General features: G+C 43.9%; 10 protein-coding genes and 1 pseudogene across 16 annotated transcripts; 1 reads left to right on the top strand and 10 right to left on the bottom strand.

Annotated features, from left to right (window-relative positions):
• Positions 1-703: 703 nt before the first annotated feature.
• LOC308238103 (F-actin-capping protein subunit alpha-1-like) lies at positions 704-1,674 on the bottom strand. Its single transcript, XM_080649703.1, is given in 2 exon segments — positions 704-1,035; positions 1,038-1,674. Coding segments are annotated over 2 exon segments (858 nt in total). The 5' UTR covers positions 1,660-1,674; the 3' UTR covers positions 704-799.
• A 13,436-nt stretch (positions 1,675-15,110) lies between these two features.
• LOC308238197 (disintegrin and metalloproteinase domain-containing protein 1-like) lies at positions 15,111-17,555 on the bottom strand (the record flags this gene model as incomplete). The annotated part of the gene is made up of 1 exon (XM_080649866.1): positions 15,111-17,555. One exon carries the CDS (start codon positions 17,553-17,555, stop codon positions 15,111-15,113), a length of 2,445 nt encoding a protein of 814 aa, XP_080505992.1.
• A 25,010-nt stretch (positions 17,556-42,565) lies between these two features.
• LOC308238198 (disintegrin and metalloproteinase domain-containing protein 1a-like) lies at positions 42,566-44,966 on the bottom strand (the record flags this gene model as incomplete). Its single annotated transcript, XM_080649867.1, has 2 exons — positions 42,566-42,619; positions 42,672-44,966. 2 exons carry the CDS (start codon positions 44,964-44,966, stop codon positions 42,566-42,568), a joined length of 2,349 nt encoding a protein of 782 aa, XP_080505993.1.
• A 2,366-nt stretch (positions 44,967-47,332) lies between these two features.
• LOC308238199 (disintegrin and metalloproteinase domain-containing protein 1a-like) lies at positions 47,333-49,822 on the bottom strand (the record flags this gene model as incomplete). Its single annotated transcript, XM_080649868.1, has 2 exons — positions 47,333-47,487; positions 47,596-49,822. 2 exons carry the CDS (start codon positions 49,820-49,822, stop codon positions 47,333-47,335), a joined length of 2,382 nt encoding a protein of 793 aa, XP_080505994.1.
• A 9,950-nt stretch (positions 49,823-59,772) lies between these two features.
• Positions 59,773-62,269, bottom strand: LOC308238201 (disintegrin and metalloproteinase domain-containing protein 1-like; annotated as a pseudogene). Its single transcript has one exon. The product of its transcript is annotated as a disintegrin and metalloproteinase domain-containing protein 1-like (transcript).
• A 16,865-nt stretch (positions 62,270-79,134) lies between these two features.
• On the bottom strand, positions 79,135-86,769 carry LOC308238202 (disintegrin and metalloproteinase domain-containing protein 1a-like; the record flags this gene model as incomplete). The annotated part of the gene is given in 4 exon segments (XM_080649877.1): positions 79,135-79,202; positions 84,540-85,935; positions 85,937-85,965; positions 85,968-86,769. Coding segments are annotated over 4 exon segments (2,295 nt in total).
• Positions 86,770-94,424: 7,655 nt separating this feature from the next.
• LOC308238163 (disintegrin and metalloproteinase domain-containing protein 1-like) lies at positions 94,425-99,005 on the bottom strand. Its single transcript, XM_080649827.1, has one exon. It carries the CDS (start codon positions 97,503-97,505, stop codon positions 94,836-94,838), a length of 2,670 nt encoding a protein of 889 aa, XP_080505953.1. The 5' UTR covers positions 97,506-99,005; the 3' UTR covers positions 94,425-94,835.
• A 1,108-nt stretch (positions 99,006-100,113) lies between these two features.
• MAPKAPK5 (MAPK activated protein kinase 5) lies at positions 100,114-125,310 on the bottom strand. 3 transcript variants are annotated; one of them, XM_080649829.1, is made up of 15 exons: positions 125,089-125,310; positions 124,601-124,792; positions 119,382-119,455; positions 118,836-118,911; positions 117,774-117,871; positions 116,227-116,335; positions 114,435-114,524; positions 113,622-113,717; positions 112,739-112,819; positions 110,872-111,059; positions 108,965-109,085; positions 106,292-106,422; positions 105,512-105,627; positions 104,357-104,461; positions 100,114-102,172 (listed from the first exon to the last, which is right to left on the bottom strand). In XM_080649829.1, exons 1-15 carry the CDS (start codon positions 125,119-125,121, stop codon positions 102,078-102,080), a joined length of 1,605 nt encoding a protein of 534 aa, XP_080505955.1. In that variant the 5' UTR covers positions 125,122-125,310; the 3' UTR covers positions 100,114-102,077. The 3 variants fall into 3 exon arrangements, with proteins under 3 accessions (XP_080505955.1, XP_080505954.1, XP_080505956.1); XM_080649828.1 differs by having other exon boundaries at positions 101,729-102,172; positions 105,506-105,627; positions 124,601-125,090; XM_080649830.1 differs by lacking the exons at positions 117,774-117,871; positions 125,089-125,310 and having other exon boundaries at positions 101,729-102,172; positions 105,506-105,627; positions 114,435-114,520; positions 124,601-124,762.
• Positions 125,311-125,431: 121 nt separating this feature from the next.
• BRAP (BRCA1 associated protein) lies at positions 125,432-238,868 on the top strand. 2 transcript variants are annotated; one of them, XM_080650704.1, is made up of 12 exons: positions 125,432-125,563; positions 207,203-207,364; positions 208,680-208,875; positions 210,754-210,943; positions 216,470-216,583; positions 217,474-217,622; positions 220,389-220,464; positions 221,930-222,068; positions 222,928-223,037; positions 226,372-226,461; positions 233,453-233,556; positions 236,235-238,868. In XM_080650704.1, exons 2-12 carry the CDS (start codon positions 207,211-207,213, stop codon positions 236,596-236,598), a joined length of 1,686 nt encoding a protein of 561 aa, XP_080506830.1. In that variant the 5' UTR covers positions 125,432-125,563; positions 207,203-207,210; the 3' UTR covers positions 236,599-238,868. The 2 variants fall into 2 exon arrangements, with proteins under 2 accessions (XP_080506830.1, XP_080506831.1); XM_080650705.1 differs by lacking the exon at positions 125,432-125,563 and adding an exon at positions 205,220-205,464.
• On the bottom strand, positions 134,526-157,518 carry ALDH2 (aldehyde dehydrogenase 2 family member). Its single transcript, XM_080650706.1, has 13 exons — positions 156,999-157,518; positions 150,700-150,804; positions 149,528-149,668; positions 148,159-148,238; positions 144,953-145,064; positions 144,364-144,492; positions 143,819-143,932; positions 142,824-142,926; positions 142,058-142,242; positions 139,046-139,210; positions 138,184-138,341; positions 136,281-136,395; positions 134,526-134,906 (listed from the first exon to the last, which is right to left on the bottom strand). Exons 1-13 carry the CDS (start codon positions 157,119-157,121, stop codon positions 134,874-134,876), a joined length of 1,563 nt encoding a protein of 520 aa, XP_080506832.1. The 5' UTR covers positions 157,122-157,518; the 3' UTR covers positions 134,526-134,873.
• Positions 164,898-205,168, bottom strand: ACAD10 (acyl-CoA dehydrogenase family member 10). Of its 3 annotated transcripts, XM_080650701.1 has the most exons (21): positions 205,074-205,168; positions 201,631-201,830; positions 198,622-198,770; positions 192,799-192,993; positions 189,475-189,633; positions 188,392-188,551; positions 186,956-187,097; positions 183,203-183,271; positions 180,718-180,899; positions 179,610-179,760; positions 177,974-178,119; positions 176,355-176,528; positions 174,386-174,786; positions 172,680-172,820; positions 172,237-172,374; positions 172,045-172,135; positions 170,996-171,154; positions 170,197-170,369; positions 167,412-167,555; positions 166,342-166,419; positions 164,898-165,754 (listed from the first exon to the last, which is right to left on the bottom strand). In XM_080650701.1, exons 2-21 carry the CDS (start codon positions 201,815-201,817, stop codon positions 165,614-165,616), a joined length of 3,180 nt encoding a protein of 1,059 aa, XP_080506827.1. In that variant the 5' UTR covers positions 201,818-201,830; positions 205,074-205,168; the 3' UTR covers positions 164,898-165,613. The 3 variants fall into 3 exon arrangements, with proteins under 3 accessions (XP_080506827.1, XP_080506828.1, XP_080506829.1); XM_080650702.1 differs by lacking the exon at positions 179,610-179,760 and having other exon boundaries at positions 177,974-178,045; positions 205,074-205,158; XM_080650703.1 differs by lacking the exons at positions 170,197-170,369; positions 170,996-171,154; positions 172,045-172,135 and having other exon boundaries at positions 205,074-205,158.
• Positions 238,869-259,296: the final 20,428 nt, after the last annotated feature.

Here is a 259,296-nt window from a genome sequence, read left to right on the forward strand (position 1 = left end):
CAACTTTGATACTCTACTACATCTCTCATATGTCAGCAGTTCTGGAATATTAAAAAAACAATAATGGGTAAAACTCTGCTAAAAATGCAGATGTCTACAACTACAAAGGTACTAGACAGGAAGGAGACAATAAGGAAGGGAAAAAAGCAAACACGTTCATGTGCAGGGAATGTGGTTCAAGTCTTTGGATTTAAAAACAACTTCCCCAGAGAAGCTGGCTATAATGGAATTCCAGAAAACTTCCTGTGCCCAACAAAAGGATGTGAAAAGCCCCAATCCAAACTTTTGAAAACTACAGTTATGCAATGCTCTAAGAGATGATCAAGGCAGTTGAGGGAGAGGATGGATGTATCTTCCATTCGGCTACAGTTGGTAGCACAGCCTCTTTAGCTGTTGATGATCAATATAATCCATGGAAATACCAGGTGTGCTTTGAAGGACAGGGGTAGAAAAGCAGTGAACATATTACCTGTCTATACCAGAAACAGGGCTTTATGGCTAGGAAAATTTTCTAAACAGTAAAATGACTCCAGGATAGATCTTTCTCTTCATCATTAAATGTGGCAGAATTAAAAAAAAATTTACAAGTAGATATAGTAAAAACAGAAAATTACAAGTCAGAGAACATAAAAGTATCAAGACAATGCTATAGGTTCAACAGTATTCCATGAGGCTAGAAAACCTGTTAACTTTGAAAGCCCTAGCAAAATATCACTCTTGTTTATAAATCACTTATTTATCTTATGACCATACATTGAAGTCTTTCTTTCCATGTACTGAAGAATCTTACATTCAGCCTTTAAGCATTCTGCATTTCTTTGCCAATCTTGTAGCTGAGTATCTTGTTCCTGTCGATTTTGGTGCTGGTAACTGGAAGCTGCCGGCGCAAGGCCTTGAATGTGGTGTCTGACATTGTTTGATAGTTTTCACTAATTGCTGTCTGATACTCATTTTCTGCATGTTCTATGATTTTAATAAACTCCTTGGCAGTTTGTGCTTCATTCGAAACAGTTACTGAATCCTGTACATCTTTATACTAACCAACTGAACATTGCCATCTTCGTAATAGTGTACCTGAATTTTAAGTACTCCAACCACCTGGGCTGTAGGTGGCGTGATGGTGAACTTCCATTCTGATCTCCAACGACCATTCCAGAAATTTTTAGGCTGAAACTGGTGGCTTTCAATACACGCAATAATGGTCTGTTCCCCATCTATAGTTTTAGCATAAACAGTACAGAAGCCACTGGAATAATGGTCTTTCACATAGGCCCTTAAAGCCCTGTCAAAGGATTCTCTCCAAGACTTCAGACCTCCATCTACTTCCTCTGGCTGGGGGTCACTTGCTTCTTTCCGTAAGTGATCAAACTTAAAGAAAATTTTGTTTCTGGGATCTAAAAATCTACTGTTACCCAAGTCACTGTGTTCTGTAATTAAGACCTGATCTTCATATCCTTCTATCTTTACAGGCGTGAACTGATCCATGTTATACTGGGCAAATGCATGTGCTTTCCCTTCCCTGAGGAGATTGTCATTATTAAGTAGTAGCCGAACATCATTGAATACTTCATTAAATTCCCCTGGGGGTGCATGAGTGATGAATTTAGCAGCTATGCGTACCTTCTCCTCATCCCACACCCGATCCTCAAAGTCGGCCATCTTGGGCTGCTCTGGCCCAGCCCCTCCCCCTTTTTTTTGACATTTATTTATTTTTTATTTTATTTTTTTATTGTTTAAATTATTACATATAGTAGTACATATATCTCCTTTTTTCCCCCCATTGGCCTTCTCCCAGCCTCCCCCACCCCCTATCTCATGCCCTCGTCCCCCCCCCCCCCTGCCCAGTGTCTTGTGTCCATTGGCCGTGCTTATATGCATGCATACAAGTCCTTTGGTTGAACTCTTTCCTCCCCTCCCCAACACTCCCCAGCCTTCCCACTGTAATTTGACAGTCTGTTCGGTGCTTTACTGCCTCTGTATCTATCTTTTTGTTCATCAGGTTATAATGTTCTTTATTTTCCATAAATGAGTGAGATCATGTGGTATTTTTCTTTCATTGCCTGGCTTATTTCACTTAACATAATGCTCTCCAGGTCCATCCATGCTACTGCAAACGGTAAAAATTCCTTCTTTTTTATAGCAGCGTAGTATTCCATTGTGTAGATGTACCATAGTTTTCTAATCCACTCATCTGCTGATGGGCATTTAGGTTGTTTCCAAATCTTAGCTATGATGAATTGTGCTGCTATGAACATAGGGGTGCATATATCCTTTCTGATTGGTGTTTCTAGTTTCTTGGGATATATTCCTAGAAGTGGGATATCTGGGTCAAACGGGAGTTCCATTTTTAGTTTTTTAAGGAAACTCCATACTGTTCTCCACAGTGGCTGCACCAGTCTGCATTCCCACCATCAGTGAAGGAGGGTTCCTTTTTCTCCGCATCCTCGCCAGCACTTGTCATTTGTTGATTTGTTGATGATTGCCATTCTGACAGGTGTGAGATGGTGCCGCATTGTCGTTTTGATTTGCGTCTCTCGGATAATTAGTGACTTTGAGCATGTTTTCATATGTCTCTTGGCCTTCCTTCTGTCTTCTTTCGAAAAGATTCTATTTAGGTCTGTTGCCCATTTTTTTTTATTGGATCATTTATCTTCCTTTTATTAAGTTGTATAAGTCCCCTGTAGATGTTGGAGATTAAACCTTTATCAGTGATAACATTTGCAAATATGTTCTCCCATACAGTGGGCTTTCTTTTTGTTTTGTTTTTTGATGGTTTCTTTTGCTGTGCAAAAGCTTTTTAGAGAGGCATCCTTCTTTACTACCTTTCTCTCACACTTTACATCTGTTCCATCAGCAAATCCTTTTAGCTGAACCTCATAATATTCCCAGATCAACCCCTTCTCACCACCAGCACTTCATGCACTCTCCCACAAGCTTCCAGAACACAGGAGGTCTCTGTTTCTGCAGTTGCCCCTGCCTGTTGTTTACTTACATAGCAGATGGAGTGGTCTTTTAATCCGTCTCAGCTCTGGTCACTTCACACCTACTCAGGGCAGGTTTGTAATTTTTAAAATTTTCAATGGATCAGATAGACTTTGTCTTGTTTACTACTATTTCCATAGAACTAGGCCAATTCATTGGTGCAGACTCATTTGTGCTGGAATGAATGGATGGATAGATGAATGGATGCATGGATGGATGGATGGATGATGAGTGGTAGTATGTATCTGTCCATTACTTCACTTAGATGTCTATAAAAAGCATCAAGCTTAGACCGAAAGGCCTGGAATGTGCAAGACCTGTCCTGAATCATATGCACATAAGGACTTAAGATATGGCTAGAAGAGAGAGAAAGCTAGAATCCTTGATTTAGTGTCCAAAAAAGCATGATTGCTTTTAAAGTCATGGTGTCTTGAGTCAGGCTCTGAGGAAAAGAATAAAATGCCTACCAGTCTTACCCATAACTGGGCCCAAGGCAGTGATTGCCACATTAACCAAATCTTGTTCCTCGTCCCCTAGAGATTTACAATTTAGTAGAAGAAATAGAATATGTTTTCAAATGACCATATGGTAGGTCAGAATGCCATAAGTATAAAGGAAATTCAGTGTTGTGACTTGATTGTAGATAATTGTTATCATCGCCAACATGGGTAACATCCAACTGTGAACAAGAAAAGCCACAAGACTGCTGGCTGCTGGGAATCTGGACACAAGAGCACAACCGCGAAATGCTGCTCAGCAAAAGGCAAAAGGCTGCCTGAGCTGTGAGGTGCTGGTGGGAGAGAAACCCGCAGTTTCATTGTTGTTTTGGTTTTGTTTTGTCTTTGCTGTTATTCTCTAAACCCAGCACACAGGACTTTTCAATTGCAAACATTCTCCAGAGGCTTTGGCGCAAGGAGAGAGGCACAGACTGAGGAGAGGCTGGGCAGGGAAGCAAGGCAGGGAGATGTGGCCAGGAGCCCTGCATTGGGACATTCTTAAGCTTCCAAACCTAAGCTGCCATTTCTCCCCAGAACTAGCCTCTTCCAGTAGCCTCAAGACAGGTAATACAGCCTGCCACATCCTGCAGTTTGAGCCTTACAGAGGAAACAAAGGCAGAGGCCAAGCTTACAGGTCTGAATAGTCCCAAGGAGCCCTCAGGGACTGGATTGGAAGAGGGGCCGATCTTCCCCATTATTCTGGGAACCAGACTGATAAAAACTCCAGGTTGCTCCCACCCCATTGGTCTCCATAAAAAGATCTCTGACCAACCAAGGCTAGAGTAATATTTTGGGCCAGTTGCAGAGGAGTAGCTCTGGGTCAGGAAAAGAACACCCATCCTATTCCCTGAAAGCGAAACAGCGCCAACCCACCTAAAGCCCTGTCAGAAACAGATACTTGAGTGATTAAGACTGACAGCTGTCAGACCGGCAAAGAGGGTTGATTGGCCCCACCTGTTTGCAGCCAATGCCTGTGGAGACACATAAGCAGAGGACTGGTAGATCGCTTGGAGCTTCAAGCAGGGTGCCAAAAGTCAAAAGACAGTGCCTGACAGTGGTCAGCCCCTAAGTACCTAACAGGAATCCCAGGATTAGCAGACAGAACAGAGGATGGGGTCCTAAACCAGCTCCCATGGGTCATTAAAAATCTGCTGAAGCGAACGACACTTCACTTTTTTATTTTAAAATTTTATTATTTTAAATTTTACTATCATTTTTAATGTTATCTTTTAAAATTTTTTTGTACCTTTTTCTTCCTCACTTCTCTTTTTTCTCCCATTTTTCTTGTCCTTTCCCTGTCTTAGTTTTCCTCTTTCCTTACTTTTGCCCCCTTTTCAAAAATGGTTTTCTTTATCTGCTTTATTGATGTGTTATTACTCTAGTCTATGTTGGTTTATTCATATATCTAATTTGCTCTTTCCTACTCCATTTTCCCTTCTCTTTTTTTCTTTCTTCACTACTCAATTTTTTTATTTTTATCTTCTCTTGCTTGTTTCTTCTCCTAATTTTTAAATTTGTTTCACTTCTTAAATTTAGGCCTATCTGCTCTCTCCTCTATTTTCCTTTTAAAAAAAAAATTACTTTATTTATTTATTTTTCTTCTTGTCTTCTCATTTCTTCCCTTATTCTAAACTGTGATCCTTACCCTAGTCATCCAAGCCCTTAACCTTAATTTTCTCTATTTAAGCTCTGCATCTACAGATTCTGTGCCCTCCTTTGTTTTCTGGGTGTTTTTTGTTTGTGCTTTTTGGTTTATTTGGTTTATCTCCTCATATTCTTTTTTTCTTTTTATTTTTTTGTTTTGTTTGTTTCGCTATTATTCTTACACTCTTTTCTCTTTCCTAATTCTCTTTTCTCTGGTGGTCACTTTTATTGGAGTCATGGGTGTCTTGTGTACATTCATGTTCTTTTCCTTGTGTCGTGTCTTATCATATTGTATTTTGTGCTGTCCAGTCAGTGCCTCCACAATGGTTGGCACGACATGGTAGGGAGCGAGCCACATAATCAGACACCCTGAGAGGGGACTCCATCCATGAATGGGATAATAACATTAAAGACCCAACTATATCAGGAGAACTCAAATATCTCAAGTAGAGGGCCTCCCTAGAACACCCAGGACAGGATACCTGAGAGACCACACCACTGGGTCCCACAAAACATCTACTATGTAAGACCAATTTAAAAAATTGGGTGGCATAGCAGTTTGATCTAATACATAGAAACAATTACAAAGGAACAGCAAAAATGGGGAGACAAAAAACAACCCCCAAATGAAAGAAAAGTAGGAATCACCAGTAAAGGAATTATATGAAATGGAGAGAAGCAATTTGTCAGAGAAAGAATTCAGGCCCTAACTGGTGTGGCTCAGTGGATAGAGCGTCAGCCTACAGACTGAAGGGTCCCAGGTTCGATTCTGGTCAAGGGCATGTACCTTGGTTGTGGGCACATCCCCAGTAGGGGGTGTGCAGGAGGCAGCTGATCGATGTTTCTAACTCTCTATCCCTCTCCCTTCCTCTCTGTAAAAAAATCAATAAAACATTAAAAAAAAAAAGAATTCAGAGTAATGGTTATAAGGATGCTCAAATGTCTGGATGAGAAATTCACCATGTGTAAGAATCAAGAGGAAATGAAGAATGACATAGCTGCAGTAAAGAACACAATGGAAAGTTTCAACAGTAGACTAGAAGAATCTGAGGAGCAAATCAATGAGTTAGAAGAAAAGGCAGAAAAAACACCCAACTGAAAAATAAAATAAAAAAGGAGGAAGACAGTCTAAGGGAGGTCTGGAACAACATAAAACAGAACAACATCTGCATAATAGGGGTGTCAGAAGGAGAGGGAGTCGGGCAAGGAATACAAAACTTGTTTAAAGAAATAGACAGAAAACTTCCCTGATTTTGGGAAGAAAAAAGTCACACAAGTCCAAAGAGCCCCAAACAAGATGAATCCCAAAAGACCAAAACCAAGACACATCGTAATTAAATGGGCAAATATCAATGACAAAATAAGAATTGTAAAGGCTGCCAGAAAGAAACAGAAAGTTACCTACAAGGGATCTACCATTAGACTATCAACTGATTTCTCAATTGAAACACATCAGACCAGAAGGAAATGGAATGAAGTACACAAAGTGATACAAAGCAACGAACAGAACCCAATAATACTCTAACCAGCAAGGCTATCATTAAAAATTCAAGGTGGCCGAAACCGGTTTGGCTCAGTGGATAGAGCGTCGGCCTGCGGACTGAAGGGTCCCGGGTTCGATTCCGGTCAAGGGCATCTACCTTGGCTGCGGGCACATCCCCAGTGGGGGGTGTGCAGGAGGAAGCTGATCGATGTTTCTCTCTCATCGATGTTTCTAGCTTTCTATCCCTCTCGCTTCCTCTCTGTAAAAATATCAATAAAATATCTTAAAAAAAAAAATTCAAGGTGAAATCAGGAGCTTCACAGACAAAAAAAAAAAAAGGCTACGGGAGTTTATTACCACCAAGCCAGCAATGCAAGAAATGCTAAAGGGACTGTTACAGCCGAAACCGGTTTGGCTCAGTGGATGGAGCGTTGGCCTGCGGACTGAAGGGTCCCGGGTTTGATTCTGGTCGGGGGCATGTGCCTTGGTTGCGGGCACATCCCTAGTGGGAGGTGTGCAGGAGGCAGCTGATCGATGTTTCTCTCTCATCGATGTTTCTGGCTCTCTGTCCCTCTCCCTTTCTCTCTGTGAAATATCAATAAAATATATTAAAAAAAAAAAAGGGACTGTTACGAAAGGAAGAAATAGAAAGGGAAGAAGGAACACAGGCATAAAGAATAAAAATGACAACAAACAAGTACCTATCTCTATATATAAAAGCCTAAGCGACTGTTATGACCAGTCGATCACTCGACCGGTTGCTATGATGCGCACTGACCACCAGGGGGCAGAGGCTCCATGCAGGAGCTGCCCCCTGGTGGTCAGAGTGCTCCCACAGACAACCTCCCATGGCCGGCCAACCTCCCACGGCTGGCCAACCTCCCACAGCCACTCCCCCTGGCTGACTGGCCTCGATCAACCTGATCACAGGCCAGGCCAAGGGACCCCACCTATGCACAAATTCATGCACCGGGCCTCTAGTCAATAATAACCTTAAATGCAAATGGATTAAATGCTCTAATCCAGGGGTCCTCAAACTTTTTAAACAGGGGACCAGTTCACTGTCCCTCAGACCGTTGGAGGGCCGGACTATAGTTTAAAAAGAAAACTATGAACAAATTCCTATGCGCACTGCGGGCCCGGGACGAGTCGGCTGCTAAGCAGGACAGGCAGCGGCACCTGGAGGGCTGGATAAATGTCCTTGGCGGGCTGCATGCAGCCCGCAGGCTGTAGTTTGAGGACGCCTGCTCTAATCAAAAGACATAGGGTAGCTGAATAGATAAGAAAACATGACCCATCTATATGCTGTCTACAAGAGACCCACTTCAGAACAAAGGACTCAAACTGAAAGTGAAGGAATGGGAAAATTTTTTCAAACAAATGGAAATGAAACACAAAAGCTGGGGCAGCAATACTTATCTCTGACAAAATAGACATCAAAGTGAAGGCCATAATAAGAGATAAAGAAGGCCACTTCATAATACCACAGGGATTAATACAACAAGAGGCTATAACTCTGGTAAACATATATGCACCCAATTCAGGAGCATCTAATTATATTGGAAAACTTCTGGAGGACATCAAGGGAGAGATCGACGGCAATACAATCAGAGTAGAGGACTTAATATTCCATTGATGTCATTGGATAAACCTTCTAAACAAAAAATCAACAAGGATACAGCAATCCTAAATGACACTCTAGAACAGATGGAACTAAATGACATCTTCAGAATATTCCACCCAAAGCTATGGAATATACTTTCTTCTTAAGTGCACATGGGACATTTTCAAAGATAGACCACATGTTTGGACACAAGCTAAGTCTCTACAATTTCAAGAAGATTGAAATCATATCAAACATCTTCTCAAACCACAATGGCATGAAATTAGAAATCAGCTACAATAAAAATGCTCAAATATAGGGAGGCTAAGTAGGATGCTATTAAACAATGAATGGGTTACCAAAGAGATCAAAGAAGAAATTAAAAACATCTGGAAACAAATGAAAATGAGCACACAACAATCCAAAACCTACAGGACACAGTGAAAGCAGTCCTGAGAGGGAAGTTAATAGCACTACAGGCCTACATCAAAAAGCAAGAAAAACTGGTAGTAAGTTATCTAACACTGCAACTTAAAGAATTAGAAAGAGAATGACAAGAAAAACCCAGAACAGGCAGAAGGAAAGAAATAATAAAGATCAGAGCAGAAATAAATGACATAGAGAACAAAAAGACAATACATAAGATCAGTAAAACCAAGAGCTGGTTCTTCAAAAGGATAAATAAGATTGATGGACCTCTAGCCAGGCTCACCAGAAAATAAAAAGAGAGGACCCAGCCCTAACCGGTTTGGCTCAGTGGCTAGAGCGTCGGCCTGCGGACTGAAAGGTCCCAGGTTTGATTCCCGTCAAGGGCATGTACCTTGGTTGCGGGCACATCCCCAGTAGTGGGTGTGCAGGAGGCAGCTGATCGATGTTTCTCTCTCATCGATGTTTCTAACTCTATCCCTCTCCCTTCCTCTCTGTAAAAATCAATAAAATATATTTAAAAAAAAAAAAAGAGAGGACCCAAATAAACAAAATCAGAAACAAAGGAGGTGAACTAACAATGGACCCCATAGAAATACAAAGGATCGTAATAAAATACTATGAACGACTTTATTCCAACAAATGGGACAACCTGGAGGAAATGGACATTTTCCTAGAAAAATACAACCTTCCAAAACTCAATCAGGAAGAATCATAAAACCTAAATAGGCCAATAACTACTGATGAAATTGAAGCAGTAATTTAAAAAAGAACTCCCAACAAACAAAATCCTGGTACAGATGGATTCACAGGGCAGTTTTAAATTAACACCCAAATTCATAGCATTTTTATATACCAATAGTGAACTCTGAGGAAGAGAAACTTAAAAACAATCCTATTTGCTATTGCAACAAAAAAATTAAAATACTTAGGAATAAACTTAACAAAGGTTGTAAAAGACCTGTACTTGGAAACCTAAAGGGCATTGAAAAAAGATAGAGGAAAATATAAACAAGTGGAAGAATATACCATGTCCATGGATTGGTAGAATCAACATCATTAAAATGTCCATGCTACCCAAAGCAATTTATAGATTCAATTTAATCCCCATTAAAATACCAATGGCATATTTCACAGACCTAGAACAAATACTCCAAAAATTGATATGGAACCAAAAAAGACCTTGAACAGCTGCAGCAATCTTGAGAAAGAAGAACACAGTTGGAGGAGTCAAAACACCAGATATCAAGTTATACTACAAAGCCACGGTACTCAAAACAGCCTGGTACTGGCACAAGAACAGGCATATAGATCAATGGAACAGAACAGAGAGCCCAGAAATTGACCCAAGCCACTATACTCAATAAATATTTGAGAAAGGAGGCAAGAGGATACATTGGAGCAGAGACAGTCTCTTCAATAAATCGTATTGGGAAAATTGGACAGATACATGCAAAAAAATGAAACTAGACCACCAAGTTACACCATACACAAGAATAAACTCAAAATGGATAAAAGACTTAAATGTAAGACGTGAAACCATAAAAGTCCTAGAAAAAATCATAGACACCAAAATCTCAGACATAATCTCATAGCAGTATGTTTACTGATACATCTCCTAGAACTGTGGTTGGCAAACTGCGGCTCGCGAGCCACATGCGGCTCTTTGGCCCCTTGAATGTGGCTTTTCCACAAAATACCATGGCCTGGGCGAGTCTATTTTGAAGAAGTGGCATTAGAAGAAGTTTAAGTTTAAAAAATTTGGCTCTCAAAAGAAATTTCAATTTTTGTACTGTTGATATTTGGCTCTGTTGACTAATGAGTTTGCCAACCGCTGTCCTAGAACAATGGAAATTAAGGAGAAAATAAACAAATGGGACAACAAGAAAATAAAAAGCTTCTGCACGGCAGAAGAAACCATCATCAAAATAACAAGACACCCCACCACATGGGAGAACATATTTGCCAATGATACATCTGATAAGGCGTTAATCTCCAAAATATATAGAAAACTCATACAACTTAACAAATGGAAAACAAACAATCCAATTAAAAAATGGACAAAGGACCTAAATAGACACTTCTCTAAAATGGACATACAGAAAGCCAAGAGACATATGAAAAAACTCTCAAAGTTACTAATCATCTGAGAGATGCAAATCAAAACAGCGATGAGATATCACCTCAAACCTGTCAGAGTGGCTCTCATCAACAAATCAACCAACGACAAGTGTTGGCAAGGTTGTAGAGAAAAGGGAACTCTACTACACTGCTGGTGGGAATGCAGACTGGTGCAGCCACTGTGGAAAACAGTATGGAGTTTCCTCAAGAAATTAAAAATGGAACTCCCATTTGACCAAGTCATCCCACTTCTAGGAATATATCCTAAGAAACCTGACACTCATCAGAAAGAATATATGCACCCCTATGTTCATAGCAGTGCAATTTTGCAATAGCTAAGTCTTGAAAACAGCCTAAGTGCCCATCAGCAAATGAGTGGATAAAAAAAAAACTATGGTACATTTATACAGTGGAGTACTACTCAGCGATAAAAAAGAATTCTTACCATTTGCAACAGCATGGATAGATCTGGAGAGTATTATGCTGAACGAAATAAGCCAGTTAAGAGAAAGATAAGTACCACATGATCTCACTTATTGTGGAATTTATGAACCAAATAAACTGATGATCAAAAATAGACCCAGAGTCATAGAAGCATGAACAGACGGTTGAACCTCAGAGGGGAGGCGGGAGAGGGTGGGTGGGAAGAGATCAACCAATGAACTTGTATGCATATATGCATAACCCATGGACACAGACAATGGGGTGGTGAGGATTTAGGATGGGGGGAGGATGGGAGAGGATTGGAAGAGGTTAATGGGGGAAAAGGAAGAACCTATGTAAACAAAGATTAAAAGGAAAAAGTCAGTTTGCCATTTGCTAAATTATTTATGAGCTCAGCTCCTGTTTGTATTTTTTATTGGATAATTCTTAAAATAAGTATTTTATAAGAAAAAATGATCTTTGCCACACAACGCATTATTAGTAACATTATTTTACATCGATCATCGCATTTGATTTTAGATCTTCTCAGCATTTATTTGACCACCCACTGTATGCCCGGTACTGCACTAGAAACAGCACACATGCTATCTAATTTAATCTCTCATCCACTCTATGAGAGCATCCTTTATGTGGCCATCTTACTAAAAAGAAAACCCAGGCCCAGAAAGTGAAGTTCCACGTGTAAGGCCAATCAGCCAGAAAGTAACACCTGGGATTAAGGGAGGTGAATATGAAAGCCACGTCAATCAGAAGAAAGCTGGCTGACTTCTTTTAAACAGGGTTATTTTTATTTATTTTTTTGCTCTCAGGAAATTCTTTCTGGTTGGATCTATTAGGCTGGAAAAATACAAGACTCAAAGCATATATGGCACCCATTCACTTAGCATCCAAGGAAAAGAAAAGGGTTCTCACAGTGCTTAGGAGAGAGAAGTACTCTTATTTTTTCTTAGGCCTGAGTTATTTTGTAAAATATTTTAATATATTTACAGTGCTTATAAAAACACCTAACATGACAACAGAGAGGAATAAAAATAGGATCTCTTCTGGAAAAATTTATGAATAAACCACAGGTTCTTACTTTAGGTGCCTTATTATATACAATTTGAATACTTTAGTGTAGACTCTCAATAGTTGGAAGATATCAGTACATCAACAGCTTGATGTACTGATGGCATTTTGTTGCAACTTTCCTATAAAGAGATTCTTGTCTGTGAGCTTTTATTAAAAAAATAAAACCTGAAAGCTGGAATCCATTGTAATTTTTAAAAGCAAAGGACTAATTGGTAACCTTTGCTTTGTTTGGCATATTTATGTGATTTTCTTTAGTTCTACAATGACCTAATTTATCCCAGAACTATGAAGGATGGATTTGAGTGGATAAGTGGTCAGTGGAGAGCATTGGGAGAGCATTTTCTCCTGTTCCCTGGCTCTCATACTCGGTTTTATTTTCTATTTTTCAATTTCTATTTTCCCTGTGAAATTGTCTGCACTACCACCCACCTCATGATTATTAGGTGACAGAATGAATTACTAGAAGAAATGTTGTGGTTTCAGAGTTTATTCCTTTTATCTCCTACAAGATTTCTTTCTATTTCTCCACTAATGCATGAGTACCTCCAGAATCTGATATTCTGAGAACATGTTCCATGAATAAACAAACACATTTCTCACTCTCACAGTACCAATTAGAAATTTCACTCAACGCAATGATGCTTATGTATCTCTGTTCTGGAGAAAACAACCACTTGATGGTCTGTTTCAGACTGAGTTTTCCCAAGACCCAATAGGTTCTCTTCATGAGTATCCTCAAAGAGAACCCATGCTTCATTCAGTAGAATAGAGGATGCTGTGCTGGATCAATTTCAAGAGCCTCACTGGAGCTGTGAGAGCTGAACTAAATAAGCATATGGAAGAGCAAGGTCATTCAGTGGAAACAAGACTATGATGAAAAACCCAGAGTCTGAAGTGGCCATGGTATGAAATGAGCACAGAGGTTCTTCCTGTTAGACATACTGATCTGAGGAAATGCTTCTTTTCAAAAGTCATAGGAGACAGTAGTTGAAATGGACAGGACCACCCAATTGTCATAGCACATTAATGCCATAGCAAGTTTACATTGTCTACTCTAGATAATGGGGGAAACAATGGAAGTTCCTGAACTCCAGACTGTGGGGACAAAATCAGTGTTTGGGGTATCTTAGTAAGGATGTGAGAGAGCCCAGTTGGATTGCAGCAATGAAATAGTCATGAGGTTGCAAACACTTGGTCAGTCATGATTCCACCTTTGATGTTCTCTTCTTACATAAATTTAAACATGTTTTCTAACTATGAGAAGACACATCTTGGCTTTGTCGGTCACAAATTGATTCAAGAACTTCATATCCTCATTTATTTCACTCTAGCACAACCTCATGTAGGACTTCCATAATTTTATTAAATAACAAAAGTGGTATTGGATCTTTCTTAGAAATTCTTCCATAGTTCAAAAAGATGTAAATCTTAATGTCCACAGTGGAGTAGTATTAATTTTTTAGAGTCAGCATATTGCAAACCTTCTTGACGGTAGTCTGATCTTGCTTTTGACAAAACATCCTATCCTAAGGTTGGCTATGGTTAAATCTTTCCCTCGGTCAACATTTACTGAGCACTTACAATCAGCGGGGCCCTCAGAACTGAACAAGATACAAACCTGCCCCTCCATGATGTCAGAATGTAATGGGGAAAGGACACTTTCACCAATAATGACTACACAGTGTGATAGGTTCATAATAGAGAGCAGCATCCAATTCTAAGGCTTTTGTTTCATTATAGTCAATGAGGGAAAAGTCATGTTCTGGATAAGTCAGATGTCTTGGTCACTTTTTTTTTTTTTTTTTTTTTTTTTTTTTACTGAAGGTAAAGGCTCATGAGGCAGTAGAGAAGGTACATTCAGTCATAGCTGGAATGGGATTCAGGTTCCACCTTTTACTAGCTCTAGAGCAAAACTCTTGTTTTTGTTTCCTCATGTGGAAGAAGATGGTATAATATAGTTAAAGGGAGGATTAAATTAAGACAATGAACATACTAGTAAAGTTTTTAGAATAGAGTCTTGGCAGAATTGATAATGTTATTATTTTACAGGCTTTGTGCTCTCCTACAGTTAACAACCCTCCAATGCTTTGTACCTTTGGGTTGTAGGGAATAATATAATAACTTAATAATGAAAATGAGAAATAAATATAAGATCTAAAGAAGGAAAAAAGGAAAAATGAATACTTCCAAACTGACTCAGCACCGGACAAGCTTGCCTCTTGCCTAGGTTGCTTACTTTCTCCCATGTACTTAGACACAGGGTGATCAACCACCCTGGATCAGATAGAGCCCTTCCTGAGAGTCCCAAATCTAAGGTTTATAGGCCACAGAAAGCCTAAAATGATGCCTTATGTGAACACTGTTATTTACTTTTTAATTTAAAATCTTTTTATTTCATGAGTATACTTCTCCAGTTTTAGAACAACAAATCAAACAACCTTTCTAATATAATGTAAAGTTGTGATTGGGATGAAAAACCTGGCACAGATATATATGTCTAACAAAGAGGATGGAAGGTGGCATTCTCTGAAAAACTGGCAACTCAAAAATTGGCTCTACTAAGACAATACATTGACAGGAATTATTCATAAGAAAAGTTTATTTAAATGGTTTCATAAAATGTGAAAATGTTTTATAAGTGCTTTTTCATATGCATATATAATTACTTACTAAAAGACAGAAGAATAAAATTCCTCCGCCCACATTAGTATATTTCTACAATCTTTAGAGTCCCAGTCAGAGCCACTGCCACTCTCAAAGCCCACTTCAGATTTGTTCTACTGAGCCTCCTTCTGACCAAGTGTATGAACTGTTTGTTATAGAAGAATTGTTCCTGTCACTACTCATTCTCTGTCTTTGGGGTTTGCTCTCCTATGACTTTCTCCTCTTCTTGTGCAACTGCTTCTTCACTTTCTTCTGGGGCTTCTTGTGAGCACTGCGAAAAATCATTTCCGGCCCCAAGACTGGAACCTATAATTAGACATAACAATATTGCTAAAAGAAGCAAGGGGAATACGTACACTAACTGTCTTATAGTTTTCCTTTCATCCCTATTCTCTCCTCTGCCCAAACTATCATGAGCAACACTATGACTTTTCCCTTCATCCTCGCTTGGATTTTCATCCTCTGTTTTGCCAGGAGAACCACTGTCCACACTACCCCCATTTCCTGAGGTTCTGCAGTCGGGGGGTGCATAGCCAGCCTCACAGTGGCAGTGCCTTAAATTGTTACAAACTCCTCTCCCATTGCACATTTCTGCTGGTTTGCAATCATAGTTGACCACAGTATGATCGGTGCAGGAGTAATTCATGCAGACTTTGTTTGGGGCACAAGCAGTGCCAGAGTGCACATCTCCCTCATCGGGGATATCAGTAATGTTATAGACATCCAAGCTCCAGCAGAAGTCCTCTTCATAAGGAATCTGGATCAGTGTGTGATGGGGTTTGATGGCTGGGACGCGTCTAATATTTGTACATATAATTTTCCCACAATATATATTATCATCAAAACACTTAACATATCTTGACATTGCCGAGGTGGGACAGCCACAGTTTCCAAACCGGTCCCCTTTGCTGTTTATTGAAATGTAACAGTTTTCTGGGGCAGACCATGCAGTGTACCCATACATAGCCATGCATTGATTATCAGGGTTTCTGCATTGACCCCCAACACAGTGGTGCAGTCTACCGCAGGACGTCCCATCTTGCTTATAGGTGTCTGTGGGGCACTCTGCAGAGATACCATCACAATACTCTGGGAGGTCACACTCTCCCGAAGCAGAACGGCACACGAATCCCTTATTTTTCAATCGGCAGCCAAAACAGCAGAGTCCATCACTGCATTCTGCACTCCCCTTCAGGCTACATGTTTGGTCACAGCACGGGTCAGTGTAACAGGCAGAACCACAGTCACACTGCTCCTCACCCTCCACCACACCATTTCCACAGTAGGAATCCCTACGCAAGCGGCCTTTGTGCCGCTGAGGGTTGTTAAATAGGCAGGCCCCTCTGTGTTCCTGGAGGAACTGGAAGAAGTCGTCAGAGCTACAGTTGCTGAAGCCACTTTCCTTAGTGATATTGTCACGCATGAGGCAGAGGTGTTTGTCTTTACAAATGCAGGCTGAGTGGTCGTGCCGAATACCCAAGTTGTGCCCAAGCTCATGGACCATGAGCGCTGCAAACAGGAGGACATCTTCATGATGGAAGGATTCAACAGCTGCTGCAAAACCACTTGAACAGGCACCATTGAGAAATGCCTGTCCCATACCCTGCTCAGGATGCTGTCCGACAATCATGTGGGCAACATCATGCTTCACACGAGGGAGGAGCTTCTCTTGTCTCCAGCTGTTGAAATTCCCAAGTGTAACTTGCAGGTCCACTGGGACCTCTACGAGGTCCCCCTCGGTCCAAATCTCCATTCCAGCCAGCACCACCTCTGTGTTTATTCCCCTAGTGAAGCTGTTGGCCAGGGCAATGATGTCCATCACTCTCTGGACCGTCTCATTGACGTTACTGCCCCACATTTGGAACCGCTGGTTGTTGACCACAACAAACATCTCCACGTACTTGGTGAGTGACCACAAGTAGGACAGCTCCTGTGGACCGCCAGGCTTCCTGCTCCCTTGTTGTCGGCTGGCGGACACCACTGGGCTGTCTTGGGAAGTGACACTGCAGGAGACTGGTGCGTGATGGGCCATGGTGTACAACACATGTTCAAACCGTTCTGAAGAGTCCATGGGCTCGATGCCATAGGATTTTCCCTCCTTAATCAGGATGCCCCTGAGGCCTGAACAGGTGTTGACAGAAACAAAAGAACCCGGGACTCCTTCTATGTAGCCTTCATAGTGACAGTCATGTGAGATGAAAGGCATTTCTTGTCCCAGGATGCCATTGTGGTAGCTGAAGACTGGAAAGTTCTTGATAAAATAGTCTGTCTTCACTTTCATGTGAATCAGCTGTTTCTGGCCTTGCATACATATCACATAAGATGCCTCTTCCACTGGGTCTTGCCTTCCCTCAACTGTCAGAGCCTTGGGGATGACTATTTCATAGGATGAGGAATAAACTGATCCCAGGTCACAGCACAAGCTTGACAGGAAACTCAGTACCAACACCAGCACCATCCCCAACCTGACCCGTGAAGATCCTGGCACCAGTACCAGCATTAAGCCCTTTATCTGGGCAGCCCAGGTCTGAAGCACTCGGCTAGTCTCATACATAACCACTTGGTTCTTCTGTAGAGAAGGCCAGGAGGAGTCAGAGTCCCTCACAAAGGCCACTGACATGGCCTCAGTGAATCAGTGGCTGATGCAGGGCTTGTGTCCTTGAGCAGAAGTGCTCCTTGGTATGCAGATCGTTAGGCACTGGGATTAGGTCCAGGTTTATGCTGGCTGCATAAAGGAAATGTCCTGCCTCCTGATAACAACTGCCTACCTCTGGCTGTGTCCTTTCTATTCTCTCTGTTATCCTCCAGATATTGTCTTTCCTGTGGCTTACTTCCACAGCATTAGCTTCAGTGATCCTTGGCTACAGTCCTTTTGATACTGTGTTGTAATAAAAAAGAAGGACTGCAAACTCTAAATTGCAAGATTGTACCCTGAGAGAGGAAACAAAACCTCCAGGCCTTCTTCAACTGTGCCACACGGAACACTTCCCCGACACACACACCACTCCTCCTGTGTCAGTTGCTCGGCCAACTCCTAATGTTCTAGACCAGGGGCTTGAAGATCATTGGTGGGCACACTTCATTGCCCATTTCGCCTCATCTAAAACTTGCTCTGTAACACATGGGCATCATACTCAAGATGTTCTTGATCCCTCCATGAGGCTTTATATTGTTATACACATCTCTTAGGCCAGACTGTTAGAAACGGAGCAGGAAACCTAATGGTCTAAAGGTGCTGTCCTACTTGTGGTCACTCACCAAGTACGTGGAGATGTTTGTTGTGGTCAACAACCAGTGATTCCAAATGTGGGGCAGTAACGTCAATGAGACGGTCCAGAGAGTGATGGACATCATTGCCCTGGCCAACAGCTTCACTAGGGGAATAAACACAGAGGTGCTGGCTGGAATGGAGATTTGGACTGCGGGGGACCTCATAGAGGTTACATTGGGGAATTTCAACAGCTGGATCCAATATCATTATATGCAGTAATGTTTCATCTTTATCAAACCATCACTCTCCACATCACTCGCCTATCACCATCTAAAATTTCTCAGTTTCATACATAATGAAAATCTTTGGAAATATATATACATTCTGTTCCAGTTTGCACCACTGCTTCTTTCATTTCTGAAATTTAAATATTGTATCATAGCACAGTCACAAAATGTGAATAAAACATAAATATATTTTTTCAGTAAATTATTTGAAAGAGAACAGTTAGTAACACACAAAAGGACACGTGTTATGATTTAAATTATATGAGGTTCCTCAAGTAGTCAAGTTCATAGAGACAGATAGTGAAGTGGATGTTACAGGAGTTGGGAAAAGAATAATAGGACTGGTTAATGAAGACAGTTTCCCTTTGAGATGATGAAAAAGTTCTGTAAGTGGATGTTGATGATGGTTGCACAACAATGTAAATGTACTTAATGCCACTAAACTGTACAATTAGAAATGGTAAAGAGGGCTAATTTTATGAATATTGGTGAGTGCAATAGAGGAGAGAGAAAGCTGTGTACAACTCTGATCATGTAATCAATAGTTTTGGCTCCATAGAAGTCACCCATGTACCATTGCCAATCACAAGTCCTCTTGCTTCAGAGATAATCATGACCCTTTCTTTTATGGTATCTACTTTGTCATTTTTCTTTCTCAATTTGCTTCCTAAACATGCATCGCAGAATTTTGTAATTTTATTTTACTTGCCTGTTAATCACAGCTTCTTTGAGATATAATTCACAAAGCATAACATTTACCCTTTAAAGTATACACGCCAGAGGTTTGTAGTGTGTTCAGAAATTTATGCCACTGTCACCAAATCAATTTTCTCACCCCCAAGCAAAACTCAAAGTATCTATTAGCAGTCACTCCCCATTCTCTCCTCCCTGTAGCTCATGGCTACCACTACTCTACTTTTTAACTCAATGATTTTGTCTATTTTGGACACTTCATAGCAATGGAATCCTACATGTAGTAGTCTTCTGTACTGGCAAATTTCACCTAGCATAATGTTTTCAAGGATCCCCATGTAGAAAATTACATCCAAACTTCCTTTCCTTTTGGCTAAATAATGTTCTTTTTGTGTGGATATACATATTTTATTCTTAGATCCATCTGTTGAAAGTTTTGGTTGTTTCTACTTTGAGCCTATTCTGAATGATACAGCTATGGACATTTGAGTACAAGTTTTTGCATGGACATCTGTCTTCATTTCTACTGGGTAGATACTTAAGAGCGAAATTGTTTGGTCATGTGAGAACTCTATATTTATCCTCTTGAGGAACTGCCCAACTATTTCCAAAGAAGCTACACAATTTCACATTCCTGCCAGCAATGAGTGAGGATTCCAGTTTCTCCTTATCACCACTGACATTTGTTATTGTCTACTTTTTTTATTATAGTCTTTCTAGTGGATGTGAAGTGGTATCTCATTGTAGTTTTGATCTAAAATTCCTTAATAATTAACAATGTTACACACCCTTCCATATTCTTTTTAGCATTTATCTTCTTTGTAAAAATGTCTATTTACATCCTTTGCCCTTAGGAAACTGGGTGTCCTTTTCTTGTTGAGTTGTAAGAATCATTAATATTTACTGGTTACTAGTTCCTATCAAACATGAATTGCAGATATTGTCTCAGTCTGTGGGTTGAGCTTTCATTTTCTTGATGGTGTGTCTTAAACTGGAGAAGTCATACACTTTTTAAAAAAATCCTCACCTGAGAATATATTTTTGTTTAAAATATGTTTTTATTGATTTTTAAAGAGGTGAAGGTAGAGGGATAAAGAGATAGAAACTTCAATGAGAGAGAAGCAGTGATGGCTGCCTCCTGTACGGCCTCTACTGGGGATCAAGCCCACAACCTGAGCATGTGCCCTGATGAGGAATCGAACTGGTGACGTCTGGTTCATGGGTGGATGGTCAACCACTGAGCACCACTGGCCAGGCTTCGGAATTTGTTTTATTGATTTTAGAGAAAGGAGAGAAAAACATCGATTGTTTGCCTTCCATACACTCCCCACCTGGGAATCACACACATATCGCAACTTGGGTATGTCCCCTGAAGGCATTCGAACTCGAAACCTTTTGGTGTATGGATGAAGCTCCAACCAACTGAGCAACCCGGCCAGAGAAAGAAGTATTTCAATTTTTATCCAATTTGTTTGATTGTGTTAAATAAATTTATACATGATATAAGATTATATCTTTCCATTTTAAAAATATTTATAAAATAGATCTTTAAAAAAAAATCTTTATTATTAAAAGTATTACATAGGTCCTCCTTTTTTTCCTTATTAAGTTCTTCCAGCCACTCCCATCCTTCCCTGATCCCCAGGTCCTCACCAACCCATTGTCTGTGTTTTAAGTACTAGTATACACTTACTGATATTAAATGCATTCATGATGTACTGCTACCATCACCGCTAGCCATCTTCAAACACTTCATCTTGTAAAACTCAAACTCTGTATTCATTAATCTATAAATCCCCATTGCCTCCTTCTCCCCGGCCCTAGCAGCTGCCATTCTACTTTCTGTCTCTATAATTTTGACTACCTGAGTGCCTCATACAGTGGAATCATAAAGTATCTGTCTTCCTGTGACTGGCTTCTTTAACTTCACATAGTGTCCTTAAGATTCATTTATGTTGTAGCCTGTTGCAGAATTTCCTTTCTTTTTAATTGTGAACACATTCCATTGTATGTACATACCATACGTTGCTCATCCATTCGTTTGTCAATAGACACTTAAGTTGCTTTATGTTGTAGCTGTTGTAAATAATGCTGCTATGAACATGGACATACATATATAACTTTAAGACTCTGCTTTAGATTCTTTTGGATATATACCCAGAATTTGTATAGCTGGACCATATGGTAATTCTATTTTTAATTTTTTGATGAACCGTCATGTTGTATTCTACTGCCGCTGTACCATTTTACATTCCCGCTAATAATACACAAGGGTTTCCATATTCTTCAAATCCTCTCCAACACTTGTTATTTACTAGTGATACAGGATTTTTAGACTGGAACATGCGGTGTTCCCCTGGGCAGGATGGTTCCTGGGCTCTTTGTCTGTTGGAGTCGTAGAATGAATCCAAGGATGGAAGATGGTATAGCAAAGGTGGAAACTTACTGAAGAACAAGTACAGACTCCCATGTGGGGAAGGGGAAAGAATCTCATAGCACAGAATCCCTTGTGGGGCGGGGGAAAGAGTCCCATGGAGTTCCTCCTTCTATGGTTTAGAAAGGCTACAAGTCCCTGTGTCCTGATATCCCCTCTGATTGGTCAATATTCCCTTCTGATTTGGTGACTATAGCAACTCCTGAGCTCAAAGGTCAAACCTCACATGTGAGGCCCTCCTCCCTCATTGTGCTCCCATTCCCTCTGGGTTTTCACCCTCCTTCTTTATTTTGTAGATAAAGACTTTTGGCTACTCCCAGTTCCCTTGACTTATGGAAATGTAATTGCTGCCTCTCCCTTTTCTTATGGAAAGGTAACTGCTGCCTCCCCCAAGTTTCTTGTCTTATGGAAATGTAACTTCTGCTGGCTCCCTGCTCCCTGTCTTATGGAAATGTAATTTTTTTTTCTTTTTTTTTTTTTTAAATAAATCTTTATTCAGATTATTACAATTATTTCTCCTTTTTCCCCCCATAGCTCCCCTCCACCCCTTTCCCACCCCACCTTCTGCCCTTACCTCCCCCCCACTGTCCTCATCCATAGGTGTATGATTTTTGTCCATTCTCTTCATGAACCCCCCCATACCCTTTTCCCCCTGAGAATTATCAGCCCACTCCCTTTCTATGCCCCTGATTCTATTATATTCACCAGATTATTCTGCTCCTCAGGTTTTTAATTCACTTGATTTTTAGGTTGGCTTGTTGATAGATATGTATTTGTTGTTCATAATTTTTTCTCTTTACTTTTTTCTTCTTCCTCTTCTTTAAGAATACCTTTCAGCATTTCATATAGTACTGGTTTGGTGGTGATGAACTCCTTCAGCTTTTTCTTATCTGTGAAGCTCTTTATCTGCCCTTCAATTCTGAATGATAGCTTTGCTGGGTAGAGTAATCTTGGTTGTAGGTTCTTGCTATTCATCACATTGAAAATTTCTTGCCACTCCCGTCTGGCCTGCATAGTTTCTGTTGAGAAGTCAGCTGACAGTCGTATGGGTGCTCCCTTGTAGGTAATTAACTGTTTTTCTCTTGCTGCTTTTAATATTCTCTCTTTGTCTTTTGCTCTTGGCATTTTAATTATGATGTGTCTTGGTGTGGTCCTCTTTGGATTCCTTTTGTTTGGGGTTCTGTGGGCTTCCTGGACTTGTAAGTCTATTTCTTTCACCAGGTGGGGGAAGTTTTCTGTCATTATTTCTTCAAATAGGTTTTCAGTATCTTGCTCTCTCTCTTCTTCTGGCACCCCCATAATTCTGATGTTGGTACGCTTGAAGTTGTCCCAGAGTCTTCTTACATTATCTTCAACTTTTTGGATTTTTTTTTTTTGCTTTTTGCTTTTTCGGTTGAGTGTTTTTTGCTTCTTTGTATTTCAATTCTTTGACTTGATTCTTGTGTTCCTCTATTCTGTTTCTGGGTCTCTGTATAATATTTTTTATTTCAGTCAGTGTATGTTTAATTTCTAGTTGGTCCTTTTTCATATCTTCGAGGGTCTCGTTATATTTATTGGCCTTTTCTAGGATATTCTTAAAAAGTCTTATAACGGTGGTTTTGAATTCTATATCCAGTCGTTTGTTTTCCTCCATTTCTTTCGTTTGTGATCTGATTTTTTGACCCCGCATTTTCACTGAATCCCTGAGTTGGTAAGGTAGATATTTGTGCTAGGTTTCCAATATGGCCCAGTGGGTCTGCTTCCCCAGTTAACCTGAGGTGGACACTCTTGGTGCACCCCTTTGTGGACTGTGTGTACAGCCTTGTTGTAATTAAGTCTTTATTGTTGTTGGTATCACTGGGAAGAATTGACCTCCGGGCCAGTTGGCTGTAAGGATCAGCTGTGTCTATGCTGGGAGAAGCCCGGTGCTGGAGACAGCCTTATAGGATTAGACTTGCCAAATTGCAATAGCCTCTGTGCTCAGCTTGGATGGGGTGGAGTCTCAGTCTTGGCTTCCTGTCAGCCCCGCCCCTGCGCGCATGTGCGCTTTCAGTCCTCCGCCTTCCCCAGCTCGAGTCTCCGCCTGAGAGTCCAGACTCCCCCCACAAGAGCGTGGGTCCCCAGGGGCTCGCCTGGAACTGGGGTTCACTGCAGTCAGAACTGGGGCTCGGTGCAGTCAGAATCCTCTGACTCCCCTCCACTAGGGAAAGCCTGTGGCAACCCCCGCAGCCTTTGTGCGCACCGGCGCGGCGCGTGTGCGCACTTTCAGTCCTCCGCCTTCCCCGGCTCCTGAGTCTCCGCCTGAGAGTCTAGACTCCCCCTACAAGAGCGTGGGTCCCCAGGGGCTCGCCTGGAACCAGGGTTCACTGCAGTCAGAACTGGGGCTCAGTCAGGATCCTCTGACTCCCTTTCACTAGGGAAAGCCTATGTCTACCTCCGCAGCCTTTGTGCGCACTGGCCCGTGTGCGCCTTCAGACTTCTGCCTTTCCCAGCTCGCGGTCCGAGGCTTCCTTCCCCCTTCCGCCAGAGGAAGTCAGCCAAGCTCTCAGCCGCCCTTCCTCTCTGCGCGCACAAAGCCCCTTTGCCGTACCTCCAATTCTCTGTGAGCTTTTCTCCTTCCTTCTAGTTGTAGAATTTTCACTCAGCCTGCTTTCCTGTGGTTCTGGATGGTGTCCGTTCTGTCTTTTAGTTGTAGTTTTGAAATTGTTGTGCGAGGCAGCAGTTTAGGTGTTTACCTATGCCGCCATCTTGGTTTTCTCCGGAAATGTAATCTTTTGCAACTCTGTAGCCCTATGTTTTTTTCATGAACCTCCTTAATTTAAAAAATTCCCTAAACCTGCCTATATCCCCCTAAAATTCCTATTTCACTAGGCTTTTGGTTTTTTTTATAGGGTGTGAAATGATATTTCATTGTAGATTTGATTTGCATTCTCCAAAGATTAGTGATGTTGCGTATCTTTTTCTATGCTTGTAGGCCAATTGTATATCTTTTTTTTTTTTAATATATTTTATTGATATTTTACAGAGAGGAAGGGAGAGGGATAGAGAGCTAGAAACATCGATGAGAGAGAAACATCGATCAGCTGCCTCCTGCACACCTCCCACTGGGGATGTGCCCGCAACCAAGGTACATGCCCTTGACCGGAATCGAACCCGGGACCCTTCAGTCCGCAGGCCAATGCTCTATCCACTGAGCCAAACCGGTTTCGGCTGTATATCTTTTTTGAGAAATGTTTATTTGAGTCTTTTGCCCATTTTCTGAATCAGGTTGTTGGTTTTTTTGTTGTTGTTAAGGCTTAGAAATTCTCTGTATATTCTGGACATTAAATCCCTTCCCTGCTATGTGATTTTCAAATATCTTCTCTCATTTGTTGTGTTAACTTTTTGTAACCGGACAAACACTGGGTCAGTGCTGCCTGTCACTACTAGAGCCAAATAAACAGAGAACAGGTTGATCAATATTGGAGTGTTTATTCCAATATTGCCGGCAGTATGGGAGAGCAGTAAATCGTCCACAGAAATCTGCTCTCAGCCCAACATAAATCAGCTGCTTATATAGCAAAACAATACAAAGGAAAATGGGCAAAAGGGCAGTTTACAGATATGCAAAAGGACTAGGGGTCTTTAAAGGGCTGGAGTTAATTGGGGAAATAGCCCAAGGGAGTGCCAGATGGGCAGTTAACAGGTAAGCAGGCTGGAGGTTTGCAAAGGCCAGCAGGTATGCAAAAAGGGCTGGGGATCTTCAAAGGCTGGCTATTCTGATTTCTGTAACAAATCTTTGTTAATCTTTCCATGATAATAGGGAGCTCCAAATGGAGAGGAAGGGCTGAAACTCCATGTCAGCTCCAGCCAGGGTGGAAGTGCCTTTTTAAATCAGAATAAAACAATCATGGTTAACAGAGCATGATTAATATTTCTTACAATATTAGCTGATTCCCCAACATTCTATTTCTGCCCGCCTTGCATTTTCACTCTGTTCGTAGTGGTTTTTGATGCATGGTGTTTTGTTTTGTTTTCATGGACTCCATGTTGACTATTTTGTCTTTTGTTGCTTGTGCCTTTGGTATCATATGTGAGAAATCTTTGCCAAATCTGAAACGGAGTTTTTGGACTGGAACCCGGATTCTTTGTCCTCCAGAGTCGAAGAATGAATCCACAGACAGAGAGTAGTATAGCAAAGAGATTTATTGAAGAACAAGTACAGACTCCCACCTGGGGAGAGGGAAAGAGCCCCACAGAATGGACTCCCATGTGGGGAGGGGGAAAGGGGACCCACTTTGTTCTTTTTTCCTATGGCTTATAAAGGTTGCAGATCCTGGTGCCTTGATATCCCCTCTAATTGGTCACTATTCCCTTAGACTGGTTACTATAATAACTCCTGAACTCAAAGGTCAAACACCACATAAGACATGTGATGCCCTCCTCACTCATTGTTTTTTTTTCTTTCTGGCTTTCTTCCTTCTTCTTTATTTTGTAAATATAGACCTATTTGGCTACTTCCAGCTCCCTTGTCTTATGTAAACGCAACTGTTGCTGCTCCCTGCATTTGGCTTCCTTGTGTTATGGAGATGTGCCTGTTGCTCCTTCCTTGTCTTATGGAAATGTAACTGCACCTGGCTTCCTTGTGTTATGGAGATGTACCTTCTCCCAATCTGTAGCCCTGTGTTTTTCCATGGACCCCAATTCTAAAAATTCTCTAAGCCTGCCTATAGTTTCCTAAGATTCCTGTTTCAAATCCAATGCCAGGAAACTTGTGCCTGTTGTTTTTTTACTACAGTTATATATCAAGCCAAGCCCTGTGAATGAGGATTTTTCTAGGGAACTGCCCAACATGTAAATTAGTAGCAACTCTATGGCCATAGGGCTTTTGTGGGAGCTCCAAACTTTTGTGCATTCCACTGGCAACTAGGCTGCCTGCACAGCTACTATAGTTGTGATTGTTAGAAATGCTCTCAACAATGTCCCAGGAATGAGACAAACACTCGAAACTGGATTGGCAAGGCAAATTTACTTCTGTGCAGAAGGGTGCTCCTTATTTGGGGGACAAAGAAACCATGGGCAAAAGCACACCAAACGGGAAGTCCTTTCGGGTTTTATTTCCTGACATGGGGTCTGCCCTGCCCCTCACTCTGAACTCTGACCTGATTGGTCAGGGTTCAGAGCTTGGATTCCCATTATTACTCGATTGGCTAATTCAGAGGAAGGGGAAGGTAAGGCAGAACCTAAGACGGAAGCCCCCCTGAGAGCCTGAAGGTCATATCAAGATTGCAGAACCTAAGATGGTGGCCCCCTGAAAGAATCTGAAGGTCATACCAAAATGGCGGGACCTAAGATGGCGGCGAGCTCCTTTCTTTGACAGAAAAGATTGCTGGTTCAGCCGAAACCGGTTTGGCTCAGTGGATAGAGCGTCGGCCTGCGGACTGAAAGGTCCCGGGTTCGATTCCGGTCAAGGGCATGTACCTTGGTTGCAGGCACATCCTCAGTGGGAGGTGTGCAGGAGGCAGCTGATCGATGTTTCTCTCTCATCGATGTTTCTGGCTCTCTATCCCACTCCCTTCCTCTCTGTGAAATATCAATAAAATATATTTAAAAAAAAAAAAAAAAGATTGCTGGTTCACTCTCACAGTGATGATGGAGTTTTTCAAAGATAGGGGGACCTGAGGAGAAGGTATGGGAATAGGGCAGTAAAAACTTCATATAGTTTGCTTCCCTTACCATAATTCAGCTGTTTTGTTGTTTTTGTTTAATTTTTAAATGAACAAACTTGATGGTTCTATGATTTGATTAATATCCATACTTCCCAAAAAGTTGATATTGACTGTATTTGCTTCCATGGAGCAGGCAATTTTTGGAAGATGTTATTTCATTTTATGTCTTACCTTCCTCTGAATCCATATGAACATAGTGTTTACATCTGACCTTTTTATTTCACCTAGTACTTAAGTTTACTTACTGATTTTGTGTGCTGCTATAGTTCATTCCTTTCCATTGCTCTACACTTGTATTTCTTTGTGTGGATTTATCCAATTTAACATCCATTTTGTGTGAACACAGGCCTCTCTTTTTTTGCAAAGCTCTGAAGAGGGCTTCTGTGGCAATTATTGTCTAGTAACATGTTGCAAATAACTAGAAATTTCCCAGGGGGTTTGCCTAAGACAGGGGTGGGAAACGTCATGCCCACAGTGCATAAAAGGCCCTTGAAATAATGTGGTCTGGCTCTGCTAATGTTACAGAATTTACCAGGTGACTGAAAAATATGAATGAGTACCAGGAGATACAGGAAAAACCCATTTATTTTCAGATGTTTCATATGTACTAATACAGTGACTCAGGGATCAGTTTTCCAAATCCTGAGTAAGCCAATATAGAGGAAGCTTTCTCTTTATCCCCTTTGATTTCTTTTTTTTTTTCTTTTTTTTTTTTTTTTACATATTTTATTGATTTTTTACAGAGAGGAAGGGAGAGGGATAGAGAGTTAGAAACATCGATGAGAGAGAAACATCGATCAGCTGCCTCCTGCACACCCCCTACTGGGGACGTGCCCGCAACCAAGGTACATGCCCTTGACCGGAATCGAACCTGGGACCTTTCAGTCCACAGGCTGACGCTCTATCCATTGAACCAAACCGGTTTCGGCTCCCCTTTGATTTCTTTGTCCCCCAAATAAGGATCAGACTTTTGGACCTTTCTCTGGTTTTGCAAAAAGCCCCATGTGTTGGGATGAGGCCATGAGACCACACCTAAAGGCCTGGCCTGGTGCCAGCACTGATAACCCCCTCCCGGGTTGTGTATTGTTTATAGTTTATGGCCTTTGTAAAATGGGAGTATTTAGGTAAACAGGTCTTGAAAGACTAGATAATTAAGGAAGGGGCAGTGACTACCAGGGGTGGGCAAACTTTTTGACTCGAGGGCCACAATGGGTTCTTAAACTGGACCGGAGGGCCGGAACAAAAGCATGGACGGAGTGTTTGTGTGAACTAATATAAATTCAAAGTAAAGGAGCGGAGGGGAGAGCAAGAGAACCCTCCGCTCTTTTGGCTCCACGGGCCGGATAGAACAGCCGAACGGGCCGGATCCGGCCCACGGACCGTAGTTTGCCCACGGCTGGACTAGACTATAGGCAAACAGGAATGTGTACTAGGGATACAGAGTCAGGCTACTAGCACCTCCCTCCAGCCCCCATTGTCTTATTTTCCTCATCACCAAAGTATTAGGGGTGAGTTGACTGAATGTTTGACCAAATACAGCAGGCTAGTTTTGAAGTTGATAATATTGTATTGTTGTATCATAAACCAGCGAGCTAGATACAAGATGCCTTAACAAGCCAATTAATTAGGAGTCTTATTTATGTGCGGGCTCAGAGCAGAATATCTCTGTCAAATTCTGAGCAAACAAAGGAAGAAGCATTCTCTTTTTATATCTTTTCAGGTCTTTGTGTATGTTACTTTTGCAGATAACTTGTAACCTAGAGTACGTTTCATATCTAACAAACACCTGGCATGAGAATATTATTAGTATATGTGTATCAGCCCCTTATGATATATGGCTAGCTTGCAAAGTCAGACAGTTAAGTTTATCTTTTCTATTATTCAAACTAAAGTAATTATTTTACAGACTAAGGGACTGTCTAAAAAAACAGAGTTTATAGGACAAGGGATATCTAACAATAGCAGAGAATTTCAAACAGCAGTTTTTATACAAGGTGGAGATTACTATGCTTCAGTATAACCCTCGCATGATGTTAGAAATATCCAAATGGCTCTTGGCAAAAAAAAAAAGGTTCCTCACCCCCAGCCTAAGAGTAAAATTGCTTAAAGATAAGGTACTTGTAACTTCAATTGGACTAGGAAATAAAAAGTATTATTTCAGAGTGGCATACCAGTTTGCATTATGAGAGTGCCCACTGTTCCACAGTAATTGGAATTTTCAATCTTATATAGCCTACTAGAGGCCCAGTGCATGAAATCCGTGCACAGGGGGGGGGGTGTCCCTCAGCCCAGCCTGCACCCTCTCCAATCTGGGACCCCTCGAGGGATGTCCAACTGCCCGTGTAGGCCCGATCCCAACGGGCAGTCGGACATCCCTCTCACAATCCAGGACTGCTGGCTCTTAACAGCTCACCTGCCTGTCTTCCTGATTGCCCCTAACTGCTTCCGCCTGCTAGCCTGATCACCCCCTAACCACTCCCCGGCCAGCCTGATTGATGCCTAACTGCTCCCCTTCCAGCCTGTTTGCCCCTAACTGCCCTCCCCTGTAGGCCTGGTCCCCCCGCAACTGCTCTCCCCTGCAGGCCTGGGTCCCCCCCAACTGCCCTTCCCTGCAGGCCTGGTCACCCCCAAATTCCCTCCTCTGCTGGCCTGGTCACCCCTAACTGTCCTCTCCTGCAGGCTTGATCGCCACCAACTGCCCTCCCTTGCAGGCCTGGTCCCTCCCCTGCTGGCCATCTTGTGGTGGCCATCTTGTGTCCACATGGGGGCAGGATCTTTGACCACATGGGGGCAGCCATCTTGTGTGTTGGAGTGATGGTCTATCTGCATATTACTCTTTTATTAGATAGGATAGAGGCCTGGTGCATGGGTGGGGGCCAGCTGGTTTGCCCTGAAGGGTGTCCCGGATCAGGGTGGGGGTTCCCTTGGTGTGTGGGGCAGCCTGGGCGAGGGGCCTGTGGTGGTTTGCAGGCCGGCCACACCCTCTGGCGACCCAAGCGGAGGCCCTGGTATCTGGGATTTATTTATCTGCTACAATTGAAACTTTGTAGCCTGGAACGGAGCCAAGCCTTCTGCTCACTCCATGGCGGCAGCCATTTCTGTTAGGATTTATCTTCTATAATTGAAACTTTGTAGCCTTAAGTGGAGGCCAAGGCAGGCCAGGGCTGCAGAAGCTTGGCTTCCTCCATCGCCAGGAGCAACCCTAGCCTCCTGCTTTCTCCAGCTCTGTGGCTGCCGCCATTTTTGTTGGGATTTATTTGTCTTCTGTAATTGAAACTTTGTAGCCTGCAGTGGAGGCCTGGGCCAGCCAGGGTGTGCGGAAAGCTTGGCTTCCTCCATTGCCAGGGAAACCCAAGCCTCCCTCCTGCTCTCTCCAAGGCTGCAGCCATTTTGGTTGGGTTAATTTGCATACTCGCTCCTGATTGGCTTGTGGGCGTGGCTTATGGGTGTAACGGAGTGATAGTTAATTTGCATATTACTCTTTTATTAGATAGGATCCTGTGGTTGCATAGTGTGATATGCCCTTTTAGCTATATAATCTCCTTTCCTCTGAATATTCATGAGGTTGAACACCTTTAGAAATGTGTTTTGACTCATCCTTTATATTTTGACTCCACTGGAATGAGCTTTCTTCCCTACCGTCCATCTAAACAGCTCCACTCCAGGTTGCCAATGAAAAACTCTCTACTGTAAAATCAAATGATCAACACTCACTCCTCCCCTTATGGACCTACCAGCAACATTGAACAGATAATGGATATGTTCAGACTTAATTTTTAAAAGGATCACTCTGCCTGCTGAGTTCAAAAGAGGCCATTGTGGGATCCAGTGAGGAATCAGAGAGACCCTTTAAAGAATTCTGCAGTTGGCTATCAGGGAGTTAATGGTGACTTGTGCAGTGCATTGGAGAGTTGGTGGTGGTGAACAGAGGTCACATTCTGGATATATTTGGAAGGTAGAGTCAAGAGAATCTGTGGATGGACTGGATTTGTAGTGTATAAATCTTCTAGAGACACTTTATTCTCTTGGTTTTCAAGACAACACTCTCTTGGTACTCCAGCCACACTGGCTACTCTGTCGCCCACTTCTTTCCTGAATGCTTCACATCACTTCAACATCTACACATGGAATGCTATGGAGCTAAGTCCTCACCCCATTCTGGCTTGAAATGTCATCTATAAGCTGACAACTCTCAAGTATACATCTCTAGCTGACTTATCTCCAAATTCCAGACACAATCTTCATGCTTCATAGCTGAGGAGCCAATTTGGGTGTTTAACAGGCATCTCAAAAAGAACATGTTCAACCCCTGCTCTTTCCACATGCATCCACATCTCAGTAAATAGCAAGTGTATTCATGCAGTTGCTCAGGGCAAAGCTACTGGAAAGACATCCTTCTTTACTACCATCCTCTCACACTTTACATCTGTTTCATCAACAAATCCTTTTAGCTCAACCTCATAATATTCCCAGATCAACCCCTTCTCACCACCAGCACTTCAATCACTCTCCCACAAGCTTCCAGAACTCAGCTTGGCACACTTCAGAAGGTCTCTCTTTCTTTCCTTTTTTTTTTTTTTTTTAATAAATCTTTATTGTTCAGATTATTACAATTGTTTCTCCTTTTTCCCCCCATAGCTCCCCACCACCCGGTTCCCACCCCACCCTTTGCCCTTACCTCCCCCCACATTGTCCTCATCCATAGGTGTACGATTTCTGTCCAGTCTCTTCTTGCACACCCCCCATACCCCTTTCCCCCTGAGAATTATCAGTCCACTCCCTTTCTATGCCCCTGATTCTATTATATTCACCAGTTTATTCTGTTCCTCAGGTTTTTAATTCACTTGATTTTTAGGTTCACTTCATAGATATGTATTTGTTGTTCATAATTTTTCTCTTTACTTTTTTCTTCTTCCTCTTCTTAAAGAATACCTTTCAGCATTTCATATAATACTGGTTTGGTGGTGATGAACTCCTTTAGCTTTTTCTTATCTGTGAAGCTCTTTATCTGACCTTCCATTCTGAATAATAGCTTTGCTGGGTAGAGTAATCTTGGTTGTAGGTTCTTGCTGTTCATCACTTTGAATATTTCTTGCCACTCCCGTCTGGCCTGCATAGTTTCTGTTGAGAAATCAGCTGCCGTATGGGTACTCCCTTGTAGGTAATTAACTGTTTTTCTCTTGCTGCTTTTAATATTCTCTCTTTGTCTTTTGCTCTTGGCATTTTAATTATGATGTGTCTTGGTGTGGTCCTCTTTGGATTCCTTTTGTTTGGGGTTCTGTGTGCTTCCTGGAGTTTTAAGTCTATTTCTTTCACCAGGTTGGGGAAGTTTTCAGTCATTATTTCTTCAGATAGGTTTTCAGTATCTTGCTCTCTCTCTTCTTCTGGCACCGCCATAATTCTTATGTTGATACGCTTGAAGTTGTCCCAGAGGCTTCTTACACTATCTTCAACTTTTTGGATTCTTTTTTCTTTTTTTTGCTTTTCCGGTTGAGTGTTTTTTGCTTCTTTGTATTTCAAATCTTTGACTTGATTCTTGCGTTCCTCTAGTCTGCTGTTGGGTCTCTGTATAATATTTTTTATTTCAGTCAGTGTATGTTTAATTTCTAGTTGGTCCTTTTTCATATCTTCGAGGGTCTCGTTATATTTATCAGCCTTTTCTAGGATATTCTTGAAGAGCCTTTTACCCATGGTTTTGAATACTATATCCAGTCGTTTGTTTTCCTCCATTTCTTTCGTTTGTGATCTGTTTTTTTGTCTCCCCATTTTTCACTGCTTTGCTGAGTTGGTAGAGTAGCTTTGTGTGCTAGGTTTCCTGTATGGCCCAGTGGGTCGGCCTCCCCAGTTAACCTGAGGTGAACACTCTTGGTGCACCCCTTTGTGGACTGTGTGTACAGCCTTGTTGTAGTTAAGTCTTAATTGTTGTTGGTATCACTGGGAGGAATTGATTTGCAGGCCAGTTGGCTGTGAGGATTAGCTGTGTCTACACTGGGAGATTTTCGGTGCTGGAGACAGCCTTATAGGATTAGCCTTGCCAGATTGCAAAAGCCTCTGTGCTCAGCTTGGAAGGGGTAGAGTCTCAGGGCGGGGCAGACAGTCTTGGCTTCCCGTCAGCCCTGCCTTTGCATGAGTCTCCAGACCTCTGCCCTCCGTGGTTCCCGAGTTTCCGCCTTACAGTCCAGACTTCCCCGGTATGAGTGTGGGTCCCCAGGGGCTCGCCCAGAACTGCGGTTCAGTGCAATCGGAACTGGGGTTCAGTGCAGTCAGGAGCCCCCGACCCCCTTCCGCCAGGGACAGCCTATGGTAACCTCCGCAGTCAGTCTTTGTGCACACTTGCGCCTCCAGACCCCTGCCGCCGCGGCTCCCCTGAGTCTCCAAGTTTCCGAGTCTCCGGGTGCCTTTCTCTCTACCTGACAGTCCAAACTCTCCCTGTATGAGCCTGGGTCCACAGGGTTCCGCCGGAACTGAGGTTCACTGCAGTCGGAACTGGGGTTCAGTGCAGTCGGCGGCTTCTTTCCCCCTCCCGCCAGAGAAAGCAAAGAAGGTCGCTCTTTCTGTAGTTGCCCATTGCTCTGCCCCTGCCTGTTCCTTATTTACATAATGATTGGAGTGATCCCTCAATCTGTCTTAGCTCCCATTATTCCAAACCTACTCAGGGAAGGTTTGTAGTTTTTTAAATTTTCAATGGATCAGAGAGATTTTGTCCTGTTTACTACTATTTCCATAGAACTAGAACAATTCATAGGTACAGACTCATTAGTGGTGGAATGAATGGATGGGTGGATGGATGAGTGAATAAATGAATGAGGGGTAGCAATATGTATCAGTCCCTCAGTTTACTTAGATATCTGTGCAAGAGGTATCCTGAATCATTTTCACATAAGGATTGAGGATATGGTCAGAAGGGAAGAAAGTTAGAATCCTTGATTTCGTTTCCAAAAAGCATGAATGCTTTTAAAGTCATGGTGTCTTGAGTTGGGCTCTGAGGAAAAGAATTAAATGCCTACCAGTCTTACTCATAACTGGGCCCAAGGCAGTGATTGCCACGTTAACCAAATCTTGCTCCTTTCCCCCTGAGATTTACAATTTAGTAGAAGAAATAGAATGTGTTTATAAATGACCAAATGGCAGGTCAGAATGCTATAGGTATAAAGGAAATTCAGTATTGTAACTTGATTGTGAATTAATTTTATCATGCCAAACAAAATATGATTAATAACATAATCTTACACCGTTCATTGCATTTGATTTTAGATCTCAGAATTTATTTGAACAGCCACTATATACCCAGTACTGCACTACAGAATGTACACAGGCTATCTAATTTAATCTCTCATCCACTCTATGAGAGCATCCTTTGTGTGGCCATCTTACTAAAAAGAAAACCCAGGCCCAGGAAGTGAAGTTCCATGTGTAAGGCCAATCAGCCAGAAAGTAACACCTGGGATTTTATGAAAGCCACATCACTGAAGAAAGGTGGCTTTCTTCTTTTAAAAAAGGTTACTTTTTTGCTCCTGGGAAATTCTTCCTGTTTGGATCTGTTAGGCTGGAAAAACACAAAACTCAAAGCATGCACAGCACTCATGCACTGAACATCCAAGGAGAAGAAAAGGGCTCTCCCAGTACTTAGGAGAGAGAGTGACTCTTCTTTTCTCTTAGGCCTGAATTGTTTTATAAAACATTTTAATATATTTACAGTGCTTATAAAAACATCTAACATGACAAGAGAAAGCAATAAAAATTATATCTGTTCTGGAAAAATTTATGAATAAAACATAGGTTCTTATTTTAGGTGCCTTATTATATAAAATTTGAATACTTTAGTGTAGACTCTCAGTAGTTGGAGGAGTTGATATACTGATATCATTTTGTTGCAACTGTTTTAGTTTTCCTATAAAGAAATTATCTGTGAGCTTTTGTTAAATCAAGGCACATCAGTTACCTGAAAGTTGGGATCCATTGTAATTTTTAAAAGCAAAGGATTAATTGGTAGCTGGTGGGGTCTCTCTTTTCCGCGTCCAGCACGGAAAGAAAGATGATCTGGTTCTTCAAGTAGAGGAGCTGGAGATTGAGAAACATGAAAGAAAGAGACAAGACACAGAGATAGAAGGAAAAAGCTGGGAACTGGGTGGGACCGCTGCCCTCTTCTGAGAGAGAGACAGTGACCCATAGCCGACAGTGTGTTTATTTTATACCCCCAAATACCAGGAAGTTTCACCAAAAGTCAAGACAAAGGAGATTATTTGCATTCTTGAGTAGGCCCAAGCATTCCTGGTGCTTGACTGGATTTACATATCAAAACTCAGTACCTGACACCTGGGCTGAAATGAAGGTCAAGCTGATAACACTCTTGCCTTTTTGGCAAAGCATGTTCCCAGGGTATAGCTTTGCAAAGGCCACTGGGTTCAGCTGACAATAATTAAAGAATGCCCATGTGCCTTCCCAGGCACTCTCTACAGGTAGCCTTTGCTTTCTTTGGCATATTTATGTGATTTTCTTTTTTTTTTTCTTTTTTTTTTTTAAATATATTTTATTGATATTTTACAGAGAGGAAGGAAGAGGGACAGAGAGCCAGAAACATCGATGAGAGAGAAACATCGATCAGCTGCCTCCTGCACACCCCCCACAGGGGATGTGCCCTCAACCAAGGTACATGCCCTTGACCGGAATCGAACCCGGGACCCCTCAGTCCGCAAGCCGACGCTCTATCCACTGAGCCAAACCGGTTTCGGCTATGTGATTTTCTTTAGTTCTACAATGACCTAATTTATCCCAGAACTATGAAGGATGGATTTGTGTGGATAAGTGGTCTCTGGAGAGCACCTGGGAGAGCCTTTTCTCCTGTTCCCTGACTCTCATACTCTGTCTTTCTATTTTTTAATTTCTATTTTTCCTGTGAAATTGTCTGCACTACTACCCACCTCATGATTATTAGGTGACAGAATGAATTACTAGAAGAAATGTTGTGATTTCAGAGTTTATTCCTTTTATCTCCTACAAGATTTCTTTCCATTTCTCCACTAATTCATGAGTACCTCCAGAATTTGATATTCTGAGAACATGATTCATGAATAAACAAACACATTTCTCACTCTCACAGTACCAATTAGAAATCTCACTCAACGCAGCAATGCTTACATATCCCTGTTCTGTAGAAAACAGCCGTTTGATGGTCTGTTTCAGACTGAGTTTCCCCGTAGGTTTTCTTCATGAGTATCCTCAAAGAGAACCCATGCTTCATTCAGTAGAATAGAGGATGCTGTGCTGGATCAATTTCAAGAGCCTCACTGGAGCTGTGAGAGCTGAACTAAATAAGCATATGGAAGAGCAAGATCATTCAGTGGAAACAAGACTATGATGAAAAACCCAGAGTCTGAAGTGGCTATGGTATGGAATGAGCACAGAGGTTCTTTCTGTTAGACATACTGATCTGAGGAAATGCTTCTTTTCAAAAGTCATAGGAGACAGTAGTTGAAATGGACAGGACCACCCAATTGTCATAGCACATTAATGCCATAGCAAGTTTACATTGTCTACTCTAGATAATGGGGGAAACAATGGAAGTTCCTGAACTCCAGACTGTTGGGACAAAACTAGTGTCTGGGGTATGTTAGTAAGGATGTGAGAGAGCCCAGTTGTATTATAACAATGAAACAGGCATGAGGTTGCAAAACGTGGTCAGTCATTAATCCACCTCTGATATTCTCTTTTTAAATAATTTAAAAGATATTTCCTAACTGTGAGAAGAGCCACCATGCCATTGTCGGTTACAAAGTGATTCGAGAACTTTATATACTCATTTATTTCACTCTAGCACAACCTCATGCAAGACTTCCATAATTAATTAAATAATAAAAGTGGTATTGGATCTTTCTTAGATATTTTTTTTTAATATATTTTATTGATTTTTTACAGAGAGGAAGGGAGAAGGATAGAGAGCCAGAAACATCAATGAGAGAGAAACATCGATCAGCTGCCTCCTGCACACCCCCCACTGGGGATGTGCCCGCAACCGAGGTACATGCCCCTGACCAGAATCGAACCTGGGACCCTTCAGTCCACAGACCGATGCTCTATCCACTGAGCCAAACCGGTCAGGGCTCTTAGACATTTTTAAAGAGTCATTATTTTGCAAACATTCTTGGTGGAAGTCTGATCTTGCTTTTGAAAAAACAATGAGAAATTTGCCAATTGAATATCAAAATTTTATTCTGAAATTAAGTTTTTAAACATAACTAGTTTACAAAATGTAAAATATTTTATAAAAATTGTTTGCAATCTTTTAATGTAAAACTTAGCAGAATTGCATCCTATCCTAAGGTTGGCTCTGGTTAAGTCCTTCCCTTGGTCAACATTTACTGAGCACTTACAATCAGCGGGGCCCTCAGACCTGAACAAGATACAAACCTGCCCCTCCATGATGTCAGAATGGAATGGGGAAAGGACACTTGCACTAACAATGACTGGTAATGACACAGTGTGGTAGGTTCATAATAGAGAGCAGCATCCATTTGTAAGGCTTTTGTTTTATTAGAGTCAGTGAGGGAAAAGCCATGTTCTGGGCAAGTAAGGACATGTCAGTTGTCTTCCTGGTCACTTTTTTTTTTTTTTTTTTTTTTACTGAAGGAAAAGGCTCATGAGGCAGTGGAGAAGGTACATTCAGTCATAGCTGGGATGGGATGCAGGTTCCACCTTTTACTAGCTCTAGAGCAAGCATGTCAAACTCAAAGGCTAGCACGGGCCAAATATATAAGGTTTAAGTTTATGTGGGCCGCAAAAAAACAAAAGCTTCAATTTTCAAAAAAATGTAGTATTTTTTCTATAGAGACATGCTGAATACAAAGGGCTGAAATAAATGAGTAATTGTTAACATAAAATAATAGAAAATTTTAATAAAAAAATTATATTTTTCTTGAACATTAACTTACCAGACCCTGAATAACTAACTGCACAAATTAATAATGCAAATAAACCTATTTTTCTTGTTCTTCGAAAGCAAAACATTTCTTGTTCAAACAAGTCAGTACAATACTAATTACCTGATAATCAGCTGCTAAAATATTCGCTGCTAGTATTAGTGGAGAGAAATGGTACACCTGCAAGTAAGGTCCATAAGGGAAATGAATTCAACACGATTATAGTAATCAGTCATTACCAAACATTGTAGATCATTATTAATAATTAGTGGCCTGGTGCACGAAATTCCTGCACGGCGCGGGCGGGGTGTCCCTCAACCCGGCCTGCACCCTCTCCAATCTGGGACCCCTCAAGGGATGTCTGACTGCCAGTTTAGGCCTGATCCAATCCTAACTGTCACCTGCCTGCCTGCCTGATTGCCCCTAATCTCTCTGCCTGCTGGCCTGCTCACCCCCAACTGCCCACCCCCCTGCTGGCCTGATCACCCACAACTGCCATCCCATCCTGGCCTGAGCACAACTGCCCTCCCCTCTTGGCTGCTAACCGCCTCTACCTCAGCCCCACCACCATGGCTTTGTCCAGAAGAACGTCTGGAAGGTCTCCTGGAAGGTCTCCGAGTCTAATTAGGATATTACCTTTTTATTAGTATAGATAGAGGGCTGGTGCATGGGTGGGGGCCAGCTGGTTTGCCCTGAAGGGTGTCCTGGATCATGGTGGGGATTTCCTTGGGGGGTGGGGCATTCTGGGCAAGAGGCCTGTGGTGGTTTGCAGGCTGGCCATGCCCCCATGGGGTGAGGGTCCCCGCTGGGGGAGCGTGGCCAGCCTGGGTGAGGGGTTGAGGGCTGTTTTCAGGCTGGCTACACCCCCTTCAGGGTAGGAGTCCCCGCTGGGGTGCCTGGCCAGCCTGGGTTAGGGGCTGATGGCTGTTTGCATGCTGGCAATGCCCCCCAGTGGGGACCCTCACCCATGGGGGCATGGCCAGCCTGGGTAAGGGGCTGAGGTCCGTTTGCAGGCCCCTCCTTCAGCGCCTGCCTGGGCCAGCTCCGTGTCCTCCACTCACAGGCCCCTCCTTCTGCGGCCTGCCTGGATGGCAGGAAGCTTGGCTTCCTCCATTGCCAGGGGAGACCCAAACCTCCCACTTGCTCTGGCTGGCTCTGTGGCCGCCACCATCTAGGTCCTGCTAATTTGCATACTCACTCCTGATTGGCTAGTGGGCATTGTGAAGGTACAGTCAATTTGCATCTTTCTCTTTTATTAGTGTAGACCATGTACAATAGGATAATGTAAAAATTAAGTTACAAAGTTTTTATTAAACCATTTCTTACATACCATTATATTGGCTGGGCCTCAAAAATATTCGTTGTGGGCCATGAGTTTGACATACTTGCTCTAGAGTAAAACTCTGTCTTTGTTTCCTCCTGTGGAAGAAGATGGTCCAATAGCGTGAATGAGAGGGTTAAATTAAGACAATGAATGCCTTAGCTGGTTCAGCATAATAGATAGAGCATTAACTTGTGGGCTGAAGGGTCCTGGGTTCGATTTTGGTCAAGGGCACATTTCTGGGATCCCCAGTAGGGGATGTCCAGGAGACAGCTGATCAGATATTCTCATCATTGATGTTTCTATCTTTCCCTTCCTCTCTGAAATCAATAAAACAAAAATATTTTTAAGAAGACAGTGAATGGGTGAGGAGAACCAAGATGGTGGCATAGGTAAACACATATACTTTCTGCCTCTCACAACCACATTAAAACCACAACTAATCGGCAGAACAACTAGTACCCATAACCGTAGGAAAGCTGGCTGAGTGGAAGTTCCACAACTAGAGAGGTGAAGAAAGCATATTGAGACTGGTAAGAGGTGCAGAGGCGCGGAAAGTGCTGGAACCTGGATGTGCTGCTCTTTTAATCGGGAGGGAGATACAATCTCCATCTTGGTCTGAACTCCAGTTCCGGGAGAGACTCTGAGGGACCCAGGCACATACAGGGAGAAACTGGATTGTCTGGCATCAGGAGAGGAATGTGAGGGCAGCTTTCTTTTAGAGGGGCTCACAGCGATTATTGTTCCTGCACGGGGGCGTGGGACATGGAGAACCAGACTTCTCTGGTTCAGGGCTGACTGGCAGCAATTGCTATTTGCTCCACCCTGGTGATTCCCAGAGACCCTGCCCCACCCAATTTACAACCCCACCCAAGCTGTGTGCATCGGCTTTTGCATATGAATGGCCTGTTCTTTTGCTTAAAACAAACTGCAGCTGGGTCAGAGAGCCCCAGAGGTTCCAAAAGAAGGTCCAAAGCCTTTGCTTCACAGCTGGGCCTCATCTGGGCACTTCCAAACTGCATACAAAGAGGAGGAATCTGCAGATGTCTCTGTAGCTCCTGCTGGGCTGCCCCAGACAGTAGCTGACCTTGCACCTCCTTAGAGATCCAAGAGCCAGCGGACCCAGTGGTCAGAGTGAGACCATAACAGATTACAACTCTTCACATCCATAAGAGACACACTCAAGGGGCAGACTCAGTGAGCACCAAAGCCCCACTGAAGCAAGTCCTGCCCCATAAGGGTGTCTACTGCACAGCAGCTCTTCCACTGTAGGCACAGCTGGTCATCACAGCCGACTGGCCTGGAGGTCAATTCCCCCCTTTGATACCAAAGCAATCAAGGGTTAACTATAAGACTGTGCAAACAGCTCACAAAGGGGTGCACCAAGAGCCTCCATCTCAGGTGACTGGGGAGGCAGAGCCACTGGGCCCTTTAGGACACCTAACACAAAAGGCCACTCTGTCAACACAGGGAAGCAGCCAAAATGTGGAGACAAAGAAACATGTCACAAATGAAAGAAATGGAGGAAAGCAAACTACTGGATATAGAGTTCAAAACCACAGTTATAAGGTTATTCAAGAATCTTCTAGAAAGCTCCGAGAAACTTAGTGAAACCTTGAAAGATCTTAGTGAGAATGCAAAAAAAAAAAAAAAAAAAAAAAAAAAAAGGAAAAGGACCAGTCAGAAATTAAGCATACACTGACTGAAATAAAGAATAATATACAGAAATTCAACAGTAGACTATAGGATCCCAAGAATCAAGTCAAAGATTTGAAATACGAGGAAGCAAAAACACCCAACTGAAAGAGCAAAAAGAAAAAAGAATCCAAAAATATGAAGATAGTATAAGGAGCCTCTGGGACAACTTCAAGCGTAACAACATAAGAATTATAGCGGTGCCAGTAGAAGAGAGAGAGTAAGATATTGAAAACCCATTTGAAGAAATAATGACAGAAAACTTCGCCTATCTGGTGAAAGAAATAGACTTACAAGTCCAGGAAGTGCAGAGAACCCCAAACAAGAGGAATCCAAAGAGGACCACACCAAGACACATCATAATTAAAATGCCAAGGGCAAAAGACAAAGAGAGAATATTAAAAGCAGCAAGAGAAAAACAGTTAGTTACCTACAAGGGAGTACCCATACGACTGTCAGCTGATTTCTCAACAGAAACTATGCAGGCCAGAAGGGAGTGGCAAGAAATATTCAAAGTGATGAATAGCAAGAACCAACAACCAAGATTACTCTACCCAGCAAAGCTATCATTTAGAATTGAAGGGCAGATGAAGAGCTTCACAGACAAGAAAAAGGTAAAGGAGTTCATCACCACCAAACCAGTATTATCTGAAACGCTGAAGGGTATTCTTTAAGAAGAGGAAGAAGAAGAAAAAGGTAAAGATAAAAAATTATGAACAACAAAGTGACAACAAATATATGTCTATCAACAAGTGAATCTAAAAATAAAGTGAATAAAAAATCTGATGAACAGAATAAACTGGTGAATATAATAGACTCAGGAAGTAGACTGACAATTCTCGGGGGGAAGGAAGTGTGGAGGGTGCGGGAAGAGATTGGACAAAAATCTTACACTTATGGACAAGGAGAGTGGGGGGTAAGGTTGGGGTGGGGTGGGAACTGGTGGAGAGGAGCTAAGGTGGCGTTCTCTGAAAAGCTGATGATTCAGAAATTGTCCGAACTAAGATAAGAAATTGATGGGAATGATCCATGAGAAAGGTTTATTTAAATGGTTTCATGAAATGGAAAATATAGTAAAATGTTTTATAAGTGCTTTTACATAAGCATATATAATTAATTAGTAAAAAACAGAAGAAAATCTCTCCTTTACATTAATACATTTCTATAGTCTTTACAATCACCATCAGAGCCACTTCTACTGCCAATGCCCACTTCACATTCGCTCTACTGAGCCTCTTTCCACCAAGTGTATGAAGTGCTTGCTATAGAAGACTTCTTCCTATCACTAATCATTCTCTTCCTTTGGGTTTTCCTCCCTTAATGCCTTTTTTCTCTTTTTTGCCACTGATTCTTCCCTTTCTTCTGGGGCCTCTTTTGAGCGCTGTGCTAAATCCGTTCCAACTTTAACTCCGACACCAATAAATAGACCACAGAGTACTGCTAAAAGAAAACAAACAATGCAGATATAAAAAAAAGGGAAAAAAAGTATTACTAGAATAAGCAAGGGGATTATGAACAGTAATGGGCTCCTCATTTTGATTTCATGTGTATTCTCACCACCTCTGCCAAAATTTTCATGATCAGCACTGTAACTGTTAGCTTCATCCTCACTTGGATTTTCATTCTCTGTTTTGCCAGGAGAACCACTGTCCACACTACCCCCATTTCCTGGGGTTCTGCAGTTGGGCGGTGCATAGCCAGCCTCACAGTGGCAGTGCCTTAAATTGTTACAAACTCCTCTCCCATTGCACATTTCTGCTGGTTTGCAGTCATACTTGAGCACAGCATGATCGGTGCAGGAGTAATCCATGCAGACTTTGTTTGGGGCACAAGCAGTGCCAGAGTGCACATCTCCCTCATCAGGGATATCAGTAATGTTATAGACATCCAAGCTCCAGCAGAAGTCCTCTTCATAAGGAATCTGGATCAGTGTGTGATGGGGTTTGATGGCTGGAACCCGTCTAATATTTGTACATATAATTTTCCCACAAAATATATTTTCATCGAAACACTTAACATATCTTGACATTGCTGAGGTGGGACGGCCACAGTTTCCAAACCGGTCCCCTTTGCTGTTTAATGAAATGTAACAGTTTTCTGGGGCAGACCGTGCAGTGTCCCCATACATAGCCATGCATTGATTATCAGGGTTTCTGCATTGACCCCCAACACAGTGGTGCAGTCTACCGCAGGATGTCCCATCTTGCTTATAGGTGTCTGTGGGGCACTCTGCAGAGATACCATCACAATATTCTGGGAGGTCACACTCTCCCGAAGCAGAACGGCACACGAATCCCTTATTTCTCAATCGGCAGCCAAAACAGCAGAGTCCATCACTGCATTCTGCACTCCCCTTCAGGCTACATGTTTGGTCACAGCACGGGTCAGTGTAACAGGCAGAACCACAGTCACACTGCTCCTCACCCTCCACCACACCATTTCCACAGTAGGAATCCCTACGCAAGCGGCCTTTGTGCCGCTGAGGGTTGTTAAATAGGCAGGCCCCTCTGTGTTCCTGGAGGAACTGGTAGAAGTCGTCAGAGCTACAGTTGCTGAAGCCACTTTCTTTGGTGATATTGTCACGCATGAGGCAGAGGTGTTTGTCTTTACAAATGCAGGCTGAGTGGTCGTGCCGAATACCCAAGTTGTGCCCAAGCTCATGGACCATGAGCGCTGCAAACAGGAGGACATCTTCATGATGGAAGGATTCAACAGCTGCTGCAAAACCACTTGAACAGGCACCATTGAGAAATGCCTGTCCCATACCCTGCTCAGGATGCTGTCCGACAATCATGTGGGCAACATCATGCTTCACACGAGGGAGGAGCTTCTCTTGTCTCCAGCTGTTGAAATTCCCAAGTGTAACTTGCAGGTCCACTGGGACCTCTACGAGGTCCCCCTCGGTCCAAATCTCCATTCCAGCCAGCACCACCTCTGTGTTTATTCCCCTAGTGAAGCTGTTGGCCAGGGCAATGATGTCCATCACTCTCTGGACCGTCTCATTGACGTTACTGCCCCACATTTGGAACCGCTGGTTGTTGACCACAACAAACATCTCCACGTACTTGGTGAGTGACCACAAGTAGGACAGCTCCTGTGGACCGCCAGGCTTCCTGCTCCCTTGTTGTCGGCTGGCGGACACCACTGGGCTGTCTTGGGAAGTGACACTGCAGGAGACTGGTGCGTGATGGGCCATGGTGTACAACACATGTTCAAACCGTTCTGAAGAGTCCATGGGCTCGATGCCATAGGATTTTCCCTCCTTAATCAGGATGCCCCTGAGGCCTGAACAGGTGTTGATGGAAACAAAAGAACCCGGGACTCCTTCTATGTAGCCTTCATAGTGACAGTCATGAGAGATGAAAGGTACTTCTTGTCCCAGGATGCCATTGTGGTAGCTGAAGACTGGAAAGCTCTTGATAAAATAGTCTGTCTTCACTTTCATGTGAATCAGCTGTTTCTGGCCCTGCATAGATATCACATAAGATGCCTCTTCCACTGGGTCTTGCCTTTCCTCAACTGTCAGAGCCTTGGGGATGACTATTTCATAGGATGAGGAATAAACTGATTCCAGGTCACAGCACAAGCTTGGCAGGAAACTCAGTACCAACATCAGCACAATTCCCAACCTGACCCGTGAAGATCCTGGCACCAGTACTAGTGCCAAGGCCTTCATCTGGACATCCCAGGTCTGAAGCACTCTGCTAGTCTCATTCATAACCTTTTGGTTCTCCTGTAGAGAAGGCCAGGAGGAGGCAGAGTCCTTCACAGAGCCAGCCCTTGACATAGTCCCAAAGGTGGCCACTGACATGGCTGATGCAAGGCCTGTGTCCTTGAGCAGAAGTGCTCCTTGATATGCAGACCCTTAGGCTCTGGGGTTAGGTCCAGGTATATGATGGCTGCATAAAGGGTCGGTATTACCTTCTTCTGAGAGCAACTGCCTACCTTTGTCTGTGTTATTTCTAGTCTCTCTGACTTCTGTGTTATCCTTCAGATAGTGTCTTTCTGTTGCTTTCTACCACAGCATTAGCTTCAGTGATCCTTGGCAATAGTCCTTCTCATATTATGGTGATATAATCATGAAGGACTGCAAACTCTGAAATGCAAGATTGTAACTTGTCAGTGGAAGCAAATCCTCTGAGCCTTTCTCAACTGTGCCATATGGAATACCCCCACCCCACCCCCCATGCCACCCTTCCTGTGTCCGTTGCTCGGCCAACTCCTAATGTTCCAGGACAGGGGGCTTGGAGATCATTGGTGGGCACACTCCATGGCCCATTTCCCCTCTTCTAAAACTTGCTCTGTAACACTAGGGCATCAAACTCCCGATGTTTGTTCCCTCAATAAGGCTTTATAGTGATATGCACATCTCTCAGGCCAGAGTGTTAGATAAGGCAAAGGGGTGGCTTCTCTGTGCTCCAGATAGACCCAAATGGGCTTTTGACCATGGGTCACGGTACAATACTACAATTTTTTAACATAATCCAAATTCAGTCTCTCATGTTCTATTTATAACGTTGTTGAAAAATGTGCATGAGAGATGCCAACAGAGCAGCCTTCTACTATGTGTGATTTTCATGGGCACATGGGCTGATAACTCCGGCCCCGGACCTTCTCTGGATGACCTTAACATATCTGTTATCCTAAAATCATGCCAGTTGAAGACTAGATATCTCCTGTGTTAGAAAGCCACCTACATGTATCCAGTGGCCACTTCTGTATTCATCCTTATACATCCAGGTTCAAAAGTTGATGAACCAGAGTTACTTATTTAATGAATAAATGACATGTGGTAGGTTCGTAATAGAAAGCAGCATCCATTTGTAAGGCGGTTGTTTCATTAGAGTCAATGAGGAAAAAGGTATGTTCTGGGCATGTAAGGACATATCAATTGTCTTCTGGTCACGTTTTTGTTTTTGTGTTTTTAACAGAAGGGAAAGGCTCATGAGGCAGTAGACAAATACATCCAATTATACCTGGGGTGGGATGGAGCTTCTACCTTTTACTAGCTCTACAACAAAACTCTTACATTTGTTTCTTCATATACAAGAAGATGGTCTAATAGGGTGAATGGAAGGGTTAAATTAAGACAGTGAACATAAAGTGTTAGGAGAGTGTCTTGCACAGAATTGAAAATATTATTATACATTCTTTGAACTATCCTTACAAACAATTAAAAATCCTCCAATGCTATTCAGTCAATAATATATTAATTTAATAATGGAAATTAGAAATAAATAAGTAAAATAGAAAAAGGGGAAAATGAATACTTCCAACTAGACTCAGCACTGGACAAGCTTGCCTCTTGCCTAGGTTGCTTACTCTCTCCCATGTACTTAGACACAGGGTGATCACACCACCCTGGATCAGATAGAGCCCTTCCAGAGAGTCCCAAATCTAAAGTTTATAGGCCACAGAAAGCCTAAAATGATGCTTTATCTGAACACTGTTGTTTACATTTTAATTTAAAATCTTTACCCAGTCCCTGTGGCTCAGTGGTTGAGTATCAACCTATGAACCAGGAGGTCACGGTATGAATCCTGGTCAGGACACATGCCCAGGTTGTAGGCTCCATCTCTAGTAGGGGGCATGCAGGAGGCAGCTGATTAATGATTCACTCTCATCATTGATGTTTCTATCTCTCTCTCTTCCTTCCTCTCTGAAATCAATAAAAATATATTTTAAAAATATTTTTACTTCATGAGTATACTTCTCCAGTTCAATTAGAACTACAAATCAAATAAACAACCTTCCTAATATAATGTGTAGTTGTGATTGGGGTGAAAAAACCTGGCACAGATATATATGTCAAACAAAGGGTAAAAGGTAGCATTCTCTGAAAAACGGGTAACTCAAAAACTGGCTCTACTAAGACATTTTTAGGAATGATCCATGAGAATAGTTTATTTAAATGATTTCATGAAATGTAAAAATGAAAAAAATACTAAGATATTTTATAAGTGATTTCACATGCATAAATAATTATTTACTTAAAGACAGGAGAAAGTCCGCCTCCCACATTAGTACATTTCTACAATATTTAGAGTCCTGATAAAGCCATTTCCGCTGTCAATGCCCACTTCACATTTGCTCTCCCTAGCCTCCTTCCATCAAGTGTATGAAGTACTTGCTATAGAAGACTTCTTCCTATTACTACTCATTTTCTGCCTTTGCATTTTCCTCTCTTAATGCCTTCTTCCTCTTCTTGTGCAAATGCTCACCGTTTTCTTCTGGGGCCTCTTGTAAGTGCTGTGCGAAATCCGTGCCAGCCCTAACACTGACACTAATAATTAGACCAAAAAATAGTGCTAAAAAAAAAAGACCAAGAAAGAAGCAAAAGAAAGGAAAAAATAGTATTAGTAAAAGAATCAGGGGGATTATGAATAATAATTGGCTCCTGGTTTTGCATTCATCACCTCTGCCAAAATTATCATGATCAAGACTATGATTATTTCTTTCTTCCTCACTTGGACTTTCATCCTCTGTTTTGCCAGGAGAACCACTGTCCACACTACCCCCATTTCCTGGGGTTCTGCAGTTGGGCGGTGCATAGCCAGCCTCACAGTGGCAGTGCCTTAAATTGTTACAAACTCCTCTCCCATTGCACATTTCTGCTGGTTTGCAGTCATACTTGAGCACAGCATGATCGGTGCAGGAGTAATCCATGCAGACTTTGTTTGGGGCACAAGCAGTGCCAGAGTGCACATCTCCCTCATCGGGGATATCAGTAATGTTATAGACATCCAAGCTCCAGCAGAAGTCCTCTTCATAAGGAATCTGGATCAGTGTGTGATGGGGTTTGATGGCTGGAACCCGTCTAATATTTGTACATATAATTTTCCCACAAAATATATTTTCATCGAAACACTTAACATATCTTGACATTGCTGAGGTGGGACGGCCACAGTTTCCAAACCGGTCCCCTTTGCTGTTTAATGAAATGTAACAGTTTTCTGGGGCAGACCGTGCAGTGTCCCCATACATAGCCATGCATTGATTATCAGGGTTTCTGCATTGACCCCCAACACAGTGGTGCAGTCTACCACAGGACGTCCCATCTTGCTTATAGGTGTCTGTGGGGCACTCTGCAGAGATACCATCACAATACTCTGGGAGGTCACACTCTCCCGAAGCAGAACGGCATACGAATCCCTTATTTCTCAATCGGCAGCCAAAACAGCAGAGTCCATCACTGCATTCTGCACTCCCCTTCAGGCTACATGTTTGGTCACAGCACGGGTCAGTGTAACAGGCAGAACCACAGTCACACTGCTCCTCACCCTCCACCACACCATTTCCACAGTAGGAATCCCTACGCAAGCGGCCTTTGTGCCGCTGAGGGTTGTTAAATAGGCAGGCCCCTCTGTGTTCCTGGAGGAACTGGTAGAAGTCGTCAGAGCTACAGTTGCTGAAGCCACTTTCTTTGGTGATATTGTCACGCATGAGGCAGAGGTGTTTGTCTTTACAAATGCAGGCTGAGTGGTCGTGCCGAATACCCAAGTTGTGCCCAAGCTCATGGACCATGAGCGCTGCAAACAGGAGGACATCTTCATGATGGAAGGATTCAACAGCTGCTGCAAAACCACTTGAACAGGCACCATTGAGAAATGCCTGTCCCATACCCTGCTCAGGATGCTGTCCGACAATCATGTGGGCAACATCATGCTTCACACGAGGGAGGAGCTTCTCTTGTCTCCAGCTGTTGAAATTCCCAAGTGTAACTTGCAGGTCCACTGGGACCTCTACGAGGTCCCCCTCGGTCCAAATCTCCATTCCAGCCAGCACCACCTCTGTGTTTATTCCCCTAGTGAAGCTGTTGGCCAGGGCAATGATGTCCATCACTCTCTGGACCGTCTCATTGACGTTACTGCCCCACATTTGGAACCGCTGGTTGTTGACCACAACAAACATCTCCACGTACTTGGTGAGTGACCACAAGTAGGACAGCTCCTGTGGACCGCCAGGCTTCCTGCTCCCTTGTTGTCGGCTGGCGGACACCACTGGGCTGTCTTGGGAAGTGACACTGCAGGAGACTGGTGCGTGATGGGCCATGGTGTACAACACATGTTCAAACCGTTCTGAAGAGTCCATGGGCTCAATGCCATAGGATTTTCCCTCCTTAATCAGGATGCCCCTGAGGCCTGAACAGGTGTTGACAGAAACAAAAGAACCTGGGACTCCTTCTATGTAGCCTTCATAGTGACAGTCATGAGAGATGAAAGGTACTTCTTGTCCCAGGATGCCATTGTGGTAGCTGAAGACTGGAAAGCTCTTGATAAAATAGTCTGTCTTCACTTTCATGTGAATCAGCTGTTTCTGGCCTTGCATAGATATCACATAAGATGCCTCTTCCACTGGGTCTTGCCTTCCCTCAACTGTCAGAGCCTTGGGGATGACTATTTCATAGGATGAGGAATAAACTGATCCCAGGTCACAGCACAAGCTTGGCAGGAAACTCAGTACCAATGCCAGCACCATCCCCAACCTGACCCATAAAGATCCTAGCACCAGTACCAGCGCCAAGGCCTTCATCTGGACAGCCCAGGTTTGAAGCACTCTGCTAGTCTCATTCATAACCACTTGGTTCTTCTGTAGAGAAGGCCAGGAGGAGGCTGAGTCTCTCACAAAGATGGCCACTGACATGGCCTCAGTGAATCAGTGATTGATGCAGAGCCTGTGTCCATGAGCACTTGTGCCCTTTGATATGCAGACCCTTAAGTACTGAGATTAGTTCTGGGTGTTTGATGGCAGTATAAAGGGTGGGTGCTGCCTCCTTCTGAGAGCAACTGCCTACCTCTGGCTGTGTCCTTTCTATTCTCTCTGACCGCTGTATTATGCTTCAGATAGTGTCCTCTGTGGCTTCGTTCCAAAGCTTTAACTTCTGTGATCCTTGGCTAAGTCCTTTTGATATATGGTGATATAATCACAAAGGACTGCAAACTCTAAAATGCAAGATTGTACTTTGAGAAGGAAATAAAACCTCCCCGCCATTCTCAGCTGTGCCACACGGAACACCCTCAACTCCTGTGTCCGTTGCTCAGCCAACTCTTAATGTTCCAGACCAGAGGATTTAGAGATCATTGGTGGGTACACTCCATTGCCCATTTCCTCTCTTCTAAAACTCTTGCTGTGTAATACATGGGCATCGTACTCAGGATTTATTGATTCCTCAATGAGGCTTTATAGTGATATTCACAGCTCTCAAGCCAGACCATTTAATCAGGCAAGGGGGTGGCTGCCTTGTGCCCAGAATATATCCAAAAGGGCTGGTGATTATGGGGCAAGGGTCAAGACTCCAATTTTTTATAATGATCAAAATTCAGTTTCTCGAGTTTTATTTATAACACTGCCAATAAATGTGTCTGGAGATGCCAACAGAGCAGTTTTCACATATATGTGATTTTCTGGGAACAATGGCTGGTAACTCCAGGTCCACTGCCTTCTCTGGATGGCTTGGATATTTTGGTACCCTAAAATTATATCAGTTGAAAAATAGGTAGCCCAAAAGTCTTCCCTGTGTTAGAAAATGACCTATATGTATCCAGTGCCCACTTCTGTTTTCATCCTTATATGCCCAGGTTCAAGAATAGATGAACTATCCGGCCACTGTGGCTCAGTGGTTGAGCGGTGATGTGTGTAACAGGAGGCCACTGGTTGGAATCTATATCAGGGCACATACCTAGGTTTTTGGCTTGGTCTTTAGCAGGGATCATGCTGGAAGCAACCCATCAATGTTGATGTTTCTCTCTCATAGTTGTTTTTATCTCCCTCTTCTTTCATCTCTCTCAAAAATCAGTAAAAACATTTTTAAAAAAGAGTAGAGGAACTAGAGTTACTTATTGAAGGAATAAATGATTCCTAGGTAAGAGTGCTGTCATGGGAGTTGGGCTCCCGCCTGGCCCCCAATATTTCCAAGTTAATATTTTCCAGTCTTTTCCATTTGCGTGTGGCCTCCTCCAGAGCCCAAACCCTGAACCTGAACCCTGAACCACGTGGAACGTGAAAGGGGTTCACTACAAACTGGCGCCTTCGACCTGGGACCTCTGGAGGGGATGATATTTTCGCCTAGAGCGAAGAAAGGAAGAATACACCGAAAAGGTGGGGGAAAAAATACACCGAAAAGGTGGGGGAAAGATCACCATATAGGTGAGGGAAATTCACTGCACGCAAAACCCAGGATCAGCTGCAGAAGTCGAGATCTGATCTCAGTTGTGTCATAGACAGTTAAGACTTAATAGTTAAGGGGAGAAACCAAGATGGCGGCATAGGTAAGCACCTAAACCAGCCGTGGGCAAACTACGGCCCGCAGGCCGGATCCTGCTGTTCTACCGGTTCTCTTGCTCTCCCCTCCGCTCCTTTACTTTGAATTTATATTAGTTCACACAAACACTCCATCCATGCTTTTGTTCTGGCCCTCCGGTCCAGTTTAAGAACCCATTGTGGCCCTCTGTCAAAAGGTTTGCCCACCCCTGACCTAAACTGCTGCCCTGCACAACAATTTCAAAACTACAACTAAAAGATAGAACGGACACCATCCAGAACCACAGGAAAGCTGGCTGAGTGGCAATTCTACTAGAAGGAAAGAGAAAAGCTCACGGAGAAGGAGCGGCAAAGAGCTGAGATACGGAGACACGCACGCAGAGAGGAAGGGCGGCGGAGTGCCTGGCTGGCTTTCTCTGGTGGGAGGGGAAAGAAGCCCCCGACTGCACTGAACCCCAGTTCCGACTGCACTGAACCTCAGTTCCGGGCAAAACCCTGTGGACCCAGGCTCATACAGGAGGAGTTTGGACTGTCAGGTAGAGAGAAAGGCACACAGAGACTCGGAGACTCAGGGGAGCCGCGGCGGCAGGGGTCTGGAGGCGCAAGTGTGCACAAAGACTGACTGTGGAGGTTACCATAGGCTATCCCTAGCGGAAGGGAGTCAGAAGCTCCTGACGGCACTGAAACCCAGTTCCAACTGCCCTGAACTGCAGTTCCGGATGAGCCCCTGGGGACCCACGCTCTTGTGGGTGGGAATCTGGACTGTAAGGCGGAAACTCGGGAACTGCGGAAGGCAGAGGTCTGGAGACTCGCGTGCAAGGGCAGGGTTGATGGGAAGCCAAGACTGTCTGCCCCTCCCTGAGACTTCACCCCTTCCAAGCTGAGCACAGAGGCTTTTGCAATCTGGCAAGGCTAATCCTATAAGGCTGTCTCCAGCACCGAAAATCTCCCAGTGTAGACACAGCTGATCCTCACAGCCAACTGGCCTGCAAGTCAATTCCTCCCAGTGATACCAACAACAATCAAGACTTAGCTACAACAAGGCTGTACACACAGTCCACAAAGCGGTGCACCAAGAGTGTCCACCTCAGGTTAACTGGGGAGGCCGATCCACTGGGCCATATAAGAAACCTAGCACACAACTCAGGGAAGCAGTGAAAAATGGGGAGATGAAGAAACAGATCACAAACGAAAGAAATGGAGGAAAACAAACGACTGGATATAGTATTCAAAACCATGGTTATAAGGCTCTTCAAGAATATCCTAGAAAAGGCCGATAAATATAATGAGACCCTTGAAAATATGAAAAAGGACCAACTAGAAATTAAACATACACTGACTGAAATAAAAAATATTATACAGAGACCCAACAGCAGACTAGAGGAACGCAAGGATCAAGTCAAAGATTTGAAATACAAAGAAGCAAAAAACACTCAACCGGAAAAGCAAAAAAAAGAAAAAAGAATTTAAAAAGTTGAAGATAGTATAAGAAGCCTCTGGGACAACTTCAAGCGTACCAACATCAGAATTATGGGGGTGCCAGAAGAAGAGAGAGAGCAAGATACTGAAAACCTATTGGAAGAAATAATGACAGAAAACTTCCCCCACCTGGTGAAAGAAATAGACTTACAAGTCCAGGAAGCGCACAGAACCCCAAACAAAAGGAATCCAAAGAGGACCACACCAAGACACATTGTAATTAAAATGCCAAGAGCAAAAGACAAAGAGAGAATATTAAAAGCAGCAAGAGAAAAACAGTTAGTTACCTACAAGGGAGCACCCATACGGCAGCTGATTTCTCAACAGAAACTATGCAGGCCAGACGGGAGTGGCAAGAAATTTTCAAAGTGATGAATAGCAAGAACCTACAACCAAGATTACTCTACCCAGCAAAGCTATCATTCAGAATTGATAAAGAGCTTCACAGATAAGAAAAAGCTAAAGGAGTTCATCACCACCAAACCAGTATTATATGAAATGCTGAAAGGTATTCTTTAAGAAGAGGAAGAAGAAGAAAAAGGTAAAGATAAAAATCATGAACAACAAATACATATCTATCAGCAAGTGAACCTAAAATTCAAGTGAATTAAAAACCTGAGGAAGAGAATAATCTGGTGAATATAATAGAATCAGGGGCATAGAAAGGGAGTGGACTGATAATTCTCAGGGGGAAAGGGGTATGGAGGGTGCAGGAAGAGACTGGACAAAAATCGTACACCTATGGATGAGGACAGTGGGGGGGGGGGAGGTAAGGGCAAAGGGTGGGGTGGGAACTGGGTGGAGGGGAGCTATTGGGGGAAAAAGGAGAAACAATTGTAATAATCTGAACAATAAAGATTTATTAAATTAAAAAAAAAAAGAGTGCTGTCATGGCTCATCTGTTGTATGTTATTTGTTGTGCTTGTGTTGTGCCTCCCCTGAAAGAATGAAAGTGTCTCTAGAAAAATCCACAACCATTCTGAGGAATGGCACATTCCTGACCTCAAAATGTACCTCCCTCTTCCCACATTTTGCTGGTCAGTTCACTTCCCTAATGTACTTTGACATGGAGACACCATTTGAGTCGCCTGTATCTAAGTTTTCCTCTGACTCAAGTGGATAAATTGTCCATATTCCAATCTAAGGCCAATCCTCCTACTTGTGTGTGGGGGTCTACTTCTCTTTCAATTTCTCATGAGCTTCACTTTTCCAACTGTCCCTTCTGTGTTTTATATATAAAATATTTGTTCATCCATTAGATCCCATCTTATTATATGCTATAATATTTCATCTTTATCAAACCGTCACTCTTTTTTGAAAATTTTATTGTTTAAGGTATTACAAATAGTAGTACATATGTCTCTTTTTTTTCCCCCACTGACCTCCCCCCGGCCTCCCCTACCCCACAGCACTTGCCCTCGTCCCCCGCTCCCAGTGTCTTGGGTCTGTTGGTTGTGCTTATATATATGCATACAAGTCCTTTGGTTGATCTTTTACCCCCTTAACCCTCCCCTACCTTCCCGCTGTAGTTTGACAGTCTATTCGATGCTTCTTTACCTCTGTCTACTTTTGTTCAACAGTTTGTAATTTTCTTTATTATCCATAAATGAGTGAGATCATGTGATATTTATCTTTCACTGACTGGCTTATTTCACTTAGGATAATGCTCTCCAGATCCATCCATGCTGTTGCAAATGGTAAGAATTTTTTTTTTTTTTTTTTTTTACAGCAGCATAGTATTCAAGTGTGTAGATGTACCACAGTTTTCTAATCCATTCATCTTCTGATGGGCATTTAGGCTGTTTCCAAATCTTAGCTAGTGTAAATTGCGCTGCTATGAACATAGGGGTGCATATATCCTTTCTGATTGGTATTTCTGTTTTCTTGGGATATATTCCTAGAAGTGGTATTCCTGGGTCAAATGGCAGTTCCATTTTTAATTTTTTGAGGAAATGCCATACTGTTTTCCAAAGTGGCTGCACCAGTCTGCATTCCCACCAGAAGTGAAGAAGGGTTCCTTTTTCTCCGCATCCTCGCCAGCACTTGACATTTGTTGATTTGTTGATGATAACTGTTCTGACAGGTGTGAGATGGTACCTCATTGTTCTTTTGATTTGCATCTTTTGGATGATTAGTGCCTTTGAGCATATTTTCATATGTCTCTTGGCTTTCTGAATGTCCTCTTTCAAAAAGTGTCTATTTAGGTCCTTTGCCCATTGTTTGATTGGATTGTTTATCTTTCTTTTGTTAAGTTGTATAAGTTCCTTGTAAATGTTGGAGATTAAACTCTTATCGGAGATAACATTGGCAAATATGTTCTCCCATGCAGTGGCCTTTCTTGTTGTTTTGTTGATGGTTTCTTTTGCTGTGCAGAAGCTTTTTATTTTGATGTAGTCCCATTTGTTTATTTTCTCTTTAGTTTCAATTGCCCTAGGACAGTGGTTCTCAACCTTTCTAATGCCGCGACCCTTTAATACAGTTCCTCATGTTGTGGTGACCCCCAACAATAAAATTATTTTCGTTGCTTAGGCTCTACAGCAGCGGTTGTGGTGACCCCCATGTTGTGGTGACCCCCAACAATAAAATTATTTTCGTTGCTTAGGCTCTACAGCAGCGGTTCTCAACCTGTGGGTCGCGACTCAGTGTGTGTGTGTGTGTGTGTGTGTGTATATATATATATATATATATATATACTGTGCTTATAAAAACATCTAACATGACAAGAGAAAGCAATAAAAATTGTGTCTGTTCTGAAAAAAATTTATGAATAAACCATAGGTTCTTATTTTAGGTGCCTTTTTATATAAAATATGAATATTTTAGTGTAGACTCTCAATAGTTGAAGGATTTGATGTACTGATATTAATTTGTTTCAACTGTTTTAGTTTACCTGTAAAGAGATTCCTATCTGTGAGCTTTTGTTAAATCAAGACACATCAGTTACCTGAAAGTTGGGATCCTTTCCAATTATTTTTTATTTTTTAAATATATTTTTATTTATTTAGGAGAGGGAGGGAGAGGGAGAGAGAGACATAAACATCAATAATGAGAGAAAATTATTGATTGGCTGCCTCTTGCATGCCCCACACTGGGGATTGAGCCCATAACCTAGGCATGTGCCCTGACCCGGAATGGAACTATACCTCCTTGTTCATAGGTCAGTGCTCAACCACTGAGCCATGCTGGCCTGATCATTCTAATTTTTTAAAAAATATATTTTATTGATTTTTACAGAGAGGAAGGGAGAGGGATAGAGAGTTAGAAACATCAATGAGAGAGAAACATTGATCAGCTGCCTCCTGCACACCTCCTACTGGGGATGTGCCCGCAACCAAGGTACGTGCCCTTGACCAGAATCGAACCTGGGACCCTTCAGTCCACAGGCCGACGCTCTATCCACTGAGCCAAACTGGTTTCGGCTGATCATTCTAATTTTTAAAAGGAAAGGATTCATTGGTAACCTTTGCTTTGTTTGGCATATTTATGTGATTTTCTTTAGTTCTACAATGACCTAATTTATCCACAGAACTATGAAGGATGGCTTTGAGTGGATAAGTGGTCAGTGGAGGGCACCGGGAGAGCCTTTCCTACTGTTCCCTGGCACTGATACTCTGTCTTTTTTTCAGTCCTATGAAATTGTCTGCACTACTACCCAACTCTTGATTATTAGGTGACTAAAAATGCATTAGTAGGAGAAATGTTGTGGTTTCAGAGTTTATTCCTTTTATCTCCTACAAGATTTCTTTCCATTTCCCCACTAATGCATGAGTACCTCCAGAATTTGGTATTCTGAGAACATGTTCCATGAATAAACAAACACATTTCTCACTCTCACAGTACCATTTAGAAATCTCACTCAACGCAGCAATGCTTACATATCCCTGTTCTGTAGAAAACAGCCGTTTGATGGTCTGTTTCAGACAGAGTTTCCCCGTAGGTTTTCTTCATGAGTATCCTCAAAGAGAACCCATGTTTCATTCAGTAGAGTGGAGGATGCTGTGCTGGATCAATTTTAAGAGCTTCACTGGAGCTGTGAGAGCTGAACTAAATAGGCATATGGAAGAGCAAGATCATTCAGTGGAAACAAGACTATGATGAAGAGCCCAGAGTCTGAAGTGGCCATGGTATGAAATGAGCACAGAGGTTCTCCTGTTAGGTGGACTGATCTGAGGAAATGCTTATTTTCAAAAGTCATAGGAGACAGTGGTTGAAATGGATAAGACCACCCAATTGTCACAGGACATTAATGCAACAGCAAGTTTAAATTGTCTACTCTAGATAACGAACATTAGAGAGCCCGGTTGGATGATAGCAATGAAAGAGGCATGAGGTTGTAATCACTTGGTCTGTCAAGATTCAACCTCTGATGTTCTCTTCTTAAATAATTTTAAATATGTTTTCTAACTGGTAAAGGAGCCACCATGACTTTGTCATTTACAAATTGATTCAAGAACTTCATATCATAATTTATTTCGTTCTAGCACAACCTTATGCAAGACTTCCATAATTTTATTAAATAACAAAAGTGATATTGAATCTTTCTTAGAAATTCTTTAAAGAGTCAGCATTTTGCAAACATTCTTGACCAAAGTCTGCTCTTGCTTTTGAGAAAACATGTCAATTTTTTGCCCAGTGGAATACCAAAATTCTATTCTGAAATTAAGCTTGTAAACATAACAAGTTTAAATAATGTAAATTTTGCTCTAACCACTTTGGATCAGTGGTTAGAGCATCAGCCTAAGGACTGAGCCCAGAGGGCAGGTACCTCTGGCCCTGATCCAGGTGCATATAGGAATGCAGGGATGCAACCAATGTCTGTCTCTCTCTCTCTTTCTCTCTCTCTCTCTCTCTCTCTCTCTCTCTCTCTCTCTCTCTCTCTCTTCCTGTCCTCCTTCCATCCACTCTCTCTAAATATCACTGGAAAAAATATCCTTGGGTAAGGATTAACAACAATAAAAAAAGTAATTTTTTAAATAAAAATGTTTGCAACCTCATAAGGTAAACCTTTAGCAGAAGTGCATCCTATCCTAAGGTTGGCTCTGGTTAAACCCTTCCTTTGGTCAACATTTACTGAGCACTAGAGACGGAGCCCTCAAAGCTGAACAAGATACAAACCTGCCCCTCCATGATGTCAGAATGGAATGGGGAAAGGACACTTTCACTAACAATGACTGATAATGACACAGTGTGGTAGGTTCATAATAGAGAGCAGCATCCATTTGTAAGGCTTTTGTTTCATTAGAGTCAGTGAGGGAAAAGCCATGTTCTGGGCAAGTAAGAACATGTCAGTTGTCTTCCTGGTCACTTTTTTTTTTTTTTTTTTTTTTTACTGAAGGAAAAGGCTCATGAGGCAGTGGAAAAGGTACATTCAGTCATAGCTGGGATGGGATGCAGGTTCCACCTTTTACCAGCTCTAGAGCAAAACTCTGTCTTTGTTTCCTCATGTGGAAGAAGATGGTATAATAGGGTGAATGGGAGGGTTAAATTAAGATAACGTAAAATATTTAGAATAGTGTCTTGCACAGAATTGATAATGTTATTATTTTACATGCTTTGTGCTCTCCTTACAGACAATTAATTATCCTCCAATGCTCTGTTCCTTTAAATTATCAGTCAATGATATATTAACTTAATAATGGAAATAAGAAATAGCCGTAGCCAGTTTGGCTCAGTGGATAGCACATCAGCCCACAGACTGAAGGATGGCAGGTTGGATTCCATTCAAAGGGATGTACCTCGGTTGTAGGCCCAATCCCCGACCCTGGTCTCCCCATAATAGATGTGTTTCTCTCACATCGATGTTTCTCACTCTGTCTCTCCCCATTCCTTCCACTCTCTAAAAATCGGTGAAAAAAATGACTTCAGATGAGAACTAACAAAAAAATAAAAGAATGGAAATGAGAAATAAATATAATACATAAACTAAAAAACCAGAATAAAAGGAAAAATGAATGCTTCCAACTAGACTTAGCACTGGACAAGCTTGCCTCTTGCCTAGGTTGCTTACTCTCTCCCATGTACTTAGAAACAAGGTGATCACACCATTCTGGGTGAGATAGAGCCCTTCCAGAGAGTCCCAAATCTAAAGGAGACCTAGTTCATAGGCCACAAAAAGGAGACCTAGTTTATGTGCCTTATCTGAACACTGTTATTTACTTTTTTTAAAATATTTTTTATTGATTCAGAGAGGAAGGCAAAGGGAGAGAAAAAAAAAAGAGAGAGAACCATTGGTTGACTGCCCCCTGTATGCCCCCCACTGGGGATCAAGCCCCAACTCTAGCATATGCCCCGACCTAGAATCCAACCGTGAACTCGTGATTCATGGATTGACACTCAAGCACTAAGCCACATGGACCAGACTTATTTTCAGTTGAAAATCTTTTTATTTAATGAATATATTTCACCAGTTAAATAAGAACAACAAACCAAATAAACAACCTTCCTGATATAATGTGTAGTTGTGATTGGGATGAAAAACCTGAAACAAATATATATGTCAAACAAAGATGATTAGAAGGTGACATTCTCTGAAAAACTGGTAACTCAAAAAAGTCCCAATTAAGACAAGACATTGATAGGAATGGTCCATGAGAAAAGTTCATTTAAATGGTTTCATGAAAGGTGAAAATGGGAAAAAGTAGTAAAAGTCTTAAAATGATTTCACATATACATATGTAATTAATTAGCAAAAGACAGAAGAAAATCATCCCTCCTCCCACATTAGTACATTTCTACAGTCTTTAGAGTCCTGATCAGAGCCACTGCTGCTGTCAATGCCCACTTCACATTTGCCCTACTGAGCCTCCTTCCACCAAGTGTATGAAGTGTTTGCTATAAAAGACTTCTTCCTATCACTACTCATTTTCTGCTTTGGGTTTTTCCTGTCTTACTGCCTTCTTCGTCTTGTTCTGTAACTGCTTCTCCACTTTCTTCTGGAACCTTGTGTGACCATAGAACACAATTCTTTCCAGCCCCAACACCAGCACCAAAAAGTATACCAAAAAGCATTGCAAAAAAACAACAACAGCAACAGCAAATGGAAACCGAAAAAATTACCATGAAAATAACAAGAGGGAGTATGTACTCAATCTGATCCCTGGTTTTCCTTTCATTTCTATTCTCTCCTTTGCCAAAATTACCATGATCAACACTATGACTTTTCCTTTCATCCTCACTTAGATCTTCATCCTCTGTTTTGCCAGGGGAACCACTGTCCATACTACCCCCATTTCCTGAGGTTCTGCAGTCGGGGGGTGCATAGCCAGCCTCACAGTGGCAGTGCCTTAAATTGTTACAAACTCCTCTCCCGTTGCACATTTCTGCTGGTTTGCAGTCATAGTTGAGCACAGCATGATCGGTGCAGGAGTAATCCATGCAGACTTTGTTTGGGGCACAAGCAGTGCCAGAGTGCACATCTCCCTCATCAGGGATATCAGTAATGTTATAGACATCCAAGCTCCAGCAGAAGTCCTCTTCATAAGGAATCTGGATCAGTGTGTGATGGGGTTTGATGGCTGGGACGCGTCTAATATTTGTACATATAATTTTCCCACAAAATATATTATCATCAAAACACTTAACATATCTTGACATTGCTGAGGTGGGACGGCCACAGTTTCCAAACCGGTCCCCTTTGCTGTTTATTGAAATGTAACAGTTTTCTGGGGCAGACTGTGCAGTGTCCCCATACATAGCCATGCATTGATTATCAAGATTTCTGCATTGACCCCCAACACAGTGGTGCAGTCTACCGCAGGACGTCCCATCTTGCTTATAGGTGTCTGTGGGGCACTCTGCAGAGATACCATCACAATACTCTGGGAGGTCACACTCTCCCAAAGCAGAACGGCACACGAATCCCTTATTTCTCAATCGGCAACCAAAACAGCAGAGTCCATCACTGCATTCTGCACTCCCCTTCAGGCTACATGTTTGGTCACAGCACGGGTCAGTGTAACAGGCAGAACCACAGTCACACTGCTCCTCACCCTCCACTACACCATTTCCACAGTAGGAATCCCTACGCAAGCGGCCTTTGTGCCGCTGAGGGTTGTTAAATAGGCAGGCCCCTCTGTGTTCCTGGAGGAACTGGTAGAAGTCGTCAGAGCTACAGTTGCTGAAGCCACTTTCTTTGGTGATATTGTCACGCATGAGGCAGAGGTGTTTGTCTTTACAAATGCAGGCTGAGTGGTCGTGCCGAATACCCAAGTTGTGCCCAAGCTCATGGACCATGAGCGCTGCAAACAGGAGGACATCTTCATGATGGAAGGATTCAACAGCTGCTGCAAAACCACTTGAACAGGCACCATTGAGAAATGCCTGTCCCATACCCTGCTCAGGATGCTGTCCGACAATCATGTGGGCAACATCATGCTTCACACGAGGGAGGAGCTTCTCTTGTCTCCAGCTGTTGAAATTCCCAAGTGTAACTTGCAGGTCCACTGGGACCTCTACGAGGTCCCCCTCGGTCCAAATCTCCATTCCAGCCAGCACCACCTCTGTGTTTATTCCCCTAGTGAAGCTGTTGGCCAGGGCAATGATGTCCATCACTCTCTGGACCGTCTCATTGACGTTACTGCCCCACATTTGGAACCGCTGGTTGTTGACCACAACAAACATCTCCACGTACTTGGTGAGTGACCACAAGTAGGACAGCTCCTGTGGACCGCCAGGCTTCCTGCTCCCTTGTTGTCGGCTGGCGGACACCACTGGGCTGTCTTGGGAAGTGACACTGCAGGAGACTGGTGCGTGATGGGCCATGGTGTACAACACATGTTCAAACCGTTCTGAAGAGTCCATGGGCTCGATGCCATAGGATTTTCCCTCCTTAATCAGGATGCCCCTGAGGCCTGAACAGGTGTTGACGGAAACAAAAGAACCCGGGACTCCTTCTATGTAGCCTTCATAGTGACAGTCATGTGAGATGAAAGGCATTTCTTGTCCCAGGATGCCATTGTGGTAGCTGAAGACTGGAAAGTTCTTGATAAAATAGTCTGTCTTCACTTTCAGGTGAATCAGCTGTTTCTGGCCCTGCATACATATCACATAAGATGCCTCTTCCACTGGGTCTTGCCTTCCCTCAACGGTCAGAGCCTTGGGGATGACTATTTCATAGGATGAGGAATATACTGATCCCAGGTCACAGCACAAGCTTGGCAAGAAACTCAGTACCAACACCAACACCATCCCCAACCTGACCCGTGAAGATCCTGGCAGCAGTACCAGTGCCAATCCCTTCATCTGTGGAGCCCAATTGTGAAGCACTCTGCTAGTCTCATATATAACGTCATGATTCTTCTGTAGGGAAGGCAAGGAGGAGGCAGAGTCCCTCACAACGGTAGCCACTGACATGGCCCCAGTGAATTAGTGGCTGATGCAGGACTTGTGTCCATGAGCAGAAGCACTTCTTGACATGCAGACCCTTAGAGTCTGGGATTAGCTTCAGGTGTCTGCTGGCTGCATTAAGGGTGGGTACTGCCTACCTCTGGCTGTGTCCTTTCTAGTCTCTCTGACCTCTCTGTTATCCTTCAGATAGTGTCCTTTCTGTGGCTTAGTTCCATATCATTAGCTTCAGTGATCCTTGGCTACAGTCCTTTGATATTGTGGTGATGTAATAAAAAAGAAGGACTGCAAACTGTAAAGTGCAAGATTGTACCCTGAGAGAGGAAACAAAACCTCGGTGCCTTCTCCAACTGTGCCACACGGAACACCCCCCAACTACTGTGTCCGTTGCTCAGCCAACTCCTAATGTTCCAGACCAGGAGGCTTGGAGATCATTGGTGGGCACACTCCACTGCCCATTTCCCCTCTTCTAAAACTCTTGCTCTGTAACACATGGGCATCAAACTTAAGCTGTTCTTGATCCCTCAATGATGCCTTATAGTAATACGCTCATCTCTCAGGCCAGTCTGTTAGATAGGCAAGGGACTGGCTTTCCTGTGCCCCAGAATAGACCTAAATGGGCTGGTGACCATGGGGCAAGGGACAATACTTCAATTTTTTAATCTCATCAAAATTCAGTCTCTCAAGTTCTGTTTATAACACTGCCAAAAAATGTGTATGGGAGATGGCAACAGAGCAGCCTTATTTTATGTATGATTTTCGTGGGCACCGTTGGCTGGTAAATCCAGGCCCACACCCTTCTGTGGATGGCTTGGTCATGTTGGTACCCTAAAATTAAGCCAATTGAAGTTAGGTATCCCAAAAGTCTCCCTTGTGTTAGAAAATGTTCTACAATAGCCTAGCCAGTGGTCGGCAAACTGCGGCTCGGGAGCCACATGCGGCTCACGAGCCGTGGTTTGCTGCTCTGTTGACTAATGAGTTTGCCAACCACTGCCTTAGGTAAAAACACTTAAAAAACATTTTAATAATGTACTAATGTCTTTAACCTGAAGTCAAAACTTCTGGGTAAGGGTAATGCCTTACAGCAGTGGTCGGCAAACTCATTAGTCAACAGAGCGGCAAACTGCGGCTCACGAGCCACAGTTTGCCGACCACTGGCCTAGCGGGTTTGGCTCAGTGAATAGAGGGTCAGCCTGCAGACCGAAGGGTCCCAGGTTTGATTCTAGTGGGGTACCTACCTCAGTTACAGGATCCTCCCTGGCTCAGGCTCTGGTCTGAGCTTGTGTAGGAGGCAACCAATCGATATGTTTCTCTTACATCGATAATTCTGTCTTTCCATCTCTCTTCCTCTCTCCTAAAAAAAAAAAAAAATCAATGGAAAAATATCCTCGGATGAAAATTAAAAAAAGAAAGATAGAAAGCAAGAAAGAAAATTACCTACATGTATCCAGTGCCCAGTTCTGTTTTCATCCTTATTCACCCAGGTTCAAGAGTAGAAAAACTACCCAAGCCAACATGGCTCAGAGATTGAGCATGAGGTCACTGGTTAGATTGTGGATCAGGGCACATGGCTGAATGTCATGCTGGATCCTCATGTTGATGTTTCCTTCTCAGATGTTTCTATCTCTCTCCTTTTTCCTCTCTCAAAAAATCAGTAAGAACATGTTGTTAATAAAAGAATAAATTAACTAGAATTACTTATTGAAGGAATAAATGACTCCCAGGTAAAAGTGCTATCATGTCTCATCTGTTGTATGTTATTTGTTGGTGCTTGCATCAGACCTGCCCTGAATGAAAATTTCTCTAGAAAAACTATGTGGAGAAATGGCACATTCGTGACCTCAAAATGTACCTCCCTCTTCCTACATTTTGCTGGTCAGTTCACTTCCCTAATGTCTTCATGCCTCATATTTCACTGAGAAAAATAAAAGCAACCAAGAGTACTTTGACATGGAGACACCACATGAGTCACCTGTATCTAAATTGTCCTCCAACTCTGGTGGATAAATTGTCCATACTCCAACTAAGGCCAGTCCTCTTACTTGTGAGTGGGGTCTACTTCCATTTCAATTTCTCATGAACTTTACTTTTCCAACTGTCCCTTCTGTCTTTTATTTCTGAAACATCTGTTTGTCCGTTGGATCCAATCTCATTATATGCAGTAATGTTTCATCTTTATCAAACCATCACTCTCAACCCACATCACTCTCCAGTCACCATCCAAAATCTCCTCTAGACCACCAACTTACACCATACACAAAAATAAACTCAAAATGGATAAAGGACTTAAACGTAAGATGGGAAACCATAAAAATATTAGAGAAATCCACAAGCTGCAAAATCTCAGACATATGCCGAAGCAATATCTTCAGCCTAGGGCAGTGGTCGGCAAACTCATTAGTCAACAGAATGGCAAACCGCTGGCCGAGGGCAATGGAAACTAAAGAAAAAATAAACAAATGGGACTACATCAAAATAAAAAGTTTCTGCAGAACAAAATAAACCATCAACAAAACAACAAGAAAGCTCACTGCAAGGGAGAACATGTTTGCAATGTTATCTTCGGTAAGAGTTTTATCTCCAACATTTACAGGGAACTCATACAACTTAACAAAAGGAAGATAAACAACCCATTCAAAAAATGGGCAATGGACCTAAACAGATACTTTTCAAAAGAGGACATAAGGAAGGCCAAGAGACATATGAAAACATGCTCAAAGTCACTAATTATCCGAGAGATTCAAATCAAAACAACAATGAGGTACCATCTCACACCTGTCAGAATGGCTGTCATCAACAAATCAACAAATGACAAGTCCTGGCGAGGATGCAGAGAAAAAGAAACCCTTGTGCACTGCTGGTGGTAATACAGACTGGTGCAATCACTGTGGAGAATAGTATGGAGTTTCCTCAAAAAACTAAAAATAGAACTCCCATTTGACCCAGTGATCCCACTTCTAAGAATATATTCCAAGAAACTCAAAACACCAATCAGAAAGGATATATGCACCCCTATGTTCATAGCAGCACAATTTACAATAGCTAATATTTGGAAACAGCCTAAGTGCCCATCAGCAGATGAGTGGACTAAAAAACTGTTTATATCCACACAATGGAATACTATGCTGCTGTAAAAAGGAAGGAACTCCTACCATTTGCAACAGCATGGATGGACCTGGAGAGCATTATGCTAAGTGAAATAAGTCAGTCAGAGAAAGATAAATATCACATGATCTCACTCATTTGTGGAATATAATAAACAACATAAACTGATGAACAGGGACAGATCCAGAGACAGAGAAGCATCGATCAGATGCTCAAACCTCAGAAGGAACGTAGGGGAGGATGGGGGTAAGGGGGAGGGATCAACCAAAGGACTTGTATGCATGCATATAAGCCTAACCAATGGACACAGACACCATGGGGGTGAGGGCATGAGGGGGGTTGGGGGTGGGGGGGGGCAATGAGGGGATAAGGACACATATGTAATACCTTAGTCCAGTGGTCGGCAAACTGCGGCTCGCGAGCTACATGCGGCTCGCGAGCCACGGTTTGCCGCTCTGTTGACTAATGAGTTTGCCGACCACTGCCTTAGCAATAAAGGAAAAAATCTCTCTGTTTCATACATAATGAAACACTTTGGAAATATATATACATTCTGTTTCAACTTGCACCTATACTTTTTTCTTTTTTGAAATTTAAATTTTGAATCATAGCATAGTCACTAAATGTGAATAAAACATAAATATATTTTTCAGTAAATTATTTGGAAGAGAACAACTCAATCACACACAAAAGAACACGTTATGACTTAATTTATATGAGGTTCCTCAAGTAATCAAGTACTTAGAGACAGATAGTGAAGTGGAGGTTACAGGAGCTGGGAAAAGAGTAATAAGACTGGTTAAGGAAGACAGTTTCAGTTTGAGATGATGAAAAAGTTCTGGAAGTGGAGTTGATGATGGTTGCACAACAATGTAAATGTACTTAATGCCACTGAAGTGTACACTTAGAAATGGTAAAGAGGGTTAATTTTATCTTACGAATATTGGAGAGAGAGTCAGGGGAGGGGGGAGCTGTGTAAGTACAACTCTGATCAAGTAATCAACAGTTTTAGCTCCATAGAAGTCACCCATGTGCCATTGCCACGTCCTCATGACCCCTTTCTTTTATGGTATCTACTTTGTCACTTTTCTTTCTCAGTTTGCTTCCTAAACCTGCATTGCAGAATTGTGTAATTTTATTTTGCCTTTTAATCACACCTTTATTGAGATATAATTCACATACCATAACATTCATTATTTAAAGTGTACATGGCAGTGGTTTGTAGTGTGTTCAGAAAATTAGGCAACTGTCATCAAATCAATTTTCTCACCCCCAAGGAAAACTCTAGTATCTATTAGCAGTCACTCCTCATTTTCCCCTCTCCACAGCTCATGGCTACCACTACTCTACTCTCTAGCTCAATTATTTTGTCTATTCTGGACACTTCATAGTAATGGAATCCTACATGTTGTAATCTTCTGTGACTGGCATATTTCACCTCACAATGTTTCCAGTGATTAGCCCTGTGGTATATTGCATGAATATTTCCTTTCCTTTAGCCAAATAATGTTCTTTTTTTGTGGACATACCACATTTTACTTTTAGATCAATCTTTTGATGAATGTTTTGGTTGTTTCTACTTTGGGACTATTATGAATAATACTGCTATGGACATTTGAGTACATGCTTTTGCATGGACATATGTCTTCATTTCTCCTGGGTAGATACTTAGGAGTAGAATTATTAGGTCATGTGAGAACTCTTTGAGGAACTGCCCAACTATTTCCAAAGAAGCTACACAATTTCAAATTCCTGCCAGCAATGAGTGAGGCTTCCAATCTCTCCTCCTCATCACTGACATTTGTTATTGTCTAACTTTTTTTATTATAGCCACTGTAGTGGATGTGAAGTGGTATCTCATTGTAGTTTTGACCTGCAATTCCTTAATAATTAATGATGTTACCCACTTTTTCATGTTCCTTTTGGTCATTTATATCTTTTTTGTAAAAATTTCTATTTACATCCTTTGCCCTTATAAAACCGGGTGTCCTTTTCTTGTTGAGTTGTAAGACTTGTTAATATTTGCTGGTTACTAGTTCCTATCAGAAATGAGTTGCAAACATTTCCCTTATTCTTTGAGCTCTCTTTTCACTTTCCTAATGATATCTTGCCCTAGCTGGTTTGGCTTAGTGGATACAGCATCAGCCTGTGGACTGAAGGGTCCCAGATTTGATTCCAGTCAAGGGCATGTACCTCAGTTGCAGGTTCCCTGGCCCTGGTCGGGCTGCGTGCATAAGGCAACCAATAGTTGTGTCTCTCTCACATCAATGTTTTTCTCAGTCTCTCCCTCTTCCTTCTACTCTCTAAAATAAATGGGAAAATATCCTTGGGTGAGGATTAACAAAACAACAACAAAAAGATGTCTCTTACAGTGGAGAAGTATTTAAGTTTTTTAAAAATCCTCACTCAAGAATATGTTTTTGTTTAAATATCTTCTTATTTATTTTTAGAGAGAGGGATGGAGAGGGATAGAGAGATAGAAACTTCAATGAGAGAGAAACATCAATGGCTGCCTCCTACATGCCCCATACTGGGTGGGGACTGAGCCCACAACCCGGGCATGTGCCCTGATGAGGAATCTCACTTGTGACTTCTTGGTTCATGGGCCGAAGCTTAAACATTGAGCATCACTGGCCAGGCCCAGGAATATGTTTTATTGATTTTAGAGAGAGGAAAGAAAAATGGATGTGGGAGAGAAACATTGATCATTTGCCTCCCATACAGGCCTCAGATGGGAATCAAACCCCCAACCTGGGTATGTGCCCTGACAGGCAGTTGGACCCCAAATCTTTATGGTGTATGGGATGATGCTCCAACCAACTGAGCAACCTGGCCTGAGAAAGAAGTATTGCATTTTTTTCCAATTTATTTAATTTCCAATTTATTTGATTAAATTTATATAAGATATTAAATTATATCTTATCCGTTTTTAAGTGTATGCTTAGAGGTATTAAATACATACCATCACCGCTAGCCATCTTCTGACTCTTCATCTTGTAAAACTCAAACTCTGTATTCATTAGTCTATAAATCCCCATTGCCTCCTTCTCCCCTGCCCTAGCAGCTGCCATTCTACCTTCTGTCTCTATAATTTTGACTACCTGAGTGCCTCATACAGTGGAATCATACAGTATCTGTCTTTCTGTGACTGGCTCTTTTTACTTAGCATAATGTCCTCAAGGTTCATTCATGTTGTAGCATATTGCAGAATTTCCTTTCTTTTTAATGATGAGTACATTCAATTGTATGTACATACCATACTTTATTCATCCATTCGTTTGTCAATGGACACTTAAGTTGCTTTATATTTTAGCTGTTATAAATAATGCTGCTATGAACGTGGATATACAAATATAACTTCAAGCCCCTGTTTTAGATTCTTTTGGATATATACTCAGAAGTTGTATAGCTGGACCATATGGTAATTCTATTTTTAATTTTTTGATGAGCTGTCATATTGTATTCCACAGGGGCGGTGCCATTTTACATTCCCACCAACAGTATACAACAGCTTTCATATTCTTCATATCCTCTCTCACACTACTTATTTAAGTGTAGATCTCACACTAGTTATTTAAGAAACATCACTGGCCAGGCCCAGGAATATGTTTTATTGATTTTAGAGAGAGGATTGTTGTTTTTTTATAAGGTTTGAGGTGGTATCTCATTGTAGGTTTGATTTGCATTCTCCAAAGATTAGTGCTGTTGAATATCTTTTCCCGTGCTTATAGGCCATTTGTTTATCTTTATTGAAGAAATGTTTGAGTCCTTTGCCCATTTTCTAAATCAGGTTGTTGGATTTTTCTTGTTGAGGCTTAGCAGTTCTCTGTATATTATGGACATTAATCTCGTCCCTGCTATGTGATTTTCAAATATCTTCCCTCTTATTCTTGTGTTATCTTTTTACTCTGTTCATAGAGGTTTTTGATACACAAAACTTTTTTATTTTCATGAACTCCAGTTTTTCTTTTGTTGCCTGTGCCTTTGGTATCATATGTGAGAAATCGTTGCCAAATCCAATTGATAGGGGCAGAAATAGAATGTTGGGGAACCAGCTAGAATTATAAGAAATATTAATCATGCTCTGTTAACCGTGATTGTTTTGGTTTGATTAAAGAAGGCATGTTCTAACCTGGCTGGCAGTTACACACAGTCCTTTGAAGACCCCAGCCCTTGCATATCACTAAGCCCTTTGACGATCCCCAGTCCTTTTGCATACCCCCAGGCCTTGGCAAATCTCCAGCCTGCTTACCTATTAACTGCCCATTTGGCATACCCTTTGGCTCTTTCCCCATGTACCCAATATAAGCAGCTGGCTTATGGTGGGGTGCAGAGCAGATTTTTGTGGATGACCTGCTACTCTGCCATATTGCCAGCAGTACTGGAATAAACATTCATATATGTTTGGCCAGTGTATATGTTAGATTCTGGGGAAAGGTGTCCACCACATGGGTCTTTGAATTATCTATGTATATAAAAGGCTAATATGCTAAGTGTCTCTCCTACCTTCTGACCAGTCGCTATGATGTGCATTGACCACCAGGGGGCGGATGCTCAATGCAGGAGCTGCCAAGCTGCTTGGCAGCAGCGGTTCTCCGGTGACACACCCTGAAACCAGAGAGGAGGGAGCCCGATTCCTTGCGAGGCCAGATGATTCCACCTTTGGCCTTGGGTTATGTTTTTGCTGGGGCACTGTTGGCCGCAAATCTGGTTTACTGCACACTTGCATTTACATGCCACACCCTATAGGACGGCAACTTTGCAGAGTGCCCTCTCGCATTTTGGGACCCCTTGGGGGATGTCGGAGAGCTGGTTTCGGCCCAATCCCCGCAGGCCAGGCCAAGGGATCCCACCTGCCAGAGGGACCCCGCTCACTCTGCAGATACAGGGAGGGACCATGGGAGGTTGGCTCCAGTGCGTGTGTGGCCCCTCTTGCCCAGTCCCACCCTGCCAGCCACCTTCTAACTAATTTCCTTTCAATGTGCACGAATTTGTGCACCAGGTCACTAGTTGTACTATATTAGAGTTAGAATCTTTTCGTACAAGGTTCAGGGAAATGGGGAGAAATACAATATGTACAGGCTCTTATGTCATTGCATAATTCTGATTCTGATGGAAATAAGGAAGGAACTAAGCTGATGGTTCAGAGAAAAGACGAGGTACCGGTAGTACCAAAAAGAAGAGAACATGAGGAGAGGGAGAGGGAGGAACAGGAACAGGAGAGGCTGCTTTAGGGTCCATTGTTAAGGCTGTCCTCCGGTGTCAGGAATGGGATGACATACCGGCTCCAAGTGCTCCAACAGCCAAGGAGCTCCCTCCCTATCCTGGAACCTCAGATGCTGTAGACGCTGTGAGAAAGCCTGAGATGGTTGACCCCTCCCCCTCAAAGATGAGGTACGGTACTGAATTTGGAGGGGATAGGGCTAACTCTTTTAGCAGGGCAATTTCCTCTCTGGGCCATATACCAGTGGGAGCCATAGAGGATGGGCACCCTGCAGGATATTACTGGGCCCATTCCCCTTTCTTTACTTCAGATCTACTCAATTAGAAAAACTCCAACCCCTCTTACCGGGATGACCCTTTAAAAATTACAGGTTTGTAGATTCCATCTTTGCCACTCATAACCCCAATTCGGCCAATATTCAGGCCCTCCTCAACATCCTTTTAACTGAGGATAAAAAGAGACTAGTGCTTGGTAAGGCCAGAGAGGAAGCACTTCAGTTAGATGAGAAAGGCCCGAATCACACCCCAGACCCTGCTCAAGCTATTCCGCTTGTCCAGGCTAGTTTAATTTAAACTAAACAACTTGAACACTATCAGAAGTGTATAGCAGGGGAGCTCAGGAAGGGGGTCCCCAAACAAGAGTTTGCATATGATACAGGCAGTTTGACAGAAAGTAGATGAAGATCCCTCTGCCTTCAAGAACAAATCTTTCAGGCTTACCAGAAATATGCACATATAGATCCCCAGGCTGCAGAAAATATTCCTATGGTTAACTGGACTTTCATTAGCCAGAGTTTTCCAGATACTAGAAAAAATGCAGAAGGTTGATGGGGCATATGGAATGGATCCCTCATAATTAGTTGATATTGCTTTTAAAGTTTTTAATAAAAGAGAAAATGAGAAGGAAACTGTCTTCCTGGGGCAAGCACATCATCAGAAACCATGGAGAGGGAAAGGGAAAGGAATGGGAAGAAAAGCCCCTCTGGAATGTGATCAGTGTGCCTTCTGCAGAGATAAAGCCACTGGAAAAGTCAGTGCTCAAAGAGGAAGGCTTCCTAGGCCAGAAAGGGAGCAGGCAAGAAATGCCTGCGGTCATGTTGAACAAAGGGACTAGCTCAGATGAGGACTGACAGGGCCCAGAGGCTTAGCTACTTCAGCAGCCAATCTCTATCCTCCCCCCAGGAGCCTCAGGGAAAACTAACAGTGGCGGAACAAAAGGTAGATTTTCTGATAGACACTCTAGCTAATTATTCTGTTCAGATTCATCTCAAGCAGTGACAGTGACCGGAATCTCCCAAGCCACAGAGCAGCAAGCCTTTCTTTTTTTTCTTATTTATTTATTTATTATTGAATATTTTTTTAAATTTCTTTATTGATTAAGGTGTTACATATGTATCCTTATTCCCCCATTACCTCCCCATCCCCCCCACTAATGCCCTCACCCCCCGTTATCTGTGTCCATTGGTTAGGCCCGTATGCATGCATACAAGTACTTTGGTTGATCTCTCCCCTTTACCCCCACCCTCCTCTACCTTCCCTCTGAGGTTGACTGTCTGATAGATGTTTCTGTCTCTGGTACTGTTTTTGTTCATCAGTTTATGTTGTTCATTATATTCCACAAATGAGTGAGATCATGTGATACTTATCTTTCTCTGACTGGCTTATTTCACTTAACATAATGCTCTCCAGGTCCATCCATGTTGTTGCAAATGGTAGGAATTCCTTCTTTTTTAGCGCAGCGTAATATTCCATTGTGTAGATGTACCACAGTTTTTTAGTCCACTCATCTGCTGATGGGCACTTAGGCTGTTTCCAAATATTAGTTATTGTGAATTGTGCTGCTATGAACATAGGGGTGCATATATCCTTTTTGATTGATGTTTCTAGCTTCTTGGGATATATTCCTAGAAGTGGGATCACTGGGTCAAATGGGAGTTCCATTTTCAGTTTTTTGAGGAAATTCCATACTGTTCTCCACAGTGGCTGCACCAACCTGCATTCCCACCAGCAGTGCACAAGGGTTCCTTTTTCTCCGCATCCTTGCCAACATTTGTCATTTATTGATTTGTTGATGATAGCCATTCTGACAGGTGTGAGATGGTACCGCATTGTCATTTTGATTTGCATCTCTCGGATAATTAGTGACTTTGAGCATGTTTTCATGTCTCTTGGCCTTCCTTCTGTCTTCTTTTGAAAAGTTTCTATTTAGGTCCATTGCCCATTTCTTGATTGGATTATTTATCTTCCTTTTGTTGAGTTGTATGAGTTCCCTGTAAATGTTGGAGATTAAACCTTTATCTGTGATAACATTTGCAAATATGTTCTCCCATACAGTGGGCTTTCTTGTTGTTTTCTTGATGGTTTCTTTTGCTGTGCAAAAGCTTTTTATTTTGATGTAGTTCCATTTGTTTATTTTCTCTTTATTTCCCATTGCCCTAGGAGCAGTATCAGTGAAGAAGTTTCTTTGGCATATGTCTGAGATTTTGCTGCCTGTGGATTCCTCTAGTATTTTTATGGTTTCCCGTCTTATGTTTAAGTCCTTTATCCATTTTGAGTTTATTTTTGTGTATGGTGTAAGTTGGTGGTCTAGTTTCATTTTTTTGCATGTATCTGTCCAATTTTCCCAACACCATTTATTGAAGAGACTGTCTTTATTCCATTGTATGTCCATGCCTCCTTTGTCGAATATTAATTGGGCATAGTGGTTTGGGTCGATTTCTGTGTTCTCTATTCTATTCCATTGATCTATATGTCTGTTCTTGTGCCAGTACCAGGCTGTTTTGAGAACAATGGCTCTGTAATACAGCTTGAAATCTGGTATTGAGATACCACCTACTTTGTTCTTCTTTCTCAGGATTTCTGTGGCTATTCGGGGTCTTTTTTCATTCCGGATGAATTTTTGGAGAATTCTTTCTAGGTCTGTGAAATATGCCATTGGTATTTTAGTGGGAAGTGCATTGAGTCTATAGATTGCTTTGGGTAGTATGGACATTTTGATGATGTTGATTCTACCAATCCATGAACACGATATGTTCTTCCATCTGTTTATGTCTCTTTTTTCAGTGTCCTGTAGTTTTCTGCATATAGGTCTTTTACCTCCTTAGTTAAGTTTATTCCTAGGTATCTTAATTTTTTTGGTACAATGGTAAATGGGATTGCTTTTTAAGTTTCTCTTTCTGTAAGTTCACTATTGGTGTATAGAAATGCCATAGATTTCTTGGCATTAATTTTGTATGCTGCTACATTGCCGAATTCATTTATTAAGTTTAATAATTTTTTGATGGAGTCTTTAGGGTTTTCTATGTACAGCATCATGTCGTCTGTGAATAAGGGCAGTTTTACTTCTTCTTTTCCAATTTGGATGCCTTTTATTTCTTCTTCTTGTCTGATAGCAATGGCTGGTACTTCCAGTACTTTGTCGAACAGGAGTGGTGAGAGGGGGCATCCCTGTCTTGTTCCTGTTCTTAGGGGAAATGGTTTTAGTTTTTACCCATTGAGTATGATGTTAGCTGTGGGTTTATCATATATAGCTTTTATTATGTTGAGGTAGGATCCTTCTATTCCCACCTTGCTGAGAGTTTTTATCAAGAAAGGGTGTTGGATTTTGTCAAATGCTTTTTCTGCATCAATTGATATGACTATGTGATTTTTCTCCCTCAATTTGTTTATGTGATGTATAACGTTTATTGATTTGCAGATATTGTACCATCCTTGCATCCCTAGTATAAATCCTGCTTGGTCATGGTGTATGATCTTTCTGATGTACTGCTGGATCCGATTTGCTAGAATTTTGTTGAGGATTTTGGCATCTATGTTCATGAGAGATATTGGCCTGTAATTCTCTTTCATTGTGTTGTCTTTATCTGGTTTTGGTATTAGGGTGATGCTGGCTTCATAGAATGAGTTTGAAAGTGGCCCTTCCTCTTGAATTTTTTGGAATAGTCTGAGGAGGATAGGTTTTAGTTCTTCCTTGAATGTTTGCTATAACTCTCCTGTGCAGCCGTCTGGGCCTGGGCTTTTGTTTTCTGGAAGCTTTTTGATGACTGCTTCAATTTCTTCCATAGTTATTGGCCTATTGAGATTTTTAGAATCTTCCTGATTGAATTTTTGGAAGGTTGTATTTTTCTAGGAATATGCCCATTTCCTCCAGGTTGTCTAGTTTGTTGGAATAGAGTTGCCCATAATATTTTTTAACAATCCTTTGTATTTCTGTGGGGTCTGTTGTTATTTCGTCTCTATCATTTCTGAGTTTACTTATTTGAGTCCTCTCTCTTTGCTTCTTGGTGAGCCTGGCTAGTGGTTCATCAATCTTGTTTATCCTTTCAAAGAATCAGCTCTTGGTTTCATTGATCTTTTGTATTGGGGTGTTTGTTTGGTTTTTTTTTTTGTCTCTATGTCATTTATTTCTGCTCTAATCTTTATTATCTCCTTCCTTCTGCTCACTCTGGGCTTTTCTTGTTGCTCTCTTTCTAATTCCTTGAGTTGTAGCATTATATGATTTACTACCATTTTTTCTTGTTTTTTGAGGTAGGCCTGTAGAGCTATAAACTTCCCTCTCAGTACTGCTTTCATTGTGTCCCATAGGTTTTGGATTGTTGTGTTTTTATTGTCATTAGTTTCCAGAAGGTTTTTAATTTCTTCTTTGATCTCATTGGTAACCCAATCAATATTTAATAACATGCTATTCAGCTTCCAAGTGTTTGAGTGTTTTGGAATGTTTTTATTGTAGTTTATTTCTAATATGATATCATTGTGGTCTGAAAAGATGCTTGGTATGATTTCAATCTTCTTGAATTTGGGGATACTTTGTTTGTGACCCAGTATGTGGTCTATTTTTTAAAATGTCCCATGTGCACGTGAGAAGAATGTATATTCTGCAGCTTTGGGGTGAAATGTTCTGAAGATGTCAATTAAGTCCATCTGATCTAGTGAGTCATGTAGGATTGTTGTTTCTTTGCTGATTTTTTGTCTAGAGGATTTATCCAGTGATGTCAGTGGTGTATTAAAGTCCTCTACTATGATTGTATTGTTGTCTATCTCTCTCTTGATATCTTCCAGGAGATTTTTTATGTATTTGGGTGCTCCTGCATTGGGTGCATATATGTTTACCAGGGTTATATCCTCTTGTTGTATCGATCCCTTTAGTATTATGAAGTGGCCTTCCTTGTTATGGCCTTCACTTTGAGGTCTATTTTGTCAGATATAAATTTTGCTACCCCAGCTTTTTTTTCATTTCCATTTGCCTGAAAGATATTTTTCCATCCCTTCACTTTCAGTCTGTGTGAGTCCCTTGTTCTGAGGTGGGTCTCTTGTAGACAGCATATATATGGGTCATATTTTTTTTTAGGCATTCAGCCACTCGATGTCTTTTGATTGGAGCATTTAGTCTGTTTACATTTAAAGTTATTATGGAAAGGTACTTGTTTATAGCCATTTTTATTTTTTGAGGCTTTGTTCCTTCTTACCTTTTTGTTTCTTCTTTTTACAGCATTCCCTTTAGCATTTCTTGCATTGCTGGTTTGGTAGTGATAAACTCCCTTAGCCTTTTTTTGTCTGCAAAGCTCCTGATTTCCCCTTCAATTTTGATTGATAGTCTTGCTGGATAGAGTATTCTTGGATTGAGTCCCTTGCTTCGCATCACTTTGTATATCTCCTTCCATTCCCTTATAGCTTGATGTGTTTCTGTTGAGAAATCCTTTGATAATCTGATGGGGGATCCTTTGTAGGTAACTCTCTGTCTCTCTCTTGCAGCCTTTAAGATTCTCTCTTTTTTAATAACATTTGCCATTGTAATTATGGCATGTCTTGGTGTGAGTCTTTTGGGATTCCTCTTGCTTGGGACTCTTTGTACTTGAGTAACTTTTTTCTTCCCCATATTAGGGAAGTTTTCTGTCATTATTTCTTCAAATAAATTTTCTAATCCTTGCTGCTCTTCTTGTCCTTCTAGGAGCCCTATTATACGTATGTTATTTCGTTTTGCATTGTCCCAAAGCTCCCTTAGACTCTCCTCCTGCTTTTTAATTTTTTTCTCTAGATGCTGTTCAGATTTGGCTTGTTTCTGTACCTGATCTTCTAACTCGCTGATTCGGTCCTCTGCTTCTTCTAGTCTGCTGTTGAAGCCTTCCATGGTGTTTTTTATTGTAGCTATATCATTTTTCATTTCTTCCTGATTTTTGCATAGGTTGTTGATTTTCTCATCTATCCGGTGTATGAACTGTATGACCATTACTCTGAATTCTTTTTCTGTCATGTTGCATGCTTCCGTTTTACTTATTTCCTTACTTGGCAATTCCTCCTTTTCTTTCCTCTGGGGATTGCTTCGTTGTCTCCCCATTCTGACTATCACTAGAAGGTTCAGATGTCGAGTTGTGGGGGCCTGGACCATGTGCAGTGGGAGTTTTGCACCCCCCCAAGTGTCACTGAAGAGCTCTGATACCAAGACATGCGGTTGCTGTGGGTTGGTGGGAGCCACGCTCGCCCTGGGTCAGAGTCACAGGCACTTAGTGTGGCCTCGTGTGTGCACCTAGAATCAGGGACCCTGCCTGCGCCATGTTGAAACAGAGAACCCACTGGCGTGTGCCAAAAATCAAAGTCCCCTATTGTGTCAGGAGTCAGAGGCTCCCTGTGTCCATGCTGAGAATCGAGTATCAGAGTCTCTGTTTCTTGGTGCTACCTCGCACTGAGAATCAGGTCCCTGTGTGCACATGCATCAAGAATTGGAGTCACTGGCTCTTAGTGTAAATGTACTGGGAATCAGGGATCTCAGGCGCACGTAATGAGGAACGGAGTCTAGTCACTGGTGGTCAATGCTGCCTCTTGTGTGGAGATTCAGGGTCCCCGATCTGCCCGGGAGACCAGGTTGCTCAGTCGCACTGTGTTGGCAGGAGGTCCACTTCTGCCCTGCGGTAAACAGCCTTCTGTGTGCACTTGCCCTGAATCAAAGTCAGGTGGTACTTTGATTAGTGTGGGTGTGGGGTCTGGTCACGCGGGTGTGCACTGTGGAAAACAAACTCCCTGTGTGCATGTACCCAGGCTCAAATTCAGCGCTGCCTTCCTGTGTGGGCACAGGGTCTGGTGATGGGGAACAAACTCCCCGGGTTTGCACCCCCAGACTCAAATTCAGTGCTGTCTCCCTGCGTGGACATAGGATCTGGTTGCAGAAAACAATCTCCCCAAGGTCATGCACCTATGCTTAAATTCAGGACTGCCTCCCTGCCTGGGCGTGGAGATGAGTCGCGGGAAACAAATTCCCCGAGTTCGCAAGTCCGGGCTCAAGTTCAGCGTTGTCTCCCTGCCCTGCATGGGCACGGAATCTGGTTGCAGAAACTGCCTCCCTAGGAATGAAAGGCTAGGCTCAAATTCCGCTCAGTCTCCCTGCCTGGACATGGAGACTAGTCGCGGGAAACAAACTTCCTGTGTCTGACACCAAGGCTCAAAGTCAGGCAGAGTTGCCACTGCTTTGTGTGTGCAGAAAGCCTTATTGTGCGGCTGGGGTCTGGTAGTTTCTATGTCGCTGCCATGGGGGCGGCTGGGGAGGGGGATTGACTTTGTAACTCACAGAAATCTGCGGCCAGGTGCCTGGAGTCTTGGTGTCCCTGGGTCTGCAGCTGTGGTGGCAGGTCTTCTACCAGAGTGACTGTAGAGTCCTGGTTTGCTTCTGAGACCAGACTGGGTGGTGGTGAGGCTAGGATCCTAGTCTCAAGCAGTTCTGTTCTTTAAGATGGCATGGTCTCTGTGCCGCCCGTATCCTCCCTGGAGTGTTGTGGCGGCCACGGGGTTTTGCCGTCTATGACTGCCCAGATTGGCAACCCCCTGGAAGAACTGCAGGGTCTAACTGTCCCTATTTCACACACACACACCCCCACACACATTCACACACACCTCTATCGCTCTCTCACTCTCTCACACACTCTCCCTCTCTATCTTCCTGCCGGTTGCTATCTTGCCTAGGTTTGAATCGCAGCAAGCCTTTCTGAACCTAGTAGAATGCACTGTTGGAAATACAAATTTAATTCACAAATTTTTATATTTCCTTGAGTGCCCCATTCCTCTTTTAGGATGAGATTTATTTTCCAAGCTATGGGCTCAGATCCCCTTCCTCCCAGATGAGCAACAGCTGCAGCTATATGTTCCATGGGAACACACCTTGCAGTGTCTCCTGCAAGATCGATGTAAGCCTAACCCAGCCCCAAATCCAGTTGAAATAGAGGCCCAGGTGCAGCCTTCTGTATGGGCTCAAGGAGAGCCAGGGAGAGCAAAACTGACCTTACTGGTTAGGATTCAATTGAAACCAGGGTCAAAGATCCCCCATAAGAAACAGTACCCCTTAAAGAAGGAGGCACTCAAGGGAATTCAGTCATTATTTCAGAAATTCCTTAAATTTGGTTTAATTTGACCATGCCTCTCCCCAGACAACACACTTATATTGTTGGTGAAGAAATCTCAAATAGGTTTATCCAGGTCTTGCGGGCTGTCACTCAGGACATACATCCTACTGCACCCAACCTGTACACTTTAATGGAATGCCTGGGGACAGTGAATGGTATTCAGTTCTTGATCTCAAAGATGATTTCTTCTACGTGCCAGTCAACCTGGCCTCGCAGCCACTTTTTGCCTTTGAATGGCAAGAGCCAGAGACTGTGGTCAAAACTCAATGCTGCTGGACAGTCCTTCCCCAGGGGCTTAAGAATTCTCCCACGATTTGGGGGGAAACACTTAGCAAAGACCGGGAAGAACTGCAGTTTCAGAAGGGTGTCCTGCTACAACATGTGGATGAACTCCTAGTCACAGGACCCACGTATGAGGACTGTTTGGAAAGTAATATTAAAACTATCATCCTGCGGATTGCGGCTACAAGGTCTTGGCCTCAAAAGCCCAGATTTGCAGACGGGCTGTTATGTCCCTAGGATTTCTCCTAGACCCTGGGAAAAGGAGTCTAATAGGGGATCGCAAGGAGACAATCATTCAGATACAATCTCCAAGAACAAGGAGGCAGTTAAGAGGATTTCTGGGAATGCTGGATAATGTCACATCTGGATCCCTAACTTTGGTCTTATAGCAAAACCCCTTTATGAGGCCCTGAAGGGACCAGAGGACAGCCCCCTTAAATGGGACAAGGAGTGTGAACAGGCCTTTGAGACTTTGAGGCCCGTCTGGCAACAGCACCTGCGTTGGGGCTCCCAAATCTGCTAAAACCTTTCTATTGGTATGTTCATGAGAGGAAAGGAATTGGACTTGAGATTCTTATTCAGACTCTGGGGGGCCACCCAGTGCCCGTTGCCTACTTGTCTGTGAAATTAGACCATAAAGTTCAGAGTGGGCCAGCATGCAAGAGCAGTGGTGGCCACCTATGAGCTTATACAAGAAGCAGAGAAATTCTCTCTTAGTCATCTGATCACTCTTTCAGTGTCCTGTTAGAATAACTGATATGAGGAAATGCTTGTTTTCATAAGTCATAGGACCGATTGGATGTAGCTCAGTGTTTGAGCATCGACGTATGAACCAGGAGGTCACAGTTCAACTTCTGGTCAGGGCACATGCCTGGATTGTTGGCTCAATCCCCAGTCGGGGGCGTGCAGTAGGTAGCCAATCAATGTTTCTCTCTCATCATTGATGTTTCTATCTCTCTCTCTCCCTCTCCTTTCCTCTCAAAATTAATTAAATACACACACACACACACACACACACACACACACATATATACACACACACACACACACACACACACACACACACACACATATACACATACATACACATACATACATATATACTAGGGGCCCAGTTCACAAATTCATGCACCTTGAAAGGAACTGTGGGCTGCAAGGCACAGGGGTGGGTCTTGGCCCATCCTCTGCACCCCCGCCTGGCTGCTCCCACTGCAGCCCCCGGTCCCTTGTCTACTGGCAACCCCGCTGCCACTGCTGCCGCTCCCATGCGCTGACTGTGCTAACAGCATGGAGCGATTGGGGCTGGCGCCAGCAGCGGGTGCAATCGGGGCCAGTGCTTGCAGCAGGTGCGAGCACCAGGCAGGACCCCCACACGCAGGAGCAAAGAATTTTTAGTAACCACCAGAGGCTCACCCCGATGACAGCAACCAGCGCCTCCCTTGGTCTGGTGCCCCCACTCACCTGCTCCACCATCCCGCCTTGGCCAACACCCACCATGTTCCGCACACACCCCCTGGTGGTCAGCACACGTCATAGCGACCGGTTGTTGGGTTATTCCGGTTGTTCCACTGCTCGGTCTATTTACATATTAGCCTTTTATTATATAGGAAATATATATATATATATATATATATATATATATATATATATATATATATATATATATATATTTTTTTTTTTTTAAAGTCATAGGAGACTGAGATTTAAATGGAATGGACCTCCCAATAGTCAGAGGATTTTATTGCCACACCAAGTATACATTGCATACTCTAGTTAACAGGGGACGCAATGGAAGTTCCTGAACTCCAGACTGTGGAGACAAAATCAATTTCTGAGGTATCTTAGTCAGGACATGAGAGAGCCCAGTTGGATTACAGCAATGAAAGAGGCATGAGGTTTTAAACACTTTGTCAGTCATGATTCCACCACTGATGTCCACTTCTTAAATAATTAAAAAATGTTTTCTAATTGTGAGAAGAGCCGCCATGGCCTTGTCAGTTACACACTGATTCAAGAACTTCATATTCTCATTTATTTCATTCCAGCACAACCTCATGCAAGACTTCCCAATTTTTAGTAAGTAACAAAAGTGGTATTGGATCTTTCTAAGAAATTCTTTAAAGAGTCAGCATTTTGCAAACAGTTTTGGCAGAAGTCTGATCTTGCTTTTGAGAAAACATGTCAGTGAGAAATTTAGTGCCCAGAGGATCACTAAAATTCTATTCTGAAATTATTTGTAAACATGACAAGTTAAAAAATATAAATATTTAAATAAAAATGTTTGTAACATTGTAATGTAAAACTTAGCAGAATTGCATCCTATCCTAAGGTTGGCTCTGGTTAAATCCTTCCCTTGGTCAACATTTACTGAGCACTTACAATCAGCGGGGCCCTCCGACCTGAACAAGATACAAACCTGCCCCTCCATGATGTCAGAATGGAATGGGGAAAGGACACTTGCACTAACAATGACTGATAATGACACAGTGTGGTAGGTTCATAATAGAGAGCAGCATCCATTTGTAAGGCTTTTGTTTTATTAGAGTCAGTGAGGGAAAAGCCATGTTCTGGGCAAGAAAGGACATGTCATTTGTCTTCCTGGTCACTTTTTTTTTTTTTTTTTTTTTTACTGAAAGAAAAGCTCATGAGGCAGTGGAGAAGGTACATTCAGTCATAGCTGGAATGGGATGCAGGTTCCACCTTTTACCAGCTCTAGAGCAAAACTCTGTCTTTGTTTCCTCATGTGGAAGAAGATGGTAGAATAGGGTGAATGGGAGGGTTAAATTAAGACAATGAACGTAAAGTATTAAGAATGGTGTCCTGGCCAAAACCGGTTTGGCTCAGTGGATAGAGCGTCGGCCTGCGGACTGAAAGGTCCCAGGTTCGATTCCGGTCAAGGGCACGTAACTTGGTTGCGGGCACATCCCCAGTAGGAGGTGTGCAGGAGGCAGCTGATGGATGTTTCTCTCTCATCGATGTTTCTAACTCTCTATCCCTCTCCCTTCCTCTCTGTAAAAAAATCAATAAAATATATTTAAAAAAATAAAAAGAAAAAGAATGGTGTCCTGGCCCCTAGCTGGTTTAACTCAGTGGATAGAACATCGGCCTGCAGACTGAAGGGTCCCAGGAATGATTCTGGTCAAGGCCACGTGCCCAGTGATTTTTTCTCATCATTGATGTTTTTATCTCTCTCTCCCTCTCCCTTCCTCTCAAAAATCAATAAAAATATATTAATAAAAAAAGAATAGTGTCTTGCACAAAATTGATAATATTATTTTACATGCTTTGTGCTCTCCTACAGACAATTAACAACCCTCCAATGCTCTGTCCCTTTGGATTGTCAGGAAATAATATATTAACTTAATAATAGAAATCAGAAATAAATACAGTAAGAAAAGTAGAAAACAGGAAATAGGAAAAATTAATACTTCCAAATAGACTCAGCACTAGACAAGCTTGCCTCTTGCCTAGGTTGCTTACTCTCTCCCATGTACTTAGACACAAGGTGATCACACCAGCCTGGATCAGAGAGTCCCAAATCTAAGGTTTATAGGCCATAGAGAGCCTAAAATGATGCCTTATGTGAACACTGTTACTTACTTTTTATTTACTTATTTATTTATATACCAGAGGCCCGGTGCACGAAATTCATGCATAGGTATGGTCCCTAAGCCTGGCCTGTGATCAGGGCCAATTGGGACCTTCTGGCTGCCAGATGGGGCATTCCTTTCCAGGCTACCAGTTGGGGCCTTCCTTCCCTGGCTGCAGGCTGCCGGCCAGAGCCTGCCTTCATTCTCTGACTACCCCTGGTGGTCAGCACATGTCATAGTGAGCAATAGAACTTCTGGTTTCCCGGTCAAACTCCCAAGGTGAGTTTTAAACACTTTACTGAATATACTGATCCCAGGTCATAGCCTTTTATATATATAGATATTTTGTTAATCCTCCTCCAAGGATATTTTTCCAATGATTTTTAGGGAGAGTGGAAGAGACAAGGAAAAAGAGAGAAGCCCTAGCTGGTTTGGCTCAGTGGATAGAGTGTCAGCCTGCAGACTGAAGGGTCCTGAGTTCGATTCCGGTCAAAGGCACATGCCTGAGTTGTAGGCTCGGTCCCAAGTAGGGGGCGTGCAGGAGGCAGCTGATCAGTGATTCTCTCTCAACATTGATGTTTCTCTCTCTCCCTCAACCTTCCTCTCTGAAATCAATAAAAATATTTTTTTAAAAAGAGAGAGAAACATCGATGTGAGAGAAATACATCAATTGGTTGCCACCTGCACATGCCCCAACCAGAGAAGGAGCCTGCAACCAAGGTACATGCCCTTGACTGGAATCCAACCTGGGACCCTTTGGTCTGCAGGCCGACGCTTAGTCCACTGAGCCAAACAGGTTAGGGCTACTTTTTAATTTAAAATATTTTTATTTCATGGGTATACTTATCCAGTTCAATGAGAACTACAAATCAAATAAACAACCTTCCTGTGCTCACTTCGGCAGCACATATACTAAAAAAAATTGGAACGATACAGAGAAGATTAGCATGGCCCCTGTGCAAGGATGACACGCAAATTCGTGAAGCGTAAAAAAAAAAAACAACCTTCCTAATTTAACATGTAGTTGTGATTGGGATGAAAAAAACTGGCATAGATCTATATATCAAACAAAGAGTATAGAAGATAGCATTCTCAGAAAACCTGGTAACTCAAAAATTGGCCCAACTAAGACAAGACATTGATAGGAATGATCCATGAGAAGAGTTTATTTAAATGACTTAATGAAATGTGGAAAAGGAAAATATAGTAAAATGTTTTATAAATTATTTCACATACACATATATAATTAATTAGTAAAAGATAAAAGAAGAAAATCTCTCCTTTACATTAGTACATTTCTATAGTCTTTACAATCCCAATCAGAGCCACTTCTACTGCCAATGCCCACTTCACATTTGCTCTACTGAGCCCCCTTCCACCAAGTGTATAAAGTGCTTCCTATAGAGACTTCTTCCTATCACTAATCATTTTCTATTGTTGACCTTTCCTCTCTTAATGTCATCTTCCTCTTCCTATACAAGTGTTCTCCTCTTCCTTGGGGGGCTTCTTGTGAGCTCTGTAAAAAATCCTCGTCAGCCCCAAGACGGGCACCAATAATTAGACCAAAAAATATTACAAAAAATAAAAAACAGTAAAAGAAGAAACACAAACAAAAAATAAATATTAACAAAACAAGGAAGGGGAATACAAACATTAACTCCTCCGTGCTTTCATTTTTAACTCTGTTCTCACCACCTTTGCCAAAATTTTCATGATCAACACTATAACTGTTCATTTCATCCTCACTTAGATTTTCATCCTCTGTTTTGCCAGGAGAACCACTGTCCACACTACCCCCATTTCCTGCGGTTCTGCAGTCGGGGGGTGCATAGCCAGCCTCACAGTGGCAGTGCCTTAAATTGTTACAAACTCCTCTCCCGTTGCACATTTCTGCTGGTTTGCAGTCATAGTTGAGCACAGCATGATCGGTGCAGGAGTAATCCATGCAGACTTTGTTTGGGGCACAAGCAGTGCCAGAGTGCACATCTCCCTCATCGGGGATATCAGTAATGTTATAGACATCCAAGCTCCAGCAGAAGTCCTCTTCATAAGGAATCTGGATCAGTGTGTGATGGGGTTTGATGGCTGGAACCCGTCTAATATTTGTACATATAATTTTCCCACAAAATATATTTTCATCGAAACACTTAACATATCTTGACATTGCTGAGGTGGGACGGCCACAGTTTCCAAACCGGTCCCCTTTGCTGTTTATTGAAATGTAACAGTTTTCTGGGGCAGACCGTGCAGTGTCCCCATACATAGCCATGCATTGATTATCAGGGTTTCTGCATTGACCCCCAACACAGTAGTGCAGTCTACCGCAGGACGTCCCATCTTGCTTATAGGTGTCTGTGGGGCACTCTGCAGAGATACCATCACAATACTCTGGGAGGTCACACTCTCCCGAAGCAGAACGGCACACGAATCCCTTATTTCTCAATCGGCAGCCAAAACAGCAGAGTCCATCACTGCATTCTGCACTCCCCTTCAGGCTACATGTTTGGTCACAGCACGGGTCAGTGTAACAGGCAGAACCACAGTCACACTGCTCCTCACCCTCCACCACACCATTTCCACAGTAGGAATCCCTACGCAAGCGGCCTTTGTGCCGCTGAGGGTTGTTAAATAGGCAGGCCCCTCTGTGTTCCTGGAGGAACTGGAAGAAGTCGTCAGAGCTACAGTTGCTGAAGCCACTTTCCTTAGTGATATTGTCACGCATGAGGCAGAGGTGTTTGTCTTTACAAATGCAGGCTGAGTGGTCGTGCCGAATACCCAAGTTGTGCCCAAGCTCATGGACCATGAGCGCTGCAAACAGGAGGACATCTTCATGATGGAAGGATTCAACAGCTGCTGCAAAACCACTTGAACAGGCACCATTGAGAAATGCCTGTCCCATACCCTGCTCAGGATGCTGTCCGACAATCATGTGGGCAACATCATGCTTCACACGAGGGAGGAGCTTCTCTTGTCTCCAGCTGTTGAAATTCCCAAGTGTAACTTGCAGGTCCACTGGGACCTCTACGAGGTCCCCCTCGGTCCAAATCTCCATTCCAGCCAGCACCACCTCTGTGTTTATTCCCCTAGTGAAGCTGTTGGCCAGGGCAATGATGTCCATCACTCCCTGGACCGTCTCATTGACGTTACTGCCCCACATTTGGAACCGCTGGTTGTTGACCACAACAAACATCTCCACGTACTTGGTGAGTGACCACAGGTAGGACAGCTCCTGTGGACCGCCAGGCTTCCTGCTCCCTTGTTGTCGGCTGGCGGACACCACTGGGCTGTCTTGGGAAGTGACACTGCAGGAGACTGGTGCGTGATGGGCCATGGTGTACAACACATGTTCAAACCGTTCTGAAGAGTCCATGGGCTCGATGCCATAGGATTTTCCCTCCTTAATCAGGATGCCCCTGAGGCCTGAACAGGTGTTGACGGAAACAAAAGAACCCGGGACTCCTTCTATGTAGCCTTCATAGTGACAGTCATGTGAGATGAAAGGCATTTCTTGTCCCAGGATGCCATTGTGGTAGCTGAAGACTGGAAATTTCTTGATAAAATAGTCTGTCTTCACTTTCAGGTGAATCAGCTGTTTCTGGCCTTGCATACATATCACATAAGATGCCTCTTCCACTGGGTCTTGCCTTCCCTCAACTGTCAGAGCCTTGGGGATGACTATTTCATAGGATGAGGAATAAACTGATCCCAGGTCATAGCACAAGCTTGGCAGGAAACTCAGTACCAACACCAGCACCATCCCCAACCTGACCCGTGAAGATCCTGGCACCAGTACCAGTGCCAATCCCTTCATCTGTGGAGCCCAATTGTGAAGCACTCTGCTAGTCTCATATATAACGTCATGATTCTTCTGTAGAGAAGGCCAGGAGGAGGAAGAGTCTCTCACAAAGATGGCCACTGACATGGCCTCAGTGAATCAGTGGCTGATGCAGGGCCTGGGTCCATGAGCAGAAGTGCTCCTTGACATGCAGACGGTTAGGCACTGGGATTAGCTGCAGGTGTTTGCTGGCTGCATAAAGGGTGGATACTGCCTACCTCTGGCTGCGTCCTTTCTAGTCTCTCTGATCTCTCTTATCATTCAGATAGTGTCCTTTCTGTGGTTTCAATCCATAGCATTAGCTTCAGTGATCCTTGGCTACAGTCCTTTGATATTGTGGTGTTGTAATTACCAAGAAGGATTGCAATCCCTGGGAGAGGAAACAAAAACTCTGTGCCTTCCTCAACTGTGTCACACGGAACTTCCACCCCTCCTGTGTCCGTTGCTCAGCCAACTCCTAATGTTCCAGAGCAGAGGGCTTGGAGATCATTGGTGGGCACACTATATTTCCCCTCTTCTAAAACTCTTGCTCTGTAACATATGAGCATCAAATCAGAATATTCTTGATCTCTCAATGAGGCTTTATAGTGTTATGCACATCTCTCAAGGCAAGCTGTTAGATAAGACAAGGAGGTGGCTGTCCTGTGCCTCAGGATAGACCTAAATGGGTTGATGATCATGGGGCAAGGGACAAGACTCCAATTTTTTTTTAACATAATCAAAATTCAGTCTCTCAAGTTCTGTTTATAACACTGTTGAAAAATGTGTTGGGAGAGGCCAACACAGTAGCCTTCTCTTATGTGTGATTTTCATGGGCACATTGGCTGGTAACTCCAGGCACACATCCTTCTCTGGATGGTCCGGACATATTAGTACCCTATAATAATGCCAATTGAACACTAGGTATCCCAAAAGTCTCTCCTGTGTTTGAAAATGACCTACATTTGTTCAATGCCCACTTCTGTTTTCATCCTTATACTAATACATCCAAGTTTAAGAGTAGATGAACTAGCCCGGCCAGGGTCGCTCATTGGTTGAGTGTCAACCTATGCACCAGGGGTTGTTGGCTGGATTCGGATCAGGACACATGCCCTAGCTTCAAGCTTGATGCCCAGGAGGCGTCGTGCATGAGGCAGCCCATCCATGTTGATTTTTCCCTCTCCTAGATGTTTCTATCTCTCCCTTCTTACCTCTTTATAAAAACGTATTTTTTAAAAAAGAGATTAACTACAATTACTTACTGAATGAATAAATGACTCTCAGGTAATGATGCTATTATGTATTATCTGGTGCTATGATGTATCATCTGTTGTATGTTATTTGTTTGTGCTCTCTTCACACCTGCCCTGAAAGAATGAAAGTGTCTCTAGAAAAAACCACAATTATGATGATGAATGGCACATTCATGATCTCAAAATGTACCCCCCTCTTTCTACATTTTGCTGGTCAGTTCATTTTCCTAATGTCTTTGTGCCTCATACTTTATTGAGAAAAATAAAAGCAATCAAGAGTACTTTCACATGGAGACACCACTTGAGTCGCCTATGTCTAAGTTTTCCTCTGACTCTGGTGGATAAATTGTCCATACTCCAATCTAAGGCCAGTCCGCTGCTTGTGTGTGGGGTCTATTGCCCTTTCAGTTTCTCATGGACTGGCCTATTCCAACTGTCCCTTTTGTGTGTTTTTTTGTTTTTGTTTTTGTTTTTTAAATATATTTTATTGATTTTTTTACAGAGAGGAAGGGAGAGGGATAGAGAGTTAGAAACATCGATGGGAGAGAAACATCGATCAGCTGCCTCCTGCACACCTCCCACTGGGGATGTGCCCGCAACCAAGGTACATGCCCTTGACCAGAATCGAACCCGGGACCTTTCAGTCCGCAGGCCGACGCTCTATCCACTGAGCCAAACCGGTTTCGGCCCTTTTGTGTTTTATATCTGAAACATCTGTTTGTCCATTGGGCCTAATTCATTATATGCTATAATGTTTCATCTTTATCAAACCATCACTCTTATTCCACATCATTCTCTAGTTGACATCCAGTATCTCCTCTCTGTTTCATACTGAAACTGGAAATATACAGAATATGCATTCTGTTCCAATTTGCACCACTACTTTTTTCTTTTCTGAAATTTAAATTTTGAATCATAGCACAACCTCAAAATGTGAATAAAACATAAATATATTTTCAGTAAATTATTTAAGAGTGAACAACTCAGCCACAGAGAAGGACATATGTGTCCTAGCCGGTTTTGCCCAGTGGATAGAGCATCCGCCTACAGAATGAAGGGTCCCGGGTTCGATTCCGGTCAAGGGCACATGCCCGGGTTGTGGTCTTGATCCCCAGTGTGGGGTGTACATGAGGCAGCCGATCAATGATTCTCTCTCATCATTGATGTTTCTATCTCGCCCTCTCCTTTCCTCTCTGAAATCAATAAAAATATTTTTTTAAAAGAAAAAAGAAAAGGACACATGTATTATGACTTAATTTATATGATCTTCCTAGAGTAGTCAAGTTACTAGAAACAGAAAGTGAAGAAGTGGAGGTTACAGAAGCTGGGGAAAGAGTAATAAGACTGGTTAATGAAGACAGTTTCAGTTTGAGATGATGAAAAAGTTCTGAAGTGGATGGTGGTAATGGTTGCACAACCATGTAAATGTACTTAATTCCACTGAACTATACACTTAGAAATAGTAAAGAGGGTTAATTTTATATTATGAATATTTTTATATTATGAATAATTTTATATTATGAATATTTCAAAAGCTCTTGCTTTTGAAAGAGAGAGAGAGAAGAGAAAGCTACGTAAGTACAATTCTGATCAAGTAATCAACAGTTTTAGCTCGAAGTCACCCATGTGCCATTGCCCATCACATGTCCTCCTGCTTCAGAGATAATCCTCACTCTGTCTTTTATGGTAATCACTTTGTGACTTTTCTTTCTCAATTTGCTTCCTAAACATGCATCGCAGAATTTTTAAATTTTATTTTATTTGCTTTTTAATCATACCTTTATTAAGATATAATTCACATACCATAATATTCATCCTTTAAAGTGTACACACCAGTAGATTGTAGTGTGCTTAGAAAATTATACAACTGTCACAAAATCAATTTTAGAACATTTTCTCACCCCTAAGCAAAACACTAGTATCTATTAGCAGTCACTCCCCATTTTCCCCTCCCCTCAGCTCATGGCTACCACTACTCTACTCTCTAGCTCAATGATTTTGTCTCTTCCAAACACTTCATAGCAGTAGAATCCTACATGTGGTAATCTTCTGTGACTGGCTTATTTCACCTAGCATAACGTTTCCAAGAATTAGCCATGTGGAAAATTGCATCAAAATTCCCTTTCTTTTGGCCAAATAATGTTCTTTTTGTGTGGATATACCACATTTTACTTTTAGATACATCTGTTGATGAACATTTTGGTTGTTACTACTTTGGGACTATTGTGAATAATACTGCTATGGACATTTGAGTATAAGTTTTTGCATGGACATATGTTTGCATTTCTCTTAGGTACATAGTTAGGAGTAGAATTGTTTGGTCATGTGAGAACTCTGTTTATCCTCTTGAGGAATTTCCTAAGCAGCTGCACAATTTCACATTCCTGCCAGCAATGAGTGAGGCTTCCATTTCCTCCTCATATCACTGATATTTGTTATTTTCTACTTTTTAAATTATAGCCATTCTAGTGGATGTGAAGTGGTATCTCATAGTTTTGATCTGCAATTCCTTAATAATTAACGATGGTACACACCTTTTCATATTCTTTTTGGTCACTATCTTCTTTGTAGAAATGTCTATTTATATCTTTGCCCTTATAAAATTGGGTGTCCTTTTCTTAATTGTAGGATTCATTAATATTTCCTGGGTACTAGTCTCTATCAGATATGATTTGCAAATATTTTCTCTCATTTTGTCTTTCCATTTTTAAAAAAAATATTTTTCTATTGATTTTCAGGGAGAGAAATGGAAAGGGGAAAGAGACAGAGAGACTGATCTGAAAGTAAGGACCTTAGAGAGCCCAGTTAGATGAACCACGCATGAGGTTGCAAACACTTTATCAGCCATGATTCCATCTCTGATGTTCTCTTCTTAAATAATTTAATATTTTCTAACTGAGAAGAGCCACTGTGGCCTTGTTGTATACAAATTGATTCAAAAACTTCATATCCTCATTTATTTCCTTCTAGCATAACCTCATGCAAGTCTTCCATAATTTTATTAAATGTGAAAGGTGGTATTGGATTTTTAAAAAAAATTCTTCCATAGTTCTAAAAATGTAAAGCTTACCCTGGCTGGTGTGGCTCAGCTGGTTAGGTACCATCCCATGCACAAAAGGTTGCCAGTTTGATACCCGTTCAGGGAACACTCCAAGGCTAACTGAGGGCTAGATCCCCAGTAGGAGGCAGTGGATTGATGTTACATTCTCACATTGATGTTTCTCTCTCTCTATTCCTTTATCTCTAAAAATCAATAAAAAATATTTTTAAATATGTAAAGCTTAATGTCTAGAAGCAAGGTGAGTATTAATTTTAAAGTGTCAGCATTTTGCAAACATTCTTGGTAGAAGTCTGCTTTTACTTTTGAAAAAACATGTCAATGAACTTATTTGCCCAATGGAAGCACCAAAATTCTATCTTTGATACTAAGTTCATAAACACCAGAAGTTTAAAAAAAATTATATACGTTTTCAAACCGTTTTTGCAACTTTGTAATGTAAAACTTTAGCATCCCTCTGACATTGATAATGTCACCTGTGTTTAACGTAAATATTTTATTTTTCCTTCCATTGAGCCCTAGAGAAGCGAGTAGAGTTTGATTGCAAGTTATAAGAACAATACTAAAAGCATGTCCTACATGGACAAGAAAAGATGTCAGGTAGAGACATCCAAAGAAAAGGGACCTGTACAAGTCTCCCAGGGAGGGTCATGACTTCTGGACTTCAGGAACAATATTGGCAACATCAAATTTGTTCTTTTCCACTTTGTAATTTTTCTTTGTTTCCACAAATCTGGATAAAAATCTAGAGCCTGGACTTAGCTGTACTTTGGGGAATAAAGGAAGGGCCTGGGTTTTCATGGCCTGAGGAAGCACAGAGAGGACAGTAGCCACCCAGGGAAGGCAAGTTAAGGATGACAAGCAGTCACTGTCAGAGTCTCCTGGGGCAGCAACTGGCTGGGTCTTGAGAGACTAGCAACACAGATTATTGGAACCTGTAAGCAAGCATCCCTCGGAATCCCCCAGACATAATGGGGAGAGGACTCAAATGAAAGAGTCCACACTGCATAGAAGCAGTTACACATAATACAGAACACTGAACTGCGAACCTGGAGCTTCCAGACCCAATTATCCTACCTTCTCTCCTGCCCACTTAAAAACTGGTCACTTCCCACCCTAGCTGGTTTGGCTCAGTGGATAGGGCTTTGGTCTGCGGACCAAAGGGTCCCAGGTTTGTTTCCAGTCAAGGGCACATATCTTGGTTGCAGGCTCATCCCCTGGTCGGGGCATGTGTGGGAGGCAACCAATCAATGTGTTTCTCTCACATCAATGTTTCTCTCTGTCTTTCCCTCTTTCTTCCACTCTCTTTAAAAGATCAATGGAGCCGAAACCGGTTTGGCTCAGTGGATAGAGCGTCAGCCTGCGGACTGAAAGGTCCCAGGTTCGATTCCGGTCAAGGGCACGTACCTTGGTTGTGGGCACACATCCCCAGTAGGAGGTGTGCAGGAGGCAGCTGATCGATGTTTCTCTCTCATCGATGTTTCTAACTCTCTATCCCTCTCCCTTCCTCTCTGTAAAATATCAATAAAATATATTTTAAAAAATAAAAAATAAAAGATCAATGGAAAAATATCCTTGGGTGAGGCTTAACAATAACAAAAAATAGTCACTTCCTTTGTATAGTCTATCCTAAAGAGCTTCAACTGTCAATCCCTGGAGTTTGGGGATTTCACACATTTTAAGATTCACCTTACAGTGTATAAATATGTCCAATTTTGTCACTTTTTCAGAGGACTTCATTCAAAGAGCTGCTTCCTGCTTTTAGACTGGTCTTGTACACCTGAGAGTCGGTCATAAGAATAGCAATGAAAAATTAGTCTATATAATTTCTATATTTGCTAAATTTTTGTCAAATATTGTGAAATCCTAAATATAGGTCTTACTGATAGATATCCAATTATCTACCTGACTTTTGGTCCTTAACAAAATGCCATTAGATAAGAATGATTACCCTGTACCTAAATCATGATTCCCTTATATTTGTTAAGTTTTGAAAATATGTGATGTTTATTATCTTTTAGTATACTCACCATCAGCATGTACATAGTCAGGAAGGTTTCCCCTTCTGTTCTCCACTGAAGTGCTTCTCAGCAGAAATCCTCCACATCTTTCCCAAGTCTCTAATGACAAGTTTACATTTGGAGGCACTCAGTTACCCGTTTTATCCTTGTTCTTGGAGCTCTCGGGTGACGACCAGTAGCATGTTTTCCCCATGAATCTTGATGTCTGGCATACAACATTCTGAGATTTGGTTACCAGCAGATCTTGTGACTTGAAAACTTAATATAACTGAAGGCTTGATTTTGGATTTTGCTCTGAAGTTTAGAATCATTCCACCAAAATAATTAACATAAGCTTCTTAAAAGCAAAACCAGGTCTTATTCTTTTGTTTGCTCTTTTCTGCTCACATAAGGTAGGCAGTTAGAAGAGGGACTCAGCATATGGATCATCAGGGACTGATGCTAAGGAACTTCTCTGAGACTCAACCTGTAGCAACACTGCACCTGAGCAAGGTTTTGGCTGTGTCATGCCTGGAACCTAGCAAGTGGCATCCAAAGTGGATACTTTCCTATCCTATGGTTGGCTCTGGTTAAATCCTTCACTAAGTCAACATTTACTGAGCACTTACAATGAGCGGGGCCCTCAAAGCTGAACAAGATACAAATCTGCCATTCCATGATGTCATAATGTAATGGGAAAGGACACTTCCACTGATAATGACTATACAGTGTGGCTTTTGTTTCATTAGAGTCACCAAATAAGCCATATTCTGGACAAGCAAAAACATCAAATGTCTCCCTGGTCACTTTCTTTTTTTCTTTACTGAAGCAAAAGCTCATGAGACAGTGAAGAACGCACATTCAGTCACACTTGGGGTGGGATGCAGGCTCCACCCTGTACTAGCTCTTTGGTCTGTTTCCTCATGTACAATATGAAGGCCTCATAGGGTGAATGAGAGGATTAAATTAAGACAACAAATGCAAAATATCTATTTAGTATAGTGTCTTGCACAGGATGGGTAATATTATCGCATATACTTTGTGCTCTCTTAGCAAATAACTACCACACGAAAGTATTCTTACCTGTATCGGAAACATTCCTATGAGTTGTTAATAGACAAAATATCAACTTCAATATAGAATTTAAGGAAAAAACAAATACCTCAGATATGATCTCAGCACTTACCTCAATTATCCCAGACCCAGGGTGATCAGACCACCCTGGATCAGATATAACCCCTTCCAGAAAGCCCAAATTAAAGAAACCCCAAGTACTAGGCTGCATGGAGTCTGAAATGATGCTTAATCTGAAAATAACCTTGTATTTATTTACTTATTTCTTTATTTTAAATTACCTCTTTCATGAATAGAAACAGTTAGGGCAAATCAATAGATAATGTTCTTAAAATAATGCATTGTTGTCACTGGTTTGAATAATCCAGTAATATAGGTACAGATAATACATTATGTCAAACAATGTAGATGGAAGATGGAACGCCCTGAAAAAAATTTCAGGTCAAAAAGTGGCCTAAATGAAACAACTAGCAATGATCCATGAGAAAAACTTAGTTTCATGAAGTCGGAAAAAGCAAAAATACAGAATATTTCATGTACGATTTCATATATGAATATATAATCAAATTACTAAAGTAAATATTGAAAGCAGGAGTTCTCTTCCTACATAGTGTTTCTGTAGACTATACAGTCCCATCAGCGCCACTGGAGCCATCAGTTCTCACTTTTTTCTCTTTGCCTTTCTAAGCTTTCCATTCCTACTCAGTACTTGAGGTATTTGATATTATTTGGCTTCTTCAACTACTCTTCTGCCTTTGGTTATTTCTGTGCTTCAATTGCTACCATTGCTTATGACTCTGGTGGAGGGGGCTCCTCCGGTGGGGGCGGCTCTTCTGGTGGTGGGGGGTTCTCTGGGGGCGGAGGCTCCTCTGGTGGGGGAGGTTCCTCTGGTGGGGGGGGCTCCTCTGGTGGGGGGGGCTCCTCTGGTGGGGGGGGCTCCTCTGGTGGGGGAGGCTGCTCTGGTGGGGGAGGCTCCTCTGGTGGGGGGGGCTCCTCTGGTGGTGGTGGCTCCTCTGGTGGTGGTGGCTCCTCTGGTGGGAGGGGCTCCTCTGGTGGGGGGCCTTCCTCGGGTGGGAGGCCCTCCTCTGTGCCTGCCTCTGATAGGAGCATCTCTGATTCAATAGTATGCTCTGAACTCAACGTTGTGGAGGCCCCTGGGGTTTCTACTGACTCAATTCCAGCATTAAGACTAATGCAACATATTAAGAATATCAATAACATTAAAAGAAATGTAGGGAGTATGAACACTACAAGGCCAAGATTCTGCAATTCACTATTACGTTTAGAAGGACTTTCACCTTCACTTAGATTTTCATCAGTTGGTTTAGCAAGAGAACCACTGTCCACACTACCCCCATTTCCTGCGGTTCTGCAGTCGGGGGGTGCATAGCCAGCCTCACAGTGGCAGTGCCTTAAATTGTTACAAACTCCTCTCCCGTTGCACATTTCTACTGGCTTGCAGTCATAGTTGAGCACAGTATGATCGGTGCAGGAGTAATCCATGCAGACTTTGTTTGGGGCACAAGCAGTGCCAGAGTACACATCACCCTCATCGGGGATATCAGTAATGTTATAGACATCCAAGCTCCAGCAGAAGTCACCTTCATAAGGAATCTGGATCAGTGTGTGATGGGGTTTGATGGCTGGGACGCGTCTAATATTTGTACATATAATTTTCCCACAAAATATATTATCATCAAAACACTTAACATATCTTGACATTGCTGAGGTGGGACGGCCACAGTTTCCAAACCGGTCCCCTTTGCTGTTTATTGAAATGTAACAGTTTTCTGGGGCAGACCGTGCAGTGTCCCCATACATAGCCATGCATTGATTATCAGGGTTTCTGCATTGACCCCCAACACAGTAGTGCAGTCTACCGCAGGACGTCCCATCTTGCTTATAGGTGTCTGTGGGGCACTCTGCAGAGATACCATCACAATACTCTGGGAGGTCACACTCTCCCGAAGCAGAACGGCACACGAATCCCTTATTTCTCAATCGGCAGCCAAAACAGCAGAGTCCATCACTGCATTCTGCACTCCCCTTCAGGCTACATGTTTGGTCACAGCACGGGTCAGTGTAACAGGCAGAACCACAGTCACACTGCTCCTCACCCTCCACCACACCATTTCCACAGTAGGAATCCCTACGCAAGCGGCCTTTGTGCCGCTGAGGGTTGTTAAATAGGCAGGCCCCTCTGTGTTCCTGGAGGAACTGGTAGAAGTCGTCAGAGCTACAGTTGCTGAAGCCACTTTCTTTGGTGATATTGTCACGCATGAGGCAGAGGTGTTTGTCTTTACAAATGCAGGCTGAGTGGTCGTGCCGAATACCCAAGTTGTGCCCAAGCTCATGGACCATGAGCGCTGCAAACAGGAGGACATCTTCATGATGGAAGGATTCAACAGCTGCTGCAAAACCACTTGAACAGGCACCATTGAGAAATGCCTGTCCCATACCCTGCTCAGGATGCTGTCCGACAATCATGTGGGCAACATCATGCTTCACACGAGGGAGGAGCTTCTCTTGTCTCCAGCTGTTGAAATTCCCAAGTGTAACTTGCAGGTCCACTGGGACCTCTACGAGGTCCCCCTCAGTCCAAATCTCCATTCCAGCCAGCACCACCTCTGTGTTTATTCCCCTAGTGAAGCTGTTGGCCAGGGCAATGATGTCCATCACTCTCTGGACCGTCTCATTGACGTTACTGCCCCACATTTGGAACCGCTGGTTGTTGACCACAACAAACATCTCCACGTACTTGGTGAGTGACCACAAGTAGGACAGCTCCTGTGGACCGCCAGGCTTCCTGCTCCCTTGTTGTCGGCTGGCGGACACCACTGGGCTGTCTTGGGAAGTGACACTGCAGGAGACTGGTGCGTGATGGGCCATGGTGTACAACACATGTTCAAACCGTTCTGAAGAGTCCATGGGCTCGATGCCATAGGATTTTCCCTCCTTAATCAGGATGCCCCTGAGGCCTGAACAGGTGTTGACGGAAACAAAAGAACCCGGGACTCCTTCTATGTAGCCTTCATAGTGACAGTCATGAGAGATGAAAGGCATTTCTTGTCCCAGGATGCCATTGTGGTAGCTGAAGACTGGAAAGTTCTTGATAAAATAGTCTGTCTTCACTTTCAGGTGAATCAGCTGTTTCTGGCCCTGCATAAATATCATGTAGGATGTATTTTTCTCTTGGCCATCCCTTTCCTGAACTATCAGCCACTTGGGAATAATTATTTCATAGAAAGTATAATATACTGATCGCAGGTCACAGTACATACTTGGCAGAAAAACCACCAACAGTATCACAATTCCCAAACGGATACATGAAGATCCTGGCACTGGCCCCAGCTGAGCCCAAGTCTTAAATTTTATCTTACCCTTTTTCAAGGCCACTTGGTTTTTCCATAGAGAAGGCCATAGAGAGGCAGAATCTCTCACAGAGGTGGCCACTGACATGGCCCTCGTGAATCAGTTGATGGTACAGGGTCTGTGTCCATCAGCAGCAGCTTTCCCTGGCATGCTGAATCTTGGAGACTGAAATCTAATCTGGCTCCCTTATGGGCGACTGCTTCCCAACTGTCTTTCGGACTTTGAGGCTGTCTTTCTACTCTTGCTTCCCTCTTGATCTTCGTTTTTTGCCTTACTGTATGACTTCATTCAAACAGCAACAGCTTTAACGCTCCTTGTCTAAGTTCTCTTTATCCTCACAGAGACATATACCAAGTAGAAAGTCTGTAATGATTCAGCCAGTACTTTAACTCTGACAAATTATCCTCATCCTCAGTCCAGGCCACAGAACTCCCTGATATCCGTTAATCTGCTCATGCTTTGAAACCCAACATTCTGGCAGGAGGTTGGGGGGAGGGGACAGGGATTCTTGGGGGATCTATGAGCAAGACAAAGTTCTCTGTTGCCCACTACCTTTTTTCCTCATTTCCGTTGTAATACAGGGTACTGTTTCTCAGACTAACCCTGCATTGTCACTATCATTTTTTTGCCTTTAATTAAAAAAAAAATCAAATGCAGATGCACAAATTCTCCCTCATTAGCCTTTGTTCATAAAAGATGAAGTTAGACATTTTATATCTAAATATAAACATAATTTTTATCTTCTAAGAAGTTTTCCTAACATAGAGACATATTAAGTATTAAATGAAATGAGTTCAGTTTCTCCATGGAGGTAGTTTAAGTGACTAGGATCAAAGTTCTTTTCTCCCCAACTGTCCCAACATACAAAAAAAAGCTGATTATTAGCCAAGTACCTGGATACCATTTCATCAAGAAAATAAAAGTGAACTCTATAAGACTTTTTAAAAGATGTCTTCACTTTTGTAACTAAAATTGAATTCTAATCTCTGTACAAGTCCTCAGCTTTTATCTTAATATCCTGGTGTATTCAACTGTACAAAAAGGCAGGGGAAAGCCCTATCCACAACCCTTGCCCAGTTATTTTCCTGTGCATTCTAAGATGAAGTTAAATAAAACTCTAGATCCTTTACCTTGCATAAAAATAATTTATATTAAGTCAAATATTTACAATATAAAATAAGGGTTGAGTACAAGTTAGACACAAAAAAAATGGGTAACTATCCTATCCTTTTCAGAATGATATACCACAAGATCTCATATATGAGCATGAGCAGATCAACCCATTAACTATCCCCAATTAAGTTCTCATATAGATAAAATTTATCATTAGCATCTAGCAAGAAAATTTATACTGTCATGTCACAAACCTATTTTAAAATTTTACAGCAAAAAGGTGAAATGATTTCTAGCTGGATTTCTTTTTTCTTTGTAGTTCATGTAAGTGGAGAGCCTCTTAAAATTATGTAATTGAGAAATTATCAGATTTAATTGTGCTTCCCTGTGTCTAAACCAAAACAGGCAGGGCAAATTACGTTAAGTCATTTTATGGGATGAAAGAATTAAATGAATAATGAAAGAAAACGTCTACTTTTTAAATAAATAAAAATATAATTAAAATTAAATATCCAATTTTCCAGTTCCCAAATTGAAACACATTTTCTTCAATAAATAACACACGTAAGCATTCATACATTAGATCTGATTTAAATCATTTGACTTCTTTAACCAATAATTTCTTCAACCTGTTCTTTCTCAAATAAATACAAGAACAAAACTGTTTAAAAAGTTCCTCCTATGTTTCAAACAATAAATTTCTGACAGATATTCTCCTATGCTTATACAATATGTTAGCCAGGAAGATATACAACTTGTTTTACATCAAGCAGATTTATAACTATGGTAATATCTAAAGGTATTTGAGTGATAAGTAATGGTTTTAGTAAGCAGAGGTTAGCAAATCGTTTGATAAAACTAGAGACTCTAACCTTCTGTCTACAAAAACTATGCTGACAATATGAACATTCTGCAGGTTTAGGCATCAGAGAGACAGGCCAGAAGAGACAAGGACAATTTTTGTCTCACTTTCAGTTACAAATTTTGCTTTATCAGTGAACCTGACAGATACGTTACGGCAGTGCTTACTGGCCTATAAACTCATTCCACAGAGAAAACTTTGAACACCAAACAGTGGAACTCTGTCCAGGGAAGGACCCACTTTTGAGTTACAACAGCTGGAGCATCTACAGGGTATTCACAAACTTTCAGCTTGGGGCTCATCTGGACATGTCTGGAGACAGTGCACATTTGGGGACCAGATCAGTTCACCCTGAAACAACTGATACATGGGCAACTGCTGCTCAGAGTAAACAGAATGCATCATTTGGGATGCCCTTTTAGAGAATGCCCCAAATTCACCATACCCTGAAGGGGAAAAAAACAATCCTGAGCCTTTAGAAGACACCTAAACAACAAATTTGAGAAATTAATGGTCGACTGGGCATGCTAGAAAGTTACTGTGAAGAAAAAGAAGAGTAACAAAGAATCCCTAGTGAATACTGAACCTGTGCCCTAAAATAAGAAAAACAACAGGTGGTCAGTTGTTCGAGAAACAAGTGCAGTTTTTCCTGATTGCAAGAAGTGATTTGTAAGACTGCATTTCACTGAAAAATAGAATAATACAATTCAATCCTTAATTCAACTTTTAGCTAAGTTTTATTGGTCAGTAAATAAAACATTTCTCTGCTGCCTAATTCTTAAATTTTGCCATGTTTAAAAGTACTGAATACTCCTTACAGGGTATCCATTCACCTAATATTAGTGAGTCTTACCTCAAAAAATACCTGAATTACAAATTCCCCAAAATAAAAGGGAACCAATGTAAAAAGGTAATTCTTAAAAGATACTTGTATTATTATATTTCCACAGTTAAATCCATATATGGGCCATACTGACCAAATGTCACCGAGACCTAGATGATACACTCAGCAAAATGGGTTAGTTCTGGGGGGTGGATTTTGATTGAAGAGAATGTGACAGAATAAAACTGAATATCTGAGCCTACAGATCCTTTCCCTCTGCTCTGCAAATTGGAGTTTGTCTGTTAGCTCTTCTTAAGAACACAGCTAAGCTTCTAAAAAATTTTTTAAACATGATTTGTTATGGAAGTCCATTTGTACAACAAAAAGACAAACAAACAGAAAAGCATCCAGCCTTGATTTCCATTCAAACAGCTGAACTTGGCCAGAAGCATGCTTCCTGGCAATGAAGGTGGCAGAACAAAATAAATGCAGCCCAGAGGATGCCAACATGAAACCTAGGCAGAAACATCACAGAAAAAAAGGGCAGCTTTAACAGGAAAAAACCTGGACCATATTAGATGCTAACCCAAAAGTCCACTTTTCATGAAATGTAACTTTCTCAGGAAAACCACCCCATAAGTGGGCCAGAACAGTGGTCGGCAAACCACGGCTCACGAGCCACACGTGGCTCTTTGGCCCCTTGAGTGTGGCTCTTCCCCAAAATACCACGGCCTGGGTGAGTCTATTTTGAAGAAGTGGCGTTAGAAGACGTTTAAGTTTAAAAAATTTGGCTCTCAAAAGAAATTTCAATCATTGTACTATTGATATTTGGCTCTGTTGACTAATGAGTTTGCCGACCACTGGGCCAGAAGAACGGGGAAAGGATGTAAGAAGCAACGGAGCTGGTGAGGGCTGCCAGGAAGGAGAGAGGACAAAGTAGGGCCTCAGGGGAAGGGAAACTGGAATTTTGATTAAACATAAAAAGAATAAACTCAAAAGAGAATCCATTAGATTTAAGAATCACACCAATTCCTTTTAACAAATATGAGCAATAAAAAAAAAAAGTGTTACCACTTTTTTCTTAGCAATTAGGGACAACAAAAATGAAGGCTCAGCTCCCTGCCTCTCCCATCATGGGAGCCAGCATCTTGTGAGTCTCAGCAGACAGTCTGCAACATGGATCCACAAACATTTCTTGGCATCAGGGCTAATCTACCAATAGTGCAGAAAGTAAATATACAGGGCAATTAAAACCAAATTCCAGCCGAAACCGGTTTGGCTCAGTGGATAGAGCGTCGGCCTGCGGACTGAAGGGTCCCAGGTTCGATTCCGGTCAAGGGCATGTACCTTGGTTGTGGGCACAACCCCAGTGGGAGGTGTGCAGGAGGCAGCTGATTGATGTTTCTCTCTCATCGATGTTTCTAGCTCTCTATCCCTCTCCCTTCCTCTCTGTAAAATATCAATAAAATATATTTTAAAAAAATAATAATAAAACCAAATTCCACAGTATTTGATTCAACTGTTTACTAAGCAGAAAGATCAGTATAGTTGGTCCTTTGTCTACCGCTGACAAGTGGTTTTTATATACTTTATTACAAATAAAACAATCTTGCTTGATATAATATCTGTCATCTTACAAACATGACTAAGCAGTCCTAAAATAATGTGTATCTCTAGGAACTAAGCTTTCTTAAAAACAAACAAATGAACTATACTATTAGTAAATACCATATCTAAATCTATACAGCATCTTTAAGCAATGTGAAAATGAAATTATGATTTATTAATTTACATAAAAATTACTTTATACATTGAAGAATAGTTTTTCAGGTTGTAAAAAAAACAAAGTTTGAAGCTGTCATTATTGGGATTCATGGGACGTGGTTTGTTCCTCTATCACTTGCTTCACAATTTCTGCCAGTTTTAGTCGATCTACTTTATCTGTGAATCCACGACCTGAAACCCAAGAAAGAAAAAGATCAATCTCCAACTGTTTGGGAGGAGACAGGTTCTTGACAGGAACCCGGTAAGGTACACCTTACCAGTGTCCCGTTCACCTTCACCAATGGAGGAACCATACCCAACACTGGTCAAAAGCAGTTCAGACCCCCCATTTTGCAAGTAGCAATTGAGTAGTTCCATTAAGCTGGCAGTAAAAATCCAATGTTCACTACAACAGCAAACAAGGAAACTATGAAGAAAAAGATGTTTGTAATATATATGTCTGACAAAGGACTCATATCAAGAATATATAAAGAAGTCATACATCTATACAAAAGATATAACTCGACAGAAAAACTAGCAAAAGAAGAGGTACTTCACAAAGGAAGAAATCTAAATGGCCAATAAACATCTTTAAAGTGCTAAAGTTCATTAGGGAAAGGCAAAGTAAAATGACACTGTAATACCACTATAATCTATCCAGAATGACTAAAATAAATGGAAAGATAGACAAGAGTTGATGTGGAAGCAGGGTATGTAGAACCCTCAAACACTGCTAGTGGAAGTATCAACCAGAACAGTGGTCGGCAAACTGCGGCTCGCGAGCCACATGCAGCTCTTTGGCCCCTTGAGTGTGGCTCTTCCACAAATACCACGACCTGGGCGAGTCTATTTTGAAGAAGTGGCATTAGAAGAAGTTTTAGTTTTAAAAATTTGGCCCTCAAAAGAAATTTTAATCGTTGTACTGTTGATATTTGGCTCTATTGACTAATGAGTTTGCCGACCACTGAACCAGAATAACCACTTCAGAAAACTCTTAGCAGTACCCACTAAAGCCAAACAGATGGATACCTCCGTGAACCAGCCATCCAATGCTAGATGAGGTAAGAGAAATTAGTTCATCAAAACATTCTTCAAAAGATAATACACAAGAGCATTCATAGCAGCCCTTTTCTTAATTACCAAAACTTGGAAATAACTCAAATGTCCAACAGTAAACTATCTACACACACACACACACACACACACACACACACACACACACACACACACACACAAAGGGGTGGGCAAAAGTAGGTTAAATTACCAGCCACCATTATCAGAAGGATACAAAAAGAAGAATGTAAATACATAATACAATCAATAAATGATAAAAGAATAAACTTTTGCATACTAACAACTTTAAACCTACTTTTGCCCATCCATGTGTTTGTGTGTGTGGCGAGAGAGAAAGAGAGAAACATATATTGAGAATATAAATGTATATATAGAGAATGAGAATGATCTGCTACACACAAGGCTGAATCTCACAAATATAATGTTAACTAAAAGAAGCCAGACACAAAAGAACATAGAGTTGTCTGATTCCATTTATATAAAATACACATCAATAGCGCTAGCAATCAGGATTGTGGTAACCCTTGGGAGTGGGATGTAGTGACTAGAAGAGAGTCCATGTTCCACTACATGTTCTAGGGGCTAGTTATAAGGAATGTTCACTTTGTAAAAATTCATCAACAGGCCCTAACCAGTTTGGCTCAGTGGATAGAGTGTCGGCCTGCGGACTGAAGGGTCCCAGGTTCAATTCTGGTCAAGGGCATGTACCTTGGTTGCGGGCACATCCCCAGTAGGGAGTGTGCAGGAGGCAGCTGATCAATGTTTCTCTCTCATTGATTTTTCTAACTCTCTATCCCTCTCCCTTCCTCTCTGTAAAAAAATCAGTAAAATATTTTTTAACTCATCAACAGTACACACTTCAAATGTGATCACTTTTCTGTATTGATATTTCAAAATCTTTTTAAAAACATACCAGGGAAGCTAATTTCTTCCAGGTTATTACTCTGGATTTCTCTTGTCCAAGAACCAAGCCAGACCCTAGCTGGTTTGGCTCAGTGGATAGAGTGTTGGCCCCCAAATTGAAGGGTCCCAGGTTTGATTCCAGTCAAGGGCACGTATCTTGGCTACAGGCTGATCAGGAGTGTGAGGGAGGCAACCAATCTATATGTCTCTCTTACATAGATGTTTCTCTCTATCTCACCCCATCTCTTCCATTCTCTCTAAAAATCAGTGGGAAAATATCCTCCGGTGAAAATTAACAACATTAAAAAAATAGCTCCAGCTAGGCCCCCAGAGATTCCTACATGTCCTAAACAATCACTTCACTGTATTCCTGGGGGAAGAAGTAATTAAGGCTCCTACCATTCCAGCTGAAGCTTTGCAGAGTATCTCTCAGGAGTTTGCATTCCCGGTTATACTTCCAAGCCTCTTGCATTACTTCATTCAGCTTTTCATCTTCATTCTCGCCTATTGATAAAGATAAAGAAGTTGCATTTCCCTGCAGCATTATGGGATTTTAGTGTCAGAGATGGAAGGACAGATGTTCAACTTGTTGAAAAGCGATGACTAAAGGTACCAACTTCACCCGACACTGCTGTTTTGCTAATCTCTACATGACATATAGACCACTTCTGGTCTTTGAATTCATCTACTGGCACAGCCTCACACAAATCCTCTGGTGGCCCCAGAGTCTTCGCACTGGGGGATGGGAATAGGCATTGTCAGACTATTGCTGAGCAAAAACAGCTTAGGTTTCTGGTTAACCTAATAGTTCAAGAGATAGAGGAAGAACAAGGCTGAGCGGGCTACCTTCTTTCTCCTAAGCTCATTTCTTACTTTGGAAGGCTATTGGAGGTACACTAAATATGAGTTCTCTTAAAATGCAAGAACTAGGAAGACAGTTTTCTGACCTACTACTTGAAGGATCGCTTTCATTTTCTGAGAAAAAGCCCATTACGCCCCATTGAGTGGGGAAATAACATATTGAAAGCAAACTCTCACCCAAAAGAATCCACGTATAAGTCACACACTGCCCATCACAAGAGTAGCAGCAGAGTTCACTTCTGAACTGGGGGCGTATTCTCTTTATAGTCACAAGTTAATAAAGCCTTGAACTCTAACGGCTCTGGAAATGATGTCTCCTGACCTTCTCAAACTGAGCATGACCCTGTCCACATTTTCCATTCTCCATCACATGCCCTCATTAACAAAACAAGAAAATATAAAATTACATGCTGTACCTGGCACTGGCAATTAAACCTAAATTACAAATGTCACAGAAAACCAAAGGAAGGGTAGAACTTACCCTAACCCACCATCCACTCTTTTGAATGGGTAAAGACTGATTTATATAATGTACTTACTTTCTTATACACAAAGATGAAACAGACAACCTCAAATTAAACCACTCCTTTTGTCATGTGCATGCATGCACATGTACACACATACACACACACACACACACACACACACACACACACACACACACACAGCATTTGTAAATGGTGTGACCTTTACCAGCCTGGGGGAGAATACATTGAGCAATCACATCTCGGAGCTTTTCCAAGGCAACATTTGAGTCCTCGGTTCCATTCTCACGGTCGTGGATATAAACACCATCCTTTGGCTTGGTGCTTTAAAAGTTTGGGGGAGAGATAATAACAAGGTAAGACCCAAAAACCTAACACTCAACAGATGTTAACTCTAAATGTAAGGCAACAGATTTTTCAGAAAATTAACTATACAGCATCTCCAACTTTTGATGCTATTTAAAAACAGCTTATTCTGCCGAAACCGGTTTGGCTCAGTGGATAGAGCGTCGGCCTGCGGACTGAAGGGTCCCGGGTTCGATTCCGGTCAAGGGCATGTACCTTGGTTGCGGGCACATCCCCAGTGGGAGGTATGCAGGAGGCAGCTGATTGATGTTTCTCTCTCATCGATGTTTCTAGCTCTCTATCCCTCTCCCTTCCTCTCTGTAAAATATCAATAAATAAATAAAAACAGCTTATTCTTCCCACCTTCTTAAGAGGCGGCTCACTGGTTGAGCATCAACCTATGAACCAGGAGGTCACTGTTTGATTCCTGGTCAGGGCACATGCCCAGGATGCGGGCTCGATCCCCAGTGGGGATCAAATTCCTGCAGGAGGCGGCTATCAATGATTCTCTCTCATCATTGATGTTTCTATCTCTCTCTCCCTCTCCCTTTCTCTCTGAAATCAATAAAAAAATATATTTTTTAAAAGGCAGAAAATGGGCCACCCAACCATGAACAAGAATAGATGAAATAAGCTCAGTTACCCAAGTAATTTCCTCTTCCTCAGAATGGGGTTGTTCACAGAGTGCAAGGGTTTGAGGCTGACTTTCAGATCCTGGATTCGCATGTTGGCCAACTGTTCCGCATGAGCCTGCTGGATTCCTGCAACCACCGCCTGAATGCAAACACTGTCGTCAGTTTTTCATATTCATTTCTGAGTACCTAGAAAGCCGATCTAAGAGCATGGGAAGGAGCTCAAAGAATTAAGAAGGCAATTTCACTATTATGCTGGCCGTATACAAATTCTGATAAAGCAGAGATTCTTCCCTGTGGACCAGCAGGGCCCAGAAGAAATACTACTGAGGCTCATGCTCACAGTCATTGGCAAGGGCAAGTATAAAGAGAGGCATACGTGTCCATCAGAGAAGAGGCTGGCAAGCTACTGCCCGAGAAGCCTCCCAGATTGCTCCCAAAGTGTAGACAGGCACCTCAGCCCCTGATGGCTCAGAACCCCAACCGTTTTCACACACTGAGTGTGGTAGACACTCGAGCACTGGTCTATACTCCAGTCAATTAATGTATAATAAGAAATAACTGTCACGAAGTGTAGAACTTGAAATCTGTGTCTTTATGACCAATGCTTGTTCTCACTACGGGCAGACCAATGAGGGAAGGCAAATACTCAGCAGAAAGCTTTGTAAGAACGAGATGATCCTTTAAAAAAAAAAAAAAAAAAGGACAAATTCCTGCGTGAGTGAGGATTTATCCTTCCCAGAAAAACATCAGGAAGGATAAATCACACCATAGGTTAGCTCACTTTTGAGGGGTGAGATTAAGGCAAGGAAATGAAAGGGAACTTTTGCTTTTTATTTTATATATCTCTGCACTGTTTGAATTTCAACAATAAATTCTGACCATTTAAAAAAGCAGTTCAAAAACAAAAAAGCAGTTCCTTGTTAAGCATGCTTTTAGATCAGGAAGAGTTTACAGGAACTGTAACAGCTAGCCCTGGCTACACCCCTCTGGACCCTCATATCTATCTCTTCATCAGTGATGGCCCAACCAGAAAGATGGGAATAATTCAAGGGCACAAGTTCAGGCTCCATCTCCTAGCCAGGGCTTAGATGGGACACTATTCAACGTCTGCATATGTGGCCATTTTCCCAAAGTTGACCTACCCACATCATGACCACATCATTCTTTAACAATAGGAATACAGTGTCACAGTGACCTACCACATCATTCTTTAACAATAGGAATACAGTGGCCTAGGAGCCACTCTTTCTCATTAAGAAGATTCTGCAAATCCATACTTGACTTCATTATGCACTAATTTTAAAGTAACTACAGAGGCAATTATTTCTTCATGTCCAAGATTTTGAAGAAAGCTACACTGAAATCTCATGTACTGACAAACAGATACAAATAATCCTTTTGGATTTAGACTGACTAAACCATTTTTGTACTACTGGGCACATTTAAACCAGGTAGGTAACCATACACAAATCTGAGATGGCAGAGAATTCTGTTCCTTCCAGCTCTCCTTTCTCTCCCATAAACTAAGGAGGTCTTAGCATTCTCTTTTCCTATTCATTCATTCTATGTCACACTTCAACCCCATCCCTTTTAGGAGGGTAGCATTCTCCCTGGCCAGGTTGGCCTATTGGCCACTGCCTTTGCCTCTCAGCCACACTCCGTTTCCAGACCACAAATCTCATTTGAATGTCCACCTACCCCTTGAAACAATATCTAAAACCTAAAAGATTTCCCTTCACTCAAACTAGCCTCACTCTTGATTTTCCTCTATTTGTCGATGGTACCACCTGATGTGCCACCCAACAGTTCCTCTAGTCAGTCACCAAAAATTGTAGAAAATTGTCTTCAAAAGTATTGAGCCTATTCATTCATCTCTACTTCTCTGCTCTCAGAGCCGCCCTCATATTCTAATTTACCACAGAAGTCCTAGGTTGGCAAGTCTGCAAGTCTGGTTAACCACTCCTAAACACCTTCCCTATGCAAACATCTTCTCAAATATCTACAATGGCCTCTCAATTACATCCTAGTAAGATAAGACTAGCCTGGCTGTTGTAGCTCAGTGACTGAGCATCAATCCATGAACCAGGAAGTCACTGTTCAATTCCAGGTCAGGGCACATGCCCAGGTTGCAGGTTTGATCCCCAGTAGGGGGCATACAGGAGGTAGCTGATCGATGATGCTCTCTCATCATTGATGTTTCTCTCTCCCTCTCCCTCCCTCTCTGATATCAATAAAAATCTGTATTTTTTAAAAGATAAGACCTGCTACTTTCAAAGCCTGGCCTTGTCACACGTATCTCACTGACTTCCCATTCATGAAGTTAGGTTGTTTTTCCCACTGACGATCATAGGGAGGATATTCCTTTGAGTGTTGTGCTCCCTTAGTGTATATTTACAGGCCTTGATCTGGGTCTTTTATGGGAAGCTATTTCCAACCCTGATTTTCAGGAAACCAGAGATGTCTCTCTGGAAAAGACTACATTGTTTTGCCTTTAACCCCTCACTAAGTCAAGTTCCCAGCATTCCTTCTCAACTCATCCGTATCTACCAACAAAATAAGTCTCATTCAAAACCTTATGCATGGAGAGTGGGGGCAGCCGGGGAGAGGTCAATGGGGAAAAAAGAAGACTTATGTAATACTTTAAACAATAAAGAATTTAAATTTAAAAACAAAAAAGACACCTTATCCATCATCACTTGAGCAGAGGGTAGAACATTATCCAGGGCCTCAGTCGAGTTTAGCCAGGGGTGGTCCAACACTCCCTCAATGGTGAGTCTTTCCTCTGGTTTGACCTTCAAGAGCCTGTGGAGAAAAGGCCAACAGGGCTGCCATGTACAGTTGCTTCCAGACAACCAGGAAGTTCTGGGGTCTGGTACTAACCAGCTCTAGTTTCTGACTTTCTTCCAACTCCTACAAGCTTAGACTTTCCATCTGCAGAGCGGGGGTGGGGTTCTAGTCCCTAACCACTAGCTGTGAGAGCTCTGTGTCCTTAGGCAGTCCTTTCCATCTGTACAAAGTGAGGTAAAAGTGGTAGGAAAAAACTTAACCCAGAGATACGTCAGCCCAGTAATTAATCTAATATGTAGGATTAATAAAATAATGCTACATATTGCTCACAGTTCCTGAGACCCTGAATCTCCATGTTGGTGTTTTTAGGGCAGTGAGCTCTAATTCCCAAAATGGCCTGAGAGTGCTCTTTTGGCTAATAGTGGCTACAAAATTAGTTGAAGGGCAGGAGGTTTTGAAAACCCAGGTTGCTACTTGTGGTAAAATCTCGGATGTTACCATACGGTAGGACATGAACCTTTTATTCCAGAGACATTCTAACATTCTAAAGCTACATACCCAGAGACTCTGAGAAGGGAATGGCATTTCCTTCTCAGTCTTGTGTGTTGCTCTGATCTGACTTCTTTACATCGTATGTATTCATGCTGATGCAATTCCTAGCTCACCCCAGCATGCTCCCTGGGCTATCTGCAGCACCTCCTTCCAACTACATACCCTCCCATTCCAAATGTCAGAGTCAGGACAACATGCCTATTTGCTCTTTTATTCTGGATCATTCTGAACAAACAGCTTCAGATTCTAAAGAAAGTATTCATGTTGCTCTAGTGATATTCTACAGAACTAACAAAGAACTACTTAGAGGATACTGATATTTTGGTTAAGTAGCCGAAAAGACAGGATGGGAAGACAGATAGTGATTTAATTGCCTCCATCCTCCTAAAAAACTTTTGCTTATATGTTTTAGAAACTAGCCTCTCTTTAGATATACAGACCCCTAATCAACAGAACAAGCTCACTTATGAAATTTCCGTAGAGAAAGGATTGTACTTTCAGGAGACAGTTCCTAGATACTGCCCCTTTAATGCTTATCTAGATCACACTACAGATAAAGAAACTGAAACCAAAAAAGGAAAAACTGCTCAGTGAAACCAAGCAATAGGAATACTAGAACAGTGCCCAAGACCCAGGCAGCTAAGCCTCCCACATATACCTCAACTTTAGTTCTGACTTCTTACCTAGCCCTCCAGCTACCAAAGGGCTCTGAATGTCAACTGTCCCTCATCTACTTATTAGCCCTAATTCTTCTAACTCTTCCCATCTTCATATATGTCAGAAGGCTGGAGGGTGGGGTCCAGGCCCCACACCATCAATGACGTACTCCCACAGCAGCCAAGAAATGAAAAGCCAAAAGCATTATTATCATTTTAATACCCCAGTTCATTCCTAACGTCCATCCCAAATGATTGGCTTACAGACAAGAGGGCACACAGGGGTCAAGGAGCAGAGATTATCACTTAAGGCCCTGAATTAATGCTCACAGAAACACTGGCTACTGAAGGACCTGGATTCACAACCCCAGGGATAAATTCTAGGAATGCAACAGGAGGGAGCAAAGCTCCATTTCCACTGAGGTGTGGACACTAAGAACCCTCATCTCAGGCTCCAGGGGTAAGATTTCTGTGATGCTAAATAGGAACGAGCATGCCTAAGAAACAAATGACTTTTCTCTACCCAACATTCCCTTGTGTTCCACCACCTTAATGCTTCCTTGGTCTCCCTGCCCAGTGGCCCAGGGACTCACTTCCTCACAACATCTTTGGCCATCTCTGAGATCTGGCTCCACTCTTCCTCTGGGAACTCAAAACTGCCTGTCATGATCTTTCTCCGCATGTCCTTTGGGATAGTCCGACTGTGATGTTTGGAGTAAAAAGGAGGGTATCCGCACAACATCACGTAGATAATCACTCCTAAGGACCACAAATCACAGCTCTGAAAGCAAAGAGAAAATGGTCACTCTTAGCAGAGGCACGGCTCCAAAATAAAGCCTCCATGGCTGGCCTAGACATACACAGGCTGATCTATCCAAGAATCACTTAACAGAGACTGGAAAAGTTTCAGGAAGTCTAACTTTTCACTCCATTTTTAAAAATATATATTTTAATTGATTTCAGAGAGGAAGGGAGAAGAGATAGGAACAGCAATGATGAGAGAGAATCACTAATGAGCTACCTCCTGCATGCCCCACACTGAGAATCCAGCCCACAACCTGAGCATGTGCCCTTGAATGGAATCAAACCTGGGACCCTTCAGTCCTCAGGCGACACTCTATCCACTGAGCCAAACCGGCTGGGGCTTCACTCCATATTTTTTATGTGCCACCTACACTACATAGACACACATTAGCATCTCTCATCATTGATGATTCTATCTCTCTCTCCCTCTCCCTTCCTCTCTCTGAAATCAATAAAAGCATATTTTATAAATAAATAAATACATGAAAAAATAAAAGCATTCATTCCTTTGGCCCTGGCCGGTGTGGTTCAGTTGGTCCTGTGCACTGGAAGGTCACCGGTTCGATTCCCGATCAGGGCACATATCTAGGTTGCAAGTTCAATTCCTAGTCAGGCCATATACAGGAAGTAACTGATCAATGTATCTCATATCCATCTTTTTTTTTTCCTTTCCTTTCCTTTTCTTTTCTCTTTTCCTTTTTTTTTCTCTCTCTCTCCCTTCCTCACTAAAATTTTAAAAAATAAATAAATAAAATAAATAAAAGCATTTCTTTGGCCACAAAGGACTCATTGTGCCCGCTCCCTTCCCTCACCCCCCGTTTTTTACTCCTCACCTAAGGACATGTTTTTATTGACTTTACAGAGAGAGGAAGGGAGAGGGAGACAGAGAAACAGCCATCAGCTTTGCCTCCCACATGTGCCCCTACCAGCGTTTGGACCTGCAACCCTTCAGTGCATGGGATGATGCTCCAACCAACTGAGCCACACGGGCCAAGCCTGCTTCTCTCTCTCTCTTTTTTAATTAAGGTTGATATATTTATTTAATTTTCAAAAATTTAATTTATATCTTATTACATATTTTTATTAAAAATGACTTGTCAGTGTAGCAGTGTTCATTTAGTTGCCCAATATAAAGTTTACATTTAGACCAACATATAAACACATTCAAAAGTAATATGAACTGTTTTTTTTCAACATGTTACTCATCTGCAGTGTAATTTTGATGAATGCCATACTAATTCATGAGCACCATTAGATTCACAAAATGGAAAAGGAAGAGAAGAAAAAAATACTGGGAAATTACATCATGCAGGAAATTCATTGCATTCATGCTGAGATTTTAGCAAGTAAATTTAAAGACAAACCTGTCTTTTAAATATGGTCACTGGATTATACAACTAGCCAAATAAATAACCTACAGACCACCATAGCCCTTGGCTCCTGCTGCAAAACCTAAATCGATAAGAACCTTACTTTATATTTCATCAGACAACAACTTAAATTCCAAGTACTCTTCTGCTTGTGTGGCTGCTTCCAGCCTTTTGCACAGGAAGATTAAGGGATAAGAATGGAATGAGCCACATTCCCAGAGGGCCACAAATAGCTCACTGAAAAGAGGCTACCCAGAGGGGTGAAGATAAGTATCTCTTCCCCTACCTTGTTGTAAGTGTAGGGTGTTGGTGAGGTAGGTATGATGCCAAATTTCTCCTTTTGATGCCTTCTCTGTGCCTCTAGTACCTGTCAAGAGTCAGACCAAAGGGAACAGTTTACTGAAAGTCACACCAATGACACACAACCTGAGAGACTCCTGGAAGGCTGAAAAGGGTCCACACTGGCAGTCAACAATAAAAAAAAAACTCCACATAAACACAATACTTTCAAAAACCCTTCCCCACCCCCCTCTTATCACCAGCAATTCATCAGTGCTTGCCCAGGTCAAGAACATTAAGATCAGGTCTCTGGAGGAGATTTATCTCTTCTTCCTGCCCATGAGGCATCTGAGATCACTTTTTCCTGGGGACATCCCTCATGCCTGTGTAAAAGCATGCTGATACATGCAACATGGAAGAATTTCAAAAATATACTGAATAAAAGTAAAACACAAAAGATACATAAATTCTATTTTTATGGAATTCTACAACAGACAAAACTAACCAATAATAACAGAAAGCATGTCAGTGGTTGCCTGCGGCTAGAGTTAAGTTGGGAGCAAACTGACTGGAAAGGCACACAGGGCAGCTTTTGAAGTGATGGAAACGTTTTATAACTTGATTGTGATGCTGATCATGCAGGAGTATCCATTTGTCAAAACTCATCAAACTATACTTAAAGTAGGAGTACTATATATAAATCATACCTCAATAAAGTTGATTCCAAAAGAATAAAATGCCTACATCAAATTAAGCAGCTTGAAGGTTTCTGAAACTGAGTACTCCCCCCCCCCCATTTGTAATGCACGCCTACTAGTGCTGTAGAGTAGAAATGTAAGTGCACAGGCAGCTTGGTGGCACAGCCAGTGGCAGAAACAGAACATACTTACCTGAGGTGCTACATAATAAGGGGTGAACTGGGGTGTCATCAAGTCACCTTGGTCAATTTTGGCAAATCCAAAATCACACAACTTCACTGGGGCATCCTGAAATAAAATAAATGGAAGTCATTGCTCCAGGGTTCTCAGTAAACATTAGAGGGAAATCCAGGTGCAAAGCATGTTACCTTAAGCTCTCACAAGTTTCTGGTTGAGACCGGAGTATATAAGTAGCATATCCTCAGGTCTGGAGACAATGATTCATATTGTGGAATTGTTCTTAGTAATACAGAAGTAATCACTTTCTACCAACTCACAGTTAGCCTTGTTTTATAACTTATAAAGTCAGCATTAAATCAAAATCTTACTCAGAAGCTCCCTGGCTCTATAGATTGGCCCATTACTTCTCACCAACATCAACTTCATTGATAGCCAAAGTAACTTATTGGATGGGACATGGTGTAGGTGTCAGAGGGTAGGGTTGGAGAAAAAAACACACTTTATCAGGGTTAACAGCAAATACAACTGTTAAGTTTTAAGGTAATATATAACAGCATATAGATTCTGGCTCCTTCCTAAAGTCCCCCCAAATAATATCCAAAATCTTAAGACCTACAAATACATATAAGGATCATCCAAAATTATCCATGCGAGGGGCATTTCTCTGGGCTTCCAGCAAGGAAGTAAGTAGGAAAAATTAGCTTCCTAAAGCCTCTTCACTATGGGTTCAGAGCACTCCAAACACATACATACACACCTCCATGCCCACTTCTGAACTATGCTGTGAATGGCAGCACTAAAATGCAGAAACGCAAGGCATCTCACCAAAGAGTTATCCTTGAAGAGCAGATTCTCAGGCTTGAGGTCTCTGTGCGCGATGTTTAACAAGTGACAGTGCTGTAGAGCCAGAGCTATCTGGAAAAGGACATAATGAGCAACCACATCTTAGAAGAATTAACTCTTTAGTGCCCCTAGTTCAGAGAACTCAGGATATTAAAAAATGATCCTTAATTAAGTCCATTAAGACTATGGTCGGTCTTCAATTTTAAAGCAGAAATTAAATAAAACTTTTGGTACCAAGAAACAGAAATGAACTTAGTTTACCTGCAACATGTATTTTGTTAAGCAAAAAGAAAAAGATACGACAGTAAAGTGACTCTTTATCAGAATAAACTGGTGGTAAATCCTGTACGCAATGAGGGAATGACATGTTTCCACCTGCATTCATCTGCAACGTGACAAGCACTGCAGAGTGAACACTGGGCGGACAGCAGGCCTGCTCTCCCCAGCAGGGCAGCCGCACCGACACGCGGCTCAGGAAAGAGCTGCTCTCCAGGGAGCTCAACTTTCAAGCTCTGCCTTCAAGAACAGTGGAAAGCAGCTAACTGGATTTTTCCACCTGATATTCCAATGTGCTCACCCCACTTGGTGAAATGTGGCCTGTTTAGGTAGATGTGAATGGGTTTTGTTTTACAGAAGATTATTAGAGCTCACGCTTTAGTCCTAGTATTTGAAAAATACAAGGTGTAATTTTTTAAATTAAATAGCAAGAGTAAATTCTACCTTTTCTTCAACTCTCAGTATGGAAATGTCTTAGCATTTCAAGAATCGGCTCCACCGCACCAGAAAGGAGGCATCAAAAATGCTCATGAAAAATTTCAAAGGATTTTTTAAATTAAGAACCAATTGTGCTAGGCTTTCTGCTGTTCTTTGCCTTGCTTGCTTGACATGAAGATTAGCTTTGAGGGTTTAGCTTTTGATCTCCTCAAGATGTTATTTCTAGTTGGTTTCCTAGTATTGTCTGTGACATAAATTATTTCTCTAGCAATGAAATGTGATATCAAGCAAGCCCTAGCTTGTGTTGCTCAGTAGTTAGAGCGTCGGCACATGGACTGAAGGGTCATGGGTTCAATTCCAGTCAAGGATATGTACCTTGGTTGCAGGTTCGACCCCCCACCCCCCACCCCTCCCCCCCGGCCCCAGCCCTCTGTCGGGGCCAGTGCAGTAGGCAACCAATCGATGTCTCTCTCACATCGATGTTTCTATGTCTCTGTCTCTCCCCCTCCCTTCCACTCTCTAAAAATCAATGGGAAAAATATCCTCTGGTGAGGATTAATTTTTAAAAGTGGCATCAAAATAGAGAGACTATAACCAGGAATAACCCAGAATTATAAAGACCTTATAATACTACTAAAATCTGAAGAGAGAAAGGTGACCCATAAGCAAAAATTATCTTATTGTCAGAACATATTTTCACACTATACAATCTTTTAAGTGGTATCAGCAACACTTTATCTCAAAAGTTCAATAACAGTGCTTGAAAGCCATGTCTAAAGATATCTACAATCTACAAGAGTTAAGATTACCTTCCTTCCAGAGTTTATTTACATCTTATAACAGACAATTGACAACCACTTAAGAATACAGTTCCCCCTCCCCCAAAGCATAAAAGGTGTCACATTTCTCCTGTCAAAGCATCTTTTCTGATCACATAACAAAGCAGGCAATGAGAGAGCAAATAGAGCTTTTCTGCAAGCTTTCTTTTATTCCCCCCAATGAAATTGTGCTTGTTAACCAACATTGTTGGCAGTTTGATTTGTACCCGGGGTTAACTTGCCTGCTTTGTTACTTGGCTGGCTTGCTTCTCTGTAAAGTGCCGGTGCTGGCTGATTCTGTGAAATAGCTCTCCCCCTTCCATCATCTCCATTACAATTAAGAGTCGAGCCCTGTTTGAAAGCATTTGATTTTGTTAAGTTAAAAAAAAGAATTGAAACATCAAGTAGCTAATCTAAAGAGGTACCTCATCTACAAGTGTGTCATTTACTTCCTAAGTCTAGTCCTACCAAGCCCTTTTGAGTGTCCACTACCAAATGGACACTGTGCATAAGGAATATCCCTGACCTAACACTTTCTAAAAGGCTAAGGTGGGAGTGAAAGATTTAGTTTTGAAAATAATGTTCCTTTTGAGAACATTACACTTAAGTGACATGTTTTGTATAGGCATTTTAGGACAGCTAGAATGAAAATATATTGAAAACAGAATATGACTGTGTAGGACATGAATTTCAAGTCCTTTGGCTGGGTATTGAGCTGTCTTGGTTTTTCATTCTCTCTAAGTGTGTGTGTGTGTGTGTGTGTGTGTGTGTGTGTATCTACTCCCCTCCTCCCCCCACTCCACTAGTTTTTTTCATGTGACCCAGAGGATACCCAGCAAGATAGCTGGAAAGGGTTACAAAATTACTAAATAAAAGCAAAAATTCTCATGTTATAAAGAAAATTTTTTGTATTTTGGTTACCATCCTTTGATATAAATGTTTCCAGCTTCCATCCAAATGCTTTCACCAACAGAGCACAATTGTAAGAAATAATCATTCATTTCCCATTTGTTTTTACAAATCCACCTTCTTTCTCCACCTGGAAAACTTCTTTCTATCCCCTTCAAGTCTTAGTTCCCACGTAACAGCTCTGTGAGACAACTCACCTCCCCAGCCTACAGCTCGCAACTCTCCTTTGTAAACCCAAAGTATTTTATGGATGCCTCTCCTTGGTGCCTATCCCGTTGCTATGATGGCAGATTTATAGCTCATTCCCTCCAACAGAAAACAAACCTTATTTTAATTTTGAATTTCCTGGAAGAGACTTAGAACACCATTCATTGGGCTTGCCAAACATTTGGCAGCTAAAAGAATGATGTTGGTTTCTTCCTTTAAAAGGAATGTCAGACTAAGCAATAAGGGCTTTTTGCCATATCAACCTCTAAAACAATGCCTAGAATAATATTTGGTCCCCTTTTGCTAATTTGAAATAGGATCTATTTTAATTCCACATTACTTGCTTTTTTAAAAAAGAGAAAGTAATCACAGTAATCAGAGGGTCAGGGAATAGTAGGGTATAGATGAAACAAGACTGACCATGAGCTCATCACTGCGAAGCTGGGTGATGGGAACCTGGGGATTCATTATATAATTCTGTCTGCTTTCACAAAAGTTTGAAATTTTCCAAAACAAAATGTAGAGAAGAATGAGACAGAGGGAGGGAGGCAGACGGGGAGGAAGGGAAGGAGTGAAAGGGGAAGAGAGAGAGGGCACAAAGGAGGAAAACCCACTGCACCTTGACCTACATATGGAGAGGTGGGCATAGTGTGATGACCCTGTGCGGTCTTACCTGGGGCTGGACTCATGAGGAAACTGTACACTGTTAGCAAACACTTCGATAATTTGAACTATATTTGGGTGTGTGGCACACATCATGTGCAGGCGTACCTTAAAGAGAAGAGAGGAAATGTTTCTGTGCATAGGAGAGGCCAACATTTTCTCTCCCAACACCCCCACAAAAAACTGACAACATTAGGCACAAGAGGCTAAGCCTATTACAGTAAAAAACCTTATCACCTAGAACAATGGGTCGGCAAACTGTGGCTCTCGAGCCACATTCGGCTCTTTGGCCCCTTGAGTGTGGTTCTTCCACAAAATACCACGGCCTGGGCGAGTCTATTTTTGAAGAAGTGGCGTTAGAAGAAGTTTAAGTTTAAAAAATTTGGCTCTCAAAAGAAATTTCAATAGTTGTACTGTTGATATTTGGCTCTGTTGACTAATGAGTTTGCCGACCACTGACCTAGAATAATGTACAAAACAAGGGAGATCACACACAGATTATCTCCTTAATGCTCTTTCTATGAATGAAACCTCAACAACAGATTACTTGCTCCTGTCCTATCCATTAGCAAATGAATTAGCAAATAATTTATTTTCTTTCAGATATTATTCATATATCTATAAGCAAAAGAGTAAGTCTTTCACTGCACTCTTATTAACATGTCATCACCAGTCCAGATCATTCAAAACAAATGTCTATTTTTAAAAACTAGAAACACATCCGCAGAGCCCTCCTGCAGCCCACTTTCAAGACACTTTTCACCAGACCCTTCCCTGTATTATTTTCCCTCCACTCTTCAAGGATGGTTTCCAGTAAGCAAAAGTGGAAGTAAACCTGAATACTCAACTATGTATAAAAATCGCATTAATTGGAACAAGACTCTACTAACAGTCTTCGGTACTGATAGATGTAGGACTGCTTTTATAATAACATGAATAGCAAAAAAGGGGTAAGTATGAACTTAAATTTAAAAAAAAAATTCTTCATGCATTTATGCATGAAGCTGCCCTACTTATAAAATGAATTATTAGGCACTTCAATATTTAGGCAAGACAAGGCAATAAAAGATACCTCATTTCTAGCTTTTGGACGATCAAAAAGAATTTTCAGTGCAAACCGTTCTTGGGTAGAATTCTTCACACAGACTCTAGATTTGGAGAAAAAATTCAATCAGAAATCATCTATGTTACAGTGAAAACTAACTTAACAAGTTTGTTCTTTGAGGATTGTACTTCTAATCAAGAATATATCCAGGTGCATCAGAACAAACTTGCCCCCAAGGCTAGCAGGTGGAAAGGCAGAGCAGTATCTGATCCACTCTTCCTAGGCCTCAGCTCCTAAGCCAGGTGATGCCAATTTGAGGCCTCTGCTGGCTACAGGTGACTCTCAGTGGCTCCACAGGATCAACATCTTAAAATGATTCCATGTTACAGAACATGTGACTTGGTCACTTAAGTATATTCCTAAATAGATGAGAAATAGCCTAACATAAACACCTCTACTTCTTAAATTAAGGCTATTTCAAAATCTGGCACCCCTGATGCTTCTAATTTAAGATGTATTTCAAATAGCCCTTTTCAGAACAATTTTGTCATAGTTTGCACACGGGTTTCTTACCTAACTGGACCACTAATTCCCGCTCCCAGTTTCTGAGTCCAGTTGATATTATATTCCTCTAAAATGGAGGTTTCCTATTAAAATAAAAAAGAAGGGGCAGAGAATTCAATTAAAAAGCTGAACAATTAAACAGAGGTGGGACAACAGAAGATCTTATCATTCAATATCTCATCTTCCAAGAGAATCTGATAAACAAAGCTTTGTGTTCTATAGGGCTTTATAATTAGACATTCTGTTCCAATGACTAGATTAGGCATATTTTCCAACAAGATCGAAAGCAAGAACTTTAGGTCAAAAAATTTGTCAGCTCATCTATAAGGTCCATTGAAGTAGAACCACTCAATGTCTTGTCTTTGGAGTGTAGGGGTAAAATGCTTCACTGCTAAATACTTACTTGCTTAAATGGTCAAGTATTTTCTGAGATTCCAGAAAAACTAGTCTTATATATGCTCCTATGATATAGAGGCCTATATCCTAGAACAAACTGATCAAATTTTTGGAATAACTGAATAAATCAAGACTTAAATTTTCAAGTAAAATAGCAATAAACATCATAGTAAATTTATATAATTTTCAACAGCACCATTTTGAGTACAAAGATATTCTGTCATATTCATTATGTAACTATACTTTTTATATTTTTCAACAGATTTTTTCAATAGTTTTCAATAGTTCCAGATAGATTCTCTACAGTTTGATGAAAGTTTTCCTGGTATTCGTTAGTCACTGTTATGCTGAGCTTCTGTTGCCTATAGGCAGGAAAGCTGTCACCCTCATTTTTCCACATGTAGGGTTCCACATATAAAACAGGAAACTAACTGCAGACTTTGAGAAATTAGGCCACAACTCATGAGACTTTAAAACTGTTTTGTTGCAATGAAAATCTGATAGACCATATTTATCACTAGAATCTTGATTCCCAGCGTATGAGAACAGGTTATTTGTCCATGAAACACACTCATTGTGCAGTTAGTATGTGCCAGACACCGGGCTAAATCAGAGATGAAAACAGAGCTTCTGCCTAGTGACTATGCAAGAGTATAAAACAAGCTTAGAACAGCCTTCGTAGCAATGCTCAATGAACGTGGAATGATTTACTAAAACAGTGTTTGCCAGGGGCTGGTGGGAAAGAGACAATGGGGGAGTTGGTGCTTAATGAACATAGGACTTCAGTTTTACAAGCTGAAGAGTCTGAAGATGGATAGTGGTGATGGTTACACCACATTATGAATGTATTGATACCACCAAACTATACAGTTAAAAATGGTTAAGATGGTAAATTTTGTTGTATGTATTATACTACAATTAAAAAAAAGAAAAGAAAAAAAGTAAAAGGATGGAAAAAGACATATCACAAGTAACCATAAGAGAGCTGGAGTAGCTATACTGACAGACAAAATAAATTTTAAAACAAAAGATGTTAATAGAGAAAGGGAAGCACTTCTTATAATGATAAAAAGGTCAAGTCAACAGGAAGAAATGCCAATTACAAACATATATACATGCACCTAACAAGAATCCAAATATAAATGAAGCAAAAATTGACAGAATTTAAGGGAAAAGAAGAAAATTCAAAAATACTTGGATTTGTCAATACTCCCTTACTAATAGATAGAAAAGCTAGACTGAAAATCAGCAAGCATATAGAAGACAACATTATCAACCAACCTGATCTATGTGACATCTACACAGCACCCCATCCAAGAGGGGAATGTATATTCTTCCCAAGTGCACATGGAATAGTCTCCAGGATAAAACATGTGCTAGATCATAAGTTTCAATATATTTTTAATCATGGATTAGAGGACAATATTAAGATGGCAACTGTCCCCAAACCCATTAATAGATTCAAGGGAATCCCTGCCAAAAGGCCAATCAGCCTGTTCTCCGGTAGTCAGGCAGCCTGAATTTAAGTGCTAGTTAGAGCCCAGAAAAACAGCTTTCCCAGCTGACCTCCGTTCTCACCACTTGAGGGGCAGCCTCAAAAAGGCAAAACCATGAATGCTGGCTTGCTTTTGGGAGAGTACATCCTAGTCAGTACTGGTTGTCAATTATTTTTAGCTTCACTAATTTGTATTAGTTAGGCACACCCAAATTACTAGGAAGATTCACCAGTGACCTGTCAAGTATGTAAAGGCTAGCCCAGTTGCGTGGCTGTGGTAGAGTATTGATCTTTGAAACAAGAGGTCAAGGTTTGATTCCTGGTCAGGCCACATGCCAGGGTTGCTGGCTAGATCCCCAGTAGGGGGCATGCAGGAGGCAGCCGATCAATGATTCACTCTCATCACTGATGTTTCTATCTCTCTCTCCCTCCCCTTCCTCTCTGAAATAAATAATATATATAAAGAAAAGTATGTGAGGGCTTAAAAAAAAAAAAAAAAGAAAATTACCTTGGGCAATAATGACCAAGTGAAGGAACAGCGTCTCTTTCTGACCCTCTTAAATTGCTATAAGCTAATAGTCACCAAGCTCTTACTAAATGTTAGCTATTGTCATAAGCACATTTAGATATATTTGCTCATTAAACCCTCAAAAATACCCTATGAGCTGGGAGTGTTATCTCCTTTCTATGGATGAGGAACTAAGGGACAAAGAAGTGAAGTTGACTTACTTAAAGACACAGCTAATGAATGGCAAGGCTGAGATTTCAACCCATGAGCCTACCTAGAGAAATTGTTGTAACCACTAAGTAACATTGCCTCCCCATTTATATCTGTCCACTAGAACTATGTCCCTCTTCTGCTCAAAACTCTCCCAGACTTCCCCTTCTTTTTAGGGTCAAAGCCAAAGTTATTCCAATGGTCTACTCTACAAGGCCCTACATGCTCTGGCTTCCCATTACCTCTCTATAACAATCTATACAGACCCACTGCATTCCAGCCACCTTGCTGTTCCTGGATCACACATGAACCTGCACCTACATTGTGCCTTGTACCTACTGTTCCCACTGCCTGTAATATACTTTTTTTTTAATATATTTTTTATTGATTTCAGAGAGGGAGAGGGAAAGATAGAAACATCAATGATGAGAATCGTTGATTGGCTGCCTCCTGCACACCCCCCACTGGGGATCCAGCAAGCAACCAGGGTACATGCCCTTGACCGGAATTGAACCCAGAACCCTTGTCTGCAGGCCAACACTATCCACTGAGCCAAACCAGCTAGGGCTGCCTGTAATAGTCATCCCAAATACAGTGAAGTTTTGCTCCTTCCTTCCCTTCAGAACTCTATGCAAATGTCATCTCAGAGAAGTCTTTCCTGACCACCCTTCCTAAAACAGTACTCCCACCTTTTTTATACCTCTTATTTAAAACAACCTGACAATGTGTATAACCTAATTCCACCATCTAGAATATAAGCTCCATGAGATCAGGGACATCCAGGAGGCTGGCTTTGCACCAGTAGTGCCTAAGACAGCACTGGAGACAAATTAGACAAAGTTGATTTTAAAAATCTGCCACATGTTGCTTAATTTCACAACCCATTCATATAACTTTAGGCAACAATTCTTGACCCTATATCAATAAAATCTGAAAGAAAAAAAATGGGTACTTCAAGGCAGTCTTTATTTTTTAACTAAAAATCAATCATTATATTTTGTGTATGTACCTCTCTCTCTCTCTCTCTCTCTCTATATATATATATATATATATATATGAGAGTATCTAGAGTAAATTCTAGTGTTAGCTGAAATGTTGATTTTAAATCTACTTTCACATGCATAGGATCTGCCTTTAGAGTTTGCTCTGAGTTTTAATGTAGTTGTATTAAGTTGAGCTTGAGTTTATATGATGGAAATCTTGAACCAAAAGATATAATATCTATAATAATGACTAGATATGTAAGTTTATGATGATCTTGATTTCTTTTCAGCTGAGTTCACTCCATCATGTTCCTTCCTAGGTGTTAGATGCTAACAGTGCTTTGAAAAGCAGGCCTGCTCTGCTTTCTCTCTCCAGCTAGTAGCCTATTACTGTAGCCTGCAGATATGCCCGACTGGCCCCATAATTCAGGGACAAGTGCCATCCTCTTTACAGGGTGAGTCCTTATGGTTTTCATTTTATTAATGAGCAGAGTTCAAATTTTTTTAAAACAGTTAAAACGTGTTTCTCTCTCTGGAGATACTGATCTGTCAAAGCAGTCTTTTAGAACCTTTATTTCTATTATTAAAAATTTGATCTCCCTTAATATATACATTATATTTTGATGTATCTTTTAAAAGGTGAAGTTTTTTGGTAATGATTGATGATTTCTATAAGCTTTACCATCCAAAAACTTGTTAGAAGTTTAAGTTCTTTATCAGTTATTGGTCATGGTGATTGTGTCCTGAAAGGGAAAATACAGTAACCCTTAATTGCCAATGGATTCCTGTCCCTCAAAATAAGATGAAATCCTTAAATATGTTGAGTTGACTTAACACTGTAAAATAGTGAATAACACCAATAGACCTTAAGTTTCATGTTCAATTTATACAAGACTCTAATTTCCTAATCATAGCTAGATAATTTTCTCTTAGTGCCTCAAAGAGTTTTTTTTTTTTAAAAAAAAAAAAGTAAATCAGGTTTCAGAAAAACTGTCATTTTATTCGGGTCATTTTAGAACACGTAGTAGCTTTTTGTTGTTGTTAACAGAGCAGTAAGTCACAGGACACCGTTAGCTCTTCCTAAATAAACTCCGTGCTCCCTAGGAGAGGGGAGAGGAAAGAGGAAAAGTGGAGGGAAACACTGAAAAATGAAAACAATATATTCGCCAAAGGACTGGTTTTGTAGGAAGGTGAACCACTTCCTTCTGAAACTGCAGATTTCCAAGAGGCTAGTTTCAAACAAATCGGAGGGATGGGTAAAGTCCAAGTCTCCAAGTGCGGTTGCAGCAAGGGGATCATCCGGAAGCAACTGCTGGCGGCACTTGGGGAGAGATCGAAAGTAGAGCAGTGAGACCCCCCTCCATCCCATTCACATCAAGTATCTCCAAGCCACTCATCTTCTGTTCCAGGTGAGCACAAATCACACCCCCGCCTCAACCGGGTTAGATCCCGCCCCCCAGGCCCCCACACAAACCCTTCGCCCCAGGGCTGTAAAACGCAGGCCACGGAATCCGGGGGAGACCGAAACCCGGGAGTCGCTGGAATCTCACCCCAAGTTCCCTCCGTTTCCTGAAGCCGGAGCCGAGAGGAATGCCACAAGGGCAAAGCGGGGAGGAACGAGGCATCTCCCTCTTACCTTGATGGCTTTCTCCATGTCGCTCTCCGACATGCTCCGCGGGGCCCCTACGGCCGGGAGCGGCGGAGGCTGCGCAGCGGTCCGGTCCCACCGCAGCGAAGGGAGCAAGGGGCTTGGCGCCCAGGCCCCTGGGCCTCGGGGAGAGGGGCAGCAGCCGCCCCCAGGGACCGGCGGGGATGGCCCCGGCGCCGGCTCGGCGGCGGCAGGCGGCTCTAGGCTGGCGGCGGCGGTGGCGGCGGCGCCAGCCCCTGGGGACAAGCCTTTGTGCTGGGCCCTGCGCGGCTGCTTCCCGGCCTCATCCCCGGCCGGGGACGCAGGCTCCCGCGGCAGGGCGAGGCGGAGAGGGCCCCGGTCCCGAGCGCTGTGCAGGGGCCTCGCGGGGCCGCCGCTTAGGCCCGGGCTCGCCAGGTCCTCAGGAGGAGCCTGCGCCTCCGCCTCCGCCGCCGGCACCGCCGCGAAGCCGACGCCGAGACTGCCGCCGCCGCCGCTGCTGCTCCCGCTGCCGCTTCAGCGCCACACATCGCCGGGACACCCGCGCCGGGCAGCCCCGCCCGCCGGCGCCGTGCCCCGCCTGAGCTCCCGGCAGCCCCGCCCGCGCCCGACCCCGCGGCCCACGACTCCACGCGCCCCTCGCCGCAGTCCGCCGGGGTTTCCGAGCCGCCGCCCAGCCGCGCGGGGGACTTGCAGGCGCCTGCCGGGGCCTCCCCAAGCGCCGCAGCGGGCCAGGCCCCCGGGCCTCCGCCGCGCCCGCGCCGCGCTGATGACGCCGGGCCGCCCGGCGGGGCGGGGCGGGGCGGGACCGGGGGAGACGCCACGGGGCTGGTGTAGCGGCTCGAGCGTTCGCGCCTCCGCTGCCTCCCCGCGCCACGGAGATTTAAGTCGCTAGAAACTTCGTGCGGTAAGGACTCGGGGATGTCGCCTCGTGGTAGAGAAAAGGAAACTGAAGCCCGAACGGGTCCCGCGGTAAGAGAGCAGAACTGTGAATAATAACAGCTGTAATGGTTCTACATACGGAGCGTTAATTTTCGTGAAGCTCTTTTCCTCCATTAGTTCCTTTTTTCTTTACAAAGTGGGCATTCGTCGCTGTGACGAAACCGGGTATGTTCTTAACCCCGTTTGCAGATTAGGTAACTGAGTGTCAGAGCCGGGCTCGCGCACAGCTGAGAAGTGGTCCAGGTTGTGCTCCTTACCTTATGCCTGCAACCTATCGGAGGGCCGTGCAGGAGCTTTTTGACTGTACCCTCGTGATGGTTCTTCATTCATGCACTGATTTAATGAACACCACGTGTGCCAGGCCTAAGGACACTGGGGAAACAGTAGGAAAAGAAGCGGAAGATAAACAGGGAAAAACACAGAATTTATAGACGCTAAGACGAAAGTGAACAGGATACTGAGGTAAGATAATACCTGGATGTGGGGGCTTTTTCCTATTAGATGATCAGGGAAGGTCTCTCAGGAGGTAACAGTGAAGCTGAGACCTCTGAACAACTGGAAGGCGCTGTCGTTTGGAACGACAAGAAGGAGATTTCTGGGCACATGGAACAGCAAGTGCAAAAGTCTTAAGGTGGAAGTAAGCTAAATGTGTTCAAGGAGCAGCAAGAAGGGCATTCATTGTAGCTAGAGACAGTGAACAGCAGGAGAGAGGGATAAAAGATGAAATTGGAGAAGTGGATGGGCTTATCATATGTATCCTTAGGAGTCATGGTAAGGATTTTGGATTTTATTCTAAGCCATTGGAAGATTTTAAAGTAAAGAGTGATGTGCTTATGTTTATGTTTTAAAAGATCACTCTGCTGTATACAGAATGAAATATTGGCAAGCAGGAATGAAGACAAGGAGAGCTATTAAGAGGCTATTGGAGCCCTGGCTGGGTTGGCTCAGTGGATAGTGTGTCGGCCTGCAGACTGAAAGGTCCCGGGTTTCATTCAGGTTGCTGGCTCAATCCCCAGGGGGTGATATTCAGGAGTCAGCCGATCAATGATTCTCTGATCATTGATGTTTCTGTCTCTCTCTCTCCCTCTCCCTTCCTCTCTGAAATCAATAAAAATATATATATTTTTTAAAAGAGGCTATTGGATGAGGTAGAATTTCACTTTATGCACTGAGAAAGGCTTAGAGAAGAGATCCAAAGCAGTCAGGTAAAGAAATTGTTTTCGTTTTTTTTCTCCAATGAAGCTTCTTCCAAATTGGCTGTCCAACTGTCTATTGTATCCACTTTTAGCAACTTGAATTTTAATTAGAAAATTAAAAGTTTTAATGTTATGTTAAAAAAAAAAAAAAAAGGCTATTGGAGCCCAGGTGGGTGTGGCTCAGCGGTTGTGTGTCAACCCAGGAAATAAGAAGTCACTGGTTAGATTCCCGCTCAGGGCATATGCCCAGGTTGGAGGCTGGATCCCCAGTAGGGGGCATGCAGGAGGCATCAGTTGATGATTCTCTCTTATCATTGATTAGAGGCCTGGTGCACGAAATTCATGCATGGGTAGGGTCCCTTGGCCTGGGGCCTTCCTTCATTCCACGCCACCTCCTGGTGGTCAGCACACATCATAGCGTGCGGTCGAACTCCCAAGGGGACACTTTGCATATTAGCCTTTTACATATATATAGATAGATGTGTCTCTCTCTCACTCTCCCTCAATGAAAGAAGGTGACAGGATTAGCCAAAGAACATATATGCATAACCCAAGGACACAGACAACGGTTTGGTGATGACCAGAGGGAAGGGAACCAGGGGCTGGGTGGAGAGGGGCAAAGGGAGGGATGGAGACATCTGTAATAGTGTCAACAACAAGAAAAAAGAATAAAGTCTTGCCCTGACCGGTTTGGCTCAGAGAACAGAGCGTCGGCCTGCGGACTGAGAGGTCCCAGGTTCGATTCCAGTCCAGGGCATGTACCTTGGTTGCGGGCACATCCCCAGTAGGAGGTGTGCAGGAGGCAGCTGATCGATGTTTCTCTCTCATCGATGTTTCTAACTCTCTATCCCTCTCTCTTCCTCTCTGTAAAAAATCAATAAAATATATTTTTTTAAATAAAAAAAAAGAATAAAGTCTTTTTAAGGCACGAAGTTTTGGAGTAATTTGGTTCCTGGAGGTGGGGTGCTGTCATAACTAAAATGTGTGAGTGGTTTGGAACCAGGCTATGGACAGAGACTGGAAAGATCTTAAGTGTTTAGAAAACCTAAATTATCTTGAACACTTTGAGGATGCTGCCAGTGAGGGCTCAAAAGGAAGTGAGGGACACATTATTGGAACTGGAGGGAAAAGGACCCTTATTACATAGTGGCAAAAGATTTAGCAACACTGTCATCTGTATGTGGAAAGAGAAAGTGTTTCTAATGAACTGAGTAACTAAGGCAGTTCCTAAGCTGAAGGTGCTGCCTGGTTTATTCTTGCTGCTTATGGTAAAATGTGAGGAGAGAAGTGACTTATTAAATAATAAGGAGCCAGAACTTGATAGTTTTGAAATTTTTAAGTCCCTAGATGGCAACCAATACCAAAATTAAGCAGTGGCTTTCAAGCAAAGTCAAACCCAGGACACCACAAGGAAAATGTGGTCTGTCTTAGTCTGCTCAGGCTGCTGTAACAGAATAGCCCTCCCACCCCAAAACCATGTCCTTCTTACATGCAAAACACGTTCCCAACACTCCAAAAGTCTTAACTCTCCAGCATCAACTCTCAAGTCCAGAGTATCTACATATCATCTAAGTCAAATGTGCATGAAACTCTAAGTATGATTCATTTTGAAGCAAAATTCCTCTCTAGCTGTGAACCTGTAAAACAGATTAGTTATGTGCTTCCAAAATGCAATTATGGGACAGGCATAGGATTTACATTCCCAGTCTAAAAAGGATAAATTAGAAGGAAGGCAGGGGTTGTGGGTCCCAAGCAAGTCCAAAACCCAGCAAGGCGATTACCATTAGATCTGAAGGCCCAAGAATAAGCCCCTGGGCCCTGGCCAGGCAATACACCGAGGTTGTGGGTTCAATCCCTCGTCGGGGCACATACAATAATCAACCAATGAATGCATTCGTAAGTGGGACAAATGTCTCTCTCCTCTCTCAAATAAAATTATTTTTAAAAACACAATCTTTAAAAAGAAGCTGCCTGGTAATGCAGATGATGCCAGTTGATTCTGGACAACTCTGATGAACGAGTGTAGACATCTCCAGGATGCCCATCACCCAGCAGCCGCTGCTTAGGGAGTGGGTATAGCTACAAGTGAGTGTCATGTGACCCCCATCTTTCAGCCACAGATGACTGACTTGGGAATGGACATCAGACCCAAGCTGGTCCATAAGCGTCTCCTGCGAATTGAGACTGGAACATTAAACCAGTTGTAGATCGTGTTGTCCAGGCAGAGGCAGTCACTGTTGGCCTCATGAATATTCAAGTGGAGAGAGTCAGTCTTCAGAGAAGAGGAAAAAGGAGCAGTGTTCCTGTCTCTCTGCACTTCCTGTCCCACATCCCCCACCCCTCCAAAAATCTTCCTTTCATTTGACACTTAGAGTGACCTCTGAATGCCACTGAGTGGTCACTGGTTTTTTAATGAACATTTAAGTTGTTTGAAGTTTTCTGCTGACAAAAATAGTGCTCTTGTCCGATCATCATGGCTCAGTGGTTGAGTGTCAACCAATCCTTAGTAGGGGGGCGTGCAGGAGGCAACCAGTCAATGATTCTCTCTCATCATTGGTGTTTCTGTCTCTCCCCCTCTCCCTTCCTCTCTGCAGTCTATATATATATATATATATATATATATATATATATATACACACACACATACACACACACACACACACACACATATATATACATGTATGTGTGTGTGTGTGTGTATATATATATATATATATATATATATATATATATATAGTGCTCTTTCCTAACATGCTTTGCACACTTGTCCAGTTTGTTCTCTCGGATAAGTCTAGCAGCGGATTCCTACTGGAAAGGTACCAAGAATATATGAAGTTACATTCCTCTATAGTGTGAAAGCATGCACTGGTTGGTTGGTTTTGACCTAAATTTCTGTTCCTCAGAATATATCGTAGTAAAAGTTGGCATTCCCTGAATAGAAAGTTCTAGCATTTGCTGAACTTGTAATCATCAAGGCCAACCCCATGTCCACAGTGCAGCTCTGCCTTCCTACAGCGCCCCTGCTGGGCTGCTCAGGCTTCCTGGAACACCTCCCGGGGCCTGGCCTAAGCTGTCCCACACGCAGCCTTCTCTGCCCATTGCGGGAGGACTGCTGCTTGCCCCCTCACCGTTCACTGACTGGCTTGGGTCTCCCTTTGGGAGCAACAGAAACGTCATCTGTCTCCTGGGATAGCTTCTCAGATGCCTTACTTGGTGGCCTCTTGGAAAAATTACTATCTTGTGGCAAAACATGTATAACCATTTTAACCATTTCTAAGATGTATATGTTGCTCAGTAATGTTAAATACATTCGCATTGTACAACCAATCTCCAGAACTTTTTAATCTTGCAAAACTGAAATGCTGTACCCATTAATCAACTTCACTTGGTAGCCTTTTGAAGCTCAAGTGGAAAGTGGGATTCTGAAAAGGCAAAATTCCCAAGGAATTGTAGTATCTCATTTCACACTTTCCAGCTGAGAAATGGATTATTGCAAATGCACAGGTACATAGTATTTTTTTTAATATATTTTATTGATTTTTTACAGAGAGGAAGGGAGAGGGACAGAGAGTTAGAAACATCAATGAGAGAGAGACATCGATCAGCTGCCTCTTGCGCACCCCACACTGGGGATGTGCCTGCAACCAAGGTACATGCCCTCGACCGGAATCGAACCCGGGACCCTTCAGTCCACAGACCGACGCTGTATCCACTGAGCCAAACCGGTCAGGGCCATAGTATTTTTTTTTTTAATATATTTTATTGATATTTTACAGAGAGGAAGGGAGAGGGATAGAGAGTTAGAAACATCGATGAGAGAGAAACATCGATCAGCTGCCTCCTGCACACCTCCTACTGGGGATGTGCCCGCAACCAAGGTACATGCCCTTGACTGGAATCGAACCTGGGACCCTTCAGTCCGCAGGCCGACGCTCTGTCCACTGAGCCAAACCGGTTTCGGCCAGGTACATAGTATTTTGATGTAGCTTTTAAAGTATACCATTAAACACTCAGCTAATCGTTATTGTTTATTATTATTACTACTGCTATTAATACCACGTAATATACAGCATTGATATTCGTAACTCCATCCCCGACAATGGGATTGAAGAGAGGAGGCAGTAGGAGTTAGAAATGAGTGAAGGTCAGGTGCTGCCTTAGTCTGTTGAGGCTGCTATGAAAAAAAATGCCACAGATTGGGTGGCTTGTAAACGACAGAATTTTCTCACAGTTCTGGAGGCTAGAAATCTGAAATCAGAGTGCCAGCCTGGTTGAGTGAGGGACCTTTTTCTGGTTCAGAGCCAGGGTATGAGGCACCCTTCAGTCTGCAGCCTGATGCTCTAGCCACCGAGCCAAAATGGCTAGGACAAAATTGATCGTTTTAAAGTGAACAATTCAAGTGGCACTTAGTACACTAACCATGTTGTGCAACCATCACCTCTGTCTAATTCCAAAAGGAAACCCTGTGTCCATTAAGTAGTAACTTTTCCCAGTCCCTGGCAAACCACCAATCTAATCTTTGGATTTACCCCATTTTGGACATGTCATATACATGGACTCATACAACATGTGGCCTTTTGTGTCTGGCTTCTTTCACTTAGCATGTTTCTTGAGGTTCATCTATGCTGTAGCATGTGTCAGTGCTTCATGCTTTTTTATGCTTGAGTAATATTATGTGGAAAGATCACATTTTATTTTTGCATTCACCTGTTGATGGACATTTGGGATGTTTTTACCTTTGGGCTATTATAAATAGTACTGATGTGAACATTTGTGCACAGGTTTTTGTTGGAGTCCCGGTTTAAAATTATTTGGGGTATGTCACGATGGCCTCTTTATTCCCTTTGTATTTCCTGCCAAATGTTGACTGTGTTGTATATAACAGTCTTTGAAAAACACCAGCAAGTAGGTGTGCTTATTGACCACCAGGTGGCGCCTACACTTAGCAAAAGGCCTCATTAGCCAGGTTCTCCAGGCTGCATGAGAAGTTCCTTGTGTATTCAGCCAGAAGTGGGAGCATTTTCTCTTGGGCACTCCGCAGGGCTAAAGGGAGAAACAGCAGCTTTACACCCAATACTCCTGTGACTGACCCACATCCAAATACCCAGAGGGATTAGGTGGTTCATAACCTGAGAACATTGTTTTTTGCTTCAGATAGCTTCTTAAGGTTCTGATTGGTTCCTGTCACTGAAAACACAAGATTAATCAGTGATTAGCATGTCAAACCAACATTATAGACATTTCTTCATAGCTAGCATTTCCTTTGTATGCATCAGTTTAAGGAGTGGATTCTCTTAAAATTACAGTGAGTCTGATTCACAGAGCAGGGGGGTAAGAAACATTACATTTCTGTTGTTTCCAATTCACTCCTAAGAGGGTTCTTGCAACATTATTTGGAGTACTAAAATACTGGCAAAAGGTCAGGAGGGGACTCTCCAGTCCCATGCCCCCTCCTTTAGACAAAAGCCCCAATTGGGCGGCGGGGGGTGGGGGGGGAGGTTGAGGGGCCCATCCCTTATCTCAGTAGAGACAGTGCCTCTCTGGGCTACAAGGTTGAATATGATTCAGATGTAAGTAAATTACCACATCTCATCCCTCTGGCCACTGATTGGTTGGGGTTAAAGGTGGGATGTCACATCAACTAGATCAGTCAATATGAACCTCAAGGTCTTTGCCTGAGCCGGCAAAAAGGAGCTTCCTCCAGCCAGTGGACTTGAGCCTGGCAGAGGGTGAGACTGGAGCTCTTAAGGGCAGTTGGCTCTTCTAAGGATCCAGAGCTGCCAGGAATAAAATGGATGGTTACGGCCTGAAATGAAGCCCATATGACAGAGGTAGAACCAACAGATGGAAACTTGTTGAACCTCTGAACCAAGCCATGGCCAAAACCAAGATCCCAGGATTTTGGAATATGTGAGCCATCTTTTTTTTTTACACTGGTTTGAATTTAGTTTTCTAACACAGCTAAAATATTCTTAAATTATACACTATTTGTATCAAAAAAAAACCTTCCCAGAAGTAATCTCACCCAACATCATGAGGTTTTGCATTAATTTGGTGGTAAGGTTAGTCATGGAGCAGGCATCATCCTAAATCTCAAGTAAAGAGGCATTTTCTTTAGCCTGTAGGGGCTTAATCACAAGGAACAACAGCCTGTAATTACTGGAATCGAGAGTCTAGGTCAGTGGTCGGCAAACTCATTGTCAACAGAGTGGCAAACTGCCACTCGCGAGCCGCATGTGGCTCGCGAGCCGCAGTTTGCCGACCACTGGCCTATAGAATATACTGAAAGATTGCAAGTATCATGAGGGCAGGGACAGCCATTTAAGCTGACCAGTCTGTCCCTGGCGCCACCCTAAGCCTGGGAGGAGGCCGCAGAGCAGGACAAGAGAACAGGGAGTTCAAAGTTTTACCCTTTGCTGCATTGTTGTTGGTCATCATCAAAGCTAGAATATGGGTTTTTTTAAATATATTTTTATTGATATTTTACAGAGAGGAAGGGAGAGGGATAGAGAGCTAGAAACATCGATGAGAGAGAAACATCGACCAGCTGCCTCCTGCACACCCCCTACTGGGGATATGCCCGCAACCAAGGTACATGCCCTTGACCGGAATCGAACCCGGGACCCTTCAGTCCGCAGGCCAATGCTCTATCCACTGAGCCAAACCGGTTTCGGCTATGGGTTTGGTTTTAGCCCCACTTCATCAAGAAGCAGCTTGAACTGGACTAGCCTGCTGTTGTCAATAAAGTCCTGGTTTCCTCCCTGAAACACACTTATTTCAGATATGAACAGTTGTAGAATAACTGGATTTATTTGCATATGCATGTATAATCTAATAAGGTTTATTAGTATTTCATTTTAAATATAGTAACATTGTTTTGTTTTCAACATTTATATAATGCCTTGTATTGATTGCAGTTAAACGCTGTTTTTTTTATATATGGCAATAAGGTTTTTTAAAATTTTTATCTGAATGAGTTGATTTAAATAAAGTAAATAATAATATAGGTATATGCACATATGACAAAAAGTGTGACATGCTGTTCAAATAAGTCAAATTATTCTTTAGTGGACTGGGATCATTTATCAAGATGTGGCTTAGCTTGAGTGATGTAAGGCCAGGGTCAACCAATGAGCTTCATTACTTAGCTGACACTGTCTGCAAAAATTACACAGAAGATGTTATTTTTCTTAAGAGAGGAGCAAACTTTTCCTCAAATTCTTAAAGGGATCTGTGATCCAAAGGTGATCACTATCTTCACAAACTACTACTGCGATTCAACTCTTTTTGCTCTGATTCCATTGCTCACCAAGGAATCTTCTGATTCCTAATTTACTAACAATACAAATTTTGCCAAATCCCTTGACTAAAGGAAGGCAGTGTTCTGGATGGGAGATTCAAAAGGAAATACAGCCCTAACTTAAAATCGACATCTGCTTTCCAAATCAATCTCGTGAAATAGGTCCAGCAAGACGCTGTGTCCTTTGATCTGATCATGCTTTTCAACTTAAAGCACAGAGAACCAGCTCAGACGTGAAGCGTCTCTTTCCGGGTTCACCCCCTCTCAGAGAGCAGGGCTGGGAGTCTTGTGTAGGTGTCATCCTTAGTGCCCAGCACGGAGCCTGCTGCAGGGGACAGGCCACAGGTGTTTGTTGATTAATGCACACAAACAAAAGCTATTCACCCACAATAGGGGAGGGGTGTCGTAAACAGTGTGACATGCAAACACAGGGACACATACATGCGTGGCAGCATTTCCTTGGGTTACTGAGACCGAGGAAGAGTCACCCAGAAAGTGCAGAGTAGCACTGTTTTTAATGAGTTTTAACCCAGAATACAAAACAAGGTGCTAGCTGTGGCCTCAGTGTTAGTACAGCTGTAAACAAAGGCTTTCCTTCCCCCTTAAAGTTACAAAAGTATCAGATGGGATGAGACATTCCAGGCTATTTCTGAAAAACGTTAACCTCTTCATCCACCCCCACCCAAAAGGAATTCAAATTCTGGGCCTTTGCTGATTCAAGAGATTGTGCAGGAAAATTTCTCTTTTGAGACTTTTAGCGTGTAGGAGTCACTTTTCTTGGTTTTGTTGTTGATTCCATTGAACACCCAGTCACTGGGTAAAGTAAGGAAGCCAGTGTGGTTCTTTATGAGTTCTTCTGAGGAACTTTGATTGTGACCTGTAAGGGGATGCAGAGAAGCTGTTACATCTCCATGCTGACCTTTAGGCTCCTTCAGAAGAAAGGGCTTCCTTACCTCTAACATCTGAACGACCATCTGGCCAAACCCAGGAACCACTAGGGCTATGTTCTGTATGAGATCACATTCTGCCTTCCTTCCCCGTCATCTGTGATTGTCATGGGATGGGGGTGAGGAATTCCTACTAGCATCTAGATGCGGGGGGGGGGGGGGGGGGGGGGGAGACCGTCGTATAAGGCCCGCAAAAGCATTTGGTCTCTGCCAAGGCAACCACAGGTGGGACTCGAAATTCAATAAATCTAGGAGCTTTTTTCATAGCGACAGAAATTTATATTAAGTGAATTATATTAAGCGAATGATGTTATACTAGTAAATGTCCAAATTGCCTTTGGCAGAAAAAAGATTCCCCACCCCTGATCTAGAGGGTAAAAGTCAGGGATGTTGCCCAACAATCCTACACTGCACAGGTCAGCCTCACAACAAAGAATTATCCAACCCCAAATATAACAGTGCCGAGGTTGAGAGACCCTAACCTAGATCCATATTTTTCCCCAAAAGAATCAAAGGGAAAAAAACAATGTGCTGAAGCTTACAGGTGTCTCAGTGTGTTAAGTGGGAAGAGTCCATTCAGATGGCTTTGGGGCTGAAGCCCAACCTTACCCCTTACTGGGCAAGTACTGCATCTCTACATGCCTTGTTTTCCCATCTGTAAAATGGGCTAATAACAGTATCTACTTCATGAGGTTGCTGTGAGCACAAAACGAGGTGATGTACCTAAGAAAGTCTAGCACAGATTCTGGCACAACGTAAGCACTTAGTAAAAATGAGTTTAAAAGAAATTTTCTCGTTGGTCCTCCCTGAAAACTTGACTCCTATCCTGAAAAATCCCTATTTTTGTTAGTATGATCACTTGAGTTCCAAATTCAAAATACAGGACTCTTTATCACAAGCACTAAGCACAGTGCCTGGAACAGTGTGAGTGCTGGCAGATGAATCAAATGCTGCCATTTCTTTCTACAGAAGCACATGCCCCATCCCCCACCCCCAAAAAACAAAGAAAATAATAATAAATAAAAAAAACAAGCCCAGGTTTTGGGATTGGTCCCTAGTGGGGGGCATGCAGGAGGCAACCAATCAATGATTCTCTTTTATCATTGATGTTTCTGTCTCTCCCTTCCTCTTTTGTTTTTGTTTGTTTGTTTTGCTTTGTTTTAAGACTGTAGGCAGAGTAGTAGTCCAGTCTCTAGTTCTTTCTCACGGGACAAAAGCACAGACTGGGTCTTAAAACAAGAAATTAGTAATAAATACTGATGGTCTGTCATGATGGAGAGGACTGAGAAGGTGCCCATACTCACGGTTTTCACTTCAGTGTATGCCTGCAGGCCATATTCTCCCAGCTCCCGGCCATTCCCAGACATCTTGTAGCCACCAAAGGGTGACTGGGCCCCAAACACATCATAGCAGTTGATCCTATAATTTGAAAGAAGATTTCAGAAATAACTTTTCGGGGATATGTGTCATACCCCTCAAACCTCCTTTGTTGCTCTAAAATTTTACTGAGGAAAAGTGAATGGGAAGAAGAATAGTAATAACCAGCCACATAGGAGTTGAAAGCAAGCTACATGACATAAAGCCATATGCCATCTTCATCCTTCATGATGTGGTCACAGATGGATGTCAGTAAAACGGAACACCACACGGCATCTCGTTTTATTAACCCGTTTTTGCTAATTAGATGCTAACCTTTTTTTGTTGCAATTTTTAAAACTTTAATTGAATTTAAAACTCACCATTTTAAGGTGTCCAATTCAGTGTTTTATACATATTTACAGTGTTGTCCAAACCATTAAGTAATCCCAGAATATTTCTATCACCCCAAAAAGAAACCCTGTACCCTATAAGCCGTCACTTCCCATTCCCCCTCTCAACCCTTGGAAGCCAATAATCTACTTTCTAACTGTGGATTTGCCTATTCTAGACATTTCCTGTAAGTGCAATCATATAATACTAGAGGCCTGGTGCATGAAATTCATGCACTGGTGGGGGTCCCTCAGCCCAGCCTGCGCCGTCTCGCAGTCTGGGCCCCCTCGCTCCTTATCGCCTGCCTGCAGCGGAGGTGGGAGAGGCTCCCGCCACCACTGCTGCGCTTGCCAGCTGTGAGCCCGGCTCCTGTGTTGAGCATCTGCCCCCTAGTGGACAGTGCGTGTCATAGTGACCAGTTGTTCCGCCGGTCATTCTTCCGTTCAGTCGATTTGCAAATTAGGGTTTTATTATAGGATGTGGCCTTTTGTGTCTGGCTTCTTTCATTTAGTTTCATGTTTTCACGATTCATCTATGTTGTAGCATGTGTCAATACTTCTTTCCTGTCTGTGGCCAAATAATATTCCATTGCATGGACAGACCACATTATGTTTATCTATTCACCAGTTGATCGACTTTTATGCTGTTTCCACCTTTTGGTTATTGTGAATAATCTGCTATGAACATTTGGGTACACTTTTCTGTGTGGATGTATATTTCCACTTCTTTTGGGTATATACCTAGGAGTGGAATTGCTGGGTCCTATGGTAATTCTATGTTTCAGTGGTCAGCAAACTCATTAGTCAACAGAGCCAAATATCAACAGTACAACGATTGAAATTTGAGAGCCAAATTTTTTAAACTTAAACTTCTTCTAATGCCACTTCTTCAAAATAGACTCGCCCAGGCCGTGGTATTTTGTGGAAGAGCCAGCCTCAAGGGGCCAAAGAGCCACATGTGGCTCACGAGCCGCAGTTTGCCGACCACGGCTATGTTGAACTTACTGAGGAATTGTCAGACTGTTTTCCATGGTGCCTGTAACATTTACATTCCCACCAGCAATGTGCAAGGGTTCCAATTTCTCCACATCCTCACCAACACTTGGTATTTTCTGGATTTTAAAATTTCAGCCATCCTAATGAGTGAGGGAGATGCTAAACTTTTAAGATCCTGTGAAAGGCCCTTAGCTCTGGTCCCCCACCCTTGTTACAGTTTGGTAAGGAGCCCCCGGTCATGCATCTGCTGCCCAAGAAGAACTGCTAAGCATGTGGACTAGAGGGAAGTTGAGTCTCCTGGAGAGGGGCAGGGAAGCTGTCATCTGTCTGCTGTACCACACACTCCCTGAGCCCAGAGCAACTGAGCCCAGTACCCCAAATTCTGGGATGTAAGCACTGGATTCTGGAAGACCCTGGCTTTGGGGATCCCTGCCTGGGCGTGGGGCTGCTGGGAGGCTCTTACCACACAGTGCCAGCCTGGAGTGCTTGAGACAGATAATTGGCTTTGTCCAAGTCCTTTGTGAAGACAGCTGCAGCCAGCCCATACTTGGAATTGTTTGCTCTCCCAACAACTTCCTCTATGGTCTTAAACTTCAGGATCTGCATCACTGGCCCAAAGATCTGCGGTGAGAGAGCAGAGTGGGAGGGCGTGGCAGACATGGAACCACCTACTCTCCAGCTTTTACAGAGTCCCCAGAGGCGCCCTAATAGTTCCAGAGACAACAGCTCCCAAGCTTACTGAAACACAAAAGGAAGGAAGTTAACGGGGTCAGTTACCTCCCATGTGCCACATGCTTTACATACGGATATTATTTCTAAACAGTTCTGCAATGTTTGCATTACTGGCACGTCACACATAGACTTAATGTCTAAAATTTAAGTCAGTCATTCAGCAAGGCACACACTAGATGCTGAAAAAACAACTGAACAAAATACAGTCTCTGCTCTCAAGACATTCCAGGTTTATCTTGTACTTTCCCTGCCCTCTTCCTGGAATTAGCCATTTCTTCAAGGAATCCTGGTTCCTTTGTGTGAAGAAAGGGATTTAGAAACCAAGATGCAGGAACTAAGAGTGCTTGTTGCTGTCGGGATGTGGCTGCTCTCAGCCCTCTCAGGGGAAGGCACTGGGGAAACTCGAAGTGGTCAAAATGTCGTCAGTAGCCCTGAGAGAAGAGGGACGAGATCAGACAAGAATTGTAAATAACTTGTCCTAGGAACAGAGCCAGGATCTGGCCCAAAGCCAGCTGTTGGGTCACAGTGTCAAGATGTTAGACTGAATTATCCACTTCTGAGAACATTCCCCAGAGCTCTGGCCTGGGGCTAACCTCCTCCTTTGCGATGGTCATGCCATCTTGCACATCTCCGAACACAGTGGGCTGGATGAAGTAGCCTCGGTCAGCAGCCGCCCCTCCACCACACAGCAGCTTCGCCCCCTCCTTCTTCCCAGAGTTGATATAGCCAAGGATCTTCTTAAACTGAGTTTCATCCACCTGCAAGAGAAGGAGCCCAGAGTTAGAGATGCTAGAGCCATACCTCGCCTAGCTTCCGGCTTAGAACCACACTGACAAGGAGACAACTGGGAAATGTATAAGCAAGGCAAAGAGAGGAACTACAAAGGGCCAATAAATATAAGAAAAAAGTTCAACAACCTCATTGGCCCTCAAAGAACTGCACAGCAAACCCTCTGGTTTTATTTTTCAACTATGAAATTACTAAAAATTTAAAATAGCGAGAAAATACATTGATGGCAAAGGTCTGTCGAACACACTAATATTCATACAACTATTAGAAGAACTAATAAATATGTTCTATGTCTCAATCTTTAAAAAGGAGGACTATAAGCTGGTACAGCTCTTTTGGCAAGTAGTTTATTAATATCAGTCAAAAATTAAATGCTCATACCCTTTGACCCAACTATTTAACTTCTAGGAATTGATTCTATATACGACAAAGGGACCTAAACAAGGACATTCACTGGGGAGCACTTTGTAAAAGCAAAAAAAACCCAGAAATCTAAGCATACATTAGTAGAGGGGCGGGTTAATATAACTCAGGTACATCCATATAGTGTGTTGTCATTAATAATAGATCTGTGAACTGACTGACATAGAAAGACAGCCTAAGATGTTTTGTAAAGAGGGGAGAAAGCTTGTAGAACAATACATAGTACATAATCCTATTTTTGTTAAAACATATAGAAACCTAACTCTGTGTGAGTGTGGTTACCTATGGAAAATAGACATGAAAGGGAAGAAGGGGAAGTGGGATGTTACTTTAAACACTTTTTAATTAAATTTGTGTGTGTGTGTGTGTGTGTGTGTGTGTAAATGTACCATGGCTTTTTAAAAATTCTTTATTGTTGAAGTTTTACATATGTCTCCTTTTCCCCCCATTGACCTCTCCCTGCCTGCTCCTGCCCCTCTAGCACATGCCCCCACCCCATTTGTTTTATTAAATTTGTATACACATTTGGAAAGCACTTTATAAATTACATATACATAACAAATACTAAATAATTAAATATCCACAAACCACAAAGAAAAACGAGAGAAAAAGAGATGGTAAGATTCATTAGCAGCCCTATTCAAATAGCTAAAAAGTAGAAACCACCCAAGGGTCCATCAGTAGATGAGTGGATAAACAAAATGTGGTACACATCCATTCAATGGAATATTCAGCCATTGGAAGGAATGAGCTATCAAGTCACGAAAAGACAGGGAGGACCCTTAGATGCACATTGCTAAGTAAAAAGAGCCAATGGGGGGGGGGGGGGTAAAGCCCATCAGAAAAGACTTTATACTGTACGATTCCAACTGTATGACCTTCTCTGGAAGAGACAACACTGTAGAGAAGTAAAAAGATCAGTGGTTGCCAGAAGTTGGCGGGGAGGGAGAAAGGGATGAGCAGGTGGGGCACAGGATTTTTAGTGAAACTGTTCTGTATGATAGTGTGATGGTGGACACGTCTTTATAATTTGTCAAACCATAAAATGTGAAACATCAAGGGTGAACCCTAAGGTACACTATAGACTTTAGTTAATAATAACGAATTAATATGGGCTCATCCATTATAACAAATGTGCCACACTAATGCAAGATGTCAGTAACGGGGAAACTAGGGGGGTGAAGAGGGAGTTAGGGATATATGGGAACTCTATAGTTTCTGCTCATTTTTCTGTGGGTTTTTTTTTTTTTTTATATAGTCTACTAGTAGCCCTCTGCACAAATACATGCACCAGTAGCTCACTGCAGCCCTCCAGTAGCTCTCCGCCCGCTGCCCCTTCATAGCTTGCTGCCCTGCCCCCTCCTGTAGCTCTCCACCGCCCACTTGTAGCCAGTAGCTCGCTGGCACCCTCCAGTAGCTCTCCACCCGCTGCCCCTTCATAGCTTGCTGCCCTGCCCCCTCCTGTAGCTCTCCACCGCCCCCTTGTAGCTCGCTGCCCCACCTTCCTGCTGATCCGTGATCCGGTCGTTACACATCAAGGCATAACGACCATTTACATATTACATCTTTATTATTAGGATTAATTTTTTTAAAAGGTTCCTTGGCCGTCCTGGTGCCTGGGGAGTGAACACCCGCAGCACAGAGACCCTCAGGAGGATGGAGCCTGCACAGAGGCACCCATGGGCCCTGGAAGTAGGCTCAGGGCCATGTGGGAGCAGGGAGCATCCCAGACTCTGCAGACTCCTTGTCCCTAGGAGGGTGGCTGGAGGAGGCCAGTGCCGGGCCCTGTGGAGAAGGAGCCCAGGGCAAGTTGGGTCTAAGGACAACGCTGGAAAAAGGACCAGGATGCAGAGGAAATGGTAGAGAGGCGCTGTATTACTTTTTCTCTTAATTATCATTGACTAGAGTTTTATTGATTAAAATAAACACAACTTCCTGGTTTAAAAAAATTAATCAAACAGCTCAGAAGAGTATAAAGTGAAGACAAGACCCTCCCCTCTTCGTGTCATGACCCACGACACCACTCCCCAGAAGTAACCAGATTAACAGATCTGTGTGTCCTTCTGGTAGATGCATTTCATAGGGGGACAAGGTCTAGGAAGCAAGCATACCCTTTTGCACAGACACTGCTAGTATTTACTGTGTACATGTAATTTACAAAGTGCTTTCCATCATTAATTTCCACTCCACAGCCTCCTTGAACTAAGAAGGGCAGGTGCTGAGGATGAGAGAATGGCAGCTCAGAGAGGCCATGTGGCTTCTCAGGGACGCACAGCTGGTACATGGCAGAGCCTAGACTTTAAGCCATTCCTGCCTGACTCTGAGTCCGAAGCCCTTTCCACTTCTCCCTGCTGGTTCCAGACACCCAGACCCACCTATGGCTGCCGGCTTACCTGCGGCCCCTGCTCAGTCTGGCTGTCAAAGGGGTTCCCAACCACCCGAGACTTGGCCCGGGCAACGCTCCGCTCCACAAACTCAGCGTAAACGTCCTCCTGCACAAAGGTCCGGGAGCCCGCACAGCAGCACTGGCCCTGGTTGAAGAACAGGGCGAAGTGGGCCTGCTCCACGGCCCAGTCCACTGGAGAGGCAGAGAGACGACCCTTAGGAGAGAAGGACGACCCTGGCCCCAGTGGCTGCCTCCCTCCTTAACCCTTTCACGCCACCAACAGCATGGCGCCAGCTGGGTGCCAGACCATGTGCCGGGACAAGAGGGACCAGATCTCTCCCTTCTGTAAGTGTGGAGACCAAGTGGCAGACAGACATGATCACAGTGGTGACGAAACCAGGGACAGCTGGGGGACCAACCCAGCCAGCCTATGGCGGGCAGGGAAGGCTCCCTCGGGAAGGGGACGTCTGGCAACTCCTCAGTCGGACCGGGAAAAAGGATGTCATGGAAGAAAAGTGGTCTGGTCTGAGAAGGCGTGGGCACAGCTGGGCACGAAGCAGCTCAGCTGGCTGGATTACAGGTAGCAGAGAGGAGAGAAGCGGGAGAGGCTGGGTTGTGCTGGCTGGAGGGCCTGCTGAGGAGCCTGGCCTTCATCCCGAGGCCCTGGCCCAGAAATGGAGTTGATGGACGATGAGGACTGCTGGAGTAAGGGAACACAGCATGGACAGCTAGTGGCTCCCTTCATGGCCAAACCTCCTCCCCTGCAAACTTACTATCAGCATCTGACATGATGATGTTGGGGCTCTTCCCCCCCAGCTCCAGGGTCACTCGCTTGAGGTTACTGTTCCCCGCAGCGACCTGGATTAGGTGGCCAACCTGCCAGGAAGCAGAAACAGAGATCAGCTCTCAGTGGGAGGAGAAAGAACCAAATGCTCTCATAGACACACAACAGAGGACCCCACAACTCGAGTGAGAAGCTAGATGTAAGAGACCTGGAGAATGTCGCCAAATCTGGCCATTCACATACCATTGCTGCCCCACCCTGAGCTCTTAGGATGGCAATGATAGTAATGACACAGCAGAGTCATTACATTGCTGTGTGGCTTTCACACACTGAGCGCCACTTACATACCAGGCACTGTGCTAAGTGCTTTGTGTGCATGGAGTTCAAGCCTCACAATGGCCTCAGAGGTAGGAGCAATCCTGTTCCTTGATTTAGAAGTGTGGGAGCTACTCTAGCCAGTTTGGCTCAGTGTATAGAGCATCGGCCTGCGGTCTGAAGGGGCCCAGGTTCAATTCCAGTCAAGGGCACATGCCCGGGGTGCGAGCTCGATCTCCAGTGTGGGGCATGGAGGAGGCAGCTGATCAGTGATTCTCTCTCATCATTGATGTTTCTATCTCTCCCTCTCACTTCCTCTCTGAGGTCAATAAAAATATATTTTTTAAAAAAAAGTTTTGGAGCTGCATCTTACTCAAGGTCACAGCTGGTTAATGCGGAGTCAGAATTCACATTCAGGCAACATAAGTCTAGCAGAAGTCAAACCCACTACCTTGCCTCCCTCCCACGATGTGTGCAGTGTGGTCCCCTGCGCACGGCACACTGTGGGAAGGACGGGGTGCTCCTCACCTCCACATTCTCAGCCTGGCACAAAGCCACTGCTGACATATTTGTTGAATGAACACATGTATCTCAAATGCATCATCCTTTCGGGATAGTGAGAACTTGAACCAAACACCCAGCAAGCTTGAGGTCCTGGGGATGCCTTACCTCGGTGGAGCCTGTGAAGGCCACTTTGTCCACATCCATGTGAGAGGCAATGGCAGCCCCAGCCGTGGAACCAAATCCAGGAATAATATTAACCACGCCAGGGGGGAAGCCAGCCTGTGTGCAAACAACCAGGAGACACCGGGCATTATTCTCCCACTCCAGGGCCTGGACAGAGGAACACACATCCCTGCCCAGAGATGCCAAGGCAGTGGGACCCGGACATAGGTGAGCAGAAGTAGTCTTACGGGGAACTGCTCTGGGATGCTAAACAGAACAGCAAGAAACACATGTCTCGGAGTTCCCTATGGCTGTTGTCGCTCCCCCATGGTATTCACTTAGAACCATTTCATCATTCACAGGGGTCTTACAATGAAGCCCAAGGTAGAAAACAGGGAAGATGGGGCCTCTCTGGCTGAAGTGTGGTGACGGGGTGCTTAGCCCTGCTCTACAAACACCCCTCACTTTGGACTCAGGCCCCTCCTCAGAACTCTTGTAGAGATAGCCTGTAGAAGAGCACCCAGAGGTCAAGATGGACAGCCACACACCTCCTTTATCAAGTTGGCCACATAGAGGGCGGTGAGTGGCGTCTGCTCAGCCACCTTCATCACAACCACATTTCCAGTCGCCAAGGCAGGGCCCAGTTTCCATACTTGCATCAGGAGCGGGAAGTTCCACTGCAGTAAACAATAGTCACTCCCGAACCCAAGCCACAGAAAGTGACTCCCCAGAGAGCAGCAGTGACTTCCCTGAATCCCTTCTTCTGCCCCCCCCCCCGCCCCGCCCCTCTTTCCCAGCTTAATCGTAGCTTTAAGACAGATGGGTGAGGCAGGGTGAAATAGGGACTCACTTTCCTGAGTGCTTCTTTGTACGAAACTAAACTGTTGTATTCAATCCTCCCTGCCCTTCCACCCTAAGACAGGTCTGTGTTCCCTTCCACTTTGCAGATAAGGAAACTCAAACTTAGGGGGACAGTGACTCACCCAAGGTCACAAAGTTCATGAGTGGCAGGGCAGGGCCCTGAATCCAAGTTGGCTTTGTCAAAGCCCACATTCGCACTCCCGAGCCTGCTGGGGTGCGCTACACCTCAAGGCGCTCACATAAACTTCCCTCTTTTATTGTAAGGCTGATACTCACCGGGATGATCTGCCCGCACACACCCACAGGTTCGTGGCGGGTGTAACTGAAGAAGTCCCCGTCGATGGGAATGGTTTTCCCATGGTACTTATCGGCCCAGCCGGCATAATAACTTTAAAAGAAAAAGTCCAAACTTAATCAATGACTGTCAGGGACCCCTATAAATCCCAGCAGAAAGAAAAACCTCAAACTATCTACCTGGGTGTTTCTGATAATTGCCCTTGCTCTTGGCTTATTCCCAGAACAACGTGACTGCTAAGGTCACAATAATCCACTCTAGGGAACTAACCTCCAATTCCCGGATTCACCTGGAATGCTCATAAAAAACACGAGAGCCCACTTCCAGTTTTCTCAATCTGGCTCTCTGGGTGGATGCCCAGGAATCGGTTTGTTGTTTTTTAGTATATTTTTATTGATTTCAGAAAGGAAGAGAGACAGAAACATCAATGATGAGAGAGAATCATTGACTGGCTGCCTCCTGCACGCCCCCCACTGGGGGTCAAGCAGCCTGGGCATGTGTCCTGACCAAGAATCAAACCGTGACCTCCTGGTTCAAATGTCAACCGTCAACCACTGCACCACACCAGCCAGGCATGGAATGGGTGTTTTTAGTAAACATTCAGATTCATTAAACTGTGCCTGCTGCACCAGCCCAGCATCTGACAACCATGGATCAGATCTGGTAGAAACGTGCAAACCCATCTAACAGCTGGCACTTCCCGTATGCAGAGCAGTCACCAGAAAAGTCATCAACTGGGCCCCAAGCCTCTCAAAGCTAATTACCTAGACACAGGGACACAAGTGATCCGGCAAATCGGGAGAAAAGAACAGCATGTGTTTATGGCATGTGATGGTTAAGTTTCCAGGGAAGTAGGAACAATGAAAAACAAAACATGTAAAAGAGCCCTAACCGGTTTGGCTCAGTGGATAGAGCGTCGGCCTGCAGACTCAAGGGTCTCAAGTTCGATTCCGGTCAAGGGCATGTACCTCGGTTGCAGGTACATACCCAGTAGGGGGTGTGCAGGAGGCAGCTGATCGATGTTTCTCTCTCATCAATGTTGCTGGGCTTAACTCTGAGTGGGGCGGGGTCATTTTTGGTGGGGTGGGGAGTACTTGGGAAAGTCCTTAACTGGCAATGGGGAGGGCTAGAGGGTGGGTGTTTATGGTTTCCCTCGACCTTGAGAGAAAGCCCAGGAGGCAGAGGTATGCTGTGGCATGTTCCTTTAGCCTCAGTGTATCACCCGCGTCACAGGCCCTCTGCCCATCTGTTCCCAATAAAGAAAAACCTCTTCTGAGGCTGCTTTCCCAAAACTTCCCCTGCATCTTTCCCTCTTCATCTATCCAGTCTTCTCTGAGCATCCTACATTTATCCTGTGCTCTGCCTTTGTTTTAATTTTGGCTCTTGCTTGGCCTGCCACAGAAAGGTTCTCTGGGCCCCCAGTTTCTAGTTGATACCATATCATAGTTGACCAGCCACTCCCCACCCCCACTGTGGTTCTCTGGCCACCTGTGCATGCATGTGTACTTTTGCCTGGGTCAGTAGTATGTGCGATGTGTGTGCATGAATCTGTCACATAGAGGGGGCCTGAACTGGAACCTCAGAGCATTGCCTTGGGGCTTGATATTCTTGGTTTCCTCAGTGCATGAAATAGGAAATTAAATGGGATGAGTGTTTGGTGTGGATTTTGTCTGTTGAGTTTTTTAACCTTTGTTTTTCATATGTAGCCTGTTAGGCTATTCCTGTTTGTTTTATTTTATTGAGGATTACTCTCTCTTTGTCTTCCTTGTGAGCAGGCTCTTGGAAGAATCTGTTTGATACAAAAAAGAAAACGGAAAAAAACACACACCTTCATATGGGAGCCTTTGTGTGTCAGAGGCTGTTCAACATGTATAATAAATGGCATTGACTGGGCCTATTTCACACTTGGTGGGAACATTCAAAAAAAAAAAAAAAGAACATCATTCAAGGGCCATACAAAATGACCAACTTAAACATTAGGCTGCTATATTTGGTCAAATATTTAATTAACTTACCCCTAATGCCTTGGCAGGGCCAGACCAAATGGTTTCGCAGGCCTTATACATTCTCTACCCCTGACCTGGAGGATATGGACAAATCCAACTAAAACGTAAATTACCAAAACTGACTCAAGAATCAAGAGAAACATGACTAGACTAGAGGCCCGTAGCACAAAATTCGTGCATGGGTGTGGTCCCTAGGCCTGGCTGGCAATTGAAGCATGAGCGTCTGGTGTGGAAGGGCAGGTCCCAGCTGACCTCTGGGCCCTGGGCAGCACCTAGGCCCCGGGTCCCCGCGCGATCCCCTCTGCCTGAGTCATGGTGCCCGAGTCCCCATGGGGAGATACAGTGAACTCAGCTGGACGCCACAGGCCAGGGTGCAGCGTGGGCCTCTGGGCTGCCCGCAGCGCCACACAGAAGCGGGCGGGGAGCGCACTCTCTCCCAGCTGGCCTCGCAGACCAGCTCCTGCATGAACCCACAGGGAGCCCGACTGGCCCCTGCAGTCCTGGTAGCTGCGGCCTGGCTCACCCAGAAGAGGCTGCACAGGTGCAGGGCGGGCTCCTCACAGGCACTCGGCACCTAAGTGCGTGGGCTTCCCCAGCACGCGAGCCCCGGCATCCCGGGGGAGGGGAGGAGGGGGAGTGAGAGCAAGCTCGGCAGACACCCGCATTCTCACTGCACCTCCATCCCCATCACCCCAGCTCCCAGGTAGCTGGCGGGAGGTCTCCGCGCATCGCCAACTCCCGCCTTGTTCCACGCCACCCCCTGGTGGTCAGCACATTATAGTGAGCGATCAAACTCCCGATCTCCTGGTGGAACGACCACCCGAGGGGACAATTTGCATATTATGGGAGTTCCTCTGGGAGTTTAACCAGAAGGCGGGGTCGGCCAGGGGAAGGGGGGGAGGCCCTGGCCAGCGGCAGCAGCAGGCAGTCAGGGGAAGGGAGGGAGTACCCAGCCGGCAGCCAGTAGCCACTAGGGACACTACCAGTGCACGAATTGCATGCACTGGGCCTCTAGTATAGGATTATAATTGTGGTACTGAGGGATTTTTCCCAAGATGGAGTCCAGTAGAACACATTTCTCCAAGTCTCATGATCCATTTACATTATCCTATTTCTGCCTCCCCAGTTCTCCCTCCCCTTTGGCACAGCCAGAACAAAGACCAGGAAGCCTGAGGCCCTACCGAAGACATTTGAGGACCATGTCCAAATCCACCAGGTAGGAGATGATATAGGGCTTGCCATTATCCAGGGTCTCCAAGGCCTAAGAAAGGAGAACAAGATCAGCACAAACATGCTAGCACAGGGATGAAACAAAGCAAACCAGTGACAAGCAGCACAGAGGCTCAGCGTGAGCTGAGAAGTGCTGTGGCCACTCTGGCCACTGAATTTCGCAGCATTTCTGGGCCAGTGGCCCTCCCCCTCCAAAGGCAGGGAGATGAGAACGATGCACCAACTTCTCATTCAGTCATTGCACAAACATTGTTTTCAGTTTCTGCTCTATGCCAGATCCAGGGGCTGGGAATACAGAGACTAACAAGGAGCTTCCAGAGCAAAGAGCCAGTGAAGAAAGACAGGAATCATCAATCACATGGGTTAAGAGTGCTAGGAAGGCCCTGACCGGTTTGGCTCAGTGGATGGAGCATCAGCCTGCGGACTGAAGGGTCCCAGGTTCGATTCCGGTCAAGGGCATGTACCTTGGTTGCGGGCACATCCCAGTAGTGGGTGTGCAGGAGGCAGCTGATCAATGTTTCTCTCTCATCGATGTTTCTAACTCTCTATCCATCTTCCTTCCTCTCTGTAAGAAATCAATAAAATATATTAAAAAAAAGAGTGCTAGGAAGACGGCTAATCCAGTCTGAGAAACTCCAACCTGAAGGACATGTAGGAGGTGACTGGGCAAACGGGGAAGGTACAAATGGCGATGAAGGGAAGAACACTCCAGGCAGAGGGAACAGCATGTGCAACAGCTCTGATGCTCAAAGAAGCTTGGTAGTCAAGAAGTTGGGCGCAGGCAGGTGAGCTGAGCTGTGTGTGAGGGCCATGGTCCAGCATGAGTTAGGAGATGGAGCCAGACCAGGCAGGGCCTTGCAGGCCACGTTGAGGAAACAGGACTTTATCCTAAGGACACAGGATGCCATGGAAGGCCTCGGAGTGGAGCTCCATGATATAATTTGCTTTCCAGAAGGGTCACTCTGGCCGCTATGTACAGAATGGATAGGCGAGAGGAAGGCGTACTGCCTCCTGGTTTCTTCTGCCTCTGGCATCCAGGGAGAAGGATGCGCAGGAGAGGTGTCCATAACTGGGGGTTTCTCTCCGGGGAAGGCTCCCCAACCTGGCTCTCCTCTCTCCCCTAGTCTCCTCCTTGCTTAGCCAAACCCACTGCATCAAAAGAGACTCCTTTGGTTGGTGCAGGGGCATATCCCAAAGGGACCCAGCCTCTGCCATTCTGACCAGTTACCTGTCAGCACTGTGGCCCCTACCTCGTTGTCTATGGAATGCTCTGAACCCATTCGCCATGTGGGATAAGAGGGAAGGGGGCTGAGAACTCACTGCCAGGTAGGTCCGGTCCCGCTCAATCAGGTCAGCCAGGCGGTTCAGCAGCCGGCCCCTGTCGGAGGCATCCATGCGGCGCCAGGGCGAGCCCAGCTGGAAGGCGGCCCGAGCAGCCTTTACTGCCCTGTCCACATCTTCCTGGAAAACACCCAGCAAGGCAGCTCAGGCCTTCTGAGCAATAGCCACCTCCAAACACTGCCCACCACTGCCCACCACTCAATGCCTTACAGAAACCTGCCCTAACAGTCCTTCCCAGCCTCGAAGGGCTCCACCTGGTGAGCTTCAGGCTCGCCTTTCCAGGGGTCACGGAGGGAATGAGGACCCTGGCGGTTTCCATTTCTGTATTTTCATTTCAAAATCCCCCAATGAGTTTTGGAGGGAAAGGCACTCCAGGGTCAGTACTTAGAATGTGACCATGTTCTCCCCTCCTAAGAAAGCAAGCTCCATGAACTTAATTACCCATTCCTTCTCAGTTGGCAGTGCCCAGCAAATGCAGCTCCTTGGGGAAGCTGTAAATCAACCCAGACAAATCAGCTACCATTTTTGATAAGAGAGATGTGTCTCAGGAAGTGGGGAGCATGGTTCTCATTCATCACATTTGCTGTCAGACTACCCTACCACCCAGAAGAGTATTCACATTTGCTTTTAGCAAAGGCAGCAGGCCTTAATCATGACTGTAGAAGACTGTCTTAAAGCAGAGGGAAGTAGGCATTCTTGAATTATTTGTAATGCCGTTTCTATTAAAAATACATATTTTTATTAAAAGTATAATATAAAAAATTGTACTTAACTATTACTATTTAATTGCTGTGTGTATATATAATGAAAACAAAACATACTACCAACACCAGAGCTAGATCTCAGGAAACCCAAATTCTACTCAACAAGATTTCCATCTAGCTCTGGAGAGACTGGAGTAGATATTCTCAAGTTCAATTCCAAGTCTACAATCCACAACAGTATAAAGTAGTGAATTCACGTACAGTCTAGCACCTTTGTCTGCAAGGAAGAGTTTCTGTTGATTCATTTACTCAAAAATTTTAATTGACATTTTTTAGTTATGAAAGCAATACACACACGGTAAAATTTCCATCATACAAAAACATATTAAGTAAAAAATTAAATTATCCTTGCCCACCCCTTCCCCAAGGTAAGCCACCAGTTCTCACCTTATCTCCTTCAGCTACTTGACAGATGATTTCCCCAGTGGATGGATTGATGGTGGGGAACGTTTTCTTGCTGACAGCATCATGCCACTCATTGTTTATGAAGATCTACAATGAGAAGGCAGAAAGTTCTCAGGACCAGTTCTCAACCCGAAACTGATGTTAAACAAAAAATCAGGAAGAACATATAAATTAACTCAATGATGTGACCACGAGGTTAAAAGCCACAGGCCTTGAAGATTATCCGAGCTGGAGTGCCCACTCTACCGACTGACCTCGGGTAAGTCATTTGATCTTTCAGTGTCTTGGTTTCTTTGATCTGAAAAATGAAGAGTTATCTTCCTACCTATCAGTGTGTAACATCACCTCAAAATGGTGGCTCACACTGACTTGTTATTATCTAACAGTGGTGTCCATTGATTGGGCTCAGGTGGTTGCAGAGTGAGGGTGCCTGGAGCTGGATGTGCAAGATGGCTTCTTCCCTTGCATCGGGCACCACATGGCTGCTTGGGCTTCCTGGCCGTATGGTGGACTTAGGCAGTCAGACTTCTCGCATGACAGCTGGCTTGCCCAGGAAGAATGTTCCGAGAGACCCGGGCAGATGCTGACAGGCTTCTTAAGATCTAGCTCCAGAAGTCACATGGCCTCGTTTCCGACACCCAATTTCATTGATCAAAGTGAGTCACAGGCTCAGTCCAGACTCATGGGGAAGGGAGAGAGGAGGCCCCACCTCTCCTTGGGAGGAGCGGCAAAGAATTTGCACCCATCTTCCCTTTAACACACTAGTGCACAGGGGTGTGGAGAATCGAGGTAGATTATTCTTTTGTCCACTCAGCAAACGTTAGTGAACACCGGCAATGCGCCAGGCACAGTTCTAGGGCTGAGGACACAGTGGAAACGAAACCCAATGAGGACCTTTCTCTCAGGGAGCTGGCATTCTGTTGGGCACAGGAAAAAAAGAAGCAATCAAATACATAAGCAACCTCGGACTGCCAGGGCGAGTGCAAAGGAGAAAAACTGGATCCAGGGACGGTTCTAGAGGGTGGGGGGAGATAGAGAACTTTAGCTGGGATGACTGGGGAGGGCCTCTAAGGAGCGGGCATTTGACTAGAGCCCTGACTGATAAAAAGGAGCACCAAGCAAAGCCAAGGTCATAGCTCAACCCAGGGCAGAGATTCCGGGGCCAGCAGGGCCCAGGGAGGGCTGGCCCAGCTCCATGCTCAAGAGCAGGGGTGGAGATGAGAACCTGGATGAGTCCGGACACTTTTCCTCCTACTTGTGTCCCATGGGGCAAGGCACATCACCTCCCTGAGCCTTTGGGAATCACTATGGCAACCCTCATAACGGGCATGTGACAGTGCCCAGTGCGTGCGGCCAGTCTCCGTGGAGTAAGTGCAATGCTGTGACAGTGACGGCGGTGACAGCCAGGAGCCAGGCAGGAAAGGGCCGACCAAAGGTCACTTTCCCAGGCTCCAATTTGGTACGCCATCACGGGGGAATCCGCAGCTGCGCCCCTACAGTAAAGGCTCTTGGCATTGGGCAGGAGAATGTGGGTAAACACCAGTCAGATTCTTTGGAAATATGTTTGTGTGGTTTCAGATTCGTTGGTTAATCATTAATCTTAAGGAAAATGACACCTTTTTTTCTTCCCAAAGGAGGGACAGGAGGAGGGCTGGGAAGTGGGTGATGGGTCGTTTCCAGTGGGGGAAACAGGTGTGGCAAAGAGCTCAGGCCCGAAGCCAGGCAGACCTGGTCGGCTGTGCCCTGGTGGAGCCCTGCACACCCGCCGCTCTGAGAGCCAGCCTCCTCCCCCTGGGGAATGTGGAGGAAAGGGAGTCTCACGGGAGGAGTAGAGCTAACACCTGGGGAACATGTCTGGGGTGTAAAGTTCCTAAGCCACCCCTCGCCCGCTCAGAGTGGGGTCTCACCCCTGCACACACACTACTCTAGATCCTGTGGCTGTCTCGGGTATAAGATTCCTAGGAGAAGGGCCAGGTAGGTCTGTATCGTTCTGTGTTGTTCCCTGCACAGCAACACACTAAATTAGTTTGTCCTAGCAAAGTTCTAATTGTTATTTTGCAAAGATCATGAAGGATGAAGCAGAGAGGTGGGCCAGTATGGCTAAATTCCCACTGTCCTCACCCTTGTCTCCTTGATCTTAGACTATGAAACCTGGAAAGACCCTCCCTGGCACCTATCTGCCTCTCAAAGCCCTGAATTTGCTGGGTCAGTCTCCATTGTTGAATTTTCAACAACCCATCCTCCCTCCAAACAGATAAGATAATCCTGGGTTTGCAGGAACCTGGAATCTTCCTTCCTTCTCCTGGAGCTGGCCTTCAGTGGACGTGCCTTCCTCTCTGGGGAGGGACCAGGGCAGGAAGGTTCTGGAACCGAGCCTCTGCGGAAGTCCTGCTCCCAGTGAGGAGTTTCAGTTATTTCTCTTGAATAAGCACGAGGGCAGAGTCCAAGCCAAACGTCGTAATCTCCTGCCTGCCAGAAACCCAGAGCTTGACTTACATAACATGCGTAACTCAGTCACCCTGGGACGGGGGCCTCCCAGCCCCCACTTCCTCATTAGTTTCTAGAAGCAGAGCGACACTCTAGCCACTCCTCGGGATTTGACACTTTGAATCTGGACTGTTGGCAAAACTCATAGAGGTTGGATTCACTCATCCACAGTCAGTAAGTTTCACTGAGCGCCAGGCGCTGAGTGAACGGCCAAGTCCTGCCTCCTGTGCTACCATCCTGGGCAGGAAAGACTCAGTCAGCCAGGAAACCAACAAAGTGAGAAGTGGACACAAACAGGCAGGAGTGAGGAACAGACCTCAGGGTCAGAGGGCAACAGAGGGGGAGGGGCGAGCAGAGGGGCCTCTGGGTGTGTACCTAGAGCTGCTAGTGCTAGGGCCTGGAGAAAGCAGGCTTCTAGTTTGTAACTCACTCTCCTCCCTCGGGAGGGGCAGGAGGGCTGGAAGGGGTGACATTTCTTTCCCATTCCCCGCTACAAGAGCACAAACTGTAAACATAGTTTCGTAAATGGTAACCATTCATGCCCTCAGTAAATATTTACTGCGCAACAGTCAACATTCTAATCTCAGTGCTAGGAACATAGCTCCTCCGTCCGAATTTCAAACAATCCATTCCCTTGTCCCTTAAATATTTACATCCTTTTCCTGACCACAAAGCCTGGCCATGAGGCAGCAGCTGGCTAAGGGCATGCATGCCAGAGTTGGTTTTCTCATCTGTAAGATGGGACAGCAGTAACGCCTGGCTCATAGAGCTGTTGGTAGAATGCAAGGTAAGATGTAGGTACAGGCCTTCGGCACATGGCCTGACATATCCTAAGTGATTGAAAATCACTGGATTGGGGGATACCGACACATGTCCGCAAGACACACGTGCTTCACTTTGTGTACTGAGGATGTCTTACTATTGTAATCAGAAAATTCATATAGAGAGATCCTTTCCTCATTCCCTTTTTGTCAGTTTTCTCTTTAGTTCCTGAGTGTTGTGGTCAAGAGGCTAAGAATAGAGACACAAATTTAATTCACCCCATACCCTCATTCAGGAAACAAATTACAACTCCAACAGCACCCACATAAAATGGAGTTACATCACATTATCTTGAAAACTCGGCAGCATCGTTATTCCCACTGCCATTGAAGGCTGCGGTAAACGTGGAAGGACCAGTAGCCATGAGCCAGGCAGGTGCTCAGGGCGGAACGAGGACGACCCCATTTCATCCACACAGCTTCAGAAGAGGTCAGAATGTCTCCTGTTGGGGAGACTCCAGACTCCAGACTCCCGAACAACTCATTGCACTTCTAGGAACTGATAACCCAGGGAAATGTCAGCTTTGTATCCAGAGCCCCTGGTAAAAGGTTCAAAAGTTTAGGATTAGGCCTTCTTGCCAGCAAGGTTTGCAGTAACTCAACACTGAAAACAGTCCTAGCCAGTTTGGCTCAGTGGATAAAGTGTCGGCCTGCGGACCAAAGGGTCCCGGGTTCAATTCCGATCAAGGGCACTTACCTTGGTTATAGACTCCTCCCTGGCCCGGGCCCTGGTTGGGACACGTGCAAGAGGCAACCAGTCAATGTGTTTCTCTCACATCAATGTTTCTATCTTTCCCTCTCTCTGATAATCAATGGAAAAATATCCTCAGATGAGAATTAAAAACAAAACAAAAAAACAGCTGCTAGTGCTAGTGCTAGGAGCTTTAAGAAGAGCAGTGCCAGCATGCTGGGAGACTGCAGTCCTTGGGGAGAATAGGAATATGTGAAAGTACCCACTGTGAGAGAGAATGCAGATACGCTGTTCAATGAGATAGCTTCAGAACAGAAAGTGCTAGAATCTTATGTATGATTCTCTCTCTTACTCTCTGTCTCACACACACACACACACACACACAAATACAGAGAAAATGTCTACAAGATCACACCCCAATATCTGCTAACAGGAAATGCCTTAGGGTGTGGGGAAGTTTTCACATGTTACTTTTATGATCTCCAAAAATCCGAAAGAAAAAAGCCACAGGTGCCCTGGCCAGTTGCGCGCAGTGGTTAAAGCTCAGGTCTGTGGGTTTGGTTCCATCACGGGCACATATCTCAGTTTCAGGTTCCCAGCCCCTGTGGGGGCGCTTGCAGGAGGCAACCAATCAATGTGTGTGTGACTCTCTCTCCCCCTCTTACCTCCCTTCCACTTTCTCTAGAAATAAATGGGAAAAAATATCCTCTAGGGTGAGGTTTAAAAAAAAAAAGCCTCAGGGAGAATTCACTCCACTCCCCCAACTTACATTCCCAATTTACATTCCCAGACTAAATTTGGAGAACAGGACTCGGGTTATCTACCAGACCTGTGTGTTTGTACCTTTTTCTCACCTCCATGTGGCCACAAAGGTTCGGGTGCTGAAGCCTCTCCCTCCATGATATTTCTGCTTGATCTTTTGATAGTCAAGTCTTTCAAGCATGAACTTCTTACACAGCCTACACCAAGGGAATTAAAGCTGCAGCACTTCTGGCTGGTGTTAGACAAAGGACACTCGGTTTTTATTCTCTGGAAACATCCCCTAACATCACGTGGACGTGCTTTTACCCGTCACCTGTGTGCAGCTTTGCAGCCAAACTCTGGGCCTGACATGCTATTGCAAGTAGCCACCTGGGGGCCGACTCTCCCTTTAGTCCCCCCCAGAGATGCATCAACAGCACCATGGGATGGTCTGGGTAGGAGCTTCCTCTTGGGATCTAGATGTGAACCCCAACTCTGCCACTGACTTCAGCCTTGAGGCGAGTAGCTCAGTCTGCTCATCTGTAAAATGGAGATAACCACAGTACCTACCTCCAAAGGCTGTTGTAAGCATGAAACAGCAAAACAGGTAAATGCTTAGGATGGTTCCAGGTACAAAAGGTTGTGCAGGGAACTAGAAGCTGCTGTTTCTGGAAGTGCCTTCAGGAGTGGATGAGGTCCTGTGCTAACCCCTTCCCACTTCACAGAGGAACCAGAGCTCAGAGAAGGGCAGCAACTCCACTTGTTGCACACAAATAAACTCCCATAACTGACTTCCTTCTCTGTGAATTCCAGCACTTTACCCAAACTCACAGATCAAAAGGGGAAACATCACAAAGCCCTGTGTGAACAAGGCATCGCCAGTGGGAATCGGTGGTACCCTGGAAAGCCCCTCCTTGGTTTGGTCAGAGAAAGCCAGCTCCTTGGAAGGCGGACACTACCGGGACGGCACAGAGGCGACAGTCCCCCACCCTTTTCCCACTCCCAGCAGTGAGGATGCTGCGAGCGCCCAATGGCCTCGGCCTCTGCCTTAGCAAACGAACCTTAGTGGAAGGCCGCCCCCCTCCCTTGGTGTTTCCTTCCGGAACCCCTTGGGCAAGAGCATGAGTGGAGGGGGAAGAGATGACCAAGGAAACGACTTAAAAGTTCCTGCAACAAGGGACGTGCAAGAACGTCGTTCGACTGGGTGATGATGAAGACCCCACACAGACACAGGGGCGACTAAGGCCTGAACACAGAGGCCGGAGGAGGGAGGATTGGACACCCAGGGTAGGCGCAGTTCCACAGGCCGCGGAGGCGGTCGGACGAAAACCAATACCGACCCAAGTCACAGCCGGGTTATGCAACAGGGGCTGCCGAGGCGGTGAAGGGGCCAGCTGCTCGCAGGGAGGGAAGGGGCGCGCCAAGTCCAACCGCGGCTAACTAGGTAAACTGAGGCCCAAAGAGGCCTGGGGCCTTCCCACCCGGCGGCGCCGTCCCCTGGAGAGAACAAAGCGCCGGCGGGTTCGGGGCGGCGGCCTCACCTGGTTGTAGAAGACTTCGGGCTGCTGGTTGGGGGCCGGCACCGCCTGGGTGGCGGCGGAGAGCAGGCGGCGGCCCAGGCGCGGCCCGAGGCCCGTGGCGGCGAGCGCTGCTGCGCGCAACATGCTGCAGCGGGAGCGGGTGGCGGGTGGCGGCCGAAGGCTCCCAGTGTCCACAACCTCTCCCCGCCCCTGCGCGGCCGCCAACCAGCAGGCGCGGAGCGGGGCGCGGGGGGCGTGCTCGCCGCTCCCCCACGTTCGGGGCGGAGCTGCCCCGAGGCCGCAGCGCCCGCGGAGGGGAGTGGTTGGGATGGGGATGGGGATGGAGACCCGCTGCCCTCGGCTGATGCCCTCCCTAGCGTGCCCCTCTGTGCCCCGCACCCCTCCGGCGTGGCCCCGCGTGTGCGGGATGACCCGACCTCGCGATTACTGCGCCAGAACCTAATGTGTACAGGCCTGAACCTCAGCGCCCCTGTCCTGACTTCCGGGGCTGCCTTACACTGGGAGAGACCGACGTTAACCCAAAGGCGAGTGGTTTCAGATGGTGACAGGGATGAGAAGGGAATGAATAGGGTGAAGACAGGGTTGGGGCAGAAGGCATTTATTTTTAGATCCCACGGTCAGGAAGTGACGTGTGAGGCCTGGATTGTAAAGTTAAAGATCTAAGAGCATTGCCGGGGGAGGGAACAGCAGGTGCATGGGCCTGATATTGGGATCACCCTGGCAGGTGTTAGAGAAATGGAAAGAATGGAGCCAAGTGAATTAGGGGAGAGTGATGGGAGGTGAGGTGAGGAGGAGAGGTGGGCGGGGCCAAGGCAGATATGGCCTTAGAGGTGGTGGTAAGGAGTTTAGAACAGAAGGATGACTTGATTTTCATCTTAAACTTACTGACTTCTTAGTCTGCGGAGAAGGGACTAGAGAAAGGCAGGGGTGGAAGTTAGGATCTTGCAAGCTGTTTTGTTCCATGGATATCCGGGAGCTGAGCACTGAGGATGCTGGGAGGAATGAGACGTGTTGAATAGTGAGGGGGATAGGTACTTGTCAAATGTGTGCCTTCCAACAAGATAACTATCAGCAAAAGCCCAAGGAAGAGGTGAAGAAACCTGGCAGGAGGTTTTGACAGCACAAGAGCAGAGGAAAGGTACACATCTAGGCAAGTGTCTGGGTTGCTGTTTGAGGCTCCAACCCCTGGACTGAGGCCAAAGAGGTGGACCAAGGCCCAGCTATGAAGTACCAGGCAAAGGTGTTGATCCACAGTCTGAAAGAAACCTGCAGAGTGTGTGTGTGTGTGTGTGTGTTTTCTTGTTCCCTTTGAAGCGCTAATGTGATCACCAAAAGAATCCTATCTAATAAAGATGGAATATGCTAATTAACCATCACTCCGTCACAAAGATGGCTGCACCCACAGCTGAGGCCAAGTTCCCATAAGGAGCCTTAACAAGCAATCAGCAGGGACCTGAGGCTACACCCTCCCCCGCCCCCGTGGGGCTTGACAGGGGACCTCAGGCAGGCAGGGCTTGACAGGGGATCTCAGGCCTTGCCCCCCACCCAGCAGGGCTTGACGGGGGACCTCAAGGTGCGCTTCCCGTCCTGGTTCTGGGCTAGGGGACCTCAGGCTGCTCCCCCAGCCCCAGCTCCAGGCTGGGGGACCTCAGGCCACACCCCCCACCAGGTGGGGCTTGACAGGGGATGCCCCTCACCCTGGCACCAGGCCGGGGGACCTCAGGCCGAATCCCTGCCCCAGCACCGGGCCAGCGGACCTGAGGCTGTGCCCCCCTGCCTGGCGGGGCTTGTCACTGGACCTCAGGCCATGTCCCACACCTGGCAGGGCTTGATGGGGGACCTCAAGGCACGCCCCCCATCCTGGTGCCGGGCCAGGGGACCTGAGGCTACGTTCCCTGCCCAGCGGGGCTTGACAAGGGTGGGACTAGCCAGGTCTGGATCTATCCCATTGGGGTGGGGGCGGCCGGGTCTGGGTCTCATGCGATTTTGAGGCGCATGTGGGTGGGCGGAGACTTGACTCTGGGTCCCGTGGTGTGCCCCAGACTCTGACAGGAGGAAGGTTTTCATATACATTTTACTAATTTTCTTTCATCTCTGACACTTCTATTATAAAGGGCAAATAGCAATATTAAATTATTTCCTCTAATTAATCCCCTTTTAATGTGCACGAATTTCGTGCACCGGACCACTAGTATCATAATAGTTAACAGAGCTGCCAAAGCAAATATGCCATGAAAGTCCAGTGCCTAACCACAATACAGTCCCTGTTCCCGTTGAGACTCACGTTCCCCTACAGGCAGAAAGGAGGGACCCAGGTGCTTTCCTTAGTGTGACTCTGATGTCAACACCTGATTCCCAAAGTCACAACCAGCGGAGAGAAAAAGCATTTAAGGTTGGCACATGGGAAAGTTTTGTGGGCTGAGCCCTGTTTCATTAGCTAGAATTCAGTCGTTTCCATTCCTCCATGTATATGAGTCTGGGGAAGTCCGTCAAGCTGTATGCCCAGAGGAAGGGGAAATAGGATTGGAGATCTGTTGCAGAGATAAACTGAAAAATGAGTCTCTCTCTCTCCTCTGAATGCATCCCCAGCCCTACCTCCTCTTTCCCAAAACAGCTTGCTCTTTTCACTCAATAATGTGTGTGGGAGATGGCTCTGTAACAGCACACAGGAGCTCCCATTCTCTTTATCAGCTACACAGAATGCCATCAGATACATGTATCATTTTTATTTGATGAATTTCTGGTGGATGGACAAATTTAGCTTGTTCCCAATCTTTTGCCAATTCAAACAACTCAGAAATGTATATCCTTGACATACTTAAAGTCATAAAAATAGAACCGCTAAGTCAGAGGACATTTACAATTTAAATGTAGATGTTATTGTATTACCCTTCATAGAGGCTTAATTTATGCCCCGCCCTCTGTCATGACTAAGTTTCCCCACACCTTCATGGATACATTTTATCAGATTATTTTAGTTTTGTTAATCAGGTGAAAACAGCATTTCTCTATCACATTAATTTACATTTATCTTTGTAGGAGTGAGCTTGAGCGTCTTTGCCTATATGAAGCCACGTGTTCTTCCTCTGCTATAAGCTGTTCATTTTTTCATTGGACTGATGGTTGGTTTCTTTAAAATTTATTTGTAGGTGTTTTATAGATATCAAGGCAATTAACATTGGGTCTGTCATATATGATGCAGATACTTTCTGCCAACCCTCATTTATCTTCTTATTTAGTTTATGCCTTTTGTTTTTGTTTTACAGGGGTTTTTTGTGGGGGGAGTTGGGGGACTTTTTTTTTCTTTTTTTTTGCCAATGCTTTGGTTTTTTTGCTGCTGTTGTTAATCCTCACCTGAGGATATTTTTTCCCAGTGATTTTTTAAAATATATTTTTATTGATTTCAGAGAGGAAGGGAGAGGGAGAGGGAGAGAGAGATAGAAACATCCATGATGAGAGAGAATCATGGATCAGCTGCCTCCTGCACACCCCCTACTGGGGATGTGCCCGAAACCAAGGTACATGCCCTTGACCGGAATCGAACCTGGGACCCTTCAGTCCGCAGACCGACGCTCTATCCACTGAGCCAAACCGGTTAGGGCTAAAATATATTTTTATTGATTTCAGAGAGGAAGGGAGAGGGAGAGAGAGATAGAAACATCCATGATAGAATTATGGATCAGCTGCCTCCTGCACGCCCCACACTGGGGGTTGAGCCCACAACCCAGGCATGTGCCCTGACCAGGAATAGAACCATGACCTCCTGGTTCATAGGTAAGACGATCAACCACTGAGCCAGGCCGACTGGGCTTTTCCCATTGATTTTTAGATATTAGAGTGGAAAGGAGGGAAGGAGGGAGAAACATCAATGTGCTGAAGCCCTAATATAATTGTAGCTCATGTGCTCAGGCTGTCCAAATCATTAAGTACAATTTTAACTCTCAACCTAGATTTCTCCCTGATAGTCTGTGTTGGCTCTTTTCTCTTTTCCACCATTCTTTCTGTTTTCTTGCTCTTAAATGTCTTTGTTCTGATTGTTTTTTAAATCTCTTTTTCTCTGGGTTCAACTTTCTCTCTTGTTCTCTACTATCGCTCATCTGTGGACTCACTGCCAGAAATGGAGCTGACAACACAAAGTATCCTTAGAGGGCAAAAGAGTGAGCAGAATAGCCACGTGGCACCACGGAGGGCAGTATAGATACAGACCTAGATGTCTCTGAGATTCTCAATTAACACTTCAGCCTTGGGCCTGTGCCGCATTTTACTCTGACTACAGACAGGCCCTGACATCCTCAAGGCCTCCCTAGGAAACCCTGAGGCCTGGGTGGTGACAGACAAGGGCCATCTCTAGGCAACCACAGAGGAGAACACTGGAACCTGTTCTTTCAGCATAACTTCCAGCTGCTGTCCTGAAGGGGCCCCACCCAAGCAAATTGTTTGGAAATGTCTCTTTCCGCCTCTATAGGATTATTCTGGAACTAGTGACCCGGTGCACGAAATTCGTGCACATTAAAAGGGGATTAGAGGAAATAATTTAATATTGCTATTTGCCCTTTCTCTATAATAGAAGTGTCAGAGATGAAAGAAAATTAGTGAAGTGTATATGAAAACCTTCCTTCTGTCAGAGTCTAGGGCTCACCAGGGGACCCAGCGTCAAGTCCCCACCCACCCACATGCACCTCAAAATAGCGTGAGACCCAGACCCGGCCGGCCCCCCCCATTGGGCTAGATCCAGACCCAGCCAGTCCCACCCTTGTCAAGCCCTGCCGGGCAGGGGGCGTAGCCTCAGGTGCCCTGGCCCGGTGCCAGGATGGGAGGGGGTTGTCCTGAGGTCCCCCAGCCCAGACTGGGGTGGGGGGCGTGCCTTGAGGTCCTCCATCAAGCCCCGCTAGGTGGGGGACACAGCCTGAGATTCCCCTGTCAAGCCCTGCTGGGTGGGGGGCATGGCCTGAGGTCCCCCGTCAAGCCCCACCAGGCGGGGATGGGGCACAGCCTCAGGTCCCCCATCAAGCCCCACCGGCAGGGGTCGCAGCCTCAGGTCCCCTGTCAAGCCCCACTGGGCGGGGGAGCAGCCTGAGTTCCCTGGACCCAGCAAGCCCCGCCAGGTGGGGGACACGGCCTCAGATTCCCCTGTCAAGCCCTGCTGGGTGGGGGGCATGGCCTGAGGTCCCCTGTCAAGCCCCGCCAGGCAGGGATGGGGCACAGCCTCAGGTCCCCCATCAAGCCCCACCGGCAGCGGGGCGCAGCCTCAGGTCCCCTGTCAAGCCCCACTGGGCGGGGGAGCAGCCTGAGTTCCCCAGACCCAGCAAGCCCCGCCAGGTGGGGGACACGGCCTGAGATTCCCCTGTCAAGCCCTGCTGGGTGGGGGGCATGCCCTGAGGTCCCCTGTCAAGCCCAGCCAGGCAGGGGGGAGCAGCCTCAGGTCCCCTGGCCCAGCACCAGGACAGGAAGTGCACCTTGAGGTCCCCCATCAAGCCCCGCTGGGTGGGGGGCATGGCCTCAAGTCCCCTGGCCTGGCACTGGGGCAGCGGGTGCGGCCTGAGGTCCCCCAGCCTGATGCTAGGGCAGAGGACGTGGCCTGAGGTTCCCCGTCAAGCTCCCCAGGGGCGGGGGAGGGCGTAGCCTCAGGTCCCTGCTGATTGCTCGTTAAGGCTCCTTATGGGAACCTGGCCTCAGCTGTGGGTGCAGCCATCTTTGTGACGGAGTGATGGTCAATTAGCATATTCCCTCTTTATTAGATAGGAGGATTATCTGAAGTCAGCACTTGGGAACACAGGCAGTTTGTGAATGCCAAGACCACAATTTGATGCAGGGGGATGGGGAGAAGGAAGAGCAGGAAAGGATGAAAAATCCCGCCAGAGTTGGCATCTTTGGTGGGGTCCTGTGGTCCTGTGACTGGCGCAGGACTGCTGGGAGGGCTCAGTCTAGCCCCCTTGTTTGCCGAGAAAGCAGCAGAAGAATGTGTGTTCAGTTGTTTTGGGGTAGAATACTGCTGTGAGAGGAAAAGTCGTTAGTATGTTATGATCACATTTTGTTCCTTTCCCCAAGACAGGCTAATAAGGCAGGTCCAGCCACGCAGGGTGGTGCCAAGCTGTGGTGCTCCACAGATAAAACTGGTCAGGCACGGTCATCCCCAAGCTCACTCATGCCCAAGCACGCACCCCCAGTCGCACACTCACTTCCACTCCAGAGAAGCACAGTGCCCAGGGCATCACTGTATTGCTTACCACGCAGAAACGCCCATTGTTTGCTGAAGGTGCAGAGGATCTTTGGGTCCTTTATTCATATCTTCTGAAGGCCCTGCCCCACCCTTCCTTTTATCTTTGTAAAAATTTTGCAGGTGGTTCATTTGGATCCCTCTGCAGTGTCAGGCACTGTGAGCTGGCTGCTGTCCTCGTTATTCCTCTTCGTCCGGGTGAACTTTGAAGAACAGGGGATGTTTTTGAAACTCAAATCAAGCCCTGCCAACCCACTACCTAAATTCACAGTGTTGTCACATTTAGAAGCAACAGCAGACTCCTGACCAAGGTCCCTGTGGCCCCTCTTAACCGGGCAGCCTCTACTCTTTCTGCTCCTCGTCCCAGACACACTGGGCGACATCCCAGCTCCCCAGGGCCTCTGCGTTCACAGCTCCTTCTGGAGCACCCTGCCCTGTCTTGTCATGCAGGTCTGGAAAGAGCACTTCCCTGAACCCCCAGTTCCCCAACGGCTAGCAGTGCCTACCACACGGCCCACCACAGTCTCGGGCACTCACCCCCTTTCCCCCCGCCCCCAATCAAGATGTGAGCTCTGAGAGCAGCAACTTTACCTGCTTTCGTTTCCTGCACAATCTCCACGGCGAGGCGGTGCTGGGGCCCAGAGTTGGGGAGCGCTGACAGTGGGAGTGGAGCAACTGAACAGAACTGGAGACCTGGCTGAGGGCTGGAGTCGAGTCCCTGTGACTTGACCTTCTGCAGGCAGTGTTCGCTGCCCCACCTTTGCAGCAGAGTATCTGCGGGAGGCATGGGGTCACCCCGCAGCATGGCTTGTTTTCATCTCTGCAGCCGCACTAGCCTGTGAACTAGTTAAGCAAGGTTAACCTCAGAGACCACAGAGAGTTTCTGAGGGTCATGTGCTCTGTCGGGCACTGGCCAAGGCAGTCCAAACACCCTCCTTCCTGCTGAGGCCTGGAGCAGGAGCTTAGGCTGTTGGAAACGTGACAGATTTTGCAAAAGGTTCTTTACCAGAGTGGCTGGTGCTGTGACAGCATTAGTTTGCAGTTTGAATTTAACTGGACCTTTCATGAGCAATAAGCATTGTGGTTGGAGAGGGCCTGTCTCCCCAACTCACTGGGGAGCCCTTTCACCAGCGCCCCCCCCTCCCCCGCAAGACTCTCCAGTACCCTGAAAGCACATGGCTCTGGCTGACGCAGGTGGGCCCTCTTGGGTGAAGCAGTTCCCTCGAGGAAGTCAAGTCTGCAATGCAGCAGACTAGGGGGACGGTTCCGCCCGGCTGGTCCGACCTGAAATGGACCACTGTTGGCCAGATCCCCATGAATTATGAGATTAGCAGACGGGTCCTAACAGCTCGAGGCTTATCTCCGCATGCTACCTGGGCTCCTGGGGCATCCATTTCTGGAAGAACTCAGACCGCAAGTAAGTGAGCATTACTGCTCTCTTCCCAGGGGAGGCCTCTGCTCTCTACATTGTAATGGCGTATAATCTGCCACCTCCCCTCCCCCAACATGTTCTAGCTACGGAGTTGGATGGGACTGTGGAAGGCACAGGGGTCCTCAGAAAGCCATGGTCCTTTGGTGACATTCACATGAGCAGTGGTGGTGGCCCACGTGTGGGCAATGCACTGGGCAGGATCCTGTGTAAACACAAGTGTGAGGAGACAAATGACCCTGAGACAGAGGGCTGAAGTGTGAACCTTTATTCGCTCTTTTTAAAAATCTTTATTGTTGAAAGTATTGTCTCCTTGGACCTTTATTCTCAATTCCTTTTGTATTACATATAGACATTCATGAAGTCTCTGAGATGCATCTTCTTATTCTTTTGTGTTCCCAAAGACCCTTTACGAAGTATCTTAATTAGTGTTCTGTGTTGTGGATATTCAAACAAAGACAATCAGGTGGCAGTGGCTTCATGATTTTGGTTTAATTTTCCCAGCAGCCACCAGCCTGGGTCTTCAGATGCAGCCCATCACGGCTGCCCCTCTGCTCAAGGGGAAGGGTCCCACAGAGCAGGAAGCCCTCCGTATGGGGGTGCAAGCACTGGTACACCATCCAGCAGGGCTCCTACTATTTACCCAGATCCCCACACCTTAGCACACACTGCCAGAGAGAGAGGGCGCACGGCTGCCTGCCCAGCACTGAGACTGCAGACCAGCTTCCCAGGCTCTGTCCCACCCCCAGCTCTCAGCCAATGCCCTTCCTCCTTGCCTGACACCGCCAACTCGGGCTTCTCACAGAAACGCCTCCTGTAGGGACCCAGAAAGGTGTGAGCAGTGACTGTCCCAGGATACAGCTGCCGACAGGGTGCAAAAATCCCATGTACCAGGCCTTTCAAAACGCATCATTGAATGTTTGGGTGTCTTGGCCGGCAGGGACGTTCTGGCTCCTGCTGTCCTGCAGCCTAAATGCGGTTCTTCAACTCCATCTTGGCCACCGCCGCCCGGTGCACCTCGTCAGGGCCATCAGCAAAGCGCAGCGCTCGGGCCCAGGCGAAGAACTGAGCCAGCGGGTAGTCGCCGCTCAGCCCTGCTGCTCCAAAGGCCTGGCAGACAGGGCCGGAGGGAAGGAAGCCCTGGTAAGCCCTCATCTGAGAGCCCTGGGAGCCGTGGCCTGCACAGAATGGCTCAGAACAGCCATCTTCCCAGGAAGTCCCCCACACCTGTGTGACAGACCTGTGGAAGACTTCAGGTGGGGCCACACCTGCCGTCCCATGGACACCGTCCCCTCACACCCCCTCTGGTAAATAACTTCTGCCACCGGGAAGGCTCTATGTTGGGGCCAGGTGTTACGATTTGGGAAGGAGACATCCCGCATGGTTAGGAGGCAGGGCTCTAGTGTAACAAGGACCAAGTTCCCATAAATCTGAGATCAGCTACCTCCAAGCCAAGTAACCCTGGACAAGCCATTTCACTTTTCTGTGCCTCTGTTTCCTCAAATTCTAAATGGGAGTATGAATGTGGCCGTCTTGCAGGGTTGTCCCGAGGCAAAAAAGGAAAAGGACATGCATGGTGAGTGTGTGACAACAGGCAACTGTTGGGAGTTTACAGGAGGTGGGGCAGCTGAAGGTGAGGGAGCTTTGCATGTGTTGTAAGTGGTTCGAAGAGCCCGCGGTCCACAGTCTGTGCTCACCTGAATAGCGCGATCAATCACGCGGTACGCCATGGATGGGGCCACCATTTTAATCATAGCAATGTCTAACGCTGCAGCCTGCGAGGAAGAGGAGATGAGAGGAGATGGGCAGACCCCGGGGCAGGATGCTTAGAAGAACAAGCAGTTTCACGGGAGCTGCAGAAACACTGGCCAGAACAGAGACCTGAGGTCCAGCTGGACCACAAGCTCCGTGAGGCAGCCCAGGCCCAGCACCTGGGAGGAGGGAAGGCGCAGTGGTGGGGACTCGGAGGGTGACTCAGGATGTGGTGAGGTGTGAGCAGGTGCCTGGTCAAGGACAGACTCGGGCACGCAGACGTCTTCCCAGATGGGGAGCATCACCAGCTCACTCCGAAGGCAGAGTGGGGAGTGGCTTGTGCTTCGATCACAGTGTCAGCCAGCTCCGTCTCCAACCTGACAGTGGACCTAGACCAACCAGGACTCTGGAGACCAAGCTGCAAGACTCTGCCTGTGTTGGGGCATTGGCGCCAGGCCCAAGAGCCTCCACCATACCCAGCGCTAGAGCGCCAAGGAGCTGGGAATTTGAGCCTGTGTCATCCCCCCTCATTACTGAGGCCTCTTGGCTAAGGGTTAAAGGCTGTCCCACGAAGAGCTGCAGAAGGCAGAGGTCAGTGTAGGCATCGTGCCATTCAAGCGCTCACAAAGCCATTTAAGGAATAATGTCAGGCTTGAGAATAAAGCTGCTCTTGTGAATTCTTAGCCTGCCTGATGCCTGCACTGACAGGGCCTTGTAGCCTGGGCTGGGGCAGAGCTGAGGCCAGGGGGCCAGGTGACCCTGTCAGGCCCACTGTCTTGTGCCCAGTTCACTGGCTGAGTAAACCAGTCCTATTTTAGTGTGCCTTTTCCATGTTTGAAAACTGCCCAAATAGTTCCAAGCAGAGTTGAAGCAAAGTTGTTAATGTCAAGAAGCCAGACTCTTTCTCCAGGGTTTGCTGAGTGGGGAAGGAAGGCCAGTGGTTGTAGATTCCCAGAACGGGTTCCCTCATGTGACCCACCTCCGGACCCATCTGTGAGGCCCCTTAGCCTCCTACCTTATTTCCTACCACATCCATGAGGTGCGCAGCTTTCAGCACCAGCAGCCTGGCCTGCTCAATCTCCACACGTGACTGGGCGATGTCTGCCAGGAGCGTGCCCTGCTCCACTAGGGGCTTCCCAAATGCCACACGGGACTTCACCTGTGGACACAAGAGACACAGCTTGAGATACCCACAGAGCAGGTGTGTGGAGTGCACAGGAGAGGGCAGGGAGCGGAAGCAGGAGTGTGTAGCTCAGCCAGTTTGCCAGCCCTCTAGTCACAGTCCATTTCCAGGGAGAAGATCCAGACACAGACAGCATTCGTGTACACTGCAGAGCCAGTCAACGTGGTGGCTGCACAGGTTACTTGCAGGAATTCCTTTACTCCAGCAATTCAGCCCCTTCTGGGTGCCAGACAGGAACAGTTCTTTTGGAACTGAGCCAGCATCTGGCCCAGGGCTATTCTGTGAATTCGGTGATGACTCTGGGCACCTCACACAGGTGAGGGAGGGTGCCCTCTGCTGACCAAGGCCCAGCTTTGCATCTGGGTGCTATGGTGGGCAACTGTTATTGCAAAGGATACCAGCAATCAGAAAAGCTTCTAAGGGATTCTTTTAGGTTGTTAGTTTAGTTTTCGTTTTTTAAATTTGTTTTAACTAAAAACAATTATATATATATATATAAAATATACCTCATGGCAGAAAAAGTATAAATTTTCAGACAAAAATAGAAACACCTGCTATCCCATCATCTAGTTACTTACAGTGGCTATTTGGTGGCTATTCTTCTACACTTTTTATATGTATCCTATATAATAAAACCTAATATGCTGTGTCTGGTCATCCATTCAACCAATCAAAGCATAATATGCTAATGATATGCTAAGGCCACTCAGCCACTCGCTATGTGATGTGCACTGACCACCAGGGGGCAGAGAGTTGACCAGTCAACCAATCGCTATGACATGCACTGACCACCAGGGGGTAGACGCTCTGACCAGTAGGTTAGCTTGCTGCTGGGGTCCAGCTGATCAGGACTGAACAAGATGGGCTGGACATGCCCTGGAGCCCTCCCACGGTCCCTCCCCAGCTGGCCAACCTCCTGCATCCCTCCCCGACCCTGATCATGCACTGGTGGGGTCCCTCGGCCTGGCCTGTGCTCTCTCGCAATCCTGGACCCCTCGGGGGATGTTGGAGAGCCGGTTTCAGCCCAATCCCGCAGGCCAGGCCCAGGGACCCCACTGGTGCATGCATTTGTGCACCGGGCCTCTAGTTTTTTTTAATAAAAATGGAGTCATACTCTTGCTTTGTAACCTGCTTCTTTTCATTTAAGAGTATACAGTGGCCGAAACCAGTTTGGCTCAGTGGATAGAGCGTCGGCCTGCGGACTGAAGGGTCCCGGGTTCGATTCCGGTCGGGGGCACGTACCTTGGTTGCGGGCACATCCCCAGTGGGAGGTGTGCAGGAGGCAGCTGATCGATGTTTCTCTCTCATCGATGTTTCTAACTCTATCCCTCTCCCTTCCTCTCTGTAAAATATCAATAAAATATAATTTAAAAAAAAAAGAGTTCACAGTGAACATCTCTCTGTTAAGAAATAGATTTCTACAGATTCATTCTGGGGCTTCTGTGCATGCCTGTCCCAGGGTTTATCTGACCAGGCTCTCATTATCAGTCTTACAGACTGTTCCCAACACTTTGCTATTATGCTCAGTGCTGTGGTGAACCTCCTAGTATCAAATCTGTTGTAGACTCCTAGTTAGTCCCTTGCGGCCAAGTCCTGCGTGTGCAGCTGCCACGTTAGTGCCCCGCCCCTCCTGAAGACGTGGGACACAGACTGCTCTACAGCAAGGCTGGTCTGCGTTCCAGTGCAGGGTGGGGCCGAAATGCCATTTTGAGCCCTCAGAGAAGAGCATTTTATTCAGGGAGGAAAAAATTGGTCAGCCTCAACTCAAAAGGCTGTAAATCACAGAGGTTTGCTCAGTAATCCAAATGCACTGCATTGCCTCTGATCTTCGTGTAGTTTCTTATAAGAGATTTGTTTGGTCTCAAGGGTTTGCTTCAACTTTGTGAAATCGATACCGCTGATGTAAATGCTCACTCCCAGCAAAAGCTCTCTGTTGCGTGGGCTTCCAATCCTTGAGCGGGGTCACCCACTTGAGGGGGTCACAGCAGAACAGTTTTCTGGACATGCTCAGGGAAGAGGATGGTGCAGGGCTAGCTGCTGGAACTGCAGGGACATAAGCCACTGATGAGGGTTCTTTCAGGTATCTGAGTTTTTAAAAAAATATATTTAATTTTTTACAGAGAGGAAGGGAGAGGAATAGAGAGTTAGAAACATCAATCAGCTGCCTCCTGCACACCTCCTACTGGGGATTTGCCCGCAACCAAGGTATATGCCCTTGACCGGAATTGAACCTGGGACCTTTCAGTCCGCAGGCCGACGCTCTATCCACTGAGCCAAACCGGTTAAGGCCAGGTATTTGATTTTTAAAGATGAGTGAGTGGCAGGAATGGCCCTTGGCAGCCTGTGACCCTGTGGACCTTGGAACCTTGCCCTCTGCTGCTACAGAGCCCAGCCTTTTCCTTCTGGCCATTTCAACAAAGAAAGACCCATTCTACTCCAACTTTCAAACTTCAGCAAAGTAGCAGATGCAAAGCAAAGACGGACACAGCTTCCTGGCAAGAACATCACCTTGCTTCACCTGCTAAGTCGGCTCTCAGAAAACAATTAGGATTTAAGGTCGATAGCAAAACAGACAGCAGGCTCTGGGTCAGATCCAGGCGCAAGGGGAAGCACTCACGCGGGCCTTCATGAGCGCCAGGGCCCTCTCTGAGTGCCCGATCAGCCGCATGCAGTGATGGATCCTGCCCGGACCCAGTCGGCCCTGGGCGATCTCAAAGCCTCGGCCAGGGCCCAGGACCATGCTCTCCTTGGGCACGCGCACCTGCTCAAACAGGACTTCACCGTGGCCACCTGAAAAATCCAAACGGTTCCTCCTGAGAGATCCACCTACCCATCCATGTTGGATGTGTTTATCCCTTGCCTCAGTTCAAGTCACCTGCTGGCAACTTTCCTGCCTTTTACTCAGCCTTCTAACTGGGGCATGGTTGGGAGTAGGGCAGGAAGGAGCCTATCAAAGATGGAAAAAATAAATCACTGATTTACAATATCAAATGAACAGTCTGCCATTCCTCTTCTAAAACGTAATGACTACTGTAAGCGAACCTTCCTGAGAGTATGGGACTCTAACTGTGTAGCGATCCCTCAGTCACTGAAAGGGAACATGTGAACGCTGTTAGCAGACAGAAGAGGACCTCCAGTCTGGTCAGCTGACCGCCGGGATCTAGAAGTTTGGAGTGCACTTCCTACCACTGTCCTGAGTGACCATTTATCTCACAGATTCTGGCTTATCTTCTAAGTTTAGAAGAGGGGGGAAAAAAGCATAAATGCCTGTATGAAATTTGCCGACGTGGTTGATATTTTGGAAACGAAAGGCAGGAGCACGTGGCCCTCTGAATGTCATTATGCCCTAGAGGTGCCACATCCAGATGTTTCCCAGGCCCAGACTCAAACACAGACGGAGAGGCTTGGGGGCTAACCTGGTGCATCATCCAGCCCATACACCGTCAGAGGCCGAATGACTTTTATCCCCGGGGTATCCATGGGAACCAAAAGCACAGACTGCTGCTGGTGGCGTGGGGCGTGCGGGTCTGTTTTCCCCATAAACACGCAGAGTTGGCAGCGAGGATCCAGGATGCCTGCCAGGAAAGGAGACAGACCCTCACCATATGATGCCAAGGCCATCAGATCTCTTCACAGACGCTGTCCTGGTCCAGGAAAGCCAAAGCCAGCAGCCAACAGAGCTCTTCAAGATTCACATAATCAAATAATCAAATGACTACGTGCAGGTCTGGACCAGGAATGAGAGCGGCTGGTTTTCGTCCCAGTGAGGAATGAATCCAACATCATAAGAGCAATTTTTTTAAAAAGCGCCATGCAGAGTTGAAAAATATAAAGACAAGAGGCAGAAAACTGGTACTCTGTCCCTGGCAGCTGTTCTGCTGTTCCCACAGACGGCGTGAACATAATGGCTTTGGGCACGGGCTTCAGAATCAAGCAAGTCCTGAAATCTGGATTCCCTACTTCCTTGGCACGGGGGAGCTGGTACCTTACATCACTTCTTTGACCTAGTTTCCTCCTCTGTAAAGTGGGGATGATGATATGACCTCCTGGGGAGGTGTGGGACTCAGTGAGGTGCGGTTCACGCAGCACCGATGGAGGGCCCTGCAGAGTCAGCTTGCGATGAATGGCGGGTTATCACTAGCTTTCTGATGTAGCCCCCTGACCTCGCAGCAAGGAGAAGCCACTGTGGAAGTGACCTTCTGCCTCTCCGAGGGCAGGATGAAGAGAGTGGGGGGTGGGCGGGGGAACAGAGCGGGTGAGAGATTCCTAGAACTATCACCGGTGCGGTCATCCCGGTCCACGCAGAACCTCTGGTTCTCCTGGGATTGGCTGGGAGCAGAGACAGCATCTCTTTTGCATCAACTGGGAATGAAGCTGCTATCCTGCTTCAGCATGGCAGCGAGAGACATGCTCATCACACAGACCCACTGAAGTGTGACTGAAAAATGAATTTTCGGCCAAATACCTGAGATCCACCACTTGTGACCGTTGATGACATAGAAGCCATCCTCCTCTCTGATGGAAGACTCAATGTTGGTGGCGTCTGATGAGGCAACCTGAGTGAGAGCACACTCTGCTTAGGGATGGCAAGGTTCCCCACGTGGAGTCCACCTGGGGCCTGGCAAGGTGTGGCCCGATGAGCCCCTGTGGGTGGTACCTGAGGCTCCGTCATAGCAAAACAGGAGCGGGCCTTCCCCTCCAGCAGCGGAGTCAGCCAGCGGGCCTTCTGCTCCTTGGTGCCGTAGCGCACCAGGAGCTCCATGTTCCCCGTGTCTGGGGCAGAGCAGTTAAATATCTGAAAAGGAAATGCATAAAGGTGACTCCCATGTCCATGTTTAACACTCCAGATACCCAGGAAGTGTGTACCAGGGCATCTTCCAAGACACAGGCCCTCTGAAACCCTGAACAAAGGTTCTTCCTCTCCCCAGAGAAACGCGAAGACACAGACGTTCTGCCCTCCCTCACTAGGAGAAGTTACGTTTGTATCTGGGCTCCTGAGTCCAGCCCAAGCTGGAGGAAATGCTACCTGCCCAGGAGGGTGACCCACAGGCTATGGAGGACAAGGACATCCTCACGCGCGGAGAACGTTAAAGAAGGTACCTCGGGAGCATACAGAGACATGCCCATGAGTTCACACAGATGCGCATACTCGACGTTGGTCAGTCCTGCTCCGTATTTTCTCTCGGGATCAGTCTCCAAGGGCAGGAAAAGGTTCCAAAGTCCTTTGGCCTTGGCTTTCTCCTAGCATGGGAAAAGTAAGTCAGGGAAGCACAGTGGATGGCTTAGTTTCATTTTGGCCTGTGAAAATAATGAAAGGGACCAGAGGGAAGAGGGAAGACAGCCAAAGAGGAGGTGTGTGCCAAAAATAATGATGTGAGTCCGCACCATCAGGCTGGATCTGGAGGTGGCATGAGCCCGAGGAGACCTGGGACGGCCAAGTCCTGGCATTGACGGCAGCCGTCAGTTCACTCCCCCAGTCTGTAGTTCCCAGACTCCCCCGTGCCCCACCTGCCATCACCACTGGCATTACTAATGTCATGACAAATCTGAGAACATGCTCCATGTGGACAGGAGACTGGAGGTTCCTCAGCACGCCTGATAGGGACCAGGCCCAGTACACTTGTCTGCAGCTGCAGTGGCTCTGCTCTGGTGCATGAGGAGAACCCTGAACCAGCATCTACTGTCTTCTGAGGCTGGGTCTTCAGCCCCCCGTCCCTATTGGCAGCTTGCTAACAGCCTTGGCTCCTTAACTGACCCCGAGCTGGCTTCTGTGGCTTGCACCAAGACTGTAGGCTGAGACACCAGTGTCCCTCAGGCAGGCGGAGGGCAGACAAATTATGGTGCACCCACAATGCAGAACCCCTTGGAGGTCGATCTCCAGGTGCTGGCATGCAAAGATGATATATCGTAGAGTTAAAAAAGCAAGCAGGAGATTCGAATGTATAGGATGACTCCATTAAAACATAGGAATAAGCCCAGCCAGCGTGGCTCAGTGGTTGAGCATCGACCTATGAACCAGGAGGTCACGATTCGATTCCCGGTCAGGGCACATGCCCGGGTTGTGGGCTCAATCCCCCCAGTAGGGGACATGCAAGAGGCAGCCAATCAATGATTCTCATCATTGATGTTTCTATCTCTCCTTCTCCTTTCCTCTCTGAAATCAATAAAATATATTTTTAAAAAACCACATAGGAATAATAACATATGTTAGTATATGATAGAAAAAAGAAGTTGGGAGCCTAATACACCAAATTGTTGACAGTGATTATCTCAGAGGGGGAGGGTTTTAGAGAACTCTATGTTATCATGTTTGAGCTTTGGTTAATTTTGCAATAGGTTTGTAATTAAAAAAAAAGTGCTAATGCTATTTTTTAAAAAGCAGATGATGGCTGTATCATAGGCAAATATGTGCTCCTGAAGATCTCAACTTAAAAACTAAGACAAGTCAAGACCAATCCTGACAGAACAGTGGGTGTTTCTGTTTTTCAGCTAAAGTGGTGTCGAGCACAAGCAATTTATAACTGATTTGGCCCTTTAGCTTTGACATTATAAATTCTTTAAAGAGAGCCTTTATTAACTGATGTATGTAATATCACTGTTTCAAATTTACTAATTCAAATATGCATAATAAGCCCACCTGCCCCGGGGTCATAAACCACAGACCAGGAATGGTGGTGGTGGACAGCAAAGATAGTTCAGCTCAGCCCTCTCTCTTCACTGCCTGAGGGGAACAGATCCGCCCGGAGAGCGAGCTGATGTTCTGCCACTTTGACAGGGTCTTACTGACTCCTGAAAGGCTGCTCTACCTTGAGATCTTCGACCAGTGGGGAAGGGGTCCATCTCTCGGCGGAGGCCTGGTGACGTTGCAGCTCTGGCTCAGCAGGGTACACGTATTGATCCATGAACTGCTTCAGCCGCTGGTATAGCTCCCTGACTGGTGGGGAAAGGCCCTCTGGAGAGATAACCAGAGCTCCCTTTGAGGCATGAGCTGAGGAAGGTTCTGGAAGGGGGATATAACTCCTCGTTCCTGGGGTGCTCGGCAGGGATCGTGGACCAGCCCACGTGTGGTAGGACCTTGTTAACGGCTTTGTGGCTGGCATCTCTTTGAAAATCCGGAACCCTTCTTTGACTGCAAACTCCCAGGCCAGGTTAGACATAAACTCAGTCATCTTTCCACTTTGTTCAGCAGTTGCTGAGCTTGCTTGCCCTAAGCAAAGAAAAACAGTGATTACTCCCAAATCGCCCTTAGTAATACTATTATTTTAGCAGCTACTACCATTTGCTGAGCAATTGCCATGCACAAGACATGGTGTTAAGTGCTTTGCATGTGTTATTATAGCTTATTGGATTCCTGGAGCAATGTGACAGTTTTAATCTTCACTTTAAGACAAGGATCTGCGTCTGAGAGGGAGGAAATGTGCCCAAGCTTTCATTAGTGGGCTGGGAGCCAGAAGTCGATCTCGGCTGGTGTATTTCCTGCTCTTTCTCTCTTCTTTTCCTGAAGAAACTGGATCAGTAACACCCCAAATGACTTCTGCTGCCAGGCATGGGCGAGAGGAAGCCCTGTGTTACCCTGAGCTGCCCGTGCTGTGAAATTGGTAAAAAGTGTCACCAGTGGTTGGATTAATGGCCAGTTTCCGGACCCGTTCTGTTAGATCAACGCCATCACCAGCATCACAGAACTCCCTCTAGTCATGCTCTCACCATCTCTTTCTTTCTTTAATATGCTCAAGACTTTTGAAAAAAAGGATTAAAAAATTTTTAATTAAGGTATAGTGTACATACACCCTTTTTATGAAGTGTATAATTCTGGGAATTTATTCAGGTAACCACCACTTATCAAGACACAGAATACTCCCATCATCCCTACTTCCAGTGTCCCTTTGTACCAAACCCTTTACCCCCCCTGGTAACACTTATCGCTGTCCCTATAGTTCCTCTCTTCCAGAATGTCACACATACATCATAGGGCACACCGTCTTCTCAGTGAGGCTGCTCTCAGAGCACGGCACGGAGGCCCATCCATGTTGCTGGGTGGACACTGCCTCCTGGTGGCGGGCCCTTTTACAGCCAGCTCTCCTGGATGGATTTCAGCATTTTCATGCTCTAAGACAGCAGTAGCCAACCGGTGGTCCGTGAGGCCCGAATGGTTGGCAACCCCTGCTCTAAGAGACCGTTTCCCTGATTCTCTTTGGACCTTCATGGAGGCCTATTTTTCTTCTGGCTCCTGCCATGGCCAGCTTCTCAAAAGAGCCATTTCATGCAGCTTTGGTGTTAAAGATATGCTATTCCTTACAAATTAGGAACCAAATCCATTTGCTACGTAGCAGAGTGCAAACCACAGGACAGCATTTCCCCTCGTTACTCAGACTGTACATGCCACCTTGGAAGATGATCAAATTTTTATAAAACTTGGAGAAAGTGAGAGAAGGTAGACATATAGAAAAATCTGGGTGGCCCAAGAAACTCTTAACAGTAGTGTTTAACTTTGAGGAATGGTGCTGAGAAGAAAAAGAAATAATTTTATATCATTCTATATGATTGAATACTTATCATGTATGTTTTTACTTTAAAATATTTATGTATGTTATCTCAGAATTTAAAGTTTAAATATTTTAAAGAACAAAACTATATGATATATTCTCAATGACAAATGGTTGAATTAACGGAATCTTAAAGATTCTGGTCAAACCCGTCCCTCTGATGCCTCTGTAGGTCTCCAGGGGAGAAGCTGATTGGGACCCTCGGGCTGGCTCTCCCAGGCCACCCCATTACCTGTGAGCGAGCGCCTATAGACTCCCTGTAGGATCGCAGCCACTCGGAAAAAGGAGAAAGCCATGTAGAAGTTCCAGTTCTCAGTGGGAGGGATCCCCATGTGAAGACAGTACATCCTGAAATACTCCTCTGCAGTAGGGATGCCCAGCTGAGTCAGATCACAGTCACTCAAACCTGTGGGGACAGAGCCATCCTGGGCAGTCAGTGACCCCCCTTTTCTGTGGCCACAGAATTTAAATTCTGAAAATCACTTCCTCTCTTGGAAATTAGCTTCCCAGCCAGTTCAAAGGGTTAGCTCATTATTTCAAGGGCTCTTCCTCCCTCAGATGGCTGGAATCCAGGCATGAGGCTATTAGTCCCAAACTGGCTCTTGAAAGTTTCAGGCTAAATTGGCAGTAAGAGAAGGAATGAGGAGCTTCTAACTCCATGTGGACCACAGTTCAGTGTGGATGCATATTACTTTTGATTAGTCATTTGATGAAGAATGGTATTGAGAGAAAAATCCCACCAAATTATGAAAAAGAAAATTACAACGCATAAAACATTTTATAGATCTGCTTCATTTGTAACATTTTCATGGTTCTGAAGCATGTAATATATTCCATTCCTAGGAATTTATCCAAGACGGTGGTCGGCAAACTGCGGCTCTGTTGACTAATGAGTTTGCCGACCACTGTCCTAGAAGTATGCCAAACACACACACACACACACACACACTTGTTTTTTCATTTTTGTTTGTTTTAGGTGTTTTTTAATCTTCACCCTAGGATATTTTTCCATTGATTTTTATAGGGAGTGGGAGAGAGAGGGAAATACAGAGAGACATATTGATGTGAGAGAAATACATCGATTAGTTGCCTCCTGCAAGAGCCCTTATCAGGGCCCAGGCTGGGGAGGAGCCTGCAAAACAAGGTATGTGCTCTTGGCTGGAATCGAACCCGAGACCCTTTGGTCCGCAGGCCGACACTCTATCCATTGAGCGAAACCAGCTTGGGCTATATATGTAAATATATTAATACAAAGTTGTTCACTGCTTTTTTTGTGAAGACAAGGGGTAATATATAAAAAAACTGGAAACAAATTAAATACTCAAAGAGGAGTTAAACCAAGTGTTTTGTTTAAGTTAATTCTATACAATAAAATCCTATGCCATTATTAAAAATGAGTCTGTAGAAGAAATACTTAATGACGTGAAGACATGTCCAAAGTATATAATTAAGTGAAAAAGCAAGTCATGAAATCATATTATTACGTTTTCATCTAAGTAAATGTATGTATACACGTAGAAAAAAGATGGCAAGAATGAAAAGATTGGCAGTGGTTATCTCTTGTACTACTGATCGATTTTTAACTTTAAGTAAACCTGTACCTTTAAATTTAGAAATTATTTGTATAGAAGCATAAGCAGTGCCCATGTGCATATCCTTCTCACTTCATGGTCTCTCTGCACCCACTTCCCCCCACTGTGTCAAGAATGCATCCCAAAGGCATTTTCCACCCAAACCACCAGGACCTCAATTTCGTGCACTAGCCCAATCACAGCTACTTCTGCTGAGTGGGGCCCAACGCTGAGAATGGAGCTGGCTGAATCCCTCCCCCTCCCCATGAGCAGCTCCTACCTCGCAGAATGGGAAAACTGGGTGGCAGGTAGTGAGCCATGCAGCTGTAGGCCACGTCCGAAAGGGGGTCGCCTAAGGTGGAAAGTTCCCAGTCAAGGACAGCAAGCACCTCGGGCTTTTCTGGATGGAACAGCAGGTTGTCCAGCCTGAGTAAGCCATAGAAGGAATGGAGAGACGGTGCTAAGAAAAGGGATCACCAAGGGTGTGCCCTGTGCTGGGCATTTGCTCCTGTGGCCCCTCTGCCTCTGGAGCCTGAGCCGCAGGGGCTGTGGTTATACCCACCTGCTCCCTTGCCATCTGGCTCAGCTAGGCTCAGCCAATGGGGCCCCTGGCAGGAGATGGGAAGGGGCCGGCTGTGTTCCTCTCCCGCAGGCCACGGCTTTGGTCTGGTAGCTCTCTCTTCAGAGCTAACCCCTCTGGGACCTGGTAATTTCTCCCTCCCCGTGACGGTTTTAAAGCAGGTCTGTAAATTCTTTGGCATTCCTTCCACAAAAGAAAGGCTAAAATTCTTTGCCTTTTGAAACTACTCACTTCTAACAAATATAATGAGGTGGAAGTGATGCTGAGTGACTCCCCAGACTAGGTCAGGAACAGGTGGCCTCCTGCCTGGCCCTCTCTCTCAGAACACATGCCTCCTGACCGGTTTGGCTCAGTGGGTAGAGCGTCGGCCTGCGGACTGAAGGGTCCCAGGTTCGATTCCGGTCAAGGGCATGTACCTTGGTTGCGGGCACATCCCCAGTGGGAGGTGTGCAGGAGGCAGCTGATCGATGTTTCTCTCTCATCGATGTTTCTAACTCTCTGTCCCTCTCCCTTCCTCTCTGTAAAAAATCAATAAAATATATTAAAAAAAAAAAGAACACATGCCTCTGGAGCCTGAGCCTCCAGGTAAGAAGCCCTGCTACCCAGAAGCTGCCATCCTGGAGAGCCCACATGGGAAGCAACAGAGTGACAGAGTGGCCCGAGAAGTCTAGCTGTTCAGTCTCCTCAGCCTGTGCCAGGCATGTGAGTGAGCCTTCTGGGTCCAGCCCCGAGCTTCACAGCCACCTCAGTTGAAACAAGCTCTCTGTCCCCAGACAGCAGATTTGCGAATGAAAAACTGCTGTCATTGTTTACAGCCAGTGTTGGAGGAGTGGGTTATGCAGTAAGAATAACCGGAGCACAGGCTTGCACCTTCACACCTAGGTGTGGCAATAACCCCAGCAGTTGCACAGAACAGCCGCCCCCCCATCCCACCCCAGCATGAAGAATTAGCTGGCTTTGCCCTGACCGGTTTGGCTCAGTGGATAGAGCGTCGGCCTGCGGACTGAAAGGTCCCAGGTTCAATTCCGGTCAAGGGCATGCACTTTGGTTGTGGGCACATCCCCAGTGGGGGGTGTGCAGGAGGCAGCTGATCGATGTTTCTCTCTCATCGATGTTTCTAACTCTTTATCCCTCTCCCTTCCTCTCTGTAAAAAATCAATAAAATATATTTAAAAAAAAGAAAAAGAATTAGCTGGCCTTAAAGGCCAGGCACAGGGAGATCCTAGGTAATGGGAATAATTCACAACTGTAAATTGGGCCAAGCTGCTTAATTTCCCCTTAAGATGCCCTTCCCATCACTCTTCACATCTAAATATTAACCCCTCATCGCATCTACCTGAAGTCCCCGTGCACCACCGTGATCCTCTCCTGCCTGGGAAGATGAAGTGGCAGCCATTCAATGAGCCTCTCCATCGCCGGGATGGTGCTGGTCTCGGAGGCTCGATACTGCTTAACCCAGGTTTGCACCTGGCGTGGAATATAGTCCCCTGAGGGAAAGAGGGTTAGAGCAGGGTGTGCCGTTCCAACAATCTCCAAAGGTTTTAAAAACTACCCAGGCCCGTGAAACCCTTTGCCATGTCCTGTAGCATCATCATCCTATGATTGGGGGATATCCCACAGGATAGTTCCAGGTGAGAGCCACCGGCTGTTTTGTTTTGGCTCCATCAGTGTGGTCTGGGCATTGTTCCAGCCACATGGCCTCTCCCTGGCCCTATGAGCTTCTCTCAGAGGTCCTATGAGCTTCCTAATAGCCTTTAGGAAATCCCTTTTTGGCTAAACAGTGGTTGGTTAAGAGCATGGACATTGGGGCCTGACTGCCTGGATCTGAATCCCAGCTCTGCTGTTCTCTATGCCTTAGTGTATCCTTGTTGATGAGATGGCCCTCATAGAGCTGTTGGGAGGATAAAATGTGAAAAGCCCTCGAAGCTTTTCCTAGCATGTAGCAAGAACTACATCAGGATTTGCTAAGAAACCCAAGACACACAACAGTTGACGAACTTGTAAGTTATATCTGGGCCTGGACACGGAAAGGAATTCTGGAGTGAACTTGGCTCACAGTCAAGGTCTCCAGTTGATTTAACCTGAGTCTTCCTCCCTTGCTTCCTCTGTCTGAGTGTATTGATACTAAATTCTGTAGACTGTTGGGAAGGTATCTTAAATACCGTTTGCCAGTATTAGAATAGAGACTTAAATGATCTAGTGAGATAAAAGTTGCAGGGAAGAGAGATTCCGTAGCCCATGAAGAGATTCATCCTAGGATAAAATGTCTAGGTAAGCAACCCCTCCATTAAAATGAAAGTGGATGTCCAAGTAGGAAGCTAGTAAGCCCACCTCACTGTTAGCAACCGCTTGGTGCATCAACACCCTGACACCAGGCAAATCCCGAAAGCAGAGGCAACAGTGAGGAAACATTCAACATGAAAGACAGGCGGCTTCATGCTTACCATGTTTTCCGTAGTCTTCTAGGCCCACAGCCTTGAAATCCACACTGTGAATTTTGCACAAGACTCTGTTCATGGCCGCGTATATGGCCCGCCTCTGGCTGGGCTCCAAGCCTGGCAGAGAGGGGTCTTTGTAGATGAGGCCTGGGCAGTACTCCATCAGGTAGAAGGGCGTGCCAATGACCCTGGGAGGGACACAGACAGTGCTTCAGTGGCTCACAGGTGGAGGCTGTTGGTCATGGCACTGCTCTTCCTACCCCATGTGTACACTGAGTGCTGGGGAAGGATTCAACCCAGGGCACTGGACATTCCTTTCTCCTTTGCACATAAGCACAGGGGGTTATACGTTCTCCCTCCCAAACCAATCCACACACACACAGCCCTGTCCATACTTCTTGGCCAGCATGCCTCTCTTCTCTTTGGTCCACATGTAGAAGCCACTGGAATGGGTTTAAGGTTAATGACATCGGAAAGCAGCATGTTGAGAGGGGGGCCTTTGGGGTCATATAGAATCTGTACTCCCTTCTAGCAGTGTGATTCTGAGAGGTTTACTAAACCAGGGCTTTTGTTTGTTTTGTTTTTAAATATGTAAAACTTCAAAGAGTAGTTTTATGAATTAAAAGAGCAATATATATGGAGTGCCTGGCATATGTGTCTGGTTCTAATGAGGGTTCAATAACTATCCCTTCTCCCCCCCCTTTTTTTTCTTTTTTATTGGGCTCTACGTTTGCCACTCACACAGAAGCCCCTTTTGTTTTAATATCCCATCTTCTTGTTATTTGTACTATTATTCAGTGGTATGAATGGCACATCTACCACCCTATAGGATCAAGGTGACACACTGAAATGTCATCTTTTAGTCATTTTTATAAATCAGTTTACTACTCTAAAAAGTTATTTTGAAACTTCTACCATTATAACTTTATCCTGACTTGAACATGAGCTAGTTGTTATACTATTAAATTATATTTAATTATCTTAGTGTAATAATGCTGCTGTGTTTATAAAAGAAAACATCTTTTTTAAAATATATTTTATTCATTTTTTACAGAGAGGAAGGGAGAGGGAGAGAGAGTTAGAAACATCGATGAGAGAGAAACATCAATCAGCTGCCTCCTGCACACCTCCTACTGGGGATGTGCCTGCAACCAAGGTACATGCCCTTGCCCGGAATCAAACCTGGGACCCTTGAATCCACAGGCCGACTCTCTATCCACTGAGCCAAACCAGTTAGGGCTAAAAGAAAACATCTTTACTTTTAGATGTATGCTGCCTGCAACTGCAAAGGTTCAGCTAAAAATAATGTATATCTATATATGCATATATATATATATATATATATATATATATATACACATATATATACTTATTTATAAAATAATTACATTTAATTATATTATGATATATTCAATATTTTACATGTAATTGTTACTATTTATATAAAATTAATTTATATATATAATCCACATACGCATCTATATATGCTCACACACACACACACACACACACACACACACACACATAGAAAGGAAATGTGGCAAAATGTTAACAATGTTTTAATCTAGATGAAGTATAGATGGGTGCTCATTATACTATTATTTCTTTTTTTTTAACACTATTTCTTCTTTCAATTCTTTCTGTATGTTTCACAATTCTCATAAAGTTAGGAAAAAGGGACAGACTCAAAAACATTACAAAGCAATTTAAAAAGTTTAGAAAGACTACAATAAAAGAATTAAACAAAAGCAAACAATATAAACTAGATGGATATGTATTTTTAGAATGTTAAAAAAAAAGATGTTTTGCCCTAGCCAGTTTGGCTCAATGGATAGAGCATCGGCCTGCAGACCAAAGGGTCCCGGGTTTGATTCCAGTCAAGGGCACGTACCTTGGTTGCAGGCTCCTCCATGGCCTGGGCCCTGGTCAGGGCTCATGTAGAGGCAACCTATTGATGTGTTTCTCTCACATCGATGTTTCTCTCTTTTTCCTTCTCTCTCCCACTCTCCCTAAAAATCAATGGAAAAATATCCTCAGGTGAAGATTAACAAAAAAAGAAAAAAGATGTTTTCTACCAATTCTCACAAAAGCAGGCATTTCTTTATCTTTCAGGAAAACTTAAAGATCTGTGAACTTCTGGGGGAGTTACTATAAAGTCTCTTTTCTACCAAATTTATTTGTCCTTACTCTAACAAACTAGAATCTGAGTTAGTGTACTGGCTTTTCTCTTTTGTAGGTTGAACAGACGATGGGAAAAATAAATCTGTTCCGGCTGGTGTGGCTCAGTGGTTGAGTGTTGACCTATGAACCAAGAGGTCACGGTTCAATTCCAGATCAGAGCACATGCCTGGGTTTTGGGCTTGATCCCCAGTGGGGGCATATAGGAGGCAGCTGATCAATCATTCTTTATCACCACTGATGTTTCTATCTCCTTCTTCCTTCCTCTCTGAAATCAATAAAAATATATTAAATAAATAAATTGGAACATCACCTTGAATCTTCACAGAGGTCAAGAACTTTGGGGACAGGCACTCCAGCGCTCGCAAGGGCTTTCATGATCCTGTCAGGACAAAGGAAAATGAGCACCACTGCTGGCGGGACTGATGAGACTTCCTTACAATTATTTTTCTCATTAAAAATTAGTCCATGCAGAAATTAAAATGTAATTCTAAAAAAAATTTCAACTGACCCAAAAGTAGGCAAGAAGAACATAAAACTGATGAAACACAAAAAAGAAATAGTGAAATTATAGGCCTACATCAATCAAACAATCAATAATTGCATTAAGCTGAATAGACTAAACACACATTGTCCATACTACTCTCTGCATCTTTCCTTCTGCAGAGCAGTAAGAGACTGGGAGGAAGAGGAAACCCCACCCCAGAGCCCACTCCTTGCTTCAGTACTCACTCGCCAAGAGATTTAGAACTAGTTTTGTGTAAACCGACTACATCTAAATTTTCCTGTCTCAAAACAAACTATTTTATTTGGGATGAGTTATAATACTTTTATTATTTTCAACATTTTATTATGGAAAATATCAAACATAAGAGACTCATATAAAAAAAAAAAACACCCATGTACTCATCACCCAGTTCTAACAACAATCAACTCATGGCCATGTTTGTTGGGTTGTAGCCTCACTACCATATTGATTTTAAGACTAAAGGTTTTAGGGTCTTTAAGACTAAGGGTAAGACTAAAGAGTTTCTTAATAATGCCTTTTTTCATCTAGAAGTTCCAAAGAAGCCTAGTCTCCTGCAGGTTTAGGTATAGAAAAGAAAACAGTAGGAGGCGAACCAAGATGGCGGCATAGGTAAACACCTAAACTGCTGCCTCGCACAACAATTTCAAAACTACAACTAAAAGACAAAACGTCTATCACCCAGAACCACGGGAAAGCTGGCTGAGTGGAAGTTCTACAACTACAAGGAAAGAGAAAAGAGCATTGAGATGTGCACAAGTGCTGAAAAGCTGAGGTACGGAGGTGCACAAATCAGGCTGGCGGTGGGTGACTGGGTGCGCTGCTTTTTTCAACCCGAAGGGAGACAAGCTCCCAATTACTCTGAACTCCAGTTTCTGGGGAGACGCTGGGGACCCAAACTCCTATGCGGAGAAGCTGGATTCTCTGCCATCGGGTCGGAAAGTGAGGGTGGCTTTCTTGCCGAGGTGCGCGCAGCAATCATAGTTTACTGCGCTGGGGCACGGGACGCGGGCATTTGGAAACGCGGAGACGCAGAGATGGCTGACTGGCAGCCATCGCTGTTTGCCACACCCTAGCCTAGTGACTCCCTGAGACCCCGCCCCGCAAAATCTACAAACCCACCCAAGCTCCATGCAGCGGCTTTTGCATATAAATGGTCTGCCCTATCGCAGCTTAACCTAACAAACTGCAGCTCTGGTCAGACAGCTCCAAAACCTCCAAACCCCAAGCAAAGAGGAGAAAACTGTAGTTCTCACTGTAGCTCCTGCTGGGTGGCCTCAGTCAGTAGCTGACCTGCACCCCATTGGAGATCCAGAAGCTAGTGTATCTATCTAGTGGTCAGTGTGAGACAACACCAGATTTCAACTCCTCACATCCATAAATGACACATTCAAGAGGCAGACTCAGTGAGCACCAAAGCCCCACTAAAGCAAGTCCTGCCCCATAAGCGTGTCTCCAGCACAGCAGTTCTTCCATTATAGACACAGCGGTCGCCGAAACCGGTTTGGCTCAGTGGATAGAGCGTCGGCCTGCGGACTGAAGGGTCCCGGGTTCGATTCCAGTCAAGGGCATGTACCTTGGTTGCGGGCACATCCCCAGTAGGGGGTGTGCAGGAGGCAGCTGATAGATGTTTCTCTCTCATCGATGTTTCTAGCTCTCTATCCCTCTCCCTTCCTCTCTGTAAAATATCAATAAAATATATTTAGACACAGCGGGTCCTCACAGCCAATTGGCCTGGAGGTCAATTCCCCCCAGTGTACCAACAGCAATCAAGGCTTAACTACACCAAGACTTTGCAATCAGCCCACGAAGGGGTGCACCAAGAGTGTCCACCTCAGGTGATAGGCTGAACCACTGGTCACCTACCACAGAAAACCACCCCATCAACACAGGGAAGCAGCAAAATGCAGAGACAAAGAAACATGTCATGAATGAAAGAAATGGAGGAAAGCAAACTACTGGACGACATAGAGTTCAGAACCACGTTTATAAGGTTACTCAAGAATCTTCCAAAAACCGCGGAGAAACTTGATAAGACCTCCGAGGAGCTTAGTGAGACCTTCAAGGACCTTAATAAGAATGCCAAAAAAATGGAAAAGGACCAGTCAGAAATTAAGCATACACTGTCTGAAATAAAGAATATACAGAAATTCAACTGTAGATCAAAGGACCCCAAGAATCAAACCAAAAATCAGAAATATGAGGAAACAAAAAACACCCAACCAGAAAAACAAAAAGAAAAAAGAACCCAAAAATATGAAGATAGTGTAAGGAGCCTCTGGGACAACTTTAAGCGAACCAACATCCGAATTATTGGGGTGCCAGAAGAAGAGAGAGAGCAAAATATTGAAAAGCTATTAGAAGAAATAATGACAGAAAACTTTCCCTACCTGGTGAAAGAAATAGATTTACAAGTCCAGAAGCACAGAGAACCCCAAACAAAAGAAATCCAAAGAGGACCACACCAAGACACATCATAATTAAAATGCCAAGAGCAAAAGACAAAGAGAGAATCTTTTTTTTTTAAATATATTTTATTTTTTTACAGAGAGGAAGGGAGAGGGATAGAGAGTTAGAAACATCAATGAGAGAAACATTGATCAGCTGCCTCCTGCACACCCCCTACTGGGGATGTGCCCGCAACCAAGGCACATGCCCTTGACTGGAATTGAACCCAGGACCCTTCAGTCTGCAGGCTGATGCTCCATCTACTGAGCCAAACTGGTCAGAGCAAAGAGAGAATCTTGAAAGCAGCAAGAGAAAAACAGTTAGTTACCTACAAGGGAGTACCCATACGACTGTCAGCTGATTTCTCAACAGAAACTATGCAGGCCAGAAATGAGTGGCAAGAAATATTCAAAGTGATGAACAGCAAGAACCTACAACCAAGATTACTCTTCCCAGCAAAGCTATCATTCAGAATTGAAAGTCAGATAAAGAGCTTCACAGATAAGAAAAAGCTAAAGGAGTTCATCACCACCAAACCAGGATTACATGAAATGCTGAAGGGTATTCTTTAAGAAGAGGAAGAAGAAAAAGGTAAAGATAAAAATTATAAACAACAAAATGACAACAAATACCTTCCTACCAACAAGTGAATCTAAAAATCAAGTGAATGGAAAATCTGATGAACAGAATGGACTGATGAATATAATAAAATCAGGGACATAGAAAGGGAGTGGACTGACAATTCTCAGGCGGAAGGGGGTGTGAGGGGTACAGGAAGAGATTGGACAAAAATCTTACACCTATGGATGAAGACAGTGGCAGGGGGTAAGGGAATGGGGTGGGGTGGGGAATCAGGTAGAGGGGAACTAAGGGGGAAAAAAAAAGAGGAACACCTGTAATAATCTGAACAATAAAGATTTATTTTTTAAAAAAAAGAAAACAAACTTAAAAATGAAATTGGGTTACTGTTCTTACTTGAAATAATTTTGGAGAGTCACCCTTGTAGTTTTAAATGTCTCAAGGCACTTGATGGAGTGCTGACTGGTGAGCTCAGGGCTGAGCTGTGAAGGGGGAGTGGCCCTGAGAATTTACCTGAATTCCCTCTCCACTGCATGGGCAGATGGAAGGCATGTCCCTGGCGGCTTCTTTCTCAGAACCAGCTGATGATCAGCCAGCTTGATGTAGTACGTTGGATTTGACTGCCCGTGATCAAACTGAAGGAGTTCCAACAGGCCTGCAAGTTTGAAAACAAAGAAAACTCAAACCAGCTCTGAAGGGCAGACGGGGAAAGACGTTCTTTCTTTATAATGAGTCCAGAGTTTGGGATGCACTGAAGGAATGGCACCACGCCCCACCAGCTCGGGTCCAGAATCGCATGCCACTACAATGTGGAGAGGCCACTGGATTTACACCACAATAATATCCTCACTTTGTACTTCTCCTTCTTGCCAACTCCTGCTCCGTGAAGAAAAGCTTTTTAGTCGTGTTTATCAACCACAAGCACAGTCATGGCAACCCATCTTGCTAAATGGAATGCTTGAAGCCGGAAGATGAAAAGTGCCCTTGTGTGTCCCTCAGCCCATGCTCAGCCCAACCACGCCTGACACGGGTGCGACAGCTGGAAGGAGCTAAGCAGGGCCCACAGCCAGAGCCAAAGCTGCTTTCATGAGATGTGATCTCCCTCCCCAGCGGGCTGAATGCTTTGTTTCTCTTACAGAAACATCCTAATTAGCCCTCAGCTTCATAATAAGACTAAACTCTGGACATAGAGTCATTTCACTTGCTCAGAAGAGCAGGAAATGGGAGTTTGCCAGAGTTCTCTGTTGGTCAGAAAGGGCCCCTCAGCCTTCGGCCATACCACCCTGTACGCGCCGATCTCATCAGAAGCTAAGCGGGGTCAGGCCTGCCTAGGACTTGGATAGGTAAAAGGGCCCCTCAGCTTTGTGGAGGCACTAAGAATGTGCCAATCACTAGGACACGACATAACATGACGCTCCATACAAACAGCCTTTTTCAGGGATCAACGGGGTGAGGCGAAACTTTATCACCAGGTAGAAATGTCTTCAAAAGCTCACAAGGCACCTGTTTTTCTGAGGGTGGAAGGTGAAGGAGGGTGGGACCTTTGATGAGAGGGAGACGACTTGTCACATTTTCTGTTTATGCAACTTTTAAGTTTTCTTTACAAACAGGCTGTCATCTCGAAAAAATGAGAAACATTCAAGTGCCCCTGGGCCACCTCCAGTCCCCAGGCTCCTCTCCTCCCTGACAGCTGTTTGCAGGCACGGCGGCGGCCACATCCGCTGTCAGTGGAAGAGCAGGCAAGTAGACTTTCAGGGATCCATAAAAAAGGAGGCGAATGCGTCTCCCCAAGCAACACTGAGAGCAGCGCTCAGATCCACTGGGCGGCCCGGTGGCGTTTTCCTCACCACATTGCCTCTGTCTCTGTGCATTCCACTAGGCTTTGACAGTGAGAAGCAGCCTGAAGGACTAGGCTTGGGAAGAGTTACAAAATACAAAAACTTAAATACCTGTGGTTTGGGTCCCCAGGAGGTCTTTGAGGTACTTCTCCAAGGAATCTTTTGGAATTTCCATTGTCCTTCTCACAGGACGAGTGTTTGGAATAACGGTTCTCAAGGTAAAACCCAAAAGAGTTTCTAATTCCTTTATTGCAGCCTCTGGGTCATTAACCTGGTTTCGGAGAAAATATTGAACATGCCACCAGTCAGCCTTGACCTGTCTGTTCTTTAAGATGGTAATTTTTAGGAGGAAATACCAAGAACTCCATTCTCTGAGCAAGGACTTTGAAATCAGGATATTCAGCTAATGAGGAAGCCGTAGAATGTCTCCTCTTCCTACTTAACTCCTAAATGCAGTAAGATTTCTATCTACTGGGGAGAGTTCCAGGAGGGAAGAACATCCTGTGAGCCGCTCCTCCCTCCTCATGCTACAGCATCCACTCTGTCCTGTGAGCCCATCAGCATCAACAGGAAAACTCAAATGTGGAAAGCTGGACCAAGAACCCTCCCACGTGGCCTCTCGCGCTTCACAGGTTACCTGGGTGGTCCACGTGGCTGGTGCTGCTGGCTCCCCACCCAGAAGAGCCTCACTTGACAGCCTGACTGCCATCCCAAATGTCCGAAGCCTGCCCTTCACCTCCTTGTGTAACTCTTCTCAAACTGCCTTCCTGATGTGTTTGTCTTACTTCCATTAAAAATACAAGCAGCTAGCCAAAACCGGTTTGGCTCAGTGGATAGAGCGTCGGCCTGCGGACTGAAGGGTCCCGGGTTCGATTCCGGTCAAGGGCATGTACCTTGGTTGCGGGCACATCCCCAGTGGGAGGTGTGCAGGAGGCAGCTGCTCGATGTTTCTCTCTCATCGATGTTCCTAGCTCTCTATCCCTCTCCCTTCCTCTCTGTAAAATATCAATAAAATATATTAAAAAAAAAAAAATACAAGCAGCTAGTCACACAGATTTCCTAAATAAAAAAGACCACGGCGACACGGGGGAAACCCACTAAAGGCAGCTACAGCAATGAATGTAAAAGGACTGCACAGAAATGCTCACACTAGTGCCTGGAGCAGAGTGGGGTTCAAAGACTGGTGACCATTACCTTAACGGTGCGCATACCAAGGCTGGCAGCTGCTTTGACATTCTGTCCAAGATCATCAAGAAAAATGGACTCCGAAGGCTGTAGGCCCAGCCGCTCCAAGCACAGCTTGTAGATCCTGTGGTCTGGCTTACAGACACCTTCCACACAGGACTCCACAACCTGAGGGAGGGACAAAGATGAGAAATAAATGTCCCTAAAAGTGGTGCTCCCCCTTGCACGCTGGTATATATTTTTAAAAGTGCAGAAGGAGCCCAGTCGGCGTGGCTCAGTGGTTGAGCATCGACCTATAAACCAGGAGGCCTCAGTTGGATTCCCGGTCAGGGCACATGCCTGGGTTGCCGGCTTGATCCCCAGTGTGGGGCGTGCAGGAGGCAGCCAATTAATGATTCTCTCTCATCATTGATGTTTCTATCTACCTCTCTCTCTTTGTCTCTGAAATCCATCAAAATATATTTCTAAAAAAAGTGCAAAAGGAAACAGTTGAGATTTGTTATAAGTAACTTAAGGGGATTATGATAGAAAATGATGTTGCTTTTTTAAGTTGAGTGATTTGAACATAGTGGGGGCAAACCTGGGAGCAAACTCGGGAAACCGAAATTCTGGTTCAGATGCAGTGACCTTGTGCACATGGTGAAGCCACGTGGGCCTGTTTCATCATCAGTCAAGTGGGAATACTAATAGCCCCCTTATCTATCTTAGGGTTGTTGTGAAACTTAACTTGAATGAGTTCCAAAATGACTAAGCATTTTGCCAATGTTAGCTATTGTGCCTACACCAAGCAGAAGAAAAGCAGCACATGTCTGTTTTAGGGAAAGTCATCATTTTTTCAGAAAGAAGGCACTGTTTACTGTTAGAAAAGAAACATGTTTTTAATGTCTGTATTTCAGAAGTTAAAAAAGAGCCATACTCAGTTTATACGACTGAACCCCACCAGAGGGCTGTCACCAAAGAGCCTGTCGATGGCAAAGACACTCCCTTCCTTGAAAAGAGCCTCCTGTATCCTGTCAGACTGATTTCCACTCTGTCTCTGATCTGCAACCAGAGGAAGGGGGAGGAGAACCCTGAAAAAGCCATCCCAGTGTCAGACTACCTCTGAGCCAGCACCCCTGGGAAGTCCCCTCTTACACTGTCCGCAGGGCACATAGTAACTGCTCAATAAAAATCTGTTTTGCTCTAGCCAGTTTGGCTCAGTGGATAGAGCGTCAGCCTACAGACTGAAGGGTCCCAGGTTTGATTTCAGTCAAGGGCACATGCCCGGGTTGAGGGTTCAATCCCCAGTAGGGGGCATGCAGGAGATAGCTGATCAATGATTGTCTCTCATCATTGATGTTTCTCTCTCTTTCTCCCTCTCCCTTACTCTCTGAAATCAATTTTAAAAAATCCTATCTAATAAAAAAGTAATATGCAAATGGACCATCACTCCAACACACAAGATGGCTGCCCCCATGTGGTCAAAGATGGCTGCCCCCATGTGGACACAAGATGGCCAGCAGGGGAGGGCAGTTGGGAGGGACCAGGCCTGCAAGGGAGGGCAGTTGTGGGCGATCAGGCCAGCAGGGGAGGACAGTTGGGAGGGACCAAGCTGGCAGAGGAGGGAAGTTGGGGATGACCGGGCCTGCAGGGAAGGGCAGTTGGGGGTGACCAGGCCTGCAGGGGAAGGCAGTTAGGGGTGACCAGGCCTGCAGGGGAGGGCAGTTAGGGGTGACCAGGCCTGCAGGGGAGGGCAGTTAGGGGCAAACAAGCTGACAGTGAAGCAGTTAGGCATCAATCAGGCTGGCAGGGTAGTGGTTAGGGGGTGATCAGGCTGGCAGGCAGAAGCAGTTAGGGGCAATCAGGAAGGCAGGCAGGCAAGCAGTTGGGATCCAGCAGTCCTAGATTGTGAGAAGGATCCCAGATTGGAGAGGGTGCAGGCTGGGCTGAGGGACACACACCCCCGTGTATGAATTTTGTGCACCAGACCACTAGTGTGTATATATATATATATATATATATATATATATATATATATATATACACACACATATATATACATATATATACATATATATACATATATATATATACATATATATATATATATGTATATATATGTATATATATACACGCCCTGGCTGGTTTGGCTCAGTGGATGGAGTGTCGACCAGCGGACCAAGAGGTCCCAGGTTCGATTCGGTCAAGGGCATGTACCTTGGTTGTGGGCACATCCCCAGTGGGAGGTATGCAGGAGGCAGCTGGTCAATGTTTCTCTCTCATTGATGTTTCTAACTCTCTGTCCCTCTCCCTTCCTCTCTGTAAAAAATCAATAAAATATATATATTTTAAAATGTTTAAAATATATATATATATATATATATATATATATATAAATAAAGATATGGTCTTCTGTGCCAGAAGGTTTCACCTGTGAAGGATTCCCCATTTCCCTAAGAGAAAATAGATAATTAGCCTGGGATATATAGATAAAGTATTGATAGATGACTTGCTTAAACTTCATTCAGAAAACAGATTTTTAAAAATATTTTTTTATTGATTTCAAAGAGGAAGGAAGAGGGAGAGAAAGACAGAAACATCAATGATGAGAATCATTAATTGGCTGCCTTCTGCATGCCCCCTACTGGGGATTGAGCCCGCAATCTGGACATGTGTCCTTGACCTGAATCAAACCCAGGACCCTTCCACAGGTCGACGCTCTATACACTGAGCCAAACTAGCTAAGGCAGAAAACCGTATTTTGACTCAGTATGTTCTCAGGGTACTTGGATAGTCCAGCACTGCAGGCACTATTTATTACAATAGCCATTAGCCATATGTGACTCTTTAAACTTAATTAAAGCAAATTAAATTCAATTCCTTGGTGACATTAGCCACATTTCAAGTGCTTCATAGCCATATATGACTAGTAGCAACTGTATTGGACATTTCTATTACTGCATTAAGTGTTATTGGACAGCGTTCATCTAAGGATTGATTCCATAGAAATAGAGGGCAGCATGGTTGGTCTTTGAAAAGAAAAGGTCAAAGTCCCATTAAGAAGGCTGATAGAAGTATGTGTGTTATGTGGTGACTAAGGTTCAAATCCAGAATGTAAGGAAGTCTCTAAAGCTGAGGTCTCAACCAATTACCAAATCCCATAAATGTTTGACCTTGCTAAGAGCTCAGTGATACAAGTCCTCTTTTCAATCTGTTATATCTAAACCTGACTTAGTCAAGTGTCTGAATAAAAAACCCATTCACTCAAGACCTGCTAAAGGGCAGTGTGAAATGTTGCATGCCGAAGCAAGGACAAACTGTTTTGATGATTGTTTAGTATCACTTCAAACTTACCACATCAAACTGTTTTCGGTCCAAGGGCAAAAAGCTTTTGCCATTGGAAAGATAAAAATTATTGCTCAAGACTGCAGTCTGAAGGCCTTTTGCCCGAATTTGAATTATGGCCTCAGTCATCACTGGGAACTGCTTTGCCACTTGCTCACTGGTCAGCAGAGAGAAAAAGTTGTCCACAGGCACAGAGGTATTTGACTAGGAAAGGAGGAGGGGAAAGAAGAAGCAGCAATCATTAAGAGAAAAGTCAGCTTATCACAAACAGAGAAAAAGAAATATTCCCAGCTTCCTGTGATACCTGGCTGTAAAAGCCCGGCCTTTGGCTTGCTGCCTAAAGGAATCTTCTCCCTTGGCCACTGCGCAGAACTTTGCATATCCTATATAATAAAAGGCAAATATGGAAATTGACTGTACAGCAGAACGACCAGTCGCTATGACACGCACTGACCACCAGGGGGCAGACGCTCGATGCAGGAGCTGTCCCCTGGTGGTCAGTATGCTCCCACAGGGGGAACGCCGCTCAGCCAGAAGTCGCGCCTCCGCGGCAATGCTAAGGATGTCCAACCAATGGCTTAGGCCCGCTCCCTCTGGGGAGCAGGCTTAAGCCATCAGTCAGACATCCCCTGAGGGCTCCCAGACTGCAAGAGGGTGCAGACTGGGCTGAGGGACTCCACCCCTCTGAGTGCACAAGTTTCGTGCACCAGGCCTCTAGTCTACACTTATAAAAGAGAAACATGCAAATTAACCATCACTCTGCTACACCCACAAGCCATTCCCACCAGCCAATCAATCAGGAGAGAGTATGCAAATTAACCCAACCAAGATGGCAGTCGGCCACAGAGCTGGAGCAAACAAGAGGCTTGGGTTGCCCTGGCAATGGAGGAAGCCAAGCTTCCTGCCCGCCTTGGCCGGCCCTGGCCTCCGCTCAAGGCTACAAAGTTTCAGTTATAGAAGATAAATAAATCCCCCAAAAAATGGCGGCAGCCACGGAGCTGGAGAGAGCAGGAGGTTGCCCCAGCGATGGAGGAAGCCAAGCTTCCCGCCCGCCCTAGCCAGACCAGGCCTCTGCTTAAGGCTACAAAGTTTCAGTTATAGAAGATAAATAAATCCTAGATACTTGCTTCCAGCTGGCCCTGGCCTCTGCTCAAGGAGGCGCTGAAAAAAAAAAAGGAGGGGCTGGGACCTTGGGTCGCCGGGGGGCGATCAGGCCAGGATGGGACAGCAGGGGCTGTTGGGGTTAAGCAGACCAGTAGGGGGGCCAGTTGGGGGTGAGCAGGCCGTCAGTGACGGTCAGTTGGAGGTGATCAGGACAGCGGGGGTGGGGGTGCAGTTTGGAGTGAGCAGGCCAGTGGGAAGGGGTGGGGGAGAACAGGCCAGTGGGGAGGAAAGATGGGGGTGAGCAGGCCAGCAGGGGGGGCAGTCGGGGGTGATCAGGCTGGCAGGGGGGGCATTTGGGGACAAGCAGGCCAGTGGCGGGGGGCAGTTGGGGGCAAGCAGGCCAGCAGGCAGAGTGGTTAGGGGCAATCAGGCAGGCAGGCAGGCAGGTGAGCGGCTGGAGCCAGCAGTCCCAGATTGTGAGAGGGATGTCCGGCTGCCGGTTTAGGCCCGATCCCTGTAAACCAGCAGTAGGAAATCCTTCGAGGGGTCCCAGATTGGAGAGGGTGCAGGCAGGGCTGAGGAACACCCCCACCTCGTGCACGAATTTCGTGCACCGGACCACTAGTAAGATTATAAAAAGTGACTTAGAATTAGAGTTACAATGGTTAGGGTATGGAGCTATTTATATCAATATTCCAGTTAAAGGAGTTCTTTATTTTAACCATGGCTTGTCAATTTTAAAAAGTAGCAGGATACTGTAAGAGGATACATTAAACTTTAAAAGTGTATTAAGTAGATGTAATTTAATTTTCAGTGATCAAGAAGACATTTAATGGTTTTGTATTGGTTTAGCTCACCATTATGAACTTCAGTTTCTGATAAATTTTTTTAATTCAATCTGTGTGGGTTTTGAAACTCTTATTTTATCATGTTTTAAAATCTGTAAAGGCAAACCTGTTATTTTCTTTATACACACACACTCACATTTTACAACAGCTTTAAAGAAATACACATACCATACAACTCACCCATTTAAGCCATACAATTCAATGGTTTTTAATATATTCACAAAGTTATGTAACCATCACCACAATCAGTTTTAGAACATTTTTATCCCCTTAAAAAGAAACCCCATACCCATTAGTATAGTCACTCCCCATTCCCTCCCACACCTCCAATTGTCTCAGTCTGAGCAAATCACTATTCTACATTCTGTTTCTGGACATTTCATATAAATGGAATCATACAATCTGTGGTCTTTTTTTGACTGTTTTTTTTTTTCCACTTAGCTTAATGTTTTGAAGACATATATATACATATATATATATTTAAAATTGTGGGGAGAAACCAAGATGGCGGCATAGGTAAACACCTGAACTTGCTGCCTCGCACAACAACTTCAAAACTACAACTAAAAGACAAAACGGACATCATCGAGAACCACAGGAAGGCTGGCTACGTGGAAATTCTATAACTAGAAGGAAAGAGAAAAGCACACTGAGACTCAGAGGAGCTGCGAAAGTAAAGCGCACGTGCGGAGAGGGCTAGCAACTAAATACACGGCTATCATTTTCTTTTTTTTTTCTTTTTTAAAATATATTTTATTGATTTTTTACAGAGAGGAAGGGAGAGGAATAGAGAGTTAGAAACATCGATGAGAGAGAAACATTGATCAGCTGCCTCCTACACACCTCCTACTGGGGATATGCCCACAACCAAGGTACATGCCCTTGACCGGAATCGAACCTGGGACCCTTGAGTCCACAGGCCGATGCTCTATCCACTGAGCCAAACCAGTCAGGGCACGGCTATCTTTTTCAATCTGCAGGGAGACACAAGCTCCCAACTGCTCTGAACTCCAGTTCCGGGCAAGACTCTGGGGACCCAGACTCATACGGGGAGAAACTAGATTGTCTGGCAATGGGCAGAACTTGAGGGTGGCTTTTTCTCAGAGGTGCTTGCAGCAATTACCAAGGGACACTGAGACCCGGGGGCCTCTTAGGGGAGGGCTGATGGGAAGCCATTGCTGTTTGCTCCGCCCTGAGACTCCGCCCCACCCAAGCTATGTGCAGAGGCTTTTGCATATGAATGGCCTGGTCCTTTGAAATCTAAACTTACCTAACAAACTGCAGCTGAGTCAGAGAGACCCAGAACATCCAAAAGAAGGCCCAAGGCCCCACAGCAGCTTGCATTGCTTCACAGCTGGGCCTCATCTGGGCACCTCCAAACCCAAACAAAGAAGAAGAATCTGCAGATCTCTCTGTAGCTCCTGCTGGGTGGACTTAGGCAGAGGCTAAATTAGCATCTCCTTGGAGGTCCAAGAGCCAGTGTACCCAGGGGTCAGAGTAGGACCATCCAAATTACAACTCCTCAGACCCATAAGGGACACACTCAGGGGGCAGACTCAGTGAGCACCATGCTCCACTGAAGCAAGTCTTGCCCCATAAGGGTGTCTCCAGCACAGAAGTTCTCCCATCATAGACACAGCTGATCCTCACAACCAATTGGCCTGGAGGTCAATTCCTCCCAGTGATACCAACAACAATCAAGGCTTAACTACAACAAGACTGTGCACACAGCCCACAAAGGGGTGCACCAAGAGTGTTCACCTCAGGTAACTGGGCAGGCTGAGCCACTGGGCCCTATAGGACACCTAGCACACAAAGCCACTCTATCAACACAGGGAAGCAACCAAAATGCGGAGACAAAGAAACAGGTCGCAAATGAAAGAAATGGAGGAAAACAAACAACTGGATACAGAGTTCAAAATCACAGTTATAAGGTTTTTCAAGAATTTTCTAGAAAAGGCCGATAAATTTTGTGAGACCCTCGAGGATATGAAAAAGGATCAACTAGAAATTAAGCATACACTGACTGAAATAAAGAATAATATACAGAGATCCAACAGCAGACTAGAGGATCACAAGAATCAAGTCAAAGATTTGAAATACAAAGATGCAAAAAACACCCAACTGGAAATGCAAAAAGAAAAAAGAATCCAAAAATATGAAGATAGTGTAAGGAGCCTCTGGGACAACTTCAAGCATACCAACATCTGAATTACGGCAAGCCAGAAGAGAGAGAGTAAAATACTGAAAACCTGTTTGAAGAAATCATGACCAAAAACTTCCCCCACCTGGTGAAAGAAATAGACTTACAAGTCCAGAAGCACAGAGAACCCCAAACAAAAGGAATCCAAAGAGGACCACACCAAGACACATCATAATTACAATGCCAAGAGCAAAGGACAAAGAGAGAATATTAAAAGCAGCAAGAGAAAAACAGTTAATTACCTACAAGGCAGCACCCATATGACTGTCAGCTGATTTCTCAACAGAAACTATGCAGGCCAGATGGGAGTGGCAAGAAATATTCAAAGTGATGAATAGCAAGAACCTACAACCAAGATTACTCTTCCCAGCAAAGCTATCATTCAGACTTGAAGGTCAGATAAAGAGCTTCACAGATAAGAAAAAGCTAAAGAAGTTCATCACCACCAAACCAGTATTATATGAAATGCTGAAAAGTATTCTTTAAGAAGAGGAAGAAGAAGAAAAAGGTAAAGATAAAAATTATGAACAACAAATACATATCTATCAACAAGTGAATCTAAAAATCAAGTGAATAAAAAATCTGATGAACAGAATAATCTGGTGAATATAATAGAATCAGGGGCATAGAAAGGGAGTGGACTGACAATCCTCGGGGGGGAAAGGGGTGCGGGGGGTGCGGGAAGAGACTGGACAAAAATCGTACACTTATGGATGAGGACAGTGGGGGGGTAGGCAAGGGCAGAGGGTGGGGTGGGAACCGGGTGGAGGGGAGCTATGGGGGAAAAAAAGAGGAACAACTGTAATAATCAGAACAATAAAGATTTAATAAAAAAAAGAAAGTACTGATTATGTCCCCTGCCTCCACAATACCCATACTATACTTATTTTAATAATATATTTTAGCTAACCTAATAAATAAAACTATTATTTCAACATTAATAATAAAATAAAATTGTGATATGATATATATATATATATAACATAAAATTTACTATTTAACCATGTTAAGTGTACAGTTGAATGTCATTGTTGTGTACCCATCGCTATCATCTATCCACAGAACTTTATTTACTATATTTTAAATTATACTTTAGCAAGCTTATTGTGAAAGTTATATGAGTTAATATAAAGAGCTTAGAAAAATGCTTAGTACAGAGAAAAGGCTTATTAATATTATTATTGCCTCAAAAAAGCTTTCTCATTAGGCAGTCAGCACCTGTTTCAGATGAACAATGGCTGATGGATGGGCAGTGAAAGAGTATTTTTATTTATTCATATATGTTGTTAAAGTTGAGTACTCAAGGATGGAAGAAATAGCTTAGAAACTTATAATGGATTATTAGATTTTCAGTTCTTTATTTGCAGTTTAATAAATATGGATGAGTGTTACATTACATCCATTACTCTAGACAGAAAGAATATGGAAATTCAAGAATGTTTATCGCCCTAGCCGGTTTGGCTCAGTGGATAGAGTGTCAGCCTGCAGCCTGAAGGGTCCCCTCAATTCTGATAAAGGGCACATGCCCAGGTTGTGGGCTCAATCCCCAGTAGGGGGCATGCACGAGGCAGTCGATCAATGATTCCCTCTCATCATTGATGTTTCTATCTATCTCTCCCTGTCCCTTCCTCTCTGAAATCAATAAAAATATATTTTAAAAAAATGTTTATCACTCACAATTTCAGAGCAGAGTCTCCTAAATTCTTGTAAGAAATCCTCTTTTGTTATTTCTCCTCTCATAAATTTCAGCCAGGGCCCATTTTCGCCACCTGTGATTAAGGCCTTCAATATAGTTCCGGAAGGGATATTATTTTGTGCCTCCCATTCTGTAGGAAGAAAAATATGCAATAAGTGAAACCCATTAACAGATGGCTGGAGTTTAGGGAGCTCAGGGGAATTACGATACCAGTTCCTGTGGCATCACTATGGTGCCAAGTGGGCTCTATTGGGAATCTGAAAAAATTCAGGAAATGCACATCACAGCCTTAGATCTCCAAGGGAACAGCAGTGCTGATTTGTGTGAATGAGGGAACACTGCTGCTAAGTCTCATATCCTTACCATCTGCTTGAGATGATACTGAACATGTAATATAATTTTTTTTTGTTTGTTTTTCACTGGCTGGCTCATATATATTAGGTCATTCACACAGTCTTGGCCACACAGTAAGAAAATCCATAGAGTAATAAGCCAGATACTGACAGTACTAAAAAAAACAACCTTCATTTTGTGAACTGCAGAACTTTCTACACTGATAGAAATGCTGTATCTCTAAAACAGTAGCCACTAGCCACATGTGGCAACTGAGCACTGGAAATGTGGCAAGTGGGTATTGCAGAGGGGACTGTGTCTGTCACATTGAACACAGTATCCCTTCACGCCTAAGCAGTGCATAGCACATAGTAACTGCTCCGTAAAAATCTGTTTTCTGACCGAATAAAGTTCAAGCAAGTCATTTACAGAGGAGACAGGGAAGGGTAGCCGCTAGCAGAGAGAACGTAACTTGCGAAGGCACAGCACCGTACATGTGTTTGGCAAGTTTGGAGAACATCAAGTAGTCTACAGCAGCTGAAATGGGGACACACAGTAGGAAACGGTGTGACACGAGGATGCAAGGCTAATGGCGAGAGGTCCTGAATGCCAGGCAAAAGCTTCTAGACCCAATTTAAGGAACAAAGGGCAGGCACGCAAGGATGTGAAGCAGGGGCGTGAAGGGATACGATCTGTGTTTTAGGCAGGTAATCTTGGGGGCTGTGGGAAGGGTGGTGGAAAACCCAGAGGCCAGAGGCAGAGAGAGCAGTGAGGAGTCTGATGGGATCAGGCAGGTAGCAGGAGACAGGGATATAAATGGGTGGAGGCCGTGGAAGTGGAGAGGAGCAAATAGGTTCTCAAGATATTCTAGTCAAGAACATTCCTGCCCAGGGACCTTTCTGTTTTCTATCTGCCAAGTCTGAAGGTTTGGGGTGGGGGAGTATGATGACTTGGAGGGGGAGGTGTTTGGAACACCTGCAGTAAAAGTGAGAGGAATGAGTGGAAGAATAGAGGCTGAGGGCCCGGCTGTCCCTAGAACTAAAAAAAAATAGCCCGCTTAGCCAATTTGCACAGCTGGGTAATTTTTTACCCAGGAGCATAGGAAATCTGTTCTTCATTTATTTTATTTTTTAAATAAATTTTTATTGATTTCAAAAAGGAAGGGAGAGGAAGAGAGATAGAAATATCAATGATGAGAGAGAATCACTGATAGGCTGCCTCCCGCACACCCCCTACTGGGGATTGAGCCCGCAACCCGGGCACGTGCCCTGGAGAGGAATCAAACCCAGGACACTTCAGTCTGCAGGCCGACGCTCTATCCACTGAGCCAAACCAGCTAGGGCTGTACTTCAGTTCATTTAACATGGAGCATTGCCAACCAGCCACCACAGCAGGTCTGAAGGACAGGGATAGCTGTTTGGCCCTGTGTCCTTCCTGCTGGCTGGAATGAGAATGTAATGGCAGGAGGTGATGCAGCCAAGACAGACCGTGAGGTGAAACTGGAAATGAACTCACAGCAGAGCAACACAACAGAGAGCCTGAGTCCCTGGTATCACAGAGCAACATACCAGCCCCAGACCACATACCTTGGCTTTCATGCCAAAGAAATAAACCTCTCTCTCGTTTCAATCACTGTTTTGTTAGAGCTAAAACTAGTCAAACTTAAGTGAGTTGAACTAAGTAGGAAAAAAGGTAAAACCAGGAGGGGCCTGACAAAGAAAGGATCAGAGACTAGAGGTTTGCTCTTGAAGGTTTAGAGGAAGTTGGTGGAAGAGGGAAGGCTGGGATCAAGGGTGGGGCTTTCAGAGTTCAAGATTTCAGAAGCGGCACAGTTCTCAGAGAAAGGTAGTTAAATCCTACCAATAACAATGGCAGCTCATCATTTACTGAGAATTTTAGGTGAGCTGAATGTTGTGGAGCGGACGCAAGTGAACAACCACTGGAGTCCAGACCAAATTAAAATTTAGGGAGCCTTTTTTAGCCAGCCGGCTGGCCGGCGACTGCTCTGCCTTTCTCCACACAGGGAGTCCAGAGAGCAGCCCCGACCCTTTGTGCAAGACCACTTTTAAGCACATTAACCACATCCTGTTTTTGCAGAACAAGCAACCCAAGACAAAACAGTTTTTCCTAAGCAACGTCAGGATCATGCCATTGACGACCATGTCATTTACAGGGTCATCCTGTTCTTCAGAAAGCTGACAGTGTTCTATGAAAGAAGGCCTACATGCTGGGAAGGGGCCATGAGACCGTATCTCAAGGCCTGGCCTGGTGTCAGCATGGACAACTCTATCTGGGGCATAGTCTACGGCCTCTCTGGAATGGGAGTAATAAGCATGCTCAAAAATTCCCACTCTCTAACACTGAACACTCACTGGGCTAAGCAAGTGCTTTCCAAACCCCAAAGAGGTAGGTACTCATATTAGTCCTAAGTCATTGCTGAGGAAACTAAGACTCAGAGAAGTTGACTAATTTGCTCAACATACTCAACCACTAAGTGGTGCTTAGAATTTGATGCAAGAGCCAGAATATTACCCACCGGGACACACTGCTGACCAAATGTTCCTCTCTGTCTCTCCTTATCACCCTCCACCATCCCACCCCACTCCCATTCCACCCCCACCCCAGTCTCCAAAAGTGAAACAGAACAAAGAGCTCACCTGCAGCCACTTTCCCTGGAGAAGGAATGAGAACTCCACCCATGTCAAAAATGACTGCTCTGTAGGGGCCGCCTCCAGAATGTGTCCATCGCCAGGGTCCCTGGTGCCCACACTGCTTGTGTTTCAGGAAGGCTGCCCTCCAAGCCCACTGGAGGTGTGAGGACCGGAAAAGCCGCCTTATGCACATGTTGAGGCCAAAGCTGTGTGAGAAGGCACAGGGCACAGTTGGCCTTCACTGCCTCCATCCAGACCTCCATCCTGCAGCTCGGGGTGCCGCCTGGACATCACTGATCTCCAACAAACACTCCGAACCACAACCAGAATTGAGCTCTATCTCCGCCCTCCCAGCTCCTTTTGGTGGGTTCCTTAGCTCAGTGAAGGGCTCCACCATTCACCTAGCTGCCTGTCTAGAAAACTGGAGTGAGCGCCTGACTTCCCTTAGTCCTCCACCAGCCACCTCAACTCCCGTTGTTCTGTGCTTGTCAGTTCCTCCTGAAAATCCCACACCCTCTCTCCACTCTCATTGCCATTCTCTCACCCACCGATCATTGCAACAGCCTCCTAAGGGGTCCCCTTGCCTCCCCCAAATCTCTTCATTCTTTCTTCACTCCTTAGCCAGAGTAATCTTTCAAAAGTGCAAATTTGATCACAACCTAACCGCATTTAAAAACTTCAATGGCTCCCCATTGCCCTCAAGATACACTTCCTTAACCTGACTTAAAAGATCCGCCTCCCGCTCTTTTTACATATTAACCTGGATCATCTAGACACACAAATCTATGTGCAGCTCTCTCAACCAGTGTCCTCCTCCTGCTACCAGGCCTTTCATATGATGTTTCCTTGGCCTGTGATGCCCTCTTCTACTTGTTACCTGGCTATTTCCAAACTGTCCTTTAGGTCAGTTCCTCTGTCACTTCCTTCCTGAAACCTCTTCTGGCTACCTGAAAAGATAGATGAGGAGTCTCTCCTATATATTCCTAAGATGCCTGTACTCAGCTCCTCCTAGCACTTATGAGGCCACCATCACACCATCACCCTTCCTGCAGATGACTGCAATGGCCTCCTAACATTGCCTTTCCTAAACTGATTTTCAAGTTTCAGAAAAGAACAAACATATACATGTAACACACACACACACACACACAGATATATATACCTATAGATACAGGTAGAGAAATAAATCAAATGTGGCTAAATGTTAATAATCAATCTAGGTGAAAGGTATATAATGAAGTATATTGGGAAATCTTATACTATTCTTTAAACTTTTCTATAGATCTGCTATAAAAAGCTGGGGGAAAAACAAAATAATTAAAGCAAATTCTATTTGTAGTCATTTCCTCATGAAACTCGTTAAGCTTTTTATGTGATTTCTACAGTTTAAAAAAAGCTTATTGAAAATCAGGTTACAGCAAAACTGGTTGGTAAGACAGCCTACAGGTTTATGAGAGTCACTTTAGGGCCACCATAAGGATTCAATAAACTAAGAATCTGAAGAAGAGATTCTTAAGGAGTAACTCTTCTAGTTTATATACTGTTTTTCATGTAATTGGAAATTTGTTGAATTAGGAAGTGAATTTTGAAATGAAAAATTTAGAGGTTGATTTGTGTTTTCAGTTTTACTTATGCTCCTATGCCAAGGCCAAAGTTTATAACGGAAGGAGAAATTTATTTATAGGCTCCTAAAACATCAACACCTTTTTGTGAGGGCTTAACAGAGATGAAAAGTGTCTCTGGGGTCTGAAGGACTGACTTTCATCCTCACTGAGGACACTGTCCTCCACATACTCCCACTAAAGGATGATGGGCAATGCTCCCATGACTAGCTTGCTTATTCTTTCCATTTAGAGAGGATGGTTCTGTTCTAGCCACTTCCCAATACTTTCTTCAGCGAAGGAAAATGCTGTGATTTCTCATATTTCTAGGCCATTGTACCTGCCATGTCCACTGACTGAACCGCCTTTCCCTGCTGTTGGCCTGGTGAACTTCCATTCACTTTTACACGACAGCCTCAGCTCTCCCCTCTGGAGGGGCTTTTCTTTTTCCAGGTGGACTATGTTACTTTTCTTTTCTCTCCTCACTCTCACTGCCTTTCTCCATACCTTCACATTGCCTGGGTTCAAATTCTAGCTCCTCCACTTACTGAGATCCTGAGCAAGTTACTCTCTCTCTCTGAGCCCCCGGTTTCTCACCTGTAAAATGGGAATAATTATAGTACCTGTCTCATAAAGTCATTGTTACTATTACATGAGGTAAAGTATGTAAAGCACTCAAGTTAGGACCTGACACACTATTAAATGTTATCTACTACTGTAATATACTATATAATGCTCACATGAGGTCTCATGTTATATGCACATACTATGTGCACATGGCACATGTACTTTCTCATATGCCAGTGATTCTTAACAGGGGGTAATTTTGGTCCCAAGGGGTCCTTTGGCAATGTCTGGAGACATTTTGTTTGTCACCACTTGGGGCGTGCCACCAGTACCTAATGGGTTAGGCCAGGGATGCTGCTAAACACTTTATAAAGCATAGGAAACACACACACCTGGGAGAATTATCAGAACCCAAAATGTCAACAGTGCAAAGGTTGAGAAACCCTAATATAAGCAGTGTATACTGAATCGTATTTCATAGGGCACAGTCACAAGGTGTATGTACTCTATATACCTTCATATGTCCAGAATGCGCTGTGACACATCTAGATATTATAGCCTACTTAGAATAGCATCTGGTCATGTATGGTCAAATGCATTGATTGTGGCTCTCAATATCTATCCATGTGCTAAAGGCATACTGGAAAGAATGCTGAATCTCAGAAAAACTGATGGACAAAGAGCCACAGACTCTATTCATTTCACCCTCACAGCTGAGTGAGGATATTATTCCAATCTTATGCAAAACCTAGATCAAGGTCACACAACTAGCGATCAAGGGCGACTGCATACGAAAAGGAGCTGGGTATTTATCTTATTCACGAATGTATCCCCACCATGCCAGCAGTGCCCGAGGCTCTGTAAAGGTTTGTGAAGTGATGGGGGGAGGGGGAGCAGGACCAGATCTATAGCCAGCCTACCGCCCAACTTGACACCCGGAGTCACTGCAATCGAGTCCCTACTCCTCCCCCGGGCCCTCAGAGAAGTGGATTCCCTTGTCTCAGCGTCCCCGTCCGAAAAGGGCGGCCGACATGAAGCAACCCGGCCTAAAGCTAGAGCTAGCGGTCAAACATGACAGAAAGGGCAAGAGCTCCCCGCATAACGCGGATCCTCACACTTCGGGGACCTTGCGGAGCGGGAGCCCCCGCGCCATCAGCTGAGGTGGGCTGAAGGCGAGGCCTGTCGGGTAGGTTAACTTGGGCCTGGGCACAAACCCACCGATCGGCCCAATGTGGGGGGGAGGGGGTGCCCGCAATGCCCACGCCGTCCCCCCTTCCCAACCTCAGCGAGATCCGGTCCCGGGGGCTCAACGCTCCAAGCTGCCACGCCAGTCACGCGGCTGCCACTCCAGCCAATCGGGGCGCGCGCCGGTCCGCGCATGCGTAACCCTGCGGGTCAGCGACGGCGGCCGGGAGGCGGAAGTGGAGGTTGTTGTGGCTCTGGGGGTTGTGTGAGGAGCTGCTCCGCCGAGGTGGCGGCAGCGGCGCTGAGGTGGTGGCGGCGCTGCCTGCCTCGGACCGCCCGGCCTCTCAGCTCGACTCCCAGCCTCTCCTGAGCCCGCCGGGGCCCGCGCCGGCCAGCGCCTGCCCTATGAGTGTGTCACTGGTTGTCATCCGACTGGAGCTCGCAGAACACTCGCCCGTCCCCGCCGGCTTCGGCTTCAGCGCCGCGGGTAAGTCCGCGGCCTCGCCGCCCTCCGCGTAGCCGGCGCCTGGGCCCCGGGGAGAACTTGTCCTCCCAAAGTAGGGTCCTGGGAAAGGCCCCGGGTAGGGCTGTTGCCTCAGGAAGAAGCTGAGGCGTGAGGGGTAGGTTCCTTCTCATTCCGTACTTCCTTAAGGGGCCTTCCCAGGTGGCTTCTGTGGGAAGCGCCCCCCTCCGGCCCCCCCCCGGCCCCTCCCTCCTGCTGCCGCCCACGGGAACTCTGTTTACACCTGGCGCGTCGCTTCCCCGCCCTCGGTTACAGTCCCGAGTTTTTAAGTTGCTTTCCTCTAGGCTTTGTGAAGGCAGGGACCCCAGCGACGCAGACGGTCCCTTGGTTTAATTAAATTGTTCCTCTTTTGAAAAAAACTATTCATTTAGGCGCCTTGTAACACTGGTAATGATTATAGTTAACGTTGGTGTATTTCCTATATCACACAGCTGTACTGTATGTATTTTATCTTAACCCTATTCGGTTAGATTGGTGGGTGTCGCTTTTCACAAACTGAGAAACTAAAACCCATTGATTAAATGACTTGCCCACGATTTATCTGTGAGTCGTGAAACTGGGATTCTAACTCAGAGAACTGGACTTGAGAGTCTGAGCTCTTCCTTACCAGCCACATGACCTCCTTAGGTTGTGAAAGCAGCTTTGGCTGTTCCTTGGACCTCAAACAATTACCTAACAATAATATTCATCCAAGAAATGCTTACTGAATGCACCCTGTCTGCTGGAGCTTTAGTTTGTGTGCAGAATCAGAGGTGGTCCTTACCTTAATGGAACCAGCAGTTCACAGGGGGAGACGGATGCATTAATTACAGAATAAACAGAGAACTACAACTATGAAGGTGAAGAAGAAACAGTTTGGAAAACTATTACAGGAGGTACCATTTGGTTTGGGGAGGGGGACTGAGGCAGGTAGGGATGGTGTAAATTGGAAACTCCTGAGTATGTGAATTTTGGAGCTGCAAATTAAAGATTGAATGTTATTTTATGAGTGAGGAGCCATTTTTAAAGGTTAAAAATGATCTCTGAGTTCTGAAAGTCAACCAAATCTGCACTAGCCACATAGTCACTTCTACATGGCTCAGTCATTGATGCATTTAGTCATTTATTCAGTAAGTCTTTAAAGAGCTTCCGGTGTGTGCTAGGCGCTGTGGTGTAAGTGGTGGACACAACAGGCCTGCTCTCTGCCCTGATGGGACTGATATTAAGGATATTTCGGTGAAGTCTCCAAATTCCTTTTCCATTGATTTAAGACAGTGATCAGAGATTTGCATGATATGACTCCAATACAGGGTGTTTAAGAAGGCTACCCCTAAACATTTTTGTAAGTTTTCTTTATTAATGATAATGATTTGATACTTTATTTTGGGTTCAACGCACATTTGTACTCTAATAGGTATTACAAAAAGGTTGGTTCATCTGGGCATAATCACTGTCAAAACTTCTATAATCGGTTACTCTTATTAAAATGCTTTAGAAGTGAATAATTTCACTAGAACAGCCCTGCATTTCTGAATTTATTGCACTGGGTGGTATTTACTGTCTGCTAGGCACTGCAGGAGCCCCAGAAGTGAGAGAGGTGGACCCTGCAAAGGCGTCCACCAGGAAAGCAGCAGAGAGAAAAGGGAAATGTATCGGTGGATACATTAAGAGTGGAAAAGAGCCTGTTTTATTATCAGGTATTAATCATTCATGTGTTCTTTAGCTGGGGAAATGTCCGATGAGGAGATCAAAGAGAAGACACTAGCTTCAGCTGTAGCCTGTTTAGAAGGAAAGTCACCAGGGGAAAAAGCAGCAATCATACATCAGCATCTTGGCCGTCGAGAAATGACAGACGTGATCATTGAGACCATGAAGTCCAACCCAGGTATGCTTTCTAAAACCCTAGACTCTTTTGTAACATAAACCTCTGGTTGCCTGTTTACACATGTTGGTCAGTGAGCCCATGATTTTTATCTTTCACTGACTGTGCCTTGCATGAGATTGTGAAGCCACATTTCAACTTCCCCAAATATATCTCCTAAATTAATCCTAACAATCTGGGTCGACAACTTTATTCGGTGAGGAAAGCTACTTACCACCTAGGTCAGTGGCAGATCATGAATCCAAATAAGCATGTTGTGTCTCCCCCTGCTCTGCCAGCTCACTCCAACCAGGGGAGTGGAAGAGTAGATGTATATACTACATCTCCAGAGTGGAGGTGGTTAGAACTGGTAGTGTTGGTTTTCAAACTTAATAGCTCTGAATGTTTGTCCTATTTAAAAGTGCATGATGTAAGGCACCTGCTTTTATTATGATATTAAAAAACTAGAGGCCCAGTACACAAATTCGTGCACATTGAAAGGAAATTAATTAGAAGAAATATTTAAGAGGTCGGGGAGGGACTGTGGGAGGGCTCTAGGGCGTGTCCGTCCCCTCTCCCCAGTCCTGATCGGGGACCAGTTGGACCCCAGCAGCAAGCTAACCTACTGGTCAGAACGTCTGCCCCCTGGTGGCCAGTGTGTATCATAGGGACTGGTCGAGCAGTTGACCAAACAGTTGGACACTTAGCATGTTAGGCTTTTATACACACACACACACACACACACACACACACACACACACACTAGTGGCCCAGTGCACGAAATTCGTGCACATTAAAAGGGAATTAATTAGAGGAAATATTTTAATATTGCTATTTGCCCTTTCTCTATAATAGAAGTGTCAGAGATGAAAGAAAATTCGTAAAATGTATATGAAAATCTCCCTCCTGTCAGAGTCTGGGGCGCACCTCGGGACCCAGAGTCAAGTCCCCACCCACCCGTGTGTGCCTTGAAATTGCGCAAGACCCAGACCCAGCTGGCCCCACCCCCATCAAGCCCTGCTGGGCAAGGGGCGTGGCCTCAGGTCCCCCAGCCCATGCGCAAGGCTGCAAAGACGTGACGACCATTTGCGTATTAGCTCTTTATTATATAGGATAGATGTAAGAGTCACTTTGAGGGCGGTAATGGGATTTTTATGGAGGAGAGAGCACTTTCAAGTTGAGATACTCTCAAAACATGGCTGTTCTGTGAATATAGTTCTTAATACATGACAATTTCTCTGTCAGGGTTCATTACTCTGACTCAAAATTTTAATCTAATTAAAATCCTTCAGCATATTTTCTATCATTTTATAATCTGCTAATTTTTGATTTGTGAAAGATGAGCTGAAAGCTGCAATGGAAGAAAGAAAGTCTTCAGAAGCATCCCCCTCTGCACAGAAAAGTAAAGACCAAAGTAAAGAAAGTGTAAATACTCCCGATTCTCCATCCAAACAGCTTCCAGACCAGATTTCATTCTTCAGTGGAAATCCATCAGTTGAAATAGTTCATGGTATTATGCATCTATATAAGACAAAGTAAGAAAAACCTTTTTCCTTTTGAGTTCATCTGTTTTTTGCTTTAGGGAGGAGAAAAATCTTTTACCCTAAAGGGAAGTGTATATTTTAAGCTTCAAAAACATAGTACTTCCATATATTGTGTGTTAGAGAATTCTTAAATGTTTTACATTTGGTTAATCTTATAGATTGGGTCAGAGCTTCTCCTTATAAAATAAATGTGTAAATAGCCTTCCTAGGAAAATATTCTCTGAGAAAGTAGGCATGCAGGGTGATTGGAAAATGGAAAAGAAAGAAGATAGCAGAGAAAAATTATAAATGACTCATAACATCGCAGTAGTCTCATATCCCTACCAAATCTTTATGAAAGAAACTTAAGAAATCAGGTAATGGGTAGCAATTTCATCACCTCTTTTTACCCTTTTCTGTGGTCCAAGCAGAAGGCTTACAGGAGGCCAACAGAAAGGAAGCTTTTGACTATATCTGTAAGCTGGGCCATCAGCTTCTGGGATAATTAGTAGTTAATTTCTTTAAAGACTGTCCTTGTCCTAACTCAGATGCTAAGTTCCTACAGGGAAATGGTGAATACTCAGAATATTCAGGTAGCCATGTGGAATCACAGCTGTTAAAGTGAGTTTGCACCATTTCAAAAGCAAATTATGGTGAGGGAGAATCCTCCCCACCCCCGTTCCAGCTATTACAGATAGCAACACTTTCTGTAATCTTCAGAGTCACATCTTCATGGTTCAGAATTCTCTATCTTATATTTAGAGCTCTTTTATCTCTAAACCCTTAAGAGAAGTCCAGAGTTAGCATTGTGCTTCCAAGTTACACAATGAGAGATTTAAAATTTTTTTTTTTAATATATTTTATTGATTTTCTACAGAGAGGAAGGGAGAGGGATAGAAAGTTAGAAACATCGATGAGAGAGAAACATCGATCAGCTGCCTCCTGCGCACCTCCCACTGGAGATGTGCCCGCAACCAAGGTACATGCCCTTGACCAGAATCGAACCCGGGACCCTTCAGTCCGCAGGCCGACGCTCTATCCGCTGAGCCAAACCGGTTTCGGCCACAATGAGAGATTTAAAAAATATATATATATTTTTTATTTCAGAGAGGAAGGAGGAGGGAGAGAGATAGAAACATCAATGATGAGAGGGAATCATTGATTGGTTGCCCCCTGCATGCCTCCCACTGGGATCGAGCACACAACCAGGGCATGTGCCCTAACTGGGAGAACTGTGACCTCCTAGTTCATAGGTTGATGCTCAATCACTGAGCCATGCCAGCTGGGTGAGAGATTATTATTATTATTATTATTATTTTTAAATATATTTTATTGATATTTTACAGAGAGAAAGGGAGAGGGATAGAGAGTTAGAAACATCGATGAGAGAGAAACATCGATCAGCTGCCTCCTGCACACCTCCCACTGGGGATGTGCCCGCAACCAAGGTACATGCCCTTGACCGGAATCGAACCCGGGACCCTTCAGTCCGCAGGCCGACGCTCTATCCACTGAGCCAAACTGGTTTCGGCAAGAGAGATTATTATTTAAAAAACTAAACAAGAACAACTAATGAGAATAAAACAACAAACTGCAAATTTGCCTAATGCAGATTTGTAACCATAACAAGCTTTTAACTAATGATTAAAAATTTCAGTGGTGTGTATAATGTAGAACATTTCAAAGCTTACCTTAAACTCCATGGCGGATGTGTTTAAGGGATTCTGCATTTACCTATGTAGTATGGATTTTCAGATAAAATAAGCTGTTTAATTGATATGTGAAGTATTACATGTTTTATTTTTCCTGTTGGACATAAAAGTTGTCTAATTAGTGTTGTATGAACTAACTATACGTCTATTCAAGACAGTCTAATTATTGTCTTATTAGTAAGATGACCTCCTTAAAAGAAGATGTGAGGCGCAGTGCCATGCTGTGTATTCTCACAGTCCCTGCTACAATGACCAGTCATGATCTTATGAAGTTTGTCGCCCCATTTAATGAAGTAATTGAACAAATGAAAATCATCAGAGACTCTACTCCAAATCAATATATGGTGCTGATAAAGTTTAGTGCACAGGTAAAAGTTAAGATATTAAAAATCTCTTTGCCACAGAAACTGTTTTTGAAACTGTATAATACTAGCTGTGTGTGGTTTACAGCGTTTTGCACCTAAGATTCGTAACTTATCTTCTAGGTTATTGTAATTCTAGAATTACTTCTAAATTCATTAGCAGACACTGAATTTTCTAATTCATACCCATACTTTTTTAAAAAAATATATTTTACTGATTTTTTACAGAGAGGAAGGGAGAGGGATAGAGAGTTAGAAACATCAATGAGAGAGAAACATTGATCAGCTGCCTCCTGCACACCCCCACCGGGCATGTGCCCGCAACCAAGGTACATGCCCTTGACCGAAATTGAACCTGGGACCCATCAGTCCGCAAGCTGATGCTCTATCCACCGAGCCAAACCAGCTAGGGCACCCATACTTTTTTTATAAATCAGATTTGGTATGAAATCTAGGGTTGTATTTGTTTGTTTATCCAATAATAACTATTCCAGTATAACAATAGTTTCCAAACTTTTTAAAGTTGACAGCAATTATTAATTTGCCATTATAACACTTGTGCCCCTGCTTCTTTCATGCTCTTTTTAATAAAAGACCTTCTTTGGCGCATTTTAGAAAATAAGATCTCCTTTTTTTTAAATTTTGGTGACGAGGTATTTTTGTGACATTCCTTGACATATTAAACATGCTTTAGAATACTGATTGGAAATAGAGAATAGAGAAACAAACACTGAAAGAGTGGTGATATTTTCAGTTTACAAAAGCACTTGTGCATTGTAACTCATATTTTGTGTGTCTTAGTTCTAAAGATGTTAGAAAGATATTCTTAGGAGTATGCATATTTCTATATGAATATAAAAATGAGGTAAGCTTTAGGTATTATCCAGGTTATTAAAGAGCTACCTTATCTGTAGATTTCATTCAATCTGTGTGTTTTTTAATAGCCTGTTATATTTGTCTATTCATTAGTTTTGAAATGCGGCTTTGTCAAAAATTACTTCCATCTCACCTCATTTGCATATTTTCAAAAATGGGTGTTCCTGTAGGGTCAGTTGCCTGTGTCTCTGACTGGTCACTGAGATTGGTGGCTGAAAAGGAGCCCATGACTCAAGAGCCACTAGGCATTTCCTTTTTCCTCATTATAGAAAATCCAACTTTGACAGCAGTAGCAGCCATTCATTGGTATTGGGAAGGAAGTTAAAAGAAGTAAGAGTTGGGTTATATGTTCCATGGCCCACAGAAAGAGAACACTTAGAATGGAGTTCTGTGTACAAGAGGGTGCACAATTGTTATCTTTAACCTTCCAAAGCACCCTACCATTGAAGGAGAGATTTAAAACAAATGTTTCAACTATCCTACAAGTTGAGAATGGAAAAGCACTTAAACAACTGCTTTCATTGTCAAGAGAACTTCCAAGGTCACTGAAGGGCTTTGCAAACAATGTGCAAGTGGTATGTTAAACCTTTTAAACCTGGTAAGGGTAATAATAAGATAGTGATAATATGCAAACTTTTGACTACTTGTTCTGTGCCATTCACAGTGCTGAATGCTTAATGTGAGTTATTTCATTTCATCCTCACCAGAAACCCTGTGAGGTAGACAAGTACTGTTGTTATCCTTGTTTTACAAATGAGGAAACTACCTGCAGAGAGAGGTTGGTGACTTGCCCAAGGTTACATAGCTAGATGTAAGTGACTGAGCTGGGATTGACCCCTCACTTTTAATCCCTAGGGTGGTGTACCCCTCTTATCATAGGAGTAGTATGAAAGTGTGGGAAAGGGAAGACAGTCACTGTCTGCAAGAAATTGTGTAATGGCAGTAATTTAGTTACTGCTTCTACTTAACAAAGCCAATCAGTAAAAGGAAAAATCACAGAAACAGGTTGGAGAAAATGTTTAATAACATAATAGATTTATTAGTCTGAAGTCTAATAAACCCACAAATTTTCCTGTAACAAGTGCTTCATAGTGTGCAGATAATGCTGTGGGAATTTTCTGTTACTGTTCATACATTTTCTTTGTACTCACGCACTGGCTCTCTACCTCTGTCTTTTGATCAAGTGCAGGTTGCTCAAGTTGATGAATGTTTTCTGAGACTTTGAAACGGCTTACTGCATGCTCTTCCCCATGGGGATCGAACCCTTGACTTTGGTATCATGAGTTGTATTATGTATTGTAAATGCTGGATCTTAGGGTCAGAGGCTCATCCTATCAGGGACTTTCTAAGGCCTACAAACACCCTCCTAGTATAAGACTAGATGTTATTAAATTAATATTGGGCCACCAAATGTTGAACACTTACTAGATAGATGCTAGGCCTGTGCTAAGTGCTTTCCATGCATTAGCTCCTTGAGACCTCTCAACAATGCCATGAGGTAGATGTTGTTAAATCACTTTTGTAACTGTGGGAACAAGGGTGAATAAATAGCTACATGGCTAATAGTTGTCAGAGTTGGGAATTGAAGCCCAGGCAGCCTGACTCCATAGCCTGGGCAGCTAACTATATTCTTTTTTTTAATATGTTTTTATTGATTTCAGAGAGGAAGGAAGAGGGAGAGAGAGATAGAAACATCAATGATGAGAGAGAATCATTGATTGGCTGCCTCCTGCATGCCCCCACTGAGGATTGAGTCTGCAACCCGGGCGTGTGCCCTGATCAGGAATTGAACCATGACCTCCTGGTTCATGCTCAACCAGTGAGCCACATCGACCAGGCTATATTCTTATTCCTTTTTCTCACCAGAGAATTTTTATTAAGAAATTATGGACCACCCTAGCCAGTTTGGCTCAGTGGATACAGCGTTGGCCTGCGGACTGAAGGGTTCCAGGTTCGATTCCAGTCAAGGGCACATGCCTGGGTTGTGGGCTCAGTCCCCGGTGGGGGGGGTGTGCAGGAGGCAGCCAATCCATGATTATCTCTCATCATGGATGTTTTTCTCTCTCTCCCTCTCCTTTCTTCTCTGAAATCCATAAAAAATACTTTAAAAAAAGAAATAATGGATCTTCTCTATATCTTTTATAATCTCATGAATTTCTTTTGGCCTCGGCTTTATACTGGAGGTATTATAAAGAGATGTGCTTACAAAGTTTACTGTGACCTTTAGGAAATTTAGTCTTTAGTTAAAGAATTTGTAATCCATCAGGACATGGGAAGGCAGGAGGTTCAATTTCATATTTCTTAGGAACAAAACTTTAGAGGATAGTGTGTGTTGGCTCGTTTTCACTTGCATGCTTAGGGCAACCTTGAAGACCCCCTTTTTTTTTAAGTATATTTTTATTGATTTCAGAGAGGAAGGGAAAGGGAAAGAGAGAAACATCAATGATGAGAATCATTGATCCTCTGCCTTCACACTGGGGATCAAGCCCACAACCTGGGCATGTCCCCTGACTTGGGAATCCAACCATGATGTTGTGGTTCATGGGTCTGCTCTCAACCACTGAGCCACCATGGCCCAGCAAGACCCCTCTTTTGAGAAGTAAAAATATGTTCTCATTACTGTAGTGATCATCAAGATAATAAAGGAACCTCGATCATGATGGATTTTTCTTTTTCTCAAATTTATCCTGAGACAGAAACAATAGGAACAAGGACTGGGGAAAAAACAAAAGCTGGGTTTCTTTAAATTTTGGGCTCTATACAGTGCAAACATTTTAAATAAAAGAGTTGTTTATTGTGCGAATTTTGCAGTTAGCTTCATGCTTTTGTGCACTTCAGTGGTGGGTTGAAGTGGGAACTATGTGTATTTTGTTTTCTAGTCTTGTCTAGTGCTTAGCACAGTGCCTGACATGCTAGGTACTCAGTAAATATTTGATAAAGTGAAGCTACATTTCCAATACCAAGATTTTAAAGAAGAGATCAGTGTGTTCAAAAAATACATTTCTTCGGTATAAACAACTCCTTCAAGAAAGGATTAATTTATCTGGTGCTGAATGGAATTCATCACATGCCCTGTGTCACACAAACCTTCCTCTGAGGAGGCATAGTTGTTTAGTGAGCATTTACAGAGCTGGAGGCCCAAGGAGGGGGTCTTCCTTTCCTCACTCGGCCTGGCATAGCTGCAGCCAGCTCCTGGTACTTGGGACACTGAAGAGCTGACCAGTGGCCCTCATTTCCAGCCCGTCACTTCCCTCCGAACATGAATCCATTTGCTCACTGTGCTGCTTCCTCATCTATAAACATTTCAAGATGAAGTCATTACTCTTAAAGAATGGGGGAAGCCATTAGATTGCCTCTTCTTAGTATTAAAGAAAATCTATTATCCAAGAACTAGCTTTTAACATTTTGACGTTAAAATGAATTGTAGTCAGTACACTAGGTTGTTTCCTGAAAGAAAACCTCCTTCCCCCCAACTAAATAAAACTGTTCAGAATTGGTTGTCCTTTCTCAGCTGTTTAGCTCCCTTGCTCATATTAAGAAAGCATAAATAATCAAGAATCCACACTTGATTACATCATTAGAATGAAATTTAAAGCTGTGAAAAGCTTATTGTAAGCTTTTGCTGTTAAAGATTCAGAACCTCATGAAGGTAGACCTGCAGGACAATTTTGGCCTGGTACAGACTTGAATCTCTTCTAGATGATAACAATGTGGCATTTCCTTTTGCAGATACCCTTCCTCCCCACAAGCAGCCTCTCTACATTGATAGGGCCAAAGCACACAACTTCCTATGTTGGGGCTAATGGCCGTGTGGGAGTGAAACCCAGACAAGCCTTGGCCTCTAGCTGCCTCTAAAAATTACTGAGTTTAAAAACTGAAGAAATAATTTCTTTGTTACTTTCTACTAAGGCTAGTCTAGGTTTGATTTACTTGTGTCCATATTCACAAATGCACTTATGCCTTTGCAAGGGACTTTTTCTTCTAATTCCATCTATCTTTCACTCCAAGGGAAGGAGGCTTAGCATTTCAGAGGCTCATTCATCTTGATTTTAGCCAAGAGTTTTGCTTTTGGTATTACACACTGGGTTGTTTAAATTTCCTTATGAGATCCTTATCATGTATCATTATTGGCTTATTGAAGAGATCTTAGCTTTTCATTCCAGTTCCACATGTCCTTTATTTTTTTTGATCATAGATGCTGACATATTTTGAAAATGACTATTCCCTAACAATCTTCCATTAGGATTTGGTTCCAAGCTTTGCAAAAATAAGTGTTTTGCTTTCAGCTGCTATGAAAGTGCTGACTAGAGGGGAAAAAAATACTGCTATCAAGGGAAATGTTGACCATTGCTGGTCGAATATTAAAATTATACTAGCTGTCAGTTTATTACACATCAGTAGCTGCTTCTTGTTCCAGTAAAATTATCATGTATCAGGAAACATTTTAGAGATGTAGGATATTGAGCTGCATAGTTCAATTAGCTTATGAACCTGCTTCCTGCTTCTGTAGATGTTACTTTTGGCCATTGATTTCTCTCTCTCTCAAGTATAAGTTTTAAAAGACAATGAAGAGAATAATTGAAGCTATGCATCCTGAATATAAAGCACGTTTTCAGGCTCTCTGAATTTTTTCCTTTTCCCCATTGGTGTACCTAGGCTGATGCAGATAGTTTTTATATGGCATGCAATGGCCGCCAGTTCAACTCAATAGAAGATGATGTTTGCCAACTGGTCTATGTGGAACGGGCTGAAGTACTGAAATCTGAAGATGTACGTATAAATAATCCTTATATTTGATATACATATCAGAATGGTATGAAGTTGAACATTAAGATATCTACGGAAATGTCCAAAATAGGCCAATCCATAGAGACAGAAAATAGATTAATGGTTGCCAGAGGCCGGGGTAAGAGGACAGCAACTGCTGATGAGTATGAGGTTTCTTTTTAGGATGATAGAAATGTTCTAGAATTAGGTTGTGGTGATGGTTGCTCAAACTTGTGAATAACCAAAAAAAACCCAACAAAACAAAAAACACCCACTGAATTGTATACTTTGGTGAATTTTATGTCAGTTTTTAAAAATTGTCCAAAAATGTAAAAAAATAAAGAAGAGGATATTATCTGTATCATTGAAAATTAGTGTTCATCTACTAGTATTCTAGATCAATGAAACATTGCCTAGAGCCTAAAAGAAGTGTTTTTATTTTAAATATAAACCCTTAATCCCCATCCTAATTTTTTTTAATGTTTTTATTGATTTTAGAGAGAGAGGACTGCCGGCTGGGTTCTACTGCTTTTCTTCATTTGTATTCTGTTCTAATCATAGACCTTTACAGTTAGAGTTAGGAGTCTGGTGATATTTTAGATTCTCTGTTAAGTGTTGGGGGCAGTCTCCCTTCCTAGAATGTCAGCTCTGTGAGGGCAGGGATCTTTGTCTGCTTTGTTCACCTCTGTATCCCCAGTGCCTAGCACAGTGTTAGGAAGATCGGAGGTGCTCAATCAGTATTTGTTGCTTGAATGAAAATTTTATCCATTTAAATTATTTGCACAGATCAATAATGTTGAGAATATCCTTCCAGTAGTCAAGAGGAAAACTGTTTTTAAAAAATTAGAACTGGTGGATAAAGAGTGAGGCTTATTTGAGGTGTTTCACTCTAGGGTGCCAGCCTCCCTGTGATGGATCTGACCGAGCTCCCCAAGTGCACGGTGTGTCTGGAGCGCATGGATGAGTCTGTGAATGGCATCCTCACCACGTTATGTAACCACAGCTTCCACAGCCAGTGTCTGCAGCGCTGGGATGACACGACGTGAGTACAGGAGCGAGCTCATCTCCCACCCTATTAAAGCCCACTCTTACCCTTTCCGAGAATTAAAATAGCTACCACCAAAAGTGAACCAGTCCAAGTATTTGACTTTAAAAAATATATATGTTTTTATTGATTTCAGAGAAGGAAGAGGGAGAGAGAAATTGAAACATCAGTGATGAGAGAGAATCATTGATTGGCTGCCTCCTGCACGCCCCCTACTGGGAATCAAGCATGAAACCAGGCTTGTGCCCTGACTGGAAATGGAACGGTGAGCTCCTGGTTCATGTGTCAGCGCTCAACCACTGAGCCACTCATGCTGGGCTCCCTTTTTCCTTTTCATTCTCACGGTCACACTTACAGTTCAGAAAGGCCGTTCTGACACAGTGGAGAAAAGTAGATTTCAGAATTAGTTTGTTGTTTTCTTATCCAACCACTACTACAGCTGCCACACAGACCACAGGCGTGGCTGAGGGCTAAGCTTCTACCTTTGACAAGACATCTGCTGCTTACCAGCTGCCATTCATTTTGTTATTTCTTCAAGTTGTCTTCTGTCTTTTCTCTTGATACTGAAGAAAGAGACAGACTGGCCCTAACCATTTTGGCTCAGTGGATAGAGTGTCGGCCTGCGGAGTGAAGGGTCCCAAGTTCGATTCCAGTCAAGGGCATGTACCTTGGTTGCAGGCACATCCCCAATAGGGGGTGTGCAGGAGGCAGTTGATCGATGTTTCTAACTCTCTATCCCTCTCTCTTCCTCTCGGTAAAAAATCAGTAAAATATTTTTTTTTTAAAAAAAGAGACAGACTGGATCCTTTAGCTTTCTCTTAGGAAACACAAATTTTTTAAAATATATATATATTTTTATTGATTTTAGAGAGGAAGGAGAGGGAGAGAGAGATAGAAACATCAGTGATGAGAGAGAATGATTGATTGGCTGCCTCCTGCACGCCCCCTACTGGGGATAGAGCCTGCAACCCGGGCATGTGTCCTTGACCAGAATCGAACCTGGGACCCTTCAGTCCACAGGCTGACACTCTATCCACTGAGCCAAACCAGATATGGCAACACAGACTCTTTTTCTGTGAGAAGAACTCTGTGTTCTTCCTGCTGATTTCCTTTTGTTGGTTTTATTTATGCAGTTGGGTAACAAACTGATACTAATTGTTTCTTGAGCATTCTTTCTTCTCGTGCCAATTCAGTTAGCCGCAATAATAATTCACTTTGTGCCGGGGCCGGTTTGGCTCAGTGGATGGAGCGTCGGCCTGCGGACTGAAGGGTCCCGGGTTCGATTCCGGTCAAGGGCATGTGCCTTGGTTGCGGGCGCATCCCCGGTGGGAGGTGTGCAGGAGGCAGCTGATCGATGTTTCTAGCTCTCTATCCCTCTCCCTTCCTCTCTGTAAAAAATCAATAAAATATATTTAAAAAAAAAAAATAATTCACTTTGTATCATCTTTGCCCATCTGACAAAAATATTAATGGCTAGTACTTAACTCAGTTTCTTTGTCTTGAGTATAATAGAAAAGGGTTAATGGATTTTTTCAGTGTCCCTTTTTTCAATTTTATTGAGGTATAATTGACAGAAATTATATATTTAAGGTGTATGACTTGATGACCCAATCTACGTATACATTGTGAAATATTAAATATTCACCACAACCAAGCCAGTTAACATAATCCATCACTCATACTTTACCATTTCCTTTTTTTTGTGTGTGTGTGGTAAGAACACCCAAGATTTACCCTGTTAGCAAATTTCAAGTACACAGTATAGTATTGTCAACTGTAGTCACATGATGTACACTAATTTTACAGACTTATTCATCTTACATGACTGAAGCTTTGTATCCCTTGACATCTTCCTATTTTCCCATCCCCTGGGCCCTGGTCACCATCTTTCTACTCTATGTATCTATGAGTTTGGTTTCACTGTCATTTTTTTGTCGTTTTTAAATATATTTTTATTGATTTCAGAGAGGAAGGGAGAGGGAGAGAAAGATAGAAAATAATGAGAGAGAATCATTGATCGGCTACCTCCTGCACACCCCACAATGGAGATCGAACCTGCAACCCGGGCATGTGCCCTTGACCGGAGTCAAACCTGGGATTCTTCAGTCCACGGGACCCTTCAGTCCACAGGCCAACGCTCTATTCATTGAGCCAAACCAGCTAGGGCTTCACTGCCGTTTTTATTACCATTTTGTAAATTGAAACTTGAGAACTCACAGAGCGTTGGTATCTTCTTCCACATGATGTTCCTTATATGAGAAAGTGTCATGTGCATTTCAGGAAGTACATTGACTTTATTTTTAATTTGGTGAAATTTACTAGAGTTTAGTTTCAACTCTTAGGAGAAACCTTGAGAGGACAGGATTCATTTTAAATAATTTAAACTTTTGCGAAGTGGGGATAAGGTAGATTATTTAAAGTAAAAATACTTTATGGGAAAGCAGACATGAAAAAATTAATAACTTGTCTCAAGTCCCTAATTCTAACCCATTATTTAATTCTTTGATTATGTAAGCTTTGGACAGGAGAGTGGGAAAAGGTATGTGGCAGATCAAGATTGCTCCCTTTCCTCTGCTTTATCAAGATTTTGTATTTTTTTATGTTGTTTGCAAATAGCTCAAAAGTATATTTTGACTGCTATATTTAGTTATGATAAAAGTATATTAGAGAAGGAGTATTTAAAATTCACTTTTTTACTGTTGGGTTATATTAACAGCTGTTTTCTATTTAATATGTATCATTATCTTTTGGTGTCTTGGATAGGTGCCCTGTTTGCCGGTACTGTCAAACTCCAGAGCCAGTAGAAGAAAATAAGTGTTTTGAATGCGGTGTTCAGGAAGTAAGTAATGCGTGGTGGGAACGAATAATGAACACCACTTTAATTGTCTGGGGTTTTCTTCTGCCCTTCGAGGCTTGAAATACTGTTGTGAGACTGATTTTTTTTCTTTTTGTCTAGTGTCAGGCAAGAAATATAACTATAAAAACTATTTGACACCTAAGCAAAATACTTTATGGTTTTATTTTTTGTTCTTTGAAAAAGCCTACACTTTTATTAAGTTATGAATTTTTTCCTTGCTATTTGCATAGAGTTCCATTAAAATCAGAACAAGAAAATGATTGACCCATAAAAGCATCCTTTTGGGTTTTAAACATATTTATTCAAAGCTCCTATAGAAATAACTCTAAATCTTATTCTGTGTCAGCCCCCTCCCTACCGTGAGTCGGGCAGGTCATGTATTTTTATTTTTTTTTCATAGAAACATAGGTTTATTTCAATAGAGACATCCTGAATACAAAGGGCTGAAATAAAAGTAATCCTTAACAGAAAATAACAGAACATTTTAATAAAAATCAATATTTTTTCTTGAACATTAACTTACCAGACACTGAATAATTGCACAAATTAATAAGCGTAACGCAAATAAACCTATTTTTCTTGTTTTCCAAAAGCGAAATATTTCCTGTTGTGCCCACCAAACAAGTTAGTACAAGATTAATGACATGGCAATCAGCTGCTAAAATATTCGCTGCTAGTATTAGTGGAGAGAAATGGTGCACCTACTCGTAAGGCACATAAGGGAAATGAATGCAACATGATTATAGTAATCAGTCATTAGCAAACGTAGTTCGTTATTAATAATTATGTATAACAGGATATGGTAAAAATTAAGTTACGAAATTTTTATTAAAACTTTTCTTACATACCGTTGTATTGGCTGGGCTGCAAAAATATTTGTTGTGGGCCGCAAGTTTGACATGCTTGATGTAGAGCCTTATAGACTCAAGGAGTCTGGAGTTTAAGTATAATGAGAAGGAAAGGGAGTTTTAGTTATTGTATTTGAAAAGTTCAAACACAGCGCTGACTATGTCCTTGGACTGCTCTAAGTGCTTTACAGATATGCACTCTTTTAATCATTTAACAAGCCTTTGAGATAGATGCCATTACCATCCCTATTTTACAGATAAGGGAACTGAGGCCCACAGGGATTTCATGACATCATCCCAGCTGCTTGGATATAGCAGAGCCAGGACAAACTATCTGATCGATTTATTTTTAAAGTTCACTCTGGTTGCAATGTGGAGGACAAAATATAGGTGGGCAGGAATAGTCCAGGCCAGTGGTCATGGGGGCTTAGACTCAAGTATGACAGTGGAAGAAGTGAGAATGGCTGGTGTCTTACTCTGTTCAGATTGCTGTAACAAAGTACCAGTACTTCTGCTTCTACAAAATGAAGCTTCTAACAGCAGAGAGATTATCTGTCATGTATTTTTATATAATTAAAATCATACCTTCTTCTTGGCAGAACCTTTGGATTTGTTTAATATGTGGCCACATAGGATGTGGACGATATGTAAGTCGACATGCTTATAAGCACTTTGAGGAAACCCAGCACACATATGCCATGCAGCTCACCAACCATCGAGTCTGGGACTATGCTGGAGGTGAACACCACTCTCGTTTTCTAATTTGGGTTCATTGTGTATGAAAACTTCTCTGTCAGAATCTCTCTATTTTCTCTCACAGCTTGAAACCTTCCTGACAGCTGTGGCAAACTCAAGCCCTGTAGGGCACTATTTCCTATGACTGGCCTGAATTGCACCTTACTAAGAAAGTTAATATTTCCACTCTTGCCCTTCACTCTTTTTTAAATTCAAATGCTTTAGCTCACTTTATTTTTTAAATATATTTTTATTGATTTCAGAGAGGAAGGGAGAGGGAGAGAGAGATAGAAACATCGATGAGAGAGAATCATTGATCGGCTGCCTCCTGCACGCCTCCCACTGGGGATCGAGCCCACAACCCAGGCATGTGCCCTTGACCAGAATCAAACCTGGGACCCTTCAGTCCACAGGCTGACGCTCTATCTCAGGGGTGGGCAAACTTTTTGACTCGAGGGCCACAATGGGTTCTTAAACTGGACCAGAGGGCCGGAACAAAAGCATGGATGGAGTGTTTGTGTGAACTAATATAAATTCAAAGTAAAGGAGCGGAGGGGAGAGCAAGAGAATCCCCCGCTCTTTTGGCTCCGCGGGCCGGATAGAACAGCCGAACGGGCCGGATCCGGCCTGCGGGCCGTAGTTTGCCCACGGCTGCTCTATCCACTAAGCCAAACCAGCTAGGGCTAGCTCACTTTTATTTTACTTACTTACTTACTTACTTATTTATTTTTAGGACTAGCTCACTTTTAAAAAATATTGGAATTTAGATCTGTGAAAACAAAAATTTTGTCAGTTAAAATAGTATGGAGACCCTTTTCATTCTGAGAGAAACATAACTTGTTTGATTCATTCTTTTCTTTAGATAATTATGTCCATCGACTGGTTGCAAGTAAAACAGATGGAAAAATAGTACAGTATGAATGTGAGGGTGATACTTGCCAGGAAGAGAAAATAGATGCCTTGCAGTTAGAGGTAAGATAAGTTATTAGTAATTACTAAGTAGCTTTGTACTATTCTATCTTGACAGGTGTTTTTTAAGTTTTTAATTTTGCCATTTACTCTGCATGTCAACTTTTTTTTTAAAGTTCTATTACTGCTGTAAATGATTATTAAAATATTTTTATTCTGATTTTCTTCTTTGAAAGTCTAAGTTTCACTGTACCTTATTTTCAATGTGATGTTCTGAGCTGTCTCAAGTTTCAGTATTAAGGTTGTCCTCTGTAGCTGCTCTAAAACTGGAAGTTAAGAATCTTCCTGTTGGCATTATAGTAGCAGGTGGAAATTGAGCAGACTTGGTCCAGATGAGGAAACCTCAATAGTACCTTTCCAAGTAGCTTTTCCCTATATATTGGGCTGGCATTTTATGAATTTGATGCTTATATACAGAAAGCCATTTTTGGGTACTCATATATTTGAAGAAACAACAAAATGAACACAGTCTATGTTTTCTCCATACCAATAAATCCCATCTACTATAAAATTGATGTAATGTGCATTTTATGTTAATGAAGAAGTTTAACACAAGTCCTATTTTATATAAATTTCAAAATAATTGTTTTAAAAACAAATACCTTAACCTTGGGAGGAAATGGACATTTAAAAACTTGCTCATCTCTAGACTTTTAAGGTCTGATAGGTCAGTATAATGGCCTAAAATAAGGCTAATATTGTTACCATTAATAAATTATATTGAAAAAAAAATTATATGGGTACTAGAGGCCCGGTGCATGAAATTTGTGCACTTGGGGGGGGGGTGTCCCTCAGCCTGGCCTGTGTACTTTCGCAGTCCGGGAGCCCGGCTTCTGGCTGAGCAGCACTCCCCTTGTGGGAGCACACTGACCACCAGATGCTGCCCCCTGGTGGTCAGTGCGTGTCATAGTGACCAGTCATTCTGCTGTCAGCCCGAAACCGGCTCTCCGACATCCCCCGAGGAGTCCCAGATTGTGAGAGGGTACAAGCCAGGCCGAGGGACCCCACCGGTGCACAATCAGGTCGGGGAAGGACTGCAGGAGGGCTCCAGGGCATGTCTGGCCTGTTTCACTCAGTCCTGGCCAGTCCCAGCAGCAAGCTAACCTACTGGTCGGAGCATCTGCCCCCTGGTGGTCAGTGCATGTCATAGCGAGCAGTTGAACGGCCTTAGCATATCATTAGCATATTACATTTTGATTGGTTGAATGGCCAACTGGATGACTGGACACTTGGCATATTAGGCTTTTATTATATAGGATATCACAGTAGTTCACATCTTTTAATTTTTTTTTAATATATTTTATTGATTTTTTACAGAGAGGAAGGGAGAGGGATAGAGAGCTAGAAACATCGATGAGAGAGAAACATCGATCAGCTGCCTCCTGCACACCCCCCACTGGGGATGCGCCCGCAACCAAGGCACATGCCCTTGACCGGAATCGAACCCGGGACCCTTCAGTCCGCAGGCCGACGCTCTATCCACTGAGCCAAACCGGTTTCGGCTAGTTCACATCTTTTACATTAAGTTTTTAGAATGAGTAATCCTTCCATAATAGTTAATAATAGTATGTCATTCAATGAATATTCATTGAGGGTTGTTTTCTGTCAGCTAGTCCTCCTGGTGGTGGGAATGCAGCATTAAATTCCCTGCCTTTTTGGCGTGTACACATTCTCCCAATTGTCCTTTCTCTCTGTTGCACTTTCAGTCTCTATAATGTGGTTAGATCTCTGCTAGTCTTCTAGAATAGTCTTTCCAAAATGCAGGTGTGATCTGACCAAGCTTTGGCCCACATTCTCAATGTGATAACCCAGAGCCTTCCATAGACCCCCAGCTCTCCATACCCTACACCCCAGCCTTATTGGTACTTACTTCGCCTCTGAAGAGACCTAAACATCACAGCTCACATCAAGGTTCAGTAGTTCTCTGGAACCATACCTCTCTATCTCCTCTTCCTATCTGTTAAGAGCCTTCTCAAATCTCTTTCTTTCAGAAGTCCTACTATATCCTACTGTCAGAAGCCTGCAGTTACACAGCACTGTTGATTAATTCATGTAGTCAGGCAGCAAATGTTTCTTAACATCCAGCATGTGCCAGGCACTGAGAATATAGAAATAAAGATAGAACCCTTGCTTTCAAAGAGGCCAGTCGTGGAAGACAGGCAGAAAAACCAGTAATTAAGCCCTGGCTGGCTTGGCTCAGTGGATAGAGCGTCAGCCTGTGGACTAAGGGGTCCCGGGTTCAATTCTGGTCAAGGGCACATGCCTGGGTTGCAGGCTTGATCCCCAGTAGGTGGCATGCAGGAGGTAGCCGATCAATGATTCTCATCATTGATGTTACTGTCTCTCTTTCCTTCTCCCTTCCTCTCTGAAATCAATAAAGAAATATATTTCAAAAAAAAACCACACCCAGTAATTAAGTGCTAGTGTTATAAGTGCTGTTATTGATAGGCATAGTGCTGTGGGAACTGAGAAAGGGGGCACATAACCAGACAGCCAATCAATGATTCTCTCTCAACATTGATGTTTCTATCTCTCTCTCCCTCTCCCTTCCTCTCTGAAATCAATAAAAATATATTTAAAAAAAAATAAAAAACCATGTGGTTCTTTTTTTAAATTATTTTTTATTGATTTCAGAGAGGAAAAGAGAGGGAGGGAGAAACATCAATGATGAGAGAGAATCATCGATTGGCTGCCTCCTGCACACGCCCTCTACTGGGGATTGACCCTGCAACCCGGGCATGTGCCCTTGACCAGAATCAAACCCAGTACCTTTCGCCCTAGCCGGTTTTGCTCAGTGGATAGAGCGTCAGCCTGCAGACTGAAGGGTCTCAGGTTCGATTCCAATCAAGGGCACATGCCTGAGTTGCGGGCTCGACCCCCAGTAGGGGGCGTGTAGGAGGCAACCGATCAATGATTCTCATCATTGATGTTTCTATCTCTCCCCCTCTCCCTTCCTCTCTGAAATCAATAAAAATATATTAAAAAAAAACCAAAAAAACAAAAAAACCCAAAAACCCAGGACCTTTCAGTCTGCAGGCCTACACTCTATCCACTGAGCAAAACCGGCTAGGGCACCATGTGGTTCTTCTTAAAGTCAGTTTGAACAGGAACATATGTTTTTTTTACTGTACATTTCCCTATTTGTCCCTGACTAGATTGTAAGCCCCAGGAGATCAGGAGTATAATTGTGGGTTAGTGAGTAGAGTGGAACCAAGGTGTAATATATATTTGATGGTTACTCTTACTCTTACTCTTCTGTTGGTCATTAAAAGTAAGGTTTTAATTGGATTTCAGAGACTGACAACAATGACTTACGTTTTATTGTTTTTGTTTCCAGTATTCATATTTACTAACAAGCCAGCTGGAATCACAGCGAATCTACTGGGAAAACAAGATAGTTCGGATAGAGAAGGACACAGCAGAAGAAGTAAGTTTCTGGTTTAGTGAGTGATGAAGTGCCACGTGGCATGGGCAATCTGATGTTGGTTTGGGAAAAGGCAGAGACAAAGGAATCTTTGAATCTTTCTTCTTAGTCTGGTAGACAGGTAAAGAACTGTTCTGCCTCTAAAAAGAAACCTTTGTTATATGTATGTCAGTTATATTGCAGTAAAGCTGGAGTTAGGGGAAAGAAGAAAAGAAAACAATTTGGAATCATTTGGCTCACCTCAATAACCTAACTCTAGGTAAGGATTACAGAGAGAAGTGGTAAAAACCTGAGTTTTCATTATGTTGGAGACTTAGCCTATGAAGGCACTATTGTGGGACAAGCTAGACCACAATGAGAATGAAATTAGTCAAAAAGGAAAGGGAAGAGAAAAAATGCAAATGCAGTCAACGAGGTATAGTATAAGGAGAGAAGCAGACATGTATTCTCATCTAAGATTACTATATCAAAATAATATATTAAAATCTTACTGTATGCTGAGCTCTATAGTGAGTGCTAAGTTAAGGAAGAAATAAAATACTTGGCATGTATCTTAAAAAAAAAAGAAAGGAAAATAGAAACCTTGCATTTAAAAGCTTTAAACCTTGCATTTTGGGGTTTGGGGTTTTGTTTATTTGCTAATTTCAATAACGTTTTCTAGTGCCTTGTGTAATTCTATTTAAAAAATAGAAGTATATACATGAGGGTTTGTAATTTGAGTCAGCCAGTTGGTTTGTGAACTTGGGAACAGCTGCTTTGGGGAGCTGAACATGGGCCTCTGAGGCAACAAGATATTACTTCTAGAAGTTGGTGGGAACAAAATTGGGCAGAAATGCTAGAACTTCAGTGGTCACCATATTTCCGTATTGGTCTAGGACAGTGATTTTCCACCACTGTTCCATGGCACACCAGTGTGAATTTTCAAAACATGGAATACCTGACTATTTAGTCAAGGGCACGGACCTCTTTTCCCATAGATTGTCAAAGAAAAAAATGACAACAGCCAATACAACAGCTGCCTGGTGTGAATGAATCAAAATGTATACCTTTTTTTTTTTTTTTGTCAGATCGCAAAGCATACATTTTTTGGTGTGCTGCAGAATTTTAGTAACTAGTTTATGTGTGCCATGAGATGAAAAAGCTTAAAAATCGCTGGTCTCAGGCATTGTCTTCAGATTTTAACAAAAATGCCATTTTTAAAAAGATGCCACTCACTACAACATTTAAAAAAAAAAAAAGTGGTATGATTTTGGTTGAAACATGGATGTAGGGCTCAGAGCTCCACCTGCTTGGTTTTCCCTTTGTCTTCAGCATGTACAAGGAGTCCAGAGAGTTCCAAAGAAGGAGTTTGAAAACCAGTGAGCACTGAAGGATTCCTGTATAATTAGGATGCTAGAAACCATTTTCTGAACCTACGGACAGTGTTCTTAATTCATCGATTCCCTTAGTACAGTGGTCGGCAAACTGCGGCTCACGAGCCGCAGTTTGCCACTCAGTTGACTAATGAGTTTGCCGACCACTGACCTTGACTCTTGATTCCAATAATTACAGGCTGTTGTTGTTCCTTGTGATTAAGCCCCTATCCCAGTGGTCGGCAAACTCAGTCAACCGAGTGGCAAACCACAGCTCACAAGCCGCAGTTTGCCAACCACTGCCTTAGTATTAAATACAGGCTTTGAGATTTTTTAAAATGATTGTCTTAATAATTTTGTGAATCCCCACCAGTAACTGGGCCTTCAGATGGAGAATGCAGAACTAGGCTTGGGGCTCACCTCCGAGTAGGATTATCCTGGAGCTTAGCAGGCAGGGCTGAGTTCTCACTTTATGCCGGGCCCAGGGGCCCTGGTTTCTGGGTATGCCTATAAATGAGGAGAAACTGGGTTTTTAAACATAAGGCTTAACACCAACTTTAAAATGATGTTTAGTTCAAAGTTCTGGATGAAATTCTTTAAGACCCTTCCAAGCAATGGAAATGCCTTTCCAGAGGCACTCAAGTTCTGAATAGGGCTTGATTGGGTACTTGGGGGAAGGACACACCTCTGACAGCACTTAGGTTAGAGTCGCTGCCACTTGATGTCAAGTTATGGACTTCCAGGGAGGAGGAGACTGGCAGCCTGAGCAGCCTCCCTCACTAATGGGTTTTTCCACGGGCTACCCCAGCGTGACCATGAAGTGCTTCATGCAGACCCTTAAGAACTAAGCTCAGGATTCTCTGCCTTTTAAGATTTTTTAGGATTAACTGCATTCTCTAACACATGCCCATGAAAAGTCCAGGGACAGGGAAGCTAAAAACTGTGAAACTTGTGTTTCCGTTTAGGAAGGGGTAATGTGGAGGCCCTAAACGAAAAGCTTGAAGGGCTTGAAAAGAATGCTTTGTTTTCTAATAACAAATGTTGCTTATCCATAAGCTAATGGATGGTGCAAGCCTTTTGTTCCTGCCACTGTCCTCCTTTTGACCAATCTTCTGTCCATTGGCACCTCCAGCATGTGCAAGGATTAACAGTAACCGACGTGGATCTCACTGACAGAGATTCTTGTTCATGGGCCTCATAAAAAGTTAATGTGGGGGAGGGGGAGGAGGAGGGGGAGGGTGAAGGTTGAAATTGATTTGAACTTCAATTATAATAACTATTCCTGTCCCCCAATGCTTTAGGTAGTACAATTATTATAGCATGTCAGCAGAGTCTGTTCTTAAAAATGAAGCTCTTACCCACTGGAAGGTTCTTAGTTTTAATGGGGCCACATATGAAGAACACAGGTACCATCAGGACAGGTGAATTCCCCTCAAGGTACCGCTTTTCTCTCTGAACCTTTAGATCCATGTTCTCAAACAGTTTTTCTCCAGCTGTGGACTGGGAAATGAGTTTGGTGGACCACAACTGGCATTTTTATTAAACAGAATAGGATAGGCGTAAAATATCAGAGTGCATCACATGTAATATTGTTTTCTGAAACTCCTGTTTCAGTTGTGTGTGTCTTTTTTATGTTCCTGGGTGTTTCTTTCTTTGAGCTAATGATCAGAAATGTTTTAAAAAGCACTAATTTAGCCCATTGTAACATCATCTATAGCAATATTAGAAAGCTTCTTGGTGTTACTTGATACTTTTCATTTTTATTTAAATGTGTTTGGCTTAAGTCTCTTTAGTAACCAAAACATTACAATTTGATTTCATTTCTGTCCTTTCCAATTCCCCTAAACTAACAGGAACCAGTTTAGGAAAAAATGTCAAAGGATCTAGTGGTCTTTTATGTTAAAGCAATATTGAGGAGAAAATGAATACCAAACTAGAATTAAAGCAATTTTAAGGCTATTTTTATTTTTATGACATAGAAAAACTGTCAGAAATCTCCCTTTAATTGCATACTTTTATAACTTAATGGTAGTTGGCTATAAAGTTAATTTCTCCAAAGCAGTTATTTTCTTATTATTCAAAAAGGGGGACAGCCCTAGCCAATTTGGCTCAGTGGGTAGAGTGTTGGCCTGCAGACTGAAGGGTCCCTTGATTCTGGTCAAGGGCACATGCCCAGGTTGTGACCACGATTCCCAGTAGGGGCATGCAGAAGGCAGCCAATCAGTGATTTTTTTTTAAATTTAATAAATCTTTATTGTTCAGATTATTACAATTGTTTCTCCTTTTTCCCCCTATAGCTCCCCTCCACCCAGTTCCCACCCCACCCTCTGCCCTTACCTCCCCCCACTGTCCTCATCCATAGGTGTACGATTTTTGTCCAGTCTCTTCCCGCACCCCTCATACCTCTTTCCCCCTGAGAATTATCAGTCCACTCCCTTTCTATGCCCCTGATTCTATTATATTCACCAGTTTATTCTGTTCCTCAGATTTTTAATTCACTTGATTTTTAGGTTCACTTGTTGATAGATATGTATTTGTTGTTCATAATTTTTATCTTTTTTCTTCTTCCTCTTCTTAAAGAATACCTTTTAGCATTTCATATAATATTGGTTTGGTGGTGATGAACTCCTTTAGCTTTTTCTTATCTGTGAAGTTCTTTATCTGACCTTCCATTCTGAATGATAACTTTGCTGAGTAGAGTAATCTTGGTTTTAGGTTCTTGCTATTCATCACTTTGAATATTTCTTGCTACTCCCGTCTGGCTGCATAGTTTCTGTTGAGAAATCAACTGACAATCGTATGGGTGCTCCCTTGTAGGTAATTAACTGTTTTTCTCTTGCTGCTTTTAATATTCTCTCTTTGTCTTTTGCTCTTGGCATTTTAATTATGATGTGTCTTCGTGTGGTCCTCTTTGGATTCCTTTTGTTTGGGGTTCTGTGCACTTCCTGGACTTATAAGTCTATTTCTTTCACTAGGTGGGGTAAGTTTTCGGTCATTATTTCTTCAAATAGGTTTTCAGTATCTTGCTCTCTCTCTTCTTCTGGCACTCCCATAATTTGGATGTTGGTACGCTTGAAGTTGTCCCAGAGGCTTCTTACACTATCTTCAACTTTTTGGATTCTTTTTTTCTTTTTTCTTTTCTGGTTGAGTGTTTTTTGCTTCTTTGTATTTCAAATCTTTGACTTGATTCTTGCGTTCCTCTAGTCTGCTGTTGGGTCTCTGTATAATATTTTTTATTTCAGTCAGTGTATGCTTAATTTCTAGTTGGTCCTTTTTCATATCTTCGAGGGTCTCGCTAAATTTATCGGCCTTTTCTAGGATATTCTTGAAAAGCCTTATAATCGTGGTTTTGAATTCTGCATCTAGTCATTTGCTTTCCTCCATTTCTTTCGTTTGTGATCTGTTTCTTTGTCTCCGCATTTTCTCTGATTCCCTGAGTTAGTAGGGTATTGTGTGCTAGGTTTCCTATAGGGCCCAGTGGGTCGGCCTCTAAGTTACCTGAGGTGGACACTCCTGGTGCACCCCTTTGTGGACTGTGTGTACAGCCTTGTTGTAGTTAAGCCTTGATTGTTGTTGGTATCACTGGGAGGAATTGACCTGCAGGCCAGTTGGCTGTGAGGATCAGCTGTGTCTACGCTGGGAGAAGTTCGGTGCTGGAGACAGCCTTTTAGGATCAGACTTGCAAAATTGCAAAAGCCTCTGTGCTCAGCTTGGATGGGGCGGAGTCTCAGGGCGGAGCAGACAGTCTTGGCTTCCCTTCAGCCCTGCCCTTGCGCGCGCGCCTCCAGACCTCTGCCTTCCGCGGCGCCCCTTAGTTTCTGCCTGACAGTCCAGATTCCCCCCGTAAGAACGTGGGTCCCCAGGGGCTCGCCCGGAACTGGGGTTCAGTGCAGTCGGAACTGGGGTTTAGTGCAGTCAGGAGCTTCTGTCTCCCTTCCACTAGGGAAAGCTTGCGGCAACCTCCGCATTCAGTCTTCTCTGCGAGCACTTGCGCGCATGCGCCTCCAGACCCCTGCCTGCCGCGGCTCCCCCAAGTCTCCATGTGCCTTTCTCTCTACCTGACAGTCCAGACTCCCCCTGTATGAGCTTAGGTCCACGGGGTTTCGCTTGGAACTGGGGTTCAGTGCAGTCGGGGGCTTCCTTCCCCCTCCCGCCAGAGAAAGTCAGCCAGACACTCAGCCGCCCGTCCTCTCTGCGCGTGTGTCTCCATACCTCAGCCCTTTGCCGCTCCTCTGATTCTCCATGAGCTTTTCTCTTTCCTTCTAGTTGTAGAATTTCCACTCAGCCAGCCTTCCTGTGGTTCTGGATGATGTCTGTTCTGTCTTTTAGTTGTAGTTTTGAAATTGTTGTGCGAGTATGCTTACCTATGCTGCCATCTTGGTTTCTCTCCAATCAGTGATTCTCATCATTGATGTTTTTATCTCTCTGTCCCTTCCTCTCTGAAATCAATAAAAAAATATATTTTTTTAAATAAGGGGGAGGGGGGGGAAACAGTGCTTTTAGAGACCTGTTAGACAGGCCATATGGCAAGTGTTTCAAAAGGAAGTGTTAAAAGCAATGGCCCTTTCTCCTGGATCTCTGCTGAGTTTAGAACTCACCCGGAGGTCACTTTTCCTTTGCTATAGAGAGGTTTAGAACTTGGCTTTGGACCCAGACTTGGGGTCCAGTCCTGGACCCACCACACTTTATAGCTGAGTAAACTTTGGGTGTATTACCTTACCTTTCTGAAAGCCTCCATTTCTGTAAAAAGTTGACATACCTAATTATTGGTGTATTATAAAGAGATACTACTTATAAAACACCTAGCAGGTGCCTGGGCCATAGGATTTAAATTCTCAGTTACTTTCAGTTCCTATGACTATTGCCTCATGATTCACCCAGCCTCACTACTTCCCCTTCCACCTAATCTTCTCGCGTTGTTCGACCAGTAGAGTTGAGGCATTTCCCAAATCTTCACACCTGAGTGAATCTGGTGTCTGCCTAGCTAGACTTCAGAAGACTCGGCTAGGATTGCTGCCATCTTACATAAAATGGCAGAATTTTTCTTTTCTCATAAGTTTTTAAGACAATATAATATGAATTAGTTTCGTATATATTGCCTTTATAAATGAACTCAATAAAACAAGAACCGATTCATGTACCATATGGCTTTATGGTACATGAGAAATTTAATAGTGAGTTGGGTGGGGAACCCCAAACAGAATCAGTTATCACATCCTTCTTAGATTTAGATGAGTTTCTTGGATTATTTGGATAATATTTTTGGGAATGTAATCTCAGGAGGAGAAAAGGGATGGTGAGTTGAGCATGGGAGGGGAGGCCCCGTTCCACTGTCTCTGACAAACCATCTCCTGCTCTATTGCCTGGAACTCTTCCTTTACTTTCGAGCAGTTTCACTTGACCATAGCAGCTCCTGATCCTTTGTTCATCCTGGTATGGAGAAATAGTAACCAAAAAAAGAATTTCTCAAATATTTTATTCCTATCACAGGAATTCTTTAAAATGATTATCTCAGCTTTCCTAAAATTGGCTTGTCCAAGTTATACACAGGTAATTGGAAAAAATGTTTTTGAGAAATTAGCTCCAAATGCCACACAATTTTGTCTTTGTGAAATGAAACTAATCTCTGTTTGCTTTTTCAGATTAACAATATGAAGACCAAATTTAAAGAAACAATTGAGAAATGTGATAATCTGGAGCACAGACTAAATGACCTTCTAAAAGAAAAGCAGTGTGTGGAAAGAAAGTAGGTATAATTGGTCTGTTTTTTAAAGGAGGCATTTTATTGTAACAGGCAACATAAACAGATAACTTCCTTCACTCCTAAGGAAATACTCATTTTCAAGTGTATCACCAGGTTTTCAGGGGTCTACCTATATGTAGAGCAAACTTACTGTGACTTCCTATTTATTAAAATCATGGTGTTTCATGCCAGATGGATGCCGTAGGGAATGCAGTGTTCTCCTGATATCTGTATGTGCAAATATCTTCCACATTTTCCTGTAGAAAGCAATTTTTTTGTGCCCAGAGCCTGTAGCTTCTCTGAGCCATGGTGGCTGAGAAATGATAGGAAAGAGACCGTGTCTAAGCTGGAGATGGCATGTGTTCTGACCTTATTTGGAATTAAAGGCCAAAGATGTTGAATATGGAGCAAAAAACTCATGAATAGCATGGCAAGACCATCACTCTACCCCTGCTTTGTGGGAAGATGGTTATTGCTGATTGAAATTGCCTTTCTGGTCTATGTTATACTCAAAAAATAACTAGATTTTTACCTCCAGACAAATGGATAAAAAAAAATGTAAGGAGGCCCTAACCGGTTTGGCTCAGTGGATAGAGCGCCGGCTTGTGGACTGAAAGGTCCCACGTTCGATTCCGGTCAAGGGCATGTACCTTGGTTGCGGGCACATCCCCAGTAGGAGGTGTGCAGGAGGCAGCTGATGGATGTTTCTAACTCTATCCCTCTCCCTTCCTCTCTGTAAAATAGCAATAAAATATATTTTTTTAAAAAAATGTAAGGAGGATAATTGTTCCCTAAAAAGTTTTTTAATAGACCTTTTATCTTGGAGTAAATGTAGATTTACAGAGGTTATAATGTAGCACAGAGTTCCTGATACCCTTCACACATTCACCCATTATCAAAAGTTGCATTTTTAAAAATAGTTTTTTTATGTGTGTGGTAAAGATCTATATAACAAAAAACTTTTTACCATTTTTAAGTGTACAGTTCAGTGGCATTAAGTACATTCATAATGTTGTACAACTGTCACCACCATCTGTTTCCAAATGTTTTCATCACCACAAACAGAAACTCTTCACCAAAGGTTTAAAAAAAAAACACTGTGATAAAATCTCCCAACATTAGTAGAAATATAAATAAAAAATCCTCCTATACTTTTACCACCTTAATAAATTGAACTGTATTAAAGAATTAAAAAGTGGAAACTGGAGGTTTTTTTCTAGATCCCAATATCTGGAAGTAAACATTATTAACGGTACCAGTGAATATTTACTCTTACAGATCTTCTGCTGTACCTGTATAAACATCTCACATACACAGTCTTTTTTTTTTTTCCTACACAATTAGAATAATACTACGTATTCTATTTGGTAAAATACTCTGGTTTGGAGATTTTTTTCATGCTGGCACATTTAGCTCTATCATGATCTTTCTAATGGCTGTGTAGTATTCCATTGTGTGTAGGTCCCATAATAATTGTTTAAAATATATTTTTATTGATTTCAGAGAGGAAGTGAGAGGGGGGGAGAGAGCTAGAAACATCAATGATGAGAGAATCATCCATCAGCTGCCTCCTGCACACCCCCCACTGGGGATTGATCCCACAACCTGGGTATGTGCCCTTGACCAGAATCAAACCTGGGACCCTTCAGTCCCCAAGCCATTGCTCTATCCACTGAGCGAAACTGGCTAAGGCAAACTTGTTGTTGTTGTTGTTAATCTTCACCCGAGGATATATTTCCATTGATTTTTAGGGAGGGTAGAAGAAAGAGGGAAAGACAGAGAGAAACATCGATTGGTTGCCTCCTGCACGAGCCCAGGTTCTGGTTGGGAGCCTGACACCAAGGTACATGCCCTTGATCGGATTTGAACTCTGGACCCTTTGGTCTGCAGGCTGTCTCTATCCACTGAGCCAAACCAACTAGGGCGGTCCAATAATAATTTCAGGCAGTTCCCACTGATGGACATGTAAGTTGTCTCAAGTCTTCCACTATTGTAAACAACATTGTGATAAACACCTTTCTCCATGTGTCCTTCAGCGCATTCCTGAGTGCCAGTATATCTATTTCACAGGATAAGTTCCTAAAAGTAGAGTAGCTGTGTCAAAGGACCATGTGAAGTTTCAGCTTTCTAGTTAGCTCCAAGTTATGAGAGGTTGTACCAGTTCCCACTTCAGTGCCATGTGTAGGAGTGCCTCTTCCCATGTGTGTGAGCTCTTTGGCATTCTGATACATAAAAATGGTGTTTAAATTTGTGGTTCTTTATTTATGAGTAATAAATGCAGTGAGGTCAGATCACTTGACTCTCCAAGAATGTAACTTTTCCTCATAACTTCTTTATCACCGTTGTCCTCTCTGACCACCTTTTTAACCACTACTGCAAAACAAGAGAAGCAGTAGAAGTTTTACCATGAACCATGAATCACAGAATAGTTTCTGCTATGGAAAAATTTCTATGCTTAAAAATGAAATATTGTCTTAAAGCTATATTTGGGTTTAAGTAGGGCAAAATTCTTGCTTTCTGTAGCTGTTGCAGTGGTAGCAAACCAGTCTCCCTGAACAGGTAGGTAGGAGTCCACCCTAAATGATTCTGAGATCATGGCTCCTCTGTTCAAGCCCAGAGTAGATAAAGGACTGTGTCAGCAAATGAAAAATGTGCTTTTGTCTTCCTTTGTTTTGTAAAAGGTGCACTCAGCTAAACACAAAAGTAGCCAAACTCACCACAGAGCTCAAAGAGGAGCAGGAAATGAACAAGTGTTTGCGAGCCAATCAGGTCCTCCTGCAGAACAAGCTGAAGGAGGAGGAGAGGGTTTTGAAGGAGACCTGTGACCAGAAGGATCTGCAGATCACTGAGATCCAGGAGCAGCTGCGTGATGTCATGTTCTACCTGGAGGCACAGCAGAAGATCAACCACCTGCCTGCTGAGACCCGGCAGGAAATCCAAGAGGGGCAGATCAACATTGCCATGGCCTCAGCCTCGAGCCCCGCCTCTTCTGGGGGCAGTGGAAAGCTGCCCTCCAGGAAGAGCCGCAGCAAGAGGGGCAAGTGACCTTTGCAGAAACAGGTGTCCCTGAGACTTTTCCCTGGCACAGCGAGGGTGTGCTGGGGCCTAAATGTGAGGGTGGGCCCGAAATAAGTACAAGTGAGGATCAAGCTGCAGTTGTTTGGATCTTTCATTTGCTAGTGTTTGATGTAATGAATGTAGAGGGTTGACAACTAGGAGAACTGATGGAAAGGGGAATGTTTTAAATGGTGGCTGCTTTTTTCAACCTAATAGTTCACTAACCTCAGACATTCTAATGACCATTTTGCCTTCCTACTTGATAGATGCCCCAAATCTGCTGTGCATTTTTCTGTTGTATTTATTGAGTTGGTGTTTTTGACATTCAGTTCTGGGGTCAGTGGGTAACATTCCTAGTCCTGAAGCACCAAACCTCCCTGAGGTCATGGAAGCTGCCTTAGAGAGAGGTTTGCATTGGCTACTGAGAATTTATGAAAATCCCGGAGCATTAGTCTCATATCATTGTCATCCCTCCCTTCCTCTAGGGAATTGAAGAACTGGTTGAACGTTATATGAAAAGAGGCTGGGCCTGTAAACCAGCCACTGGCTTGTCTCCAGCAGCCATATCTTCTTGCTCTAGGGCTAGCCAGGAAAAACAACAATCCGGGGCGTACTGAGTAGACCCAGTGTAGGAAAAATGGTGGTGTTTCCACTTTGTTTATTTTTTCTTCCTTTTTTTTTTTTTTTTAAGCTTTTTTTTTTCCAAAAAGGAAGGGAGAGGCGGGGGGGAGAGAGAAACATCAATGATGAGAGGGAATCATTGATTGGTTGCCTCCTGCACACCCCTTACAGGGGATTGGGCCCGCTACCTGGGCATGTGTCCTTGGCCAGAATCAAACCCGGGATTCTTCAATCCGCAGGCCAACACTCTATCCACTCAGCCAAACCGGCTAGGGCAACTTGGTTTCATTTTTTATGATTGTACACCTCCCCATGAACCTCAAAGAAGGAGAAGATTTAATGGTGACTCCAAGAATCAAATCTCAGAGTGAATTTCCTTGCATCTAGCAAGAATGAGCAGGCAGATTTATCATCCATGTGAAAATGTAGAGTGAGGCCTCTGACTAGCTGATTGTGTATTTTGCTGGAATCAGTATTTTTTGAATGTTTACAAAAAATTGGGCTGCATGTTCAGGTTGCAGCTAGAGGGAGCTTGGGAAGATTTTCAATTATGCTTTCAAGCTGTAACCAAAGGGTGTTTCTAAATCCAAAAATTAGAATTTTAACAGAGCCCCCTTTAAAACAGTCATGTAATGCTTGTTGTAGACCAACAGAGGGGCTGTGTACTTTCTCTAAAAACATAAACGCCAAATAATTCGTAATATGCAGTAATGAGCAAAATTAAAATAAGAGCTGTTGGAATTTAGCTTCCAAAAGTGGTAAGTTGGATAGGTTAACAAGACATATTGTTACACGATGAGTTTGTTTTCTGCTTTATAATTAGCCAAAGTTCAAATTATCACATTTCAGAATGTTTTAGCCAGCCTATGGTTAGGCCTCATCCCCTTTGACCTAAATGTCTTACAAGTTATCTGTTAGCACACCAACTGTATCACTAATCACCATCCATTGTTGTGGGATATGCTGCAGCATTTCCCAAAGAACCTTACCTGTAACTTTGCAAAATGAATGTACTTAGACATTCTCAATTTTTACATAGGGCAGACCGACTGTAAGTCCTCTTTGGACTTACCAGATATCTCAGATATCTTAGAGCAACAGTGGGAATGTAAAACATAACCTAATTCTCTTTCCTATAGAGATTCTATTTTATTTAAAATCTATTTTTACACTAGTTAGAATCCTGCTTTTTTGGTCAAGTACTTGTCTTGCATGTCTGACCTTGCAGAAGCTGGGGTGGATTGTAGCATACTAATGAAGAGAATTACAAGTGCTTTACAAAGCTTGCACACTCTTCATTTCTCTGTGATCACCTCTATCAAGCAGCTCTACCACCATCTGGGAAAATGCAGATTTTCTGCATAGGTGGGATAAATGTTCTGAAAGCCTGTACCCGGAGAAATGAGCAAATAGGCAAATGTTTCCAAACTACTTGAAGGTTTCTAAAAAAAGTTGCTGAAAATACAAATCTTACTAAAATACAGAAAGAAAATGTTTTTTAAAAACCTGTTTGAATTTGACAAAATTACATAAGATAGATGCTGTCAGTGTTTTCTTCAGGGTGGAAATGAACCACTTAACATATCCATACTACCTTGAACAATGACATTGCATTAAAGTAACCAAACTTTGAAATGATTCTGTTTCATGTGAAATTTGTGTGTCTCCTATTGACATTTGCTTGGGAGTTTATATCTAAATAATGTAAGAAGTGTCCGTGGCCTGGATTTTAATCTTGCAACAATATAGTGAGCAGCTAGATTATATTCATTTTTCTGCCCTGTTGCTCCAACTTTCCTAACAATAAGTACCTGAACAGATACAGGATAGGAAAAGTTATTTTAATTTGGAGGCTTGGGGTAGGAGAAGACCCAAGGCACAACCCTTGCAAACCAAAAGCAATGAATTTATACACCTAAGACTTTTCCTAGGCCCGACACCATGCTGAGATAGTTTTATTTTTGGAAACTTCACAAAATATGACTTCCTAGGATACACTGGTAAGATAAAGCACTGAGGCAGCGACCCCCTCCTAGCTTGCATAGTGAAAGTGTCCTCATCAAAAGGGCTGAGAAACTCCTAAATAGCCAGCCAGCTGAGTGTGGAGAACTTGGCAGATCACAAATGAACGACCGTCTGTCATCACTTGGAAATCCCTCTTCTAGTGCAGTTGGGATCCACAAGCTACAAATACTACCCTTAAGATTTGGCTGCTTACTACCGATGCCACATTGCTTGTGATGAAGTCCATGGGCTTATCTAAAAAAGGAAAGGCACTCACAACATTTGAGGGAAGTTACTTTGTTTTCTCCAGGATAAAACTGAATTAACTGTGGAGGTGATTCTGCTATGGTACTTCTTTCTTGGCAGCAGAAGGGCATTTTTCAGGAGTCTCCAGCCCTGACTCCTGCTCCTTCGTGGCGCTGAGGGACAATTAAACCACTCAAAGACATCACCTTTGGCAAGTTCAGGAAGCCACCAAGTAAGTGTTCCCTGGCAGGCCTCCGCGCTGGCCAGACTTCATTCTTGCCTGCGAAAATTTCTGAAACGGGAATCCCAGAATATCTACCTAGTGGCCTCACCAACAGATGGAGCTTTTAAAGTTAAATGTTTAAATGACAGGAAAGAGCAAAGTGGTAATAGGGAGAAAGCCTTTCCCTTCAGGAACCCCGAGTTTTATCCCAGAGCCAAAGCCAAGTGTGTCCTCTGAAATTGCTTTTCCTCCAAACGCTGTACTGCGGTCAGCTTGGCGCGAATGAAAAGACAGTCTTTGGATTTGTGTTTTTGGGACTTCAGGGGAAGTTATATAAGGCTTCTTTTATTTCTTATTCTTTATGGGAGGGGTTGTGGCCTGTTTATTCTGGCTAATCTCAATCTATTTCTTTACATGCTCTTTTCATTTTTTAGAATTAACGGTAACCCTTTACCGCTTAATGCTAACCCTTTTTACCTTGCATCCCTGAAACTCGCATGGCCACCCCAGAATGCTCAGACACTTTTTATCAATAATGGGTTCCATCAAACATTAATTTTGGAAGCTATCGTTCCAGGAGCCAAAACTATTTCAGAGTCATTTTCTCTAGAACACGTTTGGAGCAGCCTCTCACTGTAATTCTGGAAGCTTAGGAGAGCATGAAAGGGGCACTGCCTTGGTTCTTAATCTGGATTTTGCATTCTTGCTGCGGTAAAGGCGGCCAGGGAGAGATGAACAGTCTGCTGTTTTACACAACATGACTGTGGTCCTTGGGGCCTAATGTTGAATTGCTTCAGGTCAGAAACTTCTCACTGGAATCATCTGGAAAATGTGGTTTGGTACTTGGCACGGGGCTGCGCTGGTGCAGATAACATGCCTTACTCCAAGGCTAATTACCAAGCGCAGTTAGTGAACTAAAGCCGCTTTGCTCTTTTGCAGACCAAGTTCTAAATCCCCTGACCTGAGACTCCTTTCAGATTCAGTCTCTCAAAATAAATGCAGAGAGGTTTGTCCAGTGGGTGAAGCCAGTCAAAGTGTGAAATCACCTGCAAGGTCTTGGAGCATGAAGGTTTATGATATCCAGGATAAATCTACCCTAGCACATGACTGGTAGTGCAGTTCTTTCCAAAAGATAACCCTATAGCACTGCACAGAAATGTTGAATAGGAAAAACAGTTCTGACTTGGCCTCCACATTTTTTGTTCTGTTTTTAAAATATATTTTTATTGATTTCAGAGAGAGGGGAAGAGAGATAAACATCAATGATGAGAGAGAATCATTGATCAGTTGCCTTCTGCACACCCCCTACTGCGGACCGAGCCTTGACTGGGACTCGAACCCTGACCTGGTTCATAGCTCAATGCTCAACCACTGAGCCACACCAGCTGGGCAGCCTCCATGTTTTTTGCCATCTTTGGCTGCAAGAAACAGCAGGTCCCAGAACAAATCTTGTACTTACGTTCCTCATTTAAAAAGGAAGAGCCCACTGAGATCCCCCTCTCCAGCTGTATCAATTCCTGATTGTAAATTCTCAATCCCTGGGTTGTGGCCCAATGAGCCAAAAGTTCAGATCTAAGGGGATTGGGAGAAGGTGAATGCCATTAAAAAAAAAAACGAGTTGTTTCAGCCACTCGAGAAAACTTTCCTGTATCACTTTACATCGTTAATATAATTATACTTAGCACCAAAAGACTTTGGGTGCTAACTGAAAAAAAGAAGCACAAACTAATTTCTGGACAGAAAGAACCAATCACTGAGAAAGACCTGGAAGAGAAGAAGAGTAAGCGGAAAATTTTAGGAGGAACGAGGAGAGTTGCTCTCTTGGACACGGTCCAGCGGAAGGCGGATTGTGATTTATCACACATAGCCAGAGGGTCCGCCAGCAGCATTTTCCAGGAATTAGCTTTTGTGAAAGACACAGCCTTCATCACAGCTATGCCCACTCACACACTCATTAGTTCATGTTTACTCGGAAACTGAGCCGGAACGGGTTTGCAAAAGGGGCAGCAATGGAAGAGCCACGTCACAGCTTCCCCTAACCCCCACCCCCACTCCACCTGTCCTCAGGGGAAAAAATTAAAATCCTCTTTTCAAAATGCACGCCTCAGGAAAACAGCTTCGTTGCATTTGTTTCCATGCTGCGGAAAATCAACACAAACTGGCTTGGATCCCAAACAGCCAACTGCAGAATGCTGAGATTCTGCAGCCAGGAAGAACCCAGAGGCCTCCTCCGGCCACCCTCCCCCCAGCACATTCGACTTCAATTATGTGGGAACATGCCTGGGCCGGGGGCTGCTGCCAGAACTCTCCTGGCCCTGCTAAAGGAAGCCTCGTGCTGCAGCCCAAAATCTTTCCTAAAAGTCCACACAGGATCTCTCAGTTGTTGCCAATACTTCACTTTGTCTTTGGCGAGATTCCTGGATCTCTAGAGCTGAAGAAACTCTAAAGCTCTCCTCTGTGCCTTTCTCCCTCTATGTTGGGTCATCCTCTTCCTGCAGCCCTTTGCTCCTCACCCCTGTGTAAATATGCCTGCTTCTCAGAACCAGAATAATCTCGAAAAAGATAACCCACACCAAGCCCCTCCCTCCCACCCCCATCTTCTTGGTTAGCCCTCAGGAGAGAGCTGCCTTTTTTGGTGAACTCTTAAAGCCAGTGTTATTTTCACCTTCTGAGATAACATTCTTGTGGGAAGGGAGGCAACTGACGCTAAAAACCCTGATTGGATTACTGTTCTCTGGTGGGAGCCCCACTAGGAAAACCTAGAAGGACATTCCTATGAGAGACCTCATTTCCAGTGCTGGTTACTCCAGGTAGGCAATCTGGGGGGAGAGGGGCAGACCCAAAATCTCTGTTTTATTTGGTAGGACCCAAAGCTGATCCAGAAACCTGGCACTCCCTGAGAAACCAGAAGCAGAAGCAAGTCCTGTCTGTGGACGTTTGACTCCAAGGTTAGCTCCACTTCTTGGATTTCAAACCACTTACCCAACTACAGTTACGGTGCTGAGCACTTGCCATGTCCTGTGTTCATTCAGTCCTCAACATCTGCCTGTGAGGTAGGTAGAGTTTGCCCCATTTTACAAATAGGGAAGCCAGGGCTCAGTGGAAGACGATTCAGGACTCGACCGGCATTGACTTGAGGTCACATAGCTAATATGTGGGAGGGTGGTGCGCAACCTCAGCATCCTCTGGCCCCCAAACCTGGGCTCCTCCCCTCTCTACTCCCCTAACTCTGGATCTTGGGAGCAGAAAGGACACCGTTCCCAGTGTCTGTTCTGTGGTTGCTTTAACTCAGTACATCTGCTTAACTAAGCCGAATACTGAGTTAAGACCACTTCCATCTGAGTAAATAAACCCATCCTGTATACATACCCTCTTCATGGGACTTTCTAACTTCTCACTGTCTTCTGTCCCACTTCACCGGGACCTGAGCCAGAGCTGATAAAGGAGGTTATAAACAATGCCAGTGGCTTTCCCCACTGTGTCCAAAGGCTGGCTTTTGGGAAATCATTGCAATGCCTATTGTGGCCCCTTCACTCTGGGAGGCTTGGGGCCCAGTGCACACCAACCATTTAAGCTGACACCTCAGTTCTTTTATACAGAGCTTCATGGAAACTGAGGTGCTTCCCTAGCTGGAAAAGTTGCTTCTAGAACAAAAGTCCAGACTTTTAAATTTAAGAGTGTAGACTCAGTTACTGCCCGCAGAGGCACTGTCAAACAGGCATAAACAGGCTAACTGGAAACTTTAGATTCTGCAACAATCCGCTTAATTGGTGGCTTCAGTTTATTACAGAAAAATAGGGGAGAGAGAAAGCCTAGAACAAAATTGTTATAAACTACTGAGGGATATTATAAAGCAGTGTTAATTTGCAGGTATAAGTGGTATGTTAGTGGTGTGCAAATGTCTCCCAAGTGCTTTTTCTAAAATATAGCAAGTCAAATTTAATTTATACTATACCTATTTTGATCCAATACCTATTTTGTGTTATGTAACTCTTATTTCTGTTTATCCTACTTATATATTCTAAATGCTATAAAACAGTAACAAGAGCGTTATATTTTAAAGTACATAAGCATATTACTTGTATATTTTTAAATTTTTGAGATATAATCTTATATAATAAAAGGCTGATATGCAAATTGGCCAACGGCAGAATGACGGGTCGCTATGACGTGCACTGACCACCAGGGGCAGGCACTCAATGCAGGAGCTGCCCCTGGGTGGCCAGTGCACCAGAAGCTGGGCTCATGGCTGGTGAGCGCAGCAGTGGTGACGGGAGCCTCTCCCACCTCTGCAGCAGTGCTAAGGATGTCTGACTGATGGCTTAGGCCCCCCACAGGGAGTTAGGGCCCCTGGACTGTGAGAGGTCGCAGGCTAGGCTGAGGGACACCCCTCCCCAGTGCAGGAATTTCATGCACCTGCACTGGGCCTCTGGTTAACATATAATAGAATGCAGCTCTTAAGCGTTCTGTTGATTGAGTTTTGACAATTGTATACAGCTGTGTGATCACCACCCAAATCAAGATGTAGATTATTTCCATCTCCCTCTAAAAGTAGGATGTTTTATTTTTAAAGCAGAAAAACAGGAGAATTAAAAGCACCCTTATCCTAAGAGAGAAAATCATTACAGTGCTTTAATAGTGTTTCTTCCAGCATTTTCTATGCATATTGTTTTTAAACTAGAGGCTGGGTGCACAAAATTCATGCACTCGGGAGGGTCCCTTAGCCAAGCCTGTGTCCTCTTTCAGTCTGGAAGCCCTCAGTGGATGTCCGACTGCCACAGAGGCAGGAGAGGCACCTGCCACTGACGCTGCGGCTCCCCAGCCATGAGCCCGGTTCAGAGCTTCTGAATGAATGGCTCTCCCCTTGTGGGAGCACACTGACCACCAGAGGGCAGCTCTTGCATTGAGCATCTGCCCCTTGGTGGTCGGTGCACGTCATAGCGACTGGTCGTCCGTTGTTCACTCAATTTGCATATTAGCCTTTTATTATGTAGGATGGTTTATTTGTCCTTTCAGTAATTACTTTAAGGCCTACTAAGTGCCAGACACTCTAGATTTGGAGGATGAAGCAGCAAATATAACAGTCCCAGTCATTGCCATCCCAAAAACAAACAAATTTCCGATAGTGGTAAATGCTAGGAATTAAAATGACATGGTATAAAGGGATAGAAGGGTATGGCTATTTTTAGGTAGGCTAGTCAGGGAATACCGCTATGGTTGATTGTATGCAAAAAGTAGTAATACTAATAATAATAAAAACTAAAAAAAAAGCTTAATTCGGACTTCTGGTCTCCAGAACTATGAGAGAAGCAACTTCTGTTGTTCTAAGCCTGCAGTTTGTGGTACTTGGATATCTTAAAAATTAGCACACTAATCTTTGCTTCTGTTCCCTCTGACAGTTATTCTTTTCCACCTAGCCAATTCCTATTCCCATCATCAACTTTAAACTCTGCTTAAGACAGTTATAAAACCTATTAACAGTTTTCCTGGATCTCAGAATAAAATCCAAAGTCTTGCCTAAGCCTACAAGGTCCTGTGTGCTCTGGCCCTGACCTGCCTTTCTAATCTCATCTCATTCTACTCTCCTCCTCCTCTATTTCTTCCTGGCCACCTTGAGACTTACATGGTGTATTGCTTTGTTAGGGCCGCCATAACAAAGGGCCACACACTGAATGATGTAAACAACAGAAAATTACTGTCTCACAGTCTAGAAGCCAAAAGTCTGAGATCAAGGTGTCTACAGCATTGGTTCCTCCTGAGAGCTGTGAGGGAAGGCTCTGCTCCAGGCCTCTCCTGGCGAGCAAAGATCTGGCGAGTATACCACCGAGCTTGGATCGGCAGTGTGGTGCAGAGGTTTGTGTCTGGGCCCGGATTTAGCCTGCCTGGGTTCAGACCCCAGCTCTGCTACTGCTCCCTGAGTGATCTAGGGCAAGTTATTTGACATCTCTGATGATAATCATATCTGCCCCTCACAAGACTGTTGTGTTAGTGGCTCCTGTCCTGCTCCCTGCTGGCCTCTGTGCTTATATCTGTCATTCTCCCCCAGCTAGACAACATGCATTTTGAAAGCGGGGACTATTTTCCTTCATCTGTACAAGGCTTGGTCCAGAGAATCCCCTCAATGCAGCACGGCTGGAAGGCATAAAGGAACCAACACAGGCCCAGCAGATGAAATCAAGCAGACTTTGCATGACTGAAGGCAGGTAAGGGGCATCCTCACCTGTACGATGCTGGCACCTAGCACAGCCCCTGGAATGTATGGGGGAATTTACGGTAATAACCACTGGGAATGTATTGGAAAAGGCAACAAGGAAAATGCCTGAGGGATTAAGAAGAGTTGAGCAAGGTGATTATGACTGTGCATGCCCGGAATGGTTTGGGGACATGGTAGCATTTGGGATGAACCTAGAAGGACAGAGCTTCTGGCCTGCCTCTATCTGGAATGCTAAGGCAATTTTGTTTTATTTTTTTGTTGTTTTTTTTATTTTTTTATTTTTTTTTAAATATATTTTATTGATTTTTTACAGAGAGGAAGGGAGAAGGATAGAGAGTCAGAAACATCGATGAGAGAGAAACATCGATCAGCTGCCTTCTGCACACTCCCCACTGGGTATGTGCCTGCAACCAAGGTACATGCCCTTGGCCGGAATCGAACCTGGGACCCTTGAGTCCGCAGGCCGACTCTCTATCCACTGAGCCAAACCGGTTAGGGCTGTTTTTTGTTTTTTAATATATTTTATTGATATTTTACAGAGAGGAAGGGCGAGGGATAGAGAGTTAGAAACATCGATGAGAGAGAAACATCGATTAGCTGCCTCCTGCACATCCCCTGCTGGGGATGTGCCCGCAACCAAGGTACATGCCCTTGACCGGAATCGAACCCGGGCTGACGCTCAGTTCGCAGGCTGACGCTCTATCCACTGAGCCAAACCAGTCAGGCCAGTTTTGGAGAGTATTGCTTTGAGCAAATTCTGTGTGAGTTGGAGGAATGGATGTGTGAGATGCCTTCAGCTGCAAGTAACAGAATCCTGACTCAAAATGGCTCCCACAATGAGGGGGTTTATTATCTCACAAGGCAAGAATGGAGGTAGGTCAAGTTCTGGATTGGTTAAATGAGCGGCTTAGCAACCTTACCAAAGACCTGGTACAGAAGCCCTCTTAAGGCACTTTCCCTCGTTCCATGAGGCCAAGTATGATTCACCTCCCAAGATTTGGGGAAGAGCCTCACCACCCCACTGTAGTGATGGTTGTACAACTCTGTAAATACACTAAAAAACACTGAAATGTACACCCTTTAAATGGGTGAATTATATAGAATGTGAATTTTATGTCAGCAAAGCTATAAAAAGAATAGTCCAAGTTGGATATCTTGGGGGTTCTCTTCATTCATTTGCCTTCCTCTCCTTCTTCCTTACCTGGCCTTCATTTATTTGAACACTTAAAAATATTTTTTTTATTGATTTCAGAGAGGAAGGGAGAGAGACATAGAAACATCAATGAAGAGAGAGAATCATTGATCGCTGCCTTCAGCACATCCCCAGCTGGGGATCAAGCGGGCAACCTGGGTATGTGCCCTGACTGGGCATCGAACTGTGATCTCCTGGTTCATAAGTCAATGCTCAACCACCAAGCCACACCGGCTGGGCTATTTGAATATTTTCCAGAACCTATTATATGCCTTTCCTCCATTTTAATCTAGCATTGTTGAATGTTCTACTAACCATGAATGCCCTTCAAGAAATGGGGGAAAGAAAAAGATTTTAAGGTCAGCCTAGAATAAATAGTGTATTTGCAAAGTGGTGTAATAATATTGCCCAATAAAATGAGATCAAAGGGTTTAATCAGGCCTAGAGGAGAAAAAGTTGAAAATCACAGATGCAAAGACCATGCCAAAAATCTGGATGAAAGCTGAAAATTTCATCCCCATGCCTGGTCATCTTATCTCTATGAGCAGGGTTTGGGCCATTCAGCATGTGGCCTGTACTCCTTTCATTTTCCTGCAACACAGCCTCTGAAAGGTCCTATGTAACTCAAGAACATCTAGTGTAGTTCTCATTGTCGAAAAAGGATAATGAGGATGACCTTCCCAACGTCATGCGATTGCCTTTCTGGAGAACCAGTCTATTAGGGTTCTCCAGAGAAACAGAAACAATAGAATATATACACTGAGTCGCCAGATTATTATGATCTCTGAATGCATGATAATCTGGCCATTCAGTGTATATCCTATATAATAAAAGGCTAATATGCGAATTGTCCCCTGGACCAGGAGTTCGACCAGCAGGCAGGCCGGCCAACCACCCATGTCCCCTCCCCCTGGCCAGGCTGGCCGGACCTCACCCATGCACGAATTCATGCACTGGGCCTCTAATATAAATATACTGAGTGGCCAGATTATTATGCGTTCAGAGATCATAATAATGTGGCCACTCAGTGTGTGTACACACACACACACACACACACACACACACACACACACACACTTGGCTCACTTGATTAGGGAGGCTAAGAAGTCCTATAGTCTACTGTCTGTAAGCTGGAAAACCAGAAAAGTTGGTGATATAGTTTCAGTCTAAGTCCAAAGGCCTAAAAACCAGGAGAACTGATGGTATAAGTTCTAGTCCAAGTCCAAAGGCCTGAGAAAAAGGAGGCCTGATGGCATAATTCCCATTTTGAGGGCAGGAGAAGACCTATGTCCCAGCTCAAGTGGTCAGGCAGAAAGAGAATTCTCCCTTCCTCCATCTTTTTGTTCTATTCAGATCCTCAATGGATTGGATGTTGCCCACACACAGTGGAAAAGGCAGTCTGCTTTACTAAGTCTAACAATTCAGATGTTAGGTGTTTTTTTTTTTCTAGAAACACTCTCACAAGCACATCCAGAAATAATGTTTAATGAGCCGAAACCGGTTTGGCTCAGTGGATAGAGCGTCGGCCTGCGGACTGAAAGGTCCCAGGTTCGGTTCCGGTCAAGGGCATGTACCTTGGTTGCGGGCACATCCCCAGTGGGAGGTGTGCAGGAGGCAGCTGATCGATGTTTCTCTCTCATCGATGTTTCTAGCTCTCTATCCCTCTCTCTTCCTCTCTGTGAAATATCAATAAAATATATTTAAAAAAAAAAAAAGAAATAATGTTTAATGAGATATCTGGGCATCCTGTGGCCCAGTCAAGTTGACATATAAAATTAATCATCACAGCCGAGACCGGTTTGGCTCAGTGGATAGAGCGTCGGCCTGCGGACTGAAGGGTCCCGGGTTCGATTCCGGTCAAGGGCATGTACCTTGGTTGCGGGCACATCCCCAGTGGGAGGTGTGCAAGAGGCAGCTGATCGATGTTTCTCTCTCATCGATGGTTCTGACTCTCTATCCCTCTCCCTTCCTCTCTGTGAAAAATCAATAAAATATATTTAATAAATAAATAAATAAATAAAATAAAATTAATCATCACAATCAGCTTTGCAGAAACAATACCTGGTGCTATTTTCATCAGGATGGTTCTAGCAGTCCTGAGTGCAGTGACAAGAACTGGAGGTTTGAAAGTCATCAGATTGATAAAAGTAGGCTTCTCAGCTTTCTTCTGAATACTAGGAGACATCTTGTATGGGTTTTTTTTTTAAGTTTTAAAATTGATTTTCAAATATCCCATCTCACTATGATAGATTACAAAAAAAAAGGCCACAAATTCCTTCCACCTTGCAGAACGATCCTTTGCAAAGTGATTTTGCAGCTTATTCCATCAAGAGATATGGAGTCTTATTTTCCCACCCCTCAAACCTGGTCTTGGCCATATGTCTTCCTTTGACTTAATGTGACATTAGAAAATGGGACACAAGAACAGACTTGAACAGTGCCGGTGCCTTGGGGTTTGTCTTCTTTTGCTGCTCTTGGGAAACCGTGTAACCACCACCATGTGAACACGCCTAGGCTAGTCTGCTGTCTGATTAGAGACATGTGGCCATGTTGTCTTTATCATCCCTAGCTGATATGGAGCCAGTTGCTACACATGTCAGTAGGCCATCCGGGACCATTCAATTCCAGTTGAGCCAACCCAGGATGGAAGAATTGTTCAACCAAGCACAGAATTTTAAGATAAAATAATGTTTGTTGTTTTAAGCCACTATGTTGGGGGGTGGTTTGTTACACAGAATGCTAACCAATACACAAATGTTCAGGATGTTCTTAAAAAGGCTTATATAACTTAAAAAAAAAAGTTCAAGTATCAGGATTACTGAGTCATTTTCAGGAACCCAGAAGCCTAGCATTTGCTTCCTGCTACGTGAAGACTTGGCCTGTATTGATCATCTGAGGACAGAAATGAACCACATGTGCAATGGAAGAAAACTCTGATCAAAGGAGAGCGGAACCAATTATTATAGGTTCTCAGCTCCAACCTCCTTTAAGCCTGCTGGAGGCTAGAGTCTAAAAGTAGTTCCCCAGAAGGACCCTCATGGTTTCTTGGCTCCAGTGTCTCCTGATGAACTACTAGATGGACACTTTCCCAACTGCCTACAAGGCCACATGACAAGCTATTCACTGGAAGAGAGCTAAACTTTATCCAGGGGTGAATGCAAACCCTGCCCAAACCACATGTGATTGAAACGTGGGTAAGGAAGGCTAGTTGTCCAACTGTCTCCCTCACTGCCTGGAAGTGCTGAGGTCATTAGGGGGTTACCTGGATGTTGGCCCCATCATGGGGGCCCATGGCTGGTAGCAATTAGCAGGTATGAGTAGGAAGCATATGCCATTTCAGGCTCAAAGAAGCAAACATGGATAAAGTGAAAGAATTAATCTCTATCCAATCAAAGCAACTCAGGTTTGTTAAGTACCCATTACGCACACAGGGACTCTACATAGATGGGGGAGAGAAGAATCAGTTTCTGCAGCTCCTGTATTTGGCCAATATTGTATTTCAGGAGAAAACAATACAAATGTGGCAGAAAGGGATGCAGGGTGAAAAGTTCCTGAAACAGGCCTTTCTTTCCTATTTATGTGACCTAGGATTTTACTGCCCAGAGCTTGAGAATGGCAGCTTGTGGTTGAATAAAACAAAATTAAAGTGGTGCAGACAGTAATTGATCTGACTGTGGGAAACCAGGAAGGGTAGCATGTGGGGGAATTGGCAGGGAGTGACCTTGGGTAGAGCGCATGCCACTTCTCTGCTCTAGTATTGCCATCTCTGGGGTGAGCGCCAAAGGAAACAATGCAAATAAAAGTGCTTTGTAAACCATGAAGTGCTATACAAATATTACTTATTTCTTCTGATGCCCTACCATTTTATTTTGTTATGTTTTTGGAAAAGGTAACATGTGTACACGGTAAAATAAATTTTCAAAAGTAAATTTTCCAACAGTCCAAAGGTATATGATAAGTTTCCCTCCTTCCTAGTATCAGTTTTTTTATGCATATAGAGTAAAAAATAGATACATATACACACATATTTATATACTAGAGGCCTGATGCATGAAAATTCATGCACTGGAGTGGGGCGTCCCTCAGCCCGGCCTACCCGCTCTCATACTCCGGTAGCCCTCAGGGGCAGGAGGCGACCCAGCAATCAGGGGAAGGCGACACCCCCATCACACCTCTGTTGCTGCCACCACCGGCAGCGCAAGCCTTGGCTGGCCCTGGTTACCTGAGCCTCGGGCGGCCCTGGGCGGCTGGGGGGCTGACGGGACTGGGGGGATCCGGAGGCAGGCCTTGCTGCACGCCTGCCACCCTGGTGGGGTTGAGGGGACTGGGCGCCACCATCTTGTGGCTGTGGGCACTGCCATCTTTGAGAGTGTGGCAGTCAATTAGCATATTCCCTCCTTATTGGCTGTGGGTGCTTCCACCTTTGAGGGCGTGACAGTCAATTAGCATATTCCCTCCTTATTGGCTGTGGGCACTGCCATCTTTAAGGGCGGGACAATTAGCATATTCCCTCCATATTGGCTGTGGGTGCCACCATATTTGCAACAGTGTGAGGGTCAATTAGCATATTCCCTCTTTATTAGATAGGATATCTATACTAATAAAAGGGTAATATGCTAATTAGACCGGGTCAACCGGCCATCTTCCAGACGTCCAACTTCCTTCCAGACAAAGCCATGGTGGTGGGGGCCAAGGCAGAGGCAGTTAGGGGCAATCAGGCCAGCAGGAGAGGGCAGTTGGGGGTGAGATCAGGCCGGCAGGGGAGGGCAGTTAGGGGCAATCAGGCAGGCAGGCAGAGGCAGTTAGGGGTGATCAGGCAGGCAGGTAAAGGGGTTAGGGGCAATTAGGCAGGCAGGCAGGTGAGCAGTTAGGGGCCAGTGGTCCCAGATTGCAAGAGGGATGTCCTACTGCCAGTTTCGGGATCGGGCCTAAACTGGCAGTCAAACATCCCCCAAGGGGTCCCCGATTCGAGAGGCTGGGCTGAGGGAACCCCCCCATGCTCAAATTTGGTGCACCGGGCCACTAGTTCATACATACTTCCCTTTCATTTAACACAAATTGGTGTACAACATAAAAATATTCTACACATTTATGTACATTTCATTATTTTACTACTAGAGGCCCAGTGCACGAAATTTGTGCACGGGGCAGGGGTGTCCCTCAGCCCAGCCTGCACCCTCTCCAATCTGGGACCCCTCGAGGGATGTCCGACTGCCCATTTAGGCCCAGTGGGATCCCACCGGGATCAGGCCTAAACGGGCAGTTGGACATGCCTCTCACAATCCAGGACTGCTGGCTCCCAACTGCTCGCCTGTCTGCCTTCCTGATTGCCCCTAACCGCTTCTGCCTGCCAGCCTGATCACCCCCTAACCACTCCCCTGCCAGCCTGATTGATGCCTAACTGCTCCCCTGCCAGCCTGTTTGCCCCTAACTGCCCTCCCCTGCAGGCCTGGTCACCCCTAACTGCCCTCCCCTGCAGGCCTGGTCACCCCCAACTGCCCTTCCCTGCAGGCCCGGTCACCCCCAACTGCCCTCCCTTGCAGGCCTGGTCCCTCCCAACTGCCCTCCCCTGCTGGCCATCTTGTGGTGGCCATCTTGTGTCCACATGGGAGCAGGATCTTTGACCACATGGGGCAGCCATCTTGTGTATTGGAGTGATGGTCAATCTGCATATTACTCTTATTAGATAGGATGGAGGCCTAGTGCATGGGTGGGGGCCAGCTGGTTTGCCCTGAAGGGTGTCCCAGATCAGGGTGGGGGTTCCCTTGGGGCGTGGGGTGGCCTGGGCAAGGGGCCTGTGGTGGTTTGCAGGCCGGCCACGCCCCCCGGCGACCCAAGTGGAGGCCCTGGTATCTGGGATTTATTTATCTTCTACAATTGAAACTTTGTAGCCTGGAGCGGAGCCAAGCCTCCTGCTCACTCCGTGGCTGCTGCCATTTTTGTTGGAATTTATTTATCTTCTATAATTGAAATTTTGTAGCCTTAAGTGGAGGCCAAGACAGGCCAGGGCTGCAGAAGCTTAGCTTCCTCCATCGTCGGGGGCAACCCTAGCCTCCTGCTCTCTCCAGCTCCATGGCTGCTGCCATTTTTGTTGGGATTTATTTATCTTCTATAATTGAAACTTTGTTTCCTTGAGTGGAGGCCTGGGCCCGCCAGGGTGTGTGGAAAGCTTGGCTTCCTTCATCACCGGGGAAACCCAAGCCTCCCTCCTGCTTGCTCCGTGGCTGCAGCCATCTTGGTTGGGGTTAATTTGCATACCCACTCCTGATTGGCTTGTGGGCGTGGCTTGTGGGTGTAGCGGAGTGATGATTAATTTGCATATTACTCTTTGTTTAGATAGGAAAATGTCTTAAAATATATTTTTATTGATTCCAGAGAGGAAGGGAGAGGGAGAGAGAGATAGAAACATCAATGATGAGAGAGAATAATTGATTAGCTGCTTCCTGTATGCCCCCCACTGGGGATTGAGCCCGCAACTTGAGAATTGACCAGTGACCTCCTGGTTCATAGGTCAATGTTCAACCAAGGCATGCCAGCCAGGCTTATTATTTTATTTTAAAATATTCCGTTTTTCGGCTTAACAACAGGTCTTTCCCCTGCCCAGCTTTCTTGAGGTATAATTGACAAATAAAATTGTATGTATTTAAAGCATACAACATGATTTGATATTTGTAGACATTGTGAAATGACCACAATCCAGTAAATGAACACATCCATCACCTCACATAGTTACCTTTTGAATTTTCTTTTCTTTTTTTTTTTTTAAATATATTTTATTGATTTTTTACAGAGAGGAAGGGAGAGGGATAGAGAGTTAGAAACATCGATGAGAGAGAAACATCCATCAGCTGCCTTTTGCACACCTCCTACTGGGGATATGCCCGCAACCAAGGTACATGCCCTTGACCGGAATCGAACCCGGGACCCTTGAGTCTGCAGGCCGACGCTCTATCCACTGAGCCAAACCGGTTTTGGCGTGAATTTTCTTTTTTTAAACACAGGTTCTTAAAGATCCTTCCAGATCAGTGCAAAGACCTACCTCTTTCTCATTGAACAGTTGGGAACATTGTGTATTCCATTGCATTTGGGACACCCTACAAGGCATTTCACCATCCCCTGCTGGAGTTCCTATTCTCTGTTCCAAACAACACTGTGATGATTATCCTTGTACATTCAGTTTTCACCCTGTTGGGAAGGTGCTATTTCAGTTTTGATAGGCACTGCTAGCGTGTCCCCTGCAGATGGTGACTTTCATAATAGTAAGCTCCCTCTTTAATCGATGAGCAAGCAGGCAGTCATCGGTGGTGCCAGCTTACTAGAAGTTTGCATTTGATGAACCCAAGGAGAGAAGTTTCTTTTTCCCAGAGAGCAACCTTGCGTCTTTACTATTTCATGTAGCAAGTGGCTTACAGCCCAGATGTTGGAGACAGACTGCCTGGGTTCGAATCTCAGCTCTAACATGCTCGTACTGAGTATGACCTTGGGCAAAGTGACTTAACCTCTCTGTGCCTCAGCCTCCCAATCTGTCAGATAAGAAGACTAATCCCATCTACTTCATTGAGTTACCACAGGGTTTCTCAATCACCCTCATCACTACTGATATTTAGGGCTGGATGGCTCTCTGTTTGAGGGAGTGGGCAGTCCTATGCATTGAAGCATCCCTAACCTCTACCCACAAGATGCCAGTAGCCTTTCCCTTTCAGTTGTGACAACCATAAATGTCTCTAAACACTGCCAAATGGCCCCTGGAGAGGGGGGAGGCAAAATTCTCCCTTCCCATTGAGCATCAGTGGGTTACTGTGAAGATTATATGAGTGAGTTATTATGTAAAAGGCACTTAGAACAGAGCTGGCACATAATAAATGCTATATACAGGCCTGCAATTATTATCATCATTATCTCTCCTGAGCCCTAAGGCTTACCTTACGGAAAATAAATAGTTTTGATAATATGGGGGCGTGAGCAAGACAGTGAGCAATATTAAGCCCGTATCTGATTCCACTCCGGAACAAGAATCCAAGTCCCTATTCTAAGATCATAGGTCAGCAATGTCAGTATTAATTATAGTCTGATCCCTCCGGGGTTCCATTGTGGGGCTCCTGGTATCCTGTAGCAAATTTAACAAGATCCCATGCTAATGGCCAGTTCAGCTGTCACGGGTGCTGCACACATCCGTTCCACATCCCTTCCCGAGTTCTCCAAATGGTGCATACTTCACATCTCTGGCTTTCCATGGATCTATGGCCCCTTGAAACAACAGGCTGCCCATAACAATCACCCCAAAAAGGGGGCCAATGAAAACAAAAAGAGAATGAGGAAGAACAAAAAGACTGAACTTCTTTAAATTTCTGGCTCTGTGCAGCACAAGCATTTCCAATGAAAAATAAAGAATTCTTTCTTCTGTGTCTATTTCAGCTGGCCGGGATGCTTTTGCCTTGTAAATAATGTCACTGCGTCATTATTCTGTCCCTCAAGGTAAAACAAAGTGAGCAACTTAACCCCCAGAAATGTGCTTGTGTGGAGGAAAGGGCTCATTTAAAAGCTTTTTCAAGTAATGTTGTTGTGTTCCCTCCTCTTTTACCACACATCCTCAGGTTTTTTCCAAACCTATAGGAAACTTGTTACTTTGAATACAAGGTATACAAATAATGCCTCTTAGAAGCAACACCCCCCCCACACACACACACCACACACTTTTTAAAAAGTTTTATTGCTTTTAGTCTTTTGGGATTCCTGGAGTGTCTACAAATAGATTAGCCTTTAAGAATTCCGAGTAACCATGGTTAGAAAAAAAACACTGGTTTAATTAGCCATGGTCCTATTTTTGAAATTACATCTGCTCTCTCTCTCTTTTCTTAAATGAGGCTTGGTCTTTGCAAAAATCTTTAAGAGGATGGATTTTGTAGATGGGGGGCCAGTGCATGTTAGTTTTTATTTGAATTAATTTTCATGCTTTTGAAAGCAAAATCAAGAGTATTGAGTGAGTAATGTAGCTTCATACATTAAACATGATCAAATGAAGAGCACTGAAGAGAAATGATTGCAGAGAAATGAATTGCTGGGAATACTGGATCATCAGGTGCGTGCTGCTGTACTGAGTGATAGCAAACCATTCTTTGTATGGCTATATCATTTTTTATCCCAAATCCTCAGACTTGATTAATCATTGAAGTGATGAAAATGAGAGGGCCATGTGGTTCGCTCAAGGGTTATTGAGTATCAGAAACCAAGTACATAATCCACAGGACTTGATTCCCAGGTTTGAAAGTTTTTATATGACTTCTCACTTGATACTATTTTTCATTTCTGAAATAGTGATTGAAATGGTCACTGCTTTTTTAGAAGTTAATTTTTTAGCAATACTTCTTAATATCAGAACTCTTTCAGGACAGTGTTCCTCACAGTCTTCGATGACACATCTCCAATGATACTTGGTTTTGTTTAAATGGCTGCCCCCAAATCATTTGGGGTGGAGAGGGTACTCAAAAATTTAACTTTTATTGGATATGATATTAGTTTCCGACTTCAGCATTTGTCTTTGAAGAATTCTGAATGCACATGGAAATCACTTCTTTTGGGTCGTCTATATCAGTTATCTCTTGTTGCATACAAGTTACCCCAAAATTTATTTATTTAATAGATTTTTCATATATATTTTATTTATTTTTTACAGAGAGGAAGGGAGAGGGATAGGGTTAGAAACATCGATGAGAGAGAAACATTGATCAGCTGCCTCCTGCACACTCCGTACTGGGTATGTGCCCGCAATCAAGGTACGTGCCCTTGACTGGAATTGAACCTGGGAACCTTCAATCCACAGGCTGATGCTCTATCCACTGAGCCAAACCGGTCAGGGCTTTTTAATAGATTTTTATTGATGTCAGAGCGGAAGGGGGAGGGAGAGAGAGAAACATCAGTGATGAGAGAGAATCATGGATTGGCTGCCTCTTGCACGCCCCCCACTGGGGATGGAGTCTGCAACCTGGGCATGTGCCCTTGACCGGAATCGAACCCAGGACCCTTCAGTCCGCAGGCCGACGCTCTATCCACTGAGCCACACCGGTTAAGGCTACCCCAAAATTTATTAACAGCAAGAGTTAGGAATCTGGTGTGGCTTAGCAGAGCATCTCTAGTTTAGGGTCTCTAACAAAGCCTAATTAAGGTGCATTGACCAGGGCTGAGGTCATAATCAAGGGCTGATTAGGGGATGATCTGCTTCCAATCTCTCTCACATGGCTGTAGGCAGCCATCCGGTCCTCACTGCTGTGGTTAGAGACATCAGTTCTTTGCCATGTGGGCCTCTCCATAGGGCAGCTCATAACATGGCAGCTGTCTTTCTTTAAAGCAAGTGGGCAAGAGAGGGCAGTGTAAAATAGAAGCCACAGTCTTTTTGTAACCTAACCTTGGAAGTGAAAACACCTAGTTTTTTCTTTTTGTTAGAAGGAAGCCACTGGGTCCAGTTCATATTCAAGTAGAGAGTATTTCATAGGATCTGAACACCAGAACAGGTTCATATGGGGTCATTGTAAAGGCTGCCTGCCATACCATTTGTCTTAAGGTGTGTTATCCTGACATAAGATAGAAAGCCCTCTGACACCACAGTGGCTGTTAAATAACCATGATGTCTAGAATTCAGGTGAAGAATTTGCAATAATAGATATTCCTTGGTTTGGGGTGGTAATCCTTCCATAAAGAAAAAATGGGGGAGGGTGTATAAAACAGCATGACAATAGAGCTTCTCTTGGTTTTCATTTTAATATGAAAGCAGAAATCAAATTTTTTAAAAAAATATTTGTATTGATTTCAGAGAGAAAGGGAGAGAGAGAAACATTAGTGATGAGAGAGAATCATTGATTGGCTGCCTCCTGCATACGCCCCACTGGAGATGGAGCCTGCAACCTGGACATGTGCCCTTGACCGGAATCGAACCTGGGACCCTTCAGTCCACAGGCTGACGCTTCGGCTAGGGCCAGAAATCAAATTTTAATGCTAAACCTGCAAACATTCCAAGTGTGAATGTAAAATGGCACAGTCACGTTGGGAAAAAGTTTGGTAGTATCTTTAAAAAGTTAAATATAGCCCTGGCTGGATGGTTCAATTGGTTGGAGCACCCTCCCAATGTGCTGAGGTTTGGGGTTGGGTTTGATCCCTGGTCAGGGCACATGCAGGAATCAACCAATGGGTGCATAAATGGGTGGAACAATAAATCTCTCTCCCCCACCCCACTTCCTCTTTCTAAAAAATCAATTTTTAAAAAAGTTAAATATAAATTTGCCATTATCACCAAACATTTCATTCCTAGGCATCTACTCAGGAGAAATGAAAACATGTCTATATGACGACATAATGTATACAAATGTTCACAGTATTATTCATAACAGCCCAAAACTTGAAACAATCTAAACCAAGTAGTTTGTGTATTTGAGTAGATACACAAATACAATAAAAAACCACCCAGTGATAATAAGGAGTGAAACACTGACATGGATAAACCTCACAAAAAAAATATGAGAAAGAAGGCGGACAAGCTTTGGCCAGTTTGGCTCAGTGGATAGAGCGTTGGCCTGTGGACTGAAAGGTCCTGGGTTGGATTCCGGTCAAGGGCACATGCCCAAGTTGTGGCTCCATGCCCAGTAGGGGGCGTGCAGGAGGCAGCTGATGCATGATTCTCATCACTGATGTTTCTCTCGCTCTCCCCCCTCTCCCTTCCTCTCTGAAATTAATAAAAATGTATTTAAAAAAGGCAGACAAAGACCATCTATTGTACTATTCCATTTACATGAACTGTCTAGAACAGGTAAATTCACTGAAATAAAGTAAATTAGTTGTTGGGGCTGAGGATGGGTATAAAGGATGGGGTGAGGGAAATATTGTGAAATTAGTGGTTATGGTTGCACAACTCTAAGTTTACTGAGAATCATTGAATTGTATAAAAATGAGTGAATTTCATAACATGTAATTTATACTTTAATACAATTGATAAAAAATATTTTCAATGATAATGGGTGAAAACGAGCTTGCTCAGCATAAATTAAATCAAGTTCAGCTGTGTCAACTTCAGGCCTATGCCACTTCCCTTTTTCCTCCCATCAGTCTGAAATTTGGTCCTAAGATTGAATTCTGGGACCTTGGTCCCTGATATGGCTAATTGTCAAATCATTAAGCCACAGAAAGTTGATTGTATTT

Source organism: Plecotus auritus (assembly GCF_963455305.1).
Source record: "Plecotus auritus genome assembly, chromosome: 13".
Classification (NCBI taxonomy): Eukaryota; Metazoa; Chordata; class Mammalia; order Chiroptera; family Vespertilionidae; genus Plecotus; species Plecotus auritus.

What these genes read in the sequence shown, in the direction of transcription:
- LOC308238163 (XM_080649827.1), bottom strand. Translation starts at nt 97,505, where the DNA reads ATGTCAGTGGCCACCTCTGTGAGAGATTCTGCCTCTCTATGGCCTTCT.
- MAPKAPK5 (XM_080649829.1), bottom strand. Translation starts at nt 125,121, where the DNA reads ATGTGTGGCGCTGAAGCGGCAGCGGGAGCAGCA. An exon ending in AAGCGGCAGCGGGAGCAGCA is followed by an intron (nt 124,793 to 125,088) that starts GCGGCGGCGGCG and finishes GCCGCCGCCGAG; the next exon opens with CCGGCGCCGGGGCCATCCCC. An exon ending in AGGAAGAGGAAATTACTTGG is followed by an intron (nt 105,628 to 106,291) that starts GTAACTGAGCTT and finishes AAACTTTTAAAG; the next exon opens with CACCAAGCCAAAGGATGGTG.
- ALDH2 (XM_080650706.1), bottom strand. Translation starts at nt 157,121, where the DNA reads ATGTTGCGCGCAGCAGCGCTCGCCGCCACGGGCCTCGGGCCGCGCCTG. An exon ending in AAGTAGCTGAAGGAGATAAG is followed by an intron (nt 149,669 to 150,699) that starts GTGAGAACTGGT and finishes GGTGTTTTCCAG; the next exon opens with GAAGATGTGGACAGGGCAGT. An exon ending in TGTGCGGGCAGATCATCCCG is followed by an intron (nt 144,493 to 144,952) that starts GTGAGTATCAGC and finishes TGTTTACTGCAG; the next exon opens with TGGAACTTCCCGCTCCTGAT.
- ACAD10 (XM_080650701.1), bottom strand. Translation starts at nt 201,817, where the DNA reads ATGTGCATAAGGCGGCTTTTCCGGTCCTCACACCTCCAGTGGGCTTGG. An exon ending in GTGGTGCACGGGGACTTCAG is followed by an intron (nt 178,120 to 179,609) that starts GTAGATGCGATG and finishes TGGCTTACTCAG; the next exon opens with GCTGGACAACCTGCTGTTCC. An exon ending in CTATAGGCGCTCGCTCACAG is followed by an intron (nt 174,787 to 176,354) that starts GTAATGGGGTGG and finishes TTCTTTGCTTAG; the next exon opens with GGCAAGCAAGCTCAGCAACT.
- BRAP (XM_080650705.1), top strand. Translation starts at nt 205,383, where the DNA reads ATGAGTGTGTCACTGGTTGTCATCCGACTGGAGCTCGCAGAACACTCG. An exon ending in TGATAAAGTTTAGTGCACAG is followed by an intron (nt 210,944 to 216,469) that starts GTAAAAGTTAAG and finishes TGGTGTACCTAG; the next exon opens with GCTGATGCAGATAGTTTTTA. An exon ending in AAGCAGTGTGTGGAAAGAAA is followed by an intron (nt 233,557 to 236,234) that starts GTAGGTATAATT and finishes GTTTTGTAAAAG; the next exon opens with GTGCACTCAGCTAAACACAA.